This window comes from Ips typographus, linkage group LG2 (assembly GCF_016097725.1).
Source record: "Ips typographus isolate SLU linkage group LG2, UJ_Ityp_2.0, whole genome shotgun sequence".
Lineage (NCBI taxonomy): Eukaryota > Metazoa > Arthropoda > Insecta > Coleoptera > Curculionidae > Ips > Ips typographus.
Window position 1 is genome coordinate 4,575,916 of NC_138423.1, and position 202,909 is coordinate 4,778,824.

Sequence of the window (202,909 nt, forward strand, 5' to 3'; positions counted from 1 at the left end):
TTAAAACAGTTACAGGAAAGTAAAAGACACTTCTAGAACCTTCAGACACTTTTAAGGAGATTCTCAATGGCATTTAGAGGTCTATGGAACTTTCAAAATGGTCTTAGAGGCCTCTGGCAGTTTAAAACAGTTACAGGAAGGTATAAGATACTTGTAGAATCTTCAGACACTTTTAAAGAGATTCTCACTGGTATTTAGAGGTCTATGGAACTTTCAAAATGGTCTTAGAGGCCTCTGGCAATTTAAAACAGTTACAGGAAGGTATAAGATACTTGTAGAATCTTCAGACACTTTTAAAGAGATTCTCACTGGTATTTAGAGGTCTATGGAACTTTCAAAATGGTCTTAGAGGCCTCTGGCAGTTTAAAACAGTTACAGGAAGGTATAAGATACTTGTAGAATCTTCAGACACTTTTAAAGAGATTCTCACTGGTATTTAGAGGTCTATGGAACTTTCAAAATGGTCTTAGAGACCTCTGGCAATTTAAAACAGTTACAGGAAAGTAAAAGACACTTCTAGAACCTTCAGACACTTTTAAGAAGATTCTCAATAACATTTCAATGTCCATGAAACTGTCAAAATGGTCTTAGAGGCCTCTGGCAGTTTAAAACAGTTACAGGAAGGTATAAGATACTTGTAGAATCTTCAGACACTTTTAAGGAGATTCTCAATGGCATTTAGAGGTCTATGGAACTTTCATAATGGTCTTAGAGGTCTCTGGCAATTTAAAACAGTTACAGGAAAGTAAAAGACACTTCTAGAACATCAGACACTTTTAAGTAGATTCTTAATAGCATTTCGAAGTTTATGAAACTTTCAAAATGGTCTTAGAGACCTCTGGCAATTTAAAACAGTTACAGGAAAGTAAAAGACACTTTTAGAACCTTCAGACACTTTTAAAAAGATTCTCAATAGCATTTAGAAGTATATGAATCTTTCAAAATGGTCTTAGAGACCTCTGGCAATTTAAAACAGTTACAGGAAAGTAAAAGACACTTCTAGAACCTTCAGACACTTTTAAGAAGATTCTCAATAGCATTTAGAAGTCTATGAAACTTTCAAAATGATCTTAGAGGCCTCTGGCGATTTAAAACAGTTACAGGAAAGTAAAAGACACTTCTAGAACCTTCAGATACTTTTAAGGAGATTCTCAATAGCATTTCAAGGTCCATGAAACTGTCAAAATGGTCTTAGAGGCCTCTGGCAGTTTAAATCAGTTACAGGAACGTATAAGATACTTGTAGAATCTTCAGACACTTTTAAGGAGATTCTCATTAGCATTTAGAGGTCTATGAAACTTTCAAAATGGTTTCAAAATTGACTCATTCCGCGCTTACGCTATCTTTCATTCTGTCACTTTTTCGCCTGTAACTCTTTAAGGAGGGAGGCCTTTATTATGGCTTTTCAACAATTCCTAAAAAAAATAACATACAAAACATCGTTGAATTTCAGCAACGGTAAATATATAACAATTGATTCAACGTTGATCAAGAAACGTTGCAGTCACGTAGAGATTCGACATATAAAGTAACTGTTGGATTTTATATTTGAAAAACAAGGTATACGACTTAATAACTAATAAAACACTGCTGCATTGTAACATTAAAGTTAAGTAATGCAGTCCAGACCAAAGACATAAATTTAAAGAAACAATGAAGGAAATATCAAAATAAAACCAAGTTAATACATACCCGTTATTATCCACACTTTATTTAAATTTACACATTTAAATGGATTGACAAACATAAATACGAATTGTGATGTCACATTCTACAGTGCAAAGGGTTTATCAATTAATTGTTATTGTAACATTGAAATTGTAGTTATGGATTAGTTCAGCCTTACATTTACTAATTGGTCGGAAACATTGTGATTTAAATACCCTTCGTATTTAAACAACACACTGAACTGACTTGAAAAATACAAAAACACATTTACAAAAAAAAATTATTTCAGTCTTGGTCCTATTTCGGAATGACGTAGTTCAAATACGTATTTTTGATTCAAGACGTACAAAATACAAGTCGAAAACATTGACACTTAGCACTAAACACATATAAATTAAACGTGCGTACCATCCAAGGAATGTACTTTGTTTAATTTATTGTTACCGTCTAGTTGTACCCTGTGATCCCGTCTGTTTAAAGGGCTCTTCAGGGAGAACTTTGTCTCCCTTTTGAACACTTGTTTTGGCGAATGCACTGGCACTATTGCTTCGGTCAGTTTCATTTTAAAACTGTCCGATTTGTCCAATGGTCGTTGATTTTCGCCCGTTATTTTGATTAGTTCTTTCGGTCCACGCTTTTGGTTTGTGATGGGAGAACTCTTTGATCTAAAAACATTTAAATATCAGCATCATGATACTCAAAATTTATAATGAAAATGGTGATAATAAACACCAACAGTAGAGTAGCAGTGAAAAGTTTTATATAGAATGATCACATAAAGTGAACAGATGTCATAAATCACAGATTTGAAACATATGACATATTGAACAGGCATTTATAAACCACTTTTTCATAGATACTGAACTAAAATCTAGATGTTTAAGCATTTAATCAATAGAGACCCATTTTTTTAGTACCCATATGTTTTCTATTGAACGCACCAGGTAAATTATCAATATAGTTATCTTATTATCTTTATAACTGAGATTGAGTCAATGCTCCAGGAATTGAACCAGGAGTCAGAGAGAATGGGTCTAAAAATGATAATTGTCCAAAAACAAAAAATACTGACCTCAGGAGATGTTCAAATACTTGCAGGCAACGTTATTATCCAATGGGACGTAACTGCAGAAATTATAACAAAGACCGCCGAAAGTGACATTGGAAAAAGTAAAAGAGAGAGGGCAAAACATTGTTCGACAATGAATGCCAAAAACAGCTAGAAAAAATACAAACAGAAAGAAAGAGAATGATACAACTACAAACAAACGAAAGTAGAGAGAAGTATGCAATTTGTCGCAAAGAAACTAATAAGAGCGAAGAAAATAAGATATGAACAGACAGAAGTATTAAGCAATGGAAAGAGATCGCCCCAAACCAAGCTCCAGAAAATTCTACAGAGCAATCTCTTGGGAGAAGAGAGGATTTAAGTCCAGATCCATACCAACACTGAAGAACAACCAATGACACATGGTACTCAATGACGAAGAACTAATTGAGGAATGAAAATTTTAAAGACCTTGACATGCAAAACAAGAAGAACCGCACAAAGAAGAAACATACAGCACAGTGGACCTACCAGTTAATGGACCCTCCTACGAGGAAACCCAAAAGGCACTAAGTAAACTAAAGAACTCCAAGAGAGGCACTACATCGCCAAATCCGCCGAGTAATAACTCTTATACGGTGAGAAGAAAAAATACCAATAAGATGGAAAGAAAGCATCATCATACCAATCTACAAAAAAGGGGACAAATCAAAATGCTCCAACTATAGAGGAATCTCACTTATATACACTGCATATAAAGTTCTATCAAACATCCTACTAAGTAGACTAACCGGCCAAGCCGGATTTAGGACAAACAGATCAACAATAGACCAACGATTTACACTGAGGCAGCTCCTAGCAAAAAGATGGGAATATAATAGAACAGTACATAACCTCTTCATAGACTTCCGGTTGGTCAAATCTGGAACGCGATGGCAGAAGTCTCTATACCAAAGAAGCTCATTCAGATGACTAAAGTTTGTATGGAGGGCGGAGTATCTAAGGTACGAGTAAATAACAATTTTATCCAGCAGTCTGTCAAGGCGACGCCCTATTACCGCTACTTTTTAACCTCGTCTTAGAGAAAGCCATGAGATCAGCAGAAATAAAAACCGAATTGCTCATAGCTGAAGGCTCCAATCTACTACTAGCATACGCAGATGATATTGATCTCATTGGAGGCTCCGTCATAACCGTTAGAGACATTTTCAAAGACCCATCCAGGGTTGTAGCGCTAAAGGATGATGATAATTATTATCCAAGTAGTTGATGAATACAACTACTTAGGCCACACCATCAAACTTGGAAAGGACAACCGAGAAAGCGTGATTAAGAGACACGTCCAACTCTCTTGGGCAGCATTTGAAAAATGTCCCATATACTGAGAGATAACACAATTCCCATCAATTTAAAAAGAAAAGTGTATGATACATGTATCCTGCCAGTATCTACCTAAGGACTCGAGATAGTTGCTCTAACACATGTTAATGCGAAAAGCCTACGAGTAATGCAAAAGGAAATGGGGAGGTCGATGCTTGGAATATCTCTCAGAGATACAATTAGGAATTAAGAGATTCATGTTAAGGACATAATGGAAAGAATTGCGGAACTGAAATGGCAATAGGCGGGTTATATCGCAAGACAGAAGAGATAGACACCAAAAATCATGCAGTGGAAATCCAGGGAAACAAAAAGGAGTGCCGGTAGGCCTCTCCTGCGATTGATAGACGACTTGAGACAGATTGCCAATAATCGCTGGTATCAGGTGGTTCAGAACAGAGGGGAATGAAAGATGTTAGGAAAGGGTTATGTCCCGGAGTGGGCAAACGAGGGCTGACAAAGGAAAAGAAGAATAAGCATATATTAGATTAAACCATGACTCCTTTGTTCCGACATCCTTTATTAATATTGACCAAACTTGGTTAAATATTCTAGTGGAGGAGATAACACGAGAGACCGAGCCTAAGTCTGTGGTCTTGTGATGCAAAATTCTATTTTCTCAACAAACCTTTTTTTGTGTGATGAGACAGAATACCGAACTGTTCCTAAGAAGAAGAAGACCTTACTAGAAACGAAGAAATGAGTAACTCGTCTAAACAAACATATCTCCAATAAAGTTATCTACCTAAACAGCCATAAACATCCATCTTTGGATATAGACCTCATCTTTTTCCTCCATGTCTTGTGTCAATTTTACTCCAGCGTGCTTTTTCAAGTCATCTGACCATTGCACTTGTGGTCTTCCCTTTTTACGTTTGTCACTCCAAGGTCTGCACTGTAGAATACTTTTATTCCATTGGTCTTCTTTTTTTCTGTCCCGCAAATTTTCGTTTCACTTTTCTCATGTCTGTTGAGATATTCCTCTATCATCCACTTCTTTTTCTGTCTGTTAGCCTTATGATCAGCATTTGCCTTTCTGTTTTAGCTATTCTTTCCATGTTTTCCTTTGTGAACGTCCAGGTTTGAGCGCCATACATGAGAACAGGGAGTTGTTTTTCTCTTATTTTTCGCACTGGGGATATTTTTTGTTCTTTAATAAGACAGTTTCCGACTGATGCCCACGCCAACCTTATCCTTCTTTTCATTTCTTCTGTTTGGTTTTCCTTATTTGGTTTGATTATTTATCCCAAGTATTTCTGGCGCCACATTAGTTCTTTCTGTTGGTTTGTCATTGCTTTTGTTTTACTATAATTTTGTGTCCTACTTTTTGAATGAATTTGATATTGGTTGGCTTTTTCGATTATTTATTATTATTTCATCGTTAACAATTGGTCGATTGTACTGAAGCCCGTTCTAAAACCGGTCTATCCTTTTGCCTGGTAATTATCTAATTTACCATCATCAATCAGCTATATTTCCATTGTTGAACATAGGCCTCTTCCAAGCGTTTCCATGCGTTTCGATCTTGAGCTGTAGCTTTCCAGTTGGATGATATTCTGTCCAGCGCTTTTCCTCATCCTCTTTGTCCATCTTCCGTCTTTCAACCTTGCAATGTGTCTGGTCTATCATGTGCTCAATAATATCATCCACTCCGGTTTTTCCTCGCAAATACTCATTTCTCATCCTGTCCCTCAATGTCAGTTCAAGAACGGATATTTCCATTTTTTTCATCATGTGTTGTAGCTTCTTAGTATGCATAAGACCTCTGTTGTTGTTTTCCCCCCCATTTTTAGCATTTCTACGGTTATCCCATCTCTTTCCGGCGATTTGTTATTTTTCATTTCTTTAAGTGCTTTTGTTATCCCAATTTTACTGATTTCTGGTTTTAGGTTGGAATTAAATTTTATTTATTTTTAGTTGTAATTGCATGGGAATCTTGTGTTCCTTTTTGTTTGTGCATCATAAAGATTTGTAAAGTACTCTTGTGTTATTTGTATAATTTCCTTAATATCACTGGTTTCGTTTCCTTCTTTGTTCTTTACACTATGAATGTTTCCAAGCTGTGGTTTTAGGCATTTCATATTTTTATTTTGTTGAATTGCTTTCTCTATTTTTGCTTCCTGTTTTCTCCTTTTGGATTCCTTAATATTTTCCTTGATGGTTTAGATTACTTTTTATATTCTATTGTGTTTATTTCCTTTTGTTCTAACCAAGCACTTTTTTATTCATTAAATTCTGTATTTCCTGGAATATATAATTTTTCTTTTAAATTTTGGTTTGTGCAACTTCCTTTCCCACCTTTGCCAGAGCATATTCGACAACGTATTTGTTTCATCAATGTTTTTATTTTCTAAATTTTTTATAACAGGTATACTGGTCTATTATTTTTGATTTATATGTTTGTTTCGGTTCTTTAAGTTTTTCCATATCTAGTTTTGGCTTACTTTCCATTTTTTCCATTTTCTTTGTTGTTTCGAATTGGCTATTAATGATCAGTTTTGCTCGGACAAGTATCATTGCGTCTTTTTGTTAAAAAATGAATTTATTGCAAAAAGTTGTCTTTCCTCCAAGTAGTTCATCAAATAAATAAAAAAAAATAGTAGACCTTAGATGGTCCCAAAAAACTTATTTTGTTTGATGTTATAATTTATGAATACATTTGTATTCGTTGAATATACTACCCAATAATAACAACAGTACAGCATTTACTAAAGATTATTAGCTTACTTACCTATTCACAATTGGTTCGGACAACAACCTAGGAACAGCTTTAAACTGACAATTATCGGAATGATTTGATGCAGAAACCGGAGTATGAGGAGCCGATTGTGATACTGTCATTCGGTTGATTGTATTTGACGTTATGTCCCTATCAATGGATTTCATGGATTTCATATTTTCCAGGTTTTGCGAACCTATTTGTCTCATATTTGGTTGAGATCTTAAACTAATTTAGTAAAATTTCTCTGAACGGCATACATTACAGTAACTCACCTGGCGTGCATGTTTTTGTGATTTCCTCTTGTGGTGTTTCTTCTAACCGGTCCCCCCGATGTTTTATTGGTTATTCTCATTGAACTGTAGTTCATCGTTTTTCTGGATAGGTCGTTTTTGCCTTGTGTCCGAGCACGGCCTAATACTGAACTACCCGCTGGAATTTTTCATAAACAGTAAATTTTAAGATCAGATTGACTATTTAGCTTACGAGTGTTTCCAGTATGTTTTCTCCGAGTTTGAGCCACAGCATACACCACTGAAACCAAAGTACTATAACTGCTTGGTTGCCTTTGGAAGCTTGCAGGACGAGAGACTTGTCTTCCGATTACAAAACAAGTTTCCATCAAACCTTTGCCTTTAACATCTATCACTCCTCTGTTCTGAAGTTCATAACCCCGAACTTCCAGCAACTAAAACCACCCCAATCATTCATCCTTTAACTTTTACATGCATAATAGAGATATCCATACTTGAGCAGTTTCCTTAGGTACTTGAATGTATCCAATCAGACCAGTGGAATCCATCCTGGATGCCAAATTAACAGTATCGCCCCATATATCAAAAACAGGTTTTCTGGCACCAATAACTCCACAAACTAGAGGTCCGCAAGCGACACCAACTCGAAGTCCAAAGTTGTTGAATGAATCTTTGTTGATTTCGTCCAGTTTTTCTTTCATCGACATGGCGTAGTCTACTAGAGCGCAGAGATGTTCCAGTCTGTCAGTGTTTTTTAAGGTTTCCTGAAAGATATTGTCACGAATTCAGATATTCGAAGATGGCAAAATAATAAAATGCACGAGGCAAAGTTACAATCAGAATACAAGTAGTGCATGGTGGGGTGACAAATCATCACTGCTGCCATGCAGGAATATGGAAAACGAAATAGATTTGGTCACTGAACCGATTTAGTATAAATAAGCCTTGACATTTGTTAGTGGAGGAGACGGTGAGAAGACTCCGTCTTGTGCCACAGAATGTAGTCGGCCCGAATTCCGCAAGCCGGGTTCGTAAATTAATAAAATAATAAACCATTTCTAAATTGTACCAAACCCTACAGAAAGCTGCCCTCATCGTCTAACAAGAGGTACTGTTTCAAGCATCACTGTTGAGGATTATGTTTAAAGGATTTTTTTTGATTTACGAATCATTTTGTCATTTAGTTTTAAAATTAGTTAAAAATTCATATTTAAAAGATTAAATTTTTACTATGAGCGAAAAAAGTGGTTAAAACAAAGTGAATGTTAATATATAAAATATGTCGTGAAGACCAGTAAATGTCGTTGAAGACCAGTAAAATTTGCTGGTTTAGGTTTTATCGAAAAATAATATAATTAAAATTCGAAAACGGCGCACCACCTTTCTGAACGGGACTCACCTGTCTAAAACTTCCTGGCTTGAAGGAGAGCGCTCTCGTTAAGAAATGTGGATTCGTCGGCTTGGATGGACTGGAGTGAGTAACACTCGCGAGTCGCGGTAATACGAAAAAAAGTCAAAAAAAGACGTGATAAATTGAGTACGCTTTTAGCTTGATGCTGCTAGGTCGACACTTTGAATGGTACTGTCGCTATTGCGCACGCAGTTCTAGGTGTCCCTTATGATAGACAGTGTGCCGTATTGTCGCGGAAAAAAAGGTAAAAAAGAAAAGAAATACGAAATTTATAGGTCCTTAAGCGCATAAAAAAGAGACAAGTTTTAGAGTTTATGAAACACAAGATCAAGTCAATAAATAAACTAAACAGTAATCAACACAGAAAGGCACAAGGATGATTAACCTGGCAACACGTGATGTAGCCAACAAGCAGAAACACGTTCATCCTTCTTCTTTTCTGCTTAACATTTTTTGAGTAATCACCCATTAAACCACTTTCTTCAGATTTATTAAGAAAAATGAACTTAAATCAGTTTAATGAAAGTTGAAGAGAACTGACAAGAGAATAAGTTACAGTGCTTAAATACAGGCTTTAAAAAAATTGATTAATCATACAACTATGAGGGTTTCCAACTTGGAAATTCTATACAAGACACCTTTTATGGCGCAATAATGTTTTCTAAGCCCATTTTGATATTTTTACTAAAATCTTTGTCTCTTGTGTGTAATTTACAACAAGTAATAAGGCAATTAATTTTTTGAAAAACTGATTCAAATGCAGAATATTACAATGAATTCAAATATGCAAAAATATACAGGATGTTTCGTTTAAGAAAGAATTAAAAACCCCTTTTTTAGTAGTAGACCAAATGAACATCTTTCATACCAAAAGTTTTTTTGAAAAATCAAAAATAACGACAATATGAGACTTTGTCACACTATTGAGCCACCCTGTATATTAGTTTGACAGTCATATAAAAACTCAGTAAAAATAACGATCAGTGTCCAAAAAAAGTGCTTTCCAAGAACAGTCCAAATTGAATTCTGGTAAAATGTTTTGCTTTTTCACCTCGTGCTAATATGATACAGGGGGAGAAAATATGATGATGATACGGGGAGAACATATACAGGGTGTTTAAGAAAGAACATTGAAACTAACGCTTTGTCAATTGTGACCGAGTTTAATCGGTTGTAAGTGGGTGTAAACCTAGTCCATTAGGTGCAGAAAGTGATTTCGACTTTATTTACGTTATGTTGGAAATTGCATAAAAAATTGAAACATTCTGTAGTTCGGCCATATTCGGGGTTTCAGCGACTGTAAAATTTGTTGACTTGTGACCCTGTTTACCCAATTAAATGTGGATGTAAACCTAGTCCCTTAGGTAAAGAAAGCTATTCTGCACACTTTTACTATCTTGCAAAATTTCCGAAACTCTAACCGTTTCCAAGATATTCCACTTTTTATACTTTTTTTTAGAAATTGCATCACTTTTTTGGAAAAATCGCCATCTCCGCTATTTTTAGGATTTCAGCAACTGTAAAAAGCTTAGAATGTTCGGTTAAACTGCAACACGATTAAGCATATACAGCGGGTTCAAAAAAGAAATTGAAAAAACTTGAAACTGACGCTCTGCCAATAGTGACCGGGTTTACTCGGTTATAAGTGATTCTGAACATTTTTGATCGTGCAAAATTTCCGTAATCTAACCGTTTCTGAGATATTCGCCTATTTGACTTTATTTTGGAAATTACATCAAAACTTCGAAACTTCTGTATGTACAACGGTTTAGGGTTTTTCAGCGACTGTAAAAACTCAAAATATTTAGTTTGAACTACTTTTTCTCTATTTAACATATACAGGGTGTTCAAAAAAAAAAAAAAGAGTTAAATTTGAAACTAACGCTTGGCAGTTGTGACCGCGTTTACCTAGTTCACTAAGTGTAGAAAGTCGTTGAACATTTTTGAATAATTTCCTCTTAACTCTAACTGATTTCGGGATATTCGACTTCTGCAGAAATTGCATCAAAATTTTAAAAATTGCGCACACAACATATACAGGGTGTTCAAAAAAACAAAAAGGAATAGAGTTAAATTTGAAATTAACGTTCTAACAGTTGTGGCCGCGTTTACCCTGCTATAAGTGTGTGTAAACCTAGTCCACTATCCATCCATTAGCTTTCAATAGTATCACTTCCAGAAACTACATAACAAAGTAAATATTTCTGTCAGGTTTACTTTTTTCGGACAAAAATGGGCTTTCATTCCCCCTGGCCGATCATATGTAAACTATCAAGACTATAAGCATTTTCAGGAGATTTGCAATACATAACTTTTACTTTTTTGTTTGATAATAATTGTCTGATACAAGTTAGTTACCTTTGGAGTAGGATTTAATCCAGAGGCAGCCATATAAGTCGCTGTGGCACTAACAGTCTTAATTTTTTCTATACAGTGATACCTCGTATCCTCTAAAAGCTCGTCAAAATCAGCTAAAATAATAAGATAAATTAAAGAAAGTTTGTAGCAGCTACATTATACAGGGTGATTCAGTTGTTTTAAATGTCAATAATTCACCATTCGTTAGCCTATCAAAAAATAAGTTGACATTTAGAAAAATACTGTTTAAATTTCAGTTTAAAAAATAGTTTTTTGTCATAACTATCAGACCATTATGTGATGTTAATGACGTTTGTCAAAATTCATTGAAGATGGTTTTCATGTTCCGCCTTATTTTCTACGTGACAGGATATTTTTCAAAAAATACAGTTTCTTTTAATTTCCTTGTTCAGGCTGAAAAAGAAAGTATCTCTTATAAAATTCTGCATTGAAACTTCGTTTACGAGATAATTATAAACCCAACCCAACTTAAAAATTGTCTTGGAAACGCAAAAATTAACTTTTCGGTTAGAAGAAGCTTAAAAAATGTCTTGAAAACTTGAAAGTTTCAAAACTTGACTTAGAAAGTATTTAGAGGCTTCTGGCAAATTTTAAAATGATTCTAGAGGTTTCTGCGAGAGTTTCCGGCATTTACAACACGTTTTTGAGTATTTAGAGGCTTCTGGCATATTGAAAAGGATTTTAGGGACCTCTGGCAGCTTTATATTGGTTTTAGAGGCGTCTAGCATTTATAACAGCTTTTTCAGGGGCTTACAAAGTATTTAGAGGCTTCTGACGTATTGAAAAAGATTTTAGTGACCTCTGGCCATCTTTATATTAGTTTTAGAGACGTCTGTATTTATAATAGCTTTTTCAGAGGCTTACTAAGCATTTAGAGGCTTCTGGCAATTTAAAAATGATTGTAGAGACTTCTGGCATATTGAAAAGAATTTTAGGAACCTCTGGCCATCTTTATATTGGTTTTAGAGACGTATGGATTTATAATAGCTTTTTCAGAGGCGTACAAAGTATTTAGAGGCTTCTGGAAAGTTTAAAAATGAATCTAGAAGCTTCTGGCATATTGAAAAGGATTTTAGGGACCTCTGGCAGCTTTATATTGGTTTTAGAGAGGTCTGGATTTATAATAGCTTTTTCAACTCAAAGTATTTAGAGGCTTCTATCAATTTTAAAGCTTAAAACATGTCTTTGAAACTTCTCTAGAACTCTAAACTTCTGTTTTCATAGTTTCCGGACAAATTGAAAGACTTTAGTTTTGAAAATTGACTTAGAAACCAGAAAAATTACTTTAAAACGGTAAAAATTGACTTCAGAAGCCTAAAAATTGTCTTTGTAACTAGTTTTTATAGTTCTCAGAAAAATTTAAAGACATAAAAATTAACTTGAGAGGTTTCAAAACTGTCTTTGTAGTCAGACATCTTAGTTTTCAGATCATTTGAAAGACATTTTGACTACAAATTCACACATATAAATTTTGGAAATTTACTTGGACACCAAAAAGTGACTCTAAACTAATGAAAAGTGACATCAGAAGTTAAAAATTTGCATTTAAAGTAAGTTTTCAAAATTTGAACACAAATTTCAATATTTTAGTCTTGAAAAAATAGTCTTAAATACAGAATATTGACATTAGGTTCATGAAAATTGACTTGAAAACCAACTTTTGAAGTTCTTTTTACTTTTTTTTTAAATTCTTCTTCTCTGGACTATTTTTAGTGCTTTAAGCTTGGAAAATCGAGTTTCACGACTATCTACACCAAGTTCTTGACATAGCAGACTTAAAAAACAATTTTTACATTCTCCATAGGCTGAAAAATGTCATTCCAAGCATTGTCAGTATTAAATTGACTTCTAGACATCTCAGGGCTAAAACTCGAGCATTTCTTAAAAATCTGACGCTCTGAGTTTTTAGCGCTTTAAGGTTGTTTTCACCCTAAAACATCGAGTTTCAAGACTATCTTTACAAAGTTTTTGACTTATCAGGCCTGAAAGCCAGTTTGTACACTGTCCATAGTCTTGAAAATGTCATTTCAAGCTTCTTCACTATTAAATTGACTTCTACACTCATAGGTGCAAACAATTGTTGCACTTCTATGAAATTTGGACTGTTGTTAGTGCTTTAAGACTGAAAAATCGAGTTTAAGACTATTTGTAATAGTAAAAGTGCAGTTTCAGACTCTTCATTAATGAAAGTAAAAAAATTGGCACTAAAATGCTACGATATTAGTTTTGAGAACTATTTTTTAGAAATGAATTAGTCCGAAAATTTAATTTGGACTGTTTCCAGTGTTTAATTGAATTTTAGACTTGATTTAGTCCAGAAAATTGAGTTGTACACCAATTAAATTCTTGAAAATAGACTTTTGGATTTTCTTTAGTCTTAGTAAAGTCAGTTATAGCCTTAAAAGTCAACTTTTAGACTATTTTAGTAGGAAGAAATGAGTTTTATGGGCAACAATCTTTGTCTTAATTTCCGGACTGCTTTTAGTTCTTGAAATCCAGTTTAACACACTGAACCATGGATTGCAGTCTGAAAAAACGAATTATAAGACTATTCCTAGTAGTAAATAACAAGTTTTTAGACTATTCACTACAAATTTGGACTCCCACAAGTCTCGAATATTCAGTTTTACACTACCTATAGTCCAAAAAATTGGAAACCAGGAAAAATTAGTCCAAAAATCCTGTTTTTCATTATTTTAAGGACAACCATTTCTTGTAGCACAATTTTTATAAAATGAAATTGAATAAACGTAATAACCCGGTTATCTCGTAAACGAAATTTCAAATCAAAATTTTACAAGAGATACATTTTTTTCCAAATTGAACAACAAAATTAAAAAAACTGTTATTTTTGAATAATATCCAGTAAGCGTAGAAAATAGAGCGGGACAATGAAGACCACTTAACAACACTAAACAATTTTGACAAACGTCATTTCCATCACATAACGAGTATATTATACGCGTCTACTTGTGTCAGATTTGATATTGCAAAAAAATTGATTTTTTAAACTGAATTTTAAAAGACAGTATCTTTTTTAGGAAACGTTTTTCAGGAAAATGACATAATACATATTTTGATAGGTGAATTATTGACACTTCAATAATTCAGCATCCCACCTATTATTTCATTGAGAAGCCTAATACATTCTACTCCTTGATTGATCTTCTCGGAGTAAAAATCCATAAAATTGGGGATCGATGCAAACAGCACTCCAACTTTCTCTCGATATTCAGAAAAAAGTTCCTGTAGAAGTCAGTTGTTAACGAAAGTTTAACAGCAGTAAAAAAATCAACAATACCTCCGTATTTCGGTCATTAGATAAGTAATGTGTAGCAACATGTTCAGGCAAAATGTTCGTTAGTAATTGTTCATTGTTTTGCTTTGTTTCCTCCATGTCTGCCAGTTCTCGCTCAGCCTGCTGCTTCCATAGAAAATCCAGCCTGGACGTCACTTCCACTAAACGAGCATGGTACGCCACCATTATCAGAAATACTCCCAAGAGAATTAGCATTTGTGCAGATAAAGGAGGAGCAACACTTAAAAGTAGAAAACATAATGAATGTTAACAAGGAAACACTAAAACAATTACTAACCCATCTGAAACAAGAGACTTAACATCATCAAAGATCGGTTTGTAAGGCAACAAAATCAAAATGGTGTAAATTGCCACCATCACCAAAGTTAACAGCAACTTCACCAAGTAATACAACTTTAACGCTGTAGCTAGAGCAATCATGCAAAGCACCCACGTGAACACAATATACTCAGGATGTTTGCAATAAGTATCGCAAATTGATACTGTTGAGTTATCAGCTTGATCACTATTCTCTCGTAAATAGAAGTTATCTGTTGATACACTTCTTTTTTTCGGTTGATCAGTATAATCCAGTACCAAACTACTGCATTGTGGCGTTTTTGGACTGTCTGGAACTGGATACATTTTGCTCCATATTGATTTTATCTTATACGTATCAGCTGTGGACCTCTTTTTTCTTCTCCCCAACAAAATACTTCCTGTGGAGGTACTGTCACTACCAATATTTGTGTCGTTGGAGAATAACTTGTTCAGTTTGCTGATAAATCCTTTAAAGCAATCACCAGTACAGTTGATGTTTTTTAACGTAATCCCCGTATTCAGTTTAGCACTTAGAGTTAAATTAACTGTCAACTCTTGTTCCATGTTCTTAACCTCGATTTCCGGAACTTCGAATGAATCTCTCTGAAGCAACAACGTTGGATTGGTTTGAGAGTAATCTCGGGAACTCGAATAACTACTATTGGTCGATTGTTCCTCAACATTGTTCTGAGGATAGTTCTTTAAAAGACTAACTGAACTGCTCAGTGACATTACAATTATTAAAATGCAAATGAATGCGGTTCTGGTGTTTCGGTTGTGCGCTAAAGTTGAAGAGATTTTCTGTAATTGTTGTGGGAATTGATGGAACTCTTCTGCCATTACCAACAGCATGGCTATGGTAAGAACGATAGTGACTACCACCATTAAGTAGATTACAAGAGGGGACCTAAAATAAAAAAAAATATGGAAGGAAGCAATGGAAACTCTTTAGTGTAAAGGTGATGGAATTAAAGCATTGGGGTCTTGAAAAGGGTAGGAGTTACTGAGTAGGTTATATTATGGCAAAATTGCGCTGTTTGGGGTTTAATAACAGAATGACGCTTTAAAATTTAATTTTGACTCATTTAGTAGTATTTTTTATCCTCTTTCTAATGGCGTTTTAGTGAAATCTATAAGATTTCAAATAAAAAAGTTACAATCATTCAAAAACAGTAGTTTTGGCAAATTTTTATTTTGCTCCAGGAGGATTCTTAAATTAGGTGAAATAAGTACAAAAAAAGCACTTTCTCTTTGAATTTTGACGCCTTCCAGCGGCCAAACGGTGTTATCAATCAACTCATGTGGGGATATTTTTGGAAAGCTTGAAATCTGCTCTATCTTTTGTTTTCTATGACATTTTGACGAAACTTGTCAAATAAGGGATTACTTTCAATTACTTCCGACCCTAGTAGCACATCATGATGCTAAAATATTTTTACCGACGATCTCAGTGTAAATAGCTAATTACGCTTAGTTTTCCGTTACGTAATGACCCTCTTTACGCACAGCTGTAAAAAAAACGCACAGTTTTAAGCATTGTTCATACAGTTTTAAATAACTACCACTTCGTCTAGAATATTATCTGCAATAGCAAACACATCAAGTAATATTACTGAAAGTACTATTTTTAATACTGATAATACATAATTTAACTGAGGTATACAGTGTGTCCATAAAGTATGGAATAAATTCGATTAAAATTCAGGGAATTAACTTTCAGAAAAATATTCGGACACGTATGTTATTATTTTTTAACGCGCATTTTTTGAGACAAAAATTAGATATACAGGGTGTCCCAAATTTGAGCAACAAACCAAACTTTCTTAAATAGGATGATCCATTTTTTATTTGATTTTTGGAATCTACGTCGAATTCTAGATGTAAAATGTCTATATCGATACTCAACTTTTTGCTCTAGCAGTCTTGATCGGCCGCCCCTCAAATCGAGCAGAAATTCCTAATTTGAGCGAAATTTTCCTGCACTTTTCCAGAAAATCGTGAATAACTCGCTTATTTGAACCATCCTGTATATACGAGCCATATAACAAAAGAAAGCTAATGAATGATGCTCTTACGGGACGTTGAGCAAACACGGAAAAGTTTCCCGGTTCGGCCGCTAGAGGGCGTCAAGTTGACCTTGGTTTTTTGTAGTTTTTGCGAAATATCTCAGGAACTCTTCTAGTTAGAGGTCTGAATTTTTACCACAAACGCACCTCCAGATGATGTAACTTTTACCTTCTATGCGCTTTTTTGGTACCAGGTTCCGTTTGTCCTTGGAAAATTAAAAACAAAAATTGTCAAAAAATTTGAAAGGTGGACCTGTGAATTTATTTAGAGAAATTTTTTTAATTTTTAAAATAAACTTCCACTGCCTAAATTCCTTCAGGTTAATGATACAAAAATGACGTAAAGTGTCATTTGTAAAATGTAATTTCCTAAGGGTGCCACGCACTGAAAACCGTCAAAATTGACATCATTTCCAAGTCATCCCCAAAACAGTGACAGTGGTTGTCAGAGTGATACAGGGTGTCTCAGATTAGCGGCTGAGTACATGGTGTCTCAAAAAAGTGAAAAACAAGTTTAGTTTCCGGGAATTATCTCAAAAACTGTGTTAAAAGCAAAATTGTCATAAAGCTTGAATTTGACGCCCTCTAGCGGTCAAACTAGCAAACCAATGACCTTTCTTGAATGTACTGTTGAAAAGCCTTTGGTCTGGACTATATTTAACCTTCAGTGACATTTTGTCGTAACTGTCAAAATAATTGAGTTATTTTAGGTTAAAGCAAAAGTAGTTAAATCATTTGAAGGTTTATGAAGCTTGACTTTGACCCCCTCCGGCGGCCAAACGGTGCAACCGATTATCTTAAATGGGCATATTTTTGGAAAGCTTACGGTCTGAGCTATTTTTTTATTTCAATCACTTTTGGTCGTCAACTGTTAAATAAGCAAGTTAAGAACAATTTTTGGAAAAAGTGCACGAAAAAATTAGGAATTGAATTTAATAATTATTTTTATTTTTTTTTAATTTAATTTGTTAATTACTGTTTTATATCTGACGGTTTCAATATTAATAAAAATATTTTTGCAATATTTATGTGCTACTAGGAGAAGATGAAAAATTACAGTGGTACCACTTACAGAGTTATAATATACTGGGTGATCACAATGAAGAGCCATATAACGTAGCAGCAAAGCATGTTCGATTTGAACAAATCTTCTCTCAATTCGCTGAACTGCAACAAAAACAGTTATTTGGAAACCAAAAATCTTATTCCACATTACCTGTCCTTCCATTCGTTTATCGATAAACCTCAATGTCCACGGATCGACGTTTGCGCTTCTCATTCTTTTATTGCTCTCAATTTCAATGTTATCGATAATATCATCCACTCTTTCAGTGAAAACTTTCTTCGGTGTGTTCAGTTCGTATTTCTGTTTTCCTTTAGGTTCTAGAGCTTCGTCAATATCTGCAGATATCGATCTATGCAACTAGACAAAAATCACGTTAATATGTTGTCATCAGAACTGGATTATTATTGTTGTTATAAACCATTTTGTGATATACTGGGTGGTTCAAAGATTTCATCATCTGAAGTATTGCCAACCCATAAATGATATAATTTATTAATATTTTTTTTAATTTTGCAAATCCTTCAAGTATCCACCTAAAATGCTATTCTTAAGTCTACTCGAACAGGATTTTTAAAACATTTTTATAATAAGTCACAACCGGCAAAATTCAACTTATAAATCTATAAAATTTACTTAAAATAATTTAGAACTGTATTGTTTTTTTATCTTTTATAGCTTCATAGAGAGTATTTGACAATTTGCAGCATTTTGACATACCTATGAAGCTCCAAAGAAACAGCTTCACGTCACATCTGTCACAAAACTGCTCATGAAGCTCTAAAAAACATTTCTCGTAAATTTTAACTAATTGTACTAGTTTTAAGAAACTTTTGTCAGTTTATAGCTTCATGCAGAAGATTTTGATAGTTTCCAAGTTTATAACATTTTGAAATATGCACAAAATGAGCAGATGCATGTATTGACTGTCCAATTTCTACTCATGGACCTATAAACAAGCATTTAATATAATTTACAACTTTATTAACTAGAATAGTGCATTTAAGCAGGTTTTCTAGTTTTATAGCTTTATGGTGTTTGACAGTTACCACCATTTTTGCGACTGATTGAAATATGTTCAAAATAGACGTTGTTACCTATCAAAATTTCACTTATGAAGCTATAAAGTGCATATAATGAAATTTAACCATTTTGCCAGTTGACACTACATAATTGCCAAAATTGTATTCATAGACATTTATGCTGTTTGTACTGCCTTTGAGCAATGTTTTATAGTTTGATAGCCTCATGGAATTGCATTTGACAGTTATTATGATTGTGACCGTTCGAATTATATCCACAATAGACAGTTACATCTCACAACTGTCAAAAACAATTTATGAAACTATAAAATGCATAATAATGTGATTTACTCTGAATGTATGGCTTTTAAACAAGTTTTGTGTTTTGTAGTAATTTAAATATGTCCAAAATAGACCCAAATTTAACTTATGATGCTATGAAGTATATAAAACGTAATTTAACATTAATTTAAACACTTTCCAAGTATTATTTTAGTTTAATATCTCTATGGATCCGATTTTGCCAGTTGACACATATTTAATTGATTAAATTTTGTTCCAAATATACGTTTGTATGTCAAAACTGTATTCATGGACCTAAAAACAAGCAATAAATATGATTTGTAACTAATTGCCTTTAAACAAGTTTATCATAGATTGAAATTTGATGAAGCTATAAACATTTTAAGTGATTGGTTTCGTTTAATAGCTCTATGGATCCGATTTTGTCAGATAACACATTTTTAGCTGAAATTTAATCCGAAACATATATTTGTATGTCAGAACTGTCAAATTGTATTCATAGTACTGCCTTTAATATGTTTTATGGTTTGATAGCTTCATGGAGTTGTATTTGGCAGTTACAACTGATGAAACTAGAAAATGCATATGATTGCTTTTAAACCAGTTTTGTAGTTTAATAGCTTCATTGGGAGTGGTATTGTGACAGTTTCCAAGTTAATGACAGATTTTAAAAAGACAACCACACGTCTCAACTGTCCACTTTCTTGTTCCTACCCTGTATGTAGGCAAATATATTTGTTGCTTTAATAAATAAGTTAAATGGGGCGTTGTATATGGTATGTAACCTATTTACCCAGGTTTCAAAAAGTTTTCTGTAGGTTTTCACCCGGTATATGAACTTACATTTTCGAAAGGAATTTCAGGAGTCCAATCTGTGGTAGTTTCTTCCTCAATGGCGCTATGCTGTATGCCGCTGTCACTTCTTTCTCTGGATGGTGGTTGTGACGAAGAGAAACTGGGAGTTTTTGGTGATTTTGGGGTGCTCATGTTGCTGATAAGCTCCTCTTCTGGCCAGAGTTTGTTAGAAAATATACTGAAAATCGACGATTCGACCAATACTGCTCACTGGAGAAGTGCAATATACCTTGGTCTTGAAGCTAGTCTTCTTCTAGGAATCATGGGCTCGCATTGTTTAATCAAATAAGTTGTTATGTTGTGATCTTTTAAGTAAGCGTCTCTTTCTTGACCATCTCCTGGCTCTACTTCGTAAGCTCCATTCAATAGTTGATAAGTGGCTTCCGAGATGTGTACTTGACTGTAAACGAGATTTAATTGTTGTTACTAACTCCTTCCTTTTTAAAATTGGTATGACAAATTGAGGAAATAGTCACAGAAATATTATTAACTTTGGTTGCAACGAATTAATTAAGAACCCTCATCATTATGGAAGCAAATGTCTCAAATGAAATCAATCAACCTACCCAGGTTTTCCACCAGATTCCATATGATTTGCTATTTGTACATCTATCGACCAGATGTCAAATTGCCATTTTCTCAACCCTAAAACGCCGCAGAGCACTGAACCTGAGTGAATACCAATCCTCATATCCAAATCTTCCACCTAAAATACAGAAAAAAATAATTTATAAGGTAATATTTTTCTTAAATATGCTTTTAGGACAGTTTTTTTTAAGTAATTCATACAATTTTTCCCCCCAAAGTCAATACATCAACCAAATTCGTTGTTTTCTCTCGTAATTCGTTCTGGCAAACAATCGAGCAGGGGGCATACTTATCATAAAAATGACCTACTTTAACACCCCTAAAACAGTACTTTAAGAGAAGGTTGGTGCCTTAAATTTGTTGGGATCTAGTTGAAAATCGAAGGGTTTCCTGTAGTTTTACTTCAGAATGTTTTCGGGCTTGCAATAATAATCTGATTGGCGAAAACCATTCTTTCTCCATAGCCAATATAAATATTGAGATACTTTCACGTGTCAATATATCACTAAAGAAGCAATTTCCGCTAACTTTTTATAGGTAAAAGTTTCAATCAAGCTAAGTTATTGCAACTAGAACCGTAATAACAGCTTCAATGTCAGGTCTTGGCACGTTTTTTTTTTTTTGTTGGAAGTAAACAGATTCAGAGGAGTATTTCTTCGATTTAGACAATATTACAAGTACAAAGGTGTATTTTGCCGGAATCCTGAAATAAATATTAACATGTCAAAAAGAAACTTATTTTCGAATCCACTTTTTTTAGCAAATTTATAAATTGTTGGTTTTATTTATTATAGTTAGGTTTCTTCAGTTTTAAGTTTCTGCTGCTTCTGCTAAACATGCTACCAATTTTTATGCATTTTGTGGAGGAAGTAGGATGTGTTGACGGAACCCACATAGCCATAACACAACCATTCCATTACGAACAGCTTACATCTCAAAAATTGACAACATTTTATAGCCCCAAGAGAGATGAAATCATAGCAAGACCTCATTTGGTCTTTGATCTTCGCCAATCCAAACGTAGAGAATACCATATATTATGATAGAGAAGGGTTTTCTATGATAGCAAAGAATTTTTCTTCCTATTCATTTCAGAGTTCCTCTTCAGGAATTTTTCATCAATATCAAGCCTAACCTAACCTATATCCCTCGGGCCATAGGCCCTCTGGCTGTTTCGGCCTTAAGGATATTACGTTCTCTCTAACGCCCTTAGTACTACATAGTTATACATGTAGGTTATAATGTTCATAACAACCTGAGGGCATTATAGGAGGGCGTTATCATAACCTTTTTGAAATTAGCATTTTCATTGTTTCATGCTATACAAATTTCGTATTCCCTCCCCTAAGATGCTTTTGGCTTTTTAGGTAATAAACTTTTGTTCAGATTTTACCATTTTCATTGACTGAGAAGAGGTCCTCCAAGTTGGGGATTGTGGCAATGGGCTAGCTTCTCATTACATGTAAAATCAAATACAATGCTATAAATCCTCGCACCCAGTCTCGGATTACGGACGGATCCTCTCGGAAACGACCACGGCAACGGAAAAAGGAACTGTTGATTGGAACTTGGCACGTGCAAGGATTATCAGGAAAGGCAGAAGATGTTACGAAGGGCCTACTGGAAATGAAGATCGACATAGCTGCACTGTCAGAAACTGAAAAGAAAGGCAACGGAATGGAAATGCTGGCCATCAACTACATCCATATGTACGGTGGAGTTTACAAAAGCAAGAGAGCATCGAAGGGTATGACTTTACCAGAGCCGGTTAAACCAGAAGTTTCTTCAGAAGTGAGGACCTCTACTGACATATAATGGAACCCGTAAAATCGGCTGGAAACTAACAAAACTAGATTAAATTTAAGAACCTGATAAAGAAGAACAAAAACGACACCTGGGAAAGAAAATGTATTGAAGTGAACAGCTACCTAGGAGGAACAAGATCATCGGAAGCCTGGAAATTAAGCAGAAACCTAAAATCCAACACCGTAAATAAAGTAAACTTCCAACCAATTCAGATGAGCAAATGGTACCAACATTACTCACAACAACTCAAAGAAGATGGAGTGCCATATCTTACAAACTCTCCAAAGTGGACGTTAGCGAAGCGTCGATACGAAAAGCAATTGAATCGATAAAAAATTAGAAAGCTAGCGGACCAGAAGGAATACCAGCGGAACTACTGAAATTTGGGACAGCAAAACACATAAAGCATATAAGGGAACTGTTTACCAGATACATTAATGGGGAAAGAATTCCCTCTGAATGGAAAGCATGGATTACCCCGATTCACAAAAAGGAAAACAAAGAAGATTGTTCTAACTATAGGAGTATATCTGTTACCAGTACAATGAGCCAACTCTATGGGAAAGTTCTCAGAAACTTTATAGAGAAGAGTACAGTCCTCTGGAAATTGAGGAACAAGCTGGTTTTGGAGCAGGCCGCTCTTGTCTTGACCACATATTTAGCCTTGTCCAACTAAATGAAAAGAAAGTCGCCAGGAACAGAGACACGCATCTTCTGTTTGTCAATCTTACAAAAGCATACGACACCTACCTGTTGTAAGTGTAACGATGGCAAGTACTAGAGAAGTCCCGAATTAATGTCACGTTAATAGCTGCGGTCAGACAACTATACGACCATTCTACATCTAAGATTGAAAAACAAAATCTCAGACAGCTGGGCATACAAATAAGTGATGACAGAACCTTATACACCCTGCACTTTGCAGATGATCAGGTGGTTATCGCACAAGACAAAGAGGACTTAGAGTATATGACAAGAAAGCTATTAAAAGAGTACATATAATGGGGGCTGTCGGTAAACCGTTCCAAAACCAAATATCTATGTATTGGAGACGACAGAGATGACCTTCACCCACAAGAAAACGAAACGATAAGCTGCTGTACTGAATATACATACCTGGGGACAAAAATTGATAACAGAAGTCGTCCAGAGAAAGAAATAGAGGACCGAATTGTCAAAGGAAAAAAGGTGATAGGCTGCCTGAACTTGATCCTGTGGTTCAAATGTATCTCTCGAGAAAAGAAGCATCTCTTATACCACTCAATATTCAAAAGTATAGTTCTATACGGATGTGAAATCTGGCAATTAACAACCAATTTATAGCGCCGGCTACTATCTTTAGAAATGGACTTTTGGTGTAGATCAGCAGGGAGGTTGAGATTGGAAAAACTAACGAATGACAAAATTAGGGAAATTATGAAAGTAGAGACAACTATAGTACAAGAGATCCAACGTAGACAACTAATATAGTATGGACATGTGGATAGGATGGAAGATACTAGAAGGATCTGCTTAGGTACAGATTCTCAAATGGATGGAGAAAAGAGGAAGACCCAGGGCGACATGGACCGGTGGAATAGAGAAAGCTATGTCGGAAAGAAACGTGCAACCAGGAGACCTGGGAAGACAGAAGAGGCTGGTGACTAGGAACCGGAAGGCGCAGAACCCTATGAAACTGGCTATACATATACCTTACTTTTCAATGCCAGAAACAGTAAATATTTAAATAAAATCTGGGGAAATTTTTTGTAACTTTTGCTTGTGTATATCAGGCTTCTTCATTTGCTCCTCCTAGTTTTTAAATATACTATAGTATAACAAATTCAAAGTGAACGTCGAATGAGGAAAACACTACGCAAAATAGTTATTTTCCTAACAAGTGCGGAAAGTGATACTTTCCCGCACGCTGACTTAAGTTGCCCAAACGAGCGTAGCTAGGGTGGGCATCCGTCGAGTGCGGGAAAGGCACTTTACCCACGTGATAGGAACATCATTTGTCAAATTAAAGTTGAAAAAGTAGATTTTAATAATAGTGCATTTAACAATATTGTTCATCTATACATATTCATATACAGGGTGGTCCAGTTTTAAATGTCAATAATTCACCAATCCATAGCCAATTAAAAAATAAGTTGACATTCATTACGTCATTTTCCTGAAAAGTGCTTCCTAAGGAAAATACAGTCCTTCAAATTTCGGTTTAAAAATCGTTTTTTTTTTGTCATAACTGTCAGACCGTTAGAGCAATATTGATCAAATTTGGAACAAGCACTTTATTACACGTTATTACGGTCAAAGACCCAAACCTAACCCAACCCAACTTAAAAATTGTCTTGGAAACGGAAAATTCACTTAAGAAGTTTAAAAAATATTATTGTAGCCAGTTTTCATAGTTTCCAGACAAACTGAAAGACTTTAGTTTTGAAAATTGACTTTTCATGCAAATCGAGAGACTTTAATACTGAAAATTGACTTGTAGACATAAAAACTACTTTTTCAAGAACTTGTTACTACAAATTCATACATTTAAACCTTAAAAATTGACTTGAACCCCAAAATGTGACTGAACTAATGAAAAGTGACATCAGAAGCTTAAAATTTGCATTTGAAGTAAGTTTTCATAATTTGAAGACAAATTTCAATATTTTAGTCTTGAAAATAGTCTTAGATGCAGGACATTAACATTAGATTCATCAAAATTGTCTTGAAAACGAACTTTTCGTGCTTTTTACTTTGTTTTTCATTTTCTTCGAATTCTGGACTATTTTTAGTGCTTCAAAACTGCTTTCAGCTTGGAAAATCGAGTTTCAAGACTATCTTCACCAAGTTATTGACATAGCAAACTTAAAAAACAATTTTTACATTCTTCATAGACTTAAAATGGCATTCCAAGCTTTGTCATATTAAATCGACTTCTAGACACCTCAGTGCTAAAAATTCGGGTATTTCTTAATAAACTAGACGGTTTTTAGTGTTTTAAGGCTGTTTTCAGTGCTTCAAATCGAGTTTCAAGACTATCTTTACAAAGTTTTTGACTTATCAGGCCTAAAAGCCAGTTTGTCCACTGACCATAATCTTGAAAATGTTATTTCAAGCTTCTTCACTATTAAATTGACTTCTACACTCATAGGTGCAATAAATTGTAGCATCTCTAAGAAATTCAGACTGTTTTTAGTGCTTTTTAAGACTGAAAAATCGAGTTTAAGACTATTTCCAAAAGTCAAGTTTCTTCAGTAATAAAAGTAAAAAATTTTGGTACCAAATGCTACAATAATAGTCTTAAGAACTAATTTTTAAAAATAAAATAGTCCGAAAATTTAATTTACTTCTAGACTTGTTGTCCAGTCCAGAAAATTGAGCTGTACACCAATTAAAGTCTTGAAAATATACTTTTGGACTCTCTTTAGTCCTAGTAAGGTCCGTTCAAGCATTAAAAGTCAACTTTTATACTATTTTTAGTAGTAAAAAATGAGTTTCATGCACAATACAATCTTTGTCTTGATTTCCGGACTTTTTTTAGTTCTTGAATGCCAGTTTCAGACACTCAACCAGGATGGCAGTCTGAGAAAGCGAATCATAAGACCATTCCTAGTAGTAAAAAAGTTTTTAGACTATTCAGTACAAATTTGGACTTTCACAAGTCTTGGATCTTCAGTTTTAAACTATAAAACGATTTCTTAAATTGAAATTTGGAGAACTGTATCTTCCTTAGGAAACGTTTTTCAGAAAAATGACATAATGCAAGTCAACTTTTTTTTGATTAGCTATCAAATGGTGAATTATTGACACTTAAAACTGGACCACCCTGTATGTAGATATGTAACTGCACATAAAAAATATTAAGTACAAAAATAAAACATAATTACAACCTACAAACTTGATTACCATAAATGGGTTATTGATGTGATGCATTACTTCTAACCTATTTCTAACTAATATTAATAATAAATGAACAATTATTATATGGAATATTAATTAAAAATATGATACATAAATTGACATAATTTATTTTTTCCACCCTAGTGCGGAAAAGTGCGGGAATAATATCTTTTGGCCACGCTCGTAGAAATACTTATTTGCGCAACTAGGGAGGAAAGTGCAACTTTTGCTCTCGCGAGGGTTTCAGCGGAGGGTTCAAGGGTCCAAAAAGCAGTTTACTCCACAATTGCTCAACTCTACAGTAAAGTAATTTTTTTAAAGTAGTAAGTAAACTAATTTTTTCTACGACCAATGTTATGTTTTATGAAAAAAAGAAAGAAAGTGACAAATTGTCTTTAGAAAGTGTGACTTTTACTGGTGGCACTACTTTCAGTCTCTGTGGTAGCACCTTCTTCTGCCTTGGTAGTGAAAGTGAAACTTTCATCTCTCAAATTAAGGAGGAAAATTTTATTTTCTATAGGGATCGTAGAAAAAAGTATTTTTTCTGAATCTACAGGGTAACCAAAAATACTTTACAAATTTGTTTTTAAACTAACAATTTGTCTTACTTGGACACTTTCCATACACACTAAGCGATTTTCGGACACACTGTATATTACATCGTGTGTTTTAAACTTGAAACCTTGAATCTGTTGGTTCAAATGGTTTATAAATTATTTACAGGAAATACAAGTTACTGTTATGCAATTTTCTCATTCATGATTTATTATGATAACTGTACCAAATGATTTAAAGGATATTAAGAAAATTCCAAGCCAGTCTATTCCACTACAAACCTTTTGAAGTTTACGAAGAAAAATAAACCATGTCAGTATAAGTACACAAAAAAAAACATAAAATTTAACCGAATCCGGTCCTGTTTTACTGTGTTGTAATACTGGTTAAGCGCTTATTTCGATTTCTCTCCTGCCCGCTAGTCGAACGAAATTAATTCTTCAAGGTGGTCAAAAGCAAATGCGGTAATGTCGAATGTGAGTACTGCAAACTTAAGTGATGAAGTGTTAGTGAACGAATTGACTAGCTTGATTAAAAACATAGCGCAGTGTAATGCTAGTGATGTAAAATCCAGTAAAAAACAAGAAAAATGGGACTACAAATTAGATAAAATTACCCCCATTGTGATAAAAAACATAAATGCAGATGACGTTGATAATGGTCTGAGTTTTTTGAAGCAATCACTGGAAGTAGTAGCCAATGAAGGGTATTTTGTTACCAGTCAGGAAAGTGGACTAACCTTACCTTTCGGTTATGAAGTTCTAAAGGTAATATTTGCGAAAAGTGACGAAAAATTTAGGCAAGTACACTTTGAAAGATTAACCGATTTTTACTACAAGGAAGTAGCTGAAAAATTGGGCAACTACCCCTACGTTACCAAAGATCAGTTTGACAGACAAATCAAAGCTGTATTACCGTTAGCAAAACTGGAAACCCTCTCAGAAAATCATCATCAGTCTTCAGATCTACTACTAAACCTGCAAAACTTCTTTCACAGTCCACGTTTAAACCAGGAAGACATCTACATAGTAATAAAGAACAAAATTTCCTCCAACAATTTTGATCTAAAGTCATATGAACTGGTTCCTTTAAAGCAAAGAAACGGGCATTTAGGAGACTACTACCAACTGAAAATCTGTTACAGCCATGAAGGCCAAACTGAAACTATAGTTTTGTTCGCCAAATTCTTAACAGCCAAAGTGGAACTGATTCGGGACTTTCTGAAACTAGGTCCTTCAATGAAGGAGGAGTTCTTCTACGTAACTTACCTTCGCCAGTTAAAAGAAATTGGATTGACGGAACTGGTTGATTTTGCGCCAAATTGCTATTTTTCTAGGGTTGACGATGTAATTATCCTAGATGACTTAAGCACTTTTGGACTGGTAGCTCTTACACCTGACATAAAACTGGATTACAACACTTTGTGTGTGGTTTTACGTTCACTAGCTAAGATGCATGCTTGCAGTATTATTCTCGAAGAACGTCTCTCTCAAAAGGAAGGCCAAATTGTGAGATTGGATGAAAAGTACGGCCAATATATGAAAGAAATTTTCTTTGTGCCTGAGAGCCAACATATTAAAAAAGGACCCACTGATTTTCTTCAATATTTCTTCAACAAGTTCCCTGATTTTGCTGGCCAACACTCAATCGACACATTAATAGAAAAAGCCAAAAAAGGATGGGATCTTTGCTACGAAAAAGTAAAGAAATCTAGCAAATTCAGAAACGTCATTTGCCATGGCGATGTCTACGTCTCAAACATGTTGTTCAAATTTGATGAAAACAAAGTTTGCCAAGCTGTTACTTTAGTAGATTTCCAGATACTAAGATACTGCCCACCAACCCAAGACTTGCTCTTCTTCCTCTATCAAAATACATTCAAAAAAACACTGGATGAGCATTTTAGTGACCTTATCGAAACCTATTACACTGCTTTAACGGACTGCTTAGAAAAATACAATCTTGACATCAAAAGCGTCTATCCGCGAGAAGACTTTGAAGAATCAGTGAATTACATGAAGTTAGAAGGAATTTTCCAGGCAATGTTTTACTCACGCTTCCAGACAATTAATCCGAAACTCCGCGAGAAAATAGTTCAAGACGAAGAGGAAATGCAAAGAATGAAAAGTGACGGCTTTTATCTTATTAGCAAAAGTCTGGAAGAGGACCATTACAGGAAAGTCATGGAAGGATTGGTGTCTCATTTTCTTGAATTATGTAATAATGGAGAACTTTAACAGTTAAGGAATACGTCGGTTTTATCACTTTGTCTGATAAAATAATTATCACATTTAATAACAGAATTCTTATTACGTAAGAGTTTCAGTCAAAATAACACATTTTGGTTACGGATATTAAACATAACATTGAACAGTATAAGTTAGTTTTTTTATTTTCGGCTGTGTTAGTCAGTATGTAGAGTGTATTAGACGCAAATTGTCATGTTAATCTTAATGATAATAATTGTTAATGTTTTCACTTAAATAATAAATAAATAAACAAGCAAATTTACGTACAATCAACATTAAATAAACATGGTTGGATGTATTGTTCTGTGTGCTTACTGAATAATTATCTGAAAGTTGTTTAAATGGAGGTTTATTTATTGGGTAAATCCTTGATAATTAATTGGAGATAGTACTTAGAATTAGCAATAAACTTAAGCAGGTTTATAAAACTTATAATTTAACCATACAGTTTTCTGAAAAGTAACTTTAATGTTATTTTTTTCAAGTTTTGCTGCCTAATGCCACATCACTGCACTAAATCAATAGTAAAAGAATGTTATTTTAATTTCTGTTTAGAAATTTCATAAATAAAACATAAAATCAATCGTAACAGGAAGTTTAAACATTTGAGATTTAACTTTAGTATTAGCTATAAGAACAGTTAGAGTTTTATGTAAAATCAAAGTTACAGCTAAATTTAAAGTTACATTTTGTTTTATAAACCAGGTTTTAATGTTACAACAAATGTAACACGGATTGAATTAAAAAAAATAAAGTGAATTCAAACCCATCAATATGCTTAACTTTTTAGTTGTTTCATGTTACTTTATGTCATTCTGTTACTAAATTTATCAAAGTAACTAAAGGTTTAGTGTAGTGTGCAAAATAGTATATTATTCAACGAGCATGTAATGATAGCTATTACTCACGAAGATAAAGTTTTCGTAAATCCTTAAGTGAGTGATATTCCTTATATGCGTGTAGAATACTATACTGTGTCAATTTGACAGCTATAGCAAAAATCAGTAAGTAAATTGAATCGTCCTGATTTTGTTACTGTTCAAGTATGTTTCGTTGTTTTGTACCTCCATGGAATTGAATTTGGCAATTTCCAGGGTTTAGGACATAACTGTAACTGACTGCCAAATGTGAGAACTATCCAAATTCTACTCATAAAGCTATAAAAATACCTTTAGTAAATCTTTAGTAATTTTAAGAGTGTGTTGTGGTTTTACTGCTTTATGCAGAGGATTTTGACGGTTGTCATATAAGAAAATAAACTAAAATTAAGTCAAAAAAACACAACCAAATGTTGTAAATGTGGAAAATCCGGTGATAAAAGTATAAAATGCATTTAACCAAAGTCAAACTGAGTTCATTACTTTTCAAGGATATTACGTTGTTTTATAGGTCTATGGGGTTAAATTTGACAGTTTCCAGGTTTAGAACAGAACAAAAGACAGAGCTGTAATTGACGGCCAAATGTCATAACTGTCAAAATTTCGCTCATGAAGCTATAAAATACGTTAGGTACTGCTTATACTGATTTTACTGGATTTTAAGATTGCGGTTTTACAACTTTATGGAGAGAATTTTGACGGTTGACATATTTCAAAATAGACTAAAATGAAGTCAGAAACAGACACCCAAATGTTGTAAATGTCAAAAATCCACAGATGAAGATATAAAATGCATTTAACCAAAGTCAAACTAAGTTCATTACTTTTCAAGGATGTTACGTTGTTTTATAGGTCTATGGGGTTAAATTTGACAGTTTCCATGTTTAGAACAGAACAAAAGACAGAGCTGTAATTGACGGCCAAATGTCATAACTGTCAAAATTTCGCTCATGAAGCTATAAAATACGTTAGGTACTGCTTATACTGATTTTACTGGATTTTAAGATTGCGGTTTTACAACTTTATGGAGAGAATTTTGACGGTTGACATATTTCAAAATACAAATTTTACAAACTCCAAAAATGCACTGATAACGGTATAAAACGCATTCAAGTCAATTTTCAATAATAATTTTAACAATAAACCACATATTGAAATTGATTTTTTTCCATATCCATCACAAACGTTTTTAGGAAATACTTTATTTTGCAAAGACAAGTATTGATATTAAAATCGACATTCTGTTAATTTCACAAACCCACTCCTAATCCAATTTTTGGAACATTACACATAACATTGAACAAAATTAGTATGAAAAACGGAAATTCAACTTGTCATTCTCGGTTTTGCAATTTCAACCCCTCAGAATAAAGATAGCATCAAATATTTTGAAAATCACAAACAATAACGTTAAAAAAAATATTTTCTTTTACCCTGTAAAATTCCTAAAATTGCATATACCACAACCAAACAAAAAGGCAATAATAACGTTGATAAAAGGTGCGTTTCATTATTATTTAAAAAAAATCTATTTCCAATTTTTTTCAAAATTTACATCGTTTGCACTAAAAGACACAAGGGGGTATTGCACAGTAGTACCAACTTTAAGTAAAGGGTGGTTCAGACTGTGACAAAAGAGATTAAAAAAATAACAGTCTGAATTACACTTTATTTAAACTCAGCTTCAAGTAAGCAAATGGTGGTTGATTAGGATGAAATAGATGATAAATATGAGTTGTACTTCTTTGACTTACCAAAATGCATTTTGTTTAAATTCGGCCTGTAAAAATGCAATTTGTTGTTTTTTTAATAGTATGTTTTCGCATATGACTAAAAATACTAATAAATCCGTGTGTGAACCAAACATTTTAAAACACCTTTATCTATGCAGAAAATAATATTCAGAAATTCGTGCCAACATAAACATCAAAAGAAATACCCATATTGTCATGAAAATCAAGTTGATTTAAGGATATTATTTCGTTGGTAACAATGAACACCATTGCCAGGTTTGTATAGCTAAAGTCGTTAATAATGCATTGCTACCAGACATAATAGATTTTCTGTCAAATTGACTGTTTAAAATTCTGCATTTGGTGAAAAGTATTATTGATGTTAAAACGCAGTTGAAATAACTATTAATACAGGCTGTTTTTAAGGGACATGTGAGTGATCAGTTAAAGAGTCTTAATGGCTTACTACATTTTTTAAAATTTAATTATTGATTTACCTTTTAGGCTTGATGATGCCTTTTAGGCGAAACATGTTGCCATTAAGACGCTTTAATATTGAGACTGTAGACGTGGAGTTTTTTCTCCAGTCCGTCAGTGCTGTACAGGGAGTTCTTGAAAATTGTAGTAATTCAGGTTTTTTGACCACCCTGTATGCAATTTTTAAGATAGAATTTTTTGCTTTACACTACTGGAAAGAGGAGCTCAAGACGGTTAATTTGAGTGGTTCAACTTTCCTGACCACACAAAAATGACCGATGTACAGGGTGCTCAAGTTTAAAACCACACTTTCGAGTGATTTGAAAATTTGTTGCATCAAACCAGTTTTTGCTAAATAACTCAGAAACGGTGAAAGTTACGAAAAATTTGAAAGAAAGCAAAATTGTTAGTAAACAACTGCTAAACTTATACATGGAAGTTTTACAGTCCGTCAGTGCTGCTACTATACAAGGAGTGTATGAAAATTGTAGTGATTCAGATTTATTGGCCATCCTGTATGCAATTTTTAAGATAGAATTTTTTGCTTTACACTACTAGAAAGAGGAGCTCGAGATGGTTAATTTGAGTGGTTCAACTTTCCTGACCACGCAAAAATGACCGATGTACAGGGTGTTCAAATTTGAAACCACAATTTCAACTGATTTGAAAATTTGTTGCATCAAACCAGTTGTTGCTAAATTACTCAGAAAGGGTGAAAGTTACGAAAAATTTGAAAGAAAGCAAAAATGTTAGTAAACAACTGCTAAACTTATCCATGGAAGTTTTTCAGTCCGTCAGTGCTGCTACTATACAGGGAGTTCTTGAAAATTGTAGTGATTCAGGTTTTTTGACCACCCTGTATGCAATTTTTAAGATAGAATTTTTTGCTTTACACTACTGGAAAGAGGAGCTCAAGACGGTTAATTTGAGTGGTTCAACTTTCCTGACCACACAAAAATGACCGATGTACAGGGTGCTCAAGTTTAAAACCACACTTTCGAGTGATTTGAAAATTTGTTGCATCAAACCAGTTTTTGCTAAATAACTCAGAAACGGTGAAAGTTACGAAAAATTTGAAAGAGAGCAAAAATGTTAGTAAACAACTGCTAAACTTATGCATGGAAGTTTTACAGTCCGTCAGGGAGTTCTTGAAAAGTGTAGTGATTCAGATTTTTTGGACACCCTGTACGCAATTTTTAAGATAGATTTTTTTACTCTACACCGTTGGAAAGAGGAGTTTAAAACGGTTTTTTTAAGTGGTTGAACCACCCTAAACTCCCAAAAATAACTGAGTTACAGGGTGTTCAAATTTGAGACCACAATTATTTCAACTGATTTACAAATTTGTTTCATTAAACCAGTTTTTGCTAAATAACTCAGAAACGGTGAAAGTTACGAAAAATTTGAAAGAGAGCAAAAAGCAGATTTAAGACTTTTCAAATTAATGACAGCCATGACAGAAACATGAGTTCTATTCAGCAAGTTTCAATAGACTCATAAATTTACTGGTCAAATTGAAATTTACTGGTAAAATTGGTACATTTTCCTGTCACACTGAATTTTACTTTTCCAATTTTACTTTACCTTACCGGTAAATAACCGTCACGGTAAATTTACGCCCATCATTAAAGTTTTTTAATCCAAACTGATGGGATCAACAAAGCCGGACATAATGATGGGAACTATATCTGCTTGGTTCAGTTTAATTTAGTAGTAATCAAAAAGCAATTTAGTTACCCTGATTAGATAACTTTATCTTGGCACTATACTATTAAAAACACATTTCAGAGCATGCAAATTTTAGTTTATAGTTTTGTTAAATAATGTCGCTAGCAGTTGCTGAATATTCAAGAATTTATCTAATAATGACATCAACAATGTGTTTCCCAACTAATTAAATTGATAATGAAAGTCATTGAGATTATACAAAGTGTCCCAAATTGCTCCTACATGTATTGGAAGTCAAATTATCAACTTAATACAATTTTTGCCTTACAATGTACTATTTTAAGGCTTGTTTTTAAATATTAAATCGACTATATTTTTATAAAAGATTTAAATAAAATGTTTAAATGAGCCTGGCACGACCCCCCGTGACGTAATTAGAGACTCTTCAACTGCGTAACGTAGGTGGAAGGCTAGAGTCAATCATTCTTTGTATCCAGTGCATTGTTGCCAAACTTATTATCACTTGCCTAATAATGTCTTGTATAGTCAACCAATTTTTGTTAATTTGGATACGTTCTGTCAGAGTATGGACAATTGCAGACCTAAAAAGTAAGAAGCTGCAAAATCATTGTTTTAGTGTAGCTGGGTTTAATTTAATTGTCATTTACTAGTTTATTAGTTTATTAGCTTAGGCTTAGTATTGAAAATAAAACATTATTAGAGCACTTTTTTACGTAGAACATTGAGTAAAATGGTATGGTAAATGTTTAGAATGTGACAAATAAAGAAGCAAACGTAACATTCCAACTGTGACGTTTGCTACCTTATTTGTAATTTTATTTCACCTTGATTTGCGGCAGAAGCAAATAAAGAAATATCATTAGAACAAATTGTAAACAAGTTGAATTTTGTAACCAAACAACAAAACGATTTTCTTAATTATGTCCTAGTAACCTACAATTTGTCTACTGACTGCAATTATAATGGTTGTTTCGATAAATGACTTGCTATAGCACTTGTAGTACGTAATTCAAAACTTGTATTTTTTTGCAAATTTAGTATCGATAAGATTGGCTTAAACGTGGTTCAATAGGCATCTTCATAATTTGCAGCGTAATTGTGTTATTAGATAAAAATTTATTCAGAGATTACTGTTACGAGACAATCCAAATAAAAAATCCGCGTCATAGTGTAAAGTACAAATCTAATAAACCTACGCCTCGAAATATTTGCTTAAAATTTTATTTGTTAAACAGTAACACAAATACTTAATAGAGTGTGATTTAAAGTCACATTAAAAAACCTAAAGTTGTACCAACTTAAAAAATATTTTTGAACAACTATAAAAAAGTAATTATTTAGTTGACACACTGTAGAAGTTTGAAAAAAAAATTGCATACAAAATATGGAAACAGAGAGTACGATGTTACTTTTATTTTAGTGAGTTTTAAACAAATATGTACCCTACTTAGACAACAGTATAGTTTTATTATAATTTTGTAAGTTATTTATCCAAAAATATTAAGGTAATACACATTTTAGGACAATCCACAGGCTAAAATTGTATATAAATATTAAAGTTTAAAATTTCTTTGAAAAAGTGCATAATTTTCTAATTAGTTTAGTAGCAAATAAGATGTCATTTTGGTACATTTTTCCTTCAAACTATTCTCAGTTCTTATGGCAAAACCCATTAAGATAGTGGCTTATTTCAAGCAAATTTGAACCACTCTGATATAATAAGTTTTTTTGAGATCCTGACTGTCTTTTTATCCCATTTACCAATAGATGCTAAATTTTAAAATTATCACATTATGAATTTCATTTTTAATCTTGACAAAGTCACGTGACCTAGGATAGTTTTGACGTAAAAAAAAAGTCACGTGATCCAAACAATTAAATTTGATGAAAAATAGTCACGTAACTTCAGAAAAATATCAGTCTAAACGTAAAAACCGTCACGTGATTCAATGTATTAGTTAAAAACTAAAAAAAGGTCACCTGACCTTTACTAAAAGTAATATTGATGATTGTCACGTGCCCATTTTCACTGTGAAATAAGTCACGTGACTAAAATTTCAGTTTAAAGTGAAAAACGGTTACGTACATCCCTGAAATATCATTTTGACAATTAAAACTATCACGTGACATTATGGACTAAATTTTTATTGGTAAATCAGACACGTGACTTAATCAGGTGTCTGATTTACCAATAAAAATGTCAGCCTAAAAAAATATCAGCCTAAACTTAGAAACGGTCACGTGACCTTATTAGGAGCCTATTTAAGGATTTGCAAGGCAAAAAGGAACAAGTTGCACCAAACTACTAAGATATTTTTGCCCTTGAGGACTTCTTTGAGGGGTTACAAGGCAAAAAGTGGCATGATGCACCAGTTCCGTTATTTAGAGAGTTACAAAAAAATGTAAATAAGGAAAGTTGTAGGAAATTTCATCCTCTACAAGACTGTATTAAGATTTTTGCCCTTGAGGACATCTTTGAGGAGTTACAAAAAATGTAAGTAAGGAAAGTTGTAGGAAATTTCATCCTCTACAAGACTGTATTAAGATATTTTTGCCATTGAGGACTTCTTTGAGGAGTTACAAGGCAAAAAGTGGCATGATGCACCAGTTCCGTTATTTGGAGAGTTACAAAAAAATGTAGATAAGGAAAGTTGTAGGAAATTTCATCCTCTACAAGACTGTATTAAGATTTTTACTCTTGAGGACTTCTTTGAGGAGTTACAAAAAATGTAAGTAAGGAAAGTTGTAGAAAATTTCATCCTCTACAAGACTGTATTAAGATTTTTGCCCTTGAGGACTTCTTTGAGTTACAAAAAAATATAAATAAGGAAATTTGTAGAAAATGACATCCTCTACAAGACTGTATTAAGATTTTTGCCCTTGAGGACTTCTTTGAGTTACAAAAAAATATAAATAAGGAAATTTGTAGAAAATGACATCCTCTACAAGACTGTATTAAGATATTTTTGTCCTTGAGGACTTCTTTGAGGAGTTACAAGGCAAAAAGTGGCATGATGCACCAGTTCCGTTATTTGGAGAGTTACAAAAAAATGTAAATAAGGAAAGTTGTAGGAAATTTTATCCTCTACAAGACTGTATTAAGATTTTTGCCCTTGAGGACTTCTTTGAAGAGTTACAAGGCAAAAAGTGGCAAGGTGCACCAGCTTCGTTATTTGGGGAGTTACGAAAAAACGTAAATAAGGAAAGTTGTAGGAAATTTCATTCTCTACAAGACTGTATTAAGATATTTTTGCAATTGAGGACTTCTTTGAGGCGTTGGAAGCCAAAAAGTGGCATGATGCACCAGTTCTGTTATTTGGAGAGTTACAAAAAAATGTAGATAAGGAAAGTTGTAGGAAATTTCATCCTCTACAAGACTGTATTAAGATTTTTACTCTTGAGGACTTCTTTGAGGAGTTACAAAAAATGTAAGTAAGGAAAGTTGTAGAAAATTTCATCCTCTACAAGACTGTATTAAGATTTTTGCCCTTGAGGACTTCTTTGAGGCGTTGGAAGCCAAAAAGTGGCATGATGCACCAGTTCTGTTATTTGGAGAGTTACAAAAAAATGTAGATAAGGAAAGTTGTAGGAAATTTCATCCTCTACAAGACTGTATTAAGATTTTTACTCTTGAGGACTTCTTTGAGGAGTTACAAAAAATGTAAGTAAGGAAAGTTGTAGAAAATTTCATCCTCTACAAGACTGTATTAAGATTTTTGCCCTTGAGGACTTCTTTGAGTTACAAAAAAATATAAATAAGGAAATTTGTAGAAAATGACATCCTCTACAAGACTGTATTAAGATATTTTTGTCCTTGAGGACTTCTTTGAGGAGTTACAAGGCAAAAAGTGGCATGATGCACCAGTTCCGTTATTTGGAGAGTTACAAAAAAATGTAAATAAGGAAAGTTGTAGGAAATTTTAGCCTCTACAAGACTGTATTAAGATTTTTGCCCTTGAGGACTTCTTTGAAGAGTTACAAGGCAAAAAGTGGCAAGGTGCACCAGCTTCGTTATTTGGGGAGTTACGAAAAAACGTAAATAAGGAAAGTTGTAGGAAATTTCATTCTCTACAAGACTGTATTAAGATATTTTTGCAATTGAGGACTTCTTTGAGGAGTTACAAGCCAAAAAGTGGCATGATGCACCAGTTCCGTTATTTGGAGAGTTACAAAAAAACGTAAGTAAGGAAAGTTGTAGATTTCATCCTCTACAAGACTGTATTAAGATATTTTTGCCATTGAGGACTTCTTTGAGGAGTTACAATGCAAAAAGTGGCGTGGTGCACCAGCTCCGTTATTTGGGGAGTTACAAAAAAACGTAAATAAGGAAAGTTGTAGGAAATTTCATCCTCTACAAGACTGTATTAAGATTTTTGCCCTTGAGGACTTCTTTGAGGAGTTACAAGGCAAAAAGTGACAAGGTGCACCAGCTTCGTTATTTGGGGAGTTACGAAAAAACGTAAATAAGGAAAGTTGTAGGAAATTACATCCTCTACAAGATTGTATTAAGGTGGTTTGGCATTTAAGGGCTTCCTAATGAGTTGCAAGGCAAAAAGTAACAGGGTACATCAAATTCTGCTTTTTTTAAACTAACTCCATTTCGACTGAAAAATAGGGTTATGTCATCACTTTTAATGTAATATAGTTAAGATGTGACATTTCTTGTTTTTTTCCTGTACTATTTCAATATTTCTACATCCTCATGAGACCTAATGAGAAATATTATCATTTATATGGCGTATTGTATTTTTGTATGCCTGTTCCCTGATAATTTATAGTAAATTTGTGTTTTTCCCTTTATATTTCAAAAAGTTTTTCGTTTTTAAATGTTGGCAAAACAGCAAGTTTGATCAAACAAGTTGAATGAAAGTAGAACTTGTTCTATTATGTAAAAAATAAATATAACATAAAATTTTGTTTTACACTAATAAAATTGCCTTATAAATAAATAAATTCATCAAACTTCAGTGTAAAATCTGCTTAAAACTGTGTTATGTGGCTGACCTCGTTTACCGCTACTTTTTTTTTGGGAGCCCATAATGTTTAAGTATTTGGTAATAAAAACCCAATAATAACATAAAAAAAATAAATCTTTATTATACAGACAATAATCTCAAAAATGTACTCTTACACAACTAAATCGACCAAGTGTTGGGTTAGTCCCTTCATAACTTCACTGTAATGATCCTCTTCTAGTCCTCTGTTAATTACATAGAGTGGATCATTTTTTGATTTCTCCATTTCCTCATCGTTCATGAAAATTTCTTTTCTAATTTTTGGGTCAATAGCCGTCATTCGCGAGTAAATAATCGCATGCATTATTGCTTCGGACTTCATGTATTCAATACTTTCATCAAATACATTCCTGGGATAAATATCATTGATATCCAAATTGTTCTGGTGCAAATATTCAGATAAGAATGTGTAGTACTCGTTGATTAGTTCGGTAAAATGAAGGTCCAATGTTTTCTTGAGAGCGTTTTGGTACAGGAAAAAGGTCAAATCTTGAGCAGGGGGACAGTATCTTAAAATTTGAAAGTCAATTAATTTCACATCTTCACATTCACCAGAGTTGTCAAATTTGAACAACATGTTAGAAACGTACGCGTCACCGTGACAAATCACGTTCCGATATTTTTTAGATGTTTTGAGTTTCTCGAAAAACACATCGTAACATTTTGAGCATTTTGATTTCATTTCCTCGTCAGAGCTTTTTATGTCAGGAAAGTGATTTAATAAATGTAAGACATTACTTGTCAATGACTGTTCCATTCCTTTCATGGAAGGAGAATCTCGATTAAACACAACTTCCTTGAGGTATTTGCCATATACATCCCCTAGTCGAATTTCCTTTCCCATCTGTTTGGAAAGTACATCTTCAAGGATAAAAGTGCCAGCGTGAAGTTTTGCTAGTTTACGAACAGCCAGTTTAAGAGCACCATACTCTAGTTTAATATTAGGAGTTAGGCCTACATATCCAAGCTGGCTCAAATCATCCATTATTAAGACATCATTAATTCTAGAGAAGTAACACTTAGGGGCAATTTCTAGTAAGTCAGACAAACCTACGTCACTCAGTTTTTGCAGAAATCCAAAGTAAAACCAGTCTTCCTTCATTGATGGACCGAGTTTTAGCACTTCCCTCAAGTGAGCCGCCTTTGGTGTTAAGAATTTAGTGAATAAGTTTATGGAAATATCTTTATCACAATGTCTAACTGCTATTTTTAGTTGGAAGTATTCTCCTAAATGTCCATTAGTTTCGTCCAAAGGAATTAAGTCGTAATTAAGTAAGGTGAGGTCTAAGGAGGAGTTAAGTTTCCTTCTCACAACTTCATAAATGTCTTCCTGGTTCAATCTGGGGCACTTAAAGTAGTTTCTTAAGTTGTTTCCTACCTCTACCAGATGATCGCTGTTTTCAATATTCTGTAAAACTTCTAGTTTTACTACGGGTAGTAAAGTTTTCACTTCCAAATCAAATTGCAGTCGTTCCGGGTAGATATTCTGAAGTTTTTCTCCTAAATGCTTCTGTAGCTCGTTGTAGTACAAGTCCAGTAGCTCATGAAAATGTTTCGAACGAAACTCCTCACTAGTATGAACAAATAGTAGTTCCAATACTTCATAAGGAATTGGAACCAACTGTCCAATACCATTATTTTTAACTGCAACGCCATCTTTCACCAATGCGTCCACTTTCTCCTGGATTAGCTTCAGTTCTTCTTCCACACTGTCTTTGCCCAATTCATCGTAAAATCCTGGTATCAGTGAGATATTCCACGACTTTGCAACTTCTCCATTCTTCTCTTTTTGTAGTTCTTTCGCTTGGCATTTGGCAATGTCTTTAATAATTGCTGTCAGGTTTTCTAAGTTTGCCAGTTTGGCTTCTTCCAAATTGGTGTTTTTGTCGACCATAATTTACTAAGCAGACACGCACACTGACTATTTCATCAATTCATCGATAGAACAAACTGTACCGCTTCATCTTAAAATCCTAATATAGTTGGAAGTAATTATTATACATTTTTAAGCAACAGGACCGGACTTTATAAATGATTCTCATTGTTTATAATGTTTGAATCTATCTCTAGTGGTGTCTGACATAATTCTCTCACCTTAGTAAGTACACATCTGTATAATATTGCTACGTTACGTAGAAGGATAATGACTTTGAATCCGTATGAGGTAATAATCAGTCTACCTACGTTACTGGCTGATTTCTCGTCACGATGTAAGTTCAAGGTCCACGATTGAACGATTTCTCACAAATATTTGTTATCACATCAAACTATTTGAGTTTTCTATTTTTTGATAACTTAAAAATTGCTATTATTAATTAATAATGACCTGTCATCCATTTTACAGATTATCAAGTAGGTATTCATATACCTACTTGATAATAATCTGTATAATATGAAAAACTATTGTTGTAACAAACTGCGAATTAAATACGTTCAATGATTTATCATTTTATTTTAAAAATTACCTTGTGATGGGTACACGAGCAACCTTCAAAAATAAATAAAATCGCAAGTCAGGTTTGTGGTTTTTAAGGTGTATAAATATAGGTGTAATGACAGACTAAAACAGACATTTTTAATACGCTAAGATTAATAATGTGGGATAAGACTAACTTGGATAACAATAAAATTAATTTTAATTGATTTCTTATGTGTATGTTTTCAGAACTTAAGCCAGTTAAAGAAATGCGTGTAAACCACCCAAGGGCGTCGCCAAGGGGCAGGTAGGGGCAGCTGCCCCCCCCCCCTTAGAAATTCAAAAAAAAAATATATTAATGAAAATGTACAGGATTTTTATAATAAAATAGTAGAAAAATTTACGAAAAACCGAACGAGATTACCTTTCAATTGATATAATCAGGAAATAGGCTTTACTGAACAAGTTTCTTGCAATTTTAAATAAAATACCATTTTCCCATCTCCCATTCTTCAGACTCTTGAAGTCACCAGCAAAAAACATGTCGGTAAATAAATGTTATATTGATTGGTTTTCAAAATGATTATAGTTTTAGGTTATAACTAGAGTCCGGATTAAAAAGCACTAAAGTCGTGAAAAAAAGCAAAATTAATTTTTTTAAAAAAGCATAAAAGTCTGTAAAAAAAAGCACAAAACTCTTTCAGAGATGCTGATGATGAAAAGTTTTTTGAGTTCAACTTCTAGATATTTTTCAAGATTTCAAATTGCTTTAGAAGCATATGGAAGATTTTAGACTGCTTTGAAAACTTTCAAAAGTATTTTGAACTACTTGAGAGCATTTGGGAGGTTTTTGGACTGTTTAAACAGCATATTGAAGGTTCTGGAATGCTTGAGAGGCATTTGGAATATCTTACACGGTTCACAAAAATTTTTGGAAGCTTGTAAACTGCTTTAATATCTTCTGAGAGCTTCTAAACTAGTTGAAAAGCGTTTGGAATCTTTTAGATTGTTCTAAATGATTTTGAAAGCTTCTAGACTGTTTTGAAATACTTCCGACTGCTTTAGAAGCATTTTGGAGTTTCTGTAGTGTTTTGAAATCTTTTTAGACTACTTTAGGAGCATTGAAGATTCTGGACTGCTTTTAAGACATGTGAATTTGAAGTTTTGAAAGCTTTGAAACTGCTTTAGAAGCATACGGAAGCTTTTAGACTGACCTGAAATTTTTTTAGAGCTTCTAGACTAGTTGAAAATTATTTGGAAGCCTTTAGAGTGCTCTAAAAGCTTCTGGAAGCTTCTAGCCTGTTTTGAAAGACTTCAGACTGCTTTAGAAGCATTTTGAAGTTTCTGTAGTGTTTTGAAATCTTTTTAGACTACTTTAGGAGCATTGAAGGTTCTGGACTGCTTTTAAGATACGTGAATTTGAACTTTTGGAACCTTTTAAACTGCTCTAGAAGCTTTTAGACTGCCTTAAAGTTTTGAGAGCTTCTAGACTATTTGAAGTTTGTTTGGAAGCCTTTAGAGTGTTCTAAAAGCTTTTGGAGACTTTTAGATTGTTTTGAAAGACTTCAGACTGCTTTAGAAGCACTTTGGAGTTTCTGTAGTATTTTGAAATCTTTTTAGACTACTTTAGAAGCATTGAAGATTCTGAACTGCTTTTAAGACATGTGACTTTAAACTTCTGAAGGCTTCAAAAATGCTTTAGAAGCATACGGAAGCTTTTAGACTGACTTGACATTTTTTTAGAGCTTCTAGACTAGTTGAAGATTATTTGGAAGCCTTTAGAGTGTTCTAAAAGCTTCTGGAAGCTTCTAGACTATTTTGAAAGACTTCCGACTGCTTTAGAAGGATTTTGGAGTTTCTGTAGTGTTTTGAAATCTTTTTAGACTACCTTAGGAGCATTGATGGTTCTGGACTTCCTTTAAGACATGTGAATTTGAAGTTTTGGAAGCTTTTAAACTGCTTTAGAAGCATACGGAAGGTTTTAGACTGCCTTGAAATTTTTTGACAGCTTCTAGACTAGTTGAAGATTATTTGGAAGCCTTTAGAGTGTTCTAAAAGCTTTTGGAAGCTTCTAGCCTGTTTTGGAAAGCTTTAGACATATTTTGGAGTTTCTGTAGTGTTTTAACACCTTTTTAGACTACTTTAGAAGCATGTGGAAGGTGTTTGGGCAGTTAAAATAGCCTTGAAGGTTCTGGACTGCCTTTAAGACATTTGAAACCTTGTAGACGGTTTTAGAAACTTTTGGAAAGCTGTTAAACTGCTTTAGAGGCATACGGAAGCTTTTGAGAGTTTCTAGATAAATTGAAAAGCATTTGGAAGCTTCTAGGCTGCTTTGTAAGCTTTGCAAGGCATTTTAGAGGTTTTATAGTGTTTTGGAATATTTTGACTTTTTTTTTGACCTGTTGAGGAGTATTTGGAAATTTTTTGGTCAGTTTAAATTTGTAAATTGATACTTATACATTTTGCAACATGTTTTTGTCGTTCAGAAGCCTTCAATATAGCAACTTTTTGTCAAAGCAGTTATTAGTTTAGTTTATTTTTAAAAACTTGAAAAGCTTGTTTTGTAAAAAACTAGTTAAACCATACAAAAATAGCAGGAAATAAGCACAAAACGGAAAAAAAAAGCAAAAAAAGCATCAACAAAATCTGTCAAATGACAGATCTGTCATGTTCGCATTAGATGTCAAAGGTTGGTTGCTTTTATATTTGCTTACAAAAATCAAAATTTCTAGAAATCCGGAGTCTAGTTATAACTAAGGCAGGAGCGACAATAAATAATATTCTAAGCTGGAATTGTACTTCTACAGCATTAGCGTAAAATTAGAATTTTGATTGGTGTAAAATACAAAAAAACAGAAATAGAAAGTATAATACACTCATGTATTATACATAATTTTATACATGCAGAATATGTAAAGTATAGAAGGTTTTATACATAAATACTATACATTTTTCAATATTATGGCGGTAAGTTAGAATAATCAGTGTTTAAATAGAGGTATATAAGTTAGTAGACACAACAGCAAATCAGGGATGGGTAATAATAATATAATACATTACATGTATAAAATCATATATTATACATGAAAAATGTATAAAATGTGTATAATATTTTAGAAGAGTGACATGACAAGTATGACATATTTATACGTCAATACCGTCACATTTTGTCTGATTAAGGTCGGAGAAACTTGGTATATAATGTTTAAAACATATTCTAAGCAACTTTTTCAAATAACTTTTATCAATATTTCACACAAAATTTTCTGATTTTTTCGTGTTTTTAAACATACGAAGTACCTTACCAAAAATTATGAATTTACCTAAAAACGTAACATATTATGTTTGTGTTAAACTTAAATGAAACAATGAAATAATTATGTCTGAATTCCTAATTTTTCTTATATTGTTATTGTATTTTAATTAAAAATAAACTTGATTGGCTACCCTTCCCTTTATAGAGGTTCAAAGTTGGAAATACTACTATTATACAGAGTGATCAATGCATGCAATGGTCACTCTGTATAATTTTATATATCTTTATTAATTTCTGAAACCGAAAGAGATACGAAGTAGGTTAAATTAGAAAAAAGTTACACAATCAGGGGGCCATATACAGGGTGTTACAAATTCGATGAATTGAATTAATTTTTTTTTACCTCTATTTAACTAAAGCTCTATCATCTATAGTTTCTGAGAGCAATGCTAATGTCTCGAATTTGTAACACCCTGTATATAGCGTATTCGAAAATCAAGTATTACTTTTCATTTTTGAGGTATATAAGGAAAAGTGATTTTTCAAATTTTCTACTCATTTTTAAAGTTAATTCAAATCATATCAAGAAACAAAAAATACTTTTTTTTTCAAATCCGTTAAGGACTTCACTGTTCAAAGTCATAATAATTAATTTTATACATTTTTGTGGAGTGTGGTTGCCCACCCCGTGCTGAAGAGCTTGAGCGCCATTTTCAAATACACCCTGTATTGTTTCATGCCGAACATAAAAAACTGAATATTTTCATGGGCTAAACCTTCAAAATACAATTTATAACTAGGATACTCTACACCGAGATGGTCTCGTCTGTCTGTAATTATTGTTCAATTTACTAAAAAGGTAACATTTTAAAAAATTGAGGAAAATTTAAAGTTTTGATTAGGGGCCACTTTTTATTTATTATTTATAAAATTTTTTTCTTACTTATCTTAGACTGTAATCAATAACTTCACCAACATGATCAGAATTGTTTAGTTCTGTTGATTATCATAGACCTTATTTGAAGTTCTAATTTTTTGAATCTGAACACAAAACCTTGGAAGGATTTAGTTGATTAGAAGAAACTTTGAAAATAAAACATTTGTTTTGTTTCTCCCCCGCCAGGAGTGCCACATCATAAATTCTACTACCCAGTAAAAAACCCCAAGTTTCTGAACCTATGAACCAAACGAATCATCCCACAAGAACAGGCTGGCTTCGTCACTGGCAAAAGAACAAGAGAACAAATCTTAAATGTGAGATAAATCATTGAAAAAGCAAAGCTTTTGACTTCGTTTAATGACAAAAACTCTAGAAAACACTCTTGGACATGTAAACCTATCTACATTTGGTCCTTTTACTCAATTAACATTAGTAAAACCAAATTCATAGTAATCACTAGAGAAACTGGGTGGAAGAGACGGCTTAACGATTAACAACACACCAATAAACAGAGTATCACAGTTCACCTATCTGGGAACCATTATCAATGATAATTGATAATGATTCCATTATCTCACAGAAAGTCAGGTGTATAATAGAGAAAGCAAGGGCCGCCTTCAACCAAAAGGCTTACTGTTTAACATCGACATCAAAATCAGACTCCTCCTATGCTACATTTACTCGTTTTATTTTTTTCTATAAAATCATGATTACTAACTGAGGGAACACAAAGAAAACTCGAAGTCTTCAAAATGTCGCTTTACAGGAGGATAATGAAAATATCGTGGGTGGATAGAGTGACTAACAGGGCAGTGAAGGAGAGAATGAGGAAGGACTTGGAAGTAATGAACACCATTAAGAGAAGAAAGCTTAAGTACCTGTGACATATTATGAAGTACGAAAGCAAATATCACCTTTCAAAGTCTCTTCTCCAAGGGAAAGTTTATAGCAGAATACCGTAAACTGTTTAAAAGTAACAACTTCAACATTGACATCACAATCAGACTCCTCCGATGCTATCTTTTTTCGTTTTTTTTCTATAAAATCATGATCATTAACTGAGGAAATACAAAGAAAAAGTCTTCAAAATGTCGCTTTACAGGAGAATGCTCGGACTAACAGGGCAGTGAAGGAGAGAATGAGGAAGGACTTGGAAGTAATGAACACTATCAAGAGAAGAAAGCTTAAGTACCTGTGACATATTATGAAGTACGAAAGCAAATATCACCTTTCAAAGTCTCTTCTCCAAGGGAAAGTTTATAGCAGAATACCGTAAACTGTTTAAAAGTAACAACTTCAACATTGACATCACAATCAGACTCCTCCGATGCTATCTTTTTTCGTTTTTTTTCTATAAAATCATGATCATTAACTGAGGAAATACAAAGAAAAAGTCTTCAAAATGTCGCTTTACAGGAGAATGCTCGGACTAACAGGGCAGTGAAGGAGAGAATGAGGAAGGACTTGGAAGTAATGAACACTATCAAGAGAAGAAAGCTTGAGTACCTGGGACATATTATGACGATCGAAACCAAATATCACCTTTTAAAGTCTCTTCTCCAAGGGAAAGTTTATAGCAGAATACCGTAAACTCTTTAAAAGTAACAACTTCAACATTGACATCACAATCAGACTCCTCCGATGCTATCTTTTTTCGTTTTTTTGAAACACAAAGAAAAAGTCTTTAACATGTCGCTTTACAGGAGAATGCTCGGACTAACAGGGCAGTGAAGGAGAGAATGAGGAAGGACTTGGAAGTAATGAACACCATCAAGAGAAGAAAGCTTGAGTACCTGGGACATATTACGAAGAACGAAAGCAAATATCACCTTTCAAAGTCTCTTCTCCAAGGGAAAGTTTATAGCAGAATACCGTAAACTGTTTAAAAGTAACAACTTCAACATTGACATCACAATCAGACTCCTCCGATGCTATCTTTTTTCGTTTTTTTTCTATAAAATCATGATCATTAACTGAGGAAATACAAAGAAAAAGTCTTCAAAATGTCGCTTTACAGGAGAATGCTCGGACTAACAGGGCAGTGAAGGAGAGAATGAGGAAGGACTTGGAAGTAATGAACACTATCAAGAGAAGAAAGCTTGAGTACCTGGGACATATTATGACGATCGAAAGCAAATATCACCTTTTAAAGTCTCTTCTCCAAGGGAAAGTTTATAGCAGAATACCGTAAACTCTTTAAAAGTAACAACTTCAACATTGACATCACAATCAGACTCCTCCGATGCTATCTTTTTTCGTTTTTTTGAAACACAAAGAAAAAGTCTTTAACATGTCGCTTTACAGGAGAATGCTCGGACTAACAGGGCAGTGAAGGAGAGAATGAGGAAGGACTTGGAAGTAATGAACACCATCAAGAGAAGAAAGCTTGAGTACCTGGGACATATTACGAAGAACGAAAGCAAATATCACCTTTCAAAGTCTCTTCTCCAAGGGAAAGTTTATAGCAGAATACCGTAAACTGTTTAAAAGTAACATCTTCAACATTGACATCACAATCAGACTCCTCTGATGCTATCTTTTTTCGTTTTTTTTCTATAAAATCATGATCATTAACTGAGGGAACACAAAGAAGAAGTCTTCAAAATGTCGCTTTACAGGAGGATGCTCGGACTAACAGGGCAGTGAAGGAGAGAATGAGGAAGGACTTGGAAGTAATGAACACTATCAAGAGAAGAAAGCTTGAGTACCTGGGACATATTATGACGAACGAAAGCAAATATCACCTTTTAAAGTCTCTTCTCCAAGGGAAAGTTTATAGCAGAATACCGTAAACTCTTTAAAAGTAACAACTTCAACATTGACATCACAATCAGACTCCTCCGATGCTATATTTTTTCGTTTTTTTGAAACACAAAGAAAAAGTCTTTAACATGTCGCTTTACAGGAGAATGCTCGGACTAACAGGGCAGTGAAGGAGAGAATGAGGAAGGACTTGGAAGTAATGAACACCATCAAGAGAAGAAAGCTTGAGTACCTGGGACATATTACGAAGAACGAAAGCAAATATCACCTTTCAAAGTCTCTTCTCCAAGGGAAAGTTTATAGCAGAATACCGTAAACTGTTTAAAAGTAACATCTTCAACATTGACATCAAAATCAGACTCCTCCGATGCTATCTTTTTTCGTTGTTTTTTTCTATAAAATCATGATCATTAACTGAGGGAACACAAAGAAGAAGTCTTCAAAATGTTGCTTTACAGGAGGATGCTCGGACTAACAGGGCAGTGAAGGAGAGAATGAGGAAGGATTTGGAAGTAATGAACACCATTAAGAGAAGAAAGCTTGAGTACCTGGGACATATTATGAAGTACGAAAGCAAATATCACCTTTCAAAGCCCCTTCTCCAAGGGAAAGTTTATGGCAAAAGACCATAAACTGTTCAAAAGTAACATCTTCAACATTGACATCACAATCAGACTCTTCCGATGCTATCTTTTCTCGTTTTTTTTCTATAAAATCATGGTGATTAACCGAGGAAACACAAATAAAACTCGAAGTCTTCAAAATGTCGCTTTACTGGAGGATGCTGAAAATATCGTGGGTGGATAGAGTGACTAACAGGGCAGTGAAGGAGAGAATGAGGAAGGACTTGGAAGTAATGAACACCATCAAGAGAAGAAAGCTTGAGTACCTGGGACATATTATGAAGAACGAAAGCAAATATCACCTTTTAAAGTCTCTTCTCCAAGGGAAAGTTTATAGCAGAATACCGTAAACTCTTTAAAAGTAACAACTTCAACATTGACATCACAATCAGACTCCTCCGATGCTATCTTTTTTCGTTTTTTTGAAACACAAAGAAAAAGTCTTTAACATGTCGCTTTACAGGAGAATGCTCGGACTAACAGGGCAGTGAAGGAGAGAATGAGGAAGGACTTGGAAGTAATGAACATCATCAAGAGAAGAAAGCTTGAGTACCTGGGACATATTACGAAGAACGAAAGCACATAACACCTTTCAAAGTGCCTTCTCCAAGATAAAGTTTATGGGAGAAGACCACAAGGAAAAAGGAGAATATCATGGCTTAGAAACGTGGCGAAAAAACTACTACCAAACTATTTGAAGCAGCCGTAAATCCAGGATAATCGCCAATATTCGGAACAACTAGACACTTAAAGAAGAAGAACATTATTAGACATTATTAGAAATGCCTTGGAGGGTAGAAGAATAAATACCCTTTGCTACACCGATGACACTACACTCATAGCAATGGACGAGCAGGATATATTTGAACACATTGAAAGAGTAGAAAGAGAAAATGTAATTTTTGCCTTGAAATTGCCATACAACAAAGTTGATTCTAATAGACCGGACCAGTAAGAAAGTGTGCCTGACATATCGATCTAGAAATTGTGGACGAAATGAATTATCTGAGAGTCCTTATAAATAAAGATGGAAACGCATCCACAGAGATTAAAAGGAGGATAGCTGCCATGTCCAAGTTGAATAAAATTTGAAGAAACATCCATAACCTCAACAAGAAAACGTAGACTTATCGAAACTCTTGTAGTCACGATTGCGCTTTATAGAGCTGAAGCATTCAACTTGAAGACTTCCGACACTGCTAAACTATATAGTTTCGGTAGGCTCTTGGTAATTTCTTGGACTGTTCATAGAACGAATTTGTCAATATTGGAAGAGCTAAAAGTTAAATACACTCAATTATAGTAAGACCAAGAATCCCCAAATATCCAAAGAAAAGTGAGATCTTGGGAACGCTCACCCAAACGCTGGTTGGACCAAATGAAGCACTTCACTGGAAAACCACTACAAGAAAGCATAAGATGGGTTCCAGATAGCAACAAATGGAAAGGAACTACAAACACATAGAGACTTACGTGAGTTAAGTCACGAGGTTGTACCACCTCCATAGACCAGGACAGATGCTGAGTATGCAGTTCCATGAACAAAACCAGTGTCATCGCGTATTGCATTATTATTATTATTAAGTGCTTTAATGTAACATTATCAATATACTTCTGTACTAGTTTGTAATTTGTATTTTTTAAAAACGGTCTTACCATATTCGAAGACGTAATTGGCGCAGTCGGTAGGATCTGTCAAAAGTCAATCAATCGCTGAGGGACTTTTTCGTATAACGATTTGTGACAGATTCGAATAGTTCGCGAGTTCGATAATCAAAAAAGACTTGTTCGAGGGCATATCGACGAGTTTTACAGTTACCGGGCAGCGAATTCAACATATTGGTGGAAAGTGTCACAGCATCGGGCACTTTTGCAAGGATCGCAAACTTTGGTTGGACCACATCGCCATCCGGAAGATTTGGACCCTTATAGGCAGAATATGGTCAAGGTCATCGTTTTTATGTAAGTGTGCAATTTTTTCATGTCGAACTTAGACACAATTATTGAAGAATTAAGTAGCTTATCGATAGAAAATTCTGATAACCCTTTAACTGACTCTATTGATAATTCTAAAAAATTGCTTCAAGTTCCACTAATTACAAAAGAAGAAGTAAAAGATTTATCTAATCGTATTTTAAGTAGTTTTACAATGCCACAATTTAAACCAGAGTACTTACAATGTGTCCCACAATTCGATGGGAATCCTAATGACTTAAACAGGTATTTGACAACCTGCCAAAGTTTAATTGATAATTTCTATAATGTATCAAATCCATTGGATTTTCAAAATACTTTTCTGTTAAACAGTTTGATCGGAAAACTTTCGGGTACAGCAAAAATTGTTGTAAACATTCAAAATATATCCACTTGGGAGGACTTAAAATCTATTCTTCACCGAAATTTCGCTGATCAAAGGGATGAAGCTTGCTTAAATAGGGATCTAGTTATGTTAAGACAAAATCAAAATGAAAATCCAAACCAATTTTATGACAGAGTTCTACACTTATTAAACTTACTATGTTCTTATATAGATTGCCACGAATCTAGCGATGGTGGAAAAATGCTAAAGAAATCACTATATAACGATTTAGCTTTAAAAACTTTCTTATCAGGGTTAAAGGAACCTATAGGGACAACGATTCGTTGTATGAAACCCAGATCTTTAGCTGAAGCCCTTCAGTACGTTACGCAGGAATATAATAATCATTATTTCCAAAATATGTCTAACCGATTACCACACCAATCCACGCAGGTTATGAAAACAAATTCTAAACCCCAAGCTAATCATTTTAATCAGCAATTCAGAATGCCATTTGTTGCACAACCGCAACAAAATTTTGCATCATTCAATGCACAGACACCGCATAATTTATTTATGCCTAGGAGTAACTTCAACAGATTTCCTTCACAACCCATCAATATAAGACCAAATTTCAATAGAATGCCGCAACGGTTTCCAACAAACTCTCAAGTTTTTGGAAGGCCAAATCAATCAAACGTATTTAAGCCCAATCAAAACAAATCACTTCCAGCACCACAACCGATGAGTGTATGCACTTCAGGCCCAAAAGGACCTTTGTCTCAATATAATCGTTTTCCAAGGCCTAATTTTCAAGGAAATTCACAAAACTTTCAAGGAAATTTCCAAAATAATCAACCTAAGTACGTTGCTGAAGAATTGTACAGCGCTGAAACGCAGTCCAATTCAAATTACGATCAATTTGATCAATATGCATTGCCAGAAGCGTGCGTTGACCCCGAATATGCAAATATAAATAATATGACAAATTACTACGAATATAACCCAGAATACGCTGAGTATTCATATTCACAAGAAACACCAGAAAACCCTACTTTTGACAATGAGTGTGACTCAGTTTCGCAAGAGAAAAATATAAATTTTTCGATGACGCCTCAAAAGGACAATCAAACTTAGTCATATCTTTAAACTCTACCAATACTAGTGAACTATCTTATATTTCATTGCCTGAATTTAACATCAAACTTCTAATCGATTCTGGTTCCACAAAATCTTTTATTAATCCTAATTTAGCTGAAAAGTACTACAATAACTGCATAATTGATGATCCGTTCATTGTTAGTACAGTGTTTCAAAAGTCAGCACATCGCTACAGTGCTTTAATTCCAGCATCTAGCATTTTTAAACTTCCTAATAAGCAAAATCTTAAATTCTACTTATTCAAGTTCCACAACGTGTTCGACGGCCTCATCGGGCTAGATAATCTCAAGTTACTACAAGCAAACATCGACTTTAACAGCGGATATTTAATTACACCGTATGCAAAGATAAAACTTATGTTTTACAAAACAGAACCAGTATTAAATTGCATAACCATCTCACCTCGCACTGAACAAGTGATAAGAGTGAAAACTGATATCACTAAAGGTGAAATAATTATCCCACATCAAAAAATTCATAATTGTGAGATACCTGAATGTTTAACAATAGCAAAAGAGGGATATGCATTAACTACTATCTTAAATAACTCATGTTTGCCTGTAACTTTAGATTTTTCTGAACCCCTTTCCGTAGAAAAATTTAATCACAGAGAAATTCAAAACATAGACCTTAATAATTTTGACGACTCTCCAAAACAAAGACTAGATTTTAACCAATTAAGATTAAATCACCTAAATGAAGAAGAAAAAGAAGAAATTTTAAAATTGTGTAAAGAATTTTCGGACGTATTTTACCAAGAAAATACACCACTCACCTTTACAACCAAAATAAAACATCAAATTAGAACAACAGATGAAGTTCCAATCTATACAAAATCTTATAGGTACCCTTTCATACACAAAAAGGAAGTAGAAAGTCAAATAGCCAAAATGCTTGATCAAAATATAATCAGACCATCAAATAGTCCGTGGTCAAGTCCTATCTGGGTAGTACCTAAAAAGATGGACGCTTCCGGTAAACAAAAATGGCGTGTAGTGATAGATTACCGGAAGTTGAATGAGAAAACAATAGATGACAAATTTCCCTTACCTAATATTACAGATCTGTTGGATAAATTAGGTAAATGTCAATATTTCACGACATTGGATCTGGCTTCAGGATTTCATCAAATCGAAATGAAAGAAGAAGATATTCCAAAAACAGCCTTTAGTACCGAAAGTGGACACTTTGAATACCTAAGAATGCCATTTGGTTTAAAGAACGCACCGGCGACTTTTCAACGAGTCATGGACTCAATTTTGAGAGGTATTCAAAATGAAAAATGCTTAGTATATTTAGATGATATAATCATTTTTTCTACTTCTTTACAAGAGCATATAACAAACTTGAAATTAGTCTTCAAACGGCTACGTGAGTCCAATTTTAAAGTACAACTGGACAAAAGCGAATTTTTGCGCCGCGAAGTTGCTTATTTGGGACATATCGTCACCCCTGACGGTGTCAAACCAAACCCGGACAAAATCTCAGCCATAAAGAAATATCCTATTCCAACTAATACGAAACAAATTAAAGGCTTTCTCGGATTGTTAGGTTACTATAGAAGGTTTATAAATAATTTTGCAAAAATTACGAAACCTCTCACAAAGTGTCTAAAGAAAGGAGCAAAAATTGAGCATGATCAAGAATTTTTGGATTGTTTTGAATCTTGTAAAAATTTGTTGATCAACGAACCAATCTTACAGTACCCTGATTTTTCGAAACCGTTTAATTTAACAACTGACGCTAGCAACGTAGCTCTAGGGGCAGTTCTAAGTCAAGGACCTCCAGGCCGAGATCTTCCAGTGGCGTACGCGTCGCGTACATTAAATGATTCTGAAAGGAATTATTCCACAATTGAGAAGGAATGCCTTTGTCTTGTATGGGCAACAAAATACTTTCGTCCATATTTGTTTGGTCAAAAATTTTACATCATTACTGATCATAAGCCTTTACAGTGGCTATTTTCACTTAAGGATCCTAGTTCTAAATTATTACGGTGGCGAATCAAACTCGAAGAGTATGATTATAAAATCCTTTATAAAAAAGGGACATCAAATACAAATGCTGATGCACTGTCACGCATTGAGTTGCATACAAAAGAAGATCAAGAGTTTTCTCTAAAAGAATATATGGAAGAATTTAATAGAGAATTAGAGAGAGAAACAAGACAGGAATCAATATTACAACGACCTTCGACGTCACGAGAACAGGAAAATGAGAATATAGACAAAGCTTCAATGTTTGTTCATACTGACAACGAAGAACCTGACTTTAATAAAAAACAAACTGAAGAGTTAAATAACCCCAACGAACAGGACGACAGTGATACAATTCACACAAATGATCAAGACCCAATTGTAGGAATACCAATCATCGATATACCAGTCAATTACGGTGCAAACCAGGTAATTATTTCTAAAGTTTTACATTCACCGGCAAAACCGAAATTAACACTACTATTCGAAAAGAAACGCCGATTGATAGTTCAACTTAGTCAAAATAACTTTGAAGATGATATCTTAAAGTTTATTAAAGAAAACATAGTTCCTGAAAAACAGTATCACATATACTTTGAGGAACAGGGTGTATACGAAGAGTTTTGTGAAGTTGTAAGAAGATACTTTAGGTGGCCTTCATTAAATCTAAAAAGGTGTTTAAAGAAACTTCTTGACGTCACAAATAAAGGGGACATTGAAGAGATAATTGAAAACTACCACCAAGGTAAAAGTAACCATCGAGGAATTGATGAAACTCTTTCAAGAATTAAAGAAAAGTATTACTGGCCTAATCAAAAACAATCAATCCAAACGTATATCAATCAATGTGATATTTGTATCAGAACAAAATATGACAGACATCCCGTCAATATTGAAATGAATGTCACCCCAACTGCGACAAAGCCGTTTGAAATAGTACATATGGACACGTACACATTAGAACAATCAAAATTTTTAACTATTTTGGATAGTTTTTCGAAATACGCGCAAGCGTACCCTCTCAAATCTTTAGCGGCAACAGAAATTGTTGATAATCTATTAATGTTTTTCTCTCATCACGGAGTTCCAAAACAGATAATTTTGGATAACGGGACTGAGTTTAAAAATTCTGTTGTCACTGAACTGCTGCAATTGCATAAAGTCAAAATTCATTTCATTTCGCCACACCATCCTCAATCTAATGGAAATATTGAAAGATTACATTCAACGATTAGCGAACATGTAAAGCTATTGAATGCTCAAAATTTCAATAATTCAAGTATTAACCAAAAAATGACTTATTCAATTATGGCTTATAACCATTCAATTCACTCCGCAACCAAGATGAAACCGATTGATATCATCAACGGTCATATTACTGACAATGACCCGTTTGATGTAAACTTAGAACAACTGTTGCTATCGGATTATATTACAAACCATAAAGAACAAACAAAACTCTTATATTCCACGATTAACGAGAAACTTGCACAAAGTAAGGAAAAACGTGTCAGCAAAATTAATCAGAACCGTGAGAATCCCGACTTGTTTGAAGCTGGTCAAAATGTCTACTTAAAAAAGCATACTAGACAAAAACTAGCTGAAAAGTTTACAAAGCCAGAAAAAATTACCAAGGTTAACAAAAAACGTAAAACTATTATGACTAATGCCCATGGAAAAATCCATATGGCAAACGTAAAGAGACCTTTACGAAACACATACAGCTTTGATTAAATACTATCATTGCAAATATTAGTTAACCTTAGATTTTAGTATATAATTAAGTTTTTAACTTAGTAGTTAACAAATTATCATTATAGGTGTACAGAAGTTATATTTTTACTTTCAGGCTGGTCGCCAGCAGCATTTTGCTTCGTAGCAGTATCGGATTACAGGATAAGGTTGCCCTACGAGAATTAACTGACAATGTTGGGTTAATTCCTATAAAATTAGGACAAGCAAAATTAATTGATTACAAATACACTCTAATCCATTTTTATGACCTAAATCCTTTAATTAGTGAAATAAATAAGCTGCATTTAAAAGCATCAAATATTACGAACATTCTAAAAGTTCACGGTGAATATTTGGCTGACAACGCTATTTATATTCAGTTATTGACAATCACTCAAAATAGAGTTGATGACAAAATTAAGGAAATAATTCCTCATCCTAATAGGATGAAAAGAGGCTTAATTAATATGTTAGGTTCAGTCTTCAAAGCCATAAGCGGTAATCTAGACGCGTCCGATGGTGAAAGATACGACAAAATTATCAGAGAAATGCAAACCAATCAAAAAAGTTTAACAGAAAGTATGTCTAAACAAATTTCAATTTCTCTGGAAATTGTCTCTAAATTCAATGAGACCATCAATCAGGTTGCCAAACACGAAAAAGTCTTAGAGTCTAAAATCAAACAAATCTCCTGGATTGTGCAAAAACTACTTATACAGAGAATTCTAACTATATCAGGAATTCTTTAATTGAAATCATTGAACTTTATACTTTTGTAGATTCATTATTACAAGATATAGAGAATTCAATTACTTTTTGCAAACTAAGAACAATACATCCAAGCATAATAAAAACCGAAGACTTGTTTAAAGAGCTGAAAGCTCTAGAAAATCGCATAGGCACCGATCAAATGCCGTTAAAACCGGAACTCTATAACATCAATTTATTCCTTAATTTCATAGATATAGAATGCTTTATCTTAAATAATAGAGTGACGTATTTGTTGCATGTTCCTATAACTCTAAATGAAAAATTTGAACTTTTCCATCTATACTCTGCACCAATTTTCAAAGAGAGTCAGTTCAAGGCGATAATACCGCGCAATAGATTTTTAATTAAATCAAAATTGCACTATACATATCGAAATAAAGCTTGCCATGAGATCACAGCACAATTATATTTATGTGCTAACAAAGATTTAAAGGAAATCCATGAAGAAAGTCCTTGCGCTGTATGCCTACTATCGCAAATTAAAGAAAGTACTGCCTGTCAACCAATCGATATCCAGCTCAACGATCCAGTGATCAATCAACTATCGAATTCTGACAAGTGGTTGCTGATAAGTCCTAAAAAGCAACTAATCAAACTACAATGCCCAACACAAATGGAAACATTGAATTTGATTGGTACTTACATCGCCGAAATTCCCAAGGGTTGTCAAATCATGATGAACGACCGAACAATTTTCAACGACCAGAAGGCAGTCAACGCTAGTATACAGCCCATATTTTTCCCGGACAATAATGAGTTGCCAAGCTTCATTCCCTCCATGGAAATTGACTTCAAGCTAGACGATATCAAGTTAGACGGACTTCAAGATCTTCAAGGTCAAATACGATCTTCGAAACCTGCCCAAATAGTGCCTATTGACATTTCCAAAAATCCATCTATCTGGACTATTTTAATGTATGTTTTTGCAGTAGCAGGGATTGCGTATTATGGCTACAAGAAATTCGGCCAAGCCCTCTGCAAGAAGAAACAAGAAATAGAAGTCACCCTTGAGCATCAGCCAATCCAACTTCCCTCAATGGTACAGTTGAATCTAAGGGATGGAGGAGTTAAGTCACGAGGTTGTACCACCTCCATAGACCAGGACAGATGCTGAGTTCCATGAACAAAACCAGTGTCATCGCGTATTGCATTATTATTATTATTAAGTGCTTTAATGTAACATTATCAATATACTTCTGTACTAGTTTGTAATTTGTATTTTTTAAAAACGGTCTTACCATATTCGAAGACGTAATTCGTGATATTCCAAAATAAAATATCTGAAACTTGTATAAACCGGATACTAAATAAGTCTGGTCTGGTATACAGATGTATCAAATAATAAAATAGGATCCAAATCAGCAATCGACGATGTTGTAAAGGTTACCTAAACAAAGAACGAAACAAGAATTCTTGAGTCTAAAGCCTAGCAAGCAAATCAAATACAATAATTCAATATATCAATGAAAATAAGGAATACACGAGATGTGTAATAGAGTTGGGGACAACTGATAATATTGTAAAATATGAAACTAGTCTTGATATAATCAACACTCAGAGATTAAAACATTAATATAAAGAACGTTCAATTTATTAACAGCGACATATGTAAACAACAACCATATAAATACTAAGAAACAATCACTAAATAAACAAATCTCTTATAAAATTAACTCTACAAACTGCTGAGTTAAACCTCTCATGATATTGGCATAATAATCATCTTGCATACCCTTTTTAATTAGATAGAGGTGATCCGTTTTCATTTTCTCGATTTCGTCATCATCGGTAGTAATTTTTTCCCTGAGTTTTGGGTCGAGAGATTGAAAAGGTGAGTAGAAAAACGCCTGCATTATTGCTTCTGCTTTCATGTGTAGTAGACATTCGTCAAACGTTTCTCTCGGATATATTTCGTTTATGTCAATATCGTGCTTTTGCAATGTCTCAGACACTGTCCTGTAATATTCGTCTACCAAACTGTTAAAATGACGGTCAAGGTTTTCCTTGGTTGTGTTTTGAATTAAGAAGAATAGTAACTCTAGAGTTGGAGGACAGTACCTCAGTAATTGAAAATCTATTAGTTTAACATCTTCACAGTCAGTTTGGCTATTAAATTTGAATAGCATATTTGAAACATATGCATCACCATGGCAAAGTACATTTCTATACTTGTTAGACTGTTTTACTTTCTCAAAAACGCTGTTATAAAATGAATCAGCTTTTTCTTTCAGTTTTTCTGTTGAGTGTCCGTTTGCATAAGAAAACGCAGATATAAAATACATAATGTAATTTACGACCATTCCATCCAAGTCTTTCATAAACGTGGCATCCGGAAGAAATATTACTTCCTGGAGATATTCACTGTAAATATCAGATAATCGTACATCTTTACCTGCACTTTTAGAAAGAACTTCTTCCAGAATTAGACTGGAAGAGTGAAGCTTGGCAAGCTCACGCACTCCCATTATAAGAGCATTATACTCCAGTTTTGTATTAGGTGTCAAGGCAGTATATCCGACAGTACTTAAGTCGTCCAGAATAATAACATCGTTGATTCTAGAAAAGTAACAATTGGGTGCAAAGCTTAGTAAATCTGACAGACCAATCTCCCTAAGTTTTGGCAGATATCCGAAATAAAACCAATCCTCCTTCATTGATGGACCCTGCTTCAACACCTCCTTCATGTGTTCCGCTTTAGGAGTTAAAAACTTAGCAAATAATTTTAAATTAATCTGTTTGCCTTGTTGTGTGACGTCTACGTTCAACTTAAAGTATTCTCCTAGATGGCCATTATTTTCGTCTAGTGGTATCAACTGATAATTTTCAAGTCTAAATTCGGGACATCCAACCTTATTCCTGACGGCCACATAAATGTCTTCTTGGTTCAATCTGGGACAGAGGAAAAAACGTCTCAAATTACTACCCACCTCACTTATTAAACTTCCAGGGGCTTCTTTCTGCAACACAATTTCCAGTTTGACAACCGGCAGTAAAATTTTGACCTCCAACTCAAAAGCTAACTTTTGTGGATAAATGTCTGTGAGCTGACTTTGCACATTTTTCTTGAGTTCGTTGTAATACAAATCGATTAGTTTGTGAAAGTTTTTTAGTCGAAATTCTTCACTAGTCCAACGAAAAATGAATGTCAAAACTTCATAAGAAGGTGGAACCAGTTCGCCAGTTTCTTGATTTGTCACCACAACCCCGTCAGAAATTAAAGTTTCCACAGCTTGTTGGAGAAGTTTCACTTCTTCTGCTACACTGGCTTCATTCAAACCATCCAATACCAATGGTGGTAACTTGGAAGTATCCAAAATGAAATTCCATGATTTACTGCTTTTAGCAGCACGCTTCTTTGTTTGTAGTTCTTTAACTTGAGAGTTTACAGTATCTTTGATAAACTTGCTGATATTTTGTTCATTGTCAATGCCCTGTTTGGGTTGAATGCTGCACTTGTTTTCCGCCATTACTACTAAAATTGGCACACAACATTTGGATGGTTTTATTGAAATGACCACGCATATCACGATAGTAGAGCTTATAATTATAAACGTTTCCTGATGGGAGAATTATTCAGTCAGTTTAATACAGAACCGGCCTAGAAAAGTTGCAAATTAGTAATATCCTACTGCACTTTGTGTTGCATTATTTGAAAGTACTATACAGTAAATATTTGGTAAACAACCTTATATCAGACTGTTTTACGGTTTTTTGTAAATAACATTTGGGAAAAATTTATTATATCATTTCACCTAATTCTATTCTGTATAAAAGTGAGATACGTAGATTGTCATCTCTAAATTACAACGTACCATTAAAATCACTAAATTACCTAATGATAGCAACTTATCAGGCAATTGAAATTGAAGGTTACTTGAAAGTTTCATCCTTAATCAGGATGTGCATTTTTACGTTGTTTTGACAGATAAATGTTGCGAATTTTACTGGAACGCACTAGGTCAACTAACTAAAGTAAATTACTTATCATGTTATTAAAATTAAATTACTATAGGCAATGATGTAATAGTAATTATATCATCTGGCACCATAAACAAACAATTATAAGTAATAACAATAAAAATATGACTTTTTCGCTTTTTGTCGGATATATAAGGATGTAATTAATAAATAATTTTTGAATTTTTTTATCAAATTCTTTAGGAGTAAAATGATCAACTTTGCCTCCATCAACTATAGTTTCTGAGATATCAATGTTAATGCAACGAATTTGTAACACCCTGTATACGCTGTACCCTCGACTGTACCATAACATTTTTTCAATAAAATTCCTTGTGAAAAAAGTGAAAGTTAATGATATCTCTCTTTTTAAGTCATATTCAATAAAGAGAGAGTGTACTATTTTAGGTTAGTGTAATAGATATAGATAGTCATGATTTTTAAAAAATTGGACGATTATCATTGACGAGAGAAGTTTTATTGTTAAGTTGTTCATTGTTATTGTTGTACTGTTTTGAATTCGATTATACATCGATCGATATAAGAAAGACTAGAAATAGAAAAGTTTTGTTAATTTGGCAACATAGGAAAGTTAGCATGTTCAATTCAACCAAAATAGTCTCTGTTCAATGAAGAAGGAATAAAAATGTGTGTTACTGTTATAACATTATACTACTATTAGCTATTGTCAGTTTGTCTTGTTTGTATTGTGTGTTTCTTCTTAAATGACAACCTTCTTAAAAGTACAAGAAGCTTCTACAAGTGTCTTAAACCTTCCCAGACTTGTTTTAAATTGTCAGAGGCATCTAAGGCTGTTGAATGTGCCAAAACCTTCCAAAGGCTACTGGAAACTTTCTGAAAAGTTCCAGAGTCCTCCACAACTGTCTTTTATATTTTTCCAGAACTGTTTTAGATTGCCAAAGGCTTCTAGAGCCATTTCGCAAACTCTAAATACTATTAACAACCTTGTAAAAAGTGCCAGAAGCCTCTACAAATGTCTTAAATCTTGCCACAGTTGTTTCAAATTGTCAGAGGCCTCTAAGACCATTCTGAATCTGCCAGAGACCTCCAAGTGCTACAGACAACCTTCTCTGAAGCCTCTACAAGTGTCTTAAACCTTCCCAGACTTGTTTTAAATTGTCAGAGGCCTCTAAGGCTGTTGAATGTGCCACAACCTTCCAAAGGCTACTGGAAACTCTCTGAAAAGTTCCAGAGTCCTCCACAACTGTCTTTTATATTTTTCCAAAACTGTTTTAGATTGCCAAAGGCTTCTAGAGCCATTTCGCAAACTCTAAAGGCTATTAACAACCTTGTGAAAAGTGCCAGAAGCCTCTACAAATGTCTGAAATCTTGCCACAGTTGTTTCAAATTGTCAGAGGCCTCTAAGACCATTCTGAATCTGCCAGAGACCTCCAAGTGCTACTGACAAGCTTCTCTGAAGCCTCTACAAGTGTCTTAAACCTTCCCAGACTTGTTTTAAATTGTGAGAGGCCTCTAAGGCTGTTGAATATGCCAAAACCTTCCAAAGGCTACTGGAAACTTTCTGAAAAGTTCCAGAGTCCTCCACAACTGTCTTTTATATTTCTCCAGAACTGTTTTAGATTGCCAAAGGCTTCTAGAGCCATTTCGCAAACTCTAAATGCTATTAACAACCTTGTAAAACGTGCCAGAAGCCTCTACAAATGTCTGAAATCTTGCCACAGTTGTTTCAAATTGTCAGAGGCCTCTAAGACCATTCTGAATCTGCCAGAGACCTCCAAGTGCTACAGACAACCTTCTCTGAAGCCTCTACAAGTGTCTTAAACCTTCCCAGACTTGTTTTAAATTGTCAGAGGCCTCTCAGGCTGTTGAATGTGCCAAAACTTTCCAAAGGCTACTGGAAGCTTTCTGAAAAGTTCCAGAGTCCTCCATAACTGTCTTTTATATTTTTCCAGAACTGTTTTAGATTGCCAAAGGCTTCTAGAGCCATTTCGCAAACTCTAAAGGCTATTAACAACCTTGTGAAAAGTGCCAGAAGCCTCTACAAATGTCTGAAATCTTGCCACAGTTGTTTCAAATTGTCAGAGGCCTCTAAGGCTGTTGAATGTGCCAAAACCTTCCAAGGGCTACTGGAAACTTTCTGAAAAGTTCCAGAGTCCTCCACAACTGTCTTTTATATTTCTCCAGAACTGTTTTAGATTGCCAAAGGCTTCTAGAGCCATTTCGCAAACTCTAAATGCTATTAACAACCTTGTAAAAAGTGCCAGAAGCTTCTACTAATGTCTGAAATCTTGCCACAGTTGTTTCAAATTGTCAGAGGCCTCTAAGACCATTCTGAATCTGCCAGAGACCTCCAAGTGCTACAGACAACCTTCTCTGAAGCCTCTACAAGTGTCTTAAACCTTCCCAGACTTGTTTTAAATTGTCAGAGGCCTCTAAGGCTGTTGAATGTGCCACAACCTTCCAAAGGCTACTGGAAACTCTCTGAAAAGTTCCAGAGTCCTCCACAACTGTCTTTTATATTTCTCCAGAACTGTTTTAGATTGCCAAAGGCTTCTAGAGCCATTTCGCAAACTCTAAATGCTATTAACAACCTTGTAAAACGTGCCAGAAGCCTCTACAAATGTCTGAAATCTTGCCACAGTTGTTTCAAATTGTCAGAGGCCTCTAAGACCATTCTGAATCTGCCAGAGACCTCCAAGTGCTACTGACAAGTTTCTCTGAAGCCTCTACAAGTGTCTTAAACCTTTCAAGAACAGTTTTACATTGTCATATGCCTCTATAGAGTCATGTTGAAATTTGCCAAAGACCTATAAGAGCGTTCTAAGGGCCATTTGCACCATCAAATATTCAAAGACATCTTAGGCTAAGTTTGAATTTGACTGTGACATTTTTCACTTGACCCGTCACAGTCACGCTATAAACACAACTACAATAACTTTTGACAATCAATCGATATTACATTTATTAATCACCGACATACGTTTTATGCTGGTGATTGTGACGCAACAATCAGAAGTCACTGAACAGACTATATTTACAATTTTGTGGCACTTCTGGTTATACCGTAGAATGAGAAGAAGGAACATTATCCAAATATTTTGGGATCGATTCTTCCTTTCACAACAGAAAATTGGTATTTTCTTTACATATTGTGAAAAATGACGTAGTAATTCGTATCTTTCTCTCATTAAACCATTTATTAGATATGGTGAAGAAACGGTAAAGTAAATATTTTACTTTACTAGGAAAATTTGACTCCCAGACTGTACCAAATTTTGTAGTGTTTTTCAGGTTATGGGATAGGAAATTTAATGAGGATCCTAAAAATATGTTTAAAAACGTCATGTTCTCACTCCAAGCTGGTTTTATAGTCGATTTTGTCCCTGACTGTCGTTTCACACTGTGTTTCTAGCAGTTCAAACTTTGACACCGCTTTTCTACCTGACTGTACTAAATATTGCAGTATTTTTCAGGTTATTGAATAGGAAATTTAATAAGGATTCCAAAAATGTGCTTAAAACAGTGATTTTCTCACTAAAACTGGGTTTTCCAGGTGATTTTGTAGCTGACCGTCCTTTCAAACTGTGTTTGTGTCATTTCAAATTTTGACACCGGTTTTCTACCTGACTGTACTAAATATTGCAGTATTTTTCAGGTTATTGGATAGAAAATTTAATGAGGATTCCAAAAATGTGCTTAAAACAGTGATTTTCTCACTACAAGTGGGTTTTGCAGGTGATTTTGTATCTGACCGTCCTTTCAAACTGTGTTTCTGTCAGTTCAAACCTCTTTTCTCCCTGACTACCAAATTTTGTAGTATTCTTTCAGGTTATTAGATAGGAAATTTAATGAGGATTCGAAAAATGTGCTTAAAACAATAATTTTCTTACTGCAAAAGAGTTTTACAGATAATTTTATCCCTGATTGTTCTTTAAACCGTGTTCAAATTTCAGACCACAACTTCAAAAAATGATTTAAATATTTGTTAACGGTAAAAGTTACAAACAAATTTCAAGGGACCAAAAATGATCCTAATCAACTCCTTAACCCAACACTGTAAGTTTTCAGGACCGTTTTTGCTGACAGTATACAGGGTGTGCAAGAAAATTATGGTGATTCACTATTTTTGTCACCGTGTACCCAATTTTTAAGATAGAATTTTTTACTCTACACCACTGGAAAGGGGAGCTCAAAACGGTTCTTTCAAGTGGTTAAACCATCCTGAACTCCCAAAAATAATTGAGTTACAGGGTGTTCAAATCTGAAACCACAATTTCAACTAATTTGAAAATTTGTTGCATCAAACCAGTTGTTGCTAAATAACTCAAAAACGGTGTAAGTTACGACAAATTTGCAAAAAACCAAAAATGTGCCTAATCAACTGTCTAATTCAGAATCGTAAGTTTGCAGAACCGTGTTTCTGCTCACTGTGTACAAGGTGTGCATGAAAAGTATGGTGATTAACTGTTTTTGATCATCTTGTATGCAAATTTTTAAAATATAATTTTTTTCTCAACACTACTGGAAAAAGGAGCTTAAGACGGTTAATTTGAACTCCCAAAAATAACCGACTTAGAGTCCGTCAGTGCTGCTATTATACAGGGAGTGCATGAAAATTGTAGTGATTCAGATTTTTTGGCCACCCTGTACGCAATTTTTAAGATAGATTTTTTTACTCTACACCACTGGAAAGAGGAACTCAAAACGGTTTTTTTAAGTGGTTGAACCACCAAAATAACTGAGTTACAGGGTGTTCAAATTTGAAACCACAGTTATTTCAACTGATTTAAAAATTTGTTTCATTAAACCAGTTTTTGCTAAATAACTCAGAAACGGTGAAAGTTACGAAAAATTTGAGAGAAAGCAAAAATGTTTGTAAAGAACTGCTAAACTTCGCTAACAGACAGCCCTGACAGGAAAATGATATCTTTTCAGCAAATTTCAATTAGACCCATAAATTTACTGGTCAAATTGGACTTTATGGGTAAAATTAGTACATTTTTCTGTCACACTGAATTTTACTTTTCCAATTTTACTTTACCTTACGCCCATCATTAATTAGATATGTAGGACTTATACAGGATTCAACAGAATCTTGTATACTGCAATCTAGGTACTTATAAGCCTGGTTTTTAAAACCAGATTGAATTTTAACATTAACTTTAGTTAACATTAAGAGCTAGTGTTTTTAAATTATGATGTGCATGAACAAAATTCAACTTAAGTTTTAGTTGTAACTACTTACTTTGAAATTACATAAAATTCAAAATTATCTTACATCAGCTTATACTAAAGTTAAATCTTTAAGGACATTTTGTTTTACAGAGTTTTTTTTATAAAAGATCTATGCAGAAATTAAGAATATACTATCATACAGCAAAACTTAAAAAAAAATAGGGTAGTTTTCAAAATACTGTAGGAGTTTGATAAACATTTTTCTTTCTTAAGGTTATTACTAAATTTAATGCTAAAGTAAATTTATTTTATAAATTAAGCTTGATTCTCTGCTTCCTGGGTTTAATTTGATTTATTAACAATTTGTCTACACTTTCCCAAAATCCTAAACTGGTTTTCAACTCAGAATCGGAAAATGATGGCTTCTATTGGTTGAATGGCTTCTCACTTGGTAATCTTCTTTACCTTTTGCATGTGCTTATTCATGAATCTTGTTGAGACGTATTTATCGTTAAGTTTACTAATTGATTTTTTTTAAATTAACTCAAGATAATAAAAACCTTTTAAAGTGCTGTTGTAATTTTCCAGTCCCCCAGTATAAGTACGTAACTTGCGTAATTTTACGTAATTTTATCTCGATCTTATTTCGATTGACGATCGTTCTTAATACGATTGACGATTTTGATTTAAAAAAAAGTACAAGTACAAACAACGATAATCTCTGACTATTACGTAAATAAAACGCAAGTCACACAATTATACAGGGTGGTCCAGTTTTAAATGTCAATAATTCACCAATCCATAGCCAATTAAAAAAATAAGTTGACATTCATTATGTTATTTTCCTGAAAAGTGCTTCTTAAGGAAAATACAGTCCTTCAAATTTCTGTTTGTTTTTAAAAAATCGTTTTTTTTTTGTCATAACTGTTAGACCGTTGGAGCAATATTGATCAAATTTGGAACAAGCACTTTATTACACGTTATTACGGTCAAAGACCGAAAACTAACCCAACCCAACTTAAAAATTGTCTTGGAAACGGAAAATTCACTTAAGAAGTTTAAAAAATATTATTGTAGCCAGTTTTCATAGTTTCCAGAGAAACTGAAAGACTTTAGTTTTAAAAATTGACTTTTCATGCAAATCGATAGGCTTTAATACTGAAAATTGACTTGTAGACATAAAAACTAAGTACTTTTTCAAAAATTTGTTACTACAAATTCATACATTACAAATTGGCTTGAACCCCAAAATGTGACTGAACTAATGAAAAGTGACATCAGAAGCTTAAAATTTGCATTTGAAGTAAGTTTTCAAAATTTGAAGACAAATTTCAATATTTTAGTCTTGAAAATAGTCTTAGATGCAGGACATTGACATTAGATTCATGAAAATTGTCTTGAAAACGAACTTTTCGTGCTTTTTACTTTGCTTTTCATTTTCTTCGAATTCTGGACTATTTTTAGTGCTTCAAAACTTTCAGCTTGGAAAATCGAGTTTCAAGACTATCTTCACGAAGTTATTGACATAGCAAACTTAAAAAACAATTTTTACATTCTTCATAGACTTAAAATAGCATTCCAAGCTTTGTCACTATTAAATCGACTTCTAGACACCTCAATGCTAAAAATTCGGGTATTTCTTAATAAACTAGACTGTTTTTAGTGTTTTAAGGCTGTTTTCAGTGCCTCAAATCGAGTTTCAAGACAATCTTTACAAAGTTTTTGACTTATCAGGCCTAAAAGCCAGTGTGTCCACTGACCATAGTCTTGAAAATGTTATTTCAAGCTTCTTCACTATTAAATTGACTTCTACACTCATAGGTGCAATAAATTGTAGCATCTCTAAGAAATTCAGACTGTTTTTAGTGCTTTTTAAGACTGAAAAAAAAAAGTTTAAGACTATTTCCAAAAGTCAAGTTTCTTCAGTAATAAAAGTAAAAAATGTTGGTACCAAATGCTACAATAATAGTCTTGAGAACTAATTTTTAGAAATAAAATAGTCCGAAAATTTAATTTACTTCTTGACTTGTTGAAAGTTGAAGAAAATTAAGTTGTACACCAATTAAAGTCTTGAAAATATACTTTTGGACTCTCTTTAGTCCTAGTAAGGTCCGTTCTAGCATTAAAAGTTAACTTTTATACTATTTTTAGACTATGGCAGTCTGAGAAAGCGAATCATAAGACCATTCTTAATAGGAAAAAGCAAGTTTTTAGACTATTCAGTACAAATTTGGACTTTCACAAGTCTTGAATGTTCAGTTTTAAACTATAAAACGATTTTTTAAATTGAAATTTGGAGGACTGTATCTTCCTTAGGAAACGTTTTTCAGAAAAATGACACAATGCAAGTCAACTTATTTTTTGATTGGCTATCAAATGGTGAAGTATTGACACTTAAAACTGGACCACCCTGTATTATCGTAGAATACAGAAGAAATGCAGGGACGATTTTGAATAATCATTGTTTTTTTTGACGCAAATTGGCAAAGATGATTTTAAGAAAGAAAAACATCATCATCCCAACCTGTATAATACATAAGATTTCACAAATAAGTTAATTACATAAATAGCTTTTTATTAAAGAAAAAAAAGTTACTTAACTAACATAATTAATAACCTTGTTTAAGTAAATCTTTAATGTCTTCAGCAATTCCTGTTATCATACTTCGGTAATGAGGATCAACCCAAACAAGATCCACGAATTTTTCTCTGTGCTCCACTAAGTAGTATTTTGCTTTTTCTTCATCGTGGAATACTTCTTCACGAAAAGCTGGATCGCAGTGGATAAGATGAACATAATCGAAGGCAACCGCTAAAGAAGCAGCCTTTTTTTCTTCTAACTCTTCATCAAACTCTTTCCTCGTGATGATTTGTTCGATATCCAAGTCATACATTTTCAGACTTGCTGAGAATGATTCGTAGTAGTAATCCAGTAGTTCTTTATAGTGTTTAGTTCTAGTTTCTTTAGTTGACGAAATATATATAAAGAAGAGCAACTCATAGCAAGGTGGAATGTAGCGAAACAACTGAAAATCCACCAGTATTCCATCTTTAATGGTACCGTCATTATCAAACTTAAACATCATGTTGGCTATATATAGGTCACCATGGTTGATTACGTTTCTCGTGGTTTCAGAACTTGCAAATTTAGCAAATCTAGAAAACGAGAATTTGCGTAACTGTGATTCCAAATCGTCAGATGACCAGTGTAAATCGTGTGTTAGACTGTCCAATTTTTTAAAAACGTGAATTAAACCTTTCAATGCACTATCAAACATTTGTTTCAATTCTCCATCGTACACCTGAAAACTTTCTTTTACCATCTCTTCATGCTGGCGATTGAATCGAAATATTTTTCCGTTTTTTTGAGTCTCCAGTTCCTCGACAATTACTCCGCAAGCATGGAATCTTGCTAATTTTCCTATAATCATTTTAAGTCCATCAACATCCAGTACATGATTCGGCCTAACTGCTTTATAACCAGCTTTCCCCAAATCCTCCAATACCATAATATTGAATCTGGCAAGGTAACATTTAGGAGCAAAATCCAGTAACACTCCTAAGCCATGACTTTCGTATAACGGAAGAAGAGTATTGTAAAAAAAATATTCTTTCCTACCTGCACCTCTATCCAGAATTTCTTGCAAAAGATCTGCTGAAACAATGAGAATTTTGGTAAAAACTGTAAATTTAAATGCTTCAGTTTTAGATATTCCTTCTACAGTTAGATGGAAATATTCCCCTAAGTGACCATTCTTTTCATCTAAAGGTTGTAGCTCAAAAGAGTGCATGTGGTATTCTTTAGTTGCAAGTCTACGGCTGGTTACTTCATACACATCCTCTTGTGATAACTGCGGATATTTAAAGAAACTTAGTAGATTTTTTTGTAGCTCTATTGAACGAGGGTGATCACCCTTCAAATCCTTTGTGATGGTAAACTTTACAGCTGGAAGTAATGCATTTACTAGCAATTCTGCGTGAATATTGTTCATCTGTTCTAGGTATTCGGAATTTTGCAAATAACCTCTTAAAGCCTCAAAATAATGCAAAGTAAGTGTTTCAAAATGGTTTTTCCTAAAACTTTCATCACTCAAAGCAAATATGTACAGCAAAGCGTCGTAAACAGGAGGCATTACATGTTTAGCACCAACATTCAAGAAGACTGCCTCTGAGTTTGTAGAGTTGAGAAGCACATTGCTCCCTTCACTAGTCCAGATACTTCTTACCAAAATGTTAGAATTTGCTAATTTATTTATTTCATTTTGAGCCTTTTTCAAAACCTCTTCTGATTTGATATTTTCCAGTTCTGACCGAAAAAAGGGTTTATTTAGAACATCGGCAGCAACATTTTCCAAAGAGTACTGCAACTTCAGCTTATCACAATTATGATTAATACACTTTGCTTGAAATTTAGCTAGTGATGTAAGTATTGTCTGCAAATGTGATTCACTATTTATGGAAGGAAGTTCCAAGTTTTCTAAACTCTTTGTACTAAAAGCGGCGTAAAATTCTTTCTCCTCTTTACTACCAATAAGCCATGAAGATTTTAGTAATAACGAACAATCTCTATTTGGTTCAATATCCCTCAACGTCTTCAGCAAAATGTACTCAAAACACTCGTCTTCACTTTGAACTTCCAGATAACCAACACTATTAAATACTGGGTGATTCCGAAATTTGTACTTGTATGCCTGATGCTTTTCCAAACGGTGCACTTCATCTTGTACTAATTTATCTAGCTGATTAGGACAAAAAAGTTTGTCGAAAGTCATACTGAACTGTGATGCACTCACTAGTAACCACAACACAAAAGTTTTAAATACTATCGTCAATTATTATCGCTAAAATAAAAATGCATGAATCGGTACAGAGAGCAAAGGTGAAGATAAAGGTTCTTCTAGTCCGCTTTCAGACAATAGTTGATAAACAGAACTGAGTTTTCAGGCGTAATCAAGCACTTAAGCAAGCACATTTTAGTATTTAATTGATCGTAATAAAACAATGACTAGTGATATTTTTAGGCTGATATTGTTATCCAAGTTGTCCAAATTACCTTAGTTTTGACTGATAAGTAAATTAATATTGACACTTTTATGCATAAACAGAATAGGAAAAATCAGCACAAATAAAATAATGTACATACACACTGTATACTTATAAAATTAAGGGTTTAATTATGTATTATTAACAATTCAACGACGTCTAGATTACGTCTTATATTATGACCACTTACGTAATTATTGTACAGTTTTGGCTTATGTTATGTTTATAAGGATTTATTTTTTATATTGTGTTTCTTGTATTGTTATACAGGATACCACAAATTTATGTGTCAGTATAGGAATTTTGAAAAAAATATACAGAGATGGTTAAACAAACGCTAAATTGCAGAATTTGGAGTAATAATATGCGGTCCTAAACTATTAAAAAATTGGATTACTTCCGGATATATCCGGAAAATCCGAAATCTTAGTTTAATGCAAACGATAATTAGCAGGAAAATATCAGCGGTGCTTACATCTACAGGGTGGTCCAGTTTTAAATGTCAATAATTCACCAATCCATAGCCAATTAAAAAATAAGTTGACATGCATTATGTCATTTTCCTGAAAAATGCTTTCTAAGTAAAATAAATTCCTTCAAATTTCTGTTTAAAAAATCGTTTTTTTTTTTGTCATAACTGTCAAACCGTTGGAGCAATTTTGATCAAATTTGGAACAAGTTTTTGAAAGAACAATGAATGACGTTTGTCAAAATTATCCAGTACCGTAGATACAGGAAGATGGTTTTAATGTTTTTGTTTTTAAAAATGAGAGACGTAGACGATAAGCGTCGCTCATTTTTAAAAAATTACAGTTTTTTTAAATTTCCCTGTTCACGATGAAAAAGAAAACTTCGTTTACGAGATAATTCAGTTATTGCGTTCAAAGACCGAAAACGGAAAATTCACTTAAGTAGCTTAAAAAATTTCATTGTAGCCAGTTTTCATAGTTTCCAGACAAACTGAAAGACTTTTGTTTTGAAAATTGACTTAGAAAAAATAAAAATTGTTTGTAACCAGTTTTCATGCAAATCGAGAGACTTTAATATTGAAAATTGATTTGTAGACATAAAAAACTACTTTTTCTAGAATTTTTGACTACAAATTCATACATTTAAACCTTAAAAATTAAACAAACAAAAACTGACTATGAACTAATGAAAAGTAAAATTGAAATTTCAAATTTGCATTTGAAGTAAATTTTCATAATTTTGAGACAAATTTCAATATTTTAGTCTTGAAAATAGTCTTAGATAGAGGACATTGATATTAGATTCATGAAAATTATCTTGAAAACTAACAACTTTTCTTGCTTTTTACTTTGCTTTTCATTTTCTCAGAATTCTGGACTATTATTAGTGCTTCAAAATTGCTTTCAGCTTGGAAAATCGAGTTTCAAGACTATCTTTACCAAGTTATTAACACAGCAAACTTAAAAAACAATTTTCACATTCTTCATAGACTTAAAATGGCATTCCAAGCTTTGTCACTATTAAATGGACTTCTAGACACCTCAGTGCTAAAAATTCGAGCTAAAAATTATTTCTTAAAAATCTAGATTGTGTTACAACCTATCTTTACGAAGTTTTTGACTTATCAGGCCTAAAAGCCAGCTTGTACACTGTCCATAGTCTTGAAAATGTTATTTCAAGCTTCTTCACTATTAAATTGACTTCTAAACTCATAGGTGCAATAAATTGTAGCATCTTTAAGAAATTCAGACTGTTTTTAGTGCTTTTTAAGACTGAAAAATCGAGTTTAAGACTATTTCCAAAAGTCAAGTTTCTTCAAGTCAAAAAGTAAAGTAATAAAAGTAAAACATTTTGGTACCAAATGCTACGATATTAGTCTTAAGAACAAATTTTTAGAAATGAAATAGTCCAAAATTGTATTTACTTCTAGACTTGTTCCGGTCCAGAAAATTGAGTTGTACACCAATTCCTGAAAACTCCTAAAAATAGACTTTTGGACTCGTTTTAGTCCTAGTAAAGTCAGTTCTAGCTTAAGTCAACTTTTAGATTATCTTCGAAGTAAAAAATGGGTTTCATGCACAATACAATCTTTGTCTTGATTTCCGGACTGTTTTTACTTTTGTTGAGCACAATATCAGCGAGTTTAATCTCCACCCGAAGGCACCCGAAGAAGAAGAAATCCTTGTTAGCATATAGAGTGTTAAGTTTGGCAAGATATCTTAACTAAATGCGAAACGTGAGTCTCAAATCGGAGATTGTTGTCTATGAAGATACCTAGATTCATACAGTTTTCGACGGGTCGTAAGTGGGAGTTATTAAGTGTGATATAATTGTCAGACTAACATGAGATCCACCTAATGTCTCTACCAAACCAAAGCATTTTTGTCTTATCGCTATTTAGTAACAGGCTATGACTTGAAGAGAGGATGAGTGAGTTAATGCGACTGTAAGCATCTTCCACCTCATTCAGTGAGAAAGAGTGATAGATCTGAGTATCATTAGCATATTGATGGAAGACACAAGATTTCAGTACTCTACCAAAGTCTGAAGTGTAAATGGAGAACAATCCAAGATACTACCTTGGGGGACACCTCTGGTAATAGGAAGAAACTGGGAAAAATTATTATTACGGACCATTTGGTTTCTATTCTGAAAATAGCTTTCAAAAAATTTTACAGACCCTTGATTCAATCCAGAAAGAGTTTGGCAAATAACAATTTGTAGTCAAGAGTATCAAAAGTATTAGTAATATAGTATACATTCGTATTTAGACTCTTATCTGAAGCAGCAAATTGACAATTATTGACAATGACTGTTCAATGGATCCATTGACAAATATTTTAATATAAAACATCAAACTAAAAAATTACTTACCTGAGTTTTATGGCGAATATCTTTAATAGCTTTTATCATATGCAAACCCATTTCAACGCAACAATGAGCATGATCGGACCTCGCAATTGGCAAACCAGACACGCAGTAGTAGCAATCTCCAAGTAGTTTTATTCTTAAACAGTGATTTTCCTAAAAATATTCACATTTTGTTACTTTTGGTCCTATCTTAACTCAGCCAGTCACGTACAGCGGCAAGTTTGTCGAATCTGGCAAAAAGTTCGTTCAGGATTTTGACCAGTTCCTGTGCAGTGCATTTAGTAGCCAACACTAAAAATGGCATTATTTTAGTGCTAGTTAGTTTGGGTAAAGCTTATTTCATTACCTGTAAATCCTTTAATGTCTGCGAAAAGAATGCTAACGTTCTCGTACCGATGAATGTAGATTTTGTGGAACTGGTGAGGCTGAAAGTGTCCCACTCTTTCTTCCTTTTCAATGTCTTTGATCATCTCTTTAGCTACGAAATCTGGCAACACTACATAGAGAGAAAAAAATCAGAAATTACGTTTACATATGTTAAAATTTATAGAAGCGATGTGCCAATTAAAATTCTCCTTAAATTTTGGCAAAAATCAATATTGATAAAGTTGACCAGTTTTTGTTTCCAATTTTGAAAATGTTCCATTTTTCTTAAAGAAATTGCAAAATAGTCCTATTCTTATGGTACAGCTAGCTAGAATTTATGAATTGTAGTGTGTGATCACAATTATATTAGAAAACTTTTTTATTATCAACCTATTATTGGATTTTGAAAATTTTTGGAAAACTGAAACAAAATTGAAAATGCTGGTTTTTCTGTTGAAAATCTAATTTAACAATTTCGAAAAAGATATGAACGTAGGTTGTGTTATAAAAAGTTGTCGTTTTCGACACTTGTAAGCATTTGCAAGTTTTTTGAAAAAAAAAACCAAAAGTTTTGTGTTTTTACGCCATAGGAAGTTTTTATGGCTTGTATACCATGCGTGTGATCGCAATGAAATTATACGAAATATTAAACTGACTATTTTAAACATTTTTGTGTGATTTTAAAACATAAAGTCGATCTCCTGTCGTCTCTCCTATACTGAAATTGTTGAATTTGAATAAAAAGATGTAAAAATAATTCCATTTTTAAGTTTGCAATAAAATTTGTAAACAACCTTTAATTACCAAACTAAATTAAGGTTATTTTGAAAACAAATTTGTTTTTGCGACTAATGGCGTTAGACCGATTTTTTTATTTTTTGACTGCACCTCAGTCACACCCTGTATACTCGGATCCGTGGCAACTTTCAAAAAGATCATTTAGGTCATCATAAAGAGGAAGAAAATACCTTTTAATCCTCAAAAAAATTATTTAAATCGAGTGAATCAATTTGAAGAAACAGCCGTTCAAAAATGACCAAAAATTTTGCTGTCCCATTCTATTTGACGAGCAGGTTATTTAAGGATAGAATTTTTTTCTGGTTTAGAATAATATTTGTTTATATTTGTGTTTGAATATAGTCTTTTTTGTTAAAATTCTTTTATTTTTAGTTCATTTGTGGTTACCACTCATGTAGAAGCCCCTATTTCTAGATCTGATTTGAATCATCAAACATGTTTCATATAGAAGAAATGTTTCTTAGATTAATAAATAAAGAGTTTAAAATTTTAAAAATAGGAGACTTTAAAAGTTGTTTTATCATTACTATAATTAGATTTAGAATTAATTGATTAATTTAGACTGGAGAGATACTTCATAATTTATTTTTTATCATTAAAAAATAAGTAGGTGATAAAGGATATGGTGATCATTTCTAAGAACTTTCATTTAGAGGGCATTAAACATTTTTCATTAAAGGCAATTCTAGTTATGTAAATAAAAAGAATTAGTATAATTATAATTAAGAATAAAATAAAAGAAGAGTTTATGAAAAGGTAGATTCTTGCCAAAGCAGCTAGAGATGTTTGAATAAATAAGATTTTTCCTAGGGCGAGAGGATGTTTTAAAAAAATAAATAGATAGGATAATATAAAAGTTCTAGTAATTAGGAAAATATCAGAAAATAGTTTATATAAAAATTTTATATACAGGGTGGTCGAGTTTTAAGTGTCAATAATTCACCATTCGATAGCCAATCAAAAAATAAGTTGACTTGCATTATGTAATTTTTCTGAAAAACGTTTCCTCAGATACAGCCCAGCAAATTTCCATTTAAAAAATCGTTTTATAGTGTAAAACTGAACATTCAAGACTTGTGAGAGTCCAAATTTGTACTGAAGAGTCTAAAAATTTGCTATTAACTACTAGGAATAGTCTTATAATTCATTTTCTCAGACTGCCTTCCTGGTAAAAACTAAAAACAGTCCGGAAATCAAGACAAAGATTGTATTTACATGAAACTAATTTTTTGCTACTAAAAATAATCTAAAAGTTGATTTTTAATGCTAGAACTAACTTTACTAGGACTAAAGAGAGTCCAAAAGTCTATTTTCAGGACTTTAATTAGTGTACAACTCAATTTTCTAAAACAAGACTAGAAGTAAATTAAATTTTCGGACTAATATCGTAGCATTTGGTACCAAATTTTTTTACTTTTATTACTGAAGAAACTTGACTTTTGGAAATAGTCTTAAACTCGATTTTTCAGTCTTAAAAAGCACTAAAAACAGTCTGAATTTCTTAGAGATACTACAATTTATTGCACCTATGAGTGTAGAAATTTAATAGTAAAGAAGCTAAGCTTGAAATGACATTTTCAAGACTACAGATAGTGTACAAACTGGCCTTTAGGCCTGATAAGTCAAAAGATAGTCTTGAAGCATCTTAAAGCACTAAAAACAGTCTAGATTTTTAAGAAATACTTGAATTTTTAGCACTGAGGTGTCTAGAAGTCGATTTAATAGTAAAAAAGCTTAGAATGATATTTTAAGTCTATGGAGAATGTAAAAATTGTTTTTTTAAGTTTGCTATGTCAATACCTTCGATTTTCCAAGCTGAAAGTTTTGAAGCACTAAAAATAGTCCAGAATTCTAAGAAAATGAAAAGCAACGAAAAGTTAGTTTTCAAGACAATTTTTATGTATCTAATGTCAATGTACTGTATCTAAAACTATTTTCAAGACTAAAATATTGAAATTTGTTTTCAAATTATGAAAACTTACTTCAAATGCAAATTTTACGTTTCTGATGTCACTTTTTGGTGTTCAAGTCAATTTTTAAGGTTTAAATGTATGAATTTGTTATAAAAAATTCTAGAAAAAGTGGTTTTTTATGTAAACAAGTCAATTTTTAATATTAAAGTCTCTGGATGTGTATGAAAACTGGTTACAAACAATTTTTAAGCTTCTGAAATAAATTTTTATCTTTTCTAAGTTAATTTTCAAAGTATTTCAGTTTATTTGGAAACTATGAAAACTGGCTACAATAAAATTTTTTAGGCTTCTTTAGTCAATTTTTCTTTTCCAAGACAATTTTTAAGTTGGGTTGGGTTAGTTTTGGGTCTTTGAACATAATAACTGAATTATCTCGTAAACGAAGTTTCAAATTAGAATTGTACAAGAGATAATTAATTTTTCATCGTGAACAATAAAATTAAAAGAAACTGTAATTTTTGAAAAATATCTAAAGACCTAGAAAATAAAACAAAAACATGAAAACCATCTTCCTGTATCTACGCTTCTGGAGAATTTTGGCAAACGTCATTCATAATGAGTATTAATTTGTTGAATTCCTGTTCCAAAATTGATTGATTTGTGAGTGCTTGTTCCAAATTTGATTCAACGGTCTGACAGTTATGACAAAAAACAACGATTTTTTAAAGTGAAATTTGAAGAACTGTCTTTTCCTTAGGAAGCCTTTTTCAGAAAAATGACATAATGTATGTTAACTTATTTTTTGATGGGCTATCGAATGGTGAATTATTGACATTTAAAACTGGACCACCCTGTATAAAAAAAGACAAAATAATCTAATCAGTACTAACCAGATAAAAGAAGTTTTTCCTGCTTCTCGTTTTCCTCTTCCGTTCGGTATCTAGTCGACATCGAGTTGTGGGTCTCCAGAAAAGCTTTCCTTTGACTTCTGTCGGTCAAATATTTCGTGTACATACCAACCGAATTAACGCAAAAGTACAGTATTATGTTAGCGGCTACTCGTTTAATTTTGCACGATTCTTCTTCGTCCAACTGGAAAATAAACACCAAAGTCAGTTGGGAACACCCTTTTTAATGCATTTGCCTAAAACGCATTTAAAATCCCGTTGGTTTTTGACGTGAAATTAATGAAAAACGAATAGAGAGGAAATTGTAGTGCGGAATTTTTGCAAAAAAATGCAAAATTAAGTAAATTGCTAGTAGCAACCATGAAATCTCATTAAAAATACTCTGCACCTACAAAGTCTTATTTTTAATTAATGAGACAATTTAATTTGGAATTTCTTAAAAACAGAAAATGTTAATTAACCATCAATAATATTTTTTTGTAGAGGAAACAAGCAATAATAATTATGTAATCCAGGAAAGGAAGGTCAATTAACCTTCGCACAAAGGGTTAATTTGTTGTTTCCATCACGCTGGCGTAATAAAAAAAAGTCGGATAAAACTTAAAACGTCCAAAATTTGGAAAGCAATTTTCCGTTTAAATTAGTTGCCTTTTTGAAGAAGTTGCTTTATTTGACGCGCTCTAAAGAAGTTATAATGCGGGGAATTTGTTTTTTCGGCGGTTCATGTGGAAATTGCGATAGAAAGTTTTAAAATTGATTTAACTCACATTTTCACTTTTAGTGGAGAAAGCTATTAAAACTTGAAGCAGGCAGTCGGTAAATTTACATTCTAGAAATAACAGATATTCTGAATTCATATGCGGCAAGAATGGACCTAAACTAACAAAGTGCAGAATGTTTTTCCAACCCAATTTTTTTAATAAAAAATCTAATGAAGAAATATTTTGAAGGAAAAACTTGATACCACCCAAATTTAGTTGAGAATGTTTTTAAAGTATCTCTTCCTGTTATCTGATGCTTAATTGATTAGTTATTGTTATGGTTTTTTAAAGAAAGAAAAATGGAAAACCTATTATAGAAATTTAATCATTGAGATGCAAATCGTTTGCTGTGGCTTTACTATAATTCTTTAATTCTACTCTTAAATATCTTGGATTTTGCATTTTAGGCAATTCCCGTACATTTGGGGGAAAAATGGCAGAACATCATTTGGAAAGCTTATTCAAAAGTGCATTTGGTACAAGGTAGTAAGTTCCATTGTACCCTAAACAATCTACTCCCATGATATGATTTAGGCGTATTTCCGTATTTTTCAAAAATAATTGACACTGAATTATTATTATTGCGCTGATCTCTGGGTCATATCGATGTAATTTTTTACTGCCTTATTATGGCATATTTAAATTACAATATGCAATTAATCTTAATTGACCGGCAATTTTAGTAATAATGATAACATAAATATTGCATCAGTATTGGTAAAGTATGCTAAATATGGCTAAATTATCACTAGTAAAGGGATATTAAATATTAGGCAAACTGTTTGTTTTTATGAACTAGTGAACTAGTGACTTTTATAACCAAGGTAGAGCTCGAATCAGATGAGAAAAGGCCACCGCATCATCAATGACGCAGTTTTTAAAACTATTTCTTTCTCCTTCTACAGTTGCCGTCGCATTAGATATAATCAGAGGCGTCCTATTAAAATATTCCCGAAAATATATTGTTAAGCGGTCAAAAAGCCACTTGGCAACGTAGTACGGTTTTTACTTGGACACAATTAAAACAGATGCGGCAGCGGCCAGGGACATTTGGACCTTTTTATATGCTTTTACTAGCCGGCACTCTAAACGGTGTTGCCAAGTTTAAAAAAATGTAGTGGCGGACAGGGAGACTTAGGGGGTTAGGTTAGGTTCCTTTTTAGTCTGGTGTTTTGGTTGTATTGTTGATGGTCGCAGTTGAAGTTCACATAGTGTTACGAATAAAAAACGTTATTTTGTCAAAATGTCTTTCAAAAAGGTTGGAAAGAAAGGTGTTATCATATACAGCCAAGGCCGTGAAATCGTCAGTAACGTCTTACAATTTATGAAGAAAGAAGCAGAAGGAGTTACCATTTCTTTGAAAAACTTGTTGTCTTTTATTTTCTTTATTAAAAACGACGAAAATGTTTCATTTTACTGATAAAATAATAGCACGCCACTGACTGGCTGCAACAACTTGGAAAGTAACGAGAGCAGCAATATTTAAAGCGAGACGTACAGAGATCGTGACATCATCGTTTGATGACGCCTGTGGCCTTTTCTTAGCTGATTCGAGCTCTAGTGAATTTGTTTAATTCGAAATTAAATTTTTAATAAAAAGCAAACGTTTTTTAGGTTTCTTTCTAGTTTTGGAATTAATCAATTAAGTCCTTTTTGAGGTTGAAATATTTAATATTTGCCAAGCTGTACCAATAAAAAAGTGACAAGAAAACAATTTGCACTTTCACACCTGTCAAAATTTGCAATATGACCGACAATAAACCAACAAAAGTTAAAATGCAAATTCTGACAGTTTTGACATTAGTGACGTTTAGTGTGGTTTTTGGAGGATAATTTACTAAGCCACCAGGTCCAAATAATGGTAATAAATCTCGGAAACACGTTTGGTATCGAATACTGCAAGATAAGTTTTCTAAACCCTGATTTTTGCAACTTTTGAGCACATTTTGACAGTCAGAGACAAAAGTGCTTGTCAAACCCACGTGGAGTGAGAAATTGATAGTTTTAAGCACATTTTTGGAATCCTCATTGAATTTCCTATCCAATAACCTCAAAGAATACTACAAAATTTGGTACAGTCAGGTAGAAAAGCAGTGTCAAAGTTTGAACACACAAAAACACAGTTTGAAAGGATAGTCAGAGACAAAATCGTCTGTAAAACCCACTTGGAATAAGAAAATTACTATTTTAAGCACATTTTTGAAATCCTCATTAAATTATCTATCCAAAACATGAAAAACACTGCAATATTTAGTACAGTCAGGTAGAAAAGCTGTCAAAATTTGAAATGACACAAACACAGTTTGAAAGGACGGTCAGATACAAAATCACCTGTAAAACCCACTTGGAGTAAGAAAATTACTGTTTTAAGCACATTTTTGGAATCCTCATTAAATTTCCTATCCAACCTGAAAAATACTACAAAATTTGGTACAATCAGGTAGAAAAGCAGTGTCAAAATTTGAACTGACAGAAACACAGTTTGAAAGGACAGTCAGAGACAAAATCACCTGTAAAAACCACTTGAAGTGTGAAAATGACTGTTTTAAGCACATTTTTGGAATCCTCATTAAATTTCCTATCCAATAACCTGATAGAATACTACAAAATTTGGTGCAGTCAGGGAGAAAAGCAATGTCAAAGTTTCAACAGAAACACACTTTGAAAGGACAGTCAGAGACAAAATCACCTGTAAAACCCACGTGGTGTTAAAAAATGACTATTTTAAGCACATTTTTGAAATCCTCATTGAATTTCCTATCCAATAACCTAAAAGAATACTACAAAATTTGGTACAGTCAGGTAGAAAAGCAGTGTCAAAGTTTGAACTGACAGAAACACAGTTTGAAAGGACAGTCAGAGACAAAATCACCTGTAAAACCCACTTGGAGTTAGAAAATGACTATTTTAAGCACATTTTTGAAATCTTCATCAAATTTCCTATTCAATAACCTGAAAAATACTGCAATATTTAGTACAGTCAGGGAGAAAAGCTGTGTCAAAGTTTGAACTGACAGAAACACAGTTTGAAAGGACAGTCAGAGACAAATTCGTCTGTAAAACCCACTTGTAGTGAGAAAATGACTGTTCTAAGCACATTTTTGGAATCCTCATTAAATTTCGTACCCAATAACGTGAAAAATACTACATAATTTGGTACAGTCAGGTAGAAAAGCGGTGTCAAAATTTGAAATTATAGAAACACAGTTTGAAAGGGCGGTCGATACAAAATCACCTGGAAAACCCACTTGTAGTAAAAAAATTACTGTTTTAAGCACATTTTTGTAATCCTCATTAAATTTCCTATCCAATAACCTGAAAGAATACTACAATATTTGGTGCAGTCAGGGAGAAAAGCAATGTCAAAGTTTCAACAGAAACACACTTTGAAAGGACAGTCAGAGACAAAATCACCTGTAAAACCCACTTGGAGTTAGATAATGACTATTTTAAGCACATTTTTGAAATCCTCATTAAATTTCCTATTCAATAACCAGAAAGAATACTACAAAATTTGGTACAGTCAGGTAGAAAAGCGGTGTCAAAATTTGAAATGACACACACACAGTTTGAAAGGACGGTCAGATACAAAATCACCTGGAAAACCCACTTGTAATGAGAAAATGACTGTTTTAAGCACATTTTTTGAAGCATTGGACATTTTACTGATATGGAATCTCTAAAGAATAATTCTCAATTTCCCCCAAACTTCCGGGCAGTTCTCGTCTTTAAGATCATATCCAACGTTAGGGAATTGGCAGGTAACCAGTTTGTGTTATCAGAAAATTGAGTTTTAACGCATAAGAAACGTTTTATAATTATGGAAGTGTTGAAAAATGTTGAATTTGCACCTAGAAAACATTGTAAAAAAAATCCATGTTCTTTTAGGGCAAATAGTTCTAATTTTCAATATATTATATGTATATCAATATTTAAACAGACAATATTACCTCAATTTCAAATATTTCCAACAAATATGTATAAAGAAATCCTTTACTGCAAAAACGCTTTATTCAAAAACTGTCGCTATACGAATTTGTTCATATTTTCTGCTACTACATTTCTCGCAAACTGATTTTCATGTATCTCCTCCACTTTTCCATTCAATCGCAAATAGTCTAGATTTTATAATGAATGGCTTTTGAACCAATTCGAGCGAAAACGTCCCTCTTCCTAAACCTTTTGCGCTGTATAGAATACAGACATGGTGGATCCTGGATTCCGTTAACAGGTCGTGAAGAATGAAGAAACGGAATTTAAAATTAGTCCTATAAATCCTTCATTCGAGAAATGTTTGTTGTGGCGAATTTTAGTCTGGTTTTCAAAGAGACTTCTTGCCGTAAATATGTACATAAGTTACGCTTGCGACTGACTAAAACCCTTTACAAATGAAAGTGTTGCGATAGCACTGCATTTTAGGAAAATGGATATTTTGGCAGCTTATGCTAAACTTACCATGTTTTGCTTTTTAAGCATATATTGAAAATTAGAACTATTTGTCCTAACAGAACATGGATTTTTTTTTACAATGTTTTCTACGTGTCAAATTCAACATTTTTCAAGACTTCCATAATTATAAAACGTTTCTTATGCGTTAAAACTCAATTTTCTGATAACACAAACTGGTTACCTGCCAATTCCCTAACGTTGGATATGATCTTAAAGACGAGAACTGCCCGGAAGTTTGAGGAAAATTGAGAATTATTCTTTAGAGATTCCATATCAGTAAAATGTCCAATGCTTCAAAAAATGTGCTTAGAACAGTAATTTTCTCACTACAAGTGGGTTTTACCGGTGATTTTGTCTCTGACCGTCCTTTCAAACTGTGTTTGTGTTATATCAAATTTTGACACCGCTTTTCTACCTGACTGTACTAAATATTGCAGTATTTTTCAGGTTATTGGATAGGAAATTTAATGAGGATTCCAAAAATGTACTTAAAATAGTCATTTTCCCACTACAAGTGGGTTTTACAGGTGATTTTGTCTCTGACTATCCTTTCAAACTGTGTTTCTGTCAGTTCAAACTTTGATACACCTTTTCTCCCTGACTGTACCAAATTTTGTAGTATTCTTTCAGGTTCTTGGATAGGAAATTTAATGAGGATTACAAAAATGTACTTAAAACAGTAATTTTTTTACTACAAGTGGGTTTTCCAGGTGATTTTGTATCTGACCGTTCTTTCAAACTGTGTTTCTATAATTTCAAATTTTGACACCGATTTTCTACCTGACTGTACCAAATTATGTAGTATTTTTCACGTTATTGGGTAGGAAATTTAATGACGATTCCAAAAATGTGCTTAAAACAGTCATTTTCTCACTACAAGTCAGTTTTACAATCGATTTTGTCTCTGACTGTCCTTTCAAAGTGTGGTTCTGTTGAAACTTGACATTGCTTTTCTCTCTGACTGCACCAAATTTTGTAGTATTCTTTCAGGTTGTTGGATAGGAAATTTAATGAAGATTTCAAAAATGTGCCTAAAACAGTCATTTTCTTACTACAAGTGGGTTTTCCAGGTGATTTTGTATCTGACCGTCCTTTCAAACTGTGTTTCTATAATTTCAAATTTTGACACCGCTTTTCTACCTGACTGTACCAAATTATGTAGTATTTTTCACGTTATTGGGTAGGAAATTTAATGACGATTCCAAAAATGTGCTTAAAACAGTCATTTTCTCACTACAAGTCAGTTTTACAATCGATTTTGTCTCTGACTGTCCTTTCAAAGTGTGGTTCTGTTGAAACTTGACATTGCTTTTCTCTCTGACTGCACCAAATTTTGTAGTATTCTTTCAGGTTGTTGGATAGGAAATTTAATGAAGATTTCAAAAATGTGCCTAAAACAGTCATTTTCTTACTACAAGTGGGTTTTCCAGGTGATTTTAAATCTGACCGTCCTTTCAAACTGTGTTTGTGTCATTTCAAATTTTGACACCGCTTTTCTACCTGACTGTACTAAATATTGTAGTATTTTTCAGGTTAATGGATAGAAAATTTAATGAGGATTCCAAAAATGTGCTTAAAACAGTCATTTTCACCCTACAAGTGGGTTTTACAGGTGATTTTGTCTCTGACTGTCCTTTCAAACTGTGTTTCTGTCAGTTCAAACTTTGACACTGCTTTTCTACCTGACTGTACCAAATTTTGTAGTATTCTTTCAGGTTATTGGATAAGAAATTTAATGAGGATTTCAAAAATGTGCTTCAAACAGTCATTTTCTTACTCCAAGTGGGTTTTACAGGTGATTTTGTATCTGACCGTCCTTTCAAACTGTGTTTGTGTCATTTCAAATTTTAACACCGCTTTTCTCCCTGACTGTACTAAATTTTGTAGTATTTTTCAGGTTATTGGATAGGAAATTTAATGAGGATTCCAAAAATGTGCTTAAAACAGTCATTTTCTCACTACAAGTGGGTTTTACAGGTGATTTTGTCTCTGACTGTCCTTTCAAAGTGTGTTTCTGTTGAAACTTTGACATTGCTTTTCTCTCTGACTGCACCAAATTTTGTACTATTCTTTCAGGTTATTGGATAGGAAATTTAATGAGGATTTCAAAAATGTGCTTCAAACAGTCATTTTCTTACTCCAAGTGGGTTTTACAGGTGATTTTGTATCTGACCGTCCTTTCAAACTGTGTTTGTGTCATTTCAAATTTTAACACCGCTTTTCTCCCTGACTGTACTAAATTTTGTAGTATTCTTTCAGGTTATTGGATAGGAAATTTAATGAGGATTTCAAACATGTGCTTCAAACAGTCATTTTCTTACTCCAAGTGGGTTTTACAGGTGATTTTGTATCTGACCGTCCTTTCAAACTGTGTTTGTGTCATTTCAAATTTTGACAGCTTTTCTACCTGACTGTACTAAATATTGCAGTGTTTTTCAGGTTTTTGGATAGAAAATTTAATGAGGATTTCAAAAATGTGCTTAAAATAGTAATTTTCTTATTACAAGTGGGTTTTACAGACGATTTTGTCTCTGACTATCCTTTCAAACTGTGTTTTTGTGTGTTCAAACTTTGACACTGCTTTTCTACCTGACTGTACCAAATTTTGTAGTATTCTTTGAGGTTATTGGATAGGAAATTCAATGAGGATTCCAAAAATGTGCTTAAAACTTTCAATTTCTCACTCCACGTGGGTTTGACAAGCACTTTTGTCTCTGACTGTCAAAATGTGCAAATGTCAAAAAACAACGAAAATTATGAGTTATCCTGCAACTGGACATCAAACAAATACATGTTTCTGTTGTTATAATTATTAGTAAAAGCATTACTTACGTCATATTGACCGAAGCAGAACACTCTGACTACCACTAGAACCACGTGACTGAGAGCTGAAATACATCCGGCAATAATGCACCAGCGTAATGGAAGTGGCAACATGGCGTAGCATACAAAAACTATGAAGAGCACGTACCATACCAAGCTCTCTTTCAGTTCGAAACCAATTCCGTTACTAAAAACACCTGCAATTAAAAAAGAGAGAAAATTATAATAATATTAAAAAAAGTGTTCTTTTGTACAAAAATCTATAATAAGACACCATTAATAAGTGTTTTGTAATAATGTGTACCAACGACATTCAAGACATAAAAAAATAACAATTGCTTTTGAAACAAACGATTTTTAAAAGCAATTAATAGGAAAATTGAATAACATATTGATATAGATAATTTAAAATAACCATATAGGTATAAAAAAAATTGAAATATGGAATTGACAATTTAGGAAAAATGTTACAAGTTACAACTCTCTTAATCAAACAAGGTAGGCAGATTTCAATGTTTCTATAAGAGATCTTGAAAACTGTAAGATAGAGAAAATAACTAATACTGCTTGTCGATTATTTAGCCACAAATCTGTTTGTGTAAAAATAGATAATTTTCTCAAAAAAAAAACTTGTGATAGCTCATTTTAAAGAAAAAAAAATTCTTTTTAATGGCAAAGTTTTTTGTTTTGTTCTAAACGTGGAAACTGACAAATTCAATCCCTTAAAAGTAAAAAAAACAATTAAACATGCTTTTGAAAAGTAGCAAATTTACTGAACTTTGGTTGCATTTTTGGCCTTTTTAACTTTTATTTAGTATCTGTCTTTAAATATGACAACCGTCAAAATCCTCTCTATAAAGCTGTAAAACCACAAAACCGTTTACAAATCCAGTATAAGCAGTAGCAAACGAATTTTATAGCTTTATGAGTGGAATTTTGTTATGACATTTGGTCGTCAATTACAGCTATGTCTTTTGTTCTATTCCTAACCTAGAAAATGCCAAATTCAATAGAGGTACAAGAGTCCGGTTCCAATTCCTTCCTGCAATCTTCTGGATATCGTCTCACCATCGTCTCTGAGGACTACAAATGCTCCGTTTGGTCTCTCTTGGGCGCCAAACTAGTATCCTATGTGCCCACCTGTGGTCATCCTGCCTTGCCACATGATCAGCCCATCTCCATTTCAGTTGTGCCACAAGCCTTAGAACATCTGTCACTTGAGTTCATCATCTGAGGAGAGAATGAGGAGAGGAATATTCTTCTTGTGATTTCAGAAGATTGATTTTCTTTGCCAAGTTGAATTTTGTGGCCTAAGTAAACAGATTCCGAGACAAGCTTCAGGGGTTGGTCGTCGTCTTCTGTACTCATGATCTTTGTTTTGTTCAAGTTAATTTCAAGTTCAATTTGGTAGGTGTGGTGGACAGATGTACTGCGACCTGATAAGATCTATTGTACCCCATCTTCTTCTGCTATCTCAAGGTTTCCTTGTTCATAGCAGCCCCTCAAGATTTAGTTCCTTTAAGAATTTCAGGATCTTGAGTGGGTCCGTTCGAGGTATTTTTTCCACAGCTAGCTGGTATAATCCCAGTGTGTTCCAGCAAGATGTGGTGGGGTGTTTCTTGTTCTTCTCCGAAAAACCTGCAGGTACTGTCCTCTTCTAGGCCTAGCTTCCTTAGGTGTTCTCTGAGTCGACAATGACCCGTTAGAAATCCCGTTAATACTTTGAGACTAATTTTGCTGAGGTTAATCACTGTATTCGATCTTGCTCGGTTAAAATTGCCGAGGAGATCTTTGGCCTGCCTCAGTCCTGGAAGTCTTTGCCAGTGCGATGCTCTCAGTTCTTCTTCAGCTTTATTAAGTACTTCCTGGACATATGCTTTTCCAACGCCACAGAATGATTCTGGCCCGATCAGTGGCGCTGAAGCTCTTTATCGTGCCAGAGTATCTGCTTGTTCGTTACCCTCTAATCCGACGTGCCCCAGAACCCAGAGGAGGGTTACCATGTTGTTCCTTATTAGATTATTGAGCTTTCCTAGGCACTCCAGAACCATCATCGAGTTGATGTTAGATGAGCTCAACGCTTTGATGGCTGCTTGGCTATCGGAAAGAATCGCAATTTCCTTGTTCCAGTATTTCCTGTCGAGGTTAAACTGAATACACCTTTCTATGGCGTGAATTTCCGCTTGAAAAATGCTAGGGAACTGGCCCATGGGTTCGGAGTATTTGGTGCGAGGCCCGTATACTCCTGCTCCAGTCCCCTCGGGAGTTGTAGATCCGCCCGTATACCATTTTATGGTATTTCTTCCCAATGTTTGAATGGATTCTCTGCTCCAATCTCTCTTGGTGCTCAGTTCTGTTCGAAATTGTTTTTCGAAACTAAACTTCCTGCTGATTTCGTCGGTTGGGAGATCAGCGAGGTGTCCTGGACTTTAGAACTGTACAGGTACAAGTCCTGAACTCCAGTCACTATTTCACTACGATTGCTAACCACAATACCCTCCTTGTTTTTTACTGCAGTCATTCTTGACCTTCCATTTGATAATTTGGATCTTAGAACTTTCATGCTTCTATTGTCTTAGCTCATTATTATGTTTTCTTAAATCTTTTTGGATGTTCCTATTTATTTCTTTGTTAAGATTCTTATATCCTTGATCCTTTCGATCCATTGCTTTTCTTGTTTTCAGTAGAGGCTGATGAGTGGGCTGATTTTGCTCGAATTTCCCTTTTGTTTAGAGCATATATTTCTGGACGCAACTTGAATACTATTTGAAATGTTACTGCAGATTTGTGAGGTGTAGGAGGTGCACCTAGTTTAGAATTTAAAATGCGTTGAAAAGCAGTTTTGTTCCGATTCAAAGCTTCAGCGGTTGGGTATTTTTGGTGCTGCATCTCTAAATATTTTAAAAATTGTAGTTTGTTATGTATGGTTATGTGTAGTATGTGTAGTATGTAGCTAATAAAATTCTGAAGTACAACCTTCGTGCTGAGCTGCAGTTCACAATGTATGTGCAAAAAATATTTATATATAAGCTACCAAATTATTTATACTGTTACTTTAGGAAGAGGTTATACTTACATGGTTTAGCGTTAAGAAGTGATACGGTTTGATACACCCCAACACAAGACTGCTAGGTTTAAGAATTGTTTTCCTTATAAGGCTATCTCAATTCTGAACTCACCAATTTACCACAAAATAACCAATTGTTCCAAAGGTTCTTTAAAAAAGTACTTGTATGAAAGCCTATTAGAAATATGCTAAAATTACTAATAGTCATAGAAATGTTTGTCCATATTAGTTTTTAAGTTGTATATGTAATCTGCGGGCCACATGGAAGAACGCACTAAGCGAATGCAGGCCCTTTGTGTGAAATGTACATTTTTTTTGCACAATAAATATTATTATTATTATTATTATTATATTATACCAATCAATACTATTATTTGTCAATTAATTTCATTTTTTCTGATATTTAGTCATTTTTCTGAGTCTGGTAATGAAATACACTTTTCTTCATTCCGTTTTAGCGGTCCATACTCTTACTACAATTTTATTTATTCCACCAATACAAACCTGCTGTACTTACTAACTTCACAAAATAAACCAAGCAAAGTTTCAACTTGTAAAATAACCTATAAATAGTAAAAAAAATCACCAAACTTTGACAAGTAACGCAAATTGGTGTAGTTTAAAACTCATTTTGCGCAACACTAAAGCACTTCTAATGTATGTTACGTTTACGTTGCATTTTAAATTAACCCCATAAAACTGTTAACTAATTTACCTATCGCCTGGCAAACTTCGGTCATTTAAACTTTCCCCGACTTTCTTTTGAATAACTTCCAAACTTTCATCCTATCGGTTACAATTTACGCTTAAACTTTTAACACTTTTTGTTTAGCAACTAATGAAAGCCCCCGATAATTGGGATTCGTAAATATTTACCACCAACTCCTGTGGCGGTACGACAGTGATCCAGACCCTTTTCGTTGTTGGAATATCGATCTGGAATAATTCGATAAAGAAATTACACGGGTCCTTCATTAACCTCGGAGAATATAACTGAATTTTATTTTTATTTCTCAGTCCTGGATAACGATGAAAGTCCATTAGTCCCTGGGAGACGACAAGCTCCAAGTGGTAGCTTGAAATCAAATTTAAATTGGAACGTATAAATAGAAATGTGATTAGATTCTGGAACATTAATTTTAGCATGTATTAAGATTAAGTTTTCTAGAAAAATCAAAAAAAAACCGAGCATTTTTTGCAGAATTGATTCCGCATTACAAGCACCTACACTTTTCGAGATAATATATGTATTTGAATAGTGCACCACCCGGTATACTATATTGCTTTACTTATACTGGTTTATTGTTTATACAGGGTGATTCCAAAGTTGGGGCTTTCCTTTCACCTGCGAATAGGGTTTCAAAAAATAAGGTTCAAGGTTAAATAAATTTTTTTTCGAAATGTGAACAATAACGAAGATACAGGGTGTCAAAGTTTTACTGAAAAAACGAAAATAGAAAATAACTTTGACTTAATTTGAACTAACTGACAAGTTATTTCCTATCAACATACATTAACAACATTTTTTTTTTCTAACTTTTTTAGTTTTTGAAATATTTTAATTCAAAAATTGTGACATTTTTTTGCAGCGTTGTTGCTAAGTTTGAAGCCTTGTGAAGCTGTACTTTGCACTCCAATCTAGATTTTTTATATATTATTAGAAAGAGGATGAAAAATGTTACAAAATATCGATTGAGCGAATTTTCTAACTTTTTCAGTTTTTCAGAAATTTCAATTCGAAAATTGTGTCACTTTTTGTGAGTTTGCAGTGTTGTTGCTAGGTTTGAAGCCTTGTGAAGCTGTAATTTGCACTCCAATATAGACTTTTTGTATATCATTGAAAAGAGGATGAAAAATGTTACAAAATGTCGGTTGAGCGAATTCTCTAACTTTTTTAGTTTTTGAGATATTTCAATTCCAAAATTTGGGTCACTTTTTGCGAGTTTGTAGCGTTGTTGCTAGGTTTGAAGCCTTGTGAAGCTGTAATTTGTACTCCAATCTAGATTTTTTATATATCATTAGAAATAGAATGAAAAATGTTACAATATGTCGGTTAAGCGAATTTTCTAACTATTTCGGTTTTTGAGAAATTTCAATTCAAAAATTGTGTCACTTTTTGTGAGGTTGCAGCGTTGTTGCTAGGTTTGAAGCCTTGTGAAGCTGTAATTTGCACTCCAATCTAGATTTTTTATATATCATTAGAAAGAGGATGAAAAATGCTACAAAATGTCGGTTGAACGAATTTTCTAACTTTTTGAGTTTTTTAAATATTTCAATTCCAAAATTTGGGTCACTTTTTTTGAGTTTGCAGCGTTGTTGCTAGGTTTGAAGCCTTGTGAAGCTGTAATTTGCACTCCAATATAAATTTTTTATATATTATTAGAGACAGGATGAAAAATGTTACAAAATGTCAGTTGAGCAAATTTTCTAACTTTTTCAGTTTTTGAGAAATTTCAATTCGAAAATTGTGTCACTTTTTGTGAGTTTGCAGCGTTGTAGCTAGGTTTGAAGCCTTGTGAAGCTGTAATTTGCACTCCAATATAGACTTTTTATATATCGTTGAAAAGAGGATGAGAAATGCTAAAAAATGTCTGTTGAACGAATTTTCTAACTTTTCGAGATTTTGAGATATTTCAATTCCAAAATTTAGGTCACTTTTTGCGAGTTTGCAGCGTTTTTGCTAGGTTTGAAGCCTTTTGAAGCTGTAATTTGAACTGCAATCTAGATTTTTTATATATCATTAGAAAGAGGATGAAAAATGCTACAAAATGTCGGTTGAACGAATTTTCTAACTTTTTGAGTTTTTTAAATATTTCAATTCCAAAATTTGGGTCACTTTTTTTGAGTTTGCAGCGTTGTTGCTAGGTTTGAAGCCTTGTGAAGCTGTAATTTGCACTCCAATATAAATTTTTTATATATTATTAGAGACAGGATGAAAAATGTTACAAAATGTCAGTTGAGCGAATTTTCTAACTTTTTCAGTTTTTGAGAAATTTCAATTCGAAAATTGTGTCACTTTTTGTGAGTTTGCAGCGTTGTAGCTAGGTTTGAAGCCTTGTGAAGCTGTAATTTGCACTCCAATCTAGATTTTTTATATATCATTAGAAAGAGGATGAAAAATGCTACAAAATGTCGGTTGAACGAATTTTCTAACTTTTTCAGTTTTTGAGAAATTTCAATTCGAAAATTATGTCACTTTTTGTGAGTTTGCAGCGTTGTTGCTAGGTTTGAAGCCTTGTGAAGCTGTAATTTGCTCTCCAATCTAGATTTTCTATCTATCGTTGAAAAGATGATAAAAAATGCTATAAAATGTCAATAGTATACACCCTGTATCTTCGTTATTGTTCATATTTCAAAAAAGCGTCAAACAAAAAAAATCCTATTTTTTTAAGCCCTATCCGCAGGTGAATGGAAAGCCCCAACTTTGGAATCATCCTGTATACAGGGTGTCCGTTTTACGAGCCTCACCATGGAGAATTCGATTATTTGAAGAGATACAAGGAAGTTTAAATTTAAAAATGTAAAAATTCTTAATACTTCCTGAGATATCCGAAAAAAAAAACAAAATTTTGGAAATTAATTTTAATTTTTTTACTAATTTATTTGATAAAATAACTGAAACCAGAAAACACTTTACCATTGCTACTCTTTTCCTCTTCTTCAAGGTGACAATATCAAATTTTAATTCCGACGTTTCAGTTTTTAGTTACCGTCATCAAATTTGATTTTTTTTTATGGGCGCCATAATGGATTTTTTTTGAAATGGGTTATTAATTCTGATTTTGGTGATGTGGCATAAGATATAGTTCACTTTGGCAGTATCAATGTATTTTATTAATTTTAATTTTTCAATGTATTTAAATCAATTTTCATGGTAAAAATATTGGAAAATGGTTAAATTTCGTTAAAGTTGTTTTACTGGACCATTTGCAGCTATTCCTAGTTAATTTCCAATCAATAATCCAGATTTCAGTGTTTACTTTCAGATATTAGAGAAACTTTAACTTAAACGCCGAACGAACACTATTCATGCGAACAGTTTTAATTAACAAGATTGGTAGAGAGTTTCCGAACTAGGCCAATTAATACACAACAAAGCAGTTTACTTACTCTGTATAGTTAACAGTAACCAGGTACAAGCAGCAGCCCAATGCAAATAGTTATTGGCAAAACATCGCCACCAGCCTAGAATACAAACGGCGGTGTTGATTGACATACAACACACTGACCAGATGATTTGTTCGGTGTACTTGTCCAACTTTACTCCTCGCTCGTTTGCTGCCCAGACAACGATAAGAGCCACCTGAAATATGCCAAAATATTCGATCACTCGGTCACAAGACAAGTATGAAAAATGCTGAAGTAAAACGACTAATATTACAAAATAAACATAGAATTGCTAAAAAGATATGATCAGTCTACCCCAAAAATGACTAGGTAAGAGACAGGGATAAGAAGAGTCAAAAGTCAAAATTTGACTATTTTTAAATGACATCAAACAGATGAAAATACAAGTCTGTCTTTACTTATACTACAACGTTTAACTTGCCCAGATTTTGGGAAATTGGTGAGTTTGGAAAGTGAAAATTAATGATCATAAAGTTTATGTTCTTGCATTCTCGTAAAGCTTTGCAGTAAAAAAGCTTCAGTTTAGTCATAATAACATGTTGTGAAAAAATGTCAACATTGTCATAAATTGCTATGATTTGTAGTGTTTTTTTAGGTTATTGCATAGGAAATTTAATGAAGATTTCAAAAATGTGCTTAAAACAGTTGTTTTCTCACTACAAGTGGGTTTTACAGGCGATTTTATCCCTGACTGTTCTTTCAAGCTGTGTTTCTGACAGTTCCAATTTGACACCACTTTTATCACTGGATGTACCAAATGTTGTAGAGTTTTTCAAGTTATTGGATAGGAAATTTAATGAGGATTCCAAAAATGTGCTTAAAACGGTAATTTTCTCATTCCAAGTGGGCTTTACAAGCGATTTTGTCTCTGACTGTCCTTTCAAACTGTATTTCTGGCAGTACAACTTATGACACCGCTTTTCTTCCTGACTGTACCAAATTTTGTAGTGTTTTTTCATGAAATTGGATAGAAAATTTAATAAAGATTCCAAAAATGTGCTTAAAACAGTCATTTTCTCATTCCAAGTGGGTTTTACAGGCGATTTTGTCCCTGACTGTTCTTTCAAACTGTGTTTCTGACAGTTCGAACTTTGACACCACTTTTATCACTAACTGTACCAAATTTTGTAGTGTTTTTTCGGGTCATTCAATAGGAAATTTAATGAGGATTTCAAAAATGTGCTTAAAACAGTCATTTTCTCACTCCAAGTGGGTTTTACAGGCAATTTTGTCTCTGACTGTTCTTTCAAAATATGTTTCTAGCAGTTCAAATTTGACACCACTTCTCATTCTGGCTGTACCAAATTTTGTAGTGGTTTTTCGGGTTATTGGATAGGAAATTAAATGAGGATTTCAAAAATTTGCTTAAAACAGTCATTTTTTCATTCCAAGTGTGTTTTTATCTCTGACTGTTCTTTCAAAATATATTTCTAGCAATTCAAATTTGTCACCAGTTTTCATACTGGCTGTACCAAATTTTGTAGTGTTTTTTTAGGTTATCGGATAGGAAAGTTAATGAGGATTCCAAAAATGTGCTTAAAACAGTCATTTTCTCACTCCAAGTGGGTTTTACAGGCGATTTTGTCTCTGACTGTTCTTTCAAACTGTGTTTCTGGCAGTTCAAATTTTGACACCGCTTTTCTCCCTGACTGTACCAAATTTTGTAGTGCTTCTTCATGTTATTGGATAGGAAAATTAATGAGGATTCCAGAAATGTGCTTAAAACAGTCATTTTCTCATTCCAAGTGGGCTTTACAAGCGACTTTGTCCCTGACTGTCCTTTCAAACTGTGTTTCTGGCAGTTCAAGCTATGACACCGCTTTTCTTCCTGACTGTACCAAATTTTGTAGTGTTTTTTCATGAAATTGGATAGGGAATTTAATAAAGATTCCAAAAATGTGCTTAAAACAGTACTTTTCGCACTTCAAGTGGGTTTTACAGGCAATTTTGTCCCCGACTGTCCTTTCAAACTGTGTTTCTGACAGTTCAAATTTTGACACCGCTTTTTTCCCTGACTGTACCAAAAGTTGTAGTGTTTTTCAGATTATTGGATGGGAAAGTTAATGAGGATTTAAAAAATGTGCTTAAATCAGTCATTTTCTCATTCCAAGTGGGTTTTACAGGCGATTTTGTCTCTCACTGTTCTTTCAAACTGTGTTTTTGACAGTTCGAACTTTGACACCACTTTTCATACTGGTTTTACCAAATTTTGTAGTGGTTTTTCAGGAGATTGGATAGGAAATTTAATAAGGATTACAAAAATTTGCTTAAAACAGTCATTTTCTCACTCCAAATGTGTTTTACAGGCCATTTTGTCCCAGACTGTTCTTTCAAAATATGTTTCTAGCAGTTCAAATTTGACATCACATTTCATACTGGCTGTACCAAATTTTGTAGAGTTTTTTCAGGTTATTGGATAGCAAATTTAATGAGGATCACAAAAATTTGCTTAAAACAGTCATTTTCTCATTCCAAATGAGTTTTACAGGCGATTTTGTCTCGGTTCATTCGAAATGGGTTTCTGGCAGTTCAAACATTGACACCACTTTTCTCACTGACTGTACCAAATTTTGTAATGCTTCTTCATGTTATTGGATGGGAAAGTTAATAAGGATTCCAAAAATGTGCTTAAAACAGTCATTTTCTCACTCCAAGTGGGTTTTACAGTTCTTTCAAACTGTGTTTCTGCAAGTTCAAACTTGGCACCACTTTTCTCCCTGACTGTATCAAATTATGTAATGTTTTTTCAGGTTATTGGTTAGGAAATGTAACAAAGGATCCAAAAATGTGCTTAAAATTGTCATTTTCTCACTGGTTTTGACAAGCAATTTTGTTCCTGACTGTCAAACTGTGTCCCTAAGTTGAAAAAATCGGAGTATAGAAAAGTTTTCTTCCAGTATTTGATACAAAAGGTGTTTCTGAAATTTATTAGAGTTATTTTGACATTAGTCATGTTACTGTCTATCTAAATTATACTCCAAATACCACGAATTACGAAACCGGTGTTGCAAAATACCTTTTTAAAAATAATTAACTTAAGCTTTATTAGAAAATACACTAAAATAATAATACGTAATACGTCTAACTAGTTTTAATGTTAAGCTCTGACTGACTCTAAATCTAACACAAACACTCCCGAGAACAATATTATGTCTATTCAGCGATACCTAAGTACTTGCTTTAACTTGCATTTTACGTAAAAGGGTGCCTCGTAACTCCTCCCCTGGAAGCTTCAACTATACGGCTTGACGGGGTAGTTGAACATCACGTGGTAGCTCCATTTCCTTAGGATTTTCTTCCATCATGGTCTTCTTACCGCAACTTAACAGGTTTAGTTTCCTTATGACAATGTAGATGACCAGCAGGATCAAGAGTCCATAAATTGCAATTGTCCAAAAACTTGGAGTTTTGGAAATGTCCGAAAAGCTTAACGAAGGATGGGTTTCCAAAATTTGGCTTTTTAGCTTCTGCAAATCGTCCAATTTGATTTCTTCCAATGGTTGAGTACTTAAGCTCAACGTCGGTAAAAATGGCAAATTGTCTGTTAAATCAGGGAAAAGAATTAGTTGATTGGAATTTTCTGCTGGTTGCCGATTATTGATCAATATGTTGTTAAACTGAACTTCACAATGTACTGGTATGTTCATTATGTATGTTCCCAGTAGCCTTAGACGTTCATTTTGATTTGTACACTTTAATTGAACTAGTTCTTCTTTGGGCAACACTATTATCCATTGACTTAAGTCATCCAGTTGATTGACTATTGGACTGGCAATATGTATTGCGATTTGGTGACAGGCAGGTGAAAATCCATTATCTTCTAATAATTGAATGGTGCAGGATGCGTTTTGCCTATCATCTTGAAGTTCCATTATGTCGCATAAGTAGTACTGATTTTTAAGTTTAGTACATTCGGTACTCTGGTATGAGAAGTGCAATTTATTTTTTAAAAGAAATTTATTTTCTGGTATGATAACCTTAAAATAACTCTGATGATATACAGGTGTTGAATAGAGTCGATAATAGTTAAATTCGTTTGGATGGGTGATTGGAATTTTGAAAACAAAATTTACTTTGTTCTTATATATAAAACTTTCTACTTTTATGAATTTTTCGTACAAGAGTGTATTCTCTAAAGTAACTTCTAGAGGCATTCGATTGGCAGTAACTACTTTTTGAATACGTTGTAGCTCGTAAAACAAAGCATCTGTTTTTATAATGCTTGAATGCAAAACTTTAAGTTTGGAAAAAGTGATAGCATTCTCTATATCTTGTAACACAGAATCAATAATTTCATAGATATTAATAATTTGATTTAGTGTGTCTTTAATATAGTTAGCATTTTCCTTAAAGGTGGTTTTTTGTACGATTAACTCGATTTGATGCAATCTCGAGTCCAGTAGCATTTCATTGTAACTGATCTTTTCAACAGTAGAATTAAATTGTTTTATTAAATTGAGTGATACAGAATTTCCTTCCAAAATTCTCAAAGTTAACTTATTTTGATTATTTTGCAGTTCTTGTATTAGATTATCATAACGTTCTCCATCTGAAGCGTCTAGATTTCCTGTGATTGATTTAAAAATGGAGCCAATGCCATTTATTAGTCCGCGCTTATATCTATCTGGGTGAGGAATTATCTCTTTTAGCTTATTTTCTACCCTTTCTTGAATTAACGATAATATTTTAATGTAATTAAGCGTTTCTATTCTATATTCTATGTGTCTATCTATTAAAGCGGTTATGTTTATAGACCTATTCTGTAACTTATTTAATTCTATAATTACTGGATTTAAGTCGTAGAAATTGAAAAGTGTAAAGGAGTACTCTTCTAATTTTGCGTGCCCTAGGTTAACTGGAATTAGTCCAGGGTTATCCGATAACGTCTTGACTGTAATTTTGTCGTCGACTGCACGGGTCTTTTGCAGAATTCTGAAAAATAATTTTATTATTCAAAACTATATTTTTTCCTAATTAAAGGGCGTTTAATATTAGAGAGATGTACTTTTCCTTGTTTTTCCGTAACACCTGTTTTCTTTTTCGTATTTATACTAATTAGTTTAGTCGGTTGTGTAAATTTGTCTGTGTGTTTTTGACGAGTGTGTTTCTTTAAGTACACGGTTTGGTCAGGTTGGAATATTTCAGGGTCGTCTGTATTTTTATTCCTTTTTTCAGCCAAATATTCTTTCTTTTTAATTAATTTATCATTAATTTGAGAATAGAGAATATTTGCTTTTTCTTTATGTGAATTGACATAATCATTGACAAGGATTTGATCTAATTTTAGGTCGAAAATGTCATTTGAGGTTACGTGTCCTTGTATAATATCAATTGGTTTTAGATTAGTACTAGAATGAATGGTATGATTATACGCAAGTATGGCATAAATCATTTTTTGTTCCATCGGAGCGGCTGAATAATTTTGATTATTAAGTAATCTAATGTGTTCAGCAAGAGTTGAATGTAATCTTTCTATAACTCCATTTGATTCTGGGTGATGTGGGGAACAAAAATGTACTTTAATCTTGTGCAAAGTTAATAATTCTGTCACCACTGAATTTTTAAATTCGGTGCCATTGTCGACAATTATTTGTTTGGGTATTCCATGGTGAGAAAAGAATATTAAAAGCTTATCAACAATTTCCACAGAAGCTAGTGAATTTAAATGATATGCTTGTGCATATTTCGAGAAACTGTCAATAATTGTCAGAAATTTGTTTTTTTCAAAAGTATAGGTGTCAAGGTGAATAATTTCAAAAGGTCTTGATGCAGTTGGAGTCACATTCATTGGGATTTTGACTGGGGTTCTCTCATATTTACTTCTTATACAAATCTCGCAATCATTTATATAAGTTTGAACAGATTGTTTTAATTCGGGCCAGTAATACCTTTCTCTTAAACGTTTAATCGTTTCTTCGATGCCGCGGTGGTTAGATTTACTTTCATGATAATTTTGAATTATCTCTTTGATGTCGTTTTTATCCGTAACATCAATTATTTTTTTGAGACAACGTAAGAATTTAAGAGATGGCCACTTAAAGGTTTTTCTTATTACTTCAGCGAATGGTTCAAAAATATCTGGATCTTCAAAATACAGGTAATAAAGTTTATTTGGTACAACAGCTTCCTTAATGAATGTTATGACACTTTTTTCAAAATCGTCTTCAGAGAATTGTACAGTAATTCGACGTTTCTTGTCAAACAAATTTGTAATTCTGTGTTTCGCGGGTGAATGAAATACCTTTTGGATTATTATTTGGTTTGTACCATAGTTAACAGCAGTTTCTGAAATCGGAATACCAACTACAGGATCTTGATCAGCATTTGTATGAACGGTGTTATTATCATCGTCAGGGATACACGGCTGCTCGTCGTCCGGTTGAGCGATAACAGAAATCCGATCCAAATCGTAACTTGTACTAGGTGCCATATGATCGTTGTAAACATCATTTACATACTTGTCGATATCAAATGCTTCAGTGTCTTGGGTTTCTTTAACGTGAATTTCTATCCGTGACAAGGCGTCAGCGTTAGTATTCAGTTTACCCTTTTTATAGATAATGTGATAATCAAATTCTTCTAACTTGATTCGCCAACGTAGTAATTTTGAAGATGGATCTTTTAGCGAAAATAACCATTGTAATGGTTTATGGTCGGTTATTATATTAAACTTCCTACCAAATAAATATGGCCTGAAATATTTAGTTGCCCAGACTAAGCATAAACACTCTTTTTCTATGGTGGAATAATTTAATTCAGAGTCATTTAGAGTCCTAGATGCATACGCGATTGGTAAATCTTGACCTATCGGCCCTTGCGATAATACTGCTCCCAATGCGACGTTACTTGCATCCGTTGTTAAATTGAATGGCTTACTAAAGTCGGGGTACTGCAATATTGGTTCATTAATTAAAAGGTTTTTACAGGTCTCGAAACAATTGACAAATTCATCGTTATGCTCAATTTTGGCTCCCTTTTTTAGACATTTTGTTAATGGTTTAGTTAATTTGGAAAAATTATTAATGAATCTACGATAATATCCCAAAAGTCCCAAAAATCCTTTTAATTGTTTGGTTGTTTTTGGAATTGGAAATCGTTTTATGGCCAAAATTTTATCTGGGTTTGGTTTTACACCAGAAGGAGTGACAACATGTCCTAGATAAGCTACTTCATGTCGTAAGAATTCACTTTTATCTGTCTGTATTTTAAAATTTGAATCTCGTAATCTCTGAAAAACTAATTTTAAATTTTCCATATGTTCTTGCAAGGATGTTGAGTACACAATAATGTCATCTAAATAGACTAAGCACTTTTCGTTCTGAATTCCGCGTAATATAGAGTCCATAACCTGCTGGAAGGTTGCTGGCGCATTTTTCAGACCGAATGGCATTCTAAGAAATTCGAAATGACCGTTTTCTGCGTTAAAAGCGGTTTTCGGAATATCATCTTCATGCATCTCGATTTGATGGAAACCTGATGCTAAGTCTATAGTCGAAAAATATTGACATTTACCTAATTTATCTAAAATGTCGGTAATTTGAGGCAGTGGATACTTTTTATCGATGGTTTTTTCATTCAGTTTTCTATAATCGATTACGACGCGCCACTTTTGTTTACCGGACGCATCTAATTTTTTTGGTACAACCCAAATGGGTGAAGACCAAGGAGAATCAGATGGTCTAATGATATTTTGTTCTAACATCTTTTTAATTTGGCGATCAACTTCTTGTCGATGAATGAAAGGATACCTGTACGATTTTGTGTAAACAGGGGTTTCGTCACTAGTTTTGATAGTATGTTTAATTTTATTTGTAAACGATAAAGGCACATTTTCGTTATAGAAAATATCTGAAAATTCTTGACATAATTTTAAGATTTTACTTTTTTCTTCGGAGTTTAGATGGTCAACACGTATTTTAGAAATATCAAAGTTTGAGTCATGTGATGGACAGTCATTAAAGTTGTTAAAGTCAATGTTCTCAAAATATGATATATCAAAATTTTCTACTTCGATTGGGTCTGAGAAGTCGATAGTTATTGGTGAATTTCCATTATTTAAAATTGTTGTTATTGCGCAACCGTTTTTTGCTAAACTTAAGGATTCTGGAATTTCACATTTCTGAATTTTAGTGTGTGGAATAATTACTTCTCCATTTTTAATTGACGTTTTAACTTTTATTACTTGTTCTGTTCGTGGTTGAACCGTGATTAAATTTAAATCAGAATTAGTTTTATAAAATTGCAAAGGAATTTTTGCATAAGGTGTTATTATGTGATTAGTGTCTAGATTTACGTTTGCTTGTAGAAGTTTAAGGTTATCAAGTCCTAACAAGCCGTCAAAAATTGAATGAAATTTAAATAAGAAAAATTTTAAATCTTGCGGATCTGGTAATTTAAACAATTTCGAAGCTGGAATTAATGCACTATGGTCGTGTGCTGATTGTTGAAAAGTTGAACTTACAACAAATGGTTCATACATTATTCGCGTTGGAAATAACCTCTGTACTAGATCTGGATTCATAAACGATCTACTAGATCCTGAATCAATTAAAATTTTTAAATTTTGTTCTGGAAATATCACATAAGCAAGTTCACTAGACGAGTTTAGGTTAAGATTAAAAATTAGTGGATTGTCTGTTATGTGATCAAATTGTCCTTGGAAGCTTGGTGAAAATTTTCAGTTTCATTAGACGTTTGGGAGTCTTCAATTGTCGATTGATCTAGATATTGATTATTCGTTGAAAAGTCGATTTGTTCCTCGTTAGGAAAATCACTGTTATATTGCAAATAATGATCATTTTCGGGGTAATTATAAAAATAATCATTAGGGGTTGTATCTAGTTCCGTATTATAGACTTCTTCGATTGTTGGCATATTCCTTCGTGGTTGGAATTGTTGGAAATTGCCCTGTGAAGGACGTTGTCCCGGAAATTGATTTGATCTATTAGTTCTAAATGTTTGTTGGGTGCACACCGACATAGGTGTTGGAGTAGGTAAAATTTTTGAACTATTGGGTTTGAAAACGTTAGTGTTTGGTCTGCCGAACACTTGAGAATTGGTTAGAAATTTTTGAGGTCGGAAATTGTTATTTGGCCTTATAGGTATAGGTTGGGATGGAAAAGGTTGTCTGAATTGATTGTGGGATGTGTTAGTATTGAAGTTACCATTAAAATTAGTCATTGACGGGTTCGAAAATGAAGGAAATCGTGGTTGATGGGTTGGAAAATAGTTTATAACTGGTTTAGTTGTTTGTGTTTTATGTGGGTGTTGTTTAAATGGGTTGTGTGTGTTATTTTGGAAATACCTAACATTATTTTCCTGTATGACAAATTGGATTGCCTGAGCTAAATCAATTGGCTTCATACACCTAATTGTATTTCCTAGGGGTTCTTTCAATCCCGATAAAAATGTCGTTAACGCTAAGTTTTGATACAAGCTACGCTTAATTGTTGCTGATTCTACTGTATCATGAGCATCAACAAAACTTACTAACAAATTCAATATTTCTAAAACCCTATCATAAAAATTTTGGGGAGATTCGTTACTACCCTGTCTAAGCATAACTAAATCTCTGTTGAGGCACGACTCATCACGAGTATCCGCAAAGTGTCTATACAACGTACATTTTAGTTCGTCCCAGGTGGAGACGTTTTGGACATTCACAACAAGTCTTGCACTTCCTGTTAACTTTCCAATTAAGCAATGTAATAAATAAGTATTTTGGAAGCAATTTCTGTTAGTTACATCATAAAATTGTTCGATTAAAGTTTTGCAAGTTGCTAGAAATCGATTTAATTCGCTTGGATTGCCATCAAACTGAGGCACACAATTAATATATTCTGGCTTAAACTGAAGAGCCATTTCAGATAAATCTGTATTAATATTAGTATGTAATTGTAAATTACCTGATGTTTGTAGCTTTTTAAGATTTTCTGCTAACAAATCAGCGTTAAAATTAATTGTTTGATTTTGATTCGAATTTGATTTTGAGTTAGTTAGCACTTTAGTTTCTAAAGTGGAGTCAGAGCTATTTGAAGGTTCTTTCTTATTGATAGATAAATTACTCAATAGATTCGATAAATCGTCATGTGACATCTAGAAAATTGCACTTACATAAGTAGCACTAGTACTAATATCTTCATCCTATGAGCTTCAGGTTTGGGTGACGATGTAGTCCAGTCCAAATTCCGTCTTGCCCGTGAAATTAATCGATGGTTGACTAATTTCCAATTTACTTGGTACAAGGCAACTCTTCAGATGGTTCCTGATCGATAGTCCAGTTAACCGATCTTCATTCGGAAACAGGATCTTCACTCGAAATGTTCTTAGATTGGCAATAATCCGTACCGGAAATTAATACTCGATGTATCAATTTTTGCCAATCCTACCGACTGCGCCAATTACGAAACCGGTGTTGCAAAATACCTTTTTAAAAATAATTAACTTAAGCTTTATTAGAAAATACACTAAAATAATAATACGTAATACGTCTAACTAGTTTTAATGTTAAGCTCTGACTGACTCTAAATCTAACACAAACACTCCCGAGAACAATATTATGTCTATTCAGCGATACCTAAGTACTTGCTTTAACTTGCATTTTACGTAAAAGGGTGCCTCGTAACTCACGTAATATCTGCGACTAATGTCAAAAGTGTCAAAATTTGCTTAGAATTTGCCTGAATTGCAGTTTTCGAAACAAGACGCGTTTTTGAGATTTATGACAGTTATTTTGACAATTGTCAGTAAATTTCTGGTAAATTACAAATTGTTTAAATAATAATATCTTCAGATTCGCGTCATTTTTTCTCGTCTCGAAAACATATTATTTGTCATAATTTAAACATGAGATAATGAAGAAAAGTGACAAAAAGCTGAAAATGCTATTTTTTAGAAATGGCTATTTTTGGTACAAGAATTTATGAGAAAAGTTTTACTTCATTTATTTTACTATTAATATACCAAAATCTCTAAAACAATAAATATCAAATCAAAACAGCCTTTTATTCAATTTTTTTCTTTCAGGATTTAATTTTGACAATATCGACCGAAAATGGCTTTAATTAATGATAGTAATGACAGGAACATAATATCTGTCAAGCAAATTTCAATTATTAGAGTTATACATTTTCTAGTCAAATTAGAATTTACTGGTACCCTCGGTAAATTTTCCTGTCACACTGACTTTTACTTTTCTATTTGTATGTACTTTATTTTACGGAAAATTTACGCCCATCACTAGATTTTTTGAAGTCTTACACATGAAATCTGACAACACTGCAGCAGAGTTTTTGCCTACTAGACGTTTTATTGCGTTTTCTGTCTTTGTCTCGCGCATGGAATTATCAATTGAACAGTTTTGCTACGGATAGAATTTTTTTTATCACACCTGTATATTTAAGCTACTTGTTGTAAACTAAATGCTGAAAGCAATAATTTTTGCTTTAATGACTTATTTGTTTGTAATTTTAAATAGAAAATGTTAGTCGATTGATTTAAATTACAAGAATTCAGTAAATTACAGTTAAATTTCAGTTTAGAGACACTAGTATTTATATTTTTTATAAATAAGGTCTTCCGAAATTGATTTATTTTAATTGAATTGATGCCCACGAAACATCATCTTAAACTCCGGGATAAACCCCAGCAAAACTCATTTAAACTCTCCTTTTACCAAAACTTTGTTATTAAAGGGATTAATGAATGGAAGGAAATTTAATAAATTCCATAAGCCCAACCGGATATTTTGGTCTCTAAATACTCTCTCTGTTGGTCCCTAGCTGAAAAGCGTTTATACAATACTTTAACTTTTGATAGCTTTCGGATGACGGAAATGTGAAATCCCGCAAATTGCAACGATATTCGATCAGTTCAAGTCTAATGTACCGAGAGAATTGCTCTTTATTGAGGCCAGCAGGTGAGGGGAATATCCGGAACAGCGCAAACATCCATTACATCCATCCGAATAAACAAGCTCAGACATTATTTTATGTGGAGTGCAAACTGAACATCGGAGACGAAATTTGCTTTGACATTAATTTTCCAGGCACTCAATAAGCCTGGAAACTTATCCGAGATTTCCTTTTACAGAGGTTATTATCCTTTCAAGATAGTTTACTCATTTTATATACCAGAGACTTGACTCAGTAGAGACAAAAACTACAAAAAAATAAAAATGTCATTTCTTTATATCAATTTGCTCAATAAGGTGATTGATTTGATCCTATGTATGTGATTCATATGACAATATTCTGGAAATATGAAACGATGAACCTTTTCGCATTTAACCGTATAGACTTTAGCTTAATAGACCTTTTAAGATCTTACAATAATTTTGTCATGTCAAGCTGAAATATGTTGCTTAGTTCTTAGTTTAAAATACGTACTGATGTGGAAATTAGGAAGAAAAGTGTTACTTTATCTCTATACAAAGAAACTTTCCACAAAAGTTTGTATACTCAGGAAATTAAAACTACAGTTCCTTTTATCTAACTAGTTACTTCAACATTTCTTCTTTCTGGTTACCGAATTTTCCACTGATATGCTCAACTAATCCAGCAAACAGAAAATAAAATGACTCTCATAATTTAAAAATACTTAAACCAATAAACACAAAAGTAAAGAACAAAGTGTAAAGAAATGTGTGTGCACAACATTATGCAATCAAGAACCCGGAAAACTTTTTTGTAATAATACAGAAAAATATTTGCTTTTGTATTCGCAAAAACCAATGTAAACGGAGCCAAAAAAGTGAAATGTGTGAAATTAATTGTGATTATAACAAAACAATCGCTTTTGTTAAAAATGTTCTATTTTAAAGTTGTTTAATAATAATTGTTTACATTAGATTCATGGTAGATATAGCAGTTGTATGATAGATTCTTACTGGAAATGTGTGTAATTAAAAAATTACCAAAATTTACCAATCTTACCAGCAAATTTCAATTTGAAAAGTAAATTTATGAGCCTAATTGGAATTTGTTTGAAAGATATCATTAAAGATATTTTTGGTAAATATTGTCAAAATAAAATCCTGAAAAATAAAGACTGATTTGATTTTTTATTTATTGTTTTAGACATTTTGGTTTATCGATAATAAAATAAATAAAGTAAAACTTTTCTGACAAAGTGATTCTTGTACAAAATGAGTTTCTATAACTTTTTATATTATAATTTTTTTATGGACAACTAAGCCTTCTCTAAAAAAATTTTCAGCTTTTTGACACTTTTCTTTATTACCTTATGTTTAAATTATGACAGATAATATGTTTCTGAGATATGAAAAATGACGCAAATCTGAAGATATTGATATTTAAATAATTTGTGATTTTCCTTTACAAACTGACAATTGTCAAAGTAACTGTCATAAATCTCAGAAACACGTCTTATTTCGAAAACTGTTTTAAACTGTAATTCTTACAAATTCTAGGCAAATTTTGACAGTTTTGACATTAGTGACAGATATCACGTGGTTTTTGGAGGATAATTTTAGTAGGCAGTCACGTGACCACTGTCAAAATAACTGTCATAAATCTCAGAGAGGCGTTTTGTATCGAATACTGCAAGAAACCTTTTCTACAGCCTGATTTTTGCAACTTTTGAGCACAGTTTGACAGTGGGAGACAAAATTGCTTGTCAAACCCGCTTGGAGTGAGAAAATTACTGTTTCAAGCACATTTTTGGAATCCTTATTCAATATCCTATTCAATAACCTGAAAAACACTACAAAATTTGGTACAGTCAGGAAAAAAAGCGGTGTCAAAATTTGAACTGACAAAACCACAGTTTGAAAAGACAGTCAAAGACAAAATTGCGTGTAAAAACCACTTGTAGTGAGAAAACAACTGTTTTAAGCACATTTTTGGAATCCTTGTTAAATTTCCTATCCAATAACCTGAAAAAGCACTACAAAATTTGGTACAGTCAGGGAAAAAATCAGTTTCAAAGTTTGAACTGACAGAATCACAGTTTGAGAGGACAGTCGAGGACAAAATCGCCTGTAAAAACCACTTGAAGTGTGAAAACAACTGTTTTAAGCACATTTTTAGAATCCTTATTAAATTTCCTATTCAATAACTTGAAAAAACACTACAAAATTTGGTACAGTCTAGCAGAAACGCGGTTTCTAAATTTGAACTGCCAGAAACTCAGTTTTAAAAGACAGTCAAGGACAAAATTGCCTGTAAAAACCACTTGTAGTGAGAAAATGACTGTTTTAAGCACATTTTTGGAATCCTTATTTAATTTCGTATTCAATAACCTGAAAAAATACTTCAAAATTTGGTACAGCCAAGAAAAAAAGCGGTGTCAAAGTTTGAACTGACAGAATCCCAGTTTGAGAGGACAGTCAAGGACAAAATCGCCTGTAAAAACCACTTGTAGTGAGAAAACAACTGTTTTAACCACATTTTTGAAATCCTTATTAAATTTCCTATCCAATATCCTGAAAAAGCACTACAAAATTTGGTACAGTCTGGGAGAAAACCGGCGTCTAAATTTGAACAGCCAGAAACACAGTTTGAAAAGACAGTCAAGGACAAAATTGCCTGTAAAAACCACTTGTAGTGAGAAAATGTCTATTTCAAGCACATTTTTGGAATCCTTATTTAATTTCCTATTCAATAACCTGAAAAAACACTTCAAAATTTGGTACAGCCAAGAAAAAAAGCGGTGTCAAAGTTTGAACTGACAGAATCACAGTTTGAAAAGACAGTCAAGGACAAAATTGCCTGTAAAAACCACGTAGTGAGAAAATTTACTGTTTTAAGCACATTTTTGGAATCCATATTAATTTTTCTATTCAATAACCTGAAAAAACACTACAAAATTTGATACAGTCAAGGAGAAAAGCTGTGTCAAAGTTTGAACTGTCAAAAACACAGTTTAAAAGAACAGTCAGAGACAAAATTGCCTGTAAAACCCACTTGGAGTGAAAAATGACAGTTTTAAGCACATTTTTGGAATCCTCATTAAATCTGTTATTCAAAAACCTGAAAAAACACTACAAAATTTGGTACAGTTAGGGAGAAAAGCGGTGTCAAATTGAGAGACAAACTGTGAGAAACAGTATTTGTAATTTACCAGTAATTAACTGGTCAAATTTTCCTTATAAAGTAAAATATGTACTTAACCGGTAATTTTCCCATCACTAGTTAATTGTAACCAAAAGTTTAGTCACCCGTAACATACAGGGTGAGACCACCATATAATGCACTTTTTTAAATGTAACACCCTGTATGTGTACGCTTTACATCCCGATTTCAAAAATATATTTTATGATTTAGTTATCTTAAATCGTTATTAAGTTACTCATCGTGAAATAATAGAGTTACTGTTATTACAAAATTGTTAATTATACAACATTGACAACTGATATTTCAGTAATTATGTCATCAAAATAGCAACAATAAAAAATATTACAATTTATAATTAGAATAACTGTGATATTCAAAGATTAATACCTCAATAACGATTTAAGATAAACATGACATATTATATTTTTGAAAAATTTAATAATATACAGGGTGATACATATAAAAATACTATGGGTAACTAAAATGTTGAAAGCAACTTTCTACGAGCAATAATAACGATGATAAGGGGTGGGCAATTTACAGTGATAACCCTCTACTTTCTACTCTTGATGTATAAACAAGTAATTTGAGAATAGTATATGATAGCTATTACTCACGAATACTTTTATAATATTATATTTTTTATACTAAAACTAATTCAAAACTAGTGAATAATAAGGATATTATTAAACAGTCGTACAAACCTCCGTAAAAAGTTTTTTATTATCTAATATGTATTTATTTCTCTTTTCCAATAAAATTTGCAAAAATGTATAGAGTTTGTAGAGCAGTCACGTGTACAAAGTCTTCAAAAATATTCTTTTATACGTACAATTTGTACGTATTCGAAACCTTAGATAGGAATCTGATATTGATATACTCCAAATAAATCTCTCTGAAATAAGAAAGAACTATAAGAAAGGCTTATGTCTATAAAATCCGCTTTAAATGCAAATTTGTAAAATTGAATAACGGAAAACTTCGCTTAGTTAAAACAGAAAAGTAATATTATTCAAGTTACCTTTAGAAGGAGATCCACAATGTTAACAATTATCAAAGCTTTCTGTCGTTGCCTGTGCGAATATTTCAAGTACGCCGATTCGAGATCTTCACACTGGAAGCTGTTAGTCAAACTGGGCCAGTAAATCCCTTTGTACATCAGACCCCTCTTGAAAAGTGATGCGAAATCATCTAAAAGAAATATACACACAGATAACATTAGTTTTGAATTCAGTGTATTGGAAGTTCAAACGTTTATTTTTTGCCTTATTGTTACAAATCAGAAAAAAACTGGTAAAAATAGTTATTCGCGGAACAAGGGAGGAAAGTGCCACTTCTGCTCTCGTGATCAATTTGAAGCCCGACGCGAGGGTTTGAAGGTGCAAAAGACAGTTTGCCCCAGACATGATATCCAATTTTTTGTGCGAATTCTGTTAGGTTTTATGAAAAAAAAACAGTAGTTAAATACTATGTTAATAATGTTGGATATCTGGATGAAAAGGGAGGAGTTGTACCAAGGAAATGTTTGTCAATTCGTCAAGATTGAGTTCACTTTTACTCCCTAGGGAGTAAAAGTGCCATTATTATGTCTGTCATAAATGAGGGAGAAAAGTTTCCTTTTCCATTGGGGTCGTAGAAAATAGTTAATTACGTATTAAAAGCACTGAAAGAAGAATATTACTACAAAAGTAATATTACTCTAGGGCGTAAATACACCTTACTAAACCATCTTTCTTTGAATACAGGGTGTTTACTTAAGTAGACGACAATCTTCTAATAACATATAAGAGAACTCAAAATAATACAGTTTTTTCATATAACAGAATCAAAATGTACATTACAAGTTAACTTTTATATGAAATTTTAAAATTATAAAGATAGGAACAGAAAACCATTAGAATTGAACAGACTAGACAAAGATGGTAACAAACTTCTGAACTGACGTGTGTCTCAGTCTACCTAAACGAATGTGACGTCATGCGGTAGGTCGTCACGTGACAACTTTATCAGAAAGCTAATTGGTCCCTACGAAGTTTATCGCCATCTTTGCTTGACAAATTTTTCTTGTTTTACGATTTCTCCGGGGCATTTGATTGTGTAAATAACAAAATCTTACTAGAGTATTGACTAATGGGGTCGTAAACTATAATGTAGTGGAATTCAAGGTTTTAAATATAAACTTTTTAAAACTTATGCGATAAAACGAGCTATTACGTTTCAATATTACATTGCTAGAAATTTTATAAAAAGCTTAAAAAATTAAGTTAAGCAATTAAATTAAATATTTTACTTTACCAGGAAAATTAACTGGTAAATTACTTTGTTTCTGGCAGTTCAAATTTTGACACCGCTTTTCTCCCTGACTATACCAAATTTTGTAATGTTTTTTCAGGTTATTGGTTAGGAAATTTAATGAGGATTCCAAAAATGTGCTTATAACAGCCATTTTCTTACTCCAAGTGGGTTTTATAGGCGATTTTATATCTGACTGTCCTTTCAAAATGTGTTTCTGGCAATTCAATTTTTGACACTGCTTTTTTAACTGAATCTACCATATTATGTAGTGTTTTTTCAGGTTATTGAATAGGAAATGTAATGAGGATTCCAAAAGTGAGCTTAAAACAGCCATTTTCTTACTACAATTGGGTTTTATAGGCGATTTTATTCTGACTATCCTTTCAAAATGTGTTTCTAGAAATTCAATTTTTGGCACCGCTTTTCTAACTGAATCTACCATATTATGAAGTGTTTTTTCAGGTTATTGGATAGGAAATTTAATGAGGATTCCAAAAGTGTGCTTAAAACTGTAATTTTCTTACTCCAAGTGGGTTTTATAGGCGATTTTGTCCTTAACTGTCTTTTTAAACTGTTGTTGGTTGGTGTTTCTGGCAATTCAAATTTTGACACAGCATTTCTAACTGCGCCAAATTTTGTAGTATTTTTCAGGTTATTGGAAAGGAAATTTAATGAGGATTCCAGAAATGTTCTTAAAACAGCCATTTTCTTACTCAAGTGTTTTTACAGGCGATTTTATCCTTAACTGTCCTTCCACACTGTGTTTTTGGCAGATCAAACTTTAACACCGTTTTCCTCTCTGACTGTATCAAATTTTGTAGTGTTTTTCAGGTTAGTGGATAGGAAATTTAATGAGGATTCCAAAAGTGTCCTTAAAACTGTAATTTTCTTACTCCAAGTGGGTTTTATAGGCGATTTTGTCCTTAACTGTCTTTTTAAACTGTTGTTGGTTGGTGTTTCTGGCAATTCAAATTTTGACACAGCATTTCTAACTGCGCCAAATTTTGTAGTATTTTTCAGGTTATTGGAAAGGAAATTTAATGAGGATTCCAGAAATGTGCTTAAAACAGCCATTTTCTTACTGCAAGTGGTTTTTACAGGCGATTTTATCCTTAACTGTCCTTCCACACTGTGTTTTTGGCAGATCAAACTTTAACACTGCTTTCCTCTCTGACTGTATCAAATTTTGTAGTGTTTTTCAGGTTATTGGATAGGAAATTTAATGAGGATTCCAGAAGTGTACTTAAAACTGTAATTTTCTTACTCCAAGTGGGTTTTATAGGCGATTTTGTCCTTAACTGTCTTTTCAAACTGTTGTTGGTTGGTGTTTCTGGCAATTCAAATTTTGACACAGCATTTCTAACTGTGCCAAATTTTGTAGTATTTCTCAGGTTATTGGAAAGGAAATTTAATGAGGATTCCAGAAATGTGCTTAAAACAGCCATTTTCTTACTGCAAGTGCTTTTTACAGGCGATTTTATCCTTAACTGTCCTTCCACACTGTGTTTTTGGCAGATCAAACTTTAACACCGCTTTCCTCTCTGACTGTATCAAATTTTGTAGTGTTTTTCAGTGGATAGGAAATTTAATGAGGATTCCAAAAGTGTGCTTAAAACTGTCATTTTCTTACTCCAAGTGGGTTTACAGGCGATTTTATATCTGACTGTCCTTTCAAACTGTGTTTCTGGCAGTTCAAATTTTGACACCTTTTTTCTGACTGAACAAATTTTGTAGTATTTTTTCAGGTTATTGGATAGGAAATTTAGTGAGGATTCCAAAAATGTGCTTAAAACAGTCATTTTCTTACTTCAAGTGGGTTCTACAGTCGATTTTATCCTTAACTGTCCTTTCAAACTCTGTTTTTGGCAGTTCAAACTTTAACACCGCTTTCCTCTCTGACTGTATCAAATTTTGTAGTGTTTTCAAATTATTGAATAGGAAATTTAGTGAGGATTTCAAAAATGTGTTTAAAACTGTCATTCTCTTAATCCAAGTGGGTTTACAGGCGATTTTATATCTGACTATCCTTTCAAACTGTGTTTCTGGTAGTTCAAATTTTGACACCTTTTTTCTGACTGTATCAAGTTTTGTAGTATTTTTTCAGGTTATTGGAAAGGAAATGTAATGAGGATACCAAAAATGTGCTTAAAACTGTCATTTTCTCACTTCAAGTGGGTTTGACAAACAATTTTATCCCTGACTGTCAAACTGTGCTCAAAAGTTGCAAAAATCAGGGTTTAGAAAACATTTGCTGCAGTGATCGCTACAAAACGAGTTTTTGAGATTTATGACAGTTATTTTGACAGGTCACATGACTTCTTAGCTAAATTATCCTCCAAAAACCACGTGATATTAGTCACTAATGTCAAAACAAATCAAAACAGCAGTTTTAGCTAAAACTGTTTTTATTTTTCAGGATTTTATTTTGACATTATCGACCAAAAATAACTTAAATAATGAAATTAATGACAGCCATGACAGGAAAATGATATCATTCAAGCAAATTTCAATTAGTTAGCCGTACTTTACTGGTCAAATTGGAATTAACTCGTAAATTCGTTAGTAAATTTTCCTGTCACACACTAAATTTTACTTTTCCAATTTTACTTTTATCACTACTATAACATAAAACATAATTTACAATTTCTACAATTTTTTTTGACGTTTGGTTAAAATTGACATTAGACGTACGTCCACGCATTCCGTCTCACTCACTATAAACAAAAGAGAGTTAGGGCACATGTCTTTTTCTACGTCACAGATATATGGTGTACCAAATAAGTATGGTTTTCACTGACCTTTTTTTACGCACATGTTGCATTTAAACAAAATAGAAGTCGAATATTTTTTGTTTACTTCTAGTTATCGCAAAAGAAATGTTTGGTTTACGACCCCATTATACATGTTCGATTATTGAAGCTTTATTGTCATTTTTTATGACAATAAAACAGTGTTCAGTTGATTATATTACTTAAATGACTTGTCATTCTGAACTAGAATGTTTTATATGAACAAACCGTATTATTTTGACCTCCCTTAAAGATATCAAAAATCAACTATAATTTTAAACAAAAATAAGTCTTACGTTTTTTAGTAGAATCGTTGCATTCTTCATAAAAAGCGTTGTCTTTCGTAAAGCAATCATAGATTTCAGATTTCTTCTCGTATACTCCGTTGGATGGCAGAACGTCATCGATTGGCACTTTAGTTTCATTATTCAATTTGTTAAATTTGTCCTAAAAAATTTACATTAACCAACATATGTATAGTAGCAACTGATTTAGAATTAACTCACTTTGTTCCAACTGTCATTCAGATTATTAAAGGTAAAACTTTTTGGTGAAGAAGGTGGAGTGAGAGTTATAGCAATATCCTGTAATTTGGCCTTATCCACTAGGGACAATGCAATTGCGGATAATCTACTTCTCCGCCTCTCTTTCGAAACTGTCCTGACGGCCTTTTCCCAGAGCACTTTGCTGTTTTTCCTGTTATTCCTGAAAGAACAATGCAATTAGTTGGAGTTGAGGCAACTGGTAGTTTGGAGCAGTTATATGCTTTTATTTCACAATTATCCAAAATGCTAAGTAATGAGAGAACTTATTAGTTTAACAGCAAAGAGTCACACAAAGTTTCGTTAGGAAAAACTTTAGTCGTCCTTAGTGAATTACCTACATTTACTAATTAGACCACTAAAATTAAAAAGCCGCAGAAAGAAATGGACTGATTGAATTGCTGGATAATAATTTAATGAAATTAGGTTACAACCCTACCTTATTTAACCAGACCTCAAATAGGATTCCATTTTCATAATTAAACCGTTCAGATACCATAACCAATTTAGAAAAAGCTCAAACAAGAACAAGACTGAACGCTGTTGCACTTATGCATTAATTCAACTAGCCTTTTGTTCACTAAATTTCAATTTTCTATTTTGGCAGACGTCCAAATGCATTTTAAAGTGTGGCTACACTTTCCTCAAATCTGCTGGGAAGTTTGAGGTGGGAAAAAGAAAAATCGATGTAAAATTCACTAATTTATTAAACCGAAGTAAACAGGGTGTCTCAGTTCATAGTTTTCAAATAAGTTGAAAGACTTTAGTATTGAAACTACTTGTAGACATAAAAAACTACTTTTTCTAGTATTTTTTGACTACAAATTCACACATTTAAACCTTGAAAATTGACTTGGATATCAAAAAGTGACTCTGAACCTATGAAAAGCAAGTAAAATTTGCACTTGAATTAAGTTTTCATAATTTTAAGACAAATTAAATACCGGATATTAACATTATATTCATAAAAATTCCCTTGAAGACTAACTGTTCAAGTTTTTTAACTTTGCTTTTCATTTTCTTAAAAGTTTGGACTATTTTTAGTGCTTTAAAACTGCGTTCAGCTTGGAAAATCGAGTTTCAAGACTATCTTCACCAAGTTTTTAACTTAGCAGACCTGAAAAGCAATTTTTACGTACTTCACAGGCTTAAAAATGTCATTTCAAGCTTTGTCACTATTAAATTGACTTCTAGACTCCTAAGTGCTGAAAATTCAAGCATTTCTTAAAAATCTAGACTGTTTTTAGAGCTTTAAGACTGTTTTTATCCAGAAAAATAGAGTTTTTGACTTATCAGACCTGAAAGACAGTTTGTATACTGTCCATAGTCTTGAAAATATAATTTCAAGCTTGTTCAGTATTCAATTCAGTTCTACACTAATCGGTGCAAAAAATTGGAGGATTCCTAAGAAATTCGGACTGTTTTTAGTGCTTTAAGACTGAAAAATCGAGTTTAAGACTATTTATAATGGTAATAGTAACTCAAGTATCAGACTTTTCAGTAATAAAAGTAAAAAGTTTTGTCAAAAAAAATTTTCCAGTGACGTAGATACAGAAAGATGGTTTTAATTTTCCGCCTTATTTCTACGTCACTGGATATTTTTTAAAAAGGACAGTTTTTTTAATTTTTTTTTCAATTTGAAAAAGAAAGTATCTCTTATAAAATCCTGATTTGCAACTTCTTTTATGAGATAATTGAGTTATTACATTCAAAGACCCAAAACCAACCCAACTTAAAAATTGTCTTGGAAATGGTGAAAATTTACTAAAGAAGCTTAGAAAATGTCTTTCTAGACAACTTTCATAGTTTCCTGACAAATTGAAAGACTTTAGTCTTGAAAGACTTAAAAACTGTCTTTGTAGTCAGTCGACATAGTTTTCAAATAAGTTGAAAGACTTTTGTATTATAACTACTTGTAGACATAAAAAACTACTTTTTCTAGTATTTTTTGACTACAAATTCACACATTTAAACCTTGAAACATGACTTGGACATCAAAAAGTGACTCAGAAGCGATGAAAGTGACATCAGAAGCTTAAAATTTGCATTTGATGTAAGTTTTCATAACTTTAAGACAAATTTCAATAGTTTAGTCTTGAAAATAGTCTTAAATACAGGATATTAAAATTAGATTCATACAAATCTATCTGTTCAAGTTTTTTTACTTTGCTTGACTATTTTTCGATCAAAAATCGAGTTTCAAGACTATCTTCACCAAGTTTTTAACTTAGCAGATTTAAAAAACAATTTTAACGTTCTTCATAGACTTAAAAATGTCATTTCAAGCTTTGTCACTATTAAATTGACTTCTAGACTCCTAAGTTCTGAAAATTCAAGCATTTCTTAAAAATCTAGACTGTTTTTAGAGCTTTAAGACTGTTTTTAGCTGTTCCAAGAATATCTTCACAACATTTATGACTTATCAGACCTGAAAGCTAGTTTGTACACTGTTCACAGTCTTGAAAAAATCATTTCAAGCTTGTTCAGTATTCAATTAAGTTCTACACTAATCGGTTCAAAAAATTAAAGGATTCCTAAGAAATTTGGACTTAGTTTTTAGTGCTTTAAGACTGAAAAATCGAGTTTAAGACTATTTATAATAGTAAAAGTCAAGTTCCAGTAATAAAAAAAAATGTTGGCACTAAATGCTACGATATTAGTCTTAAAAACTAGTTTTTAAAAATGAATTTATCCGAATATTTAATTTGGACTGCTTCCAGTGTTTCCAATCCTCATATTATGTGACAGCAAATATGAGAATTGTTCGTAACAATAGTGTTTTCAGATTATTTTAAAATAATTAATAATACAACGGGTAAATCAGAATAATTATGCAAGTTGGCAAAAACAACAATGTCAGTACGCATGTACAGGGTGATTGAATATTTACCACCCCCCTAACTCCTTGATTTTCGATTTTAGCAAAAAAATACAAATCTTTTTAACATATTTGTGTCTACATTATTTTTAGGTAGCTTATTAGAGTATTTGAGTAAAAAAGTAAACTTATGACTTTTTAAATAGAATGACCAATTTTTTTGATATTTAGTGTAGTTGTATCAAATTTGATGAAAAGTGATTCAACAATCTCAGAATTACGACAAAAAACGCGTCTTTCAACACCACTTTATAAACATAATTATACAGAGTGTCCCAAGCAAGTGCAACTTTTAGTTGCAGCAAAAAACACCACTTTTTGTAATTAAACTCCCTGTACTTCAAGCAGTCATTGGCACGATTAGCACAAAGAATGAATTGCAAGAATTTCAATTGAATTTTTATACGGGGTGTCTTAATATGAGATTTAAAAAAAATTGAAACACCCTGTATATCTACTTAATGATTTTATTACCAGTCTGTAGCAATTACCACTGTCTACCTGGGTTACAGTATTTTTTACTTTAAAATGGATCAAAACGATTGAAATCTGGTTATCTGGGATAAGTTAACCAGTTAATTTTTGACACTAAAAATAGTCAAAAAAAACGGTATTTTTGGACTAATTTTTACTGGCGTCCAGGGAGCGAGAGTCCAAATTTGTCCTGAATAGTCTAAAAGTTATTATTTACTACTAGGGATAGTCTTCAAATTTGTTATTCAGGTTGCAATCCATTTTCAAGTGTCTGAAACTGGATTTCTAGCACTAAAAACACTTTACTAACTTTATTAAGACTAAAGAGAGTCCAAAAGTCTATTTTCGAGACTTTAATTGGTGTAGAACTCAATTTTCTGAACTAAAACAAGTCTAGAATTCAATTAAACACTGGAAACAGTCCAAATTAAATTTTCGGACTAATTCATTTTTAAAAATTAGTTTTCAAGACTAACATCGTAGCATTTATTGCCAACATTTTTTGCTTTTATGACTGAAGAGTCTGAAACTTGACTTTTACTATTATAAATAGTCTTAAAGCACTAAAAACAGTCCGAATTTCTTAGGAATACTCCAATTTTTTGCACCGATGAGTCTAGAACACAATTTAATAGTGAACAAGCTTAAAATGACATTTTCAAGATCATGGACAGTGTTAAACTGGCTTTCAGGCCAGATAAGTAAAAAATGTTGTGATGATAGTCTATTTTTCAGGCTAAAAACAGTCTTAAAGCTCTAAAAACAGGCTAGATTTTTAAGAAATGTTTAAATTTTTTAGCACTGACGAGTCTAGAAGTCAATTTAATAGTGACAAAGCTTGAAATGACATTTTTAAGCTTATGAAGAATGTAAAAATTGTTTTTTAAATCTGCTCTGTCAAAAACTTGGTGAAGATAGACTTAAAACTCGATTTTCCAAGCTAGTCTTGAAGTTAGTTAGTTACAGTTAGTTTTGAAGTAATTTTTTATGAACCTAATGTCAATATCCTGTGTTTAAGACTATTTTCAAGGCTAGACTATTGAAGTTTGTGTGCAAATTGTGAAAACTGGCTACAAAGACATTTTCTAAGCTTCTTAAGTCAATTTTCACATCATTATTTATGATTTGTTTATTTATGTGCTTGAATCAGTAAACTAGTGGAGGAGAGAGGCTTCAGCCCTTCGGATGTACCACTGATAACATTTTCAAATTGTACATAGGCTGCAACAATCGAACCTAATAAATTATAATTTTTTGCGATTTGAATGAAAAGCGTGCTATAACAATAATTGAATGGCAACGTTTTTTCGTTAAATCCTTTGGTCGAAATGAAATGGGTCTGCATGCAGTGGATAATCCTTTTACAAACAGAATGTGGATCAAATACGCTGTGACCATGCATAATAAACTAGAAAAATTAACATTTTAGATGTACAGGGTGTTAAAAAAAATACATTTCTTAATTTCAATTTTTTGGTTAGGTTAAAGTGTTTGAAGTGTAGATTTTAGGTTGACAACCACCGGGCTGGCTGATATTACTATTAACTATATTGTTAGGTCAATTCAACAGATTACGACAGGGCAAAAACCTAAAAATAATTTAAAAGTCATGTTAAATAGTCCTTTTTTTACAATGAGACCACAAATTAGAAAATCAGTTTTAATCATTTGGTATGAGTGCAAAAATAGTTATTTATGCAACTAGTGCAAAAAGTACGTCTTTTTTGCACGCAATTGCAAGTTGTTTTATCAACAAGTGCAAAGTGCAAAAAAATACTTTTTGCATGTGTTGCACTAGTGCAAAAAAGACGTTGTTTGTTGACTTTTTGTACTAAAAATCATTCAAAAAAGTATACTTTTTTGAAAATATTTTTTTAATTTTAACCAAAAATAAAATTTGCTTACGTTTTGATGAAACTTTTACATTTTCCGATTAGATTTAAACTAGTGATGGGTAAATAACCGGTAAAGTAAATATTTCATTTTACTAGAAAAATTTGACTGGTAAATTAACAGTAAATTACCAGTAAATTGGAAATTCTGTGTTTCTAGCAGTTCAAATTTTGACACCGCTTTCTCTCTTACTGTACCAAATTTTGTAGTGTTTTTTCAGGTTATTGGATAGGGAATTTAATGAGGTTTTCCAAAATGTGCTTAAAACCGTCATTATCCTACTCCAAGTGGGTTTTTCAGGCGAATTTGTCCCTGACTTTCATTTCAAAGTGTGTTTCTGACAGTTGAAATTTTGACACCGTTTTTCTCCGTGACTGTACCAAATTTTGTAGTGTTTTTTGTCGTTATTAGATAGGAAATTTAATGAGAAATTCCAAAAATGTGCTTAAAACAGTAATTTTCTTTTTCCAAGTGGGTTTTACAGCTGATTTTGTTCCTGGACTGTCTTTTGAAACTGCGTTTCTGGCAGTTCAAACTTTGACACCGGTTTTCTCGCTGACTGTACCAAATTTTGTAGTGTTTTTTAGGTTACGGGATAGGAAATTTAATGAGAATTCCAAAAATGTGCTTAAAATAGACATTTTGTCACACCAAGTAGATTTTACAGGCGATTTGGTCCATGACTGTCCTCTCAAACTGTATTTCTGACAGTTCAAATTTTGACACCGACTTTCTCTCTGACTGTACTAAATTTTGAAGTGTTTTTTGTCCTTATTGGATAGGAAATTTAATGAAGATTCCAAAAATGTGCTTAAAACCGTCATTTCCCTACTCCGAGTGGGTTTTTCAGGCGATTTTGTACCTGACTGTCATTTCAAAGTGTGTTTCTGACAGTTAAAATTTCGACACCGTTTTTCTCCTTGACTGTACCAAATTTTGTAGTGTTTTTGTCGTTATTAGATAGTAAATTTAATGAAAATTCGAAAAATGTGCTTAAAACAGTAATTTTATTTTTCCAAGTGGGTTTTACAGCTGATTTTGTTCCTGGACTGTCTTTTGAAACTGCGTTTCTGGCAGTTCAAACTTTGACACCGTTTTTCTCCTTGACTGTACCAAATTGTATAGTGTTTTTTAGGTTATGGGATAGGAAATTTAATGAGGATTCCAAAAATGTACTTAAAACTGTAATTTTTTCACTACAAGTTGGTTTGACAAGCAATTTTGTTCCTGACTGTCAAACTGCTGGAAAGTTGCAAAAATCAGGATTTAGAAAAGTTTTCGTCTAGTATTCGATACAAAACGTGTTTCTGAGATTTATGACAGGTATTTTGACAGTGGTCACGTGACAGTCTAGCTTAATTTGCCTCCAAAATCTACGTGATATCTGCCACTGTATCAAAACTATCAAAATTTGCCTAGAATTGGCATGAATTACAGTTTAACACAGTTTTCTTACAGTATTCGAAACAAGAGCAGGACAAATTATTGTTTCGTCGTTCTGTACAAGACAATCTCTTACCGTTCATTGGCCAACAATAACTTACTGGCGGACTTTTTAAACAATGCAGCTTTTCAATACTTAAAGTGAATATTTTCATTCTTCTTAAATGTGTAATAAAAAATTATTTTTCCAGTTAACAGATGGTAAGATTAAGTGCTCTTCTAGTTACAGAATAGTAAGTAATTTAACACTCAGTTTATATTAACCCAACTTATTACGGTAACCAGAACTAAACTGAAAGTTATAATGAGACCCTCTACCTGGTAATAACACACAACCGTTGGCCATGACACATAAATTGCTATTTTAGAACCCATCTCCGCCGGGAAATTGAAATTATCTTTGAACTGAAGTACCCTCGTGGGCTTAAAGCATTTTAAGTAGTGATAGGTTAATTACCGGTAAAATATATATTTTACTTTATCAGGAAAAATTGACCGGTAAATTACAAATACTGTGTTTCTAGCAGTTCAAACGTTGACACCGCTTTTTTCCCTGGCTGTACCAAATTTTTTGGTGTTTTTTCAGGTTATTTGATAGGAAATTTAATGAGGATTCCAAAAATGTGCCTAAAATAGTCATTTTCTCACTCCAAGTAGGTTTTACAGGCAATTTTAACCTTGACTGTCCTTTCAAACTTTGACACTGCTTTTCTCCCTGACTGTACCAAGTTTTGTAGTGTTTTTTCAAGTTATTGAATAGGAAATTTAATAACGATTCCAAAAATGTGCCTAAAATAGTCATTTTCTCACTCCAAGTAGGGTTTACAGGTAATTTTAACCTTGACTGTCCTTTCAAACTGTGTTTCTGGCAGTTTAAATTTTGACACCGCTTTTTTCCCTGACTGTACCAAGTTTTCTAGTATTTTCTCAGGTTATTGATTAGGAAATTTAATAAGGATTCCAAAAATGTGCATGAAATAGTCATTTTCCACTACAAGTAGGTTTCACAGGCAAATTTTTTCGCTGACTTTCCTTTCAAACTGTGTTTCTGTCAGTTCAAACTTTGACACCGCTTTTTTCCCTGACTGCCAAATTTTGTAGTGTTTTTTTAGGTTATTGGATAGCAAATTTAATGAGAATTCCAAAAATGTGTTAAAAACAGTCATTTTCCACTACGCGTAGGTTTTACAAGCAATTTTGTTCCTGACTTTCCTTTCAAACTGTGTTTCTGTCAGTTCAAACTTTGACACCGCTTTTCTCTTTGACTGTACCAAATTGTAGTATTTTTTCAGGTTATTTGATAGAAAATTTAATGAGGATTCCAAAAATGTGGTGCTTAAAACAGTAATTTTCCACTACAAGTGGGTTTTACAAGCAATTTTGTCCCTGACTTTCCTATCAAACTATGTTTCTGTCAGTTTAAATTTTGACACCGCTTTTTTTCTTGGCTATACCAAGTTTTGAAATGGTTTTTTAGGTTATTGGACAGGAAATTCAATAGGGATTTCAAAAGTATGCTTAAAACAGTCATTATCTCACTCCAAGTGGGTTTTATGGGCAATTTTGTCCTTGACTGTTCTTTCAAACTGTTTTTCTGGCTGTGTAAACTTTGACACTAATTTTCTTTTTGACTATATCAAACTTTGTAGTGTTTTTTCAGGTTATTTGATACGAAATTTAATGAGAATTGTAAAAATGTGCTTAAAACAGTAACTTTCTCACTCGAAGTGGGTTTTACAGGCGATTTTGTCCCTGACTTTCCTTTCGAACTGTGTTTCTGTCAGTTCAAACTTTGACACCGCTTTTCTCTTTGACTGTACCAAATTTTTTAGTGTTTTTTCAGGTTATTTGATAGGAAATTTAATGAGGATTCCAAAAATGTGCCTAAAATAGTCATTTTCTCACTCCAAGTAGGTTTTACACGCAATTTTAACCTTGACTGTCCTTTCAAACTGTGTTTCTGGCAGTTCAAATTTTGACACCGCTTTTCTCCCTGACTGTACCAAGTTTTGTAGTGTTTTTTCAAGTTATTGATTAGGAAATTTAATGAGGATTCCAAAAATGTGCCTAAAATAGTCATTTTCTCACTCCAAGTAGGTTTTACAGGTAATTTTAACCTTGACTGTCCTTTCAAACTGTGTTTCTGGGAGTTCAAATTTTGACACCGCATTTTTCCCTGACTGTACCAAGTTTTCTAGTATTTTCTCAGGTTATTGATTAGGAAATATAATAAGGATTCCAAAAATGTGCATGAAATAGTCATTTTCCACTACAAGTAGGTTTCACAGGCAAATTTTTTCGCTGACTTTCCTTTCAAACTGTGTTTCTGTCAGTTCAAACTTTGACACCGCTTTTTTCCCTGACTGCCAAATTTTGTAGTGTTTTTTTAGGTTATTGGATAGCAAATTTAATGAGAATTCCAAAAATGTGTTAAAAACAGTCATTTTCCACTACGCGTAGGTTTTACAAGCAATTTTGTCCCTGACTTTCCTATCAAACTGTGTTTCTGTCAGTTTAAATTTTGACACCGCTTTTTTTCTTGGCTATACCAAGTTTTGAAATGTTTTTTTAGGTTATTGGACAGGAAATTCAATAGGGATTTCAAAAGTATGCTTAAAACAGTCATTATCTCATTCCAAGTGGGTTTTATGGGCAATTTTGTCCTTGACTGTTCTTTCAAACTGTTTTTCTGGCTGTGTAAACTTTGACACCAATTTTCTTTTTGACTATATCAAACTTTATCGTGTTTTTTCAGGTTATTTGATAGGAAATTTAATGAGAATTCTAAAAATGTGCTTAAAATAGTAACTTTCTCACTCGAAGTGGGTTTTACAGGCGATTTTGTCCCTGACTTTCCTTTCAAACTGTGTTTCTGTCAGTTCAAACTTTGACACCGCTTTTCTCTTTGACTGTACCAAATTTTTTAGTGTTTTTTCAGGTTGTTTGATAGTAAATTTAATAAGGATTCCAAAAATGTGCTTAAAACAGTAATTTTAACACTCCAAGTGGATTTTAAATGCAATTTTGTCCCTGACTGTCCTTTCAAACTGTGTTTCTGTCATTTCAAACGTTGACACCACTTTTTTCCCTGGTTGTATCAAATTTTGTACTGTTTTCTAAGGTTATTAGATAGAAAATTTAACGAGGATTCCAAAAATGTACCTAAAACAGTCATTTTTTCACTCAAAGTGCGTTTGACAAGCAATTGTTTCCCTGTCTGTCAAACTGTGCTCAAAAGTTGCAAAAATCAGGGTTTAGAAGAGTTTTCTTGCGGTATTGGATACAAAAGTCTTTTTGAGATTTATAACAGTTATTTTTGAGAGTGAACACGTGACTGCCTAGCACAATTGTCCTACAAAAACCACGTGATATCTATCACTAATGTCAAAACTTGTCTACAACTTGCAAGAATTACAGCTTAACACAGTTTTCGAAAAAAGACGTGTTTCTGAGATTTATGACAGTTATTTTGACAAAAATCTGTTTGTAAAGGTAAATTAAAAATTATTTAAATATCAATATTTTCAGATTTGCGTAATTTTTCTTATCTCAAAAACATATTATCTATCATAATTTAAACATGAGTTAATAAAGAAAAGTGATAAAAAGCTGAAAATGCTATTTTTTTAGGGAAGGCTTAGTTGTTCATAAAAAATTTATAATACAAAAAGTTATAAGAACTCATTTTGTACAAGAATCACTTTGTCAGAAAAGTTTTACTTTATTTTATTATTGAAAAATTTCTAAAGCAATAAATAATAAATCAAATCAGCCTTACATTCAGTCTTTATTATTCAGGATTTTATTTTGACAGTATTGACCGAAAATAATGAAATTAATGACAGTCGTGACAGGAAAATGATATCTTTCCAGCAAATTTCCATTAGATCCATAAACTTACTGATCAAATTGGAATTTACTGGTAAGATTGGTAAATTTCCGGTCCCATTGAGTTTTACTTTACCGGAAATTAATTTGAAGTAGTTCCTGAAAGAATCTCTTATTCCTGAAAACTTTGTTGTTTGATACAACTATAAAGCTCATATTCAAATGTTTCATTTATAATTGCAAATTCTGTCAATTGCTTGTCGCATTTAAAACTCCAAGCAGACTTCTCAAGACTGAAAACTTCAATTAGTGGAATTTGTGGACATCTGATGCGATTAAGAAATTTGAATTGCAAATTGAAATCCGTACCGAAAGCTTAACTGGTTGTGCATGGGATTTGGGACAGATGCGTTCAATGTTTGATTATACATACAATTGTAATGTTATTGGGAAACTGAAAATAAAAACACCAATTCCGTATAGTGAAATTCGTATTATTGTAATTAAACCAAATGATCTATACTGTAAACCGGCCCGGTGTGCTTTTATTATTATTTTAATTATTCACTGGCCTCAACGATGCAAATTACAAATTTTACTAAAATTACAAAGCCGTTGAAAACGATTATCATGGTAGTTAATTAAACTCAGTGAAATTACATAATGGATAATTAAAATTTGTTTGTTTTGGCAGTAACAGTCTTTCTCGTGTCACTTTAATCGCTGCCTAATTTATTAAAGAATACATTTTCCATTAAGCTTTTGCCATCTTTCAGGCTCAAGGGTTCGGAAAATCGATGTTGTGTCAGAAGCGTCAATTTAAAGGACAAAAAGGTCCGTTGGCTAAGTGGTTCAATAAAGTTTCGAAAAGTTTGCAAATTTGATAATAAAGCGAGCAATTGTATACCCCATTCATAGTCTTCGGATTGAAAATTGAAATTTCCAGATTTTTTGTTATTTAATATCGCATGGTTTCCGTTGAACACCGTTTTTCTCCCTGACTGTTTTAAATCCTGTAGTGTTTTATCTGGTTATTGGATAAGAAATTAAAAGAGGATTTCAAAAATGTGCTTAAAACAGAATTTTTTTTACTCCAAGTGGGTTTTACAGGCGATTTTGTCCCTGGTTGTCCTTACAAACTGTGTTTCTGTCAGTTCAAACTTTGACACCGCTTTTCTCCCTGACTGTACCAAATTTTGGAGTGTTTCTCAGGTTATTGGATAGGAAATTTAATGCAGATTCTAAAAATATGCTTAAAACCGTAATTTTCTCACTCCAAGTGGGTTTCTTAGACGATTTTGTCTCTGACTGACCTTTCAAACTGTGTTTCTTTCTGTCAGTTCAAACTTTGACACCGCTTTTCTCCCTGACTGTACCAAATTTTGTAGTGTTTCTCATGTTATTGGATAGGAAATTTAAGGAGGATTTTAAAAATGTGCTTAAAACAGTCATTTTCTTACTACATGTGGGTTTTACAGGCGGTTTTGTCCTTGATTGTCCTTTCAAACTGTGTTTCTGTCTGTTCAAACTTTGACACCGCTTTTCTCCTTTACTGTACCAAATCTTGTAATGTTTTTTCCATGTTGTTGGATAGGAAATTTAATGCAGATTCTAAAAATGTGCTAAAACAGTCAATTTCTTACTACAAGTGTGTTTTACGGGCGATTTTGTCCCTAATTGTCCTTTCAAATTGTGTTTTTGGCAGTTCAACCTTCCATACCGCTTTTCTCCCTGACTGTACCAAATCTTGTAGTGTTTATTCCAGGTTATTGGATAGGAAATTTAATGCGGATTCTAAAAATGTGCTTAAAACAGTCATTTTCTTACTCCAAGTGGGTTTCACAGACGATTTTGTTTCTGACTGACCTTTCAAACTGTGTTTCTGTCAGTTCAAACTTTGACGCCGCTTTTCTCCTTGATTGTACCATATTTTGTAGTGTTTCTCATGTTATTGGATAGGAAATTTAAGGAGGATTTCAAAAATGTGCTTAAAACAGTATTTTTTTTTTACTGCAAGTGGATTTTACAGGTAATTTTGTCCCTGTCCTTTCAAACTGTGTTTGTGTCAGTTCTAACTTTAACACCACTTTTCTCCTTGACGGTACCAATTCTTGTAGTGTTTATTCCAGGTTATTGGATAGGCAATTTAATGCGGATTCTAAAAATGTGCTTAAAACAGTAATTTTCTTACTCCAAGTGGGTTTCACAGACGATTTTGTTTCTGACTGACCTTTCAAACTGTGTTTCTGTCAGTTCAAACATTGACGCCGCTTTTCTCCTTGATTGTACCATATTTTGTAGTGTTTCTCATGTTATTGGATAGGAAATTTAAGGAGGATTTTAAAAATGTGCTTAAAACAGTAATTTTTTTTACTCCAAGTGGATTTTACAGGCGATTTTGTCCCTGATTGTCCTTTCAAACTGTGTTTCTGTCAGTTCAAACTTTGACACCGCTTTTCTCGTTGACTGTACTTAATCTTGTAGTGTTTATTCCAGGTTATTGGATAGGAAATTTAATGCAAATTCTAAAAATGTGCTTAAAACAGTCATTTTCTTACTCTAAGTGGGTTTCACAGACGATTTGGTCTCTGACTGACCTTTCAAACTGTGTTTCTTTCTGTCAGTTCAAACTTTGACACCGCTTTTCTCCCTGACTGTACCAAATTTTGTAGTGTTTCTCAGGTTATTGGATAGGAAATTAAAGGAGGATTTTAAAAATGTGCTCAAAACAGTAATTTTTTCAGTCTAAGTGGATTTTACAGGTAATTTTGTCCCTAACTGTCCTTTCAAACTGAGTTTCTGTCAGTTCAAACTTTGACACCGCTTTTCTCGTTGACTGTACTTAATCTTGTAGTGTTTTTTCCAGGTTATTGGATAGGAAAATTAATGCTGATTCTAAAAATATGCTTAAAACAGTCATTTTCTTACTCCAAATGGGTTTCATAGACGATTTGGTATCTGACTGACCTTTTAGACTGTGTTTCTGTCAGTTTAAATTTTGACACCGCTTTTCTCCTTGACAGTACCAAATTTTGTAGTGTTTGTCAAGTTTTTGGATGGGGCATTTAATGAGAATTCCGGAAATGTGCTTAAAACAGTAATTTTTTCACTCCAAGTGGTTTTACAGGCGATTTTGTCATTGACTGTCCTTTCAAACTGTGTTTACCGCTTTTCTCCCTGACTGTACCAAATTTTGTCTCTGACTGTCAATGTGTGCTCAAAAGTTGCAAAAATTCTTGTACTCTTTACAAAACGTGTTTCTGAGATATATGACAGTTATTTTGACAGTGGTCACGTGACTGCTTTGCTAAATTATCCTCCAAAAACCACGTGATGTCGATCACTAATGTCAAAACTGTCAAAATTTGCAAGAGATACAGTTTAACTCTGTTTTCTTGTCAGTAAATTAATAGTAAATTACTAATTCTTTAAATAATAATATCATCTCATAAACATATTTGTCATAATTTAAAAATGAGATTATAAAGAAAAGTGACAAAAAGTTGAAAATGCTCTTTTTATAGAAAATGCTACTTGTTCATAAAAAAGTTATAAAATTGAAATTCTTTTTGGTAGAAGAATCACTTTGTCAAAAAAGTTTTACTTTTAATTTTTTTATTGATAAACCAAAATCTCTAAAACAATAAATAACAAATTAAATCAAGCTTTTATTCTCTTTATTTTTCAGGATTTTATTTTAACAATATTGACCCAAAATTACTTGACTGAAATGAAATGAATGACAGCCATAACAAGAAAATTATTACCATAAATTTACTAGTAAAATTGGTAAATTTTCCTGTCACACTGAATTTGACTTTTCCAATTTTACTTTACTTTTAGCTTATCAGTTCAAGATTGTTTGTACAGAAAACAACCTGGAAAATTGCTTTTTGCTCGATTCTTATGGAAACGTAGCAAATATTCACAAAATTAAGTCCTTTAGCTGAATTACATTTATTACTAACTGTACATTAATTAAATGTAAAAGTGTTTTTATTACAGTAATTTTATATTTTTTTTTAAATTCATCTCTTTACTCGGGTTCTTTATAGATTTTAGAAGAAGTAGCCAAAATTTTAAGTTTTTACTACAAACCATTTTTAAAAAACAAAGTTTTCTAGAGGTTATGTAAATATCAGTAATAGTATATTACATACTCAGGTGGAAAGTCTTTGATTTCTGTCGAGAAATTAGGTAGTATCTTCAATTTACACATAAGAAATAACGTTATTACATACCTGATTGAAAATAAACATTATTTTAACTTGTTCGATAAGACAAATAAATCCTCAAGATTAAACCGAAATTACGAAACTACCGTGTAGCATGAAATTTGCGCCCTAAAGCAATTTAAACCCTATTGACATGTCCCGTTCCCTTGAGAATCTCTTGTTTGTCGATGTGTTGTAGTAATTTGTCAGGGGTTACGTCTAAATGCATAACAAAATCAAGCTTTCAAACAATTAATTTTCTGCTCGTATCATATCATCTGTATACAGTGTGTCCATAAAGTCGATTAAAATTCAGGGAATCATCTTTCAGTAAAATTTAAACTTAAACTGCGGACTTTAAACGCAAATTTTTTGGGAAAAAAATTAAGTCTACAAGGTGTCCCAAAATTGAGTTACAACCTTCCAGTTGACATTTTCAAATAAGAACCTTAATTTCTGGATATTTTTCATGTAACATCCTATAACGATATTCAGCTTAAAAAAATAGTGTATACAAGGTGTCCCAAATTTGAGCAAGAAACCAAACTTATAATTTTTCAAATGGGATGGCCCATTTTTTTTTTTTGATTTTTGGAATCTACGTCAAATTCTAGGCCTATTTGATGTAAAATATCTGTATCGATCTTCAACTGATTTTGCTCTAGCAGCCTTGATTGGTCGCCTCCCAAATCGAGCAGAAATTCCAAATTTAAGCAAAATTTTTGTGCACTTATCCAGAAAATTGTGAATAACTCGCTTATTTGAACCATCCTGTATATATCAGCCGTATAACAAAAGAAAGCTAATGAATGGTGCTCTCACGTGACATTGAGCGAGCGCGGCTAAATTTTCCGGTTTGGTCGCTAGAGGGCGCCAAAGTTAAACTCGCATTTTTGTAGTTTTTGCTACATATCTCAGGAACGCTTTAAGTTAGAGGGTTTAAATTTTTACCACAAACGCACTTAAAGGAATGCAACTTTTACCTTCAATGCTCTTTTTTCGTACCAAACACCGTTTGTCCTTGAAAAATTAAAAACAAAAATTGTCAAAAAATTTAAAGGGTGGTTGAAATTAACCTTTGAAATTATTTAGAGAAAAATTTTCAAAATAAACTTTCACTGCCTAAATTCCTTCAGGTAAATTGTCATTTGTAAAAATGTCATTTTTTAAAGGTGCCACACTCTGAAAACCGTCAAAATTGCCATAATTTCCAAGTCATTTCCAAAACCGTGACAGTTGGGGCAAAATGGATGTCAGCGTGATACAGGGTGTCACAGATTAGTGGCTGAGCACAGGATGTCCCAAAAAAGTGAAAAACAATTTTTAGTTTCCGGGAAATATCTCAAAAACTGTGTGAAAAGCAAAAATGGTCAAAATTGTCAAAAAGCTTGACTTTGACGCCTTCTAGCGATCAAATTGACACCAATGACCTTTTTTGAGACTTCAGTTACCTTTTGTTCAAACAGCTGAATTATTTTAGTTTAAAGCAAAAGTGGTTAAATGACTTTGAGGTTTGTGAAGCTTAATGATGGGCGTAAATTTACCGTGACCGGTTATTTACCGATAAGGTAAAGTAAAATTGAGAAAGTAATATTCAGTGTGACAGGAAAATTTACCAATTTTACCAGTAAATTTCAATTTGACCAGTAAATTTATGGGTCTAATTGAAATTTGCTGAAAAGGTATCATTTTTCTGTCATGGCTGTCATTAATTTGAAAAGTCTTAAATCTGAATCACTACACTCACTTAGCAAAAACTGGTTTGATGCAACAAATTTTCAAATCAGTTTAAATTGTGGTTTGAAATTTGAGCACCCTGTAAATCGGTTATTTTTGCGAGATCAGGAAAGTTAAATCACTCAAATTAATCGTCTTGAGCTCCTCTTTCCAGTAATGTAACGCAAAAAATTCTATCTAAAAAATTGTATACAGGGTGGCCAAAAAATCTGAATCACTACAATTTTCATGCACTCCCTGTATAGTAGCAGCACTGACGGACTGTAAAACTTCCAGAGATGAGTTTAGTAGTTCTTTACGAACATTTTTGCTCTTTTTCAAATTTTTCGTACCTCTCCACCCTTTCTGAGTTATTTAGCAAAAACTGGTTTGATGCAAGAAATTTTCAAATCAGTTCAAATTGTGGTTTGAAACTTGAGCACCTTGTAAGTCGGTTATTTTTGGGAGTTCAGGGTGGTTCGACCACTTGAAAGAGCCGTTTTGAGCTCCTCTTTCCAGTGGTGTAGAGTAAAAAATTCTATTTTGACGCCGTCTAGCGGCCAAACGGTGCAATCGATTAACTTAAAGCTTACGACCTTTGAGCTTGAGCTATTTTTTCACTTCAATCACTTTTGGTCGTCACCTGTCAAATAAACAAATTATGGCAAATTTTTGGAAAAAAGTGAACAAAAATTTTGCTCAAATTAGGAATTTAATTTAATAAGATTTTTTAAGAAAAAATATCTGTTTCTCAGGAACTATACAGAGTAGAACCTCGGAAAAAATTCTTAGTAAATGAGACACTGCTGACAATTATTTTCAACTTTCTAAATCCGACGCTAAAAATGTACCAATAATTCTGAAATTTTAAATGAAAAATCTTTCTCTACGAACAACTTTTTCTCTATCCCTTCAAATAAAGTAGTAGGGAAGGTTCAAAGTTTGCTTTTTAAACAAATTAAATATCTCTCTAATATTGAACCAACGAGTGTATTAATGAAAGACTTATTCAACAAATCTTTCAAAAATGCTTTAATAAACCTGGTGTTCCATTAAAAAATATTACATTTTTCTGGGATACACTGTACATATAGTCTTGACATATTCCAAAAACTTTATTTTAATCGGATAACAAATAAACCCGTAAATTTTCCAGCGAGCTCAAATGCAAAACCCCGTAAAATTGAGGAAAACAGCTTTAGCATAATAATTAACAGCATCTACGCCTCTAATCAGAGATTTAATTAAATTTTAAATCTTTCTTAGCACTTTTTTTTAAAACCGTTGTTTTCACACATAAAATTCTTAAACCCAAATCATTTATGTAAAATACGATTATAATATTTAGTTAAACTTTATAGCAAACAGTTTTTCTTAATAATGTTTACATCAAATCACACTTCCTAAAGTCAATTTTATTTTTGTGCTATTTTGGCAAAACTTAACTACAAAAACTTTTTTTTAATTTATACCGAACAAAATAACATCTGATAATACAATTAGTACAGCAGATATTTCCCAAGAGACTTAACAGAAACCTACACATTTCTCGAAGAAGTAGATATTATTTCTAAGTATCGATAAAACAATAAAATTGATTGATAACCACCCTAACGGAGCAAATAGAATGAAATATCCCTAGGGATTGCAAAAACGTCGATATTAACCTTTTTTAAACAGCCGTCGGCTTCGTGCCCTTTACTTTTGGCAGAATGGCATGTTGTGAGTTTCAAAAGAAAATTATTCAACTAATTTTAAAACATTTCCTGGATGCATACTAAAGGGAGTCTTCTAGATAGAGAAGATTTTACGATTTCTGTGTTTTTTTTTAAGTATTAGGAAGAAAAAAGCCCAAACACATTGATATTGATTTTAATTAACTTACTTTAGTAGACTTCTACAATCACACCGATCAAGGATAAGAGTTTTTAAACAATATTTACTATATTATGTTAATGTAATTTTTTTTTTGTTCTAGAAGATTATAACGTTATTCATGATCAATATGCTCTCAATTACTAAAAATTAGCTCTTTTGACTCATTTACTAAAAGTTTGGCTCTGAAAGGAAATGTAGTTAATTGTATAGCGTAAGCTTCTCCTATTACTGGTTTGCCTATTCAACTAAAGTTCTGGCAAACTTCAGTTCCAGGAGTTTTCGTATTCAATAAGCTGAACTATTTAATGTACTTCCAATTAATGTAAAACTACTTAACTATCGTGGAATATTAAAATTAGTTTTGCAATTACGTTGCAATAAAGTTATGAGAATTATTCTTAGCTACATAATACATAGTTTACTCTGGAACAAGCTTTGGGATATCTGTGTGAATCATTCGTATTTTATGAAAACACACAAGAATAAGTGTGTTTTTGATTTTTAAATTTGCTTTCTTTGATATCTGAATTGAAGTTTTTACATCAAAATGACTAGTGCTGTTTTTACTGGTTTTGCAGTAAATTTGTAGGTCGAACAACAGAACAACGCAAATTATCGAGAAAACAATCATTTTCCAGGTTAAAATGTTGCTATTGGCCAATAGACGTAGTCTTTGTCGTAGTTTTTAAATTAAAATGGAATCACGAAAAATAAAAAAATAAATCAAATGCACAAGCCTTGATTTTCTACTTTATTTACAACTTTGAATCATTGAAACTAGATTACCTTACAATTACCCTTCTCAGATTTAAAAACAAAACATAAAACAAGGCTTTCTGGCTAACTTAACTTTTGGAGTGAAACATAACCTCAACTCAGAAGTTAACTTTCAACTGGAGGGATAACAGAGGAATACAAAAACTTGGAATGAATTAAGTGAAGTTCGGTTAATATCACCCCTTTATTTTAGATTTATGCAAATCGATATTACGGAACTTAATTGAATTAAATTGAATTTTCTTTTGAGAAAAACTTTTCAGGTTATTGGATAGAAAATTTACTGAGGATTCCAAAAATGTGCTTAAAACCGTCATTTTTCTACTCCAAGTGGCTTTTACAGGCGATTTTGTTACTGACTGTTCTTTCAAAATGTGTTACTAGCAGTTCAAATTTTGACACCGCTTTTCTCGCTGACTTTACCAAATTTTGTAGTGAGTTTTAGGTTATTGGATAGGAAATTTAATGAGGATTCCAAAAATGTACTTAAAACAGTAATTTTCTCACTTTAAGTGGATTTTACTGGCCATTTTGTCATTGACTAAACTTTCAAACTGTGTTTCTAACATTTAAAATTTTGACACCGCTTTTCACGCTGACTGTACCATACCAAATTTTGTACTGGTTTTTTAACATTATTGGATAGAAAAATTAATGAGGATTCCAAAAATGTACTTAAAACAGTCATTTTCCCACTCAAAGTGGGTTTTACAAGCGATTTTGTCACTGACTGTTCTTTCAAAATGTGCTACTGGCAGTTCAAATTTTGACACCGCTTTTTTCCCTGACTGTACCAAATTTTGTACTGTTTTATTAAATTATTGGATATAAAATTTAATGAAGATTCCAAAAATGTGTTTAAAACCGTCATTTTTCCGCTCCAAGTGGCTTTTACAGGCGATTTTGTCCCTGGCTGTCCTCTCAAACTGTGTTTCTAGCAGTTCAAATTTTGACACCGCTTTTCATCCTGACTGTACCAAATTTTGTAGTGAGTTTTAGGTTATTGGATAGGAAATTTAATGAGGATTCTAAATATCTGCTTAAAATAGTCATTATCCCACTCCAAGTGGGTTTTACAGGCGATTTTGTCCCTGACTGTTCTTTCAAAATCTATTACTAGCAGTTCAAATTTTGACACCGCTTTTCTCCCTGACTTTACCAAATTTTGTAGTGCTTTTTAGGTTATTGGATAGTAAATTTAATTAGGATTCCAAAAATGTACTTAAAACAGTCATTTTCTTTCTCCAAATGAGTTATACAGGCGATTTTTTTCCAGGACTGTCCTTTCGAACTGTGTTTATGGCAGTTCAAACTTTGGCACCGTTTTTCTCCCTGACTGTACCAAATTGTGTAGTGCTTTTCACGTTACTGGATAGGAAATTTAACGAGGAATTCAAAAATGTGCTTAAATCAGTTATTTTCTTACTCTAAGTGGATGTTGCAGGCGATTTTGTCCCTGACTGTTCTTTGAAACTGTGTTTTTGGCAGTTCAAACTTTGACACCGTTTTTTCTCCCTGACTGTACCAAATTTTGTAGTGTTTTTTAGGTTATTGGATGGGAAATTTAATAAGGATTCCAAAAATGCGCTTAAAATAGTCATTTTCTCACTACAAGTGAGTTTTACAGGCGATTTTGTTCCTGACTGTCAAACTGTGCTCAAAATTTTGCAAAAATCAGGATTTAGAAATGTTTTCTTAAAGTATTCGATACCAAACATGTTTCTGAGATTTATGACAGTGGTCACGTGATTGCCTAGCTAAATTATCTCCCAAAAACCACGTGATATCTGTGACTAATGTCAAAAATGTCAAACATTGCCTAGAATTTGCAAAAATTACAGTTTTCGAAACAAGACGTGTTTCTGAGATTTATGACAGTTATTTTGACATTTGTCAGTAAATTACAAATTGTTTATTTTATCTAACAAATTAAAACAGCCTTTTATTCAGTCTTTATTTTTCCGGATTTTATTTTTATTTATTTTGAAAATAAGACTCATAATATTACTGGTAAAATTGGTAAATTTTCCTGTCACACTGAATTTTGCTTTTCCAATTTTACTTTACCTTACCGGTAAATCACCGGTAACTGAAAATTTCCCATCACTAGTAAATAACATATTGTGTGTATAATAAAAGTTTATAAATTCTTTACCCAAATCGATGTATACTTATATTAACAACAAAAAACTAATTCATAATACGTAAACTTTTTATTGATCTAAATATAATTGAAAATGCAATGAAAGGAAAAGTTCACATTGACAAAACTACTAGATTTCTGTTTGATATTCAGTAAAACGAGTCAAACCTTTTGCAATTTTTTCGTATGTTTAATAATATGCTTATTACTCACTTAGTTTTGAATAAACACTCATTACCTACCCGTGAGTAATGAGTCATTACTTACTGCTGTTATTCACTAGTTCACCAATATATAGCAAAAATCAAAGTAAAATGGAGTGACGTAACAGTTAACAACGTAACGTAACAGAAACATAAATGTTTTGAACGTAACGTTTGTGACCTGTTGTGTTGATCACCATTTTCTAGCAATGTTGTTGACAACTAATATAATCAACCAATTAATAAAGGATTTGAATAAAAAAATAAAATCACAAAAAAACATTTCACAATTTGCAATTTTTGTTTTTGAACGAACGAAAATTCAACCAAAATTAAGTTACTTACAAATATTTTGTAAAATTAATTATATTGTGCTCATATGGGGCGCTAATAAACTTTCTAAATGAGCCTGAAGTCTCAAAGCACACACACACATCCGCTTTTGGTTTAATCTGACGTTATTTCGCTGGTTTGTGGTCTAACGCAACAGTAAATTTGAATTAACGTTTCCAGTTTATGGAAAGTTTCAGGAAGGGTTGTCTACCAAACTTCAACTAATTAAATTATATCAATAATTTTGTACTGCGATACTGCAAGGAGTTAACCACTTTTATTGTTTTAAACTCAGTTTTGTGGTTTAAAGCATATTTTTACTTGTTGTCTCTATTTTTTTTTTAAAAATGTTTGTATCTATGACACAAAATCATAAACACTATATAATATAATATTTAGCGACATAATAATGAGATTAGTAAGTTAATTATGAACTAATCAACTTTTCAAAAATAAAGATTACTTTAACTATCCGATAGATGTAGGCTGGGAGTTTTCAAACTTTCTAAAACTATGCATGTTATCCATTCAAGCTTTACTGGAAGTATTTGCAAGTACGTACAGTGACAATATTCATTTGGATGGCACTTTAACTTATCAATTTAGTTAGCATATACCAAGAAAACAACAAACTTTTCTCGACGTCTACAAACTCAAACAGAAACGACCACTACCTTTCTACGTTAATTTTTGTTGAAAGTTTTCAAGCCAACTTTGCAATATTATTTTTCCACAATATGAGAAAGTCGTAATAAAGTTTTGCTAGTTCAGCAGTAGAGTCTCGTTAAATAAAACTTTTCTGGTATTTTCAGTCAGCTTAAAGGAAAAGCATCTTTGACTGGGAAAAAGTCACTAACAGCGCAAGTAAGGTGGCTAAATTGAATTTCACTTCAAAAGTTTAGCTTTCTTTGTGTGTAATAATACTGATTTAGGGATTTGCAGGGTTGTAGGATAGTCTAATTATTTATTCAGTCAGTTATTTGGAGGGTCTAACCGGTACAATTTAGTTATACTGGGGCAAAACTTAAATCTTCATTAATGTTTAAGTAACAAGACCTTTCTTTCGATTGCTGACCGATTTAGTGAAAGGTTTGGAATACCTAATTAACTCCCTTGTTTTGTTAACTAATTTTATCAAATTACATAACTAACTAACGAGTTATAATAGTGTTATAGCTTTAATAAAATTACTTTTACATTAACTACAGCTTAGTAAATTAACAGCTTACCTTACTGCTAGAGCTGAAGCAAAACTCCAATTTGATAAATTTTTTGCATAGGTAGTATTAGCTTTATAATAGCAAACTGAAAAAGTAAATTTATAATGTAGTTATTAAAATGCACGTAAAAAAATCGTTTCTTAACATTTTTAGCTTATAAGCTACCTATAAATGTATGCTCCCTCATTTCATTTTATAACTTTGATTTTATATTTAGATTTTTATGAAACATTCCTTAACTTGGATTTTAATTTAAACAGTCTTTAGAACACAGAACACACATTAAAACTTACCACTTGTCAAACACGGAAGTGGTAATTTAGAAGCACTTTGGAGTTCCTACAGTGTTTTAGCAGTTTTTGAAATTTTTTAGACTACTTCAGAAGCATTTGGAAAATTTTTGAACAGTTTAAAGAGCACATTCTAGACTGCTTTAGAGACATTTGGGAACTTTTAGAGAGTTCTAGAAATTTTTGAAAACTTATAAACTGTTCTAGAAACATACGGAATCTTCAAAACTGTTTTAAAATCTTCTGAAAGCTTCTAGCTGTTTCAGGAGCATTTTCAAGCTTCTAGACACTGTTTTGGAAACTTTTGAAGTTTCTATATTGTTTTGGAAGCACCTAGACACTGTTTTGTAACTTTTGGAGTTTCTACAGTGATTTGGAAACTTCTGAAATTTTCTTAGACTACTTTAGGAGCATTTGGAAGGGTTTTGGACAGTTTAAAGAGCATATTGAAGGTTCTGGACTGCTTTAGGGTCATCTGGGAACTTTTAGAAGGCTCTAGAAATTTTTGAAACTTTTAAACCATTCTAGAAGCATACGGAAGCTTATAAACTGTATTGAAATCTATTGAAAGTTTCCAGACTAGTTCAAGAGCATTTGAAAGCTGTTAGGCTGTTCCAAACGCTTTTAAAATGTCTTTAGTCTAGTTCAGGAGCATTTAGAAGGGTTTTGGGAGTTTAAAGAGCATATTGAAGGTTCTGGACTGCTTTAGACAAATTTGAAACCTCTTAGATTGTTCTAGAAATTTTTGGAAGCTTTTAAACTATTCTAGAAGCATACGGAACCTTATAAACTGTTTTGAAATCTTTTGAAAGTTTCTAGACTAGTTGAAGAGCATTTGGAAGCTGTTAGGCTGTTCCAAAGGCTTTTGGAAGCTTTTATGCGGCTTCAGAAGCATTTGGAAGCTTCTAGACACAGTTTTGAAAGCTTTTGGAGTTTCTGTAATGTTTGGAAGCTTTTGAAATCTCTTTAGTCTAGTTCAGAAGCATTTGGAAGGGTTTTGGACAGTTTAAAGAGCATATTGAAGGTTCTGGACTGCTTTAGGGGCATCTGGAAACTTTTAGAAGGCTCTAGAAATTTTCGAAACTATTCTAGAAGCATACGGAAGCTTATAAACTGTTTTTAAATCTTTTGAAAGTTTGTAGACTAGTTGAAGAGCATTTGGAAGCTGTTAGGCTGTTCCAAAGGCTTTTGGAAGCTTCTAGACACTGTTTTGAAAGCTTTTGGAGTTTCTGTAATGTTTGGAAGCTTTTGAAATCTCATTAGTCTAGTTCAGAAGCATTTGGAAGGATTTTGGACAGTTTAAAGAGCATATTGAAGGTTCTGGACTGCTTTAGACAAATTTGAAACCTCTTAGACTGTTCTAGAAATTTTTTGAAGCTTTTAAACTATTCTAGAAGCATACGAAAGCTTATAAACTGTTTTTAAATCTTTTGAAAGTTTCTAGACCAGTTGAAGAGCATTTAAAAGCTGTTAGGCTGTTCCAAAGGCTTTTGGAAGCTTCTATGCGGCTTTAGAAGCCTTTGGAAACTTGTAGACACTGTTTTGAAATCTCTTGGAGTTTCTGTAATGTTTTGGAAGCTTTTAAAATGTCTTTAGTCTAGTTCAGGAGCATTTAGAAGGGTTTTGGAAGTTTAAAGAGCATATTGGAGGTTCTGGACTGCTTCAGACAAATTTGAAACCTATTAGACTATTCTAGAAGCATACGGAAGCTTATAAACTGTTTTTAAATCTTTTGAAAGTTTCTAGACCAGTTGAAGAGCATTTAGGCTGTTCCAAAGGCTTTTGGAAGCTCCTATGCAACTTCAGAAGCATTTGGAAGCTTCTATACACTGTTTTGAAAGCTTTTGGAGTTTCTGTAATGTTTGGAAGCTTTTGAAATCTCTTTACTCTAGTTCAGAAGCATTTGGAAGGGTTTTGGACAGTTTAAAGAGCATATTAAAGGTTCTGGACTGCTTTAGACAAATTTGAAACCTCTTAGATTGTCCTAGAAATTTTTTGAAGCTTTTTAACTATTCTAGAAGCATACGGAAGCTTATAAACTGTTTTGAAATCTTTTGAAAGTTTCTAGACTAGTTCAAGAGCATTTGGAAGCTGTTAGGCTGTTTCAAAGGCTTTTGGAATCTTCTATGCGGCTTCAGAAGCATTTGAAAGCTTCTAGACTAGTTGAAGAGCATTTGGAAGCTGTTAGGCTGTTTCAAAGGCTTTTGGAAGCTTCTATGCGGCTTCAGAAGCATTTGGAAGCTTCTAGACACTGTTTTGAAAGCTTTTGGAGTTTCTGCAATGTTTGGAAGCTTTTGAAATCACTTTAGTCTAGTTCAGAAGCATTTGGAAGGGTTTTGGACAGTTTAAAGAGCATATTGAAGGTTCTGGACTGCTTTAGGAATATCTGGGAACTTGTAGAAGGCTTTAGAAATTTTTGGAAGCTTTTAAACTATTCTAGAAGCATACGGAAGCTTATAAACTGTTTTTAAAACTTTTGAAAGTTTCTAGACTAGTTGAAGAGCATTTATTTTAACATAATTTACCGCTATATTAAGTACAACAGGGCTTGTAACAGCTTTTGTGGTTTTATAGCTTCATGAAATGGTATTCGACAGAGTTCAAGTATATGACAGATTGAAATATGACTAAAATAAGCAGATATACGTCAATACACTGCAATTTATTTTTCTAACCTTGTATATACACAAATATTATTGCTGCTTTAATGAATAAGTATTAATATTTACCCAGGTTTGAAACCAAATTTTTCCAAGTTTTCCTCAAATATCCAAGAAGAGGAAAATTTTCCGCAGACCTGGCAACACTGCTTCAGACAAAGACTAAAGATCGAATGTAATCATTAAATAATTATTTATTATTCTAATTTTATTTCTCTTAAATATTATATTTGTTTTGCTTGTTTTGTAATGGCAAAACAATAATTTCAAAAATATTTTGCTATACTACTTCTAATTATTGTTAATAGATAGTTCAAAGGATGTTTCACCTTCTGTTAAACAACAGTAATAGGCAAAATAAGACCATAATGGTCCTTTCGTTACTATACTTACTCATCAATCAACATGAAGTTAACCAAATTGTCCCAATATTTCATACCTAAACCAAAGTCTGGCGGTCCTTTGATCCAAACTTCAAGTTATGAGAAATTTACGTTTCCATTAACCGCGATGTTTGCAAATCTGATCTGTTTCTGAATAAAGAGAATTAATCTGATTTGCATTCCATTCAAACCGTGGAATTGGTATTTTGGACGAAAAAAAAATTACTGACTTCAAATATCATGTAAATTTGTTAGTAAAATGAAATGTAAGATTAAAAAGTATAAAATGGACAGGCTGATTTTGAATTGAATTGACACTAAAATATACTAAATTCTTCCAAATTTCAAGTAAAACCATTGTGATATCTGAGTCTTTTCTTTCTCAAAACGTTACTTAACTTGTCATTTTTACCTTAGTAACAATGATATACTCAAAGGTTTTTGATTTTCAGTTTTTGTACCCCTTTACAATTCCACTCTGTAAACGTGGTTTAAATTAAGGTGGAAGACAAATTAGCCGGAACCGGAAAGAATGTTTAACGAGTATTTTCGGAAATATATTCATTTACCGGAAATACCTCCGGAAAAGAGGGCAATAAGCAAGGATTAATAAATTTTATTAAAAAATGGAGCAAAGTTTCTCATGAATACTTCGGAGCCAACAGAAAGTTATTAATTATTATCGATTCAATATTAAAATTTGATAAAGCTAAACTGGTCAATTAATTTAACCACACAATCATCTGGCAAAGGTCAGTGTACATTTGGATGAAATAGCATGGATTAATACACGATTATTTAATTATGGGGTAGTAAATTTGTTTGGAATATTATGGTCACTAATTTGACATTGTTTTCTATTTATTTCCCTAATTATTACTATTCAGCTTATGATGAATAAACAATAGGGAACCTGTGTTAAACTTATTAAATCTTGCTAATTCTAAGCAAAATTTTGACAGTTTTGACATTAGGGACGTGGTTTTTGGAAAATGATTTAGCTAGGCAGTAACGTGAGCACTGTCATAAATCTCAGAAACTCGTTTTGTATCGAATACTACAAGAAAACCTTTCTATAAACTGATTTTTGCAACTTTTGAGTACAATTTGACTTGTTTGATAGTCAGGCACAGAATTGCTTGTCAAACATACTTGGAGTGCGAAAATGACAGTTTTAAGCACATTTTTGGAGTCCCCATTAAATTTCCTATCCAATAGCCTAGAAAAACACTACAAAATTTGGTACAGTCAGGTGTCAAAGTTTGAACTGCCAGAAAAACAGTTTAAAAGGACCGTCAGGAAGAAAATCGACTGTAAAACCCACTTGGAGTGAAAAGTACCATTTTTAAGCACATTTCTAAAATGCTCATTCAATTTCCTACCAAATAACCTGAAAAAACAAAAAAATTTGGTACAGTCAGGGAGAAATGCGGTATCAAAGTTTTAACTGCCAGAAGCACAGTTTAAAAAGTCAGTCAAAGACAAAATTGCCTGTAAAACCTACTTGGAATGAGAAAATGACTGTTTTAAGCACATTTTTGAAATCCTCATTCAATTTCCTATCCAATAACCTGAAAACCACTACAAAATTTAGTACAATCAGAGAAAAAGGCAGTGTCAAAATTTGAACTGTCTAAAACACAATTTGACAGGACAGTCAGGGACAAAATCGATTGTAAAACTGACTTGGAGTGAGAAAATAACTGTTTTAAGCACATTTTTGAAATCCTCATTAAGTTTTCTAACCAATAACCTGAAAAAACACGACAAAATTTGGTACAGTCAGAAAGAAAAGCGGTGTCAAAAGTTGAACTGCCAAAAACACAATTTGAAAGGACAGTAAACGACAAAATCGCTTGCAAAACTCACTTGTAGTCAGAAAATAACTGTTTTAAGCACATTTTTGAAATCCTCATTAAGTTTTCTAACCAATAACCTGAAAAACACTACAAAATTTGGTACAGTCAGAGAGAAAAGCTGTGTCAAAATTTGACCAGCCAAAAACACAATTTGAGAGGACAGCCAGGGACAAATTCGATTGTAAAACTGACTTGGAGTGAGAAAATAACTGTTTTAAGCACATTTTTGGAATCCTCATTAAGCTTTCTAACCAATAACCTAAAAAAATACGACAAAATTTGGTACAGTCAGAGAGAAAAGCGGTGCCAAAATTTGAACTGCCAAAAACACAATTTGAAAGGACAGTAAACGACAAAATCGCTTGCAAAACTCACTTGTAGTGAGAAAATAATTGTTTTAAGCACATTTTTGGAATCCTCATTAAGCTTTCTAACCAATAACATAAAAAAACACTACAAAATTTGGTACAGTCAAGGAGAAAAGCTGTTGTAAAGTTTGAACTGTCAAAAACACAATTTGAAAAGACAGTCAGGGACAAAATCGATTGTAAAACTCCTTTTAAGTGAGAAAATAATTGTTTTAAGCACATTTTTGGAATCCTCATTAAGCTTTCTAACCAATAACATAAAAAAACACTACAAAATTTGGTACAGTCAAGGAGAAAAGCTGTTGTAAAGTTTGAACTGTCAAAAACACAATTTGAAAAGACAGTCAGGGACAAAATCGATTGTAAAACTCCTTTTAAGTGAGAAAATAATTGTTTAAAGCACATTTTTTAAATCGTCATTTAATTTCCCATCCAATAACCTAAAAAAACACTACAAAATTTGGTATAGTCAGGGAGAAAAGCTGTTGTAAAGTTTGAACTGTCAAAAACACAATTTGAAAGGACAGTCAGGGACAAAATCGATTATAAAACTGATTTTAAGTGAGAAAATGACTGTTTTAAACACATTTTTGGAATTCTCGTTAAATTTCCTATCCAATAACTTGAAAAAACACAAAAAATTTGGTACAGAGAAAAAAGCGGTGTCAAAGTTCGAACAGCCACAAACACAGTTTGACAGGACAGCCAGAGACAAAATCAAGTGTAAAACTGACTTGGAGCGGGAAAATAGCTGTTTTAAGCACATTTTTGAATTCTTCATTAAATTTTCTATCCAATAACCTGAAAAACACTACAAAATTTAATACAATCAGCGAGAAAAGCGGTGTCGAAGCTTAGACTAAGAGAAACACAGTTTGAAAGGACAGTCAGCGACAAAATCGTTTGTAAAACTCACTTTTGTGAGAAAATTACTATTTTAAGCACATTTTTGAAATCCTCATTAAATTTCCTATCCAATAACCTGAAAAACACAACAAAATTTGGTACAGGGACAAAATCGATGGTAAAACTCACTTGGAGTGAGAAAATGACTGTTTTAAGCACATTTTTGAAATCCTCATGATATTTCCTATCCAATAACATGAAAAAATTACAAAATTTGGTACAGTCAAGCAAAAAATCGTTGTCAAAATATGAAATGCCAGAATATTTGTAGTTTACCAGTAATTTCCAGGTAATTTACCAGTAAATTTTCCTGGTAAAGTAAAATATTTACTTTACCGGTAATTGACCTATTACTACAATTTTATTTTTTAGTTAGTTAAAGTAAAACATCACTGTAATTCAATTTCTTCATTCATAATAACAATGTGCTTGGGTTTGTCCCTTAGGGAACTAGTTAAACAAAATGAAGCCCATTTTGACTCAATTTTTAAACGATGAGGGATTTGTTTTACTTTATTTTTACTTACTAAAATTACTTCACTGAACTTAGTTAACAGTATTTTTTACGATTTATTCGGAGTCTTATTTACTGGACATTTATTTAACTTACACTCAGGACTTCTGCAGAGAAAAATCTCCGGCAAATACAGGTTTCTAGTAAAAAAATTCAATTTATCTTCCAACTTGGAGGCAGAGACATATTGTACGAGAACCATGAACTAAAGAGTATGAAAATGCTCATAATAGAGAGATGGTGTTCCGATGGATTGTCCTATATTAAATATAAATAATAATGGAAATAATTGGTTCTTTAATAATTATTTTTTTGCAGAAGACAGTAAATTTAGATCTTTTGAGTTCACAATTAAAACTCCATTTTAGATTGAAATGAGAAGATTATCTCTAGTTTTCAGATAGTGGTTTGTTCTGTTTTGTTAACAAAAAAACAGTTCGGCTTGCTGCTTTTTCTTGACCAATCACACACTAGGAACACTTGTTTCAAGTGAGAAAATCGACCTAGAACACTATTGTGTACACCAAACGTAAATACAAAACTTTAGTAGGTATACTTCCTTCCACAGATTTTGAAGGAATATTGCGTTATTAAGTGCCTAATAAATTTAAACTATCACAAAAGACGCAATATGGTTTTAAATTGGTCTAATCGGATTCCAATTACTGTGTAGTAGATTCTACCGATTTTTTAAATAATTTTGTGTTTTTCTACTTTCTTCAATTTTTTTCTTCCTTATCTATTACATTCTCTTTCGCTAACTGTCATTATTTTTCCTCTCTTTATTTTCTTTAAAAGCCTCTCTCTCTCTCCGTTTCCTTCTTGATCTGTTTTTTCAAAAATGACTTGTGTCATTATTTGACAAGTGCTAATTTTTGGTCACTATGATAGCTACAAATTTCGTTCAGACGTCAAAATATATCCCGTAATTTCAGTTTTCTCTTACCTGAACCAATTTTTTTTTAATTACAAAGAATTGAGATATTTGCCATGAAATACAATAGTGTAACCGCACTAGAAATATTGAAAATGTCACAATTTGACAGCTCCTAACTTGGTTCCCATGACAGTTAAAAGGTTCGCTCAAACGTCAAAATGTATATCCCCTAATTTTAGACCTTCCTCTATAAACCCAATTTTTCTTTAAAAAATACAAATAACCGAAAAAATTAGATTTTTGATCGGAAATAGACCAGTGCAAGTAAAAAAGTTTCCTGTGACAGCGAGGAAGTTAGTTCAAACGTCAAAACAGATTGAAAGCATAGTTAGGTACAAAATTAATTGTGATACTCACTTGGAGTGAGAAAATAACTGTTTTAAGCACATTTTTGGAATCCTCATAGAATGTTCTATCCAATACCTGAAAAAACACTACAAAATTTGGTACAGTCAGGGAGAAAAGCGGCGTCAAAGTTTGAACTGCCAAAAACACAATTTCAAAGAACAGTCAGGTACAAAATAGATTGTAAAAGCCACTTGGAGTAAGAAAATCCCTGTTTTAAGCACATTTTTGGAATCCTCGTTAAATTTTCTTCCCAATAACCTAAAAGAACACTAGAAAACTTGGTACAGTCAGGGAGAAAATCGGTGTCAAAGTTTGAACTGACAGAAACAATTTGAAAGGACGCTCAGATACAAAATCACCTGTAAAACCCACTTAGAGTAAGAAAATAACTGTTATAAGCACATTTTTGGAATCCTCATAGAATGTTCTATCCAATACCTGAAAAAAACACTACAAAATTTGGTACAGTCAGGGAGAAAAGCGGCGTCAAAATGTGAACTGCCAAAAACACAATTTGAAAAAACAGTCAGGTACAAAATAGATTGTTAAAGCCACTTGGAGTAAGAAAATAACTGTTTTAAGTGCATTTTTGGAATCTTCATTAAATTTCCTATCCAATAACCTTAAAAAAACCACAAAACTTGCTACAGCGATGGAGAAAAGCGGTGTCAAAATTTGAACTGCCAGAAACACAATATGAAAAGACAGTCAGAAACAAAATTGCCCATAAAACTTATTTGAAGTGAGAAAATAATTGTTTTAAGCACATTTTTGGAATCCTCATTAAATTTTCTTCCCAATAACCTAAAAAACACTACAAAATTTGATACAGTCAGCGACAAAAGCGGTGTCAAAGTTTGAACTGCCAAAAACACAATTTGAAAGGACAGTCAGGTATCAAATAGATTGTAAAACCCACTTGGAGTAAGAAAATAACTGTTTTAAGTACATTTTTGGAATCTTCATTAAATTTCCTATTTAATAACCTCAAAAACACAACAAAATTTGGTACAGTCAGAGAAAAAAGCGGTGTAAAATTTCGAACTACCAAAAACACAATTTGACAGGACGTCAGAGACAAAATCAATTGTAAAACCCCCTTGGAATGAAAAAAAAGCAGTTTGAAGCACATTTTTGGAATCCTCATTAAATTTCCTATTCAATAACCTCAAAAAACACTACAAAATTTGATACAGTCAGAGAAAAAAGCGGTGTTAAATTTCGAACTACCAAAAACACAATTTGACAGGACGAACTCATTTGGAGTGAAAAAATAACAGTTTAAAGCACATTTTTGGTATTCTCATTAAATTTCTTATCCAATAACCTAAAAAACACCACGAAATTTGGTACAGTCAGAAACAAAACTGCCTATAAAACCAATTTGTACAAGAAATATTAAAAATGCCACAATTTGACAGCTCCTAACTTGGTTCCTATGACAGTTAAAAGATTCGCTCAAACGTTAAAATGAATATATCCCCTAATTTTGACTTTCTTTATAAACTCAAAGTTTCTTTAAAAAACTACAACATAACCAAAAAAAATAGATTTTTGATCGGAAATAGAGCAGTGCAAGTAAAGTTTTTTAAAGATGTCACAATTTGACAGTTATTAAAGTGGTTCCTGTGACAGTTAGGAGGTTAGTTCAAACGTCAAAATGTAGCCGAAAACTTTTCTATACTCTCTTCCACAGAATTTAAAGGGTATAGTGCGTTGACAGCTTCTTTCAGCGGCTGTAAGCGTCTTCTGGAGAGCGCTAGCAACCGCAGCAAGACAAAAGTACATAATAGTTATATGGAATAGCGTAGTTGATGCTAATTTGAGGTTAAGATTTGCTTTAAGCTGTTAGCGTAGCATTTCCTCTCAAAAAATCAGTTTGAGTTTATGAGGAACGCACTATATTTTCAAAATATATGGAAGGGAGTATACTAAAGTTTGGCGTACACAATAGTGTTTTAGGTTTTTTCACTTATTAGTATTTTTTTCCTTAAAACTCTATCTAGACATAGGAAAGGAGAAGTTTTGGGCTACATTTTAACTTTGGAACGAATCTCCCAACTGCCCCGGAAACGTAGTTAAGAGATGTCAAATTGTGACATCTTTAAAAATTGGTTATTTGTAATTTTGGAAACGTAATTGTGTTTAGTTAAAAAAAGGCTTTATATTGACGTTTGAAGGAATCTTCTAGCTGTCATAGGAAACAAGTACCAAGTTACCACGTGACACTTGTCATCTTTGAAAAAAAATGGAAGCTTGCACTGTGATTTGTGCAAATACTGCACTCTAACTGTGCTCTTTGTACTAACTGAATTCTCTAATTACACACTATGTTGGATCCATCAAGTGCAACAGCAAAAAAGAAAACAACTACTGCACTTGATTGACCTAATATTTAGTTTCCATTGGAAAGCCTTTTAAAGTTAAAGGCCATATATTAGCCCCCGCTTGTTTTCTACGATGATAAAGAGGTGAATAACACACAAATAACGTTTTAAAAGACTAGCAAGGATTACTGAGTATTTTTCCTAACTTTGTCACTTAGTGGAACTTTTTCCGGATAATTTTAAACTTTAACAGTGAAAACAATAAATTTACTTACCCAGTAAAGTTTTCCATGTTAGTTTCGAGCTTCTCAGCCTCCTCGGACTTTGCCCCCAGTGGCCCTGGGGGATTCTGTACGTCCATCGACCCTTGTTCGCACATCAAATAGCAATGGAATTCTCTACAATGCACTCCATACGGATCTGCGTGCAACGATGCATTGAGACCATTTAATCTTAAGCCGCATCTGTAATATGATCCCTATACGTCACTGGACGCTTAAAGTTAATTTAAAAGGACAAACAGTTTTGTCGCAAAGGAGATTTTTAATAAATTCTAACAAGAAGAACGATTTGAGTCTTCTGTAATATCAGGAAGTCATTCTAAGAAAAGTTATTTCTGATTTTTAGGTGAAATAAAAGTGTCGGGCTTTTATTAAATTTACCGGAATTAAATGTCCGGACTTGGAAAAAGCGACAGAATTTTCTGGCAAACGAAATTGACACACTTTTGTGCAAATTGCTTAAAAAGTGTCAGGAAAAAGTGTGTCGAGAATTTCTTCGGATATCAATATTAAAACGGGACGACTCGTTAACATAATGAAACTTTTTTTATTTTTTGACGTGGGAGGAAATTGTAAGAACGAAGGAAAAACGGAAAATATATTTTTTTATAGGGGAAAAAAGTTTGGCAATATTTAATAATAATAGAGTTTTTGTATACCGTAACCCCTTACGGGGTTCTTTTTGATAAGTAAGACTTTAAGTAAACTCAACAGAGTTTGTTTAATAATTACACAACAATTTGCCACACTGAAAATCACTTTTAAACGACTTCAGTAAGTCACCTACTTTTTCCCCAAATTTTAGGGAAAATCCTGTATAGTTTTTCCTTAAATTTCAGGAAATCTGGTTATTCAGCGTTTGAAGTCACTGTTGCCTAAGTCTACCATTTAAACGGGTCCACATGTTTTATTTTGTACGGTTTTTTTTAGGTTATTGAATAAGAAATTCCATAAGGAATCCAAAAATATGCTGATAACAGTCATTTTCTTACTCCAAATGGTTTAACAGGCGAATTTGACTCGGACTGTCTTGTCAAACTGTGTTTCTGGCAGTTCAAACACTGATACCCCTCTTATTCCTGACTGTACTAAATTTTGTACTGTTTTTTCAAGTTATTGAATAAGAAATTTAAAGAGGATTTCAAAAATGTGCTAAAAACAGTTATTTTCTTACTCCAAGTTGGTTTTACAGGCAATTTTGTCTCGGACTGTCCTGTCAAACTGTGTTTCTGGAAGTTCAAACTCTGATACCGCTTTTCTCCCTTACTGTACTAAATTTTGTACGGTTTTTTCAAGTTATTGAATAAGAAATTTAAAGAGGATTTCAAAAATGTGTTTAAATCAGTCATTTTCATACTTTAAGTGAGTTTAAGAGGCAATTTAGTTTAGGACTGTCTTGTCAAACTGTGTTTCAGACAGTTCAAACTCTGATACCGCTTTTCTCCCTGACTGTACTGAATTTTGTACTGTTTTTTCAGGTTCTTGAATAAGAAATTTAAAGAGGATTTCAAAAATGTGCTTAAAACAGTCATTTTCTTACTCCAAGTTGGTTTTCCAGGCGATTTTGTCTCGGACTGTCCTGTCAAACTGTGTTTCAGACAGTTCAAACTCTGATACCGCTTTTCTACCTGACTATACCTAATATTGTAGTGATTATTCCAGGTTATTGGATAGGAAATTTAATGCAGATTCTAAAAATGTGCTTAAAACAGTCATTTTCTTACTCCAAGTTGGTTTTACAGGCGATTTTGTCTCGGACTGTCCTGTCAAACTGTGTTTCAGACAGTTCAAACTCTGATACCGCTTTTCTACCTGACTATACCAAATATTGTAGTGATTATTCCAGGTTATTGGATAGGAAATTTAATGCAGATTCTAAAAATGTGCTTAAAACAGTCATTTTCTTACTCCAAGTTGGTTTTCCAGGCGATTTTGTCTCGGACTGTCCTGTCAAACTGTGTTTCAGACAGTTCAAACTCTGATACCGCTTTTCTCCCTGACTGTACTAAATTTTGTACTATTTTTTCAAGTTATTTAATAAAAAATTTAATGAGGATTTCAAAAATATGCTTAAAACAGTTACTCCAAGTGGGTTTTACAGACAATTTTTCTGGGACTGTCCTGTCAAACTGTGTTTCTGGCAGTACAAACTCTGATACCGCTTTTCAACCTGACTGTACTAAATTTTGTACTGTTTTTTCGAGTTATTTAATAAAAAATTTAATGAGGATTTCAAAAATGTGCTTAAAATAGTCATTTTCTTACTCCAAGTGGGTTTAACAGGCAATTTAGTCTAGGACTGTCTTGTCAAACTGTGTTTCTGGCAGTTCAAGCTCTGATACCACTTTTCTCCCTGACTGTACTGAATTTTGTACTGTTTTTTCAGGTTCTTGAATAAGAAATTTAATGAGGATTTCAAAAATGTGCTTAAAACAGTCATTTTCTTACTCCAAGTGGGTTTAACAGGCAATTTAGTCTAGGACTGTCTTGTCAAACTGTGTTTCTGGCAGTTCAAACTCTGATACCACTTTTCTACCTGATTGTACTAAATTTTATACCGTTTTTTCAGGTTATTGGATAAGAAATTTAATGAGGATTTCAAAAATGTGCTTAAAATAGTCATTTTCTTACTCCAAGTGGGTTTTACAGGCAAATTTTGTCTCGGACTGTTTTGTCAAACTGTGTTTCTGGCAGTACAAACTTTAATACCGCTTTTCTATCTGACTGTACTAAATTTTGTACTTTTTTCAAGTTATTGAATAAGAATTCTAATGAGAATTTCAAAAATGTACTTAAAACAGTCATTTTCTTACTCCGTTGGTTTTATAGGCGATTTTGTCTCGGACTGTCCTGTCAAACTGTGTATCAGCCAGTTCAAACTCTGAAACCGCTTTTCTACCTGACTGTACTAAACTTTGTACTGTTTTTTCAAGTTATTGAATAAGAAATTTAATAAAGATTTCAAAAAAGTACTTAACAGTCATTTTCTTACTCCAAGTGGGTTTTACAGGCAATTTTGTCTCGGACTGTCTTGTCAAACTGTGTTTCTGGCAGTTAAAACTCTGATACCACTTTTCTCCCTGACTGTACTAAATTTTGTACTGTTTTTTCAAGTTATTGAATAAGAAATTTAATGAGGATTTCAAAAATGTGCTTAAAACAATCATTTTCTTACTCCGTGTCAAAACTTTACTAGAATTTGCAAGAATTATAGCTTAGCTCTAGAACCACGTGACAACTCTGACTAACGTCAAAATCGTCAAAAGTTGCAAAAATTCGGGTTTTGAAATTTTTTTTTCCAGTATTCGATATAAAACGTGTTTCTGAGATTTATGACAGTGGTCACGCCTAGCTAAGTTATAAAAATACAAAAATAGCAAACTGGCATTATTTTTCGATGCAGAATCAAATTTATCTACCGTTTTTTGGCCGATTATTCTACCGCTATTAAATATTTTGACTTGGCAACACTGGTTGAAGGTTAAAAAATAGCGGATTTCGTTTCTCTACATAAAAACTACCTTCGGTTTAGAATTGAGACGCCTAGAAGGCAATTTAATAGTGACAAAGCTTGAAATGGCATTTTTTAATCCTATAGAAAATGTAAAAATGGTTTTTTAAATCTGCTATGTCTTAAACTTGGTAAAAATAGTCTTAAAACTCTATTTTCCAAGCTGAAAGCAGTTTTAAAGCACTAAAAATAGTCCAGAAATCTAAGAAAATAAAAAGCAAAGTAAAAAAACTTGAAAAGAATCGATTTTCATAAACCTAATGTCAATATTATGTATTATAAGACTGAAATATTGAAATTTGTTTTCAAATTATGAAGAAATGTACATACATAACTAAATTAATACTCTCACAAAGTAATCTTAAATAAGAAATTTTAATAAAAGAGCTGATGTTGGTTTGGTTGGTTTTTGGGTTTTATACGGAACTACTGGAAATCAAACTCACATCAACTATTCAGCCAACACCAATAAATTCACATATTAATAAACATTTTTTAATGCTTTTATTAGAACAGATGAACTAAAAATTCATGCTTTTCTTTGTTTTCAGCACAAGCTGTTTTGCTAGAACTTTCTTTTCAGTATAACCACGCAATTGCGGCTCTTGTATTTGCAGAGTCTTTAGTGATAAAAATCGATCGATGTTCATACACACACACTCTAACTTTGCTAAAATTATCTACACGTAATAGATCACAGGAAAACAAGCTCGATAAAAGGACAAATTACAACGTACTTAATTTTGGTTGGAATATCAACAAAACCGATTCAGATAAGGATTAGATAAAGTGGCTCCTTTCTCGTTTCCATACAAAACACTTTTGCTCTATACGTTTATTGCATATTATTCAAATAGCGGTGTGTAGCTGTACTATACATATAAAACAGTTTAAAGGTCATTCAAAAGGCAAACCTTTTCAGAAAAATGTATTACGAAAATTTCTAAAGTTCATGGATAAAATATGGCAATCGATTTGAATGCTCGAAACAGCCTAAATTGCTTGGAATCTTATAAAACACTTTGAAACTGCGTTCAAGTTGAACAATTTTATGTGTTTGACACGTAGAAATCAAACTGTACTGCCGTTGTATGTACTTTACGAATAAAGTAAAAAAACACACGAAATTGGAAAATCTCATCAGTATTAGTCAACCACAGCGTGAATGCCTAGAGCCAATCTCATTACCTGAAAGCAGGCCTTTGATTGAATTTTTGGTTTTTACAAGAGTTAAGTATTTTTTTTTGCGTACACGACCTTTTACCTTCAAAGAAGGGTTTATTTAAATACGTCAAAATATAGGGACGAATAAAAGCTGCTTTTTTTAACCATTCACAAATGAGATGAACGCATGTTGCTAAACTTAATGCAATTTACTGTGTGTGTCAAATTTGATGGTTTTACTAGGTATCTCGAAAACTAGCAAAGTTGCGTTAGTTGTGCTCGATTTTAATTAAACGAAGTACAGTCATAAAAAGTCTAAGCTACAGGGTGATATTGAAAAAATATCAATTTGGAGCCTCTCTCGTATTTTCTTTATTATTAGCGACACGGAAAAACTAAAAAACATGGTTTCCCATAAAGAATTTAACGTAATGTCCAAATATCTATTTTGTTTTTTTTTTTTGTAAAGCACATAGTTTTTAAGATTTTTTAATAAAACACCCTCTCTACACCATTTCCCAATGTAGTTCAGAAAAGACCAAGTAAGATTCAGAAAAGGTCAAGCGTAATTCAAATTTTTTTACATCGCTTTTCTCCCTGACTGTACCAAATCTTGTAGTTTTTTCCTGGTTATTGAATAGGAAATTTAATGCAGATTCTAAAAATGTGCTTAAAACAGTCATTTTCTCACTCCAAATGGGTTTTACGGTCAATTTTGTCTCTGACTATCCTTTCAAACTGTGTTTCTGTCAGTTCAAACTTTGACACCGCTTTTCTCTCTGACTGTACAAAATCTTGTAGTGTTTTTCCAGGTTACTGGATAAGAAATTTAATGAGCATTCCAAAAATGTGCTTAAAACAATCATTTTCTCACTGCAACTGGCTCTTACAGTCGATTTTGTCTCTCCCTGTCCTTTCAAACTGTGTTTCTGCCAGTTCAAACTTTGACACCGCTATTCTCCCTGACTGTACAAAATCTTGTAGTGTTTTTCCAAGTTATTGGATAGGAAATTTAATGAGGATTCCAAAAATGTACTTAAAGCAGTCATTTTCCCACTTTAAGTGGCTTTTACAGTCGATTTTGTCTCTGACTGTCTTCTCAAACTGTGTTTCTGTCAGTTCAAAGTTTGACACCGCTTTTCTCCCTGACTGTACAAAATCTTGTAGTGTTTTTCCAGGTTATTGGATAGGAAATTTAATTAGGATTCCAAAAATGTGCTTAAAACGGTCATTTTCTCACTTTAAGTGGGCTTTACAGTCGATTTTGTCTCTGACTGTCTTCTCAAACTGTGCTTTTGTCAGTTCAAACTTTGACACCGCTTTTCTCCCTGACTGTAACTAATCTTGTAGTGTTCTTTTCAGATTATTGGATAGGAAATTTAATAAGGATTCGAAAAATATGCTTTAAACAGTCATTTTCCCACTCCAAGTGGGTTTTACAGCCAATTTTGTCTCGGACTGTCCTTTAAAACTGTGTTTCTGTCAGTTCAAACTTTGACACCGCTTTTCTCCGTGACTGTACAAAATATTGTAGTGTTTTTCCAGGTTTTGGATAGGAAATTTAATGAGGATTCCAAAAATATGCTTAAAACAGTCATTTTCTCACTTCAAGTGGGTTTTATAGTAAATTTTGTCTCTGACTATCCTTTCAAACTGTGCTTCTGTCAGTTCAAACTTTGACACCGCTTTTCTCCCTAACTGTACCAAATCTTGTAGTGTTTTTTTCCAGGTTATTGGATAGGAAATTTAATGCAGATTCTAAAAATATGCTTAAATCAGTCATTTTCTCACTCCAAGTGGATTTAACAGCCAATTTTGTCTTTGGCTGTCTTCAAACTGTGTTTCTGCCAGTTCAAAGTTTGACACCGCTTTTCTCCCTGACTGTACAAAATCTTGTAGTGTTTTTCCAGGTTTTGGATAGGAAATTTAATGAGGATTCCAAAAATATGCTTAAAACAATCATTTTCTCACTTCAAGTGGGTTTTACAGTAAATTTTGTGTCTGATTATTCTTTCAAACTGTGCTTCTGTCAGTTCAAACTTTGACACCGCTTTTCTCCCTGACTGTAACTAATCTTGTAGTGTTTTTTCCAGGTTACTGGATAGCAAATTTAATGGGGATTCCAAAAATGTGCTAAAACAGTCATTTTCTTACTCTAAGTGGGTTTAAAACAGTCAATTTTGTCTGACTGTCTTTTTAAACTGGGTTTCTGTCAGTTCAACTTTGACACCGCTTTTCTCCCTGACTGTATCTAATCTTGTAGTGTTTTTTCAGGTTATTAGGTAGGAAATTTAATGCATATTCTAAAAATGTGCTTAAAAAGGCAGTTTCTCACTCCAAGTGGGTTTAACAGTCAATTTTGTCTCTGACTGTCCTTTAAAACTGTGTTTCTGTCAGTTCAAACTTTGACACCGCTTTTCTCCCTGACTGTAAGAATTCTTGTAGTATTTTTTCATGTTAATGGATAGGAAATTTAATGCAGATTCTAAAAATCTGCTTAAAACAGTCATTTTGTCACTAAAAGTAGCTTTTTCAGTCAATTTTGCCTCTGACTGTTCTTTCAAACTGTGTTTCTGTCAGTTCAAACTTTGACACCGCTTTTCTCCCTGAGTGTACAAAATCTTGTAGTGTTTTTTCAGGTTATTGAATAGGAAATTTAATGAGGATTCCAAAAACGTGCTTAAAACAGTCATTTTCTCACTTTAAGTGGGTTTTACAGTCAATTTTGTCTCTGATTGTGCTTCTGTCAGTTCAAACTTTGGCACCGCTTTTCTCGTCGACTGTACTAAATCTTGTAGTGTTTTTTCAGGTTATTGAATAGGAAATTTAATGAGGATTCCAAAAACGTGCTTAAAACAGTCATTTTCTCACTTTAAGTGGGTTTTACAGTCAATTTTGTCTCTGATTGTGCTTCTGTCAGTTCAAACTTTGGCACCGCTTTTCTCGTCGACTGTACTAAATCTTGTAGTGTTTTTTCAGGTTATTGAATAGGAAATTTAATGAGGATTCCAAAAACGTGCTTAAAACAGTCATTTTCTCACTTTAAGTGGGTTTTACAGTCAATTTTGTCTCTGATTGTGCTTCTGTCAGTTCAAACTTTGGCACCGCTTTTCTCGTCGACTGTACTAAATCTTGTAGTGTTTTTTCAGGTTATTGAATAGGAAATTTAATGAGGATTCCAAAAACGTGCTTAAAACAGTCATTTTCTCACTTTAAGTGGGTTTTACAGTCAATTTTGTCTCTGATTGTGCTTCTGTCAGTTCAAACTTTGGCACCGCTTTTCTCGTCGACTGTACTAAATCTTGTAGTGTTTTTTCAGGTTATTGAATAGGAAATTTAATGAGGATTCCAAAAACGTGCTTAAAACAGTCATTTTCTCACTTTAAGTGGGTTTTACAGTCAATTTTGTCTCTGATTGTGCTTCTGTCAGTTCAAACTTTGGCACCGCTTTTCTCGTCGACTGTACTAAATCTTGTAGTGTTTTTTCAGGTTATTGAATAGGAAATTTAATGAGGATTCCAAAAACGTGCTTAAAACAGTCATTTTCTCACTTTAAGTGGGTTTTACAGTCAATTTTGTCTCTGATTGTGCTTCTGTCAGTTCAAACTTTGGCACCGCTTTTCTCGTCGACTGTACTAAATCTTGTAGTGTCTTTTCAGGTTATTGGATAGGAAATTTAATGAACTGACTTTCTCTACAGGGTGAGTAAAAAAACCTTTACGTTTTTTCAAAAAAAAAAATTAACAGTAGCAATTACGAATAAATTGCCAGACACCAAAAAGTTTGCAAATTAAATCAAAAAAATGCTTGTCTAACAAATAAAAAGTCAAAAAGGCATTCAAAAAATGTTGCGCTTACAACTAGAGCCTGGCCATGAAAAAAGTACCAATTTTGATCATTTTAGACTACGGAAATCCTGCAGCTTAGTAAAGATAACTTTATATGATCAAAAGTTGATTGAACTACTTTGTATCTCAATAAAGAAGCGATTACTCACATATGTTTACAAGAAATTCGTATCTTAAGATATCTGCTTTGAGTCCTGCTAGTAAAAAGTGACTCTTCCTGTATACTCTTACGTGCTAATGCTAAAATATGTGCTAAAAGTCATAACTTATAGGATATTCCATTTAAAATATCTTTTCACTATAACGCTAATATTACCTATAAAACTAATACTATAAATTTTAAATAAATTATCCGGGAAGATATTGGACATTTAACTTTTAGAACTTCTTGCTTCTAACGGTTTTCCATAATGAATCAGACCTAATGAAAATTACCTCCAATTTTCCTGATGGTAGGCAGTATAGTGTCACGAATGGAAAATCCATTAATTCAAAAGATGGACTTAATATTTAAAAGTATAAATTCATGTTCGACATGGTAAGGGGGACGGTCGGAGACTCCGCCTCATAACACTATGATGTAGTTGTCTCGAATTCTGCAACCCGCACCGGGTTCGTAAATTAATTGAATAGTAAACCATTCCCTAAATTATAATAAAATGCGAGTGCCAAACCCTCCAGGAAGCTGCTCTAATCATTGTTTAACAAATGTAAGCATAATCTATTTAATTATTGTAATATTTTGTGCACGTAAAAGGTATTGTTTAAAGTGTTACTTTTGGGAATTATGTTTTATTCCGATTCAAATAGTTGATAAACCAACCATTTTGTCATTTAGTTTTAGCTACTATTTAGTTATTAAATTATTCTACCAAGTGGTTTGATTTTACCTCTAAAACAAGATTCTCGGTAAAAATAAACGCACGTCTCGTTTAACTTGTTGGGCGTGACAATAGCAAAAATAGTGGTAGTTTCTGGAATTTTTCTGACCTTTACACTAGTAGAATTTCGCATATTCACCTCTTAAAACTTGAATGAAAGCTTTATCTTTTTATATCAAACGATAAAATGCTCGTAACTTCCAAATTGCAACTCCCACATAAGTTTGTAGGTATTAATAACTAACCGGAAAATAACTGAACCAAAAAAAAGGAGCGCTTATCCCGTTAGTATTGAAAAGGGCAAAAGGGTGTTATGGCTCTTTTATGGTCGTGAGTCTTTAATTTGTTACAACTGAAAGATCACTGGGGAATATTCTCTTCATCAAATTAGATATTGGAAGATGATGAAGGTTTTATTAATGTTAAAGGTTTTTTCTATCAAATTTATTGTAATTTTGTAGACTTATTTGTATAGTTAGTATATAGTTTTGTTAGGTTAAATTATAAATCAAAGTTTTCCTTAAAAATCGTTAATTACATCTTCTTTTTTCTGTTCAATTTGGATACTCGTTTATTTCTTATATTTTTTGTCGTATCATTATTTTAAAAAACACCTTCTTCCACACCCTACGGTTACGGTTATGGTTTATAGAAACCACTTCCCCCGTACATCATAATTAAGAATAATAATAAGTATAAGTATTAAGTATATTTATAATCAGAACAATTATTATATACAGGACGTCTCATTAGAAACTGTTCTAAAGTCCATATTTGACATTTTCAGTCAGTTTTTTTAAGCTCAGATTCATCCAAGATGGTATTCAATTACACTGATACTAAAGCGGGTTTTACACCAAAAATTTTAAATTACTTTACTTAAGTAATTGGATTTATTTAATGAAAGTTTATATAATGTTTTTTAAATTTGAAGCTGCTTTATGAATAAATTCATCAATTTTAGTGTAAAAGCTGCTTACTTTTCTAGGAGAAATATCAAGCAAAACACCCTTCTAGTTATTTATAATAACACACCCTGTATATAACAATCTCGGTTCCATCAATGTTTTCTTTAATAGTGGTGGGCAAATTACCGGTAAAGTAAATATTTAACCGGTAAATTACAAATATTGTGTTTCTGACAGTTCAAATTTTGACATCGTTTTTCTCCCAGACTGTACCAAATTTTGTAGTGTTTTTTCAGGTTATCGGATAGGAAATTTAATGAGGATTCGAAAAATGTGCTTACAAACAATAATTTTCTTACTACAAAAGAGTTTTACAGATGATTTTGTCCTTTAAACCGTGTTCAAATTTCAGACCACAACTTCAAATGATTTATTGTTGCACCAAACCAGTTTTCCTAAATAACTTGAAAACAGTAAAAGTTACAAAAAAAAATTGAAAGGACCAAAAATTATCCTAATCAACTCCTTAACTCAACACTGTAAGTTTGCAGGACCGTTTTTGCTTACAGTATACAGGGTGTGCAAGAAAATTATGGTGGTTCACTATTTTTGTCACCGTGTACGCAATTTTTCAGATAGAATTTTTTACTTTACACCACTGGATAGAGGAGCTCAAAACGGTTTTTTTAAGTGGTTGAACCACCCTGAACTCCCCAAAATGACTGAGTTACAGGGTGTTCAAATTTGAAACCACAGTTATTTCAACTGATTTAAAAATTTGTTTCAATAAACCAGTTTTTGCTAAATTACTCAGAAACGGTGAAAGTTACGAAAAATTTGAAAGAGAGAAAAAATGTTCATAAAGAACTACTAAACTCATTCCTGAAAGTTTCAGAGTCCGTCAGTGCCACTACTAAACAGGGAGTGCATGAAAATTGTAGTAATTCAGATTTTTTGGCCACCCTGTACGCAATTTTTAAGATAGAATTTTTTGCTTTACACTACTGGAAAGAGGAGCTCAAGACGGTTAATTTGAGTAGTTCAACCACCCTGAACTCCCCAAAATAACTGAGTTACAGGGTGTTCAAATTTGAAACCGCAGTTATTTCAATTGATTTAAAAATTTGTTTTATCAAACCAGTTTTTGCTAAATAACGCAGAAACGATGAAAGTTACGAAACATTTGAAAGAGAGAAAAAATGTTCGTAAAGAACTGCTGAACTCATCCCTGGAAGTTTTATATTCCGTCAGTGCTGCTACTATACAGGGAGTGCATGAAAAGCGTACTGATTCAGATTTTTTGACCACCCTGTATGCAATTTTTAAGATAGAATTTTCTGCTTTACACCACTGGAAAGAGGAGCTCAAGACGGTTCATTTGAGTGGTTCAACCACTCTGAACTCCCCAAAATGACTGAGTTACAGGGTGTTCAAATTTGAAACCACAGTTATTTCAACTGATTTAAAAATTTGTTTTAATAAACCAGTTTTTGCTAAATAACTCAGAAATGGTAAAAGTTACGAAAAATTTGAAAGAGAGCAAAAATGTTCATAAAGAACCACTAAACTCATTCCTGGAAGTTTTGCAGTCCGTCAGTGCTGCTACTATACAGGGAGTGCATGAAAATCGTAAGGATTCAGATTTTTTGACCACCCTGTATATAATTTTTAAAATAGAATTTTTTGCTTCACACTACTGGAAAGAGGAGCTCAAGACGGTTAATTTGAGTGGTTCAATCACCCTGAACTCCCCAAAATAACTAAGTTACAGCATGTTCAAATTTGAAACCACAGTTATTTCAATTGATTTAAAAATTTGTTTTATCAAACCAGTTTTTGCTAAATAACTCAGAAATGGTGAAAGTTAAGAAAAATTTGAAAGAGAGCAAAAATGTTGGTAAACAACTGCTAAACTCATTCCTGGAAATTTTACAGTCCGTCAGTGCCGCTACTATACAGGGAGTGCATGAAAAGCGTACTGATTCAGATTTTTTGACCACCCTGTATGTAATTTTTAAGATAGAATTTTCTGCTTTACACCACTGGAAAGAGGAGCTCAAGACGGTTAATTTGAGTGGTTCAATCACCCTGAACTCCCCAAAATAACTAAGTTACAGGATGTTCAAATTTGAAACCACAGTTATTTCAATTGATTTAAAAATTTGTTTTATCAAACCAGTTTTTGCTAAATAACTCAGAAATGGTGAAATTTAAGAAAAATTTGAAAGAGAGCAAAAATGTTGGTAAACAACTGCTAAACTCATCCCTGGAAGTTTTACAGTCCGTCAGTGCCGCTATTATACAGGAAGTGCATGAAAATTGTAGTGGTTCAGATTTTTTGGCCACCCTGTACGCAATTTTTAAGATAGAATTTTTTACTTTACACTACTAGAAAGAGGAGCTCAAGACGGTTAATTTGAGTGGTTGAACCACCCTGAACTCCCAAAAATAACTGAGTTACAGGATGTTCAAATTTGAAACCACAGTTATTTCAATTGATTTAAAAATTTGTTCTATCAAACAAGTGTTTGCTAAATAACTTAGATATGGTAAAAGTTACGAAAAATTTGAGAGAGAGCAAAAATGTTCGTAAGCACTGCTACCATGTAAGACAACAAGACAACAAAATAAAAAATTTACCAAAAATTGTGTAAATCCTTTGTAAAACTATGGAACAAGTTTACAAGCAATTCATCATAAACACATACACATACACAGTATATTCGATTAGAGTTATTATAGAGTTTAGGAAACTCGTTTCCAGAAACTTTGAAAAACTTTCAGACGAGTACGTGATATTCCCGTAGTTTTCCTCTCGGTTTGGTGTTTCGCGCGGTTCGAAGCTGAAACTGAAACTGAAGCGGTGTCAAAGTTTCGACTCTCTTGTTGCGTTCCCGATCAGTAGTGTAGGACAGGCATAACGATTATAATCGTATTTCGTTCGTGTGTAACTGGCTTAATTGGTTATGGTTGCCGTTTTATCGGTTTTTGTTTGGATGGGTATCGGTTTTATAGGCTTTCATTTAATTTACGGCTTAATTAAATGCAACCATTTATTAAGGATAAGTGTAGCTGCGCAAAATTAGTGAGACAGAGAGTTTTATTAACAGAACTTTCTAAAAACGTCTTAAATAAGACTAAAATGCCCCAAATTAGCATAAAATACACTAATTTGGGGTAAAATGCTGAAAATTATTATAAAATGGTTAAAGCAATCTGAAAAAGTCTAAAATTTCTTTTAATCAGCCTAAAATACATTTGATTTAGACTAAAATATTGAAAATTAACTTAAATTTGTTAAATCTATGTTGAAAAACTTAAATATACATTAGTTTAGGCGAAAAAAAAATAAAAATTAACCTAAAACTGTTAAAGTAACTTGGAAAAGCCTAAAATGTCTTAAATTATCTTAAATTGCACTAAGTCAAGACAAAATGCTCTAAATTAGCTTAAAATTGACAAAATAGCTTCAAAAAGTCTAAACTGGCTTACATTAGTCCAAAACACATTTATGTACGCTAAAATGTTGAAAATTAGCTTCTTCAAATTCAATTCGCATCTCAAGACCATGTTGCCATGTTAATTTTGAGAAATTCGGAAGTTTTTTATTTTATACACCATTTTGTAATCCAACCTTCTAATGGTAAATTACAAAGACTGTATTTCTAGCAGTTCAAATTTTGACACCGCTTTTCACCCTGACTGTATCAAATATTGTAGTGTTTTTTTAGGTGATTAGATAGGAAATTTAATGAAGATTCCAAAAATGTGCTTAAAACAGTCATTTTCTTACTCCAAGTGGGTTTTACAGAGGCGATTTTGTCCCTGACTATCGTTTCAAACTGTGTTTCTGTCAGGTCAAATTTTGACACTGCTTTCCTCCCTGACTGTACTAAATTTTGTAGTGATACTCAGATTATTGGATAGAAAATTTAATGAAGATTCCAAAAATGTGCTTAAAACAGTAATTTTCTCACTCCAAGTGGGTTTCACAGGCGATTTTGTCTCTGACTGTCCTTTCAAACTGTGTTTTTGTCAGTTCAGATTTTGACACCGCTTTTCACCCTGACTGTCCTAAATTTTGTAGTCTTTCTCAGATTATTGGATAGGAAATTTAATGAAGATTCCAAAAATGTGCTTAAAACAGTAATTTTCTCACTCCAAGTGGGTTTTACAGGCGATTTTGTCTCTAACTGTCCTTTCAAACTGTGTTTTTGTCAGTTCAAACTTTGACACTGCTTTTCTCCCTGACTGTACTAAATTTTGTAGTGTTTCTCAGATTATTGGATAGGAAATTTAATGAAGATTCCAAAAATGTGCTTAAAACAGTAATTTTCTCACTCCAAGTGGGTTTTAGAGGCGATTTTGTCTCTAACTGTCCTTTCAAACTGTGTTTTTGTCAGTTCAAACTTTGACACTGCTTTTCTCCCTGACTGTACTAAATTTTGTAGTGTTTCTCAGATTATTGGATAGGAAATTTAATGAAGATTCCAAAAATGTGCTTAAAACAGTAATTTTCTCACTCCAAGTGGGTTTCACAGGCGATTTTGTCTCTGACTGTCCTTTCAAACTGTGTTTTTGTCAGTTCAGATTTTGACACCGCTTTTCACCCTGACTGTACTAAATTTTGTAGTCTTTCTCAGATTATTGGATAGGAAATTTAATGAAGATTCCAAAAATGTGCTTAAAACAGTCATTTTCTCACTCCAAGTGGGTTTTACAGGCGATTTTGTCTCTCGCTGTCCTTTTAAACTGTGGTTTTGTCAATTCAAATTTTGACACTGCTTTCCTCCCTGACTGTACTAAATTTTGTAGTGTTACTCAGATTATTGGATAGGAAATTTAATGAAGATTCTCAAAATGTGCTTATAACAGTCATTTTCTCACTCCAAGTGGGTTTTACAGGCGATTTTATCTCTGGCTGTCCTTTCAAACTGTGTTTTTGTCAGTTCAAACTTTGACACTGCTTTTCTCCCTGACTGTACTAAATTTTGTAGTGTTTCTCAGATTATTGGATAGGAAATTTAATGAAGATTCCAAAAATGTGCTTAAAACAGTCATTTTCTCACTCCAAGTGGGTTTTACAGGCGATTTTGTCTCTCGCTGTCCTTTTAAACTGTGGTTTTGTCAATTCAAATTTTGACACTGCTTTCCTCCCTGACTGTACTAAATTTTGTAGTGTTACTCAGATTATTGGATAGGAAATTTAATGAAGATTCTCAAAATGTGCTTATAACAGTCATTTTCTCACTCCAAGTGGGTTTTACAGGCGATTTTATCTCTGGCTGTCCTTTCAAACTGTGGTTTTGTCATTTCAAGCTTTGACACTATTTTTCTTCCTGACTGTACTGAATTTTGTAGTGTTTCTCAGATTATTGGATAGGAAATTTAATGAAGATTCCAAAAATGTGCTTAAAACAGTAATTTTCTCACTCCAAGTGGGTTTTACAGGCGATTTTGTCTCTGACTGTCCTTTCAAACTGTGTTTTTGTCAGTTCAAACTTTGACACTGCTTTTCTCCCTGACTGTACTAAATTTTGTAGTGTTTCTCAGTTGATTGGATAGGAAATTTAATAAATATTCTCAAAATGTGTTTATAACAGTCATTTTCTCACTCCAAGTGGGTTTTACAGGCGATTTTGTCTCTGGCTGTCCTTTGAAACTGTGGTTTTGTCATTTCAAGTTTTGACACTGCTTTCCTCCCTGACTGTACCAAATCTTGTAGGTTTTTTTGGTTATTAGATAGGAAATTTAATGAAGATTACAAGAATGTGCTTAAAACAGTCATTTTCTCACTCCAAGTCGGTTTTACAGACGATTTTGTTTCTGACTGTCCTTTCAAACCGTGTTTTTGTCAGTTCAAACTTTGACACCGCTTTTCTCTCTGACTGTATTAAATCTTGTAGTGTTTTTTCAGGTGATTGGATAGGAAATTTAATAAGGATTCCAAAACTGTGTTTAAAACAGTATTTTTTTTACTCCAAGTAAGTTTTACAGGCGATTTTGTCCCTCACTGTCCTTTCCAAGGTGATTAGATAGAAAATTTAATGAGGATTTAATCTGTGCTCAAAAGTTGCAAAAATCAGGGTTTAGAAGCTTCTTGCAGTATTCGTTACAAAACGTGTTTCTGATATTTATACAGGTATTTTGACAGTGGTCACGTGACTGCCTAGCTAAATTATCCTCCAAAAGCCACGTGATATTTGTCACTCATGTCAAAATTTGACTAGAATTTGCAAGAATTACAATTTAACACAGTTTTCTTAGAGGTTTCGAAACAAGACGTGTTTCTGTGATTTATGACAACAATTGTCAGTAAGTTACTGATAAATTACAAATTGTTTAAATAATAATATCTTCAGATTTGCGTAAATTTATCATCTCAAAAACATATTATTTGTCTTAATGTAAACATGAAGTAAAATAAAGAAAAGTGACAAAAATCTGAAAATGTTATTTTTTTAAAAAAGACTACTTATTCATAAAAAAGTTGTGAGACTGGAACTCATTTGGTACCTACAAGAATTATTTTGTCAGAATAGTTTTACTTTATTTATTTTATTATTGATAAACCAAAATTTCTGAAACAAATAACAAATCAAATTATTCAGTCTTTATTTTTTAGGATTTTACTTTAACAATATTGACTGAAAATTACTTTTTTCCAACCAATTTCTGTGTTAACCGTAGATAAAGTATTATACATTACTCATGTGGTATAGCAAATTAATAGACTTGTGTGATCACCTTTGAGCTTCCCACTCGTGACAATAAAAGTGCTTTTACCACACTAGTAATGTAAATAACTATTATATCGATAAAGCTTTACTCATTACCTAAGCACGCAAACTTTCAGAATGAAAGTATTCAGGTATCATCTTTTGGACACCCTGCATATTCTGTTCACAAGATATAAGTGAACAGTTTTCTAACATTTTGGCTCTCCACCAAATTAGCACAAGACCCAGTAAAAATTCCATTAACTTTGCAATTTTTTCCATATAAAATGTGGATATCGACTCGAATTATATCACTTGTTGAGTTTTCAAAGAGCATTCATGAAACATTTAAAACACTTTTCCGGAAAAACGCCACAAATTACAAATTATGACTCTCCTCAAGTTAAACAGAGTTATTGCTACCAGTGCAATCTAAACTGAAAATCCATAAATAATTGGTCAGCTTCTTTTCTCCAAATATCATTTCGCACGAATTTCAGTGTTTTCACGACGCTTATACATCAAATTAAATCACACACACCGAGAAAATAAATCTCCAAACTACCCTAGATAAATAAACTACCCGGTAAATGACGGTTTTGAGCATAACTACGCCGCTTGATAATTTGCTAACAGATTCGAGTTTATATCGGAAAGTTTATAGCAGTTAAAATAAAATAAATGTTACATTTAAACGTGCATCTGCTGAAATGCATTATAAATAGTCCGGATTTCTAGGAATTTTGCTTGTTTTGTATGACTTTTAAATTAGGACAATTTTTACAGTTTTCAAAACATGGCACCCTTAAAATTTATATTTTGACAAATGGCACTTTAGGTCACTTATCTACCATTAACCTTAACTAACTAAGGGAGTGAAAGACAATTTTCAAAATTCAAAAATTTTCCAAAAAATTTATAGGGTTACACCCCCTTTAAAAATGTCAAAAATCTAGTTTTTTATTTTTCAAAGTCGACCGGTGCGTTGTACGGTAACATGTTATATGTAATGAAAGTTGCGTCTCTTTGAGGGGCATACAAGAAAAAAAAATTCACACTGCTAACTCACCGTTTTCGAGATATTTAGAAAAATGTCCGAAAAAAGGTCAATCAAGTATGACGCCCTCTAGCGGCCAGACGGGGCAAGTTAGCGGTGCCCGCTCTATGTCACGTGATAGCTCCAATCATTAGCTACTTACGATCATTTAATGTGTCTATACGAAACGTTTTAAATAATCAAATTATTGGCGATTTTTTGGGAAAATGCACCGAAATTTTGTCCAAATGACGGTTTTTCCTGGCCTACTATACTGACTTATATTAAAGCGTAATATTTCGAAAACGGTTAAATTTACATAAAAACTGCAAAATTGTTCTTAATGGACCACTAAACCAAACTACGTAACGTTTGAACTTGAATACAGTTGCCTGTATACAGGGTGTGCACGAAATTGTTAGTGGGTCATAATTTTTGCTCACCCTGTACACAATTTTTTAGATACATTTTTTTCCTCTACACCACTGAAATGAGAAGTTCAAGACGTTTTCTTTGAGTGGTTAAACCTCCCTGAACTCCTAAAAATAACCAAGGTACAAGGTGTTCAATTTTTGAACTAATTTTCGGTAAAAAGTGCATCAAAGTAGTTTTCGGAAAATATCTCGAAAACGATTAGATTTACAAAAAAAACACTGCAGAAACTCCAAAATGTTTCTCAAGCAGTAGAAATCCTTCCAAAAGCTTTTAGAACGCTCTAAATGCTTCTAAATTCCATTCCAGAATGTTCTTTAAACTGTCCAAAACCTTCCAAATGCTCCTCAAGTACTTGAAACAAATTTAAAAAATTTCTAAAACCATCTATAATCTTCCGTATGCTTCTAAAGCAGTTTGAAAGCTTCAATTCTAGAACTTGAATTCAAAAAGAGGTAAAAAAAAATTGCATCTCTGAAATAGTGCTTTTTTATAGATTTTTATGCTTTTTTGAGAAAAATAAATTTGCTATTTAAGCGCTTTTTTCACGATTTTAATGCTTTTTAATCCGGACTCTAATAAACAACTTGATTTACAACTTTTTGGCCAGCGACCAGTAGGGTGAATAAGAAAAATTATAAAAACATACATTTTGTAAACAAAGTTATTGGTGTAGAAAGAAATGTTGAAAACAGTATATTAAAAGTATAACTCAAATTAGCACAATTTACCCTGACTAATTTTTCAAATAATTCATCACTGTTTACATTTACGTAGTATAATAAACATCTACCTACATATTGTACTTTCGAAAATAGAATACCATCCAGTGATTGCTATAATGACGTCAATTAGCAAGGAAACAAAAAGTGCAAATGTTATTTCAATAATTTATCTGACTGCTTAATTGTTATACAAGTCGTATCAATTATCTAAAGCTACGTGCGTCTATAAATTCAAACAGTTCTGATATTTTACAAGTAAAAAAAATGTATAAATTAGTTTAATTAAGACAATATAAACGTTGACATCTTCCCCCATTGTTACATTTTCAAATTGCGTGGATTTGCGGGGAACCCCCCCCCCAACCCTATAGATAGAAAGTAATCAAGGGGAGAAAGATCAGGACTTTTTGCTGGTCACAGTACGACCCCTTTGGATTTCATTGACCTATTGTGTCTACCGTTACTAGAATCATCACAGTTTCCTTGATCTCCTTTGGTCCTTATGTTTGAGACTGCATCACATTCACAATGCAGGTGCTGAAGAGTTTCTATCTCATCTCAACAGAAACCGTGTCTTTCTAGGCCTATCCGCTTCAGATGAAGGAAACCTGTGAGTGAGCGTAGGATTCTTTTGCTCAAATTTACAAATTAAACACTCCCGGTTGTAACCTCCAGGCCCCGATCTTAACCAGAATGTTGCCTTTCTCTTTTTCCTCAATTCCTCTGTGTCCTGGAACTTAGAGCAAGGTGACTTTATTATTTTTACCCAGTTTATTGATTTTGCCTAGACATTTCCATACCATTTTAGAGCTGACCATGGTTGTGCTCAGCGCTGTTATGGCTGTTTGACTATCAGTTAGAATTGCAATAACGTGCTTGCGATTGCCGTTATCAATGCTGAACTATTCTATTCCGTGAATTTCCGCCTGAAGACACTTGGCCCCAACACTTCTGCTCCTGTTCCCTTATGTGTCTTGGACCCATCCGCATACAATTAATGGTGTGTTCACCCAGACGGTAAGTAACAGATTTACTAGTCCACTCTCGATCTCTTGTTGCTTAACTTAATAGAAAACGTACTTTCAAAGATTTATTTTCTTTTAGTTTTGTCTTTCGGATACGTCAGCTGTGGAATGCTTTTCGAAAGAGATGTACTCGTAAATGCTTTCCTACATACCAGCATTCCCCTTCCAACTCCGTTCTAAAAGTCATTCCAAACAAAGCTGCCCCCAGTATGAGGTCAAGCATGACCTCCACTGCCGCTGTAGGGCATGTTCTCATGGCCTATTATTCATAAACATGCCAGTCGTCTTTGTACTTTGCTAAGGGTATTCCCTTGTCTGGTTTTAATGCACCAAACAGCCACCCCATACGTAATAATGGGTCTAATATCATGGTAGTATACATCCCTCTCAGAATTTTTACGAACCATTAAGTCAATTTCCTGAATGTGTCTGTTCCAAAGAAGTTTGTGATCTAGTGTTATTCCTAGAAATTTAACTTCTTGCTTGAATTCCTGACTGATCCTGACTTCTCCAGATACCTGGTTATGTAGGTTTCAAATTTGCCAGCTTCCTTCTTCTTGTGAGTGGTGTTGGATGGATTTATAGTCAACCCCATAGCCGTGCACACCATATCTTTCAATGACTTAGATTCCTGATTGTATCAGATCACATAAAGTGAGTTCATATTGGCCAGTGGGTACTATGACAATATCATCTATGCGGTGTAGGTCAGTGCTTGTTAAGTTGTTCATCTACTACTAAGCTCCATATCAGAAGTGAACATACTCTTCCTTGATGGGTCGTGGCAATAACTTCAATGGTACTACTACCCACTGTAGACCTTGTCGCAAGCACTTCGCTCATCCAATTCATAATTGCTTTGTCGACACTCCTGATTGCTTTTGTGCCTGCCCTAAATGCGTGTTGACACGAATGTAATGGCGTTTTATGTAAAATATCCGTTCTGATGTAGGTATCTACTATTTTTTCTGTTGCTTTCAGCAAAAAGTCTACGCGGGGGTACGCGGCCAAATCGCACCTGAAGAAACTCGAAGCTGTGGAATACATTGCGCTCAGGACAGCGGTGGACGCCCCCTGGTACGTTAGAAACGTGAACATCCAGGGAGACTTGAAGTTCACCACCGCAACGGAAAGGATCAAGCAGAGTGAAGATATTCCAAAAAGCGGAAAGCAGCGAAAATCAGTTACTGCAAGAAGCAGTGAACTAGGCCCCGGAGCTAGAAGCACCCCACAAACGACCCCGATACCAGTTACTGGATAACTGGTAATTATTAATAAGTTTTTTTTCTGTTTCAGATAGACGACAATTCAGGACCAACCAGCCAAGAAGAGGACCACAATTCCCTCCAGACCTTCCCACCGGGTGGCGACAATTTTATTTTCAAAATCTGGGTATAGAACCTTTCTGCAGTTATCCCACTGCTAACTGGGCTCTGACACTTTCCAAAACCATCCTCCTCTCACCAGACCCTAACTCCCCAAAACTTTAGGATGTAAAAACAGACGGACGAAAGCCGGCTGTTTGGACATCCTATAATTTGTCAGGACCACGAGAGATGGACGAGCTGACGAAGAAAGGACAAGAGGAGCGCCAGTATAGCCCCTCTGCCAGCGGGGTCCTTTTTCCAGGACAGAGGATGCCGATGCAACTCTGGGAACTTCCCGAAAGGGAAAATTCCTGGACGTAGCGACTTCCTCTTCCAGACCTATCGGTCCACTGCGATGGGAGGGTAAAAAACATTTGCTTGACCCATCCATCTGAGGCCGCATTCTCAGCCAAAGAATATTGGCGCGACAGAAAGACAGTTCAATTTTACCGTTCAAAATGTGAATGTGATTCATTCCAAAAAAGTGCCCCTTTAACGTTCTAGTGCAGTTGAATTTTTGACAGTTTAAAGAGTGTCACCTAGATATCTTTCTAGTCCAAAAGCCACAAGTGATTTGGTTGATGTTAAATTCAGTGCCAGTCTAAGTTGAAGTGCCTCAACTATAAGGTGAGCTCCTTCTGCCAAATTATTCTCAAAATGTCCAGCAGGTATGTTAAAACAATGGCATTGTCCGCCAGAATTGAATAAATATCCTTTGCGCAGCTTGTTATCGAAGCCAATGAAGAGATAGTAATGTATTTGAGTCTGATTGAATAATAGCTATTTATGTAACCAGTTACGAAAAGATCGATTTTGTGTAACGAATGAATGTTTGTAGGGCGAGCGCAGCGAGGTCCTACAATTTGAATGAGTTACACAATAAGACATTTTCGAAACGTGTTGCATACATAATTTTTTCTAATTTTGACCAAAAAGCGGTAAAAACCATCTTTTAAAGTGATTTAACACAAATATTCACTTTCATAGCACCTTGTATAAACAGTGAACGACATGTTATGATGGATGTTGTCCATATGTTTCTACGGAAATGCATAAAAACAGGGAGTGATGAAATGAACTTTTCATAACTAGTTACATAAAGTGATACTTTATGTAACTAGTTACATAAAGTAAAACGTTTTGTCACTCTAATCAGTTTTGAAAAGTGTCACTTTATATGCCAAAATTAGAAAAATGGAATTTATGTACCAAGTGTTGTGATTTTTCCGATATTGCGCTTGCACCTCGAACCCCTTACGAACTTGTAAGCTACGATTACACACTCAAATCTAATAATTACTATCGTAAAACTAAGCATATAAGGAGAGCCTTTCCTCTCTTGCACATCAAGTTATTTTTTCTTATCTTTGTATATTATTATGTTTATTTTAGTATCATTATTACACTGGCACTTAATTTTTTTTCGTTTGTCTGGGTTTTCATTAAAGTATCTATTTTTTCTAGCTCTTTTCTATCTTATGATTTTCTGAACTCATTCCTATTTGCTTTTATTTGTTATGATTTTTATTCTTCTTCAGGTGCCGTCTCCGTTTCGAAGGTTGGCAATCATCAGGGCGATTCTTATTTTTGAGACCGCAGCTCTAAATAGTTCGTTGTTATTGCAACCAAACAATTCTCTAAGGTTCTTCAGCCATGAGTTACGTCTTCTCCCCACAGATCTCTTTCCTTCGATTTTTCCTTGCATAATAAGTTGCAATATTCGATACTTTTCCCCCCTCATGACATGTCCCATATATTGCAATTTTCTGGCCTTAATTGTTGTAATAACTTCTCTCTCCTTATTCATACGTCTCATCACTTCCACGTTGGTTATTCTGTCTACCCATGAAATCCTCAGTATTCTTCGGTATACCCACATCTCAAACGCTTCCAGTCTCCTCATTTCGGTTACCTTCAGCGTCCAGGCTTCCATCCTATAATACAGTACGGACAGCACATAGCATCTCATTAGTCGTATTTTCAGTTCCAGGTTTAGATCCCGACAGCAGAAAAGCCTTTTCAGTTTTATAAATGTGCTTCTGGCCTGTTCGATTCTGATTCGTATTTCTTGTGAGCTGTCGTTGTTTTCATTAATGGTCGTGCCTAATTATTTGTATTCTCTTACTCTCTCAATAGGTTGATTGTTTACGTATATCCTACGAATGTCCTGAGTTGTTTTTGTCATCAACATATATTTTGTTTTGTTTATGTTCAGTGATAGTCCATATTCTTCGCTTACCGTGACCATTCTATTAAATAGCGTCTGCAGATCTTCGTATGTTCCAGCCAGAATAACTGTATCGTCAGCATACCTCAGATTATTTATTGTCATGCCGTTGATCTTAATGCCTATGTTCTGATCATCAAGTGCCCTATTTATTATGTCCTCTGAGTACAGATTAAAGAGGATTGGTGATAGTATACACCCTTGACGAACACGTCTCTGTATTTCTATTTCTTCTGATGTCATGTCTTCTATTCGTACTACTGCTTTTTGACCATAGTATAAGTTTGATATTATTCTTATGTCTCTGAGGTCTATTCTTCTCTTTATTAATGTTTCTATGAGCAAGTCATGCCTCACTTTATCGAAAGCTTTATTCTAGTCTATAAAGCATGTATATATGTCTTGATTTATATCTAGGCATCTTTGTGACAGGACATTAAGTGAAACTAGCGCTTCCCTTGTTCCTGGGCCTTTACGGAATCCAAATTGTGTATCGCCGATGTCTATGTCTATTTTCCTGAATACTCTACCATGGACTACCTTCAACAGGACTTTCAAAATGTGAGCCATCAAGCTCATGGTACGGTAGTCAGAGCACTGCTTGGCATTTTTCTTTTTTTGAAGAGTTATAAAAGTTGATAGCAACGAGTCATTTGGTATTATTCCTGTTCTATATATGGTATTGATTAATTTTACCAAAATATGAATCCGGTCGTCCTCTATCAGCTTAAGAATCTCCACTGGCAGTTGGTCCGGACCTGCAGCTTTTCCGTTCTTCAGCATCTCCAGTGCATATGTCACTTCATCCTTAATTATGTCCGGGCCTAAATCCCCTTCTGTATTATCAAGATTGGTTTGTCGTCTTTCATCTTCGAATAGTTGTGTAATGTAGTCTTTCCATATTTCTAATTTTTGTACTGTTTCTGTGACTATTTTTCCGTTGTTGTTGTATAATATATTGAATTGCTTTTGTTTATTGATGCCGGCGAGTTCTTTGATCTTTTTGTGTATGTTGAAGCTATCATGTTTGGCTTGTAATTTCTCAATTTCTTCGCATTTTTGTTTATAGTAGTCTTCTTTTGCTTTCCTCATTTTTGAGCGGAGTATTCGTTGTGTTTCTTTATATCGTTGTTCATTTTTTCCTTTATAGCTTCTCCTCTTATCCATGAGATCAAGGATTTCGCCAGTTATCCATTCTGACGCCAGTGATTTTTATTAAGTCTTCTTAAAAAATTGAATTTTGTCGTAATTTTTGTCAGAAAAATGCATATAATCCAGAGTTTTCTACTATTGGGACACCCGGTACAACTACAGGAACGAAATAAAAATCAATGTTTTAATATAAAATATATTATCCACCAAAGTAGAGTGTAATAATAATGATGATAACAATCTTAACTAAACATTCCAATTGCGTTACTTAAAACCTGAAACAATCTCATGAGTCATTCGTTAAACAAAGATTTTAAATACGAGACAAATTAAAAGACCTGCAAACAGAACGATTCGGTTGCAAGTTTTCACTAGTACTATTAGTCAAATCTGTATAAATAATAGGATAGTACTGAACCCTTCCACTGCTCCACGCAATAGTCAGACAAGCGCCATTATCAAAAGTGTGCTGGAAACTTATGGCACTCGGTTTTTCTTCGGGTAAACCAACAACAAGTGAACTGAAATCACAATAAAACTGGTCACTTAATGTACTAGTGATTTGTGGACGGTCGTACCCAGATAAAAGCTGTAAAGTGGGCTGCCTTACAATACTAAACAGTGCTATAGTGTTAGTGTCTTGGAACATAACCGCCAAATATTTTCCTTTCGAGTCTGTTTCCATGCACTGGATCAAACCTCCTACCATAATTCCGTTTAGGTCAGTTTTAGTAACGTCGAACATTGGCAAGGCTTGACTTGATGATGAATCTATTAAGATATAACATATACAGCCTTTATAAAGTAATGGAATTTTGTTTTGAGAGAAAAGTTCTTGACTCTCTTTGTCAATTGACTTGTTTAAGTAAATTATTTATGCCAACATAAATTGAACATTATACATAAAACCAACCCACTGACAATAACACCGAAAGTAATTTTTTTAGATCATCAAAAAATCAACAAATTTTACTGGGGTTTGGACTGTTATTAAGCTTGATTCATTGGTCTATGGCCTGACGGAAAAAACTTTGACTTGAATGCACTATAATTGTACTAAACAGGGTAGGAAAAAAGCGAGTACAAAAAAGGTACATTTTGAAGTATGTAGTCCTTAATTAACCAATTTTCTTTTTTTGGTTTTATTTTAACACAGGAAAATGTTGTTCAGGTCCATATCTCGGGAAGTTTTGGGCCATTTCCTAATTAACGTCCTTTGTCTCAAGAAAGTTAGTTTGTCCAAAAAAATGCTATTTAATAGTGCTCAATCTCGAGTCAAGGCAGTAGCTTTAATCTGTCAGGTGCTGTTCCCATATTACATGTTATAATATAACCCCCTTGATACAACCACACAACCGATACAGGATGTCCAGAGACATTTGAAAAGCTCCTCCCATTCTTTAAATATTGAAAACTGTTACCAAAATCCTGTGGATTGTCACAACAAACAAAGAAAGCTCTTCCACCATCTCTAAAGGGTCAAATTAATGAAAAAATACTTCTTTATGTCATACAATTATCAAAATTGTAGTCTGAAGCTTTATCTTAACTTTTGATCAAAATATTTTATATATTTTGTCTCCAGATTGTCAAATTGAAGCCAGAATGATTTTGGCTGACTTTGAATAGTTAAAAATGTTCCTGATGACTTTGGGTAATCAAAATTATTTGACCAAGCTGTCAAATTAAAGCCGGAGGGTTTCTTTCTGTCTTTTAACAGTCAAAAGTGATGCCTAAAACACTTACACTGTCAGAACAAATACTAGAAGCCTTGCTAGTGTATCTAAATACAACGCGTTTTGTACTGTCATCCGGATGTCAAAGTTCTTGTTTGAAAGTCTTGTTATTGTCCCCAAACTGTTAAATTAAAGCCACAAGACTGATGTCTTAGTGAATTGTCAAGTAAAACTGATGTCTTAGTGAATTTCCAAGTAAAACAAGGACGCCGTTCTTATTTACTGTTTCCGGTTATCAAAATTTTTTACTGCCCAAATCCTCCCACAGCCAGAAGACATCGAAAAGTCTGAGAATTGTCATATAAAATCAAAACAGTTCTTAATAGCTTTGTTCGGGTTTATGATTCTGAACCGTTCAGGAACTGATTTCGACTATCTAAATGGATGGGATAAGTATTGCTGTGAACTGATTTACAGGACTATATACAAATTATCGTGCAAATTGTCCAAATCCATATTCGAACCCAAACATAGCTAATATATTCCGGTTATCAAGACTGCTTGGAAGCCTTTTTTATCCCTAAACTGTCAAATTGAAACCAAAAAACATCGAAAAGTCTTAGAATTGTGAAATAAAACCAGAACAATTTTTAATGTCTTCCGGTTGTTCAGATTGTTGCTTGAAGACCTTTTTGTCTCTAAACTTTCAAATTATAGCCAGAAGATATCGAAAGTCTTAGAATTGTCAAATAAATCTATCGAGGACGGTTCTTAGTGTCTTCCGTATGTCATAGTTGTTGTCTGAAAGGTTTCTTACTACTCCCAAACTGTAAAACTGAAACTAAAAGACATCGAAAAGTCTTAGATTTGTCAAATAAAACCAGAACGGTTTTTAATGTCTCCAAACTTTCAAATTATAGCCAGATGATATCGAAAGAATTAGAATTGTCAAATAAATCTATCGAGGCCGGTTCTTAGTGTCTTTCGTATGTCAAAGTTGTTGTCTGAAATGTTTCTTACTATCCCTAAACTGTCAAATTAAAGCTAGAATACATCGAAAAGTCTTAAAATTGTCAAATAAAACCAGAACGGTTTTTAATGTCTCCAAACTTTCAAATTATAGCCAGAAGATATCAAAAGACTTAGAATTGTCAAATAAATCTATCTAGGACGGTTCTTACTGTCTTCCGTATGTCAAAGTTGTTGTGTGAAACTGAAAGGATTCTTACTACTCTCAAACTGTCAAACTGAAACTAAAAGACATCGAAAAGTCTTAGAATTGTCAAATAAAACCAGAACGGTTTTTAATGTCTTCCGGTTGTTCAGATTAATACTTGAAGACCTTTTTAATGTCTCCAAACTTTCAAATTATAGCGAGAAGATATCAAAAGACATAATTGTCAAATAAATATATCTAGGACGGTTCTTACTGTCTTCCGTATGTCAAAGTTGTTGTCTGAAAAGTTTCTTACTATCCCCAAACTGTCAAATTAAAGCTAGAATACATCGAAAAGTCTTAGAATTGTCAAATAAAACCAGAACGGTTTTTAATGTCTCCAGACTTTCAAATTATATCCAGAAGATATTGAAAGTCTTATAATTGTCAAATAAATCTAGGACGGTTCTTACTGTCTTCCGTATGTCAAAGTTGTTGTCTGAAAGGTTTCTTACTACTCTCAAACTGTCAAACTGAAACTAAAAGACATCGAAAAGTCTTAGAATTGTCAAATAAAACCAGAACGGTTTTTAATGTCATCCGGTTGTTCAGATTAGTACTTGAAGACCTTTTTAATGTCTCCAAACTTTCAAATTATAGCGAGAAGATATCAAAAGACATAATTGTCAAATAAATATATCTAGGACGGTTCTCACTGTCTTCCGTATGTCAAAGTTGTTGTCTGAAAGGTTTCTTACTATCCCCAAACATTCAAATTGTAGCCAGAAGATATCGAAAATCTTAGAATTGTCAAAGAAATCTAGGACGGTTCTTACTGTCTTCCGTATGTCAAAGTTGTTGTCTGGAAAGTTTCTTACTATCCCCAAACTGTCAAATTAAAGTTAGAATACATCGAAAAGTATCAAAATTGTCAAATAAAACCAGAACGGTTTTTAATGTCTCCAAACTTTCAAATTATAGCCAGATGATATCGAAAGACTTAGAATTGTCAAACAAATCTATCTATGACGGTTCTTACTGTCTTTCGTATGTCAAAGTTGTTGTCTGAAATGTTTCTTACTATCCCTAAACTGTCAAAGTAAAGCTAGAATACATCGAAAAGTCTTAAAATTGTCAAATAAAACCAGAACGGTTTTTAATGTCTCCAAACTTTCAAATTATAGCCAGAAGATATCAAAAGACTTAGAATTGTCAAATAAATCTATCTAGGACGGTTCTTACTGTCTTCCGTATGTCAAAGTTGTTGTGTGAAACTGAAAGGATTCTTACTACTCTCAAACTGTCAAACTGAAACTAAAAGACATCGAAAAGTCTTAGAATTGTCAAATAAAACCAGAACGGTTTTTAATGTCTTCCGGTTGTTCAGATTAATACTTGAAGACCTTTTTAATGTCTCCAAACTTTCAAATTATAGCGAGAAGATATCAAAAGACCTAATTGTCAAATAAATATATCTAGGACGGTTCTTACTGTCTTCCGTATGTCAAAGTTGTTGTCTGAAAAGTTTCTTACTATCCCCAAACTGTCAAATTAAAGCTAGAATACATCGAAAAGTCTTAGAATTGTCAAATAAAACCAGAACGGTTTTTAATGTCTCCAGACTTTCAAATTATATCCAGAAGATATTGAAAGTCTTATAATTGTCAAATAAATCTAGGACGGTTCTTACTGTCTTCCGTATGTCAAAGTTGTTGTCTGAAAGGTTTCTTACTACTCTCAAACTGTCAAACTGAAACTAAAAGACATCGAAAAGTCTTAGAATTGTCAAATAAAACCAGAACGGTTTTTAATGTCATCCGGTTGTTCAGATTAGTACTTGAAGACCTTTTTAATGTCTCCAAACTTTCAAATTATAGCGAGAAGATATCAAAAGACATAGAATTGTCAAATAAATCTATCTAGGACGGTTCTTACTGTCTTTCGTATGTCAAAGTTGTTGTCTGAAAGGTTTCTTACTATCCCCAAACATTCAAATTATAGCCAGAAGATATCAAAAGACTTAGAATTGTCAAATAAATCTATCTAGGACGGTTCTTACTGTCTTCCGTATGTCAAAGTTGTTGTGTGAAACTGAAAGGATTCTTACTACTCCCAAACTGTCAAATTGAAGCTGGAAGTCATCGAAAAGTCTTAGAATTGTCAAATAAAACCAGAACGGTTTTTAATGTCTTCCAGTTCTTCAGACTATTACTTGAAGACCTTTTTAATGCCTCCAGACTTTCAAATTATATCCAGAAGATATTGAAAGTCTTAGAAATGTCAAATAAATCTATCTAGGACGGTTCTTACTGTCTTCCGTATGTCAAAGTTGTTGTCTGAAAACCATCTTACTATCTCCAAAACTGTCAAATATAATAATATTTCAAGTTTCACTCACTGGGCACACATATAGGACTTGTCCTGAAAAGTGCCACAAACTAATATTAATTTGTTAATTATTAATATTAATTTGTCTGTGGAAGTACTTACGTTATCTAACAGATAATGTCGGACACGTAACGGCATTAGAATGACATATATAAAGCTGCTAATATGGCTTAATTCAAGATTCAACACTTTTATATCTATTATCCGGATAAATCGATATTTCTTCAGCGCCTAAAAAGGTCCCAAGACAACTTGTATGGACGTAACGGTCATGTGGTTACTCTCTTATGGAATTACTCTCAGAAGGTTTGAGTACTCTTTTTCGGGTAAATCCATATTTCTTTAGAGAGAGACACGCGATGTTAATTGGAAAACGCCCAAAAAAGTCCCGAGATATTGATCACAAAAACAACGAAACTTTTTTGAGAACACAGTGAGTTAAAGTCACCGTTTTTCACGACAGCAAAAAGCAGATAAATCAAGCTCAATGACAGTCCAAACCGCAATAAAATCCGTTAATTCATTTCAAAATGGCGAGGTAATAAATGTAGAGTTTGTAATGTATTTCTGTACTGTTTTTAAAAATAACCAGTTTAGACACAATAAAACACTAAAAAACTAAGTTAAAGGTAAAGAAATATATTACCTGGATCGTTGGCAAATACTAGATCACTTTTAACAATTACGCCATAAATGATTGGTTCTGTGTTGGTTGCGAAAAGGAGTGTAGTGCCGCAATTTGACCAACATGCAGACTGAACACGTCCACTCAATACAGTCCAACGTTCGCATTCCCAATTTCGATAATCCCATACTCTATGAAACACTTAACTTTATTAGAACACTGTTAAACCGATTTTTATTAGTGTTGTTAGGTTTGTCATCATAAATGGTTTTAATTTGTTATTTTAAAATGTCCATAAAGCTCAAAAACGCACACAGTTCAATATTTAATGAACAATTCATACAGAGTGTACAATATGTTAGTCAAGAGCTGTTCTTACACTAAACAGTCATAAAATATGTTTTAAAACTAGAAGAGGAATGATTATGAAGACATTTCTATAGACCAAACATAATACTTCTTTTTTGAATTTTAGAAATTCTAATCTTGCTGTTAAGTATTAATTTACACGTAAAAGTGTGCTTTAAACTAACTTTCTTGAGGTAAAGTGATTGAAATAAATGTTCAATAACTATAACTACACATTATACAGCAAAATCTGCTTGCTGTGTCACACTGTAATGTGTGGTAACTGTAATATCTCCAATAAAGTACACCAAATTACAATAATATACTTTGACTTAAAAAATGTTGTTTTTACATTATGTGATTGAAGTATAAAGTAATAGAAATCCAAGTAGAATTTGCCCTGTTAAATTTTCTGTGAAGAAAATAACTCACACAATACATAAATAAAAACAAACCTGAAAACAACTCCATCCGAGCAAGTAAAAAGCTTTTCTCCAGTAGGTGACCACTTAACCAAAATATGACCAGAACCACCAGGTCTTTTCAGTCGATCGGTACGATCGAGTTCAGGATCCCACACTAAAATGCTACTATCACAGGCAGCAACACTAACAAGCAAATCTCCTTTAGGAGCCCAAGCTATACTCATCACTGGTCTGTGCTCTAGCCTATACAGTATAGTGGCATTACTAACTGATGGTCGTGAAACCTACCATAATGGAATATCGGATATTTAAGTTAAATTAAGTTTTAAAATTAATTACTATGATTCTTTTATTTCAATATTATCACACAACATAGTGATGGGCGTAAATGTACCGTGACCGGTTATTTTGGAAAGTAAAATTGGAAAAGTAATATTCAGTGTGACAGAAAAATTTACCAATTTTACCAGCAAATTCCAATTTGACCAAACCTGAAAAAACACTACAAAATTTGGTACAGTCAGGGAGAAAAGCGGTGTCAAAGTTTAAACTGCTAGAAACACATTATGAAAGGACAGTCAGGGACAAAATGGCCTATAAAACCCACTTGGGGGGAGAAAATGACTGTTTTAAGCACATTTTTGGAATCCTCATTAAATTTCCTACCCAATAAATTGAAAAAACTACAAAATTTGGTACAGTCAGGGAGAAAAGCGGTGTCAAAGTTTAAACTGCTAGAAACACAGTTTGAAAAGACAGTCACGGACAAAATGGCCTATAAAACCCACTTGGGGAGAGAAAATGACTGTTTTAAGCACATTTTTGGAATCCTCATTAAATTTTCTATCCAATAACCTGAAAAACATTACAAAATTTGGTACAGTCAGGAAGAGAAGCATGGTCAAAGTTTGAGCTACCAGAAACACAGTTTGAAAAGACAGTAAGGGACAAAATTGCCTGTAAAACCCACTTGAAGTGAGAAAATGACTGTTTTAAGTACATTTTTGGAATCCTCATTAAATTTCCTATCCAATAACCTGAAAAAACATTACAAAATTTGGTACAGTCAGGGAGAAAAGCGGTGTCAAAGTTTGAACTGTCAGAAACACAGTTTGAAAAGACAGCCAAAGACAAAATTGACTGTTAGATCCACTTGGAGTGAAAAAATAACTGTTTTAAGCACATTTTTGGAATCCTCATTAAATTTCCTATCCAATAAACTAAAAAAACTACAAATTTGGTACAGTCAGGGAGAAAAGCGGTGTCAAAGTTTAAACTGCTAGAAACACAGTTTGAAAAAACAGTCAGGGACAAAATGGCCTATAAAACCCACTTGGGGGGAGAAAATAACTATTTTAAGCACATTTTTGGAATCCTCATTAAATTTCCTATCCAATAACCTGAAAAAACATTACAAAATTTGGTACAGTCAGGGAGAAAAGCGGTGTCAAAGTTTGAACTGTCAGAAACACAGTTTGAAAAGACAGCCAAAGACAAAATTGACTGTTAGATCCACTTGGAGTGAAAAAATAACTGTTTTAAGCACATTTTTGGAATCCTCATTAAATTTCCTATCCAATAAACTAAAAAAACTACAAATTTGGTACAGTCAGGGAGAAAAGCGGTGTCAAAGTTTAAACTGCTAGAAACACAGTTTGAAAAAACAGTCAGGGACAAAATGGCCTATAAAACCCACTTGGGGGGAGAAAATGACTGATTTAAGTACATTTTTGGAATCCACATTAAATTTCCTATCCAATAACCTGAAAAACACTACAACATTTGGTACAGTCAGGAAGAAAAGCATGGTCAAAGTTTGAACTAGCAGAAACACAGTTTGAAAAGACAGCCAAAGACAAAATTGACTGTTAAATCCACTTGGAGTGAGAAAATAACTATTTTAAGCACATTTTTGGAATCCTCATTAAATTTCCTATCCAATAACCTGAAAAACACTACAAAATTTGGTAGAGTCAAGAAGAAAAGCATGGTCAAAATTTGAACTGGCAGAAACACAGTTTGAAAAGACAGCCAAAGACAAAATTGACTATTAAATCCACTTGGAGTGAGAAAATAACTATTTTAAGCACATTTTTGGAATCCTCATTAAATTTCCTATCCAATAACCTGAAAAACACTACAAAATTTGGTAGAGTCAGGAAGAAACGCATGGCCAAAGTTTGAACTGGCAGAAACACAGTTTGAAAAGACAGCCAAAGACAAAATTGACTGTTAAATCCACTTGGAGTGAGAAAATAACTGTTTTAAGCACATTTTTGGAATCCTCAGTAAATTTCCTATCCAATAACCTGAAAAAACACTGCAAAATTTGGTACAGTCAGGGAGAAAATCAGTGTCAAAATTTGAACTGCCAGAAACACAGTATTTGTAATTTACTGGTAATCTACCAGTCAAATTTTCCTGGTAAAGTAAAATATTTACTTTACCGGTAATTTACCCATCACTATCTAAACATGTATTACATTAAATTGAACACCAATATACAACTGCTATTTTTGCACTTACCAAAGCATTTGGATCAATATTCCAGACAATAATCCCTGTTTCATGAGCTACAGCTATATCAGTATTTGAAGAAGGTCTCCAAGCTATGCAAGTAATATTCTTTTGCTGCTTGCACCTCAAAAGAGGGTTGTAACTACTTTCTGTACTAAAAATCCTTACACTATCATCTGAAGTTACTACAGCCAATTTAGTACAATATGGATGCCAGGCAATACATCTAATAGTACTGTTTGCCCAGTTTCTTGTTTGAGCCATCATATTAATCAGTGTAAACCCATCATATTTTATATTGGGGTTTAACTGTAACCTGACTTTTTGTACTAAATTGTACACCCACAGCAAAATGCTTGCAGATTGTGATACTAAAATTTGATTATGAGATTTGGCCAAGTGTATCGCTTCTATGGGTCCTTGTTCATAGTAAACTTGTGTCAGTTGTTTCAAGAAAGATACATTGACTGGTAAGAATAATGCTTTGCCCTCATCCCCTGATGTTGTGGCATGTAGCTGATCTCGGGTAATGTGAATTTTTGGATGTTTAGCAACCTATTTCCATTACAATTGTAGTTGTTCTCATCAGTTTTTACCAGATAATACATACCGAATTCATAAAAGATGTTACATTGCTACAGTCAGAACCCAGATAACAAGCCCTTCCGTTTACTTCGCAAAGGGAGACGTCTTCAATTGGTGGTTCGAAATCCAATAAAGTACGCATTGTTGACATCATTAGTGCTGTTTTTTTTATTAATGCTTAATTAGGGGAAATATGGATTGGAAAACCAAAAAAGCATAAAAACAACAGTTTCTTAACCTCACTAAATTTAAATTTTGACGTTTTACCGGTTGGTGAAGAGTTTGAGGTTAGGTTAGATAGAAACGTTTTTAAATCGATAGTCGTATCGATATTACTATTCGTACGAAAATGAAATTTGTAAGTAGTTTTTAGTTTTATTCTGCATACTAGGCCCACTGAGTCTGTTGAAACCATGCCATAAAACATAAAAGAACCTCCAATCTACAATCTACAATAGAACAGTAAATCGATGTTAATTAAAATTTTTCTGCTCATTCCTAGTTTAACAGAGAGGATTGTTCAGCGCCGACTCATAAATGAACAGAAGATGTATTGTGCATCTTTTTCTAACTCGTAGAGATGACAAAGACAAAAATTGAAAGTTGGTCGGTTAGTTTTGTTTCTTTATAGTTCGCCATTTTTTGTTTTCTAAAATGGTGGTGTTGTTTTGGCTGAACGTTCCGACGTACGTCAAAGTTTGAGGAAAATCAGAGGTACGACGGACGTGCGGTGGTTTTGCTTTTCAGTCTAGGCAACCCCCAAACGCCCCGTAAAAATGGATATGACCCAGTACTTGACCGCCCCGCTGCAAATAGACAAAATATGCCGTGCTTGTTTGATGCAGAAAGGAGACATGCGACCACTGTTTGGGGCATGTCTTGATGAAATGCTACAAAATTTTTCCGGCATTCAGGTAATATTTACCTATTATTTAACTGATAAGGTAGAGGATTTTTAGTTTTTGCTATATTGGGCTATTATGATTTAAATAGAAGTGTACAGGGTGAACACAAAAGAGCTATTGTAGTAAATAAATAGATATATCTATCCTTTTCTAAGTTCAGTTGGTTGATGAGTATGGCTGTACTTGATTGCCAAATCAAGGCCAATTGATTCATGATATTTAGTAGCGCGTAGATCAGCAGAGTTACAGAAAGTACATAATGCGTAGGGAGAAAGTTCACAACAATAACAAATAATGTTATTTTTCTATACATTAAATTTAATTATAAGAAAAGTTTAGGTTCCTTTTGAAGTTCCATGGAAGGAGGGGAACAATTGTGACATTACAGTGACGTAATATGACAGTTGCTCAAAGTATGGTTTTTGTCAATTTAGATGATCGTGACGTCATATAGGTTGTGCTTGCTGTCAGCACCATGGCAAACAAAGTAGGATAACCTCAATGTAATAGACAGATGTTTTAAATGTCCTTTACTTCTTTAGCCCTCGTTTTTGGCAATTTACGGCATTGTGACGTAATAGTGAATGTAATACACTTGACTGTGACAAATCATGTGGTTGTTATATGGTAATGTTTCTTTTCTGAACTACTATACTCAGTTAAATACAAAATTCCTGTAACTAATTGTCCTGCAAGAACCTTATTAACTTGCAAACAAAAGCGAATTATGGCGGTAGCATAATATTGAGTTACTAAACTATTGCCACTAGATAATTATGATGTCATAAGTAAGATATTTGACAATTTTGACATTGACAACCTCTGATGACACTGCTAAAATTTAAAACGTTCCTTGAGTAATTTAGAAGTTGAGAAAACAATTTCTTAGTTCTTCTTCTGTTTTGAGACTTTATTTTAACTTACTTTTTTTGACAAAAATTATTTTTACTCAAAAAACTTGGATATTGTTAATGCGGACATGAATCTGTTTTGTGAGATCATAATCAACAAGATCGGTTATCGGAATTAAATGAGTGTTCAATTAATGAAGAAGTCCTGTTATTATAAATAATAATATAAAAAAAGTCCAATAGAGGAAAATTATTATCTCAAAAATCAAATCTTAGCAGCTAGTAGATTTATTACCTATTAAGGGAGTTCCATGGGGCAAGTAATAAAAAAAACTACCTATACACTGAAAAAGTAGCTATTTAAAGCAATGAACAGTGAGCAAGGTCACTTTCTCAACTTACCTGTCTGTATCTGTAATCAAAACTAAAAGTAGCAATACAATAAGATAGTAGTTATTATTTGAACTCAATGTTCATATTTACATGAATGTAATAGTGATATTTTAATCCTAAAAATAATTTTGTACATTAAAATATGGTGTGTAGGTAAAAATGTGAAATGAAAAGAAAATGTACATACTTTTGTTAACAACATTGACAAGACCCAAACCAACATAGGACATCAGAAGTATTAGTCAAAAAACACACTGTGAGTTAACTGCAGAAGCAAACTGCAGAGCAGAAAATATTTAATCAATATCAGGCTCAAAAAAGAAAAAATGTACTCCACAAAATGCAAACAAATTAAACTATGCCACCCATTTAAATAAGGAGACAAGAATTGATTTACAGGCAGAAGATCGAGACACCAAATTTCAAAATTTTTTGAAGACTTACCAAGCCAATAAAAAGAAACAGAACAGCAGTGGAGGAGCAATAAATTGCGAGTATTTTGAACTATTCTAAGTCTTAGATTGCAAAGCATCTACAAATCCACCAAACAATAATTTATTAGAAAGTTTGAAACAAGATGTTAGTTTAATTGAAACTGTTAATAACACTGATGTGAGTTATACAAGAATGAATTTAAATGTATAAATAAATGTTGAATCCGGCTGACGTTGACAGATGATATTTCTATGACTATATCCCTCATCCATTGAAACTACAATGCAATTTTCACTTGATTACAGCGACAATAATTGCACTCCTTAGTAAACATTGCATCCTTCTGGTGACGATCTGTTTCCTTCAGATGGGGCACTTTTAATAGTAATGGTAGGTGTTGATGGTGACAGATGTACTGCGACCTGAATAGTTCTATTGTACCCCACCTTCTTCTGCTATCTCAAGGTTTTCTTGTTCATAGCAGCCCCTTAGGATTCAGTTTCTTTAGGAATTTCAGAATCATGAGTGGGTCTGTTCGAGGTTCTTTTCTTCCACAGCCAGTTGGTATAATCCCAGTGTGTTCTTCTGTGGTGTACAGCATAACACTCCAGCAAGATGTGGTGGGGTGTTTCTGGTTCTTCTCCGCAAAACCTGCAGTTACTGTCCTCTTCTAGGCCTAGCTTCCTTAGGTGTTCTCTGAGTCGACAATGACCCGTTAAATACCCCGTTAATTCCTTGAGACTAATTTTAAAATCAGTGTCTTCAATCTTGTTCGGTTAAAATTGCCGAGGAGATCTTTGGCCTGCCTCAGTACTGAAAGTCTTTGCCAGTGCGTTGCTTCAGTCAGTTCTTCTTCAGCTTTATTAAGTACTTCCTGGACATATGCTTTTCCAAGGCAGCAGAATGGTTCTGGCCCGATCAGTGGCGCTGATGCTCCTTTTCGTGCCAGAGTATCTGCTTGTTCGTTACCCTCTACGCCGACGTGCTCCGGAACCCAGAAGAGGGTTACCTTGTTCCTTCCTAGATCATTGAGCTTTCTTAGGCACTCCAGAACCATCATCGAGTTGATGTTAGATGTGCTCAACGCTTTGATGGCTGCTTGGCTATCGGAAAGGATCGCAATTTCCTTGTTCCGGTATTTCCTGTCGAGGTTAAACTGAATACACCTTTTTAGGGCGTGAATTTCCGCCATAGAAAGGTTTATTTGATGCGAGGCTCGTAGACTCCTGCTCCAGTCCCTTCGGGAGTTTTAGGTCCGTCCGTATACCATAGTATGGTATCTTTTCCCAATGTTTGAATGGATTCTCTGCTCCAATCTCTCTTGGTGCTCAGTTCCGTTCGAAATTGTTTTTCGAAACTAAACTTCCTGATGATTTCGTCGGTTGGGAGATCGGCGAGGTGTGCACTGCCAGTAGGCAGTGAGTCTCTTGCACTGTGTGCTCTCCTTTTAAATCGGGCCTTATCCAACCTGAGATGTGCTCACCAAGCAGTTCTTCTCACCATGATGTGGAGCGGTGTAAGGTCGAGAATTACCTCTAGTGCTGCCGTGGGGGTCAATCTCATTGCTCCTGTTATGCAAAGACATGCAAGTCTCTGCACCTTCTCTAATGTTTTCCTTGTTGTGGCAAGTTCGGTTTTTCTGTGCCACACTACTGCGCCGTATGTGATCAAAGGTATCACTATCATGGTATACATCACCAGTGATGACCTTGCCTTGCCGGCAATCTTTTCTACGTGGCGGTTCCAGATAAGTTTTGAGTCTAGGGTACTTAAGTCCTAGATACTTAACCTCTTGCCGCCATTCTAAGTTTTCGTCGTTGAAGTGGACATTTCTCAAGTGCTGAAGTCTTGTTCTCCTCGTGAAAGGTACCACTGGGGTTTTTGATGAGTTGATTCTCAATCCCACTGATAAACACCATCTTCTGGTGGTCTCTAGCTCCCTTTCTACGAGATCACAGAGGGTTCCTTCGAATTTGCCTTTGGCCATAATGACTATGTCGTCAGCATAGCCAAGACAAGTTACTCCGTTCCCGGTAAGAATTCCGAGAAGTTCGTCTACTATTGGGGCACTTTTAGTCAAATAACCATAAAATTCATTCAAGCTGTTTATAGGGCCACAACCTTATTCATGCATGATTTTCGTCAATTTTACGTGCACTTAATGTATTATTTTTGACAATCAAAGGAACTGAAGTGTTGTTAACTAAATCTACTGTGAAAAAAGCATAAATTAGGTTTAACCGGAATTTCTATTTGTCTATTCGTCTTCGTTTCTATTATCGATTACTTTTGATATTTGCCCTATATGACGTATAAATAGGCAGTTACTATGGTCGTAAGGATGTTTAGGTCTTTGTCCTTAGAGTATGAATTATATGTCATAGTATCACCTTACTACTTAATAGAGTAATAAAACTATCAGGGTCAAAGGGGAATCTCCATTGGTTAAACTTACACTAGCCCAGCTAGAAAGTCGGGACATGCATCAAAAGCAACTATACAAAATACAAAAAAGTTATTTCATTTAATAACTTGCCCTAAAATCAGGTAAAACATTCCACTCTTATCAGTATTATGATGTCATGAATTAAGAACAGGAAGTCTCATATATAATAATTTATTATTCCGTGGGTTTAACGAATAAACTAAATAGTACATTAGTCTCCGTATATCTTTTATCCTAATATTCCGCAACTGCAATTTTATTTTGACTTTTCTAGGTCTCAGAAAATGATGGATATCCAAATCACATGTGCGTCCAATGCGTCCTACAATGCAGCAGAGCTTACACATTTAAACAACTGTGCGAAAAATCAGATTCTATTCTTAAGCAGTTTCTCAGTAGCGAGTTTCAAGTGAGATGCACTATAACTTTGTATTGATTCGTTTTTGTATATTTTGTGTTTTTTTCTTAAAGATTAGCTTAAAGCAATACCAAGATCAAGAAAATTCTAGAATCCAGGCAAAGAAAGAGTTGGAAGAGCAATTGACATTTAGGTCACCCCCTCCCCTTACCAAAATTTTTATTGACACAAGTAATGATTGTGTCGCTTATGAAACTGTTATTTCGACCCAAGAAAACGTACTGCACAAAACTGAGGTAGAATGTATAAATTGGTTTTGTGTTAATTTATACTGTATGTGTTTGACTAAAGATAGGTGATGAATTCTATACAGTTGTTGAAACTATTGGTAGTGGTGATGAAATGGACGCAGAAGATCAATTAACCAATGATCAAAATGATGACATTAACAATTATAAAATTGATCTTGACACTTTAGACCAATACACTGATACTAAACCTTTCAATAAGCCCCAAAAGTTTGTGAAAAACTTAAAATATAAATGCGCAAAATGTGACGAGCAATTTGCTCTGCGAGTTGACTTAAAGGTAATTTGTAACCTTTTATCTTTGGTGGTGTATTTTGACATAAACTTTTTAAAGGTGCATATGATGACCCATCCAAAAGATCTAGACCACATTTGCGATGTCTGTCACAAAGGATTTGCGGAAGCTCGAATTTTAAAACGTCACCAAAAAATCCACCTCGACCTCAAACCTCACCAGTGTAATCAGTGCAACATGTCTTTTGCCGAGTCTTCGAATTTGAGTAAACACAAAAAGAAACACACTGGAGAGCTGCGGAACGTTAAAGTAACCCAACTTGCTATTCTAATATCTTCAATAATATATTTTCTTCCAATAAAGGGTAAACCGCACTTGTGCTCTGTGTGCGGCAGGGCTTTTAAATGGGCGTCAAGTTTGCACAAACATATGAAGTACCACACGGGTCACAAACTGCTCAGTTGCACGTATTGTCCGAAGCAGTACGTGGAGGCGAGAAGTTTGAAAATCCATTTAAGGATGCACACCGGAGAGCGACCGTTTGTGTGCAAATTTTGCACGAAATCGTTTACTCAAAGCTGTAATTTGGAGAAACACATCAGAGTTCATACCGGGGAGAAACCTTATATTTGTCCTATTTGCAACAAAGGGTAAGATTTTTTATGTTTGTTTAGTTATTAAAAAATGTTGAGTTAAGTGGTATTAAAAAGCTTCTAGACTAGTTGAAGAACATTTTGGAAGCTTTTGGACTATTCCAAAAGATTTTAGAAGCTTCTATGCTGCTTCAGGAGCATTTGGAAGCTTTTAGACTACTTTAGGAGCATTTGGACAGTTTAAAGAGCATATTGAAGGTTCTGGACCAGGGTTGGCAAGTTTTGGACAGCCTGGTTTAAACCATTGGTTTTAACCCGGTTAAAACTGCCCTGGTCAAATTTGTTTTGGACACTTTAGTGGTCAAAATGGGTCAAAACTCAAAACCAAAAGGTTCAAAATTTAACAAATATATATATCAAATTGTTTTAATCATTTTTAAAGAAATGTTTTACCTCAAAATATACAAATATTTGTACTCAAAATAAAAAAAATATAATTTTAAACAAAAAGAAACATTTAAACAACAAAAAGCCAACAAATTATAAACCTACTATACCTATACACCCAGTCATTGTCTGGGTCCACCTTTCAAAATTTTTATCTTGTTTTATTTTTAAATTTAACATTCTATATACAGAAACTAATTTGTTACATTTTTCTACACCTAATTTATTTATTTTTTAATTTTTTTATTCTAGGAATACATTTTTTATTTTGGTTTTAACCAGTTTCAACCATTTTGACCGGTTTTAACCAGTTTTGACCACTGCCCTGGTCAAAATCAAAAAAAGTGGTCATTTGCACATCCCTGTTCTGGACTGTTTTAGACACATTTGAAAACTCTTAGACTGTTCTAGAAATTTTTGGAGGCTTTTAAACTATTCTAGAAGCATACGCAAGCTTTTAGACTGTTTTAAAAGTTTATAGACTAGTTGAAGAACATTTGGAAGCTTTCAGGCTGTTCCAAAAGCGTTTAGAAGCTTCTATGCTGCTTCAGGAGTATTTGGAAGCTTCTAGACCCGGTTTTGAAAGTTTTTAGAGTTTCTATAGTGTTTTGAAATCGTTTTAGTTTACTTCAGGAGCGTTTGGAAAGTTTTTGTACAATTTAAAGAATATATTGAAGGTTATGGACTGTTTTAAGGGAATTTGAAAACTCTTAGACTGTTCTACAAATTTTTGGAAGCTTTTAAACTATTCTAGAATCATATGGAAGCTTTTAGACTGTTTTGAAAGCTTCTAGACTAGTTGAAGAGCATTTGGAAACTTTTCGACTGTTCCAAAAGCTTTTGGAAACTTCTATGCTGCTTTAGGAGCATTTGGAAGGTTCTGGACTATTTTAAAGGAATTCGAAAACTCTTAGACCGTTCCAGAAATGTTTAGAAGCTTTTAAAGTATTCCAGAAGCATACCAAAGCTGTTAGACTGTTTTGAAAGCTTCTAGACTAGTTGAAGAGCATTTGGAAACTTTTAGACTGTTTCAAAAGCTTTTGTAAACTTCTATGCTGCTTCAGGAGTATTTAGAAGCTTCTAGACAGTGTTTTGAAAGCTTTTGGAGTTTCTGTAGTGTTTTGAAATCTTTTTAGATTACTTCAGGTGCATTTGGAAAGTTTTTGGACAGTTTAAAGAGCATATTGAAGGTTATAGACTGTTTTAGAGGAATTTGAGAACTCTTAGACTGTTCTGGAAATTTTTTAAAGCTTTCAAACTGTTCTAGAAGCATACGGAAGCTTTTAGAGTGTTTTGAAAGCTTTTAGACTAGTTGAAGAGCATTTTGAAGCTTTTAGACTGTTCTAAATGCGTTTAGAAGCTTCTATGCTGCTTCAGGAGTATTTGAAAGCTTCTAGACCCGGTTTTGAAAGCTTTTAGAGTTTCTATAGGGTTTTGAAATCGTTTTAGATTACTTCAGGAGCATTTGGAAAGTTTTTGTACAATTTAAAGAATATATTGAAAGTTATGATCTGTTTTAAAGGAATTTGAAAACTCTTAGACTGTTCTACAAATTTTTGGAAGCTTTTAAACTATTCTAGAACCCTATGGAAGCTTTTAGACTAATTCAAAAGCTTTTGTAAACTTCTATGCTGCTTCAGAAGTATTTGGAAGCTTCTAGACCCGGTTTTGAAAGCTTTTAGAGTTTCTATAGGGTTTTGAAATCGTTTTAGATTACTTCAGAAGCATTTTGAAAGTTTTTGTACAATTTAAAGAATATATTGAAGGTTATGGACTGTTTTAAGGGAATTTGAAAACTCTTAGACTGTTCTACAAATTTTTGGAAGCTTTTAAACTATTCTAGAACCATATGGAAGCTTTTAGACTGTTTCAAAAGCTTTTGTAAACTTCTATGCTGCTTCAGAAGTATTTGGAAGCTTCTAGACCCGGTTTTGAAAGCTTTTAGAGTTTCTATAGTGTTTTGAAATCGTTTTAGATTACTTTAGGAGCATTTGGAAAGTTTTTGTACAATTTAAAGAATATATTGAAGGTTATGGACTGTTTTAAAGGAATTTGAAAACTCTTAGACTGTTCTACAAATTTTTGGAAGCTTTTAAACTATTCTAGAACCATATGGAAGCTTTTAGACTGTTTCAATAGCTTTTGTAAACTTCTATGCTGCTTCAGAAGTATTTGGAAGCTTCTAGACCCGGTTTTGAAAGCTTTTAGAGTTTCTATAGTGTTTTGAAATCGTTTTAGATTACTTCAGGAGCATTTGGAAAGTTTTTGTACAATTTAAAGAATATATTGAAGGTTATGGACTGTTTTAAGGGAATTTGAAAACTCTTAGACTGTTCTACAAATTTTTGGAAGCTTTTAAACTATTCTAGAACCATATGGAAGCTTTTAGACTGTTTCAAAAGCTTTTGTAAACTTCTATGCTGCTTCAGAAGTATTTGGAAGCTTCTAGACCCGGTTTTGAAAGCTTTTAGAGTTTCTATAGTGTTTTGAAATCGTTTTAGATTACTTCAGGAGCATTTGGAAAGTTTTTGTACAATTTAAAGAATATATTGAAGGTTATGGACTGTTTTAAAGGAATTTGAAAACTCTTAGACTGTTCTACAAATTTTTGGAAGCTTTTAAACTATTCTAGAACCGTATGGAAGCTTTTAGACTGTTTCAATAGCTTTTGTAAACTTCTATGCTGCTTCAGAAGTATTTGGAAGCTTCTAGACCCGGTTTTGAAAGCTTTTAGAGTTTCTATAGTGTTTTGAAATCATTTTAGATTACTTCAACAGCATTTGGAAAGTTTTTGTACCATTTAAAGAATATATTGAAGGTTATGGACTGTTTTAAAGGAATTTGAAAACTCTTAGATTGTTCTACAAATTTTTGGAAGCTTTTAAACTATTCTAAAATCATATGGAAGCTTTTAGACTGTTTTGAAAGCTTCTAGACTAGTTGAAGAGCATTTGGAAACTTTTCGACTGTTCCAAAAGCTTTTAGAAACTTCTATGCTGCTTCAGGAGCATTTAAAAGGTTTTTGGACAATTTAAAGAGCATATTGAAGGTTCTGGACTGTTTTAAAGGAATTAGAGAACTCTTAGAATGTCCCAGAAATGTTTAGAAGCTTTTAAAGTATTCCAGAAGCATACAAAAGCTGTTAGACTGTTTTGAAAGCTTCTAGACTAGTTGAAGAGCATTTGGAAACTTTTAGACTGTTTCAATAGCTTTTGTAAACTTCTATGCTGCTTCAGAAGTATTTGGAAGCTTCTAGACCCGGTTTTGAAAGCTTTTAGAGTTTCTATAGTGTTTTGAAACTCTCTGAAATCTTTTTAGATTACTTCAGTTGCATTTGGAAAGTTTTTGGACAGTTTAAAGAGCATATTGAAGGTTATGGACTGTTTTAGAGGAATTTGAGAAGTCTTAGACTGTTCTTGAAATTTTTTAAAGCTTTCAAACTGTTCTAGAAGCATACGGAAGCTTTTAGAGTGTTTTGAAAGCTTTTAGACTAGTTGAAGAGCATTTTGAAGCTTTTAGACTGTTTCAAATGCGTTTAGAAGCGTCTATGCTGCTTCAGGAGCATTTGGAAGCCTTTAGAAGCTTTTCGGACAGTTTAAAGAGCATATTGAAGGTTCTGGACTGTTTTAGACACATTTGAAAACTCTTAGACTGTTCTAGAAATTTTTGGAGGCTTTTAAACTATTCTAGAAGCACACGCAAGCTTTTAGACTGTTTTAAAAGTTTCTAGACTAGTTGAAGAACATTTGGAAGCTTTTAGACTGTTCCAAAAGCGTTTAGAAGCTTCTGTGCTGCTTCAGGAGTATTTGGAAGCTTCTAGACAGTGTTTTGAAAGCCTTTGGAGTTTCTATAGTGTTTTGAAACTCTCTGAAATCTTTTTAGATTACTTCAGGTGCATTTGGAAAGTTTTTGGACAGTTTAAAGAGCATATTGAAGGTTATGGACTGTTTTAGAGGAATTTGAGAACTCTTAGACTGTTCTGGAAATTTTTTAAAGCGTTCAAACTGTTCTAGAAGCATACGGAAGCTTTTAGAGTGTTTTGAAAGCTTTTAGACTGTTCCAAATGCGTTTAGAAGCGTCTATGCTGCTTCAGGAGCATTTGGAAGCCTTTAGAAGCTTTTCGGACAGTTTAAAGAGCATATTGAAGGTTCTGGACTGCTTTAAAAGCATTTGGAAACTCTTGAAAGCGCTATAGAAATTGTTGGAAGCTTTCAAACTGTTTTAGAAGCATACTCTTTTCGACCATGTGAATCGCAAATTCATAAAAGCAATTTTGCCATGTTTGATGGATCTTTTATGTGCAATAAAAATATAACAATTTTCAAAACAAACCACTAATTGGTATGTTTTTGTCTCTTACAAGCCTTCAATATCTCAATAAAGTCATTATTACTACTTAAAATTACCCAATGGCCCACTGTGCGGTCTAAACTTCATAATTAAATGATGAAATTGTCCACTTTTAGGTATTAACTGTACCAATATGTACAGTACTAGAAGAGCTAAAAATTGTTTTTTCTGAACTTTTTAATGAAATCCACATATTAACTATAAGGTGTTTATAGATGTATTATTAACAAAAATTATTTTGAAGTGGTTTTGCTACTTCTCTATAAACTACATGTAAATAAGAACTATTTTTTGTTAATTTTCTTTGTGATTGAGCTATTATATTCATCTTTTGATGATTATTTTTCTAATTAGGTTTACTCAATCCGGGTATGTGGCAATCCATATGCGTACCCACACCGGTGACCGGCCGTACGTCTGTCAGACGTGCGGAAAAGCGTTTTCTGGGTCCAACACGCTGAACCTTCACCAGAGGATTCACACTGGCGAGAAACCTTACGGTTGTGAGATTTGTGGCAAGAAATTTAGTCGGCACGAGACGTTGACTATCCATATTAGGTATGTACGAGTAAAATTCACTTGTTGTTTTCTACGAACATTAATTCAATTGGAATCGTTAGCGTTATCAGGTTTCTTACATTTCTTACTGTCCTGAATGAAAATTGAGATTTTTGCGCTTCTTTTACACATTAATATCCATAATATCACATCAAAATAGCGAGCAATTTTCATTAAAACAGCATCTTCTTCTTAAGGTGCCTATTCGTTTCGAATGTTGGCTACTATCATGGCTATTCTGATCTTGTTGACTGCTGCTTTGAAAAGTCCTGTGGTGGTAAGAGAGAACCATTTTCTCAGGTTTTGAAGCCATGAGATTCTCCTCCGTCCTGGGCCTCTTTTCCCAAAAATCTTACCCTGCAGAATAAGCTGCAACAGATTGTATCGTTGTTCGTTGCGCATAACGTGACCTAAATACTCTAGTTTCCGCTTCTTTACGTTGTTTACAATTTCACGTTCCTTGCCCATTCTGCGAAGAACCGCATCATTGGTGATTCTATCAACCCAGGAAATTTTCAGGATACGCCTATAGCACCACATCTCAAAAGCCTCCAGTTTTTTCGTAGACGCCTCTGTCAATGTCCAGGATTCAACTCCGTAAAGGAGAACCGTGAACACGTAGCATCGAAGCAGACGGATTTTAAAACAGCATAATTTGTATTAAATAGTTATTATGTTATTGCAATACTATTTTGCGAGATATTTCAAGTGGGCATCAATCAAGGGTTGATTCTTATTTTTCACGTGGTTTTTAGGGTTATTTACGTTTTGGAGTTTGGCATTTTTTGTTTGAAATTCTGGGGATTTCTAGAACACATTTTTTTTTTTAATCTATAAGAGTTAATCATTTAAAAATTGAAAAAATGCCGTTTTTGCAAAAAGTACAATTTTGGCAATTTTTTATTTCACTCCAGGAGGGTTCCAATGCACAGCAAAGAGCATATTTATACCAAAGGACCTTAAATTAAGTGATATAAGTATAAAAAAAAGCACTTTAAAATTTTTCATATTTCAAAAAAATTGAAAGAATTTAGGGGTTCTAGGTATTAGGGGTCTATTTTTACTATTTTTTGAATGTGAATAACTCGATAACATGAAGAGCTAGAGAGGCCAGTTTTGGCTCATTTTCTAGTATTTATTTAATCTTCTTTCTAGCGGCGTTTTAGTGAAATCTATGAGTTCAAATAAAAAAGTTCACAATCATTTAAAAATTGAAAAAATTCCATTTTTGCAAAAAGTGCAATTTTGGCAATTTTTTATTTTGCTCTACGAGCCAAGATTGTGGAGCAAAATCGATCGATATGATACATCTACGTAACGTTTCAAATAATCAATTCATTTTTGGAAAAATGCACCGACATTTTCTTCAAATGAAGGGTTTTCTTGGCCTACTACACTGACCGCCGCCATATTGGATTTAGACGTGTCACGGGGCCATTTTTAACTAATTTTGGCATGGTGGTTTCCGAGATTCCAATGGTGAGAGTTGAATTTGAATTACCCTGTATTCGACCCTCAAAACAGGGAATCTCAAAACAAGTCGAGTTGCCAGGTGCATTGTTAACCAGTTACAGGATGCTAAGAATTATTAACGTTCGGCCACAGTTTTTTTCGATTTCTAACCTACAATCCAAACATACAAGTGAAAGTTGAACATCATTTAAATAAGGACTAATAATACTTTCAGAATCTGGTAAAAAGATAGGGTCGTATTAAAAGAAAATAATGTTGTGGATGGTTATCAAAAACTGAAACTTCAAATGTGACTTTGTTATGTTTTTAAAGGAAAAAAATTGCAACGAAAAAATTGCAAAGTGTGAATTACTCTAAATTATTTCATCAACAATGAAAACATTATTGGGGTTATTTCCGTGAAATTGCAAAACTGAACAATATCATATGATACTTTACTGTAATCAGCGTAATCAAAAGAAAAGCTCTATTCAAAAATATATAAATCCAATATGACGCCCATAAGAAATATGCAAGTTTATGGTAACCAAGAACCGAAACGTCGGATCTCCCATATGATATTGCCACGGTGTAGAGGAGGAAAAGTGACAATGGTAAAGAATTATTTATTTTCAGTTGTCTCATCAAAGAAGTCAACAAAAAATTAATTTCCAAAATTCCATCTCCGGAAGTAATCGCAATTTTTGAGATTTTAAACTCCAAATTGTTTATCCCTTACCGTTTTTGAGATCCGTATATTTACACACGAATTTGTGGCACTCTGTATATATAAAGTGGTCCTCCGGAAACTGCATTGATCGATGATAGAAAAAAAGAAGTCGATGGGGGCAGTTCATCTAAAATATTTTCCCAGAACTAGATACCAACTCGCTTATTTTAAATGAAATATATGTATTGTTTTTTTTTTGGATTCTACGATAAATTCTACCCATATTTGATGTATAACCTCTTATAGTAGTTTTATTCGTTTTTAGATATCTAGCCTTTTATGTGAAATTTAACGTTTGCAATACCTTAAATAATTGTAACTTTCGCATATCAAAAACCTTTTTTCTTGGTTTTTGTGTTATTTCGTGTTAAACAAGGATAATTCTAAGTGTGGGTGCAGAAAAACATCAAAAATATTGTTACGAGGTGGTGAAAAATTAGCTTCTAAAAGTCAGTTCTAAAAAGGGCTGAAAATCAAGTTTTTTAAATGGGACACACCTATTTTTATAATCCTATCTTATTCCGTCTTCAAAATTAGGGTCAGGATGTATTATGTTACTTATTCGAACAGTTGATACTTTTTGAAATACATATATCCAAATAAATGAATTTATATGTTTTTATTTACATGCGCGTAAGACGCAAACTTGACGTCATGTTGACGGAATTGAACAAAACAAAAGATAAATCAAGTGTCAAATTACGTCATCGTGACGCCAAAGTTGCTCAGTACGCTTGATGGAGCGTCATAATGGTACTGCATCAATATAGATGTGCCTACTTTACCTTTAATACTCACACATTTGTGGGAAATAAATTCATTTATTTGTTATTATTTCAGAAATAATAATAATTGTAATTAATTTTTAATTTAATTTAATAATGTATTAATTTTTCACATAAGTATCTTAATACAAACTTGTCCTAATTTAGACGGGGAACCGATAAGATTATAAAAATTAGTAATGGGTAAATTACCAATAAAGTAAATATTTTACTTTATCAGGAAAATTTTAGCAGTAAATTACAAATACTGTGTATCTGGCAGTTAAAATTTTGACGCCGCTTTTATCCCTGACCTACCAAATTTTGTTGTGTTTTTTTCAGGTTATTGAATAGGAAATTTCATGAAAATTCCAAAAATGTGCTTAAAACAGTCATTTTCTTACTCCAAGTGGGTTTTACAAGCGATTTTGTTCCTGACTGTCTTTAAATCGTGTTCAAATTTTGGACCACGATTTCAACTGATTCAACTAAATAACTCGAAAACGGTAAAAGTTACAAAAAAATTGCAATAGACCAAAAATGTTCCTAATCAACTCCTTAATACAACACCCTAAGTTTGCAGAACCGTTTTTGCTTCCAGTATACAAGGTGTGTAAGAAAAGTATGGTGGTTCACTAATTTTTGTCACCCTGTACGCAATTTTTTAAGATAGAATTTTTTGCTCTACACCACTTGAAAGAGGAGCTCAAAACGGATCTTTTAAGTGGTTGAACCACCCTGAACTCCCAAAAATAACTGAGTTATAGGGTGTTCAAATTTCAAACCATAATTTCAACTGATTTGAAAATTTGTTGCATCAAACCCGTTTTTGCTAAACAGCTGTGAAACAGTGAAAGTTACAAAAAAAATTGCAATATACCAAAAATGTTCCTAATCAACTCCTTAATACAACACCCTAAGTTTGCAGGATCGTTTTTCCTTCCATTATACAGGGTGTGCAAGAAAAGTATGGTGATTCACTATTTTTGTCACCCTGTACGCAATTTTTAAGATGGATTTTTTTACTCTGCGCCACTTGAAAGAGGAGCTCAAAACGGATCTTTTAAGTGGTTGAACCATCCTGAACTCCCAAAAATAACTGAGTTATAGGGTGTTCAAATTTCAAACCACAATTTCAACTAATTTGAAAATTTGTTACGTCCAACCCGTTTTTGCTAAACAACTGTGAAACAGTGAAAGTTACAAGAAAATTGCAATATACCAAAAATGTTCCTAATCAACTCCTTAATAAACACCCCAAGTTTGCAGGACCGTTTTTGCTTCCATTATACAGGGTGTGCAAGAAAAGTATGGTGATTCACTATTTTTGTCACCCTGTACGCAATTTTTAAGATAGAATTTTTTGCTTTACTCCACTGGAAAGAGGAGCTCAAAACGGATCTTTTAAGTGGTTGAACCACCCTGAACTCCCAAAAATAACTGAGTTACAGGGTGTTCAAATTTCAAATTACAATTTCAACTAATTTGAAAATTTGTTGCGTCAAACCCGTTTTTGCTAAACAACTGTGAAACAGTGAAAGTTACAAAAAAAATGCAATATACCAAAAATGTTCCTAATCAACTCCTTAATACAACACCGTAAGTTTGCAGGATCGTTTTTGCTTCGAGTATACGGGGCATGCATGAAAAATATGGTGATTGACGGTAAATAATCAAGCAAATTTCAATTAGACAAATAAATTTACTGTTCGAATTGCCAATTTACTGGTAAAATTGGTAAAATTTCCCGTCACATTAAATTTTACCGGTCACGGTAAATTTACGCCCATCATTAATAAAAATAAGGGTGTTTCATTAAAAACAAAATTATTTTTTGTACATTTAAAAATAAATTTTTTGAGGTCAATTTTTGACCACCCAGTATTGTTACTTTTTACGTTTCTCTATACCCTCTTTCAAAATTAACTTTATTTAACACGACAAAACAAAAAAATCAAGAGAAAAACGTTTTCTCTGATACGAAAATTACAGTTATTGTTTTAGGTATTGCAAATGTCAAATTTCACACAATCTCAGAAACTGCTTCAGATAGGTAATTTAAAAACAAAAGAATATACAAGGTGTTTCATTTAAAATAAGCAAGTTGGCCGACTTTGGTGGCTTTACAAATTTTCAGATTTCTCTTGTACTTTTTCATAATCGATGCAGTTCACGGAGGACCAGCCTGTATAGGGACAAAAAGTAATTGAGGATTTTGAAGTGTTCATTATGTAATTTATTTCAGATCCCACACAGGCGATAAACCACACGTATGCAGCGTGTGTAATAAGCGCTTTACTTCATCAGGACAACTGTCCGGACACATGAAAACTCATACAGGAGAAAAGCCTCACGCCTGCGAAGTATGCGGAAAAAAGTAATTTTTTCACCCACGAAAACCAAACGAAACCACTCAACTTAACGAATTTCCAGATTTGCCGGTACCAGTAGTTTAAAAGTTCACATGAAAAGTCACGTGCAACAACCGGAAAAAGAAGAAATAGTGCAAACTATACAGTACACGTGCAAATTGTGCAATAAAAATTTTGAGGACGACAACGCGTTTAACTCGCATATTTTGGACGTGCATACTATACAAGCTACCACTATTCAAATTAAGCGAGAGGATTTGGAGAATATTGATGCGATGCAAGTTGCTGAGATTATGTAAGTTTACAGATTTATGTTCTACATTTGCTTTATAATATTTTTTTTTGTGTGCAGAACCGCCGATAATCAGACAATCCAATTGCAAACTATTTCTCAGATATAAAACATATACAAACTAAAACTTTATTGACCAGGTAATTGGTTTTTACACATTTTTTACAAAATTATTTCGTCTGTTGTGTTTATTTTAACAACAAAAAAGGTAATTTATAATAATCAGACAAAATTAAGACGTTTAATTGTAGGTGTTATTCTATGAACTTATTCATTAGAATGACAACTTTCTCACGGAATAGCCGCTATAGTTTTTTTTAGTGTCGCAATTAAAAAGAAATTTACGGCACTTTAATTAAATTGAATGAGGAAAAAACAGAATTGTCATTTATAACTGCTCTCCATAGTGCTGATAGTTAGTGAAGCGGTTTGATTGTATTCCATATTTTCTCTGTTAATTGTGTATTTTTAATTAACAAAGTGTCAAAAAATATAGAATTTATGTTACCATTTTTGTTCTATATTTTTTAAAGTCATTATTTCCTCAAACCTGAAAAGTAACTGGGAGTATTAAAATTAGTGATAGGGATATTAACGGTAAAGTAAATATTTGACTTTACCAGGTAAATTACTAGTAAACTACCAGTACTGTGTTTTTTTTTTCCAGGTTATTGGATAGAAAATCTAATGATGATTCCAAAAATGTGCTTAAAACAGTCATTTTCTTACTCCAAGTGGTTTTACAGGCGATTATGTACCTGACTGTCATTTCAAACTATTTTTCTGTCAGTTTAAACTTTGAGACCGTTTTTTTCCCTGGCAGTACCAAATTTTGTAGTGTTTTTTCAGGTTCTTGGATAGGAAATTTAATGAGGATTCCAAAAATGTGCTTAAAACAGTCATTTTCTCAGTCCAAGTGGGTTTTACAGTCAATTTTGTCTCTGACTGTCCTTTCAAACTGTGTTTCTGCCAGTTCAAACTTTGACACCGCTTTTCTTCCTCATTGTACAAAATCTTGTAGTATTTTTTCATGTTATTGGATAGGAAAATTAATGCAGATTCTAAAAACGTGCTTAAAACAGTCATTTTCTCACTCCAAGTGGGATTTAGAGGCGATTTGGTCCCTGACTGTTTTTTGAAACTGTTTTTCTGACAGTTCAAATTTTGACACCACTTTTTTCCCTGACAGTATCAAATTTTGTAGTGTTTTTCCACGTTATTGGATGGGAAATTTAATGAGGATTCCAAAAATGTGCTTAAAACAGTCATTTTCTCACTCCAACTGGGTTTTACAGGGCATTTTGCTTCTGACTATTCTTTCAAATTCTGTTTCTGTCAGTTCGAACTTTGACACTGCTTTTTTCCCCGACTGTACCAAATTTTGTGGTGTTTTTTCATGTTACTGGATAGAAAATTTAATGAGGATTCCAAAAATGTGCTTAAAACAGTCATTTTCTCACTCCAAGTGGTTTTAGAGGCGATTTTGTCCCTGACTGTCATTTGACACTGTTTTTCTGACGGTGTCAAATTTTGACACCACTTTTTTCCCTGACCGTATCAAATTTTGTAGTGTTTTTCCAGGTTATTGGATGGGAAATTTAATGAGGATTCCAAAAATGTGCTTAAAACAGTCATTTTCTCACTCCAAGTGGGTTTTACAGGAAATTTTGTCTGACTATTCTTTCAAATTCTGTTTCTGTCAGTTCAAACTTTGACACTGCTTTTTTCCCTGACTGTATCAAATTTTGTAGTGTTTTTTCATGTTACTGGATAGAAAATTTAATGAGGATTCCAAAAATATGCTTAAAACAGTCATTTTCTCACTCCAAGTGGTTTTACAGGCGATTTTGTCTCTGACTATTCTTTCAAACTGTGTTTATGTAGGTTCAAACTTTGACACCGCTTTTCTCGCTGCACCAAGTACTGTGGTGTTTTTTCATGTTACTGGATAGGAAATTTAATGAGGATTCCAAAAATGTGCTTAAAACAGTCATTTTCTCACTCCAAGTGGGTTTTACAGGAAATTCTGTTTCTGTCAGTTCAAACTTTGACACTGCTTTTTTCCCTGACTGTACCAAATTTTGTAGTGTTTTTTCATGTTTCTGGATAGAAAATTTAATGAGGATTTCAAAAATGTGCTTAAAACAGTCATTTTCTCACTCCAAGTGGTTTTACAGGCGATTATGTCCCTGAGTGTCATTTCAAACTATTTTTCTGTCAGTTTAAACTTTGACACCGTTTTTTTCCCTGGCAGTACCAAATTTTGTAGTGTTTTTTGAGGTTATTGGATAGGAAATTTAATAAGGATTCGAAAAATGTGCTTAAAAATCGCCATTTTCTCACTCCAAGTGGGTTTTACAGGCAATTTTGTCTCTGACTATTCTTTCAAACTGTGTTTATGTAGGTTCAAACTTTGACACCGCTTTTCTCGCTGACTGCACCAAGTACTGTGGTGTTTTTCTGTTTATTGGATAGGAAATTCAATGAGGATTCCAAAAATGTGCTTGAAACAGTTATTTTCTCACTCCAAGTGGATCTACAGTCAATTTTGTCTTTGGCTGTCTTTTCAATCTGTGTTTCTGCCAGTTCAAACTTTGACACCGCTTTTCTCCCTGACTGTATCAAATCTTGTAGTTTTTTCCACGTTATTGTATAGGAAATTTAATGCAAATTCTAAAAATGTGCTTAAAACAGTTATTTTCTCACTCCAAGTGGGTTTTACAGTCAGTTTTGACTCTGACTGTCTTTTTAAGCTGTGTTTCTGACAGTTCAAACTTTGACACCGCTTTTCTCCCTGACTGTACCAAATTTTATAGTGTTTTTTCATGTTTCTGGGTAAAAAATTTAATGAGGATTCTAAAAATGTACTTACAAGTAGTCATTTTCTCACTCCAAGTGGGTTTGTTAAGCAATTTTGATCCTGACTGTCAAACTGTACTCAACAGTTGCCAAAATTCAAGGACGGTAAACAGTATAAAGGATTGCTCGATGGGCCGATTTTGTTTCCCGGTGGCGAATGGATCCTGACGTCACAGTAATGTCTCGGGCGCACAATACGCTAAATATGATCGACTGCAATCGGTTAACAAACGCGCGATCTTCGACTTGATGGTGACGTAAAAATCGGCACTGGTCCGAGCCGATATGGGCAACATTGCGCTTATGGGATTAAGCAATCCTTTACTGTTTACCGTCCTTGGCAAAAATCAGAGATCAGAGTTTGCTTGTAGTATTCGATACAAACGTTTATGACAGTTATTTTGACAGTGGTCATATGACTGACTAGCTAAATTATCCTCCAAAAACCACGTGATTTCTGTGACTAT

General features: G+C 33.3%; 7 protein-coding genes across 7 annotated transcripts; 2 read left to right on the forward strand and 5 right to left on the reverse strand.

Moving 5' to 3' along the window:
- Positions 1–1,685: 1,685 nt before the first annotated feature.
- Positions 1,686–160,551, reverse strand: Ac78C (adenylyl cyclase 78C). The gene is made up of 25 exons (XM_081972434.1): positions 160,332–160,551; positions 147,374–147,562; positions 113,471–113,669; positions 113,261–113,411; positions 108,902–109,071; positions 92,789–92,981; positions 85,621–85,808; positions 77,561–77,762; positions 73,940–74,089; positions 73,805–73,884; positions 73,597–73,746; positions 20,354–20,493; positions 20,017–20,187; positions 19,776–19,965; positions 17,761–17,967; positions 17,617–17,711; positions 14,456–15,385; positions 14,161–14,398; positions 13,979–14,105; positions 10,839–10,951; positions 7,564–7,833; positions 7,302–7,503; positions 7,091–7,247; positions 6,828–7,037; positions 1,686–2,333 (listed from the first exon to the last, which is right to left on the reverse strand). Exons 2-25 carry the CDS (start codon positions 147,475–147,477, stop codon positions 2,063–2,065), a joined length of 4,908 nt encoding a protein of 1,635 aa, XP_081828560.1. The 5' UTR covers positions 147,478–147,562; positions 160,332–160,551; the 3' UTR covers positions 1,686–2,062.
- LOC145724739 (uncharacterized) lies at positions 27,016–29,206 on the forward strand. The gene has a single exon (XM_081973150.1). The coding sequence runs from the start codon at positions 27,083–27,085 to the stop codon at positions 28,850–28,852; it is 1,770 nt and encodes a 589-aa protein (XP_081829276.1). The 5' UTR covers positions 27,016–27,082; the 3' UTR covers positions 28,853–29,206.
- LOC145724772 (uncharacterized) lies at positions 38,714–40,645 on the reverse strand. Its single transcript, XM_081973197.1, has one exon. The coding sequence runs from the start codon at positions 40,548–40,550 to the stop codon at positions 38,769–38,771; it is 1,782 nt and encodes a 593-aa protein (XP_081829323.1). The 5' UTR covers positions 40,551–40,645; the 3' UTR covers positions 38,714–38,768.
- Positions 58,171–60,118, reverse strand: LOC145724606 (uncharacterized). The gene has a single exon (XM_081972954.1). It carries the CDS (start codon positions 60,060–60,062, stop codon positions 58,257–58,259), a length of 1,806 nt encoding a protein of 601 aa, XP_081829080.1. The 5' UTR covers positions 60,063–60,118; the 3' UTR covers positions 58,171–58,256.
- Positions 68,224–70,675, reverse strand: LOC145724831 (uncharacterized). The gene is made up of 2 exons (XM_081973272.1): positions 69,329–70,675; positions 68,224–69,268 (listed from the first exon to the last, which is right to left on the reverse strand). The coding sequence occupies exons 1-2, from the start codon at positions 70,479–70,481 to the stop codon at positions 68,319–68,321; spliced, it is 2,103 nt and encodes a 700-aa protein (XP_081829398.1). The 5' UTR covers positions 70,482–70,675; the 3' UTR covers positions 68,224–68,318.
- A 12,005-nt stretch (positions 160,552–172,556) lies between the features above and the next one.
- Positions 172,557–182,359, reverse strand: LOC145724124 (aladin-like). Its single transcript, XM_081972222.1, has 6 exons — positions 182,120–182,359; positions 181,519–182,064; positions 179,023–179,276; positions 178,241–178,410; positions 172,953–173,145; positions 172,557–172,895 (listed from the first exon to the last, which is right to left on the reverse strand). Exons 1-6 carry the CDS (start codon positions 182,246–182,248, stop codon positions 172,688–172,690), a joined length of 1,500 nt encoding a protein of 499 aa, XP_081828348.1. The 5' UTR covers positions 182,249–182,359; the 3' UTR covers positions 172,557–172,687.
- A 377-nt stretch (positions 182,360–182,736) lies between these two features.
- Positions 182,737–200,093, forward strand: LOC145724123 (uncharacterized). The gene is made up of 10 exons (XM_081972221.1): positions 182,737–183,008; positions 187,399–187,533; positions 187,596–187,778; positions 187,834–188,070; positions 188,125–188,334; positions 188,389–188,675; positions 193,770–193,973; positions 199,165–199,296; positions 199,353–199,586; positions 199,644–200,093. The coding sequence occupies exons 1-10, from the start codon at positions 182,871–182,873 to the stop codon at positions 199,690–199,692; spliced, it is 1,809 nt and encodes a 602-aa protein (XP_081828347.1). The 5' UTR covers positions 182,737–182,870; the 3' UTR covers positions 199,693–200,093.
- The last annotated feature ends 2,816 nt before the right edge of the window (positions 200,094–202,909 follow it).

Bases quoted from the DNA above. Each gene is read 5' to 3' on its own strand.
- Ac78C (XM_081972434.1), bottom strand. From the start codon at position 147,477: ATGTGCGAACAAGGGTCGATGGACGTACAGAATCCCCCAGGGCCACTG. The intron at 14,106-14,160 runs GTATTGTTGATT...TGACTTCTACAG, and splicing joins CTAATGACCGAAATACGGAG to GAACTTTTTTCTGAATATCG. The intron at 10,952-13,978 runs GTGGGATGCTGA...TTATTATTTTAG, and splicing joins GCTTCTCAATGAAATAATAG to CTGATTTTGACGAGCTTTTA.
- LOC145724606 (XM_081972954.1), bottom strand. From the start codon at position 60,062: ATGGCGGAAAACAAGTGCAGCATTCAACCCAAACAGGGCATTGACAAT.
- LOC145724772 (XM_081973197.1), bottom strand. From the start codon at position 40,550: ATGGTCGACAAAAACACCAATTTGGAAGAAGCCAAACTGGCAAACTTA.
- LOC145724831 (XM_081973272.1), bottom strand. From the start codon at position 70,481: ATGACTTTCGACAAACTTTTTTGTCCTAATCAGCTAGATAAATTAGTA. The intron at 69,269-69,328 runs GTAGGAAAGAAT...GTCATGGCTTAG, and splicing joins AATTCTGGATAGAGGTGCAG to GAGTGTTACTGGATTTTGCT.
- LOC145724124 (XM_081972222.1), bottom strand. From the start codon at position 182,248: ATGATGTCAACAATGCGTACTTTATTGGATTTCGAACCACCAATTGAA. The intron at 182,065-182,119 runs GTATGTATTATC...TAATGGAAATAG, and splicing joins TAACATCTTTTATGAATTCG to GTTGCTAAACATCCAAAAAT. The intron at 173,146-178,240 runs GTAATATATTTC...ATATCTTAATAG, and splicing joins AGTATTTGCCAACGATCCAG to ATTCATCATCAAGTCAAGCC.
- LOC145724123 (XM_081972221.1), top strand. From the start codon at position 182,871: ATGGATATGACCCAGTACTTGACCGCCCCGCTGCAAATAGACAAAATA. The intron at 183,009-187,398 runs GTAATATTTACC...TGACTTTTCTAG, and splicing joins AAAATTTTTCCGGCATTCAG to GTCTCAGAAAATGATGGATA. The intron at 187,534-187,595 runs GTGAGATGCACT...TTTTTCTTAAAG, and splicing joins TTCTCAGTAGCGAGTTTCAA to ATTAGCTTAAAGCAATACCA.
- LOC145724739 (XM_081973150.1), top strand. From the start codon at position 27,083: ATGTCGAATGTGAGTACTGCAAACTTAAGTGATGAAGTGTTAGTGAAC.